The sequence below is a fragment of the Sebastes umbrosus genome, chromosome 4 (assembly GCF_015220745.1).
Source record: "Sebastes umbrosus isolate fSebUmb1 chromosome 4, fSebUmb1.pri, whole genome shotgun sequence".
In the NCBI taxonomy this organism is placed as follows: Eukaryota; Metazoa; Chordata; class Actinopteri; order Perciformes; family Sebastidae; genus Sebastes; species Sebastes umbrosus.
In genome coordinates, this window is record NC_051272.1 from 4706615 (window position 1) to 4947484 (window position 240870).

At 40.9% G+C, this 240870-nt stretch overlaps 4 protein-coding genes and 2 long non-coding RNA genes across 8 annotated transcripts; 4 read left to right on the plus strand and 2 right to left on the minus strand.

Moving 5' to 3' along the window:
• Positions 1-44719: 44719 nt before the first annotated feature.
• cspg4 (chondroitin sulfate proteoglycan 4) lies at positions 44720-132046 on the plus strand. The gene is made up of 11 exons (XM_037768027.1): positions 44720-44882; positions 93352-93515; positions 94331-97885; positions 100051-100239; positions 100407-100682; positions 105980-106156; positions 118560-118758; positions 119809-119940; positions 121996-122156; positions 125399-125582; positions 127028-132046. Exons 1-11 carry the CDS (start codon positions 44807-44809, stop codon positions 128890-128892), a joined length of 6978 nt encoding a protein of 2325 aa, XP_037623955.1. The 5' UTR covers positions 44720-44806; the 3' UTR covers positions 128893-132046.
• On the minus strand, positions 108452-109466 carry LOC119487287. The gene is made up of 2 exons (XR_005206681.1): positions 109434-109466; positions 108452-108615 (listed from the first exon to the last, which is right to left on the minus strand). It is a non-coding gene; the product is annotated as an uncharacterized LOC119487287 (long non-coding RNA).
• Positions 132047-135905: 3859 nt separating the features above from the next.
• On the plus strand, positions 135906-158686 carry LOC119486608. 2 transcript variants are annotated; one of them, XR_005206564.1, is made up of 4 exons: positions 135906-136247; positions 154127-154231; positions 155661-155749; positions 158558-158686. It is a non-coding gene; the product is annotated as an uncharacterized LOC119486608 (long non-coding RNA). The 2 variants fall into 2 exon arrangements; XR_005206563.1 differs by lacking the exon at positions 135906-136247 and adding an exon at positions 139813-140174.
• snx33 (sorting nexin 33) lies at positions 158040-185501 on the minus strand. Its single transcript, XM_037766822.1, has 2 exons — positions 183216-185501; positions 158040-161223 (listed from the first exon to the last, which is right to left on the minus strand). The coding sequence occupies exons 1-2, from the start codon at positions 184642-184644 to the stop codon at positions 160970-160972; spliced, it is 1683 nt and encodes a 560-aa protein (XP_037622750.1). The 5' UTR covers positions 184645-185501; the 3' UTR covers positions 158040-160969.
• Positions 185502-186882: 1381 nt separating this feature from the next.
• Positions 186883-199287, plus strand: snupn (snurportin 1). The gene is made up of 9 exons (XM_037766823.1): positions 186883-187040; positions 188437-188601; positions 190147-190342; positions 190566-190670; positions 195072-195168; positions 196541-196638; positions 196805-196882; positions 197397-197477; positions 198220-199287. The coding sequence occupies exons 2-9, from the start codon at positions 188444-188446 to the stop codon at positions 198538-198540; spliced, it is 1134 nt and encodes a 377-aa protein (XP_037622751.1). The 5' UTR covers positions 186883-187040; positions 188437-188443; the 3' UTR covers positions 198541-199287.
• A 6527-nt stretch (positions 199288-205814) lies between these two features.
• Positions 205815-235154, plus strand: ptpn9a (protein tyrosine phosphatase non-receptor type 9a). Of its 2 annotated transcripts, XM_037767327.1 has the most exons (14): positions 205815-205867; positions 208125-208362; positions 217406-217549; positions 222426-222515; positions 223999-224123; positions 224920-225025; positions 227175-227285; positions 229190-229506; positions 230442-230529; positions 230894-230963; positions 232152-232230; positions 232379-232529; positions 233010-233217; positions 234024-235154. In XM_037767327.1, exons 2-14 carry the CDS (start codon positions 208330-208332, stop codon positions 234212-234214), a joined length of 1713 nt encoding a protein of 570 aa, XP_037623255.1. In that variant the 5' UTR covers positions 205815-205867; positions 208125-208329; the 3' UTR covers positions 234215-235154. The 2 variants fall into 2 exon arrangements, with proteins under 2 accessions (XP_037623255.1, XP_037623254.1); XM_037767326.1 differs by lacking the exon at positions 205815-205867 and having other exon boundaries at positions 207469-208362.
• Positions 235155-240870: the final 5716 nt, after the last annotated feature.

Consider the following 240870-nt stretch of genomic DNA (forward strand, 5'->3'; position numbering starts at 1 on the left):
CGATTTCATTGGACAGCATGTGAATGAGCATCTCAGGAGCCAATCAGCTACTTGGAGTGGTCATTTAGTTTTGTAGTTTGGTCTGCTACTTCACTACAGTGACTTCGATGCGTATGTGTGGGATAAAGGTTGTCTACCTGGCTGTATAGGAAGTTATGTGCGTCAAATAATATGTAAGTATGCTTTATATTTTATGCCTTTTAGTAGGATTAGTAGTGTTTTAATGTGTGTAATTTGACCTAAGTTGTGTGAGTCTTACAATTCCATGAATAGAGGGTGCTAATTCAATTTGCATTGTGTGTTATGTCATAGTTAATTATAGTGGTATGTCTGTTAATCTCTGTTCTTCTAGAAACCACATCCAACTGTAAACCTGCAAGAAACCTTTGAAGCATCTTCTCGTATATTCTTACCAATATAACAGTGATTATAAACTCCACAACCAGGGACTTTTAGTAGGAGGTTTTAACAGCTAAACAACAGTATATAAATAGTGGATTTAGTCACCGTGACGTCACCCATTGGTTTGTGGATTGTCGTTTTGAAGCCTCGAGTTTTAAAGCTCTAAGACAAAAGCACGGACAACGGGCATCCCCTGCTTTATCATCTATTTTACTCTCAATGGGACCATAATTTACTGAATGGACATCATGCTGTATATTGATGAAGACTTGAAACTAGTGACTGAAACCATAAACTCACATTTACAATGTTTACTGAGGTAATAAATCAAATGAGAAGTAGGCTCATTTTCTCATAGACTTCTATGCAATCGGACTTCTTTTTGCAACCAGAGGAGTCGCCCCCTGCTGGCTGTTAGAAAGAATGCAAGTTTAAGGGACTTCTGGATTGGCTTCACTTTTCAGACCAAGAGGTTTCCCACTGGTTTGAATCCATGTTTAACTTCTACTGTATACTCTAGCACCTTCTATACTACATCACTTTGTGTTTTTCCTCTTTTGACTCTCTAAGGCTGGAAGGATATTCGCATGAAAAAAAATGGACCCATCTCATCAGCACAAATCACAGAGAAACACTGCAACAGTTAATAGTGTGTTATCCCTATTGATTCCAACTAAGTAGATTGACTCTATTTTTCCTAATTTAATTCCATGGATACTGGCAGGAAATCAATTCCATGCACAGGAAGTGGTAAAACTTAAAAGCAGAGAGGCCGTGCCCGAAATCACTGACGAGTATTTGTCCGAAAGTGAACTCACAATATAGCCCTCTATATAGAACGCCCTGGATAGTGAGTAAGGAGAAGTGAATGAATGAATGATTTCGGACACAGCCTGAGTATTCACCAGAAATGCATTTTTACTACGGTGTTAAAGTTGTAAAAAAACTGGTGTATGTGAATGTGGCTGGTGTAGCTTTACAATAATCAATATAGGCAGTTTTCTGACTATGAACACCTCATCAACTCAATTCCCAGATTTAGAATCTTCACACACTTTCCGTTTCTTCCTCAACGTTTTGCAACGCGGTTGCCATTAAACACAACATGATAGATGAGGCTTTGCCGCTGAGGAACAAGGAAGTGAAGCCCTGAGGAGGAAAAAATGATGGGCTTTCAATTTCCAGATGAGCGATTATTCAAAATCTTCATATCTAAAGTTTGTCACTTCAAGTGCTGAGCAGTTTACAGTTAAAGATAGTGACAGTTATATTTCCTGTGATACGAAACAGCCATACTCGAGGCACTCTAGAATTAACGGAGTATATCTACTTTTCATAAAGTCAAAACAAACTCGTATAGCTATTTATCTCGAGGTCTCCGGCCGTAATGCTCTATATATCTGAGGGTGAAATGATGCGGATTCTCACTGGACTCGGTTGTTAGCAGCAGATATGGCTGGTTATATGTGCGGGTTCCCTCTGGTGACTTTTGTCGCAGGGGATTAAAAATATAAATATGGTTGGGGGATCCAATAACCATGTGCAGTGAAGGGAGAATATGCATCATCTACACCTCGCAAACACAAAATGTCAGCAAGCATAACTGCAGCTGTAACCTTGACAATGACAATAATGCCTATTAAAATGGAAATAATGACGGCTTTACCCTGCGGGATTACCATGTCTGATCTGTCTGCGCAATGCTGTTGGAGTCATCACTGGCTGGAATCATAAACCCTATTACAATGTCATCATAACACCGCCGCAGATTGATTACCTCGTAAACAGTTTACAGAGTATGATATTCAGTTTCAACAAAGGCTAAGCGTGCTAACACGAGGTTCAGAGGGACATTACTGCCCCGTACACAGCAGGATTACCTTTTGTAGTGACCACGTGGAAGCCATATTTATTTTTCTATAGCTACATCATTAGTTATATCAATAATATCACAATAAATTTAAACAGGGGCAATCTCTTTTTGAAAACTTTGTCTGACAAAAGATATAAGTGGAAACCAAGTTACCTCAAAAAGTCCAAGTAAAATGTTAGTTGCTCAGCTCCCCTGGCTGTTGGCATTACCAATAACCTACTTCTTGTGGTTAATATTGTGTCCTCTGTTTTGTTGCAGTGGCAGTTTTACCAGAGATGGATATTGTTAAATATCAATATTATCAATGCAGATAATAAAGCCCAATTCGCACGGGACTAGTGCCTGGGACCTCTAGTAATTTGTAATAATTGCAGAGATCGTCTGTGATCTTAATCCCTGCCATGTCCGTAAATTTGTCAAGTAAAGATTTAACCGCAAATTAGCTCCCATATTTTGCCAAACAGAGAGGTTGTGTGAAAATATTAGCCCCGTGCAAATCAGCATCTCTGTGATTTGGGGTTGTGAGTTTTTTGTAGGGCTGTCCTCGACCAAAGACATTTTTAGTCTAATAAACTCTAAATCTGCCGATTAAAATATGTTGATTTAATTGACAGATTTGTAAAACTGAGTTTCTCCACAAAGAATCACACATAGCCAATTTAAATCTTGTGTTTACCAGAGATGTGCTCATACATTTCTCGGAAATAAGTCAGCATAAAAAAGCATAAAAAATGATAATAATCTTAGAGAACTAAGAATTTTTTTGTTTTCTCCGTGCCTTTTTCTGCCTCTTTCCCAGCTGACAATTCTGGAGGCTGCGTTGACAATTATAAATGAGAGTTTTGACGGCATTTTGGCTGCAAATTCAGGAGGCTCATGTCGCTACACAGCATGGAGATCCGTTCGCACGGGCACCAGAGCATGAAAGTCTTTGTGAATATTATATAAGCTTAATAGGCCTATATAATATAATAATTATTGAATATTAATATTATATAGTAGCCTTTAATATTTTTGATATAAGTAGATGTTACGCAGAGCCTTCACATCATATTGGTAATGTCAGTAAATTCACGTAAAATACAGATTTTCACTGCGAATGCGCCGCACAAAACATAAACGTGTCTCTACATCACATGACATCAAATTGTAATTCTGGTACCCGGCAAAGAGGGCGTTAGACATATAACAACATACAGTACATCATTAAAAAAAAAAAAAAAAAAACATTGCAAAATTTTGCCGCAAGTTAATATAAATATAGAATTGGTAATGGTAAATGGCCTTGCATTTATATAGCGCCTTTCTAGTCTTCCAACCACTCAAAGCGTTTTACACTACATGTCAGCATTCACCCATTCACACACACATTCACACACTGATGGCAGAGGCTGCCATGCAAGGTGTCAACCTGCCCATCAGGATCTAATCTAAATACTAAATACTCATTCAGATACACTGATGGCACACATGTCAACTTGGGGTTATGTATCTTTCTTGAGGACACTTCAACATGCGGACTGGAGGAGCCGCTAAAGAAAAAACACCACTAAATATGATTTGCATTTAAGTAAACTCCTTTAGTGCACAATGTCTATAAGTGGCTTCTTTGTTTCAGCTCATGCTGAAACAGGAATTTTTTGACTCTGGACTCTAGAAACTGAAGCTGATTATTTGTGTGTGCATGTTTATGTGAGTGTGTCTGTGAAGAGCCATCTGCTAACAAAGCAACTATGGCGCATTTGAGTGGCAAGGCGGATGAAATTCCAGCATCTGTTTCTGCGGTTTTTCCAGCTGCTGATCCCTGAGAAGTGTCCGCTAAGCATGCAATGAGGCGCCCAGTGCCCAAATATAGGTCTGCTGAGGACAGGACTAAGAATGCATGACAGGGGATATACAGAGAGCTCTTGGCAGACTCTCCGGTCAAATCAATACAAATGAAGATGTCTTTTTGAAATAGGGCAATGGGCCCTATATGCTTCTTCCCCGTTTTGGCTCCGCTAACGGATCAATCTGACAGGGTTGTGTGTGCGAGGAAGGTCCACAAACACAAGTCACTTAAGCATAAAAACTGATGCTGGCTGTGTTCCATCCCAGAGATTTGTTTATTTCATAGCGCCTATCCTCACAGATCTTAGGTGATTGCACATAAAGCCTTCCCTCTTTATATCTTGTTATTTACACTCGTAATTCTGCAAGATCTCTAGGGGTGGGAGGAAAGGAGTGTGTGTGTGTGTATGTGTGTGAAGGTATTTAAAAGCCAGTAGAACAAACAACGACTGAATCCTGCACACGTTTAATTAGGTGCATCAGCTTTAATGGCAGTAAATATTACAGCTTATATCAGTTTGAATTTGGATTAGACGTATTATCACGAGAGGGTGCAGTGCGGTAATCAATGGGAGAATCAGTGTTGGAGGTAATTACAACTGCAACATATCACAGAGTTTATGCTGTTAGCTGTGAGAACTGCAGAGCTCGCAGTTCATTTAAAGCATTTCATTGTCTATCAGTCACAGTAAATATTGTTCAATTACTTTTCCAAGTATGCCTGTTTAAAAAGAAGGGGAGGGAAACACCTCTTACCTTAAATTAATTAAGTTGCTGTTTGGATCGGACAGTCTAATCCGTTTTTGTGAGCATGAACAAATATCACATTGCATCAGTTTACAGGCTAAAACGCCTCCACTGACATCCTTTGTATGATAAATGGATAACAAGTGCAGGCAGTTAATTTGTTAGCTCTTTAGTAGATTGTATTTGTTGTGGTGTTTTTGCTGCTCTTGGTATGTTTGGGTGCTTTTATTTTAAGCTATTGTACGACGAGGAAATTTCCCCGCAGGGTGCAATAAAGTGAATGTTATCTCATCTCATTATCAAATCTGAGTGAATTCATATAATATTGTGTCTGAATCTAGATGAAAAGAGAGTTTACTATAATAGGTTTTAGTAGGTATCAAACTGCAAAATGTACTGTACTCTAATACACAGAGATATCTAACGGCTAGTGAAGCCACCTCTTTAAACTCCTATGTTTTTCTCTTTGTGGCTTAGAATTCAAATTGAGTCTGGATTTCAAATAAATGAGTCACCTCATAGGATTATAGATCCATTTAAAGCTGCACTATTCAATAGTTTATTTTATCAATCAATCACATTACTATGTGTAATGAGAAAGGGACTTCTTGTAGTGACAAACCCACAGAAAATGATCACCGGACTCTGCAGTCCCCTTTAGCTCTACAGAGTGTTTATAGCTCATTGTTTTAGTTTTGCAGACAATCTGCTGCTGGATGTGACTGTAAAATTTCAATGTAAATCAGCTTTTTATTGTCACACAGTATATTGTGCACAGCACAGCACAAAGTGAAATTTACTCTCTGCATTTAACCCATCCTAGGAGCAGTTGGCAGCTACTATATAGCACCCGGGGAGCACTTTGGGGGTCAGGTATCTTGCTCAAGGGCACCCCAGCAGCACCCAGGAGGTGAACAGGCACCTCTCCAGCAAACAGTCCACAGTCCTTACTTGGTCCGTGCGGGGACTTGAATCGGCGACCCTCCAGTTCCCAAGCCAAGTCCCTATAGGGACTGAGCTACTGCCGCCCAATTAGGCACTAACTTTATAGGCTAAAGTGATGATATATCAATGTTGTGTTTACGGCTTGTTCCACTGCCCCCAAGACACTTAAAAAATAAATAAATACTGCTTTAAGGTGTCAAAAGTAAGTTTGCTTCCGGTGTGAGCTTCTTTTAATGCAGTGTAGCAACTTTAAGAAAGCTTTAAGGTTTGGAGTTGGTGAAAAAAGGGATGGAATCCACATTTATTCTAAAAACGTCTACATATGATCAGAGGTCAAATCGCTCTGCATACGCTGGCTGTGCATTGGTGCCACCACAAGGTGGAAGGCAGCACTACCCTTGGCGTGGCGCACCGCTCAAAATTACCACCGAGTGCTACGCTCAAAGTTAAAAAATGTTCAACTTTGACCTAAGCTGCCGCTGACCTTTCAAAGCGCAACCAATGAGAACAGCTGCAACTGTTGTCGTTGCCTAGAAACAGTCCTTGCGCTCAAGCTATTTTACCTGCTGCCTCTGCAAGGCCCTGCGCCGCAGTGTGTGAAGAGCAAACCTCTTATCATGTGAAGGCAGCTTATCTGAACGAGCTAATTATTTTAAAGCTACACTAAATCAATATTTTCATATTAATAACAGATCAAGTGACTGGGTGCACATGAAAGATTTTGCTAGTGACGCTTGAGTGAGTATTTTGGTTTTCAGGCCCATAAACTCCATTGATTTGTGTCTGCCGGATGTGTGAGTAGGCAGTTGCTAGCTAACATAGTAATTATATTATTGTTATTATCACGTAATAATGATAATGATGTGTTTCCGCCTTCTTCCACTGTCTCAAAGTGGCCAAAAAAATGGATTAAAGCAGCTTTAAATACTGGAGGGCTTTCTGAAAATGCTTGTTGCAATAAATACGGCACCAGCACATTTTGAGCTCTAATGCTGACAATATGACTGCTATTGTTGTATTTTATGACTAAATACTGTAATGCTAAATAGAAGCAGTTTACAATTATTTAAAAAAATGTTTTATAGTAGAGCTTATCTTCTAAAAAAAAATGTGTTGTACAGAGCAGATATGTACAGAAGGTGTCACGTCGCAGCTTAGAAGGCAGCATGAGCTTTGTTCTTATTTCTGGCTGTAAGAGGCTGCAGAAAAAGGTTCACTAATACAGACTGTTTTCTTGGAGTGTAAGAGCAACACACAAAGCTAAAAATCAGTATTATCCCCCTTTTAAGCCCTTGTCAACTAGAGACAAGCAATACTCCATCAGGCTTCAGGGTATTGTAATACTCCCACACAGACTGTGCGGTATTGAATAACAGCCTGATTTAAGTGCCCATCACTGTCCTAATTGGTTTCCTCTGGCTCCGTGTCTCCTCTGCTTTCTCAATCTCTCGCTAACGTTCTGACCATCTCTCTATCTGTCTTTCTCCCCGAGGCATCGGACACATCTCTCCTGCTCCCTTACAGTGCTTCCCCGCTCGCTCTTATATCTTCCTGGCTCGGCCCTCCCTCCACAATGACTTTGATTAAAGTGGAGCCAGGTACCACTTACATTGATCAGACCTCATTTTGACCACAGACCAGCATTAACCAACCGTTTCAAGGACATATTTTATTGTGACGGCTGCTTTACTCACCTCGGTTGATATCCTGATGAAGTCCCGTATTGATCTTGTTAAAACGGAACAGTGAACTTCATGATCGAAACTGTGCTACCTACACAGACGAAAGAGAAGTTCTGTGTTTCTCTTTGAAATATCAGTTTGACACTTTACTAAATTAATTTGTACATTAATGCACATGAACTATAATTATAGTTTCCGCTTTCCTCGGTGAGATTCTATCCTTTTGACAGCCTTGTGTCACTTCTGTGTGGGTGGAAAAGGTGGCTGTAACACCACCTTGTATAATTTTTCTAGGTAGATGAATACATTATTAATAGGGAAGTACTGGTAAGTCAATCTGAACTTATTTCCCTGGCTACATATAGAACATGTATATGGCTTACGCAACGTTTGCATTTCCTCTGAAAATGAGAAACATATCATATTTTACATATAAATATGACAATACCTAAATTAAAGTGCGATGGTGTGTATAACATGACATGGTGCACGGCCACCAGGGCATCACGTGCAGTTCAGGAAGACAACCTCTGACTTACAATGGAAAGTATGCCACTATGCCACCGCTGTGTACTGAAGCAGCATGACATACAGTGTGGAACAAGGAAATAAAACTCACTCAAGTGTAAAAAAAACCCTCAAATAAACCTTCTGTGTCCCAAAAGCCGGTCTGCCCTTCATCGTCGGTGGAGCAGCTGCAGGCTTTTGCAGAAATAACTACGGCAGGCTAAGCCATTATAACCTGAGGTGCATTGTTAATGTTAACATACATTTAATCTCAGCTATTACTATCTTTCTTCATAGTAGCTTGAGCATTTTCTGTAGCTAGCGGCACCCTAAGGGCCCAACCTATGGCACTGTTTTTCCTCATTTATGTGCGTTTGAAACCCAATGTACTGTGACTGTGTTCTCACAATGGTTCCTACCGTGTGCCTGTCTGTACATGACTGCTCCAGATGTGTTGAACTAGTTTAGTGTTTACAGTATTGATTAATCTGTTCATTTCAACCTGATATCACACCGAAGTATGTCAGGGATCCGCTTGTCACCAGAGGATAGCGTGTCAGTGTCACGTTTTGCCTTGCGGAGGTGTGAATTTTACATGCCTATATGAACATGCAGTACCAGCAAGGGGAAACAAAAACAGTCACTTAGGTTTAGGCAACAAAACCACTTAGTTAGGTTTAGGAAAAACGTCATGGTTGACCTTAGAATTAGTACGTAAACGAAGTAAAATACGTACAAAAACAACGTGACAAGCGTCACTACAAAACACGTCACAAGTGTCACTTACAAAACAAACCAGCGGTCTCCTAGTTGAAAGTCCAGTGTTTATTGGATCCATCCACGTCCCCTGACTACATGGCGTATACAAATGACACGCCTAAAGCAAGAAGAGCGTTCTTATTACATGCTAAATGACTCGCGCATTATCGTATCATTCATACGCCTTTTCATGCAACCGGGCTGCTCATTTCTGACGATTAAATGTCAGAAAATAGCATAAAATGGCGATAACAATTTCCCAGAGCAGTGTGTTCAAATGTCTTGTTTTGCCTGTCCAACAGCCCATAGCCCAAAGATATTCAATATAGCACTCATAGAGGATATAAAAAACACAAATATTCACATTTGAGAAGTCAGAACCAGATAATTTCTGGCACTTTTGCCTAAAAAAAATCAATCGGATGGCAATACAGCTTCTTTCTAGTTGCTACTTAGACCTACCTCGGTCTAGTTGGTAATGCATGCCAAATGCAATCAAAAATATATTAACATTTCCTTATTTGTGTAAACTTCAAACCACAATCTTTATGTTGTTAAACCTATAGTTTAAAATGAACTGCTGCCCCAGATAAGACAACATGCATGTGTTAATAAAGTATTAAGTCCACATGCTGACAGAGACTTCCAGCTCTTCCTGTGGGTATCAGGTGATTGACAGGAAGTAGAGCATAACATAATGCGTGCAATGATGTAAAAACGCTCGAGCACAATAAAATAACACACACACACAAAAACAGCCTCAAACCCAAATTTAGGCTCAGGGTTTGCTGTGATGGATTATTTCACTCCGGTGGAAGTTGTTTTTGTTACTGTTCATACTGTACAAGAGTGAATGGCAGCAAATGGAGAAAAACAAGCTCTGCCACAATTACATGAATATATGTAGACAACAACAATAAGGACAGGAGCTGCCTCTCGCAAACTTAGTATCATAGTAGTTATACTAGTAATAGTATTAGGATATAATGAAGAGAAAAAGAACACGTTGAAACAATGCATAGTAATGGATATTAAGATATATAATGCAACTAAAACACTGAGCAAAACTGTGCAGGATAAAATATCAAACAGGAAAGAATATGGAATATGTATATAGGTTATAGGAGCAATGTCTATTCCTTTTTATTCCCTTTGCAAACAAACTCACTGTAGCGGTGCCGTGCCTTTTCTGATAGATGTTGTTCGCTCTTGCCACTGTCTTTTTTTTTATGTGCACGCATGTGTACATGTCCTATTGTAAGATCAAAAATTAACCACATCCCAAAGTTTTGAGGAACTTTTTAATAATTGCAGATCTCTTAAGTGCCCCGTCTTTACATATTTCATTGAAGTGACGTTTCCTAACATTGGTGACAACAGACCAATAGTGTTCTTAGAGACTGCACAGAAGATCACAAATAGAAATTCTTTGTTATAGCCTGGCAGGAAAAACAATAGTGTATATCCAGGGGCGGACTGGGACATAAAAGCAGCAGCACATACTGTACACCACAGGAACACTGCACAGTCCCTGACAGGCATGTCATGGCAGCCTCTTTTCCTCATAACAAAATATGCATTTGAAAGCTGTATAGCTTTAAAGAAAAAATTGTGGCTCAATCATAACAAAAATATACCACTTAGGTGTGTTGTTGGGTAGATTAACGTTGCATTATAATTTATTTGCTGGTCATATGATCATGTATCTGTCATATAAATGTAGTGGAGTAAAGTGAAGTATGACAAAATGGTAATAGGAAGTACAACTGCCTCAAACTTGTACTTAAAGGTCCCATATTGTAAAAAATGAAATTTTCATTTCTTATATTATAAAACTTTTTTTGTTTAAGTGCTTTATAAATACTGTTAAACTATCAAAACGCTCAACACACACAGCCCGTATTCAGAAATTGTGCTTTTGAAACAAGCCATTAGGATTTCTGTCTATTTGTGATGTCACAAATATACAATATTTAGACCATTACACGGTTTTAAACATAAACATTCTAAATGCGTCCCAGTTTATTTCCTGTCGCAGTGTAGGTAAATGACATCAGCTGACAGGAAGTAAACATGAACCCAAACTGTTGCCTAGCAACGCAATTCTGTTGCAATTCCGTTGAAATGCACTAAAACAGAGCGTTTCAGACAGAGGGTGAATACAGGTATATTCAAGCAGACAGTATGAGGAAAATAAAGTTTTTTTTGAACATTACAGCATGTAAACATGTTCTAGTAGAAACACAAAATACAAGTATGTACCTGAAAATGAGCACGATATGGGACCTTTAAGTACAATACTTGAGTAGTAAATGTACATTCCACATCTGGCAAACTGGGATACCAAAGCCCATTATCAGAGCATAACAGATCACACAACAATCCTTGACACATTATTAATAATCACCATATTACTAGGCTATATTTACTATTAGTATACTATACTACTAATAGAGCTATTGCACAGCACAACTTACAACCAAAGCAAGGATGGAAAAAATCCAACAACTAAGCACCAGACCTCTGCATAAACAATCACAAATCACACATGACCATGAAAACTAATAATATGTGATAATGGGAAAAAGCCTCAGCAGGCCCTGTCCATGGTCCTGACTACAATACAACACAATCAGCCACATCCATGCAAATAACAGGGCGCTTTTTACCCATTACAAGTAATACAACCACAGCAGCTAGCAGAGAGAGAGAGAGAGAGAGAGAGATAGAGAGAGACGGAAAAGGGGTGTTTTGACTCACCTAGCATCTATTTTAGTCTGCTGTCCTTCATGGTGGGAAGTTGTCCCAAAACCACGTCATAATTCCTACTGGAGTTGAGGTCTTCCACCACAGACGACTCCATTTAAGTGTCCATTTTTTTCTCCTGTGCAGGTTGTACCAACTCCATCCTCTTGTATCCGGGCTCAGGTCCAGTTTCTGAGTTTCTATTCACAGCCAGTTAGTTTAGAGCAGCTGTACAAGTCCAGAAATCCACCTCCTGTATTTTGTGTTTCTACTAGAACATGTTTACATGCTGTAATGTTAAAAAAAAACTTTATTTTCCTCATACTGTCTCCCTGAATATACCTGTATTTACCCTCTGTCTATAACGCTCTATGTCCTCCGGTGCTCCTAACGGCATCTGCAAAATTTCACAGACCGGAGGAAAACAAGCAGTAAGAGCTGACCTGTGGTCTGCTGTTTATCTGCTGTCTATGAGAGCCGGCTGTGAATCACTCGCAAACTCCGACCAAACGGTCAAACTAGGCCACGCTGATCAAATATGAATTAAAATTATGTTACGTTAATGCCTATTTCTCGCCTAAAATGTTTTCAGAATCATCTTGTAGTGCACGGTTTAGCTGTAAAATGAGAAAGATTGTGACGCCGCCGCCATTGTGGAATCTGGGGAAGGAACGCCAAGTTTCGGTCACATGACCGGAGCACAGCCAATAGATTTTTTAAAGCCTGAAAACAGAGACATGAGAAGGTGCAGAAGTCTAGTTTTCTCTCAGAACACTTGAATTACCATATGCTGAAAGGTTATTATGGAATTTTTGCCCAATGATGCCAAAAATAAACTGCCTACTGCCACTTTAACACAACTAGAAAACTTGCTAAGTCTTCTAGCTGTTTCTTCAACACAGCTAGCTAACTGTTGTGATGCTACAGTGGCTCCCCTTGTTATTTTCTGTTCCCTAGAGAGTTGACCACCCAGTATCACACTGCAGCATGAAGCCACTAATCAAGAGACATCCGTTACACCTGGCTGGGGCTCCACATGCAGCTGGTCTTCAGGAAGCCCAATGCTGCTCTGTTGGTTCGTTAGTTGGTCTGTCCGACCCACGGGTCTATCCAACTATTTTGTCAACAGATTTTTTTCATTGCCATCCTGTAAGGCAACAGCTTTGGTCCAAGTTTACTTCCTGTAAGCTACTGCTTTGACAAACATTGTAAGAGGAAATACAAAGGGGGCCTATTTAGAATGTTTATGTGGTCAAGTTTCAAAAGGTCTATAGGTTTCTGAATATATTTAATATTTTTGCTCTCGCCCAGGCTTTCTACAAATTTTGCTGTATTTTATTTTTTGTATTTCTGTATTGTTTTTAACACACTTAAAGGTGCAGTGGGTAAAAATGGAGCAAATATGATTAAAAAAAAGTTATTTTTATAAAACGGTCACTATATCCTGACAGTAGTGCATGAGGCAGGTAATCTGAAAAAAAAAAAAAAAGCATATGCCTCTGTGTCCTCCGGTGCTCCTAATGGCATCTGCGAGAGTTCACAGACCGGAGGAAAACAACCAATCAGAGCCGAGCTGGAGCCTTGCCGTCTCTGAGCAGCTGTCAATCACTCGCGAACTCCGATCAAACGGTCAAACTAGGCAGCGCTGATCAAATATTAATCAATATTCTGTAACTGTAATGTACATTTCTCTCCTCAAATGTTTTCTGAAAACATCTTATAGTGTACTGTTTAGCTGTAAAATGGGAAAGTTTGTGACCAGGCCGCCATGTTGAGAACGGTTGAGGAAATACCAAGCACTGCCCACCAGCTGGAGCACAGCCAATAGGAACGCTCTCTCTCTGAAATGACCTGTGATTGGCCAAAGTCTCCCGTCACGGGCTAGATTTTCTTAAGCTTTAAAAAACAGAGCCATGAGGAGGTGCAGAAGTCTAGTTTTCTCTCAGAACACTTGAATTACAATATGCTGAAAGGTTATTATGGACTTTTTGCTCAATGATGCCAAAAATATGCTGTCTCCCGCAGGATTAATTGATCATATCAAAAATGGCAGGATTTCCATGAAATGTGCTGTGGATGTTCAAAGTGCCAAGAAAATTGTAGTGACCCTCAGAGGTTTTTCCTCTAGTGCAATTCTTCAGATAACTTTTACATTGATAATCCTTTAATAATACTGTAGTACAATGACGAGCATGTTGTTCATTTTGTCCATCACTTTTCTATTATAGTGTGTGATTAATATTAGGGCCTTATGGGGCTGCTGGTCGGTTGTTTTAGTAGAATATATAGACAAGACAGGATTACATAATATGGAATATTGACTGATGACTAACGGTTAACATGTTAGTGCTGATGCAAATTATGTGAGATAGATAATGTGTTTCAGAATCAATTATTATTAATAAATATATATGTCACTAAATCTAATATTGTATATACTGAATTGAAATTAATAAACTTTTCCTTTAAATGCAAAGAACCTGTATACAATCATTACAGCCCTCCAGGTCAGCCTGGGTGAAGTGCATCAGTACCAAATGATGGGATGAGTCAATACCTCTGCTGAATACAGTACATAAACAAAAGCCAATTCAGCAAAAGAAGTCATACAGCCGCATTTAACGACCATTTCCCCCCGTGTAAAAGACACTTAAAAGGCAGCCTGCGTAGCCTATAACAGTGCTGTCAGGCATGAATACGACTATATTCTCTAGCAGCCAAAACACCATCTTCATGTTGAAACGTTGCATATAAAATGGGATTACCCATCAGATCGCATTCACATTATGGTCAATGAAGTCAAATGCTCCTCAAATCTGTGTGTGAGAATCTCCTACTGGCTTTAACATCGACATCTACTCATAATCCCGTATCGGGTCGTCACGTCAGATTTCATAAATAAATCTGGTTTATTTGGAGGAGGAACGGTAAAAATAGTATCTAAACTGTCCACTGGTCTTTTTCATGGAAGACATTTTGAACTTGTCCCAGTAAAGCACAAGTGTAAATAATGAAATGAATGATGGCTGTATTCCATTTAACTGCTTTGATTTCAGATTCCTGGTACTGTGCATGCTCGCTCACTGTCACCAGGACACTTGAATAGCACAGAGCCATCATTAGTGTTATTAGTAACACCTGTGTTTTCCTAGAATGACAAGTAAAAATGTCTGGTGTGAAAAAAGCCTGTTGTATTTCAACTTTGATCTACTGACGTAGTTTTCCTCTGCAATAAATTATTATTATTGACATGTTGGATGTGCTCACTTAAGGTTTTGCATCCAAATAAAGTAATTAATCTGGCTAAAGCTGGTGTATCTACAACCTTGCAACAATCAGATTGTGTGACAGCTCGGGCTTCTTTGGAATTTTGACTTTGCACCAGACCTGGATCAAGCGATAGGTAAATGAAAAGGTATTGTTTCTCTGTAGGGTTCTTTCCATTATGTTGCCAGACACTTATAATAACAATCTGAGCCTTTCAGTGGCAAAAACGAGCCCTTTTAGTGGACCTACGTTGATGGTGTGGAATTGCTTTGAGCGATTACATTGCAACCCTTTTAGCGGTTGCCGGTTACGGTGTTATCCCTCAATACTGGACCAATTTCAAAAAGTGTTGTCCCCATTAGTCACTTAAACACAAAAACATGGAGAAATAGGGTCGAGGTTGAAAAAGTTACCCTTTAAAAGGTGATGATAGCTCAATGTAGTGTTTACAATTTATTAACCGCTGCTCCCAAGTGGCAAAAAGATTCAGCTACTGCAGGTTTAAGTAATCCCGATTTAGACAATCGCTATTGGTGAGAAAATTTTCAAACTTTTGGTATTTGTTGGAAGTTGACGGGCTGCACGGTGGTGCAGTGGTTAGCACTGTAGCCTCACAGCTAGAGGGTCGCAGGTTCGAATCTGGCTTGGGGCCCTTTTGTGTGGAGTTTGCATGTTCTCCCTGTGTTAACGTGGGTTTCTGGGTACTCCGGTTTCCTCCCTCAGTCCAGAGACATGCAGGTTAGGTTCATTTTCGACTCTAAATTCCCCGTAGGTGTGAATGGTTGTCTATCTCTATGTGTCAGCCCTGCGATGGACTGACGACCAGTCCAGGGTGTACCCCGCCTTCGCACAATGTCGGCTGGGATCGACTCCAGCCCCCCCGCGACCCCTAACGGGATAAGCGGTTGCAGATGGATGGATGGTGGCAATTGACATTAATTATATTGTGACATTTTATTATGTCACAATATAATTTGTTATTTATTATGACAAAAATTAAGCCATCTTGTTGAAGCACAAATTCAACATAATCACCTATTATATCACAATGTAAATTACCGTATTAATACTAAAAGTAAAAGTATAATGAAGAGTTTGATTCCTCTCAGCAGAAATATTGTCATTACTTTGTCACTCAGACATTAGAATCTTTACTGCTCATCGTTATTGCACTTTAATTCATATATTAATTTAAGCATGATGTTTCCAAAGTAAGACTCCAAGGCTTTTAAACACACATTTACTTTCTATCGTTGAGAAGTGATATGATAGAAATGTGTCTCAGATTGTTTACTTCTGTTTTCCGCAGAGCTGAATATGGAGATGCAGTATGTTATTGTTGTTCACACGGCTGTTTCCTGACTAGAATCACGTTTTGACTCAGAAGGACAATCTCCTTGAGACTAAAAGATGGCAGCTCCATTTTTTTTTTCCAGTCTCTTTGAGCTGTGAAAGAAAAAGTGCAATCTGTTTCAGTGATTACCGGCTGACTCACAACAAACCGCCAACACTAAAGTGCTGGTGGTGTCTTACCTCCATTTCACCGGAGCCGTTTTCTCCAAAACGTTTTGTGGCATCTTTAAACACTCCTGAGTCAGCCCTGGTCTGTTTTGTGACAGGACGTTTTGTATATTACGGCACATAAACACAAGACATGTAATACTCGACTAATCTCCCCTCCATGAAACAGCTTAATAATGTTTACATGAGCTGCAGGAATGAGATGCCTTGCGGCCGGTTAAATTCTTGTGAAACCACCTGTCATGTCGGTGAAATGGCACATTTGTGGCTTTATTCCCATGCGCTTAAGAAACCCTAATATGAATTTTAAAATCAATTCCCTGGTTTTTGACAGCCTCCTGTTCAAACATCTTGCTGACAACAGTGACTCATTGTGCTCCTTAGAAAATAATTCTAACTACTAAACCAACAAGACCCAGAATAACGGCCACGTTTGATGTGTTCCACCTTAAGGAAACAGCAGATATTGTAATTTAGGGGAAACAGCTGTTCTCACTGTAGCATCTCTTCAGAGAAAGTCCCAGGTCCGCGTTGGAAAAAGTCACTCGTCATGCTTCGAGACCAGATATTTAATTCAGCTGAATGGATGTGAGGCTTGAAAATTTGTCATTTACATATTCATTTGCATGTCACAGTAGATCTGTTTCAGCGTGATTCTGTTCGGCTGCAGGATGTCTCTGGTGTCTCAGCATATATTGTTAGATGTGAATGTCACTGTCTGTCAGAGAAGGACCTTCGCAAGATGTCTTTCGTCATGGGGGGGGGGGGGGGGGGGGGGAAGCTGACTCCTGTTTATTGGTTTAAGGTTCTTTCATTTAGAAATGTTGTCTTAACTTTCACATGGAGGTCAGAGGTCAAACTCAGCCACAGAACAGCACCTGTGGGGAGCTGGTGGGGATTCAGTTTCTCACTCAAGGACACTTCAGCAGGACATATGCTGGCTGTCACTCAGGCTTCAACCTGACATATAGTGTCAGAATTAAAGCATGTGTGTCTGTTGTTCTAATATTGTGAACACGACACCAGTGATTCTCAAAGCGGGGTTCGGGGACCTCCAGGGGTCCGTGACACTCTGTCAGGGGGTCCAAAATGATTTGTGCATATCTACAGATTGGGGACCATTTGCACAAATAAAACAAGCCTATTGTTTCCATTACTCCCACCCACATTAGCTTTGAACACATAAAAACTCTGATATGATTGTGACACACAGCAATAAGTTCATTATTTTGAAGTTGAAGCACTTACTGACAGTCAGCTTTAGACTGGTGACTTTAAACGTCTGGGTTTATTAGGACTATGTCAGTCTTGTTACTGTTCATTTTCTGAAAGCTTTTAAGATCAATTACTTGGCATGTAGGCTATAGATGCTGTCAAGTTGAGTTCATGTGCAATTTAAATAAAATCACCCTCTGTTTAAAGGTATATACAGTAAGTATTAACATTCCATAACATTGCAAATTTCCCCGCTATGGGAATAATAAAGGATTATTTTATCTTATCTTATCTTATCTTATCTTAACATGATTCAAATTGAAATGTGTTTCTGTGTATCACTATGAAACATGTCAAGTATTTAGGTTGAAAAGTATTAGTATTCAAATAGTTCCAATGGCATCTAAGAGTACAAATGTTGTAAGCGTTATGCTTAATTGGTTTTACTATTAAGAGGGGGTCCTAGGAAAATGTTTTCCCCTAAGAGGGGTCCCTGGCCTCAAACATTTTGAAAAACTCTGCACTACACAACACATAAATCTTAAAGAAATAACTCCAGTAAATGTTTACCACTTTAGAGGGTATCATTTTAGCAGTTACATTAAACTTTTCAATCTTGTTTTCCTTTTTTGGCTCATTGTTTGGTTTAACAGCACATTTACTGACTTTAACGGACCCTCTTTCCAGCAGCAGCAGGTGGATGTTTTCAGCAATCCAGCTCAGATAAACCCACTGTCAGATACCAGCTCAGCACCCACTGTCCGATACCAGTCCAGCATCCAATGGCAGACGAACACAGTTAGCATCTAACTCATGAAGAAAGCAAGCTCAAGGACCAGATATTATTGGGCCCAGCACATTCTCATGACACATGAATGGCACGGCAGTAATGTACTGACATGGCTCTTCATGTAGTTTTAGTTTTTAGTTTTAGTCTTAATTGTGAATACAAAACAGAATTTCAGTGTATTTGTGACAGGCATATTTTATTGTTTTACCGTTGTTTTTCCTCGAAATGATTACGTACGGGAAAAGGGATTTTTTTCTACCAAGTTGACATTCTATCTGAGGCTACAACGTCTCAAAACAACACGTCCAACACGTTCTCATCCCACCTCGTCACATACTGATGCTTCAACACGTTCTCATCCCACGTCGTCACATACTGATGCTTTGTCAGACCCCTCTGCGTCACTTTTCTCTTGCAGTAAACACGCGCTTAATGTTGTCAATTAAACAAAAACACTTGCTTTTAACTACGTTTTTACAGTGAAAATGTGACTGAACGTTGTGAACAGGGGAAATGAACGTACAGCTGATTGTAAAGTGAAAGTGAAACGTAATGCAGGGGACATGAACAGCGGTCTACTGGATGAAAACCTTTTGTTTGTTGGACCCATCCAGCTCCCCTCCCGACCGGCCTGTGTGTCTCTTCCACTCTTTAAACTACGTCACCACAGCATTTTCCTTGAGCATTTACTGTTGCCATAGATGGGTTTACATTGTAGATAATGGAAGACGCTAAAGGGTGCCTTGTGCGGCTGTATCGAAAGCCGATGTGACAAAGCGTCAGTATTTGACGTCCTGGGAATGAGAACAGGCTGTCTGGTCTGGTCTGGTCTGGTCTCTCTCTCTCTCTCTCTCTCTCTCTCTCTCTCTCTCTCTCTATCTCTCTCTCTCTCTCTTTCTTACGGGTCGGGGTTGGTTGGTGTTTTTGACTTTGTATTGTTTCTGTATTTGCAGCGTGTTTACTGTATTTTGGGTCTCTGTTGCACATTTGTTTCATTTGCAGCATGTTTCTTTTGTTGTATTTTTTCTGGGATTTTTGTATATTCTTTTGAATTGCAATCATTTCTGAAGCTGCAGCACGTTTCTCCTAATGGAAATGTTCTGGGCCGTTGTAGTTTGCCCTTGTCAGCCACCGTAGTGGCCACTGTGCCAAAACGCTCTTCTTGGGGGCTTGTCCTACATCAACAGATTAATTTTCTTTCATGCAATGAGATATATATATTTCTCTGGAAGCTTAGAAAATGTCACAGTTATCAAAAGGACTAGTTTAGCATTCCTTAAAGCGACAAGATTGTGAAATGCCATGAGGTCTTACAGAGGGCGTGGATCTGGTGCTGTATAAAGACTCCATTATAATGACGCTGCCCAACCTTTTCATAATACTAAAATATCATTTCAGAAAAATTGGAATGATTTGGCTGAATGCCTGTCTGTTTTATTATCATGCAAATGATGATAACTAGTGGAAACAGTGAGCCCCGGAGATTAAAACAATTACTGTTATTGTGAGAGACAGCTATAAATGAAATTGGCAAGCCTGCAGCTTTGAAGAGGTGACAGAAAGAGAGGTTAGGAAAGTGGCGGGGAAAAAAGGAGACCAAAGTCGAGCTGCTGAGCTATATCTCCATCAGGTTAAGTGCTTAAACTCCCGGCAGTCTGATTGCAAATGAGGACTGCGAGCTCCCGTGAGCTGCGGTGTGACAAGCTGTCTCTCGGCAGACGAACGCTGCTGCCTGGTGATCTGCTGATCACGAGGTGCAGGTGGGTAGAGCTTTAAGCAACAGCTCCCCCTTCAGAGCGCGGTCAGCTACGAAAAAACTTGTGTCACAAAGAATGTAAGAGGAAGTAAGGCCAATTAGTGTTCCGTCTATTGAACTCCACCGTCCAGATGTGCCCTGAGGGGGAATTTGGACTGTCTCCACTTTTCTTCTCTCCCTCCTGAAACAGAGCAGACAGCCGTGGAGATGTGAACGCACACGTCTTTATACTGACCGCACCGGGTTAGACAGACGGGAGGCTGAGTCTGGGAGCAGACTCTGAGTCTGCAGTCTCTCGCTTATTGTGGGCCTGTTTTTTGTTCAGAGTCCAGGAAATAAAACTTTTCCTATGTCGTATCAAATATCTATTTGATAACATGTCATGTCAATCTGTGTTCTGAGTATCTGAACCAAAAATAGAGTCACTTTAACATTGCAGTACAATAAATCCATAAACAATGATTAGAGATTAAGATTAGCAAAGCTTCTCAGTACACTGCATTTTCTGTATTTCAGACTCAACATGTAAAAAAAAAGCATGTAAGTAATTAGTAGTAAGTAAGCCCTTTTAACATTTAATCAGTGCTGACTAGTTGCGATTTAGTTTTCACTACTGGAAATGACATTTCGACATGTCAAAATGTTATTTTGACTCGTTAAAATGTTAATTGCAGATATCCGTAAAACTATTTTGACATGTTACAATTATGTTTTCACATCTAGAAATTACATTTTAACGAGTCAAAACTGATTTACATATATCTTTAATTTAATTATAGATATCAGTAATGCCTTTTTACACTTGTAATGATTACAAATATCTACAACTTTTTACCACATTTAAAAAAAAAGAGTATGACTATAGTGGAAATGTAATTTTCCAATTTCAGGTATAAACAATTGCATTTGGGATATACAGTCCAAATTAAGATATTAATTGTGGATATGTACATACAGTACATCACAGAAGATATCTAATGACTGGTGGAAATTTATTTTTTAATGTCTAAAATTAAATTCTGACTAGTTATAAAAGGAATCGTAGATATCGAATAAATATAAATTGTTATTAGTATGAATATAATTTAAACTAGTTGCAATTGTATTTCAGATATCTGAAATTACACTCTTACTTGTAACAATTCCAAGCCAATATATCAATAATTAAATTTTTGACTAGTCAGAATTCAATTTTAGATATTGCCATTTATGATATCTGTAATGTAAGAACAATTGTAGATATCTACAATGAACATTGCCACTGGTGCGATTTCAATTGTTGACATCAATAATTTACATTTTGATTTATAGGTCGACTTGGGTTTATAACACGTCAAAATTGAATTATAGATAACTGCAATTGAGTTTGAATAGAAATCAATGGTACAAGTTGACTAGTTGTAATTAAGGTACAGATATCTGCAATGAACATGGATACGTTGGATTGTAATTCTAATCAGTCAAAAAGCAATTGCTATTAAATGTTAAAAGGTCTTGCCATAGTGTGTTTAACATTTAATATTCACTAACTCTCATTGTTTTCTCCCTTAATGAGTCAAAGAACACCCAGATGGATTTTATATCCCATAGCAGTAAATATCAAACACCGTTTCAGTTCCTAATATCAGAGCAGTTCAGACACACAAGCTGCTCCTCCTGAGATACTGTACTTGTTATGCTTAGTCTGCCAGCGCTGCTTGACCTCATACGTCCTCTTATTCCCTCTGTCTCTTTGTGTCTTTTCTCCTCTCTCTCTCTCTCTCTCTCTTTCTCTCTCTCCCTCTCTCCCTCTCTCTCTCTCTCCCTCTCTCTCTCTCTTCCTCCGGCTTAAAGCTGAGAATGTTTTGTGTCTCTCCGAACACCTCTCTCACATAATTCACCCAAACATCTCAGTGAGTTTAGTGTTTCGTTTTTCATGCGAGATTGAAACGTGGACACCTTGACCATGAATATCAGAATCCCATTCAAAGTGTCAGAACGTCCTTATGGGGGATTGGTATTTATCCACTCCCGGCCCGCCGTAACACATATTGATGGATCTGTCATAGCTGCCTATTCTTTAAGTATATACCTATGAGGGATGTACTCTCACATTTTTACCAGCCGCGACAGTGATGCTGGCATTGTTTTCACCTTGTCTGTGTATGTGTGTGTGTGTGTGTGTGTGTGTGTGTGCGTGTGTGTGTGTGTGTGTGTGTGTGTCATCATAGTAAAATGTGTCCTGGAGTCACCTACTGTAGCAGGAGCTACCACAGAGGCGGTTTACAGTACTTTGTCAGGTGTTTATAAGTCCGTGGACAGATTTTTCAGGTTTCAATGTCCTTGAACTTTCTCTAAAATCATGCTTCATCATGTTTTGGTCGTAAAATGTACACGTATAGCAAATCTCAATTTGTTAATCAAAACTCTTTTATTGTATTAAAAAATGCATATAATAAAGTAACTGTTTGGCAGACAGCAGGCGCTTATGGAAAACTCTCAGGGTGTGTTACTGTAAATGTGAAATGTGGGTGATAATAAATATTGGCAAATATAGATATTTAATTGGATAGGCCCACATTTACATGTAGACAAATTTATTTTTATCTTTTACAGATTATCATTCATTTGGAAAGACAAGAAAGGAAAACCATTTTATAAAGGAAACAAATTCATGAGGCCCCAAGGAATTGCCTACTTATGATGTATGGTTATTCAATCCCCACGCTTCCTTTTCCAATGTTGATAATTGTATTCTGCCATATGATCCAGTAATAAAGACGATCTGACAACGAATTAAAACAAAAATTGTAATGAAATTCATGGGAGCTACCGGCCGCCACATCTTTATGTGCCGCTGTTGCCGTGGCGTCATGGTTTGAGACCACTATAGTGTGCCAGATTCAGTGACGAAACTTTACAGATGTGTATAGTTGTGATCAAAATGAAAGCCGACTTTGAAGATGGGTGTGGTGCGAGTAAAGGGCACCGAAAGTATGGGGGGTAGGGAGTGCTGTAACTTAAGTACGGAAGTTACGTGACAAATAAATCAACATTAACTTCTGGTTTAACACGAACAGCGATCTCGTGGGCGAAAGTCCGGTGTTTTTTGACTCATCCCAATGCGGCGTTTGCCGCTCTCTATACTTCCTGGTTCACAATTACGTGGATTATATACGAATTGATTTCGTGCTGACATCACTAAAAACAATTTAAATCTGCGTCTATATTCACAAATCACGACATTAAATGTTATGATTATTTCAACTGCTGTGCAACTGGGCTGTTCCACCTCTTGCATGAATAATCAGCTGATGATGCCATACCTGCAGGTCAGCTCAGATGCTCTTGTCATTGGCGGAGGCGATGCAGAGGGGTCGTACCACAAAGCTGTAATAAGAGCTGTGGAGGTAAAGATTATAATAAGTTTTTTATGTAAAATCTTAATCTGAAGAATACCTTGCTACAGCTGTCAAATAAATGTATAGTGGATTAAAAATATATATTTTCCAGTAGTGTAATAAAAGTGTAAAGAAATATAAAATACATACTCAAGGAGGTGCAAGTACCTCAAATTGTATTTCACTACAGTACTTGAGTAAATACTGACTTTCCACCACTAGAAAACAGGAAATCAAACCAGTCTTTCCCACATACTTAAAGTGACTAATCACCGTCCTCAAAGCCCAGTGGACAGTGCCGTGGTATCTGTCTTCTAATTGATTACTTTCCCACACTGTGTTGTGATGATGCAGCCAGTTGCCAGCGGCTGACTAGTCCACCTTGTATTTGTATTTGTGAGTAGTCAGTCTGCTGTTTGCTCCCTCGTGTTGCAGGTAAAAGCTCACGGACAAAATCAACGCCGAACCTGTCACCAAGCGCGCAACCTTCGTTCAGCAGAGCCTTAGGCAAGTCGAAACGAGGCCTTCCTTTTTATCCAGCTTCTCACCAGTGATTCACTCATAGATATTTGATGAGGTGACTTCGAAAGAGCATTTTCTTTTGTTTGGCTTTTGTTTGTTTTTTCAATGTGCGTATGTTTGATTTTGCTGAGGTGAGGTGAGGTGTTTGGTTTGGGGAAAGTGAGAAGCTGCACAGTTCGGATTGAGTTTGTCAGTTTGTAAGACACCTGGTAGAAGCTAATTTCAGTAGTCCCGTGTTGATTTGCAGCAAGATATAATGAGTTATTCAGCTGTGCACAGCTGTTAACAGGTGTTTCAGCTGATAGTCTGCAAGGTTGTTGTTTTTAGTTGATTGGAAATAAATGCTCAACAAGATGCAGAGCTAACATATCCTAACCCAAATGTGAGCAGGTGCTGCTGACAAAAATATCTGACAGAAGACGGGTTGGGCTGTTGGACAGTAATCATAAAGGCAAAGCCAAGTCTGTCAACATAAGATGCCCCTTCTGCTATGAGACGAGTATAAAGAATATTACCTTAAGGTTATTGCAAAGCACCAAGGCCACAATTTGAGATCTTTTCTGCCATAAATATTCTGCCAGTATGTGCTGTGGTTCGACCTGTATTTATGAAGTGGACAAATGTATTTGCTTAAAATATCTGTAGTAGCTGTAGCCTCAACCCGATCTTATGTGAAGATGAATAAATAGCACAATTACAATGACATTCCGCGAGTCATGAGAACGCATTTTAGCCTTTTTGCATGTCGTTATTCAGGCTGTTCTCATACACCGTTCGTAGCTATACCTATGAAAAACGAATGCACTATAATTCATATACATCCCACGTAATAAATTTCTATGATTCGTATAATGGTGAACCACGAAGTATAAAGAGCGACAAACGCTGCCTATAGAGGAGGTCAGGGTGGACGGGTGGGCCAAAAAACACCAGACTTTTGCCCTGGAGACTAGTGTTCATGTCCCGTGTGAGACCAGAAGTCAACATTGATTTATTTGTCACGTAACTTCTATATAAGTAATGGCAAACCACAATCTTTCCTAAACCTAACAAAGAATTTTTATCACGTAACTTCCGAACTTAAGTAATGCCACTTCCGGTGTTATTTTAGCTCAAACTATGATCTTTTCCTAAACCTAACTAAGTGCAGTAGATATGTTGCCGAAACCTTCAGGTCGATATTTTACTTACTAAATAGTTTTATATTGAAAAGACTGGAGCGGAAATTGGCACATGCATCACATTTTCCAAAATTCGTAAGAAAATGCGCGAAAAAAATAAGGAATAACTTTTCGTAAGAAATCACATGAACCGTAGTATGAGGATACGTTGCATTTGTAGACCTCTTCTGTCTGTCATTTTTATGGCATGCACCAAAACTATGGTAACGGCCACTTAGTTAGGTTTAGGAAAACATCATAGTTGGGCTTAAAATAACTACGTAAACTCAGTAAAATACGTACAGAAACAACGTAACGAAAGAAAACACGTCACAAATGGCACACAAAAAAGGGCACCAACATCACTAACGTAACTTCAAAATAACTCAACAACATTTTGGGACACAAACATCGGTCTCCTGGTTGAAAGTCCTGTGTTTGTTGGACCCACCCAGCATCAGCAGTCTTTCTCACTTTTTATTCTACGTTACTAGCTCTGAGCGTAGCATATTTACACAGATGCATTTACATTGCAGTCAGTACAGAATTCATGGCGTACAAATGACATGGCAACAGCAAGAATGGCGTTATTATTGCATGCAAAATATCTTGTGAATTACCTCATCATTCATACGCCATGTAGTGCGACCGGGCTGGTGGCCTTCACATCTTCATATATGTGAATTGAAAGAATCCTGCCTCGACTATACTTATCACTTACTACATGTCAAAGGACTCGCTGTTTGTTTTCAGTCTCAATAGAAAAAAATGTTGTTGCACTACAGCAACATGTATTGTTCACTAATGGATTGTGGGTGCAGGCTGACAAGGATGGAGCTGCAATCACCTTCAACGCTGAAAAGAATCCTGCGAGCTGATGTGACTGAATTTAATATGCCAGAACACGCTATGCAACAACCTCGGTGGAGTGAGAATGGTGCCGATATAATACAGATGAGTGAAAAACCTTAATAACATTGTTTTGTTTTTCATATTTTATTATTCTTAAAGTGCACCCGCTGGCATCCGACATCCTGTGTGTACGCACAGACACACCAAATATTCACACCTGCAGCTATTTTAACACTATCTGCAAACAAGATCTGCTTTTGAGGGACGGTTAAATAAGTCTGGTGAACAGAGCAGTACTTAAAGAAAACTAAGTAATCAATAGTACTTTGCAGTCATTAGAAAGTAAAAGTTCTCCACAATTGTCGTCTCTGGATGGGAATTGAAACAGCAGACCTGTGTGGGGCCGTTTGATGTTTGACATGTCTACAGTAGAAAGAATCACAATCCAAATAAAAGAATAACACAAAGAACTGCGGAGTGCAGTTTCTTTCTGTCCGTTCTCCGGAGAGAAATAACGATCCACCTCTCTCCCTCTCCACCTCCTCTTAATTGTCTTTCAAGTCCTTCTTTAGAGATCTCAAAGCAAGGAGAACGGATTAACAGAGGAATTATTGACTGCTTTTACTTTGAGGGGAAACCATGAAGCCGCCCATTTGTCTCATGGCTTGGTTTTTATCAAGTGCAAAAGTCCAGCAATTACTTTTCCTCTGACCTCAGGGAGATCGGGAAAGTATAGGCTTCTGTAATCCTCGCTATTGTGCGATGGAAGCGGTGTCTCGTTGTATTCACACCAGCTTACATTAGAATTCACTGCTCATGTTTGTGGAGGCCGGTAAGATCAATCCATTCTGAAAGCCTCAGCGTGGAGAATCTCGGTCGCTGTATTGGCGTTATTTAGCCGTCACGGGCTACATTTAATTAACTGGCAGTATGTCAGTTCACCAGAGTCTGAGGGGTTTAGCATCTGTAGCGATGCTGTTCAAGTCCAACTTTGTCATTTCAGTTTTGTATTATTCCTCTTCTATATTGAATGACGCCTCTTTGTATTGACTGGTTATCCAGGCTTGAAACGCTGGCTCCATTTGAGCATTCACAACTGTGCCCAAGACACAGATTTTTTTTTTTTTTCTGTTTCATTGTCGGGCTAGAAGGACAGCATGATGATGATGAGAGGGGGGCAATGGCTGTTTGAGGCGCTCTACAATAATGTAATCAATGGCGTTAATGGAATCTGACTCCCATAAAGAGATAATGTTGGTCAGCCTTTGCCACTAATTTGCATGGAGAAAGGCTGTGGCGTCAAAAACACCGCGGAGAGCCATCTGGAACTGCAGCCCAATGGCAGCCGCCTGCATATGCCATTAGCAATAAGTACTGCTACTGTACCTAAGCCAATCAACATCACATAAGGAGCCCACCGTGTGGAGGCGGCCGGCATCGGCTTGGTCCCAATCTCAGTCTCTTCCTCTGTGTCATATCTTTATTTCTCAATTTTCTACTGCACTCCAACTCCATTGTTCAAGGACAGCAAACGTCCAAGGGGGGAATAGGGGACTGGAGCACACTGATTGATTTGCAGCCTTTCATTGAAGTCACGAAGAAGTCAACATATTGTGACAGAGGCTCCATGATTCTGGCCACAATCAAGCAGCGGGAGGGAAGATTATTAGTGGATTTATGTACTTTGGACATATAGGGCGTCATGTCTTTGTCCATTTTGACTGAGGAAGAACAATAGTGTCAAAACATTAGTCCGTTTGTACAATTAAAGGCTGCTCCAGTCCCTTTTTTTCCTCTTGGAAGTTTGCTCTTGTTTTTCTGTCAACGTTGACAGACCAACCCTGTCTCCTACAAAATGACATTCCTATACAACTAAACTGCATTCTTAATTATGTTTCGAGGGAAAACCTATTTTCTCCCGGATTAAGGTTACACTTTTAAACAGTTTTAAACACGTGGTTATGGTTGTAAATTGAAACAAAACAAACCAATAAAACTACTTTGTTAAGTTTAGTAAAAACAAGACCTGGTCAATTTAAGCATCTTTGAGATCACTAAAAAGCGCTATATAAATCTAATATATTAATACCGTGTATATGTCTGGATGGAGTACAGTCAGTCTGTGAATTTGTGGTTAATTGTTACACCAATAGTCAGTCGTCACGTCTATAATGTTAAATTCAGCGGGATAAGTCCACCAGGTCCGGTGAGGACACTAATGGATGCGCTGTTCCACTCAACTGGCTATTCAGTCGGTGACGTACCCTATCGTGGAATGCACCTGATATTCCCCTGGTTCTTGCCGTTTCAAACAGGAAACAACATGGGTTGCCTGCTCGTAAACCTTCTGTTATTCCACCAAAATCTACTTCTGAAAGCGAGAAATAGGCCATGCTGCTGCTGCTGCTGAACCTCGTTCCATTTTAGAACTAGTTTAAGATTGCTAGTTTGAAGACTTAGTCCTATTTCGTGAGCCGGACGCGTCGCGCTGGACGGGCTCATTTGCATAAAGGACTGTTCTCCGCTTTTTCATTTTAAAAGAGCAACCGCCAATGAGGAAACTCCAACACTCGGCCGACCAATCGTGTAACTTCATCACTCAGTCAGAGACAGAGTTTTGCGTTTGTAGGGCTGGCCCAAAATCATCATGGCTTGGCTTAATGACTATGTTTGTTATGTTACTAAGCTATGGACGTAAATTAGAATAAGGGAACGTTTTCACACGGGTCTCATGGGTCTCCTGGGCGACCGCCTCCCTACGCAGACTTCCATGGCCTATGATTACAAACATATTTGTGCATTACATACATCAAAAACAAATGTAATCTATGACAAAATATGTTTCCCTTGAAATATAATTCACAATGCAGTTTTGTTATATGGGAACGTAATTTTTAGGAGACAGAGCCAGACAGACTTATTGTTTGCACACAGCCAATCAAATCATTTGTTTTTAAACGTATTTGCATATAGCAGTAACTGTCACCAGTATCTATCATTTGCTGATAGTGACATCAAAGAGTCACAGACTTTGAACTGCGTCCCACACGAGCATGGAGACATGTCTTGTGTTGAGACCTGCACCACCTCGCAAACAAACATCCACTGACTGAAAAGACACAGCTAATGTCAGTGTGCAAGCTAGATTAGATAGCTAATTAGCTATACTTTTTCCCTTTCTTCCTTCCTTCCTCAGATCCAACCCTGTTTGCTCCATCTTACTATCTTTATTGGCTTCAGGATTTGTTTCATTTTTATTGCATTTGGCTCACTCTTAGCTTTCTGATTCAACCTATTGGCACTGAGCTGAGGGTGCTGAGTGAGTAATAAAGTGCTTGTGAAGACGGAAGCAGGGAACATATGGATGTTTTTCTGGAGCAGTTTAGCTGCTGCAAAGCTGCTGTTGGCGTCTGTATAATGTGATATATACGGCCGTCGATGTGTTAATATATGTATGTGCACTGATGTCAGTATGTGGGCGGGAGGCTTAGCTACATCCTTAACAGTCTGCACCTACTTACTCAAGGTGTTTCACTTTTAATTGGAAATAACAGTCAAACTGCAAATAATGCCTTTGCATGCTATTTGCTTTGTTTATGTTTCTACAGCTGCAAACTATAAAATAAAAAGAAATCTTCCATATTATTCATGAAGAAATCAGATTCAAATTTCACTTGTTATATTCATAAAAGAGAAATTATTATGCAGTTTCAATATAGTTAGGCCAATCTATAAGCTATTAATGGATATTAAATGCAAATTATTGCTGTTGAAATGTATATTATTTTGATAATATCAACCATTTCATGGCATTTTATTGCATACATATTAAACATACAACATGATTGTTGGCTTTTGCAAACACTTTCAGTCTGAGGTACCAGAAAAGGTAAAAAAAAAAAAAGGAACTAAACTACAGTATAAGGGGCAAAATGTGGCAACGCACAGCATCTACAAATGAAGCAGTGCAGAGCTTTACTGCAGTATTTTCTTTTGGCAGTGTGTGAGGCCTTATTATTGCAACAGAAGCCAGGAATCCTTAATCCACAGGGGTCTCAGTGGGAAGGAAAAGCTTCTTGAACAATCCCCGTTCTTGGAGCCTGTGGTGAAATCCAGCGATCAGTCAACCCTGAGCCCCTGAGCCTCCTGAGGGCTTGGGACTCAGGCCAGTGTTTTACAATGGCCCTGGTGCACTGAGGAGAAAGGGAGGAAGAGACGGGGAGAGGAAGCAAGAGGAAAGAGGCAGAGACAGAGATGTAGTGATAGAGAGAGAGAGAGAGAGAAAGAGAGAGAGAGAGAGATCCAAGGTCTGCTGGGAAAAAAACACCATAACTCACAAACACATAAAAAATTGGCTCAACATTGGTGTATTCATAGAGCTGAGTTACAAGGCTGGCGGGACACAGGAGTGGGTGTTGATTTCGCACGACGCCTACACACACATATACACGTCTCCACATACACTGTGTACCCGCACAAGTTGACTTTACTTAGAAAATTTAAGGCAACCGATTGCCTTAAAAAATATAAGTGATGGATAAAGGAGGAACTAATTAGTTTGAGTGAAAGTGAATGCTAATAGACTGGAAGTTACATTTCAAATTCAATACACTAAAAGCCGTATTATTTGTACTTAAAGGTACACCATGTAGCATTGCTGTTTGTAAACACACAGCATTCAAAGTTGGTCCCTCCTATATGGCTCAATGAGCCAGAGAGAGAGAGAGGTGGTGGTCGAGCGAGCGAGCTAGAGAGTGAATGAAGACAACCCGTTGGTCTTTGTATCATAGACGCTAAAGGGTTCCTCTGTATCAGACACCGAGGGGCGTGACAGCGGCGGTATATGTTATTGGTTGGGGGTCACATCCCCACGTGGAGCCCAAAGGCGCTTTGCCGAAGCCCAGCACAAGCACCCTTTAGCGGCAGTATGAAACGCATCGGGCGTTCCATGAACTGTAATGGAAACCCATCCGCGACAAACGTAAACGCTCATAGAAAGTGCACCAGGAGTGTGGTGATGTAGTTCAAAAAAACATACACAGGGCGGGCAGGAGGGGAGGTGGATGGGTCCAACAAACACAAGGCTTTCATCCAGGAGACAGCTGTTTGTGTCCCGTGTTCACAACGTTCAGTGTCATTTTCACTGTACAAACGTAGTAGTTTTAAACCAAACCATGTATGTCTTTCCTAAACCTAACTATAGTGGTTTTTAAAGTGACGTCAAGGGTAACTATAGTGGTTTTTAAAGTGACGCTAAGGGTAACTATAGTGGTTTTGATGCTGAAAATAAAAACGGCGGTATGTAAAGAGTTGGGATGAGAACATGTTGAACATCCAGGCGGAGGGCTGCAGGGTCTCTGCAGATACAGACACCAACACACACTATAGTGGGTCATAAGTGATGATTGAGAGGGATTCTTTTTGTATGAGTCTATTCATTGTTTTTTAGGAAAAATGTTGCATATTATACCTTTTAAAGTCTGCAGTAAAATCCACTTTCTGCTCAACTGTCAACTCAGCATTTTAAGTCACTGAGACTAGACTTAAGACTAGATTTTCCAGTTTTTTTTATCATTCCTTCAAGTTAAATATTATTTATTTCATACTCTTTATTTGTTGAATTGTGATCCCTTACAGTAGTTCTCAGCTATAGCTACTGTATATCCCATCCCGCCCCACCCCTATATCCCAACATCTAAAATAATAATAATAATAGTGATAATAATAATAATAATAACAATAAAAAATAATAAAAAAATGAAATCAAGCTAATAATAATAAATAGTAATAATAAACGGTAGAAGTTATTTACTGTGCACACACATATACACATATACATATATACATACATATACACATACATATACATACATATATACATAAAAGTAAATACAAGATTTTGCTAAGTCAAATATTTAAGATGAGAAAACTCAAAATATATATATTTTTTCTAATAAACACAATACACATGCACATTGATTAAAATATTATTTAAAATTACATATAGTAACAGCAATAAAACATGCATTGTTTGTTGTTGACATACACATACAAAACCATCCATATAGCATTTACATCCTTAAAAGAATATGTTTTATACATGTGTCAGGGCAGGTCAGCCCTACACTTGGAAGCTCATATTTTATAATTTGATCTTTGGGTGTCAGCTCACCTCTGCACAGATATTCAGCATGAACTGTTGAATAAAGTTAAAATATTTTTTATGCACTTTGGGTACTCCAACAACAACACTGCCATCCAAGAAGGCCCCTGCTTTAGATAGGTTCAGGTGAGGAGAGACCACGTTTTGGGCCTTTAGTATTTTCCATATGAATATCCTAACAGAGTGTGAGAGACAAGAAAGAAGGATATTATTATGTCCCGTCAGCATTTGTAAGTGCGTCTGTGCCCAGTCGATGCGTTTGCATCGTAGAAGTCTTTGCACAGGGGACCACTTTTGTGAGAAAAGCCGCCTTTCAAACTTCATCACCGTCAGTATCATTCAAGGCATCAGGGTCCGACAGAAGCCCACAGGAGGCCATCTAGTTCATTTTAAAACAGTGATTTAGAGACCATTCATGCTGCCCGTTGCATAATCTCACTGTGGTACCTACCAGGACCTCCTCTATCACTCTGGGATGTTGCATTGTTGAAATGTGGACGGACTGCCACATGGTTTTACACAGCTCATAAAATAAAGAAAGGCAGCTTTTTGCAACCTTTGGCAGATTGATTGCTGTCATGAAAGCACAATCCACAGCACAGTTAAATGTCACTGAAGTTATGAGCTGTGATGAGATTTGTTTTAATAACAGAACAGGATTAAGCATGGAACCAGCTAAAATCAACGTCTGCTAAAATGATTTAAAGCTTCAGTAGGCAGAATGATTTTGGCATCATTGGGTAAATAATTCCATAATAACCTTTCAGCATATTGTAATTCAAGTGTTCTGAGAGATAACTAGACTTCTGCTCCTCCTCATGGCTCTGTTTTCAGGCCTTAGAAATCTAGCCCGTGACGGGAGACTTTGACCAATCACAGGTCATTTCAGAGAGAGAGCGTTCCTATTGGCTGTTCATTCATTTGGCTGTGCTCCAGCTGAGGCAGCTGTCAATCACTCGCGAACTCCGATCAAACAGTCAAACTAGGCAACGCTGATCAAATATGAATCAATATTCTGTTATTGTAATGCCTATTTCTCGCCTCAAATGTTTTCAAAAACATCTTGTAGTGTACTGTTTAGCTGTAAAATGCGAGAAGTTTGCTCCGGCTGGAAAGTTTGTGACCCAGCAGCTATGTTGAGAACAGTTGAGGAAATACCAAGCACCGCCCACCAGCTGGAGCACAGCCAATAGGAACGCTCTCTCTCTGATATGACCTGTGATTGGTCAAAGTCTCCCATCACGGGCTAGATTTTTTTAAAGCCTGAAAACAGAGCCATGAGGAGGTGCAGAAGTCTAGTTTTCTCTCAGAGCAGTTGAATTACAATATGCTGAAAGTTTATTAAGGAATTTTTTGCCCAATGATGCCAAAAACATTCTGCCTACTGCAGGTTTAAGCATGAAACCGGCTGAAATCAACATCAGCTAAAAATATGTAATTTAGCACGGGTACATGTATTTCTATACACGGCAGTCTCACAGCTCATGTGTGACAAGATCATTTTCACTGAGTCATTCAGTTGCCGTTTAGTGATGACAACCTTTGACCGCGGCCAATAATTAGATTACTAAACACATGAATTCATTTTACAAGCATCCTGCGCTGTTTTTGTTCCCAGAGAAACCACAGATTGACCTGACCATCTCAGTCTGGCCTGCGTGCAAAACACCGGAAATCACTGTTTATTCAGCACAATGTTTCTTGACATGGTTGATTCATTCCACGAGAGGTTTCGTGTCACTAAAAGTCTCATGTGAAGCATTTAATATGACTTTTCTTCCCATGGAGCAGATTCTGGTGAGTCATCCATCAGACTCTTTTATAGGAGAAACCTGCTTGCAACAATCTGCTCATTACAATCATTGTAATTACACATTTGGAGTGTGTGCCGGCCTGATGGGTGGTCATCAAAGCTCATTTGATCCTCCACCAGAGGGCAGTGCTAAGTGCTCTCTTGACCTCGGAGCTCTGCTTGACTCCCCAGTGGTGCAGCGGCTGCATCTCAGCCCACCTACTACTGTGGCTCAGAGCTGTGCTTATTTGCAATCAGAACATTTTGCATGATAGGATCAAGTAACAGCCACTTAATTGCTGCAGATGTTCATACCGTCCAATATATTGTATATTTTCCTGCAACGGTACATTGTGCAGCTTTTAACTTTCAGACAGCGTGGGATGAAACTTTTCTTTCCTTCACGGTATAAAACCCTCATTCCTTTTTTCACAAAGCATAGATGGGGAGGTGCTTTGGATGTGTGCCAGCACCTCTCAAAAAAAGAATACAAGAACAGAGGATGCACAGAATCATTGAGAGCGTTGAAACTGAACTTCTTTTTTTTCTAATAATCGCCTTGTCACACCGTGCTATAAGCTTTGTATCTGAGTGTGTCTTTTGTGTCTGAACAAGCCGAGCGCAAAAACACAAAAGGCAGTCGAACATTTTTTTATGCTCCCAGCGGGTTCCTTCAAATGTTTAAAAAGTGAACGATACTGGTTCTCCACATGACATCCTCAATCAAGGTTGCAGAATAGAAGGTAATTAAGACGTTTATGAGTTCAGAATCATGGAATCCACCAGACAGTAAATACAGAAATCTGAAAAGAGAAAACATCTGTGGAACTGCCAGTCCATATCAAGGTTACATTTCTAGCCAACATGAATTCTGTTACCAGTATGAAGGCCGTGTATCTTGGATGTTTTTTATTTAATTTTTTTACACCCTTTATCGTAGTTTATTCACATCCTTATGCCTTTTCTTCTTTGTTCATATCAACCTGATCTCATGGGAAGGCGTATAAATAGCACGACATTACAAGGACATTCCGTATGTCATAGGAACACATTTTAGTCTTGCTTCGTGTCATTTTTATGCCACGCAACAAAACGTCCGCAGTTGGGTTTAGGCGACAAAACCACTTCGATAGGTTTAGGAAAAACATCATGGTTTGACTTAAATTAAGTGTGTAATCTGAGTAAAATACATACGGATACATCGTAACAGAAGTACGGAAAACATGTCACAAACGCCACTAACGCATCTTCGAAAACAAAACACCGGTCTCAAACACCGGTCTCCTGGTTGAAAGTCTTGTGTTTGTTGGTCCCATCCACCTCCCCTCCTGCCAACTATAAGCAGCATATTTACATCGTCAGTACAGGTACAGACTACATGGCGTACAAATGACACGCCAAAAGCAAGAAAGGTGTTCTTATTGGTCGCTGCCTTGCGTCTTTTCATGCGAACGGGAAGTGGATGTTGTTACCGTGACGTCAGAAATTGGTTTGTGGAAAGCCGTTTTGAAGCCTCGAGTTCGCCATCTTGGTTTTTGGCCGTAACCACCGTGGTATTTTGCAACCAGGAGTAACAGGAGACGTTGGAGCTAAGTACAACCGAATGCTGAATAAGACATTTTTGGGTGACCAAAATATATACAATTAACTTTCATGAACTGAAAACACACTGTGAAAGGGTTAGAGTTGTGAGATGAAAACACGGACAACTCCCAGACCGGACAACGCCGTGTTAGCGACCTGTCAATCACAAGGTAGCCCCGCCCTAAAGCATCCTCTGCTTTATGGTCTATTTGACTCTAAATGGGACCATAATTTACTAAATGAACATCATGCTGTATTGAAGAAGACTTGAAACTAGCGATTGTGACCATAATTGGTGGTGTATGGGTCAAACAAACACAAGACTTTCAGTCTTTAGTCACGTGACTCATCAGTATCGTGAGTCGTTAGTCACGATAGTGACGTGAGTCGTTAGTATCGTCAGCTCTGTGATTCACGTGAGTCGCTATAGTCAGTGACATTAATGTCAACCACGACCGTTTCCTAACCCTACCTAAGTGGTTGTGTTGCCTAAACCTAACTTCCTGTGAAAACAGAAGTTTATTTTGAAAGGACATTATACATGTAACAAGCGTACATTGATTCGCTTTCTAAAAGTAACAAAGAAGGGTACCCCGTGTGTCAGTCTCCGATGCCGACTTGACGAATTGGGGGTGAGAATTGTGTCGATTTTAGGTTATTAAAAATAGTTAGGTTTAGGAAAAACATCACGGTTGGCCTTAAAATAAGTATGTAAACAAAGTAAAAATATGTACGGAAACAACGTAACACAAGTACATAAATCACGTCGCTGACATAACTTCAAACTAACACAACAACACTTTGGGTCGACACAAGAGTAAGACAAAAACTTTTCAAGACAAAAAAATAAAAAATAATAAATAACTTTCAGTTTCGAATACGAATTGTGTGGATTCAATTTTTACACAGCAGAAGCGAGGGTTTCATAAGCAGCTTGCAATCCTCTCCTGTTTGTGCTGTTTCAGGTATATGCTGCAATACATTACTTATTGATTCCAGGTGAGAAATCAAAGGATGTTTTCTTTTACTTCAAATAAAAAAGGCCGCCTCGCAGTCCCGCGTGCCTTGACTGTTCTTTTCTGGATGTTTCAATCACTCCCTCTCCAAAGACAACCAGCTGCTTCACATGCTCTGTACTGCACGTTTGCTGCTTTAAAGCACCGCGATGCTCAGAGCACAGCAGGGGGACTCAGCGTTACAGTAACACCGACACCCTCCCTCCCCATCCTTCCTTTCTTCCATTTAGCAAGTTCATGTGCAAGCAGCTCGAACGCGCTGACGTTCCTCCTCTTTATCAAGTGAAACGGCGCATGAAATTCCGAATTTAGTTTTGTGTACATGCTGACTGGCACACAGTTGATTGTTAGAAAGATTTCTGTCCCACTCTGTCACACTGATGATCTGTTGGCTTTGATGGAGGGAAAATCCAGTTTTAGACGATCAGCTGTGATGTTATGCCTCGCAGTGTGTCAAGAAATAAGATTGGAGAATGTTTTTTTTCTGCAACAAAAGCGAGCATATGTTAGAATTTCACCTTGAAATTCTGACAAATTCGGTACCGATTCAAATGGTAACCTGGTTAGTAAATTGTCAGATGTTTTTTGGTGTGTGCTATTTTGACTTATTTTTCATTAGCACTTCTGCTCAGTTATTTATCCCCCATTTTCCATGCATCTTTGTGTTTAATTTATTTCTGTGTTTTTTTGTTTCCCCGCAAGCATCATTTAATACCTGAGGATCCCCATCTATCTGCAGACAATGCGCCCTCGAGCGTTGCATTAGGGACGGAGATTCAAAGTCACAAAGCTGTCAGGGAAAAGATAAACAAACTGGATGTGGTGAGGATTTAGGCGCAGGGAGCCCTGTGCCTTTGAAAACTACATGCTAATAGAGATTAAGACCCTGAAATGATGTTTACAGCGAGTGCCAAAACACAGTTTAGGCTGCAACCACTTATTATCAAGTTACTTTAAATTGCTCTGGAATTATTTGATTGGCAAGTTTAATCCTCTCCTCTCCTTGAGCAAACATATCTAAATGAGTGATTATTGAACTTGTGAAAAAAAAAAAAAACTGAAGGTGACACAAATATTGTCATAGGAATTAGCATCGTTAATAAATACAGGAGACAAAGAGTTACATGTGTAAACGCCCGCAAATGAGTCAACCGTTTTGCCAGTGGTGTCGTGCATTAGCTGAGGTGAGACAAGCAAATTAAGTTGACACCGCCGATGGTTCGTCAAAGAAGGACCGTAACAGGCTTACAGCGGGAAGAAAGTAACTAGCGTCTGCTAATGTTGCAGCACAAAATAGAAGCCTGCAAAATTATATTTGCCATGCTTTTTTATTATCTGAAAATGTTGGCTGTTGGTCATTGGGAGCTCCTTTTGAAAGTTGAGAATGTGTCCTGTGTGTGAACCGACTTTATCAGCGACTGTCAGTCAGTGTAGAAAATTGCTGTGAACACGCAGCCTTGGACATTTATTGATTAAAATCCCTTAATAATTAATCCCAATAATTCTTAGAGCTTCATTCCGCCTGCTTGACACAAACATCTGAGTTCAATCAACACCTTTGTGACAGTGTCAGGCCCGTTAATCACGCTGTGACACCTCTACCTCAGAGGGTTGGGCGGACATAGATTCTCACAGCTTAGAATAGATTTAGCTGGAGCAAGATTCCACCGAAATGTATCCATATAAGCCTGTTAACATCTCCAGTGCAGGACATATTTAGCTATTTGGCAGTGAGCCCACGTACAGAATTATATACAGACACTAGAATGCTAATCTTATCTTAATACTGTATGTGACAAATTCCTCTCTGGACTGCAGAGCTCGTTCCTGGACAGAAACACTTAAAATTCATAAAATCTCTGCCGTGCATCAGGACACGAGCAGCTAGAGCAGAAAGTTAGTGGAACATATATTCAGATGCAGAGATTACATGACTTTAAAGGTGCTCTATAGCATTAATATAGCAGCAAACAACTATTTGCTATGTAAAGATAGAGAGGAGTAATGTCTACCTGAGCAGAGAATGAAGTCACTCTCCCTCTGTGTGTGTTGTAATCTGAGCTTCTCCTTGCTTTGTTGACATAGCTGGGTCTGCTGCACATGCTTTTAGTGCATGTTTGTGCATGTGAGCGTGCCCCACTGGCTATCTCATGGCCGCCACTCTGCAGTGTGCTCATACTGCGGTTACCGCAGAGAATACCAGACTTTTGCCCAAGAGACTGGCATTCATGTCCCGTGTGAGACCAGACGTCAACCTTGATTTATTTGTTTATCAGTAACGCCACTTATGGAGTTATTTCCAGCAAAACCACGATCTTTTCCTAAACTTAACTAAGTAGTTTTGTTGGCTAATCCCTAACCATGTCGATATTTTCCTTAGCCTAAATAACTAGTTTTATTGCCTAAACCTTACCAAGTTTATTTTGAAAAGACTGTATGAGTGGAAATTGACAGGTGTTGCTGAACATTCGTAGGAAAAACGAACGCAAAAGGAGGAATAACTTTTTCATAAGATATCATACGAACTGTTGTACGATGCTCAGCTTGCATATAGCACCTTTAAATTTAAAGTTATTGACTGAGATTAATTATTGTCTAAATAACTCTTTTATCATTTGGCTCAATTTGTAATAGGGTTGCCACTCACAATTGTTTTCATTATCGATTAACCTGCGGATTATTCTCTTGATGTATCAATTGATCTTTAGTGTATGAAATATCAGGAAGTATTGAAAAATATCTATCACAATGTCCTGGAGTCCAAGGCGCTTTCTTCAAATGTTGTGTTTTGTCTGACTAACAGTCCATAACCCAAAGAGATTCAGTTTACAATGATGAAATACAGGAGAAAGTGTCAAATGGGGAAGCTATAACCACTCTTGATAAATGACTTAAAGGAACAGTGCGTAAAAATTAAGGGGATCTATTAGCAGAAATGGAATATTATATTAATAAGTATGGTTTCTTTAGTGTATAATCACCTGAAAATAATAATTGTTGTGTTTTCGTTACCTTACAATGAGCCGTTTATGTCTACATACGGAGCGAGTCCTTTTCATGAAGCTGGCCGCCATGTTTCTACAGTAGACCAGAATGGACAAACCAAACTCTGACACTAGAGAGGGGCATTCGCGTTTTCACGTTGGCCACTGTAGTTCTCCAATATGCTTGGTGTACGGGAGAGGCTTCAATTGGTTGGATTTTCTGCAACCTCACCTCTAGCTGCCGCCAAATCCTACACACTGCACCTTATGTATACTAGTTTACTCTTCCACCGTTTCATCTATTAAGACTATTCTACAATAATCATTGATCGATAACAGATAACATTTTGAAAGAAACCTCCTTTGCGCCGTATACACTGAATGTCACATGAACCTTGCTTCTCGGTGTGCTGCGTTCTCTCACAGCTACTCATCAAAGTGTTTATCTTTGCTGTATAATGACAGGGGCCCCAACCTGCAACCTCCTCAAAAAAAAAACTTTTCCACTCATAAAATCCTGTCCAGCAACCATGCTGGAGGCATATACCGCACGGGGAGCGTGTTGACGTTCTGCAGGTGGCTTCAGTTTATTCTCAATTAAGGTTGTCATGGAAAGGACAGAAAAAATACAGTGGAGGCATGGATTAGTATGAATTTAATCAAACAATTGAGCTGATGAAAAGTGAACCACTTATTATACGGTACTAAAGAGACAAAAAGTGAGTGGGCTGAAAAAAGTGTAGAAAAGTGATATCTCCTGGACAAAATTAAGAGTCTCTTATAATGAAACTATTTCCCCTCAACAGGATCCCTGCTGCTGCCAATGCCTCTAAAGCTCTTTGTTCAGAGACCACTTGATTATTACAGCGTATTTTAAAAGCAGTAAATCATGGTGATCAAAACAGACCGCTGTGATTATCTGGCATTTGGCTCAAGTTCTTATCCTGACAGTGGTGGAAAAAAAAAGGTTTAGAAAAACATTGACTTGCTGCGGTTTAATCAAGTCTGGAGCTTTGAGAGCATAGCGGCGGTCTGGCCAGACGGCTGCAGCAACACACCAAGGTGATATTTGAGACGGTGTGGTGAAAGCTGAGCTTCTTCGCTCTGCCAGAGATGACTTGAGAGGTGATATTTTTCGGCAAAATGTCCCGAGTTACTGCTCTGTGTGAATATTACATCAACTGGGAGAGAAATGACATCTGATATGAATTCTTCCAAGCTCAGGAAAGTTACTGAGCTTTAACTGTGAGGTAATACGGTGAGATGGCAGAATCAAGACAAATACTATATATTGTTGCAGAAGTGCATAAATATTTCAACTTCAACAAGGATTTAGAATTAATTTTGTGAAGAAATGTAAGAGATCGGGACAGTCTCAACTTAAACGTAGACTGTTTTTGACCACTATTTTTGTAGTGTAATGTTTCCATAAGTGGGTGTTCATCTTGTTTTTATCTTGTGTTCCACCACAACAAGTATGCACATGCACAACAGAGATGAGCGGGGGGGGGTTAACTTGATCCAAAGTTCACGGTAAAATGTAGCAACGCAGCTGTAAAAGAGGATGAGAAGAAGAAGTAAACAATACAGGTTTCAAAGGATCTAAAAAGGATTCGCAGATGTTTTATGAGGTGGGAAATGCATTCAACATGTTTTTAAGCCTTAAGGATACATATAATATATTTGGGTGAGAATAGTTGAATGTAAACAAAACTCCACAGGACACCTATAATCAAAGCATCTCCATGCATTATTAAACCCAACACAAATCTTGTGAATTGCATCATCTTCCTTTGATAAAGGCGGGTTCACGCACATCTACTTGCATCAGCTGAAGTGCTTATGCTAAGGGAGGCGGGGGGGGCACTGGTGTTGTGGATTACATAAGGCAGCCTGTGCTCTCTCGCATACTGCAGGAGCCCACTCATATCAGTGGGTGACATCCCTCCAGGGCGATTTATGCATCCCCAGGGAGGCGAGAGTATGTCATCGGTGCAAACGGTTGGCTTAGGCTCAGAGGGAGCATTTTAATTGTAGCTCGTGTCATGTTGAAATAATCAGCGAGGCTGTGGTGTCACAAAAGGTTGCCTGTAATAAATGGTGTTGCGTTACAGGCGCCATGTGTTATTTTACAGGTTTTCTTACAGCTACAAACGCTCGCAGAGTAAAGAGATGAGCTGTCCACCTCGTTCTCGCTGTGTTTGTTGTTTTCCTAACACATGAATGCCACCTCAGTGTGGAGCTGTTATGTTATTTGCCACTGGAGGTGCTGTTGATCCAAAGAAAAAGACATATTCAGATTTTGTTTGAAGGAGAGGAACTTTTTTTTTCCTGCACAGATCAGAGGAGTCAGATGAAAGCCATATTCCTGTGTGGATATCAGTTTCAGTCAGAGAAAATATATTAAAACTTGATATTTTGGATGTTTTTCTGTTACAATGTGCAAGTTTCTGAGATAAAAAAAAAAAAAACATCCACTTTTTATGTAAAATGCTCCTCTCCTTCTCATGTGTTGGAATGGTTTAACTTATTAGGGCTGTCAATCGATTTGAATATTTAATTGCGATTAATCGCATGATTGTCCATAGTTAATCGCAAATTAAGCAAATTTTGTATCTGTTCAAAATGAACCTTAAAGGGAGATTTGTCAGGTATTTAATACTCTTACCAACATGGGAATGGACAAATACGCTACTTTATGCAAATGTATGTATATTATTGGTACTGCATTTAGCATAAAAACATATGCTCAAATCATAATGTGCAAACTGCAGCCCAACAGGCAACAACAGCTGTCAGTGTGTTAGTGTGCTGACTTGACTATGACTTGCCCCAAACTGCATGTGATTATCATAAAGTGGGCATGTCTGTAAAGGGGAGACTCGTGGGTACCAATAGAACCCATTTTCATTCACACATCTGGAGGTCAGAGGTCAAGGGACCCCTTTGAAAATGGCCATGCCAGCTTTTCCTCGCCAAAATTTAGCACAAGTTTGGAGTGTTTTTTAGCCTCCTTTGCGACAAACTAGTGTGACATGGTTAAAGAAATCAGTGGCGTTAAAACGAATTTGCATTAATGCGTTATTATCTCGTTAACTTTGTCAGCCCTAATTTTTTGTATGCAGTTAATTTGAAGATTTCTGAGGAGTTGTTTGTTCAGTTGAGAAAAAAGAAAAGCTCTCATTGAGCTGCATGGGCTGAGCTCGACAGTGAATTACTGCTGTAAAGTTATTCCACACCTCAGAGGAAGTGTTTAGAAAATTCTAATTGTATTCCCATTTCAGCTGTCAGAGAGAACGAGAAATAATTTGCCAAGCGGCTGACTGTGAGACAGGTGAAATTGAACGTTCAGGCTTTGAGAGTGAACTTCCAGGTTTAATCTTAGCATCCAACCAGAAAATATGAATCCTTGTGAGGAGTGTGTGCATGTTCATTACCCCAAAAAAAAAAAAGAAAGTAAAAAGCCAAGTGGAGAACAATCAGCGACAGCACTCACCACCATTAAAGTCTCTCTCTCTGTGAGTGCCTTAGATAACTTGAGCAGTGAAACTTTTCCATTGTCCCAGCCCTATCAATAGATCACAGATGCTTAATGTGAATCCAACACAACACACCTCGGCGCTAAAGTGTGAGCAAATTAGCTTCGGGAGCAGGTTTGTTGAACAAAAACATAAAGAAGGAGACATTGATCAAGGGAAAGGCGAGGAAGATAAAGCGCCAAGAGAGTTGGGCAACCTGATTTGTCTTTAATTAAAAGTAAAAGGTTTATCCTTGCAGAAGGCAGCCGCTGGTCTCCAAAGGCCACTCCAATTACTGAGTGAGACAAAAGGAAGGAAGATCTACAAATCCAGGAGTGGTCAGACAGAGAGAGAGGCAGAGAGGTAGTGTTGCTAGGGATGAGGGAGTTCGGTTTGACGGGTGGTACGGGAAGAACTGATATGTGTGAGTGTGTTTGAATTAGGGCTGTCAAAGATAATGCAAATTCGATTTAATGCCACTAATTTCTTTAACGCATTTATGGTACGTGTCCACAGCCTCCGTCCTTTCCACGCTTCCCTATGTAAGCAGCCGTGCAACTGTTGTCGATCCAAAATAAAGACAGATTCAGCAACGGCGTGGCTTATTTCTCGCATAAAATGTTTTCAGAAACACATTTCTGTGAACTATTTTCGTGTTATAAGAGAAGAAAGTTTCCAAACGACCCGCCATGTTGGTTCCGGTTTGAAAGCTGGGAGCAGCAGCCCACGAGGGAAAGTGTTCATCCAATCAGGTGTGGAGTGCCTTGTGTCTAGTGGCAGCCCATCAAGCGTCCAATTCTGGGAAGCGAGGCGATCACTCGCGATAAAAAAACGCCCCTGGACATGAACCATAACTCAACTTATATATCGATATTTATGAGGTTGTATCAGGCTCAGTTTTAGAGCTAGAGTGAAGATACTGGTATCATATGAAACTAGAAAACCTAAAGAATCTATTGGTATCAACCCATGTCATACTAGCTTATCGTAAAGGAGACTAAATAACGCTCCAAAATTTTGGCGAGGAAAAAATGGCATGGCCATTTTCAAAGGGGTCCCTTAACCTCTGACCTCAAGATATGTTACTGAAAATGGGTTCTCTGGGTACCCACGAGTCTCCCCTTTACAAACATGCCCACTTTATGATAATCACATGCAGTTTGGGGGAAGTCATAGTCTGTCTGCCTGTTGAGCTCGAGTTTGCCATGTTAGGATTTGAGCATATTTATTATGCTAAATGCAGTACCTGTGAGGGTTTCTGGACAATATTTGTCATTGTTTTGTGTTGTTAATTGATTTCCAGTAATAAATATATACATACATTTACATAAAGCAATTATATTTGCCCACTCCCATGTTGATAAGAGTATTAAATACTATATGGTACATTTTTAACAGATAAAAAATGCAATTAATTTGCGATTAATTCATCGTGATTAACTATTTTAATTGACTGACAGCCCTGGTGTGAATGTATACGTGTGCGTGTGATGTTTGTTTGTATGTGAATGAATGTGTAAGTGCAGGGGCAGGAGGGAGAGGCAGGGTATGATTTTTTCCGTCTTTGAAGATGTGTGTGTGTGTGTGTGTGTGTGTATAAGTGTGCTGGTGAGAGGGGGGGGGGGGGGGGGGGTGTTTGAAAGAGGGCGTCCCTCTCATGGTCCCTCCCCAGCCCTGCCCCTTCACATGGAGGAGTATCCTGTAGCAGGTCCCAAAACTGGAAACTCATTCAGTCCCTTCTGAATGGAGTGTCTTTAACGTTGAGAGTGGAGGACTTAACTTTCAGCACGCAAACTATGAGAGCCATGCATTCGGTCCTGGTCGGTGCCTTCCTGACCCTGCTGCTCTGCCTCCCCAGTCCCGGTCACGGAGGTAAGTGCACACTGCAAATCACTCTGCTAGTGTCCTGTCTGGGTGTCCCCCCCCCCCCCCCCCTCCTTTCTCCCTTTCCTCTCTTCTGTCAGAGATGCACGAGAGCAGAGATCAGATCACTGTCCCTGTCTGAGGCTTCCCCAACGCATAAATCAGAGCATGGCAAGCTGATGAGTTAACGCCTCAAACTTTAACTTTAACCTGCACCAATATTGCACTGAGCAAAAAGTTTGAACAAACTCTACACCACGTCTTCTTTATTTTCTTTTCTTTACTTTTGTGTTGTCCACTCTCTCAGTCCTCGTACCATTCATTGCTCAGCAGTGAAACCTTCTTTCTCTTTGGATGAAACTCAATACATGAGGGGGAAAGATGTGCCAAGGGTCTGACTCTGGTCCAAGGTCTGAGACAACATCTGTCGGCTTTTTTTTTTTTCTTTGACTTTCAGTGTGTGCCCGGCCGAGTGTGTGAGAGCATTTACCTTCAGAATGTTTGCATTGAGAGCGCGTTGCCAAAAGGCAGGAGGCAGTGAAGTTGAATCCCTCAGTGGCTGGGAGGTGAGCTGAGGTCCCTCTGCCGGCAGCAATGAATGGCTCTTTCAGAGAGGTGGAGGCAGAGCTGCTCCTTATCCACCCGGAGAGGAGAGATGAAAGTGGGGGAGAGAGGAGAGGGGGCTAGTGAGGGAGGCAGTGTGTGTGTGTGTTCTGGGGAGGGGGATGCTGGGAGGCCCATACAATGGCCCCATAGTGCAGGAGGAAAGTCAGCTACAGATGTACGTCTCTCAGTATGACATGATGCAGCAGTTCTTCTTATTATCATTCCTCCTGCGTGTGAGTACAGTGAGAGTGGGATGTACAGTGAGGCAAATCCAGTACATGGATGGGAAGCTGAAACAGTGTCTCTCCAAACAGCTTAACCAGCTCACCTCAGCGCAAAATTGTACATATGGCAAGTTGGCAGGATCGGCCTTGGACTTAGAGCAGCTGTTGAGCCCATTGTCTTCCCCCGGCTGTCAGATCCTCAAACTCTCGCTGCAAATTCCACTCCAATTAAGTCCGGGCAAACCTCTCCATGAGTGTCTCATGTTGGCAGTGGAAGTGAAAAAAAGTGTCGCTTGATGTGAACGGGGGCGGGGGGGGAGCATCGCTTTGTTTTAGTGGCACAGAATCAAAAGCTCAGCTGGAGAGCGGGATTCAGATCGTCTGCACTGTGATCTGTTCACCACGAGCATGAGACGAGTCACTGGCCCCTTCTGTTTGCTCAGTTATAGAAAAACCACACTGATTGGCGTGACGGCGACACCTCCACTAAACAATCAGCTGAGCCAACTGAGTGAGTGTGGTCACACTGCACAGAAACTTTTTGCAGGAATGCAGATGTACATACAGTAGCTATAGTTAGCACTGATGGGTTAAATGGTGCAGTAGATGTAAGTTTCCACACATCTAAAACCAAACGCTCCTCTAATCAAAAGGATGGCGGAATAAAACTGTACGAGGGAACAATTTCTCCTCATCTAATTATCTGCTGGCACGATCTGCCTCAGTGTGAACAGTACTCACCCACTGACCCTGGAGAACTAATTGCTAATGTTGACCAGATGTACTGAGTCGCTGATTAGATTTTGGGCCCCCCCCATCGCTCCGCAAAATGCCTGCCACAAGCTGTCGGGGGACTCTTCCACCAACGACGAGGGTTTCATTTCTTCCCTGTGTTTACGATCTTCAAATGTCACAGGCCGCGTCCCACATGACGTCCAGATGCCTGGGCATTATTCAAAGTCGTTGGCACCTTTCTTTACAGAGTCACTGTGCAGTTGACTCTTACTATATTTCTCTACCATCAGGAAAGTCTTGCTCAGTAGCATTCGAGTTGAATCATGACCACAGGGAGCCTTCCCCTGTAATAATAACATTTTCCATGAGTTGTCTTCAGTGATGCTACCTACCACTTTCCCACAGTCTTACGCCATTGTGTTTCTTCCACCCACATAGCAGCCTCAAGAACAATTATGATGCAGTGTGTGAGCCAGCACGTTTTCATTACCAGGGGCGTCAAATACCGAGGCTTTGTCACGGCCACCGCCGTTCGATACCGCAGCGCACGACGTGAAGCGTTCTGGCCGTTCCATTATAATGTAAGCCCATCCGCGGCAACATTAAACGATCCGAGAAAGTGCGCCGGGAGTGTGGTGATGTAGTTTAAAGAGCAAAAGAGACACACCGGGAGGGCGGGAGACGAGGTGGATTGGTCCAACAAACACAAGGCTTTCATCCAGGAGACCGCTGTTCGTGACCCGTGCGTCACGTTACAATCAGCTGATCATTCCTGTCACGTGTTCACAACGTTAAGTGTCATTTTCACTGTACAAATGTAGTAGCTTTAAGCCCAACCATGTATTTATTTCCTAAACCTAACTATAGTGGTTTAGTTACCTAAACCTAAAGTGACACCGAGGGTAACTATGGTGGTTTTGATGGCGAAAATAAAGTGACGTCAAGGCGCGTGACAAAGTGGCGGTATGTGACGAGTCGGGATGAGAAAATCTATTCTATCATTTTCTCTGCATTTAGAACATATGAAGAAAATGTACGCTGAGATGTGAGATTACCCTTAATTCAACATTGCACCTGTGATTGGTAACACCATCCTTCACCTGCTGAATACCTGCCAACCCCTTCAGATTTTGTGAATTTCATTACACCATAGAGTTTAAGAGGGACGACCAGCGGGGTTCTGTATTCAGCGGCCATGCAAGAGCACTTTTTCCCTCTCAAATCAAGAGATGCTCACTTTATCGTGACTCCGTCTGAAATTGGACATGACATCTTCCTGTTTAGAGTCTTTAGAACAGCCTGCAGCTCTGTGACCATTAAGGCTGCACTTCAACCGCCACTTCACCAAGGTTTGGGAAAAATTGGCAGGGGCAGTTATTTCCAAACCATAAATTGCTCTCCAGTGCTTACATGTTGTTTGGTTGGCCTGGTAATAGAAGTATTTTTTTCTTGTTTTGCTGTCTGTTGATAGGCACACAAAGTTTGAGGTTGTCATGTAAATCTGTTTGGAAGTTTTGTGCTCCTGAGGAAGTCACGTCCACGTCCACTCCCCTCTGTTGGCCCAACAGTGCGAAGAGTTAATGACTTCTTTCTTGCCCCATTAACAGCCTTTCTAAAGAGTCTCCTGTTTGTTCTTTTGTTTTGTGTTGTTTTCTGAAAATCCATTTATAAAATATTGACGTTTTCTAAAATACAAATATGAACCGACAGATGACGAGACAGACAAACAGACGGAGTGGAGAGAAAACAAAACTCCTCTCCAACTCTGTTGGCAGAACTAATGATGTGAAAAAGCTACTAGATAATACTGTAAGAGCATCGATTGAAATATCACGTACCTAATTGCGAACGCTTGCTTTAAATTGCTCAAATAACATATAATAAGACAACAACAGCTACTTCAAACATTGTGTAATGGTTTATGCATATTTGTGAGTGTCTTGCTCCTGAATGTGTTTGCATTTTCAATTGCAAAGCTTAACGAGGGGATTTGCATCCCAAGACTGCATATGAGCCTGCTATCTCCCCTGGAGTATAATGTCACTATGGTAACAAGGAGAAATAAATATGAATTTTTCCTGGGCTTTGTGAAGTGTCTGCATACAAGGCCTCCATGTGTTCCTCGAGAGTTGGCTGGGCGAACAGTGTGACTACAAGTGTCTGCACAGGAGATTAATAAATCCAATATTTGCATTGGGAAATTGATGAGATTAGTGTTAGTGCTGGTTGTGCTGGTCCCACAGACACACTTTGTGACCCTCCCCTCACCTCTTAGTTTAAACACAACGTAGTGTTAGGACAGAATAAAAATGGGGCATTTGGAATGAATCCAAACAAGAAAATCAGTGTTTATAAATGCAGAGCAGAATGCGCCGTCCCTCGCCTGCTTTCTGTCTGTGGAAACTGAATGTCCAAAAGAGAAGAGGACACTTCAGCTTTGTGAAAAATGAGGAGAAAAGGAGAGGGTTTTACATATTATTTTCAATCACTTCAGTGCACACTTCCATCACGAACTTTTACACAAAATATGAGCTGTAATCTGTAACAAAACACAGCAACACACATTTCATGATTGAAAAAGATCTTGTTAGAATAATTTAAAGGCCCAGACACACCAAGCCGACATCAAACTAGTGGCAATGAAAGCGGACTGTTGCGTTGCCTCATGTCACTTTTGTGTTGGCCGAAAAGTTGCATTTGAACACACCGCAAAGACTACAGTTAGCACGTACGTTTTGCACTTGCGAGAGATGAAATAACTCTCCACACCAGCAGGCAGCGGTAGTCTGTATTAGTCATTCAAAAAGGGAAACCGGAAGGCCGAGGACTGCGGCTATACAAGCTGTTTTTATGGTACGTACATGAAACATTTTCACACCACTCTCACTCACCACTTAGCTTCATTCCAGATGTTCATGTCGCCTTGAAAATATCCGTGTGTTGGAATGATCAGATGAGATGAAGATGAAAAATGAGAAGAGCCTTCTGTATTATTACTCTTGACTTTACTCGTTACACGCTTGCTTTCCTCACTTCCGTTTCTCTTCTCGTACACTGATCGCTTAAGCTGAACAGCCAATCAGAGAGATTTCTCTCACCGAAGAGCTCTGCCGACGATTCAACCTCCGACAAGGGCAGACTAGAGCTGACGGTGCGGGACACACCGCAAAAACTAGGCCGACGGACGCTCACCGACGGCCCCAAACTGGCCAACGGCCGACTGTCGGCTTGGTGTGTCAGGGGCCTTTAGGAAATCAGAGCAAATCTATGATTGAGGGATTGCCTCTGCACAGCTCTCAACATGGCGACGGCAGAGCTAAAGGTGCTAACAGCGTTAACAGTGAAAATGACGGCTACAGTGCTGACAGGGCTACTCCACTAGATCTTTACATAGCAAATAGTTGTTTAATGCTATATTAATGCTCTGAATGTCGTATATATAGAGCCTTTAAAAGAGAGTAAACTCTGCTCTGCTGCAGAACAAGAGCATTTCTTCCACACCTTAAGAGTCATTCTTGCAGTCTGGACGACATCCTGACCATTAAGCTCGTCCTTTTGGCTGCATGAAAATGAGACTCGCAACTTTTCTGAGCATGGAAGACAATCAATATTGATAAAACTTCTGATATAACCTCCCTCATTTCTGCCTGCCTGGTTTTTTATCCCGGCGCTTTCAGAGTGAAAGTTGCAGTGAGTCATGGTTTATTAACTATTTTTGGGGGGATTCTGGCCCGAAGCAAACATCATCGTAGGAATCTAAAGTTAGCTGTATGGGCAACCTGCCTCACCCGGCTCCTTTCCTCTCAATAACTCCATCTTGTTATCACAGGTAGAATCTTATATCTGACCTGCAGCGACTGGATGGGCAGCAGTCTGCCCAGTGATTACACTGTCGGGCCCATAATGGCAATGTGAGAGGTTTGACTCCTGTAACAGCAGTAATTCCTGTCATGGTGCCCTTGAGCAAGACACTAAACCATTGCTGCTCTCTCACAGTGGGCTGCTGCAGTCAGATAAGCATGTCAGCTGATAGCTAGAAATGTAAAATGCAAAAGATTGCCTGAGAAAAGCCAGAGTTGATGACCGCTTTATCACTTAATTCACTGAACTACGGGATAATTCCAGTTTATTACAACGTGGGTCTCATTTTCAGTCTTTGCCATCATTTGTATCAGTTATGATAGCGTACTCAAGTCAATGCTGAGATCTTGAAACAGGGTTACATCCCTACAAAAACAGGGTAAGAAAATTCAATGGTCTAACAATCAGATGGGGTAAATAAGCCAATACTTTAGCCACATTATCTAAACACATTTATTAGGAGGCAAAACTGAAAGTGAATGAACCCTAAACGCACATGATTACGACTAGTATGGGAGGTCAAAGTTGATCCAGTAAATCGGTCCGTAAACTGTGATGGATGTTTACAACTGACACTTTGGGTAGTCATTTTAATCTTCATCTTTGGTTTCTCTTCCAAAAAATGTGGCTAACCTTGGTACAAGGCTAGATAACTGACTGGGCAACAGCTCCGAGGCCCCAGACTCTCAGGAGTCCCAAAACCTCCGGGTTCCCAGTGTGGTTGCTACTTGCATACAGTCTATTTTCAAAATACATTTCCAAAGTAGGTTTACTTAGTTTTAGGTTAGGTTTAGGCAACAAAAGTACTTGGTTAGGCTTCAGAAAAAAATCAGGTTTGGGTTAAAATAAGGATATTTCCTACATCAAATAACTACTTTGTTATGTAACTGTTCGTCTTTCTGCCGCTCCCGTCCAGTATGGAAATCTGATTTTATGATCCGCGTATTTGATTTGGCACAGGTTTTATGCTTGATGCCCTTCCAGACACAAACCCCCCAATTCATTGCACCTGGAGAGGGGGTACATGTTTTGGTGTTGGGTGGACTCCGTAGAACCCCGAGGACAGCCACGCATGCAAACATCCAAACTCCACCCGTTTGTTACATAACTGACGTTAGTAAAGTACGGAAGTTACGTAACAAAACTACGGTAAAATAAGTCAACGTTGACTTGGTTAAACACGGGACACTAACAGCTCTCCATCCTCCCCTCCCAACCGCATTACACGGACTTTCTCGCTCTTTATACTCAGTCAGTTGCTCTGACTGTCTAATAATGACGCGGATGGGTTTACACTGGAGTCTGTTGGAAGCTTGGTGCGTCCCATAGACGCTAAAGGGTGCCAAACTAAAGGGTGCCAAACTAATTGTTAATACATGTGCAGGGAAAAAGAAAAGAGATGTGGAGAAATGGTGGATCAAAAGGGACCTACTAGCACATTTTTACCCCAAGACTCCATAGTTGGTTAATGTGGCCCTGAATACGGTTTTCTTTAAAGCCAGTCTGACTCTCTTATGGTATAATTACTGACAGGGATAATGGCCAAACTACAAAAATAAGATCCAAGTTGTAATAAATCAGAAGAATCCCTTTAAGCAGCAGAAACATGCGATGAAGCTATCAAGTTGTCCTTCACAGGGCTACAGATGTGCCAGATGCACAACTCTTCCAAAATAAGAGAGAAATACTGCCTTCCTTCTGAGTGTATCACAGGCGCTGTTGTCAGAGGACTCAGCGGCTTCGAAAGCACATATCACAACTCAGTTTATTCTCATTGTGATGCAAGAACAGTGAAAAAGAGACATGTCCCTCGCCTTGAGGACTCTATAGTCCCCTGGCAGATGATCTTTCCCACATTGCTCTCTTTGAGGTTGCTGGCTGTCAACGGCGGGCTGCTCAGATTATATTTTAGGGCCATGATCTGCTTAGAGCGGGCAGGCAGCCCACACACAGACCTCATTTAGCCCTGGATGTGTACACAAAAGAGTTTCTGTACATAAACAGAGGCCCAGACTCTCTCTCCTTAGGTGGAAAGGTCAAAGGCCATCTCATGCTGTGCTCCCGTGTTGTTTTAACCCCTTCCACGTCAATCAGATAAGTCGGTGGAAGGGGGTTTTGCTGCAATTTAGTGACGGATGGTCTACACCCAGATTTCAGGTCTGTAAGTGGCAATTTGGGATTTCAAATTGTTGTTAAACTGTTATTGCCTTGTCGCCATGCAATTTTATGGCAATTCTAAAGACACAGTCTGACCTACAGCAGTAGCAGCAGCAGCGCGGGGAATAAAGCTGCATGGGTGGAAATAGTCAACACTTACTCCTGAGGAATACAGAGTTACAGTAAATGTCTTGCAGAGGGGCATTCCAACATTTAGCATTATCGTCACATTTGTTAATACTTGGAGTTTTACAGTTACAGTTCTTGGACTTTTCACATTTCTTTGTGTTGGCCCACTGAACAGGATAATAAAGTTTAACAGCTGTATTTTTCATTTACCATATTTTTCACAAAATGTGTGGACATGGTACAGAAAGATCTCCGCTCATCATACTTCTCACTCCTTGATTAACTTTGTAATTGCTTACCATCTACAATAATAATACGACAAAGAGTCTACAGCCATGCTAACAGCTGCGTTAAGCTGCACTTAAGCACAGCAGAGCTTTTTTAGCTAACTTTAGCATGCTAACATGCCTACAGTGACAATAATAATGTGCATATGTTTAGCAGGTATGCTGTTTGCCATCTTCACCACCTTAGTTTAGCACGTTAGCATGCCAGCATTTGTTGGCACTAAATACAAAGTGAGCTTGGAATCCAACAGGCAACGCAGCAAAAGTGCTTGAGACAAAGTCCTATAAAATTGATGTCCTTGGCCAAAAGCTTGACATACTCGGAAATCTGGAAAGTAGATTAGATTTGGTTCATGATGTTCTTGAGGATATTGGGTTCATTGCAGCCGCAGGCAGCAGGATATGGATAAGAATAAGATTAATGTCAATTACTGAACATAATACAGTAAAATAAGAATAAAACAAACCAAGTGTGCTGCAAAAGATCAGAAAGACAAATACTACCTACTTAGATTCACCATGTGGCACATCAGGATACCTGTAGGAACACAATGAGGCCAAGACCTGAAGCGGAACATTTAAAAATCAAAGTGTGTGTTATGACCCAAAGAAAGACGGGCTTATATTCTTTCCCCACTGCAGCAACCCAGCTCTGAGTGTTTATTTTTGATAAGAGCTGTTGGGGAGTTTAGTGCCCAAAATGAAAACTCCAGAGAAAATTCTCATCATCACAGAACTGCCAAGTTTTCAATAAGCAGGAATTATGCATGACCAGATGTCTCGATACGAGTGGCCTCTACGGGTTTTCCTTCTCTTTTTTTTTTTAGAGAATAGTCTGTTTTATCATTTTTGTTTGAATAGGGAGGAATCAGCTCTATTCTGGCTGCCATTGTTTCTCTTATCCATTGAAAATAAATTAAAAGGAAAAAGAGAAAATGTCTTCGTACTCCCAAAGGGCTGCTATGGAATTACTCAGTTTACCCCCAAGATCAGCTCTCAAGATCTTCCCTTCCTGTTTATCGTCAATGTTATCAACTGGTCATATCATCTGATATTGTTATGTTACATCATATGATATAAATTAATGCCTAAATCAGATTTAGGAACAATGCTGGCTTTGTTGAACACTCTCCATCGCATGCAACTCACATGCCCTGATCAGTGGAATCAGACCGATGTGGCCAGTGCGGTAAGAACAGGCAGCTCAGGCACTGGAAAAGCAGCGTGAATCATGGGAAATGTTTCCAGCGTTGGGCTGACTCATCTGAGACGTGTTAGGAAAAGCCTGAGCTTTCCACTCCAACATCTGGAGTCGGCTCAGTCAGGTAGTACCGAGCCAAAGCTGGAGGCTTTAATCAAATTGTCCCTCCACTTCTCTTGCCTAATATAGACAAAACAACCGCAGTGAAAGAATGCGAGGGTGCCGCAATTAGCCGAGTTTCTGAAGAATGCTCAGTGTTAGATCTGAAGTAGTTCCTGAAACGGGCACTGAGAGACCGGTTTGTTATCAGATGAGTGTTTTATGTTTGTTCTCTTAGCAACCCTCAAACATAGGGAACTTCTTTCTAGCAAGTTCTATACACAGGAAGTCACACACAGTAGTGATTCAAACACATTGAATGAAAAAAGTCTTTGTAAATCGTCTTTAAAGGGACATTGTGTAGGATCTGGCGGCATTTAATGATGTGGTTGCAGATTGCAACCAACTGAGTACCCCTCCACTCACTCCTACCTTTCAAAGACAGCAGTAACGTGAGCCGCCGAGTGCAAAACCGTTGTATCGCCGTTCACCTCGCTCAGAGGACATCCTTACCATAATAGCACTACTTTAGGAGCAACGGAAGTCAGACGGCGGCTGGCGGTACCGCAGTTTTGCACTCTGCAGCTCACGTTACTGCAGTGTTGCAGTTTCACAAGCGTGTCGGAGAACTACGGTGTCGACGACGGAGGCCACCATCTACGTCGCCCCATGTCATCTTTGTCTTGGCCAAAAAGTTGCACTCAAACACACCGCAAAGATTAGTCGACGGCGAACTACCATGTACGTCCTGCGCCTGCGTGAGATGCAATCACTCTCCCAACCAGCAGATGGCCGTAGTCTGTATTTGTCATTCAAAAAGGGGAAACCGGAACACCGAGGACTGCAGATATACAATCCGTGGTTATGATACATACATGAAATAAAGCGTCGTTTGCTGACCATTTTTCACACCACTCTCACTCACCACTTAGCTTCATTCCAGATGGCCACATCGTTGTGAAAATATCCATGTGTTGGAATGATCAGATGAGATGAAGATAAATAATGAAAAGAGTCTTCCGTGTTTTTCCTCTTGACATCTGTTTGTGTTCTCGTGCACTGATTCGTTTAAGCTGAACCAACGGGCACCGCCGCCAATTCAACATGCTGAATCGGCCAAAAAAACTCAGACACCGGCAAACTAGAGCCGACGGTGCGGGACACACCAAGAAAATAGGCCGACGGACGCTCACCGACGGCCCCAAACTGTCTGACGTCCGACCGTCGCTTCAATGTGTCGGGTTCTTAAAAACATGAAAGGCTCCCTCTAGAGCCAGTGTTTGGTTTATCCGTTCTGGGCTACTGTAGAAGCATGACGGAGCAACATGGCGGAGCAACATTGCGGACTGTGTAAAGAGGACCCGCTCCCTATGTAGATATGAAGGACTCATTCTAAGCTAACGAAAACACGATTCTTATTCTCAGGTGATTATACACTAATGAAAACATAGTTATGAATATTATATTTCATTTATAGATGCCCCGAAATGTTACACACTGTTCCTTTAGTATTCATGTACTGTATATTGCATTTCACATGTGTTTAAGTTTTGTTCTACATAGCGCTATCCCTCAGAGAAGTCCAGCGGAGACAGTAGCTGGTGCATGAATATGACTCACTATTTTAAATATAGAGAAATCCACTGTGGGTGCGGGGACTCCCTCCAGCCCGGAGGGCGCATGACTCACAAGCACAAGGCCGCTGTGGTTAATCATGAGACATCCGACGCCAAACTAATAGTTTTTTGTGCTTCTAATTAGCTCTTGACTCCAAATGTTATTAGCCTTTGCTCCAAGACAAGAGGATTGAGCTTTAAGCCTCAAGGGGCTATGATATATTAATCTTCTGAGAGAAATAAAATAGTTTTAAACAGTGCGTTTGGTCACAGACAAAGTTTTGACACCAACAAAGTTTAGAGATTCTGGCAAACACTTGAAACCTGGTGGTTTACTTCACAAATGAAGTGACTTTATTGTCTTTATTTCAAAGTAAAAATGAACATGAACTTCTCGTTTTTTAATCCATGCAGCAAGTCTCCTGCTCTATCAGTCCCACAACATGGCAGCGGGAGGCTGCAGCTACAGTAGGAGGGCCACTTTTCACAGCATGCTGACATGAACGCAAATCAGCGCCAACTTCCATCCTGTTGGAAATCTTCATCAGCACCGCCGAGGGACCATGAAGTGTTCTGAGTAATTTGACGCCAGACGGCCTCATTACAGGCTGGGTTCAGACAGAATCAAGGGGGCTGATGGGTAGCACCAGGCCTGGGATCGGGCAGATGACAGTCTGGAATAGCTTGCACAAGATAAATATAGCTAGACGGGAGAACGGACAACAGAGCATGTTGCTTCACATGGCGTTGAAGAAAGATTGAAGGGGGAGGAAAGGGGATACAGGGTGGGGCTTTTTGTGTGTGTGTGTGTGTGTGTTTATGTGTGTGTGAGGGTGTGTACTCTGCGTGTGCTGTGGTTCACACAGATCCCAGTGTTCGGGAGCCCGAGCGAATGTCGTCATCCCCCTTTTGGTTATGAAGGCTTAAAATAACCGGAGGAAACGATGTGTCACTTGAAGATTGGTTTGACTGACTGTACTGCCGGCCGCAGTAGCATGAAGCTGAGAACAGCTGCACAGCGGAGCTGAAGCACACGTCACTGGTCCGCCGAGCCAGACAACCGAGCTCCTTGTGCAATCATGTGTTGAATCTTTCACACACTTGTGGCAAAACAGATGCTAAAAAGTTCTGCGTAGTTTCACAGAACATCGTGGAGTGAGCAGATTATGTGTTGTGGGCATCAATTATATGATAATTAAATTATTCCTTCGCTGATTAGATTCTATCACCTGCTGTTTGTCACATAAAAAATGTCATTCATGACTACATTCAGGCATGTAGAATAGTTAGTGGCTGAGACAGGAAATAAAGTAATCAGCGAAGAACAGAAGTAAAACACTAGTATTCTATTGACATGCGCTTTCTTGATCTAGATTAGCAGACTGATAACCACTCTTATGTCTGTATGATAAATATGAAACTAAAGCTACTGTAGCAGACGGTTAGCTTAGCTTAGCACAAACACTGGAAACCGGGGCGGAGGTAACAAAATCCGCCTACCTGAACTAGAGCTTTGACTCTCTGCCCTAGCCCGATTGGGCCCGACCCACTGGGTTCGACCCAGGTCAGGTTGTAATTTCTCAAAATTACCTTGGGCTTGAATGAGGTCGGGTTCGCACCAATTTCCCAGTGTTTTTTTTATGCAGACCTTATATTATAGTTTTAGGAAGGAGAAGGCGCTTGTCATAGATCGTGTCATATATGTCTGTTACCGCACTGAAAAGACTTTAGTTGACTTTAGCTTCAATATAGATTTCTATTAATTCCTGCTGCCGTGGTTTCGGACTCGGGTTGGGCTTGGACAGAAGCTATGCGGGTTCATGTAGGGTGGGGACTGATTTTTTTTGGGCCCCGATCATAGCTCTAACTCGCTCTTCTAAAACTCACTATGTCTCATCTATTGAATCCATTTTAAAAAGTGTTAAAACAGCATGTAATGTCAGGCTAAAGCTGTTTCCACCTGTTCCAGTCTTTGTGTTAAACTACTAAGCGGCTTCTGGCAGTGGCTTTATATGTGCTGCACAGATACAGTATGAGAGTGGAAGCAGTGGTACAGTAGTTGAACTACTGCTTTAAAGAAAGGAAGAAAAAGCAGCACACTCACAACTCTATCTATGCCATCTACTGTATTTATGTTTGATTCTATGCATTAACAAATCGTCTTTCTGATATATATATAGTGCAAAGGACAAAATATGCTAAAATTGAAAGTAGGTATACTCATGTTTTCCTACTCTGTGATTTTTTGCTTTTGCTGGTTCTCAGAAGGTGGACGTATTGATGTTTTAGGCCTGACTAAGCTTTAACTGACCTCTCAATGGACTGTTCACGTTGATTGCTCTGTGAACATAGTGATTTGAAACTCCACTTGTACACAATTAACATGTCAGTCAGACAATTACTGGCTTTTTTTTCCTGAAGGAGACAAGACATGCTGAAACATTGATCCACAGAAATCAAACTAAAACAACTGCATCAAAGTTAACAGTGTGCTGCTTTCTGTTCCTTCCATAAATATATAAAGTAAAACATCCATTCACCACTCTCAACTTCACAAATTTGGGGAGATTGAGCTGATAAATGATGCCTGATTAAACAAACAGAGGAATGTAAACTATCGTATGGAAGAGAAAAAGAGATTAGCAGAAATGAGAAAACAAATCGGAATCTTTGAGCAACGAACAACAGCAGCTGAAGTCAACAAATGATCGGCCAAACCAGAAGAAATGCAGATGACAGTAGAGAGGAGTGTGCACCGACAACAACTAGTATTTTTGTGGCCAGCTATGCAATGTGATGCATCATAGTGCGCCAGATCGGGCCATGGGAATAGACCCTAGGGAATGCAAAGATACGGAGTCGGGAAGATGACCACGCGTGACCCCGGAGCATCCTGTCGCTTTATGGCCAAAAATGCATTCCCAAGCTCCTCTTTGTCTATTCTATAAGTGACCACAAAGTAGACACTCTGGATGTTTTAAACATTGTTGAGTTCGGTTTATATTTGGTGAGCTTAATTGCAAAGCTCTCAGATTTATTTTTTTTATGGCTCTCTGAAGTGGGAGTGACGGTAGATTTAAACACCATGGGGACGTCGCCACAACAAGAAAACTTCCATTTCAACCAATGATACACGTGGCCTGTTCAGATATTCACATCTAACAGAAATGTGGTCCAGCCCGTGTTTAATAACCTCCAGAGGCTGTTGAGCTAATTTGCAGTGTTAGAGAGCATTTTGCTACACATAAGGATACCAATAACCATCGGATGGCAATTAGTTTAAGGTCAGCCTAAGGGGGGAACATTGAACTCGCTTTTTCTGGCTGCCTGATTCTCTAATGCACATTCATTTATTAGAAAAATTTGCTGGTGTTTCTTTTACCCTTCTTTCCATTAAATGCATAAACTATTCTTATAGATGTGTGGTAAAGTACAAACTAAATGTGTTATGTAACCGGATGGCCATTTAGTCAAAGTTTATTTAGGGGAAAGTCTGGTGTGTGGTATTTGCTGTAAGTCCTAAATAATTTAAAAGGGTTTAGATCCTCGAGGTGTTGAACTAACACTTGAACTAACCGATTCCCATCTGTGAAAGTCGCAATTATAAGTCTGTCTGCTTCTTCAGCACCCCAGACAGCACCATTGATTTATCAATACACGCAGAGTTAGGCCACTCGCAGCTAACGGTGCTAACAGCGCTAACACTGAACAGCAAAAGTGCTGACAGAGATAACAGTGTTAATCAGAAGGGGAAGCGGAGGGGGGGCGCTATGTATACCGCTTTACCTATATTTCATGACGTTATCAGCTGTAATCTCCGTATAAGAGTAGTGCTGAGCGGCAGCCGTGAGCTAACCAGTGAGGTACCCTCACATGCACGAACACTCAATCGGCCCGGCTATGTCAACAAAGCAAGGAGAAGCTCGGATTATAACACAGGCAGACGGAGAGCGACTTCATTCTCTGCTCAGGTAGACATTACTCCTCTATATCTTTACATAGCAAATACTGTAGTTGTTTGCTGCTATATTAATGCTCTAGATATCGAATTTTGCACATTTAATAATATATAAACGTGTACAGTATAAACTCATTACTGTAACGCAGTAAGTAATTTAGATATTTTTTCAGCACAACATGGGATATTTCAATATGTATGCTGCAGTGATATCACATGATGTTATAAAAAGTTATAATGCCAAGAGGTCAGAAGAAAAAGTAAAATAGAATGTTTCAACAACTTATTAATTTACTACATACAAAAAAATTTACTATCTTGAAAAATTAAAAAAATGAAAGACTCAATCACAATAGAACCGGCATTATTTCGGGCTCGTGTCACTTCCGCCGAAGTCTTTACGTAGCTCAGTACACTTCAGATAACTATCTTGATATCTGTTTACTCTCTGAAGGTCGCTTCCGTGTTGCAGAAGATTTCTAAATGTGCAGAACAATATCTAAATCTTCGCAATCACGTTTGTAAATCGGTAATGCAACATTTTTGCACCCGTCATTTGGCGCAGTGCTTTGCACACGGTTCACCACCTAATTAACACAGCTCGTGACTAGAGAGGAGAGACTCAACATGTTGGTGTCAGCCGGAAATCTAATTCACCGAAACAGTAACGTCAAAGAGTTGTTTGTTTAGTCGGAATTAGATAAATATTTACATAAAATATTGAATTATTGAATTATTATTCTTGAATCATTGAATTAAGTGTCCAAAAATGATACAATGTTTCCTTGATGGACTACCAAGACCCTGGCGGGATTATAACAACAAGTGGCGGCTCGCTGTAACGACTGAATGGTGCCCTGTAGGACAGTTTTTAAAGTAAGTTTCTACATGCATCCGTTACAGAGATATTATTCAAAATATGAAGTGCTTTTGCAATTGACGCGACTCACCTCGTGCTGTTTCCACATCAGCCGATGGATCCAGAAGCTATGATCCTTAATTGAATCGACTAATCAGCCTGAGTTCAGTCTCAAATTGGAGGTGTAGGACTGTAAGTGAAGAGGAGGCACTTTTAATCAGGTTTAAATTATGACTCAATTGAGACATGATGGATGGGGAGGCCAGTTTAAGGAGGGTGGGTCTGAAGGCTTCTACTCTACTTTAGCAGACAGTGAAAGAGAGGTCAGTTTAAAATAGAAATCCCTGGAAAGTGAGGTCCAAACTTTAAAATAGGAGTATCCTCCCATGATTAGATTTCATTCTCATCTAAAAAAAAAAACAGTTTTACAGCTGCAACCAGACATTATCCATCCAGATAGCACACCAGTTTGTTGAGGGGTGGAGGTTTCAGAGAACTGATAAGACAAAATAAGATTTGATACAATCAATCATAGTGAGAGAAATATGAAAAGTTTAAAAAAATAACACTGTTAACGTTTTCCTATCTCTGCCAAAGTACAGATTTGCCTTCGGTAATTTGTCATATTTGTGGAAGTGTTAACACTAACTCGCTCAGCAGCTGTTGTTGCAGAGGAATCCCACTGTCATCTAACATGCAGCTACTTGTGAGCACAAATATTTTCCTGGCAGCAGAAAGTGGAATAAACCGGGTTCACTGCCTTGCCAAACTGTGGATTTCATTTCCAGACGTAATTGAACATGGTTGTCAAAGGTAGAGAAGACTTTCATGTTATCTTAAAGGTTGCATGTGCTGTATTTCTGCTTTCCCCTTGCATTTACATGACACTTAAAGGACCAGTGTGTAGCATTTTGGGGGATCTATTGGCAGAAATGGAATAAAATATGAATAAGTATGTTTTCTTTAGTGTGTAATCACCTGAAAATAAGAATCGTTGTGTTTTCGTTACCTTAGAATGACCTGTTTATACCTACATGGGGAGCGAGTACCCTCTCCACGGAGTCCACCATGTTGCACCACCATGTTTCTACAGTAGCCCAGAACGCACAAACCAAACTTAACTTTTCCTGCTTGGGCTGGACTCGATAACGCTCCCGTCGCCGCCGCTCTCTCTCTCTTGCTTCACCACTCACTTCCCATGTAAACACACACACTCAATGCACTGGCTGACCATTTGCGTTTTTGTGTTGGCCACCGTAGCTCTCCAACACGCTTAGCACACGGGAGAGGCTTCAGTTGGTTGCTCCTCACCTCACCGCTAGATACCGCCAGATCGTACACACTGGACCTTTTAATCATCAGGGATTGCAATTATCATGGCAATTGAAAGTAAACATCTAACGCCAGTTAAATTAATCAGCTTGACAACAATGAATGAAATTAAACACAATAAAAAATAGTCCTGAATAATAGATCACTGATTAGGTTAATCATGGACGTCGTTATTAGAGGCTGCAAAATAGGCAACAGGCCCCACTTCAAGCTATACCACTTCTGCTTGCAGCTAACAGTACATGCTTGTAAAACACATGTCAGCATCGCTGTAACCTTCCCTTCTCCTCTGATGGGAAACCTTTAGTTGCTCTCATAACTGGCTGACTTTTTGAACATGCACTGAGGAGCAGCCAACTCTACCTTGCCAAAAATGTCTTCCCAGTGTTTTACTGGGAACGCTCACCCCCAGATAGACTGTTTTAAACATGACACCTATAGTGCTCTGCTGAGAGGTAAGATCCAGTATACCCTTTAGTAATAAAAACATGATTTGGAGGTCTGGAAATTTGAAATAGTGCATTACTGCCAGGGAATGTTCAGCCTTTACCTGACATCTGTCTTGGTGCACGCATGTAGGCCAGCATTCCTGAGCCCCGATGTTGAGCCGAGTGGATACAGTTTGGAAGCTGATGCAGGGAATTAGCTCTACAGTACTTCTCAAGTGGGAATGAAACATAAAACAGCTGCATAGAGATGTCAGTGAAGTTAGGATTCAGTTTGGCTGAAGAGTCTTTGTTGTACGCAACACGAATAATACTGGAAGAAAAAATGTGTTTCCATTGTAAGAGATGTGGGACTAAATCCACAGTCCTTGTTTCGTGCAAAAATATATTCAGAAGTTTCCGAATAAGCTAACATGAGGCTCAAAGACTCAATTGATTTATGTTTCCGCCCCATTAGAGGGGCCAGAAATGTAACCGGATGGTGAGGTCAGTCTGTCCAAAAGGCTACTTTTGTCCAGAGCAACATATCTCTATGAATACTGGTTGGATCACCATGACACTTTGCAAGGACATTCAAGGCCACAAGAGAACAGTTCCTACTAATATTTATGTTTTTCTGACTTCTTTAGTGTCGCCTTCATGATCCATGCTGTTTTTTTCTCAGGCTTTATGTACTGTAGACACAGCGGTGCTTTGAGCTAACGTCATCATGCTAACTAGCTCCCAACGGGCTACCATGCTGATGCCAAGCATGTGTGATGTTCATGTTCATTTAAGTTTAGTGTGTTAACCATAGACTGTATATAAGAAGTGGACGTAGTCACCGTGACGCCACCCATTGGTTTGTGCACTGCCATTTTGAAGTAGGCTCCTTTTCTCATAGACTTCTATACAATCAGACTTATTTTAGCAACCAGAGGAGTCGCCCCCTGCTGGCTGTTAGAAAGAATGCAAGTTTAAGGCACTTCAGCATTGGCTTCACTTTTTAGACCCAGAGGTAGCCCGCTGGTGCTAACATGCTAACATTTGCTGCGTAGCACTTAACACAAAGGAAAACTGAGGTACATAGGAATGTCATTAGGTTTTGGTTTGTTTGGTCATAAACCAAAGTATTGGATGATTTAAAATTTTGACCTGAATAAAGCGCATACTGCCAAAGTCCATCATGTAAGTGCAGTACCCATCCTGTCAAATATTCCATTTGAGCCCCTTACTGATCTAATACACCGTGACTATCAGACAGCTTTTTCCAAAGGTTTTAGTCCTGGACGCTGGGTTATGTGAAGTGTTTCTATCAGATGTATGATTCATTCTGGAGCAGACCTCCTCAGACCTAAACTATTGATGGTGGTCTCCATGTGAACTCGCTTCTGACTCTTGAATCGCTCCACGGTGAGGTCATTTGGAACAAACTCAGTGGCCCCGAAACAGACTGTCTGTGTCGAGAAACATGGGAGTAGTTGGATAATATTTAGGCTGTTGTACTGGATTTATGAATGAGACTTTAACTAAGAGCAGGTGTGTTGTGTTACAGTTAGAATATACTTCCTTCCCGTGAGTAGTGAGCTACAGAAATATATTGTTTACAAGAAAAGGGGCTCCGTTGCATTGTTGAGTGAAATATAGATAAATAATGTTAAACCACTGAAACTCAGAGTCTCATATGGGAACATGGTATGATTTTAGTGAATCCACACATTGTGTGAGGAGGATGCTGTGGTGGTGCAGAGCTGGACATTTTATTGCCAAATCCAACAGGAGCAGCTCAGCTCCACCCTGCCTCGCCCTTCTGGGTCAGCTCTCCTCTGCCTCCGCCTCACACGCCAAGGACGTCAAAATATATGTCAAAAATATGAATACAGTGACTTAATTTTATATACAGTATATACATACATAGTATATAACTACGGCATACACAATGAAATTAAAATCAGATAACAAAGACAGCTTTGACAACGGTTTTCAATTCAAGACTTCATAATCATTGCTACCTGTTTCTCTCTTTGCTTTTTTACCCCACCTTAAGGCCTTTACACACCGGGGGCGTGGCGAATAAAAGACACGAAAATGCAAAATACTTGAATATTATATGTTTAGGGCTTTTATTGTGAAAGGTAAGAATGGAAGGAGTGGATCTGGTCTGCGCTGCCTTTTTCAAGGTTGAAAGGAGTAATAAAGTTTGCCATCTCGGTTCAGACTACGGAGCCTCCGTGTTGTTGTTTCACAACTATAGGCACAACTCAATCCATTCCACAAAACATGATTGGTTGACGCCTTTATTCGCTGTGTGAAAACTCAAAAAAATCGACCTCGATCCGAAAAAAAATGTGGCACTTTTTCGTAGTGTAATATTTGAGTTCTGTGTGAAAGTATTCATGACAAAAACAACCGTTTGAAAAAAATATTGATGTGCGAATTAATCTAGGTTAATTATTAATGAATTATTAATCAGCTGTAAATTAAACGCACGAAAAAAACGTCCCCAGTGTGTAAAGGCCTTTACTTTTAGCCCGTACAGTCATTTTGTGGCCTCATCCAATGATATCCCACAAAACAAACTGAAATTATTTCTGCCTATGTCCCAGACGTGTCTGCATAACTAACATTTGACATAAACCTATGAATACTTTTCTCAGTATACAGTTGAGTCAGTGTACAGCAGCACATACTCATACAATTATACCAGAGCATGTATGTTGGATGTTTTCCGGAAAGATGATTATCTTCAATTATGGTTTTCTGTAATTTCTGCTATAATAAACATATACGTATGTAGATGACATGTACCAAACTACTGGTCACCTTATTTTACTTTATGTGTCCAGCAGCATTCTGCGGAACCAAGACACTCGACAACAAAGGGACTATTGTATCTATTGTATCTACAGACAGTGTTACTCATATCCAAACTGTTGGCTTGGAAGCCACACAGCATAGAGCGTTTTTTTTTATTTTTATATAACGCATCATGCACGCATTCCATACTGTGCAGTGCAGCGTTGTTGACGCTTTTATTTCCATTGGCCTTATTCTCAGCGAATCGACCACATCTGTAGAACATCTGAATGCCAGCTGGATGGTATCGGATGCCTTTGGCAGGATTATCGAGAATCAGTGCATTTCGGAACAGCACTCATTAGTAGTCAGAAATATATGGGCTGCTTCACTTAGCCTGTGGAATTCAATTCCTCAACCTCATTTATATTCTAATAAACAACTGTGAATATATTCATCACTAAAGGCCAGAACTCATTTACATCGGATTCACAGGACCGGTGTCATGAATTTTGAAAAGCCTCCGCATATGCTGCGTTACATACATGTTTCACACCCATTATAATATCTAGGAGCCTCACGCTGACATATTAAACAGAGGCTTATTAAGCAGAGGCAGTTAATGGCTTAACTTAGATACATCTTTGATTTCACAAGCCTGTAAAGAAGAAATGTGAGACCTTTTGAGTGAACTGTAATACAAAGTGAATGATTTTCAGATGGTTGTTTGTATTGTGGGATTCAGCAGGTCTGTCGGCCTTGCCAATAACGTTGCAGAGGAAACTTGTTTTCTTTTGACGTGTCAGAGGTCAGAGTGGCTCAAACAAACACAGAACTTTCACTCAGGAGGCCGCTGTTCGTGTCTCGTGTGAAACCAAAAGTCAACGTTCACTTATTTTAATTTACATCCGTAACTTAAAAAATGTAACAAACATACTTATTTTATGCCAAACCGTGATGTTATTGCTAAACCTAACTAAGCAGTTTTGTTGCCTAAACATAACCAAGTAATTTTGTTGCATTTTTGTTTTGTTTTGTTTCAATTTACAACATTAAAACTGCAACCGTAATCCGGGAGAAAATATGTGTCCTTCGAAACATAACTGAGAATGCAGTTTAGTTGTATTGGAACATATTTTTTAGGGCTGTACCCAGATCAGGTTTTTTTCATTTGACTGTTCAATACAAAGATTTGACTATTCATTCCTTTTTTTCTCTTCATATAGACTATCTGGCAATCAGAAAATATATTGGCATCAGTTTTAATGATGATTTCAATCACATTAACATCATCAAATATGGTCAAATGCAGTCAGTTTTAAAATGAACTGAAAATATATATTTTCTCATGTCAACCGGTGTGGTCTGCTCAGTCTACCCGGGGGATTCAACTCGGCGGGTCAGGGACGGGCACTCGGTGTGGAAGGATCCTCTAGTGGGACCTCTCCCAGCGCCACGACTGGCTTTGAAAGGCCTGGGGGGAAGGAGGCTTGCGGCTCCGTCCGTGAGCTTTGTAGCACCCATCGCCCGGTCGTTCGTGCTCGCTGTGCCCTCTCTCCCTGCAGGGAGGGATGGCCGCTCCCGGCACGACTGTCATACGGGGACGGACTGTCCCTCCTCCGGTCAGTGGGGATGTCGGCAACTGACATGACCCGTCTTGAAACACGGACCCCGTCTCGTTTACCATGCTTGGGTGTGACTTTTTTGCTGTGTCATCACCATTCATATCTATACAACCGATGTGTTTATGATTAATTTCTTTACAAGAGCACAAAATTTTTCACAAAAGCACAAAGTTCTTCATAGATCCAGCCTCTTAAAAAAAGAAAACAACGGCTCGACTCAAGAATTTCCAGTCGACTGAGGGGTCACAGATGATGTTTGGACTCATTGACTTTCAGGAGGCAGCCCTAGTAATTCTGTAGGAGACAGGGTTGGGTCTGTATATGCTGTCCAGGTTTTCTCAGTATTTTCAGTTGGAAGGACGGCTTATTGTATGTTCCTGACAGCTCTGAGAGCGTAGCATGTTGTTAAGTGCTCAGAGCACCAAAGGCTTGAAGTTCCACGTATATAATTTTGTTGCAAATTGCTTCAAATGTCTTTTCTATATAGTCGCATGGCAACAGCCCAGAGCATTGATGTCCATTAGCAGTTGTTCAGCACTGCGGCTAAAAGAGAAGTGCTCAGTGCACTCGGGTTTGGTCCTCATGGACAAATGGTACAGCACATTTCCTCCATCGAGTTGTCTGTCAAAACACATCCACTCGTAGTTTGTGTGTTCTTTAGTTTAACTACAGCTTCTCATTGAACATGACTGTCGCAGTTAACGCTGCCACATCAGATAACCGAGGCAGTTAAAAATAAAACACATTATTAAGGTCTTATGAGGCCGCCGTCGCACAGAAAGTGACGCTATTGGAAACACGACCAACGCCCTGACACTACGCCAAGGCCTTCTGGTGAAACAGCGGATCAGAAGCCTCCAGAAGGAGCTCCTTTTGCCCAAAATACATCTTTTGCTGCTCACCAGAAAATCCCCTCCTCCCACTGGGTACACTGCGTACTTTCTCTTTGACTCTTTCTTTCCATTCGTCCTTTCCTTTGCTTTGCTGCTCTTAGTCAAGTGTCGGTTTGGAGCAGATTTCTTTGAGGGACACAAAGACTCCTTTTACAGTAGCCATCTGAAAAATAACTTTCGCTGCCATTTGTTTAGTTTGCTTTTTTTTGGTGGGGAGGCGGTTTTTCTCTGCAGCCTGGGTTGGATGGCCCCTCCCTTTTGCAGCAGGATCGCCCTGCAGCTTATAAATGTTTAAAAAAAGAGCCTTCTTCTCCCCGATCCAAAACCACCTCGACGCTTGGCAGAGTTAAATGACGAACGCAGTTAAGACGTAGCAAACACATTCCATGTCATCAGCTACGCTAAACGGTGTCAGTTGTGCTTGCAAGGCTCTGTGCAATTCACTTTTCCTAAAGTTCTGTCACTTTATGTTTGCTCACCACGCCCCACGTGTACAGTATGTTTGTTTTTCACGTGGCAGAACCATTCATGTTGATATACTCTCTGTATGGCAGGTGCGGAGGGCGATGAGCACTTCAGAGATCAGGAGTTTTCTTCAACACTTAGCAACACCCGGCTTCACATTCATGTCATTAGGCACATTCACACTGGGGAGCCACCAGCGGTACGTGTCTTGCTCAAAGGCAACTCATTGGAGCTTTCCAGTGGGAGGAAACGGCATCAGTCAACCCCCGACTCATTTGGGGATTCAAACTGACATCCCTGCAGTCATAAACCCTCCTCTGTAACCTTCATGCCACCGGCGCATGCATATGCTTTCACTTAATCAGGAGGACCTTTATCTGCGTCGGAGGCTGTGTGTGTTTGTGCCAGTTTTCGCCTGAGTGGATTGAATCGAGCATGTCTGTGGCTCATCGGGAGGATTCTGTGAGAGCAGGAAATGGGGGGATCCTTGTGTGTTTATACATGTGTGAGTTTTTCATGTGTGTGGCCATCTGAAGCATGAAGACAGATGGATGTTTCATACATTTTTAAGCTTCTCACTTTGGTTGCTGCCAAAACATTCAGTTCCTTTGTTTTTATTTTTATCCATATTTATGCCCTTATATCCTTTTGTTGTTATGTGAGTAAAAATATGGTTTGAAACTAATGTAGATTTCTCTCAGTAATGACTATCATTATGTATTTGGTGAAGGCAGTCTTGTTCTCTTTACCAGTTCATCCGTGTATTCAAAAAAGCCCCATATCAATAGGCCTATATCAGGTAAAGTTACGACAATGTTACTGTAAGGTTTACATTAGAAGTTATAAAGGCCCGTCCACACCAAACTGACATCAAGGAACTAGAGGCGATGAAGGCTGACTGTTGCATCACCTCACGTTGTCTTGGCTGACAAGTTGCACTTTAACACACCACAAAGACTACAGCCGACAGCCAGTTAGCACGTACGTTCTGAACCTGCATGAAACAAAATGAGTAAAATAGAGTATAAATAGTAGTAAAGAGTAAAAGTCTGGTGCACGGCCATGCAGTGCCTTGTAAATTAATAAAATAATTTTAAAATAAAAAGGAAAACTAACAGGTAACCAGTGTAAAGACTTTAGAAAAGGCATAATGTGTGCTTTCCTTTTGGTCTTGGTCAACACTCGAGCAGCAGAATTTTGCCAGATGTATCCGTGTATTGGAATGATCAGATGAGATGAAGATGAAGAAATTAGAGGAGCCTTCTGTGTGCCCTCTTGGTTTGCTGTCCTCATTCCCGTTTCTCTTTTCATGATCTCATTCACTTAAGCTGAACAGCCGATCAGAGTGATTTCTCTCACCAAAGGGCTCTGCCGCCGTTTCAACACGCTAAATCGCCAAAAAAAAGTCCGACACAGGCAGACGAGAGCCGCCGGTGCGGGACACACACCGCAAAAACTAGGTCATCAGATGCTCACCGACGGCCTCAAACTGTCCGACGGCCGACGGCCGACCGCCAGCTTGGTGTGTCAGGGTTTTTACACAATACACTGACTTCAGTAAAAATATCCTGTATCTGTGACTGTTGCAGGACTGTAATAACCCATCTAACCATTTAATGCGGCTCGAACCTACCCAAGCTTTAACAAATACAATCAAACAAAGAACTTACTGATAATTATCTGCACCGCACCCTTCATATGACTCAAAGAAAGGAAACAAAATGTCATACAGCTATTAAAAAAATAAACTGCTGACCAAACTGCATTAAGCACTCGCTCTCATTTGTCTGAGAAAGACAGACACATACGCAGCCAGCTATTTGCAGTGACGGCTTGTTAACCATTAATTACGCTGCCATCACCGAGCACTCTCACATTATTCAATTAACTCGAATGTAAACTATCTCTGCAGGTGGGCTGCCAATATTCTGGAAAGTGTGGCTCTTTATTTTTAGCAGTTTAATTTAAAAGAGAGGCAGTGAATTACCTGTAACTCCTCTGAAAATGGGTGTTGATGTCACAAATAAGTATGACTTTTTAATAGAGGCAGGTTTCCTGATGATCTGCCTTTTCCAGCCTTTTCCTTGCTACCTCCTGACGTCAACACATATGTTGCCTGTGATGTTCTTTGCCTGAAACAGCAGCAGTGTGAACAAGCTGTCTTGTCCAAATTAGCGGTTTTTAATTCGTCAGAAAACTACTCATCTCATGATCCCTCTAAGTCTGTTAAAATTGAACCATCTGAACATTTACAGCATCAAACCAGCCATGAGAGGCTCTCAGCCTTTTTGTCTTTTCGGTTAGACTTTTGCTTGTTATTAAGTCTGGGTTAAGTTCGGGTGCAAGCGCTCAGTGGCTTACAAATTGGTTCAAAGGGACTGACTCACTGGAATCAAAGCGAAAAGTCTGCACACACCAAAAAAGAGATAGAAATGATATCACCCACACACATGATGGGGAAAAGAAACTGCGTGATAATGCGTCTTTATGAATGTCTGACCCTAATAAGGGTATAATCGCATTGGGAGCTGTGAAATCATGTGTTCACCCATTAGCAAAAGGAAACACACTTCTCAGTCTCTCTCCGATTAGTCCAAGAAGCTCCCAAAAGGGCCGTTAGCATGCACACCCGAGAACGTATTTAAATCCAGAGGAATTTTAATTACACTCAGATAGCTTTCGACTGGGTCTGGGCTTGTGTTGTTTGGATGGTTAATTAATGGTTTTGTAAGCTGTTTTCATTTCATCCGCAAACTCCAACCAGAGTAAACAAGCAGACAACAACATCACAGGTGATGTCGGTGACGTCTTTTAATCATATAAGCAACATTTAAACAAATTTACCATATTATATTAGCCAGTTATAGGGCTATAAGCCCTTGAATCCAGTCTTCATTTCACAATGAGTGAAGTCTGTTTCATGTTTCAGTGGTCTGCAGAGTCTGATTCATGTCTGTTGATTGTCTGCCACTTCTGATGATCAGCTGATTGACTGATAGAGAGCCGTCCCGCCCCTCCCAGTGGGCCATCATGGGACCAAAAAAAATATCAACTGCGAGAGACAGATATTTGTTTGATCCCGTTTGAATTGCGACATGAATCACACATGTGATGTTTGTCAATCTAAAAGATAACTTTGCAAGTTAAGAAGGTTGCAGTTTGTTATAAAACTGTTGAAATATCAGACCGTGAAAACACGTAATTATAAAGACGACACACCCGAAAGTCGCGTAAGTGACGTTTCTCTCTCTGAAGCTACGAGGCCTGTGTGTTTCATACTTGGATGTACTCATATTAGCAACGGTTCTCGCTCGTTCTTTCGCTTCCTGGCTGATAAAGACTTCGCCTCTCCATTAGTCGATTGATTTGAACACTTCACTTTATGTTTCCGTTCTTCAAAGCTTCGGTTTGACAGAGGCCTCTTTGAGAAAATGAATGAATTTTACTCATTGAATTAAAAAAGATTTTACTATGAAATCTAATTTCTCCTTTCATCATGGGTTAAAAGATGTTGAGGCGGATGTATTTTATGTGATGAAGAAACTGAGTTTTTTTATCATTTGTTTCTCTGATGTTTCAGGCTGTGAGAGACTTTTTTTACATGAAGCGTGTTGCCAGCTTGACAGATCATCCAGATCTGTGAAATACTCAGAAAGCTAATCCTCAGATTTATGATTATCATATCCTCTGGCATGGAATTTAATCTCCCTGTGAGGTAGGAGATGTAATATATGTATGTACAGACCATGTGGCGCATCACACGTATTGACACTCCGTGACGTTTGCTTACTTAGCGGGTGAGCACCAGCGAACACATCTGCAGATAGTTTATGTTTGGGTTTGTACTGTAGGAGGCCTCCCCCCCCCCACCATGTTTTACAGGTGAAAGTATATCAGTCTTATTTTAATGAGGCGAAAAGAGAACGGAAAAAGTTTAATCTTCATAAACTCTTCCCTCTTCCAAAACGAGCCAGATGGAACATAAAGCATGATAATTCTCTTCTTGGAAAAAGTTCAAGAAGTTTTAATACGGCCAACATTCAAGTTACAACTAATGAATCACAATGAACGTCTCACATACAGGTGTGCAAGGGGGATTTCTGCAAGAGGTCGAAAGAAGAGCGAGTGTAACAGAGAAAGCCGGCCTGAAGCCTTGTAAGCCCCCCCAAAAAAAATCTAACCTTAAAAAGGGATTATCACCATTTTCCTGACTTTTGGATGTTTGGCTCCATGATTGAGATCAAGGTTTTTTTTTTACACAGATTGAAGTGCTCCTCTCTCTGTGTCTGCTGGGAGGAGGAATTTAAAGGCACTCGAGTTTATTCTAACAATCACTTATCCTATAATAGTCCTCAACACACACACTGTGATTATGAATGAGCCGAGGAAGTTAAAAAGTCTTACATCAATAGGCATTGATTAAAGTGAATCACTGTGAGATCTCTGTATTGTTTAAAGCTACATTAGGCAAGTTATTACTGTACATTAAAATATCAATTGCTTATTGAGCTAATGTGACTACAGTGGGACTTTAAATGGGCTCTGTACAGCCCAGTCTCACGGCAAAGCGTGTAATATACCCGTCTGTACACCGGAAAAAAACGTGTCAATGTCACGTTTTGCCTCGACGAGGCATGAATATTACACGCCTGCATGAAGGTGGTGAAAGTGATGATGTATAAAACGTTAGAAAGCCACTTATGGTGGGCCGGTGGGGAGGTGGATGGGTCCAACAAACACAGGACTTTCAACCGGAAGGCCGGTGTTCGAAGTCTCTGTTTTGTTTTGTAAGTTACGTTCATGACGTTTGTGACATGTTTTGTAGTGACGGTTGTCCCGTTTACGTTGTTTCCGTACCTGTTTTACTTAGTTTATGTATTTATCTCCAAGTCCAACCATGACGTTTGGCTCAGCCGTCGCCATGTTGAGAGCCGAGTGGAGGCAATAGATACACTCTGATTCTCGTATTTAGCACCTTTTAACTGAGAGGAATATCAGTAATTGCAGAAGAAAAATGGTGATGTTGGTTATATGGGACTTCTCTGTACTGTCTTTCTGATGAACTGTACTGTGATGCCAGTCATTTTTACTTTCTCAATTTTTAACTATTTCTTTGAGTCATAAGATTCAAATTTGGGAAACAACAAAGGTGGTGGCTCATAAGGAGTCATAATGGTTCTTTGTTGAATCCTTAAAGACCTGTCAATCAAGTCAACACAACCCACAACCATCCCCCCCTGCACAGATATCATCTTAATGTTATCTTGATACACACTAGAAGGCATGAAATTAGAAACCGAGGCCATCACATGTATCGACTCTGTGCTTCTAAACAAGAGTCCTCATTCATTCGCTGCATCTTAAGACCCTGTAAAATTCAGCTATGGTGGTTGTCATTGATTGTACCTTTAAGAGCAAAATAAAAAGCAGTCTTCATAAACAGCAGTGAGCGGTCTGTTGGGAAAAGAGTTAGATCTTTGGCCGCACTTATCATTTTTGGCATTCTTTGATATGAAGCGATCACAGACTAGTCGGTGCAGCTTACAGATTTCTGAATACCAAGTTAGATCTTAAAGTTTAAAGCCCCCTTCTGCTACCATTTGTAGCTGCCGGTCAACATTCAAAGTCTATATAGCTTAAAATATCAAATAGAAATGCTTCATCGGGAAGTGAAAGTCTACTTTTCACCAATAAGAGACGATCCAGTGTATATAGGACTGTATAATTGGCCTGCAAGACTGTTAAACATGACATGTGGTCAGGGTGCCAATGTCTGCCAAATGGCAGCATGTTAAGCACATGTTCATAAAACATTAGGAGGGAAATGGAGAAGAAAGAAGGTGAAGGACAGAACATTTGCTCCAGAAGGGACCATTATCTGTAATGGCGCCATCACATGACATAATTTCACTGATCCACAGTGAGTAGGAGCAGAGAAGTACACTCAAATTCATTTTACATATTTTAAACACAAGGTGGAAAATGTGTTCTTAGTATGCTGCTCATATACTGTCCGACTTCATAACAAACTGAATAGAATTACATTTCACAGTATGCTGAAATTACACTCGCTCTCATAACTGTCCAAATGTATTTCTACAGTAAGATAAGTATCTAAACAGGGATTATCTCTTATCTTACACTCATGTGCATGGGACATATAGCCTATAGGAGAGGCTTTTAGCATAAGTCATGTATGTAGCCAAGAACTGCATTTTTAAAACCGTTTTACATGGTTCCTCATTTTAAAACAGTCGGAGACGGCTGATTCAAATCTGGTAGCAGCAGTTGATCATTACATCCGGCAAAACACACGGTTACCAGCCAGAAATGAGAAGTCTGCTTTTGTCTATTTCTGTCTGAAATCAAGGACGCATTGTTCAAACATTTACCAAGAGTAAGCTTGACAGTTGATCGTAGCTTAGTAGTGTTTACTGCATATTCGCTTGATTCAGTGTGTAGGATGTAGCCACATGCTCCAACGAAATAGGGGGCAGCGTTTCACCTCTACTACTGGGTCCATACAATCTAAATTTACAGTCATCGGTTCTAAAAAAAAGAAATACTAAAAAAGCCAACTACTAACTAACAGCAGCGCAAGAATATGCAAAATTCGACCAAACTGCTAAAACTCTGAGAGGCGTCGGCCTATATTGTGTTTACTGTGCCACTGTACAGACAGTTTTGGTACGTTTTAATAGTTTGTATTAAATCCAAAGTGGCAGAAGACTACTTCACTGGGAGAGTGTGGGGGGGCAGCTCCGGGAGCCAGACCTTCAATTAGTGGAGCTGTAGTAACAGGAATTCAGCCAGCGCGAACCCCAGCACCGGGGGTCTGATCCCAGGGCACTGCCCTGACTCCCAGCAAACTTTCTCTTGCAGCCTTTAGGTTAGACCCAGCACTGTACCCGCTGTGACTCCCGGAGCTGGGGTCTGCGCTGATAGTTGCTACAGCTACCTGCCAAAGGCCCGTCTCACAGAGCCTCCCATATCCTGGTGGCGGTGAAGACAAAACTAAAATACGAGTCTCATTTTTGCCACTTTGGATTTAATCCAATAAACAAACACACAAACCAAGTACCTTCAACGTGACTAGCAGAGGGCAACTCCGGGTTCTGAAAAGTGAAGCCAATGCTGAAGTGCCTTAAACTTGCATTCTTTCTAACAGCCAGCAGGAGGCGACTCCTCTGGTTGCAAAAAGAAGTCTGATTGTATAGAAGTCTATGAGAAAATGAGCCTACTTCTCACTTGATTTATTACCTCAGTAAACATTGTAAACATGAGTTTATGGTCTCAATCACTAGTTTCAAGTCTTCTTCAATACAGCATGATGTTCATTTAGTAAATGGTCCCATTGGTCCCATTAAGAGTCAAATAGACCATAAAGCAGGGGATGCTTTAGGGCGGGGCTACCTTGCGATGTCTGGGAGTTCCCCGTGTTTTCGTCTTAGAACTTTAACCCCTCCATAGTCTGTTTTTAGCTCATGAAAGTTAATATTAACATTTTTGGTTGCCTAAAAATGTTTAATTCAGCGTTCGGTTGTGCTTGTTTTTGTGTTCGAGGCTGTATTCAAAAGTAGAGATAGCCTATACCAGTGTTAAGAAGTAACATTGTGGACGGATTGGAATTACAGACGCACACTTAACAAGTAAAACCTTTCATACAATCAATATCTGGGTTCACGGACAGACTTTTAAACCCTCTGTGGGTTCGTCCAAACTTTAACGGGGTGGAGAAAACAAATAAACACAATGTTTGCCTCTATAAGGTTCTGTTCTGTTTTGGGCTACAGGATCTCATGAAGACAAGCATTGATTTTAGTCATGGGCTTTGTTTTAGTCTTCAGTCAAGACAGTGGCTGTCTCGATGGAGCTTTCGCCTCTAGCAGTGAATAAAAAACACATTCCTCACTTTCCCTTTTCGCCAGTGCTCAGTTCACTCACCCCTGTTGATGATCTCTCCCTCTCATTGACACTGTGATTCAACATTGCGCTCCTCTGACCCCCTGGATTCATCAAAGTCTGACAGCCTTGTCAATATTCACCACGCAAAGTGGGCAAAAAGCCATCCAGCACCTCGCTGAGACGGGCGAATGTGTTCATAAATCTAAATATAGCCGAGGAGCTGTCAGCATTGTATGTAAAACTATGTGTAGCGATTCCGGTATTATGCACAGAATCTGTGCAGGCCATCTGTGCCTGTGGCATGTCTTATACCATCAAATTACTCACCCATGTGTGGCACTTCCATCAGTACACGTAATTGCGCCGTGGCAAGATTAAAGATTTGTCTAACAGATGATGGATGAAAGGCTCACAAGATGCACACAGTTTGGATTAGCAGATACATTCTAACACAGTGTAGACAAGTTTAAACAACATGTGCCCTGAAACATAAACCAGGTAAATCGTAATGGATGCTATGATAGTTTATTGATGAAGCAGCCTTGAGACACAAAAGCCTTGAGAAAGTTCAGAAATGGATCGGGCAGAATGGCAGATCGTGTCCGCTGAAAGCAGATGTGGAGAGCTAAATGTCCATCCTAGTTAGCTCATGTTCCACTAGCTTTAGTCAGTCTTGTGGAGGCTTTATATCAGCTGTCCTTTTCCCCAAGTGCGGGGGGCATTGGACATGTTCCTGTTTTTTCTCGCCATGATTCCAAGCTAAATGGATATCTACTGTATTGCGCAGTAAAAAAAGATAAAACAATGAATATATTGTTAGCGCTTACGGAACCTTTCATGACATTTCAACAGCCTACCAATGGCTGGCCATCCGACTACACTGTTACCAGGCCATTAAATGTATGGTATTGCTCGCTATAAGCATCATAGCATAGACTGTATATAAGAAGTGGACGTGGTAACCGTGACGTCACCCATTGGTTTGTGGACTGCCGTTTTGAAGCCTCGAGTTCGTCATTTTGGCCGTCACCATCTTGTTTTTTTTGCAACCAGAAGTGACACAAAGTACAACCAAACGCTGAATAAGAAAAAATTTTAGGCGACCAAAAAGGTTATAATTAACTTTCATGAACTTAAAACTCTCTGTGAAAGGGTTAAAGTTGTAAAACAAAAACACGGACAACTCCCAGACTGTACAACGCCGTTGTAGCGACCTGTCAATCACAAGGTTGCCACGCCCTAAAGCATCCCCTGCTTTATGGTCCATTTGACTCTAAATGGGACCATCATTTACTAAATGAACATCATGCTGTATTGAAGAAGACTTGAAACTAGCGATTGAGACCATAAACTCATATTTACAATGTTTACTGAGGGAATAAATCAAGTGAGAAGTAGGCTCATTTTCTCATAGACTTCTATACAATCAGACTTCTTTTAGCAACCAGAGGAGTCGCCCCCTGCTGTCTGCTAGAAAGAAATGCAAGTTTAAGACACTTCAGCATTGGATTCACTTTTCAGACCCCGGAGTTGTCATAATTACTACAGTCTCTAGAGGTCGCTGTCATGTTCTTTTATTCCTTCTTTTGGTGATCGACCATGTGATTAGATGACAAAACCTGCTATTGGGTGTAGCAGGGCCCAACTGACCCACATCTATGAGGCTTATAACCACTGATGAGGCACATTTAATGGCCTGATAACAGTCTAACCAGCTGCGGCTAAGATTCATGGAATATGTTGTTGTTGAACTAAATATTTGTCAGCTTATCTAAATTCAGAATGCTTCATTATTGCAATTGAGAACAATATCCTGTACGATAGTAGCAGAGTGCATGTACAGTACAGTAATAGACCCAAAATCAGAAGGGGAGTTGATATAAGTGTTTCAGCTTTCTACAAATCACATTCAGCTTTAGCGACAGAATTTTAGTAGTTGGATATGTCTAAACAAAATGCTCCAGGGGAGTCTCATACCTTTTTATGTACATGCTTGTTTTTTAGTTCATCCAAGTCCTTAAAGTGCTCCAACTGCCGAAACCCTGGACCCCTGAAATACTCTTCCCACTTCACTAATCTATGGTCTGATCAATATCTCATTCACAACTACTTCTTCTTCTTCTTAATGTAGCAGTTGTTGTTTTCCCTTTTAAGATCTTGGATATATGCGTCATACCGTCTGAGCATACCTGAAGGCTACATTCAGCTGTCACAGACGATTAATCCTTGTATCCAGAGTTCTGGCAACTTAGACAGATCTTTGACAACAGTTTCACTTTCAGGACCCACACCTCCATAGATCAGTCCCGTAGCTGAGAAGCAGTCAACCTCCCAACAATAGCTGCACTGATCCGCTGTCATCCTCGAGGTGGGTGGCACAGTATGGGAGGGAGTTTCACTTCTCTACAGTCGTCTGCGACACATATGGTCGTCTCAAACACAGCGATGAGCATTTAGTTGAATCAGCCGTGCACATTTGGGGGCGGGGGGGGTTACACAAAAGAAGATTATGAGCAACTTCTCTCAGATAAAAAGAAGAAATAACACTGTAATCAGTCAGAGGCAATGAGGTGCATTACTCGTAATTACATCTGTTGGGTACACAGAGAAGTTGTTGGAACAACAGCCCATTCGAACGCCCTGCTCTTGTTGTCATCTAAATGCAAATTGGATGTAATAGGGACCTTGTCTGTCTATCTGCAGAAGTTCTGTGCCAACTTACAAGAGCAGCAAAAAGAAAAAAGGCTGTCTGATGTAGCTCTCAGTTTTTCTACACTCACTCTTTGTACTTCTCAAGAAGCCTCCCAGAAGCATGCTTCCAAGTTTCTCCAGGTCTTTTTCATCATACTTCTTTCTCTCTGAACATTTTGTCTTTCTAAATTTTTTCTGAAGTTTTTTTGTGCTTTCTGTCTTTGAGGCATCCCTGAGGTTCAGCGAGCTATGATGCACATGAACTCGTGGCACTGACTCATGACCCTTGTCACAAGTTACCCTTTCTCTGAGGACATTCGACAGGAAAAAAAAAAAAAAGACAGCATTTGTTGTTCGTTCAAATGCTTAGGGCGATCTCTGTTCACGTTTTCCTGACGAGTGACCTTTTGCGGGTCATGCAAATAATGACTGTCCTAGAGTCACTTTGTATACAGCCACAAAACCTCCTATCTGCACCTTCCTGTCTCAAATAACACCTTTGGATTTTAGACAGGATGCAGCAGCAGTCAAAGTAGAACTTTCCCACCCAGCTTTTATCCCAGACTGTAGTGGCCAAGATGTCTGTTTCTGTCTCAAATGCTGCAAGTGAATAAAGTGTTTCCAGGTGGAGTAATGTCTGGCAGCCATATTGGAGGTATTTAGACCTCGAGTAAAAGTGGCCGCTAAACACAGAACTTGTCCATCTAAACAGATTCCAGTAAGCATCGTGAAATTCTGTGTGTTTTTTTGACGGGAAACACATGTCTGGTGAATTTGTTGTCAACAAATGCAAATCCTTTGTTTTGAATACTACGACAGATGGCTGTAAAGAAAAGAGTTTCATTTTTTTTTTTTAACCAGCAAGGTGAAGGTTGGTGCAGCTATCATAGATTACACTGTTGGACTTCTGCTACATCTGTACACAGCACAGCTGCCAAAGGGCGTGAGTTATACAGTAAACAGTGGCTTGTGTTGGAGGATGCATGTTGCCACGACGTCGCTCCAGGGCCCACTGCGGTGTGCAGAGTGGCTGCTGTCACTGAATGATTTGGCAAGGACGCAGCATTTGCCCCCGAGGCAATTTCACCACCACATGTTTAAATCATCACCACAGATGTGGTATGAGTGTTTAGGCCCAACAAGACCAGTATTTAGGTTCAATGTGTATTCTATGTTGAAGCCTCATGTGCTATGTGTGAGGAGGACAGGGCAGATGGAGCAAATATTTTTTGGACGGAGATTATTGAGATGTTGAAACGACTTGTGACGGTTTGATCCCCTGACCACCTGACAAATCTGGGAGAGAGATGGCAAAGAGCGGTGCTTGTTCCTTCTTCATTACCTTGAGCAAAAAACGTACCTCCCATAGCATTGCAGGTGTGTGTATGTAACTGTGTGGAGCAGCAGGGCGTTCCTGGAAAAAGTCATTCACACTCTGTTTAAAGAAAGGTTAAATAAGCAAAGTACAAATTTTCACACTGGACCAAATCCCCACTTGTGCCACTTAGTGCCTTTTCAAATAATCATTACTGTTTTGACTGCTTTGCTTTGAGTCATAGGCTACTTTAGGTTAGTAATAATGCAATAATATTACTGCAATAACAAAAATAAACTAAGATGAAGCTCAAAATCACATACTGTAGATTGTTAAAGGTACAGTGTGCAGGATTTAGTACTATCTAGTGGTGTGGTTGCAGATTGCAACCAACTGAGTATTCCTCTGCTCACTCCTCCCTTTCCCAAACTGCGGTAACGTGAGCCGCCAAGTGCAAAACCGTGATAACGCCATTCACCTCGCTCAGAGGCCATCCTTACAACAACAACACTACTTTAGGAGAAACGGAAGTCAGACGGCGGCTGGCGGTACCACGGTTTTGCCCTATGCAGCTCACGTTACCGCAGTTTCAAATGCATGTCGGAGAACTACGGTGGCCTTCAGGTAAAGCAAAAACGCAAAAGGCTCTCTCTAGAAACAATGTTTGTCCGTTCTGTGCTACCGTAGAAACATGGCGGAGCAACATGGCGGACTCTGTGAAGACGACTCGCTCCCTATGTAGATATGAAGGACTCATTCTAAGCTAACGAAAACACAACGTTTCTTAGTTTCAGGCGATTATACACTAATGGAAATTGTATTCCATTTCTGCTAATAGATCCCCTGAAATGTTACAAATTGTTCCTTTAAATTTTTCAAATCGAATCTGCTTTTATTAGCTGAGAAATACATTTGTTTGTGGTAAAGAGGATAGAAAAAGGAGCCTGTTTCAAATCCAAAACCCCAAAGGGGGTTTTCTCATGTACCAACTACCACCATTTTCCACTGAAACTAGAGCTATCCGTCTCCAAGTCAGTACTTCAATAATGAAACCAAATTGTGGAAAAATTAAATGGATGTACAAGTTGCAGCTGGAACATTGGAGTGCTGTTTAAATTGCTTCGCAGAGTTCCCGGGCTTTCCATGTTATAGGCTGTTTATTTAGGGGTTGAAAGCGGCGGGAATTGAGAAAGATTGAGAGTAGGGCAGAGGGTCGGGAAAGAGAGGTGGAGGAGAGGGGGTGGAGAGCGCTCCTAACTTCTCCCGAATGAGAGTTGAGCTGTTGTTGGGAGAAAAAGTGGCTGGATGGGCTGGGTGGAGCAGGGCGGGCCTCCTCAACGGTAGCCTGGTGGAAAACACTTATGTGAATGGCGGGAGACGGTGGGCTGACTCAGCCAGCAGTGGAGGACTGACTGCCAGGTTGTGAGACTCATAGTGGAGAGAGTGTGTGTGTGTTCATGGCCACTAGTATGTGCATGGGTGAGTGTTTATGTTTGCACGATGTACTTCTGTCTTTGGGTGTGTGCACTGGAATAGTTTAGAGTAACGCTGGCTGATGGATGGGTTTGAGAGCCAGCATCTGGATAAAGCATTTATCTGGAACTAAATGCAGCGGAGTTAAGCAAGACAGAGAGAGAGAGAGAGAGAGAGACAGAGGTGTCTCCAGGGTTTGGGGGGAAGGGGTGACGTGGTGAGGGGGGGGGGTCAGTCTGAGCTGGAGAGGGTCAGTCTGGTGTTGTGTGCCTTCAGCTGGTTCTCATTATGGGGCTAATGTGACGCTCTGATCTCAAACACACACTGACTTCGCAAACCCAGGTTAAAGCCGGATATGGGTTTTTGGGAGGCCCCTTCACTGCAGCTTCTGTATCACAGTTTCCCTCCTCGGAGCACAGCGAGACTGAGGGCCTCATTTATAGAAAGGCCTCACTATCAAGTTTGGTCATGGAAAAGTGTGCAGCTGTGACGCTTGAGGCTGACAAAGGGCCTCTAGACATTAGATCAACGTGAGGGTTAAATGAGGTGAGGAATATGAGACGTTTCTGATGTTTTATTTGTTTTTGTTTGGCTTTTTTGTGCATAATTTGAAACTGAATTCAACATAAAACTAGGACAGAGTATAGAACCTCAGTACTTTTGTGAAACCGCCTGAAGTATGCCAGGATCACTGAGTATAGAGCATATAAGCTTGGTATTGAATGCTTGATTATATTCAGGCACTTGTTTACTTATTGTTTGACCAAACACGTATTAAACACTCTAGTTACTAGCCGTAACAGCGAGGCTGGTATTGTTTTCCCCTTATGAGTCTGTGTGTGTCATCACGGCAAAATGTGGTCCTGGAGACACCTACTGTAGCAGGAACTACCACAGAAGTTCGAAGATGGGTGTGGTCCGAGCAAGGGCGCCAGAAGTAGGTGGTAGAAGTGAAGAAGGGGCAATTGGCACACCCACTTGATGTCCTTGGCCCGATTTGGCATCACCAAACTTTACAGGTGTGTAGTGGACATCGAAATGAAGGCCGAGTTCAAAGATGGGAGTGGTCCAAGCAAGAGGGCGCTAAAAGTTGGGGGTAGAAAGTGGGGAAGGGGCTATTGGCCCTCCTACTTTATGCCCTGAACCTATTTGGCGTTGCGACTGGTGTGATCCCATCGCAAGATGGTCTCTATTTTAAATCATAGTTTTGTTTTGTTTTTTTGTTAAATAGGCAAATAGCATTTATATAGCTCTTTGCTACCCTAGCAAACAAAGCACTTCACAAATTGTATCTCATTATTCACACACATCAATGGCGTTGGAGCTGCCATGCAAGGCACTGACCAGGCCATTGGGAGGAGCTTGGGGTTAGGGTCTTGCTCAAGGACACTTTGACATGCATCCAGGGATCAAACCAACAATCGTCTACCTCCTGAGTCATAGCTGTCCAATGAAGTTTTGTAGAAAAACATGTTTATATTTCTCACGGTAAAGTACCTAAAAAGTGTTGTAATATCTGTACCAAAACTTATTTATCATATCAGCACAGGTATCTGTCTCAAGGTCTACATAAAATCCACAAAGATTCCAGCATTTTTGATAAATGAGACCCTAATGTGAGATAAATACAAAAATAGGCAAACACAGAGAAAAATAGAAAGAGAGAGTTGGTTAATTTATGAGATCTGTCTGGGAAATATTTGGAGCCCGTGCAGCAGCCAAGCCCAACTTAAACCCCATCTCTATCAAGTGTTTCCCCGCACCGGACCCCAGCTGAGCGGGGTTTCTCGGAGGTCCAGGTCCTAAATTCCTTCCCCTGTGCTGACGTTTAAGGGGAATGATTTATGACGATGGGCTGCTGCTCAGCAAAGTGTTTTCCAGCCCACTGAAAAGCCAATGTCGTGCTGATAATTAGTGGTGGAGTGACTGATGCCTGCACTCGCACTCATAACTGCAGTCATAAGAGCACTCTGAGCGACGGCTGAATGGAGCTATTGATATGTTCAAAATGACTGTTAACGGTGAATGAGGCAGACTACAGAAAACATGCAGACATACCTTTTCAATACCGCCAAAAAAGGGTGATGGTGGAAAATTACGAGACTAAACCATACAGTAGTGCTGCCAAGTGCTCTCTGCTCATTCATACTTAAAATTGTGACAGTTTAAATAACGCCTCAGACGCTCTCAATAGTGTGCAACAGTGTGCCGGTATGATGGAAACATTAAATCCCACACAAAAACCTCAACAGTGCAGTATGCCGACATTAAGTGAAGTACCAGGAGCTGTAGAGGGGCGTTTGAGTCACAACGCAAGGACTACATCAAGAATGTGTTACTGCTTATGTTAAAGCTGGAAAACCACACAAAAGGAGTAAAGGAATACTCCACTGAACATCTATTCACTATCAAATATTTGTGCTCTCTTCAATGCTGTCAATGGAAAACTTTGACATTTTGGGAAATACATTTATTGGCTTTCTAGCCAAGACAAGAAGTCTGTTTTGTATATTGGCTGAAAATGAACAATACAACTCTTCAGATCAGTACTCACATGCCTGTGCAGTAATATGAAGCTGGAGGCGAATAGCTCAAACTGAAAACACACTGCCCCCGCAGTGCCACAATATGTCATATGACGCACGTCAAGTGCCGCCCAAGCCCCCAGGAAGACATCCAGACTTTGAGGCCAATTTTGAAGCCAATTTCTGTAGCGGCCAAACGGTGGAATTACAACTTTCATCCCCGTAATATGATGCCATTGGGCGGGGCCCCGCCCCCATTGCTGTATCCAGTTCTCTTTATACATCCATGGAATAAGCACCAACTTCTTATTGGTATAGCACCAATATAGCTTTAGAGGTGTTGGTAGATGTAGGCTATTTTTGGACTTTAAACAGAGCCAGGCAAGCTGTTTTCCCCTGCTCCCAGTCTTTATGCTACGCTAATCACATCCTGGCTCCAGCTCTACAAGTAATGCCCAGACATGGGTATGGTATGGATGCATTTCCTGGCTTTTTAACAATTACAGTTTGTAGCTTGCTGATTTGTGACAGACGGCAGCTGTTGTTTTTAGTTTGGTTTAGTTGACACAATGACAGAGAGGACCCCAGGTCACACATATCTACATGTCAAGAATAACAAAATAAAGTCAAAGACATATTGGACTCATCCTTGACGTTTTATAGCTTGGATAGCTCAACTGTGGTTAGTTAGAATGGATTCCAATTGGAAGCCCAACCCGTGTCAAAACATGTCAAAATGTCCCAGAATTCCTGCAAACCATGCCTGCAGTATAATCCAACTAGATACTCACATTCATTACGTTCCCAACATTCATTGCTTTGCCAATAAATTGCTAAATATGCCTTTGAGCTGTGAGGTGGTGATAGCGCGACATAAGGAAGTAGTGTATTTAAGTTGTGGGGAAACTAATTAGTGTTGTTATGAGTGAAGGAGCAAGCTACAATTATGAAGAGTTCATCTGCCAATTTAAATGCAAGACACTATGTTGACATTTTTGGAAACTGATGCATTTTAGGTGGTTTAAGGCTTAAATGTACAGGGCACGAAAAATGGGAAAAGCCCTTAAAACCCAAGTTGCATCATATGGCAAATGAGGGCTTTACACCGGTGGCCTAAAATAACCAACATTAAAATAATTTAGTTCAATTATCCGTACTAATCAGCAGATGTAAGCAACAGGCACAGAACCTCTTCGTTCTCCCATTTTGTGTTGACATTGTAAATATTAGAAACTTAAGTGGCTGTACTTAACTGCTGTCTAATTTCCTCCTGCAATTACCTTGGACCGTCAGTGCTGTGGAACAAAGCCAGAGCAGTCGTGCATTACATGCAGCGCTCTCGGTTTTAGAATAAAGTACTGTAGGATAATGAAAGTCCCTTATTGACCTTTCATTAGATTTATAAGGATAAGTCAGGTGTAAAGGTACAAAAGTACGAGACACTTTGTATTCCGCAAGATGAGAAACTGTAAAAGTCTTACGTTTAATAGTCTTTACGTGATTCCCATCGCTATTTGGCACTACTTTCTTCCTTCCTGTCGTCTCCCTTGACACACTTTTCACATGGTGAGATTTCACACTGGAATTCATTACCGGTGTGTTAAAATGTCCTTCAGCTCGGTCTGTAAACAGCCTTGTTCTAGCTGAGGGGAAACAGAGAAAGTCACAGTTAGTGTATAAACAATCACTTGTTAGAGCGAGAATTTGGCAAAAGAAAATGTGTGTGAATGGCCGTAGAGGGGGGTCAGTTGGTGTGAGGAGGGATATAGGTTGAAATAGTATGAAGGGGGGGTCAGTCCTCTGATGTCACAGGGGGATTATTTTAACAGGACCCACCCACTGGGACCTTGGCGGTTGATGGCTTCCGTAGCTCGGCTGGGTCGACAGAGGCACGCTTTGTATTAGCCAGTCATAAACTACAGCAGAGCCCTGAGTCACCACAATGCTTCTGTTCACTGCTGTGTTTGCCTTACAATGTTGTTAGGTGAGTGAGATCATCAGTCCAAAGTCATTATGAGTCTTTTAGTTGAGTGTGATGAGCCAACAAACTGCGAGTTCGTCGCACGCCTTATTCGGCTGGAATATTGCGTTTGAGGAAAGATGTTTACCTTGTAGCTGAAGCCACGACTTGTACATTTGAGAATGTCCCATTGTGTAGTTTTGAGGTAGCACAATATTTCTTTGTTCGCCGTCGCCTTTGAAACACGGTATAGCAAAGTTAACATGAACCTGAAACGCAGCCAACATTTGATGGAAATGTTTTCACTGGCAGCCATGCGAGAGAGTTTACAGACCTCAGAGAAGAGTTCATGGCGAGTATCTGAAGTATAAGACAATGATTTCCAATGATCTGATTGGATGCTGTGTGTTCTTCAGCTACTCCTCTATAACCTTCCACTTCTCTGATTTCCCATTCTCAATCTCATCTCAATCCAGTAAAAGTCAGTCGTCCTCAACAAAACAAGTTCGAGAAAAAAGCCTTTTCCTCCAAAGAAAGTGGGCTTTTCCCTATTCATTTTGTATAGAAACCATTCAGACCCCCTCTCACATTAACAGCACAAACCCAGACAACACTGAGTCTTTCACATCCTTTCCACGCTTTCCCTCCCTTTTCTCACAGGTCCATTTTCCTAAGCCGCAATTACATTACACTGCCATTCTCCTTTCACAAGGAAAGGTCATAATTTTTCGTTGCTGCCGCCACCCCTTGTCTGTTGTGTAAGTGCAAGTTTTACAGAGAGGGCGCCTGAAAAGTTTTAATTATTGCCAGGGAGGCCACCCGCTGAGGCTCCACAAGCCTGTTTTTTTAATGCATTGTACCTCTTCACTCTGGCGAGCGTTGGAGTGTCTCAGAGGGATGCAGAGGTAGGTGGGGATTTGAAAGAGGACTAAAATGATGTGGTGTTTGCTTTCACACTGATAGTCTGGCCTGAGAAATGGCTCTCTAAAGCTTGTAAAAGTGTGTCCCTGGTGACTTCTGAAAAGTCAGCGGGGAAGGGGGGGTCCTTATAAAGCAGCGCTGTCAAGGTATGCAGAGTTGTGGCTCTGCTCTCCGCTGTTTAACAGTGCTGCAGTTAGCAGTATTCTTTATACAGACTGCTGTATTCAGAGTCAGGTCTGTAAACATGTTGCACCAACATGTTGCATCACTTCTTTAGTGTGCTGGGATCAGTGTGGGAATTGTTGTTGGCTTTCTGGTTTTCCAGTGTCCATAGTTGGTACCTTGTAATATGCATTCATCTGAATGCATATTACAAGCTGACTACCAAACAAAAACTGAAGTGGCAAGAGCTTATCACTAACTGGTTTTCCAATAATTATCATTGAATGTTGCACATGGTAACCACTGTCCACAGGAATGCTCTGGCAACTGTGTTACCTATATACAGTGGTGTAGTGGAGGGTCTACGGGGTATACTAGCGGTTTACAGTATCAGCCAAAAAGCCATTGGAATATGTAGAAGAACATACCGACTTCCACCTTGGTAACCTACCCGTCTACCTAGTAGCACACCCACCTCTTCAACGACCACTACATCACTGCCTATATACTATTAATTTGTTTTGCCAATTATGTAATTGACGCATGGATTATGTTCAGTGGCAGGATCTTTTCAAGGTTTTTTTTATTTTTCATCCACAGAAGGATGTGGTCGGGTTGGTGTGCGTACAAAGAGCAAGCCTCAGGGTGTGGTTAGGTTGAGGCCACAAAAGTACTTTGGTTAAATTTGATGAAAGATGGTGGTTTTTGGATAAATGTTAATACTGTAAACAAGTCCTGTCTCACAATTCAAGTCACTTTCAACTTTTTCCAAATATAACCAAGACCTTAATCTTTTCTTAAAGATCCCCTCTTCCACTCAAAAATGTGTTTTTCTCATGTTTATGTCCTCCTAAAATGTCAGACCTAGACTATACTGACTTGTATCTCTGAGTATATCTGCTAGTTGGTGCACAACAGACTCCTCATCTGAGTCATAAATGTATGGCTGAATCTCTCCGAGAAAACAGACCAGACGCCTGAACTATTGCTGCAGATTGCAAGCCGGTCGTGGAGCTCAGCGCCGCCATGCGCACTGTTCTTTCACCAGCAACAAAATCGAGTCTAGAAGGCAACCCGCAAATTGCAAAATCTGATCTGAGATCTGCAAAAACTCTCATGAGACTCGCTGCCCGACGACCTATCCTAACCTTAACTATTCAAGGTCAATGCTTACCCTTAGCCATACGAGGTCTAATGTCTAATTTTAATAATCTCGCGAGAGTTTCCCCAGTTTGCTGGCTCCCTTCTAGACACTACCGTCAACCTAGCATGAGCAGTGGTGGTGGGCAGGGCGAGGCCAGATCCAGAGTAGATGTGTTTCCCTCAGAGAATTTTCACATACTTTAAAGTGTGTCTGGAGAGGAACTTTAAGATAACCAAGAGCTTTGAGTGAATAAACATAACCATAAAAGACATTGATCACACTCCTATTTCTTCAATAAGATTTTGCATTGGAAGATTGGATGTAGGGAAAACAAAAGAAATATGGTGCCTGGGAACATTTTGCGAATACGTTCAGTAGAAACATTTTGCAATTTATTAAGTTGACAAAAAGTGTAATTCAGGTGGTAATGCATTTCTCTCAAAACATAATTACTTGTATATACTGTAGACGTCATTACTAGGTGACTCTCTGGCTCTGGTATTGCAGAAGAAAGTCCAAACACTGACAAAATACAATGAACTGAATGAATGTGTAGTGCACGATTTCTAACACAGAAGATACATCTATGATTGTAGATTAAAGATCTAATGATCACTTTCATTATTGATAAATCTGTGGGTTATATTTTTGACTAATCAATTGGTTTTGCTATTAAGTTGCTTGTTTTGTCCAACAAACTTAAACCCTGAACCCAAAGTTATTGGATTCACAGTGATATTTAGCAGAGAAAAGCTGCAAATTCTCACATTTAGAAACTGAAATGTTTGGCACTTTTGCTTAATAAATGACAATTAATCAGTTATCAAAATCAGTTTTCTGACTTGATCCAGCAGTGTTATATTTCTGATGTGCAACTATTCATATATTATAATCCATGTCCTTTATAGTCCACTGGGACGCTATCTGCAGACATACTGTAACTGTTTATCACAAACACAAGTGCTGTTGACCCTTGTGAGTGATGTAATTGCTCATCATAGTAATGACCGTGTTGCCATATGGTCCTGTAAATGCCATTACACCCTTAAAAGCTCTCCAACTCCATATATGGTTACCAACACCCTATCCTTCATATAATTGTATCCAGAAGCCAGTGTGCCCTGTTGTTACAGACACAGCCCAGCAAAGGAAACAAATGACCAACATAACCACTATTTATAGTGAAGCTCACCATGGTTTAACCATGGGTTACACAAGTAGGTGGTTTGTTTGGATTCCAGGCTGCGTTACCATGGAAACATGGAAGTAGGGCAACACACACTGGGCATCCTTTACTTCTGCAAAACATGTTTAGACAAGTAAATCATATTATTTGAAGCAAATGAGGAGCATCCTGTTGATAAAATAATAGTATTGTGTGTTGCTCTGTTTCAGTTCACGCTAACATCAAACCATTAAGACACCATTAGACATGACATTGTGCTTGAGATTCAGGTATTTTCTTTGGTGACCGAGACAATCAGGACACCAATAAGCATCCCAATAAGCATCTTCACACTCACTTAAAATACGCCTGAAGTGACTCTGACTCATCGGCACAGTCAAGTCACAGGACACAAAGTCGCCTGAGTGTCTCCGATCTTCCTGCTCTTGTGGTCAGCGTGTCTCTCTTCCCCATAGCTTTTCCGGACATGTGTCGCTAGCTTGAGACCAAAAGAGGATGGAGAAGAGGAGGAGGAGGAGGAGGAAAGGGAAAGAAAGACAACAGGGTAATTCATTCAGCCGCTCGTGAAAGAGAGGAAGACTCGGTTTCCTCGGAGCATTATAAATACAAGCGCAGCCAGTCATCAAATTATAGCCATCTGCATTGGCCGGAGACCAGGATTCTGCTTGACGCACAATAAAGTAGTGTGAGGAGGGGTGTGGTAGCTAAAGGGCATCAGAGACTGTCCTCTTCGGTGGTTAAACCTCCGCACACAGACTGACACCGAAGTGTGGCAGCAGCTTCACAGCTCCGGCTTACACTCTTAAGGAGCAGGGATGATCCTTTACAGATAATGATGCCTTGTCAGCGAAACCACGTCAGCTAGATCCCATCAGCCCAGACCCAAGTCCCTGGGAGATGGACAATATAGCTGAGTGTTATGTTGCAGTAGACAACAGGAAATGTACATCCTCCTCCTAGAAAGCCCTTCATGATGTAACTTTTTCTGTGCTCACCTGTCAGACAGTGTGAGCACAGAAATGGTTTAACTTGCTCAACGTATCCTCGAACAACAGTTCGTATGATTAAGTTATTCCTAATTTTTCGTGCTTTTCCTACGATTGTCCAGCAACACGTGAAGCATGCGTCAATATCTGCTCCAGTCTTTTCAAAATAAAACTACTTAGGTTGAGGAAAGATCGACTTAGATAGTTTTAGGCAACAAAACTACTTAGTTAGGTTAAGGAAAATAAAACGACTTAGTTAGGTTTTGCCTCAAAACTACTTAGTTAGGTTTACGCAACAAAACTACTTAGTTAGGTTTAGGCAACAAAACTACTTTGATGATTTTTGAAGATTGTGGTTTGGGTTAAAATAACACCAGAAGTGGCATAACTTAAGTCCGGAAGTTACGGGACTGGTTTCACACAGGGCATGAACGCTGGTCTCCTGGGTGAAAGTTTGGTGTTTTTAGACCCACCCATCCACCCCGACCTCCTCCCAACGTGGCGTTTGCCGCTCTTTATACTTCCTGGTTCACAATTACATACAAATTGATTTTGTGGGATATATACAAACTACAGTGCAGTACTTTTTTGTAGCTATAGCTACAAACGGTGTATGAGAACAGTCTGACTTGCTTAAACCTTTGCAGAGACAAAAGAAGTGTCACAGAGCAGGGCATTTGTACAGATAGCATATTTAAAATGTGCTTTCCCTACATGAAGCCTGCTCTAGACAGAGCTTTACACGGCTTAGCCGGGGAACTAATGAATTCCAGGTCCAGGTACACTGTAGAGAGTAGAGCTATTGTGTGTATCATTAGAAAATGTGCTCCTCTTCCTGAAGGCAACAGCAGCGAGCTGAATTCGAACCAGAAAATCCCCAGGCAGAATTGTCTTGGCATCGCTCTCTCCTTCAGCTTTTTATCCCCATGCTCAGTGAACAATCCAACAAAAGCTCGGGTTTAAGAACCATGGAGCTCATTGCGATTTTCTTTGTTAATGCAATTGCCTGTAAGAAAAGATTCTGTTCCCCCCATTTTTCAGTTTCAGCCTGAAGGCTCCCGTGCAATTAGCACTAGTCTTTCATTTGGAATACCTTCGCCTTACTAGAAACTCTCTGAACTGAACCGTAATAGCCTCCGGCACAGACGGTACCAGCTAACGACAATAGCCTCCGAAAAGTGACATTTTGAAAATGAATGATGTGTAACTGTGATAATTTCATTCGATTCAGTAATACAAATGATATTTGCATGTTCGTCTCCAATCTCGTTTTGAATTGCCAGGAAAGATCCTAAGTTTTGATAGTTTTCTCTAATGTCTTTCAGTTCATTTGTTAGAATGCACACAATATGGATTGCAAAGTGCAAAAATGCGATAATGTCAGAAACAATTTCCTGTGATATTTATTTCTTAGAGCCACCAGCATGGTGTTTTCTCTGGCTGCAGGAGGCCTGTGCTGTGCGGCAGTGTATAATCGAATGTCTCTGTGTATTTGGCCCTGTGCTGAGACCGTTCATCACTGTCTTTGTTCATGACAGAGCAGCCTTGGAACCAAAAGCAAACGCCTCTTAGTCAAATCACAAAAAGCATGGGCATCGTGATAAAAGCTTTGCTTTTCGTCCTTGCTGACATCAAAATGATTGTCTTTGTTCACATTTCCAGTGTTTGCTGCAGATCTGGAGGGGTTCATTTACAGGATGAGAAACCAAAGGACAAATGTAGCCTTCGGTGTTTTGAAGTTGGCAGCGTGGCATTAATGTAGATGCAACACAGACGCAAGCTGCCCTTTTAACACACACACACACATTTGCTCTCACATGGATACCTCCGAACAGAGTCTTGAGGAAATACTTTTTCCATTTATAGCTGTGAATGGGAATGTTTGGTGTCTTATTTTCTCTGACTCAGTCGTGTCTGAGAAGTTATTCTGTGAGATTTTTTTGCCTCGTGGCATCAAGCCCACCGCCCTGCTAGGCCGCTGGATGCTACTGTTGATTTTGAGGAAATATTTTGGTCCACATGATCTCGTAGGAATGTTCTAACTTTTGCACAGCAATGTCTGTCTCTGCTTCACTATTCCAACATTGTGTGATCAGACGACTGCCTTCTTCGCTGTGTTCCAATGACTTTCTGTCTCTTGTGCCTTGCGAGGGCGAGTGGGTGTCTAATGGAAAGCCCCCTTTCTACATCTCTTGGCTAAAGCCATGGAAAACCAATGCTGAGGAAACGGGGTCTTGGAGGCGGTCCAGTTTAATTTCAGAGCATGTGCACTGGGAAATAATTGACTTCCTCCGCGGTTTACATTTTGTCGAGGGCCTCGCTGAGCACAGTCCGCGACAGGTGGCTGAATTTGCATAACGTTGGAAACGAGACAGCTCAAGCCTGGGAAATCCTGCACCCCAAGACTCTATATGCCTGGAAAACCTCCGCAGGGGTAATGACTGATGTCTCAGTGAGAGAATCCCTTTGAGGCCAGAGGAGCTCCTCTTCAGCCAGTAGCAGCTGGAGGACACCTGATAATATAGAAATCGGTCCTGAGCAAGTTGCACTGTAACGTGACTCTCAGAAAAATGCTCATATACAGTAATTGGTTTCTCCAAACTTACACATTGGAATTCAGAGTTGCCATCCAGCAGCTGTAGGATGAGTTTATAGCTTCATATGCAGGTGTCTCTTTGTGTTATCCCAATGTAGTGATACATGTTATGTTGCCACAGTGTAGAGAATGCAAATTGGGAGATCAGGCTATGTTATGTTGAAATGACAAATGGACAAAAGTGGCATTTTTGTTTTTATTCAAAAGTACAAAGTCAAAGAAAATATGTGTATGTGTGTGAAAGTCACTGATTGTTGCAGTTATGCAGCATTCCTTTGACTTCTAAGCCGACTCGATGCCTCTTTCTTATCTTTTATATGCAATGTCCTATTTTCACTCTTCACAGAATCCTACTTTGGGGACAGCTACTGCAGTTTACAAGCCTTCCAAGATGTCTCCACCTTCCACCTGTCACTACAGATCAAGACGAGTCGGCGAAGTGGGCTGCTGCTGCTGGCTGCAGGAATGGAGGACTACCTGTTTCTTGAGCTCCAGAATGGGAAAATACAGGTGAACAGTTAACAAACTCAAATATTTTTAGACGCTGTCCCCAAGATTGAAATAATAAGTGTGAGCATGGTTGCATCACTTTGTTTTGTCATAGTTTAGAATAGAATGAGCATACCTGAGGAATTTTTCAGGGTACACTGCCAAGATCATAAATGTTATACAATAAAATTAAGCTTAAACTTAAATGTTTTGAGTCAAAGAATTAGCCCCCCATAAATGGTAAGTGAGAGGATCCAGAAATGGTCATGTGAATGGATAAGGATATTTGGGTTGTGCATTCAAGAGAGAGTTTCTTCATAAATACTGACAGGACTGAACAAACATGAAGGCATTCTCTGTAAACATTAGCCCTGAATCCCATCCATTCAAGCTGTTCTCATACACCGTTCGTAGCTGTACACAAAATACAAAAAGTAATGGACTGTAAATTGTATATATCCCACAAAATAAATTTGTCAACACAACAAATGCCACAAAGGCAGGAGGCCGGGGTGGATGGGTGGGTCAAAAAAACACCAAACTTTTGCCCAGGAGACCAGTGTTTGTGTCCTGTGGGAAACCATTTCCGGAGTAATTTGAACCGAAACCACGATCTTTTCCTAAACCTAACTGAGTAGATTTGTGGCCTTAACCTAACCAAGTTGTTTCCTGTATTTGAGGATACATTGATCCATTTGCTGCCTATTTTTTATATAATGACTCTACCAATCAAATACACAAATATAAATACCCCATATGCCACAATATGCATGTACAAAAGTTGAAATGTATTGTAAGTTTAATATAATATATTAAATGTTTTTGTTTTCCCTTAGGCTCGGATGAACATGGGGGCTGGCGAGGTTACACTGACTTCCTCCCAAGGAGTACAGCTGAACAACCTCCTGGACCACAAAGTCTCACTCACGCTGCAAGACGGCAAACTCACCATGACGATTGATGAGCTCTTCCCGACATATGTTCCCGTGGATGACGACAGCGAACAGCTCAACATAGACCTGGGCATTTGGCTCGGAGGAACAGGAGACTTGGATGCCTCATACCTCAGCAACTACATTCCCCCTTTCCGCGGCTGCATTTCTCAGGTCAAATTTGAGTCCCACCAGTTTGATATTCTGGGCATGGCGTTTAAACAATGCCACGACACGAAGGAATCCTGCAGCAGTGAGTTTGAGGCTGGTGATGGGGAGGCAACTAGTTTCAGCACTCCTGACTCCTTTGTGTCCTACCCCACCTGGAGCGGGGCTAGCGGCGCTCCAAGGGTCTTGGAAATCCTAATGAAAACCACCATAGAGGATGCGTTACTGGCTTTCCACCCTGGCCGAGATTCAGACTTTATTGCTGTTGGTGTTGTGAAAGGCTATCTCAAAGGTATGCTGGACCTCGGGAATGGCTTGGCGGTACTGGACAATACCCAGGTGCAACTGGATGATGATCAGTGGCATAGAGTTAAGGTCCAAGTCAGTCAGGATTCTTTTGTCCTTAATGTAGACAGCCAGTCTTCCTCCCTCCCTCTTGACTCGTCACAAAATCTGGACTTGGTTGGAAACTTGTATTTAGGAGGCATCCAGGGAAAGATGAAGGAAGTCTTTCGTGAGAGCGGCTCCTTAAGTCGTGCAGAGGAGGAAATGACAGCCGAATCCTTCATCGGTTGTTTGGGGGAAATCAAAGTAAATCAGAAGGATCGAAGCCTGCAGGACGCTTTGGTGACCAAAGATGTTCATGTTAAATGTGAAGGAGAGGACTACGACTACTCAAGTTACTATGACACCGACGCAACCACGACTTCTCCACCTGTTCGCATCCGATATGTCGACATGGATGTCAGCGATCAGCATTGCTACCCAACAGACGACACGCCAGAGATGTTCAAAAATGTCACGAAACTTCTCGATGTCGCCCCGTTGCTCGTGCCTGAAGGTGGGGAAGCTTTACTTTCTGTCAACAACCTAAGTCCTACGTTTGACCTCAGTGCTGCAGGAGTGCGTCAGTCTCAGATAATCTTCACTCTCCAGAATGACCCCTGGTATGGCTTGGTTGATGTGAACACTAACACAAGACGCACACAAAAGTTCACTCTTCTTGATCTTGTCAATGACAAAATCAAGTATATGCATGATGGAAATGAAAGGCATGCAGATCAAATCCAGCTGCAGGTGGTTGCTGAAAGTAACGGTTACCTTCCAGAGTGTTTAAAAACTCCTCAGGACTACGTCCTCCCGGTTGAAATCCTTCCCGTCAATGACATACCACAACTTGGTGGAGGAGAAATCACCATAACAGAAAACGGCAGAACTCGTTTGAGTCCCAGCCTTATAAAAATCACGGATTCTGACACCCGCTGTGATGAATTAGTAATAACTGTAACCTCAGAGCCTTCCATGGAAGTTGGTTACTTAGAAAACGGTCAGCGGCCAGGAAGGAGCATCTCAGAGTTCACCTGCAGGGAATTGAAAGATGGAAATATCTATTTCATACACAGAGGGGGTAGTGCTGCTGGAATTACCTTGGAGGTGTCTGACGGAGAGTCAGTAAGCCATTCCACTACTTTTAAGTTATCTGTGGCACAGCCACATATGACTGTTGTCACCAACACTGGCCTTCTCTTGTCTCAAGGAAGCAACGCGTCCATTGGTGTTCAAAACCTGGCTGTCATCGCTCATCCTCGCAATGGAGATATCATGTATAACATCACACAACCTTTGACATTTGGAGAACTACAGATAATGACAAGCGATGGAATGTACAAGCAGGTTACAACTTTCCATCAATTCGATCTGGATCAAGACCGCCTCAGATACATCAGCACAGACTCGACTGACCAAGAAGACGTTGTGAGCGAGCGGATTCAGTTCGACGTCCACTTGGGGCAGTTCTCCCTCTGGAACAACACCTTCTTGGTCAAGATCGTCCCCGCACAAGTGAAAGTTTCCAACCTGGTCCCACTGGAGATGGAGGCAGGCGAAGAGCAAACAATCGGACTCGCAGAGCTTCAAGCCGAAGTAAGAGGGAAAAACACAGATCCACAAACTGTAAAATACGTCCTTGTCAAGCCTCCAACACTCGGTAGTCTCCAGTTGTCAGACAGAGCGTTGGCTGAGGGGGACTTCTTCACACAGAAGGACATTTTGGACAGTGCTGTTAGCTACAGATCACGTGTGCAAAGAGCAGTGGATAGTATAGACCAGTTCCAGTTCAGAGTGCTTGCTGACGATCAGTACTCCCCTCTGTACACCTTCCCAATTACCATCCTCGCCAATGCAGATGCTCCTGTTTTGACCAACGAGAGGCTGGTGGTCTTGCAGGGCGGTGAGGATGCTCTGAACAAACACTACCTTTGGATGCATTCTCCAGGTTCTACAGATTTTGTGTACCGAGTCACACAGGAGCCAAAGTATGGACGACTGATAAGGGACTCCCCATCCGGGCAGCCTAGATTTGAGGGGGCAATAAGAGTATTCAGCAATGAAGACCTCCAGTTTGAAAGGCTCATTTACAAGCACGATGGCTCCAAGACAAGCAGCGACGAGTTCCATTTTTCAGCATACGATCAAGGAGCAGAAAACTCAAACAATGAGGAAACGGTGAACGGCATTTTCAGAATATCCATCCAGTCCAAGAACGAGCATGCTCCTATGAGGGTTGTGGACAAAGAGCTCAATATAGTCCGCCACGGCCAGCGTCTGCTAACAACTGATGTCATCCAGTATAAGGACGACGACACAGGTTTCAACGACACCCAAATTGTCTTTGCTCGCGAGGGAATCCTCTCAGGCAACATCGTCTCTACATCTAATCCCTCGCAGCCCCTTTTCCGTTTCACGCAAGCCGACCTGCGAGATAAGAAGATCCTCTTCATTCACCACGGAGCAGACCGGGAGCGCTTCTCGCTGCAGGTGTCAGACGGCTTCCACAAGACCACCGCGCTGCTTGACATCCAGGCAGGCGAGCCCTACCTGCGAGTAGTAAACAACACGATCATTGTCATCGACCACGGAAGCACCAAGACCCTTAACACCACCCTGCTGAGCGCCGACTCCAACATGGACATCAGAGACGACAGCGAGATCAAGTTCGAGGTCACATCGGCGCCCAGCGATGGCAGGATTATTGTGAGCGGGATCGAGGCTTCAGAGTTCACCCAGGAGGACCTGAAAAAAGGCGTTGTCTCGTATGAGCACAATTATGAAAGTCTGAGGTCCAAGGACTCCTTCAGCTTCACCGCCCAAGCAAGAGGACATTCTGAAGAGGGCACATTCAGGATTAAAATATTCAAGCAAGGTTACCTCTCTGAGCCGGAGGTGGTCACCAATGAGGTCATCATTTCCTATGACGGAGAGCACACCATAATCAATTCAGATAATCTCAAGGTAATGTTCATTACAGTATGTTGAGCAACACTGATTTGTTTTTTCCTAAGTAGAAGATATTTATAGAGCTACAGTTCACCAATCTATTATTAATTTGCTTGGCTGACATCTAATCTATAAAGCACTCATTTGTCTTTCTTCATCAAGACGGAGTTTAATATTTATACAACTTGGCGGTGATGTTGTGACAGATTTTCTTTGTCTTTTTCAAGTTTATTTTCTCTTTGTGAAATAGATCTTCCACATGACTCATTCGAGCATGCTGCCCTGCTTTGCAACCCTGTCTCTAATCTAAGTTATAACCACATGAAAGCAGGGCTAAATATGACTGTGCAGTTGCTGCTTTTAATCTAGTTTATGTACTAAATTACAGTCTATTAAGTGTGGAAAACAGAGCACTAAGTATCCCCTGAGGAGCTTCCTGAATCCCACTGTAATTTATAAGATGAGTCTGCCCCGCACTTCATCATGAATGCAATTAATGAGGTTTAAATTGTCGGCCCATTCATAACACATTCTCTGTATATATATCTTGACTTTAAGAATATAATTAGGGGCATTTCTGAAAGTAAAATCTTTCTTTTAAACTTTAATTTCACCATAGTGCACACATTTTAAGTCTGCAGTATTGACTGGAGAAGAGCCCAGACACCTGGTACACATACTGCTGAAATATGTATTGAACAAAGCCTTGACAGAATGGCCTTTACAACAGGTAAAATATTGACTTGGCTTCTGGGAGCTTCTCCAATGTATGTCCTTACTATGAAATGGAAAATAGTATGATCTTCTGAAACGCAAGCATGACTGCTAAACACTCCCCGGCTTCAGGCTCCAGAGAGTTTATTAAATCTCTCGCAGTGGGATGACCATAAATCTGCCTGTGTGTAAATCTGCGGCATGACTTTAAATGTTACCAAATGTCACAAATGTCTTTTTTAAAGTTTCTGTTCACCATACAGTCACAGTGTTCCAATAAGAAACGATATGCTATATTTATACCAGTAGTTATAAAGTTCACAGTGTGCCCTATTTTGGTAGTTAACATACAACAAATAATGCGGTGTACTGACATTAACTTACAATACTGTTCCTGTGTTAAAAGGAACTGAGACTCCAGATGACTAATAGCTATAACTCCAACTTTGAAACACCACTGCCAAAACAGTTTTTCAAAGTTTTATTAGTTTATTTGATTTGTTTTACCAACTGTAACTGGGGTAGTTGCACAACCTTCTGGTATTTTTGTCAGCTGTGAGTAGTTCCTCTATTTCCTCTCTCTCCGCCGTTAGCAAAAAGCAGTGATTTGGGTTACAAAGTAAGCTAATCAATAAGGATATGAACAATGTGAACATTAGCTGTGCTAAATTTGGAAACAATTGAAAGGGTTAGTTCAGAATTTTTTGAAGAGGAAGTTGTATGTATACTCCTGTATTCTGCAAGGTAATATTATTATTTTTGTCAATGTTGTCTGGTGGCTTTGAAGAGAGCGATATAACGGCTTCAGTTCCCCCTCGGAAAGGGCTGTCTAACGGCGTGATAAAGCGGCTATAGAAGGGAGCAGCAGCCACCTAAAAAAAATCAATATCAGTTTAAGCGTACGCTATATTTAGAATATTTTCACAGCTTTAACTCGCCGTCAGGACAGCCCTTTCTGACAGTGAACTGAAGTCGTTATATCGCTGTCTTTAACGCCACCAGACCAGACTCCATTCACAAAAACAGTAATTTTACGTCACAGGACACGGGAGTTGCTAGTCTAACGCTGCATCGATCGGGTAGTTTGTTTGTGTTATGGTGTGACTTTTGGATCCGAACTAACGTGGCGTCCACGCAGCACTACATTGCTTAGCATATGCAGAAACCTACATCAGGTTACTTGGGAAAAAGGTTTTTAGAGGGGCTCTGGAAAATCGCATTTTGACGCTAAAACATACATACTTTACAAACAAAATTTTAATGTTCAAGTATGAAATACTTAAGGGACACCACTAGGAGGCTACAGAATGAAAATAATAATAATAATTGACCCGCCCTTTAATTAGCCAGAAAGCTTAATCATTGCACTACACACAAACCACATTTAGATGAACATTATACAAAAAAACAGATGACATATTAGGATGTTAAGTACTAAATTAACAGTGTGCACTTTTGCCTTTTAGGTGGATCAAGCTGATATTCTTCCCACAGAAATGGTGTTCACCATTAAAGCGCCTCCTCGCCTCGGCCACGTGGTCAAGATGACAAACAGCTCGGACAGCACCGCCTCACCCGACCTCGACTACATTCACTCCTTCTCTCAAGAGGACATTGATCAGGGACGCATTCTCTATGTGTCTGCATCCCTCCAGGTTCATTGTGATTTCATTAATCCTGCTGTGCTGTAGTAAATCAGATCTGGCAGCTTGTTCTCTTTCATATTCACACTGAGGTTAAAATCAGACAAAAAGACAACCTCAGCCTCTGAGGAGTCTATTTTAGGATATCAATAACTTATTTGAACATCCATCTGTTCCAGGGCAATGACGCCTTCACCGTTGATGTCAGTAACGGTTTTACCTCGGTGGAGGACCTGCACGTCTCTGTGAACATCGTGCCCCGGCTCATCCCCCTCATTACCTTCAACTTCACAGTGAAGGAAGGCCTCAGCAGGGTGATCAACGCAGAGATTGTCAACATCTCGCATCCCTTCTACAGCTCGGCAAACATCGACTTTGTTGTGGAGGAGCCACCGCAGCATGGGGACATCCGTTACCTGGATGGAGACGAACTTCCGTACTTCACATGGGAAGAGGTACGTAATGATGTGATGAAAGAAATACAGAAATTCAGATACATATTCCAACAAAAAATATCACGAAAGATCTCGAAACAATAACATCTCCCTGGCTCTTTGTTCAAATAATACTGCATTTTGTCTTGCATATCATCGTTGATAATATGATCCCTTCCCTTGCTAAGTCTCAAAGACTTTTCAGTCAACAATCAAGTGAAGTTTCATTGCTCACCAATAGATCTTTCAGAGCTTTCTTTCTTTTTAGTTTGACAGTCAGTAATAGAAAAAAGAACTTAAATAAATAAATCGAGGAATACATAACAATTGCTTTAATAAATTGTTAAAGCACAGTAACGGTATAAAACAGTAGCCAACAAGTGATTCGTTGGCCATTTCCGCTTCTTTCTCATCTCTGCTGAGCGTTGCACATGTGCAGTACCGATCGGGCGGGATGTACGGTTCACGTAGAGAGTGACACGTATTGTCGTTGTTCCTGTGAAGCGTAAATGAGCTGATAAATGATATGAAAGCGTGATATTGATTATCCGCTGGGTAAAGTCCTCTCCTATTTATGCATTATTGTGAAATACATTATATTTGGTGCATGCATGTACCATTTTATACAAATCCATCCAAATTGCATGTTTGCAGAGAATTTCTTTTGACACACCAGCATCATCAGAAACTACTGTAGCATATAGAGTACCTACAGAAATATGAACATCTTAAATCCTTAAGAATTGTGTTTTTCCATTTGGTTTCCCCTCGCTGTTTTCCACTCAAAACTCTTACGTTTGTTTTTGCCCTTCTTGCTGGCGGAACCTTGTAAAATAAAACGCAAGGCTTTTTATTTACCAAAATGGTCGGTTTCACCAAATTGTTAACACATGTGTACCACATGCATTGCCAAACCCACCAAAAGCATTTGATCCTCTAACAAACATTGTAAGGATTAAGAAGATTTGATTAATCATTTCTTCAAAGCACCTGAACTGTAGACAGAAATTTTTATATTTTTGTCAGTCTGGGACCAAAAACTTCTCAGAAGACCCCAAAAAACCCAATAATCCGTATTTGATCCTGTCTTTAAAAACTCCAGGGAGAATAACATCTTCCTTTCACGACTAGATCACGGTGGCTGTTGAGGAGGATTACCACAGCAAGGCTTCACCATGAAACTTTCCCCCGGTTACTTCTCATGCTGTTTTGGATTTGTTGTGTTGTGCCAGATAGAGAGAGGAGGAGGGAGAATCTGGGAGCTGCTGCAGCACAGCTATCTGGTCTGTTTCCCTGTGGTTCAGAGGCCCCAGCTTTAGGAAAATATTAAAAATGCATGAGTAGTTACCGGTGAAAAAAAAAAAAACCTCATGCATTCTGAATGGACCACATAGTTTACTGGAGCTAGTTAGACACATATCTTATAGCTCTAGCCCCGGCCTGCCTCCACTCCTCTCTACTTTGCTGAAGCATTGTGGAAAAACTGACGATGCCTTTGGACCGCCTGCAGCCAAAATAAACTGGCCCGGTATATTCCTATAATAATGTGCGAGTGCACACAAGCGTCCCGCGCTTTGCTACTGCCAGACTCACTCATACTGTCTTTCAAAGATCCCAATGAGCAACTCGAATGGGTCTGGTGCGTAGCAACGGTTACATTGGTAGCAAAAATAATATAGATATCATCATGTGCCGCTATGGAAATGTCACAGAGAAAAAAAAGCTTTTCTTTACACTGCTTTTTTTTTATGTGTGTTCTATTTCTGTTCTCTTTTACTGTTATACTCGGAGAATGAAACACAGGCAGCTCTCCCAAATGAGTTCCACATTGAAGGATAAATGTCCAAGCCTCAGTCTGCGCAGCATTTAAACCAGACCGTAATTGTTTCAAAATTGAAGTTGGATGTGTGTGTACTTTTCTGCATTCTAGGCTTTTTTTTCCCCCAAAGTTTTAAAGCTGTCTGGGCACTGGACTAACTGGTGTGTGTAGTAATTTTGCGATAAAGTCATCAGATGGGGTAGATCACTGAGGTTAGTGTCCAGTGACATCGTGAGAAAAACTGAGTGTTTGAGAGTGTCTACATGAACAACAGAAGATCTTAAGAATGTAAAGTCACTCTTCTGTGTGCCATGTGGCCCAGATGTGTCACATAAACATTGAATCTGTGTCAGACGATGTAAGGCATTTCACCAACCGCTGACTATGATTTACTCCAGCTTTGAACAATCAAGTCATGCACACATTCAGCAACATATGCAGCGTTGAGTGGGATCCAACTTGAGGAAATATGGGAAATCTGAAACACTTTGCTCCGATACACCTTTTGGCTTTAATCAGGCTCGGCTCTCCATCGGGTCTCAATTAGGTCTCCCATCTGTGTAAAGCCTATTAAAGTCCACACAGGCGTCTTTTATTTTTCACAAAGTACAAAATGTTTTCGGTACAAAGTGGTGCAAGTTTCTACGGTTTATATTGCTTATTTTCCAAAATACAGTAGGCACACAGAACTTGAGATTTTACATCAATCAAAACTGACAATAAAATAACACCTGTATCAATCTCTGAAGTAAATCTGAATGCCACATGTCCAACAACCCCCCACTGTTTATTGTGCCAGCGAGCAGACTGATTGTCTCCCCTGACTTTCCCCGATCAGTAATGATGATGGGGGTTGTTATTCCAGAAGGATGCCCGTCATATGGGACCCATTTGGCACTTCCTGCCCTCTGAAGCGGCTTTTGTCAAGACAAAGTTCCAACTGTCCTCTTTGCAGAGAAGGATCCAGTAAATTTGTCATCAAGTATCAGAGGAAAATGTTACGTGTAGGCAGATTATGTGATCCAGATACGACTACAGGACTGAGAAACAAGAACCCAGGATGCTGGGTGCTGAGATTCCTCCTCTGTATGCAGAAAGGCAGCAGAGTTGGCTTAGCCCGGCCGCAGGTGCTGTTTTCCATCTACTCACTTGACACTGGATGACTGATTCTTTTGTGCATCTGGTTTCCCTCAAGGTTTCGTCCCACAAGGGAGATTCTCCTTGTTCATGTGCTGCTGCCAGACTTTAGGACCTGATTATAGCCTTAATCTCCAAACTTTGAAAACATAAATTATCTGTCAAGGACAACAAAAGATATACCGTACAGAAATATAGGTCTGTTATAACAGAACCGTATTATGTTTTGTCGTCTCATAAAAACATAGACCCTAAAAGGAATTGTTTGACAATTTGGGATCTGTCTGTTAAATACTAGGCTACAGTCTGGAGAGCGTTATCTTAGCTTAGTTTAGCACAAACACTGGAAGCAGGTTGAAACAGCTAGCCTGAGAGAGGACAGAGAAATCTGCTTACCAGCACTTCTAAAGTTCAATAACACGTTATATCAAGTGGGCAACCTCCGGGTCTGAAAAGTGAAGCCAGTGCCTTAAACTTGCATTCTTTCTAACAGCCAGCAGGGGGCGACTCCTCTGGTTGCAAAAAGAAGTCTGATTGTATAGAAGTCTATGAGAAAATGAGCCAACTTCTCACTTGATTTATTACCTCAGTAAACATTGTAATCATGAGTTTATGGTCTCAATCGCTAGTTTCTAGTCTTCTTCAATACAGCATGATGTTCATTTTGTAAATTATGGTCCCATTTAGAGTCAAATGGACCATAAAGCAGGGGATGCTTTAGGGCATGGCTACCCTGTGATTGACAGGTCGCTACCACGACGTTGCCCGGTGTGGGTGTTGTCCTTGTTTTCGTCTTGGAACTTTAACTCTTTCACAATGTGTTTTCAGTTCATGAAAGTTAATATTAACATTTTGGTCGCTTAAAAATTATTCAGCGTTTTGGTTGTAATTAGCTCTACCCTCTCGTGTCGCTTCTGGTTGCAAAAAAACAAGATGGCTGAACTCAAGGCTTCCAAACGGCAGTCCACAAACCAATGAGTGACGTCACGGTGACTACATTCACTTCTTATATACAGTCTATGGTTATACCCTGATGGTTTAATCCCCACAAATAACAACAAAAGACCAGTCTTTATGCTAAACTAGGCTAACTGAATCTAGGCAAGAAAACAAAAAAAAAACACATTTACGTACATGCTCACATTATCTGTGATTATATTGGGTAATACTGTGGTGTGGTGAAATGCCCAAAAAAGATCAAGCAAGTTAACAATTCGAGTGGACCAACTTTTGCTTTAAAGAATAATCCTCATGTACTGTATATGGAGATGCAACTCATTTTTTGTGCGTTTTTCCTACGATTGTCCAGCAACACGTGATGTACTTGTCAATTTCCCGCCCGTTAAATGCATACAGTCTTTTCAAACTAAACTTCAGTCTTCACAGGAAACAACTTGGTTATGTTTAGGCAATAAAACTACTTAGTTAGGTTTTGGAAAAGATCATGGTTTCTGTTAAAATAACTCAGAAAGTGGCGTTACTTAAGTACAGAAGTTACGTGACAAATAAATCAACGTTGACTTTTGGTTTCACACGGGGTACGAACACCAGCCCCCTGGGCAAATGTCTGGTGTTTTTTGACCCATCCATCCATCTCGCCCTTTTTGCTATGCGGCATTTGTTGCTCTGTATACTTCCTGGTTCATGATCACATGGATTACATACAAGTTGATTTTGTGGGATATATACGAATTACAGTGCATTACTCTTTGTAGGTATAGCTACGATCGCTGCATGAGAGATATGGGATGGAAAGGGATATAATTGGGTTATTACTGCTCTCCATAAAGTTGGAGGACTAACGAGGCAGATTTATAAGACATTGGTGAAAATAGTCCGACTTTTAGTCCCAACGGCATCTTTTTGTTAGATACTTCCTGTCTCGTAAACGCCCACGTTTCAAGCTCCACTTTGTAACACAGGCTTTCTGTTATAAAAGTTGTAGCCAAAGCTGAAATAATTAGATCCCCCGGAGCCACAGAAGGCATTATACATTATGTTTTCACAGGCTGAGTAGTACCCAAAATGATCAGTAAACTGACTATTATGAGTAAATATATTGGAGTTCCCTGTGTCAGGGGAAGATGATCATTTTGTGAACCAAAATATTTGAATAAAAAAAATTAAGAATTTCAGAAGGAAACAGTGTCATCATTTTGTGTTTCTTCAGGTTAACCAGGATATGATGGCTTTGTGGTTCCTCAAAAGCAGTGTTCTTTGGATATGGGCGTTAAGCGACACAGCCATAAAATTTTATTCCACCTTTTAGGCCCACCCAGGCTATGCCTATTTTATGTCGTTTCCCACCATTCAGGTCTGATTCAGAGTTGAGTGACAACTGGATCCTTTTTGTCTCCCACAGTTGAAACTTGGACACGTCTACTACATGCATGACAGCACCGAGAGCACCGAGGACAGTTTTACACTCTCTGCCTCGGCTTATGAGATTGAGCGGCGGAGCCTCCCTGTCACCATCTCGGTGACTGTCATACCAGTCAACGATGAGCCGCCAAAACTGACACGTAACACGGGACTGGAGGTAATGTTTTGCTCTTTGAAAGTGTTTTTTTTTCTGTTACTTTGAGCTTCCCTCTAACATACTCAATGTTGTTGCTGCAGGAAAATCTATAAAAAAAAAAGTAAAGTTTCAGTTTGTTGGATACTTTTTTCCCTTAGCACATTTCACCTGATCCAAGCTGACCATAAGCGGCACTTTGTGTGAAGGAGGAAAGAACAAACTTTTTTATTGTGACCTTTCAAAACAAGGGAGTATTTTATTCTAAATAGACGAAACTGTGGAGAAAATAACTTGCTTCCCTGAAGGTTTATGTCAGTTCTAGTTTATTTCATGTTACCTTTGTGTAGGGTGTTTGCTTCCTCTCCGGTAATATGCTGGAACTAGTCCAACTTGTGCATGTGATTGACAGGCTGTTTGTGTTCCCACACCTGTTCCAGACTTTGCATGATTGGTCTGATACCCAAGCAACACAACATATGAAAGAACGGCAGATGAATGGCTTCATAATGGTTAAAGAGATTCTGACATGATGAAAAGGGGTCATTTTATCAAAACTACCCCGCAGTGCTTTAAAGGGATAGTTCGGGTGTTTTGAAGTGGGGTTGTTTGAGGTACTTATCCATAGTAGGTGTATTACCTACAATAGATGACGGTCGGCATGCCCCCAGTTTGGAGAAACAGACAGGACCACCGACACTGTAGCAAAGCAATACAGTGCTGTGGACAGGGACGGCAGAAAAACATATTTTAGCCAACTAAAAGAACAAAAATCAATATCCATTTAAGTGTACGCTATATTTAGAATGTTTACACCGCTTTATCTTGCCGTCAGACGGCCCTTTCCTTCTCCTTTCCGACGGGGAACAGAACTGAAAGTGATATATATATAAATATTAACACTGGATGCTCCCTGAATCCGTTAAATATGCACTTCTGCTACGTCATGTAAATAAAGCATGTACCTATCGGCTTTGCGCTCGAGATCAGACTGGAGATATAGGCTTAAACACTTAAAAGATGGGTAATACTTGCACTCCTCCTATGTTTGTTGCCTAGTTTTTAAACAGAAAACACACGTTTAATATTGTGATATTTACTGGAAATGACAGGCTACAATATAGCCAACAGCAAGTGAGAAACATTCAGCCGATCTCCCTCCAGCCAGCTGCCTACTTATTTAGGTTTTGTAGAAAAATAGGGATGTATCGTATAACTCTTCATTTCAACTTTATGAATCAGCTGTTCTGCGGCGCTTTTTTTTTTTATGAACCCCCAACCTTCCAAAAAACATTCATACCGCGCCTATGCATACAACCCTACTTCAAAACACCCGAACTATCCCTTTAAGCTTTTCTGCTTTATGCTTCTTCTTCTTCTTGATTTTGTTTGATTTTCTGACAAAATAGTATGTGAATTTAATGATTAACTACTAATTTAGAAGTCCAAACAATCAAAAGACCTTGTGTTGAAAGGGATATTTTCCATTAGAGGTCCAAGCTGATATAAAATCAAAAAGTTTTAAGAATTAATAAACTCTGAACTCCGTATGAACTTTCTCACATCTATACTGTATAGCTTCAGCTGCAGCGTTACAGTCTGCTGTCATGAATCCTGTATGAAGTGAGAATTAAATTCACTTCATGCTGCGAGTACAATAAATGCAGTGAATGTTTTACCGAGACACTGAAGGATCCTGACCTCACAGATGATGATGCATGCTGCATCGGAACAGCAGTGGCCTCCACAGCGTATTTGTTTTCATAAAGAGCCATAAAATAGAAGTAGATTAGCATATCCTCAGCTTGACTGCTCCAAAGTGTTGCAAATGAATCACATAAGTATAAGAGGGCAGTGATTCACTACTGTATGCACTCAATGGAGTGTCAAGCAGAGTTTCAGGTACTGTATACAGTATCTGTGCATTTTAATGACTCCCAAATTTGCTGATATTGCAGTTTGCACAAGAACGGAGGGAACATACATATTATTATCACAGTATTATCCCTGTATCTCAAAGATATCCGTTATTGCATTATGTGCAAAATTCCATACTGAATAGTCAACTTTCATAAAATGATGACATTTTAGAATATAAAATATGTCTAATATGGAAGAATATTTCAGTCTGTAATTGCCTTTAGTTATTATTTTCTAATTTGTCATTGTTTTATTTCTACAATACAATTTTGTATCATTCTAACTTGAGGGTATTATTTATCACAATTAAAAGATAAAACTAATTGATTTTAATTGTTGCCCATGCCTGATTAACATAGTTGTGCAAAACACATTTGTTCATTTAAACTCAGCATTTAGAGGTTCACACTTATATTTTGGGTTTCTGATAAAACATGTTTACATGCTTTAATGTTCAAAAACACATTATCTTTCTCCTACTGTCTGTCTTAATATACCTGTAGTCACCCTCTGTCCGAAATGCTCCGTTATAGCGCCTGTCTCTTTAAGAAGCCCAGTCTGCTCTAATTGGCTGGTGAGAAAAATACGGTGCACCTTTGCAAAGATAGTTCTCAAGCTGTGGGCGATATATACTAATGAGCCTGTCACTGACACGAGGACTTCCTCAAACCACCCCCCTACATCCTCTCCCTACCCACTTCCACTCCGTTTGCATGTTCGCGTGGCGGGTCCGTCATATTAAGTGTCATCCCAAACCAATTAGCGGGGAGTGGAAGTGGGTTATATAACCCTCCAACAGCGAGCCTGCATCTATTCCGACTTTATTGGCCATGGCATTTTGTGTTCGTCATGGAACACGCTCCTCACAAATGTGAGTTCCGTGCAACTACCCGTACAAACATGGACTACTCAAACTAAGATATATATTTAATATTGCCAGACAATGTTATACTGTAGTTAGGATCAAATTTAGAAAACGTTAGACGTGTTAATTTGATTGTAAAGTGTTATATATTTACAGGGACTGTTGCAAAAACCAAGCACGTAAACATCTGATTTAAAAATGAGAAGATGTTTACAAAAAGAAAAGAAATGCCAACACAGAAGCAAGTTTTTACTTTATCTGTATATTGCATATTCTTTTTATTCTTAATACTGTGAACCTTTGCACATCCCCTCCGCTTGATACGATACCATGTTTATAAAACGTTACCACAGTTGGAGAGAGGGAAGTTCGTCCCAAAGCTTGTCACTGTACTGTATCTATACCCTCCTCCACCTTACAGAAGGGTGCTTCATTCAGCTGCGAGTGTGACTACAAACTGAGTTCAGTGGGAGTGGGGAGTGTCCGGTTTGAGAAAAGCCCCCAGGAAGGGGAGACAAATCTGAATGGCTTCTTGAATCACATGTTTTCCGCTATAGACAGCCCACAAAAAACTGACTGGGCTGTCTGATTTCACAGTTTGTGGGTTGGTAGGAACTCCAGATACCCAAATATATATGAGCAGCAGCACTGAAAGAGTGAGTTTTTCATGATATGTCCCCTTTACCTATTCACATTATGTGTTTGGATTCTGTGCCACCAGACTAACGAAGGTTAAATTGTGATTGGCTACCAAGTAAAATTACAGCATACTGATTTAGAAGTAAGCTGTAATTAATAGATTTGTTAATTCTGATAACTTTTTGACTCCAAATTGCATATTTATTGAAATAGATAACGTTTCAATCCCAGTTGAATCTTTGTCAGTATAAAAGTGGAAACCACGCTCTACAGTATATCAATAGGTCAGTGACGGGAGTGGTTAACCATCCAACCCACTCACATCTTAAAACAAGTACACAATGAAAGCTCTGTCAAATTACTCCATCTAAAAGTGGAAGTACAGAGACAAAAATACATTTAATATATCAAGTTGAAAAGAAAAGTGTTAGACTGCCTCACTGTACTGTTCCTACATTGTGGATAGATCTCACTTATATTTCCTCTCTTAACGCTCTATCACTAAAAAAAAACATCACAATCAATACCGTTTGTTGTAAAAAAAGAAAGGTGTTCATTCAATAGCTTCTTCGTGTAATTGAATCACAGTTTTCGAGTGTGTTTGGGACACGCTCTCTAGCTGATTAAGCCATGAAAGAAAAAGTTCTGAAGCATCGATTAAGTAGATTCTACTGTACGAGTAGGCAGGCAGTTGGAAAAAGCCAGCAGTAATCAGCTCACAGAGCTGGAAACCAACTGTGTCATTCAGCCCTCCTTGCTCTGCCTGCGGCTCCGCGTCTCCCTGGCAACCCGTATTTTTGGAAAACCAAGATGGTCGACGAGACCGCGGCTCTCTGGCAGAGTGAGGGCGGCATCCAATCCCTGTGCCTCCTCTGCTGCGGCTGCGGAGTGTAACATAATGATATGTGGATGTCTCCCCACACTGAGCCAGGGCTGGCCCAGCAGCAGCAGCAGCAGCAGCACTTGGGTTGATTTAAAGCAGGAAGTGTACGTGTGAGTGTAGTGACCTCTGCAGCAGATGATCAGACATGATGACTAATATGGCCGTGATCGGGCTCTGTTCAAGCTCACCATTGATCCCAGTTGGCCCGGTCTATAGGATACAGCTGGTCTCCATTAAGGTTTACACTCGTCTCTGTCTGGTTCTACTTGAACGGCTGTATCTCAGAATAGTTGTCCCTCTGGGTCAGTCTGTCTGTCTGTCTGTGTATCTCTCTATCTATCTACTGTCTTCTCTCATCTGAGTCTTTCACATGTTGTGCACATGACCAGTGAGTGATAGATGAAGCACAGTATTTTTGTTTTATCCAAACAAAGAGCAGGAGAGATGTCACACCAGGACCAGGTATTTGGGTAGTTACACAAATCTGTGTCTCAGAGAGAAATAACAGAGCTGCAGATGGAGAGCTGATCTCAAAATGGAAACTCTCTCCCTTTTTTTTCGACTACAGTTTAGGCATTGACATCTGTCTTGTTGTTGCCTTTACTTTCCCCACTCCCCAATACAGAGCTGAAAACACTCTGGTGTCCCCGTGTACTTACAAAATCAGCCAATATTTCGGATGCCCAGGCTATTTGGGGATACGGCTTCAGACATCTGGCGCCCCTCAGAGTCTCAAACATTTAAAAGATGGTGGTATCCTGTTGAGTCATCGGCAAACTAAGCCGTACGCCTATGGCAGCAGCTCCTTCATTACTGCCTCCAAATGAAATATCAGCCATTGTGTCCAATCAAATTGAATCTGCAGCCCATCCTCTTAGGTGCTAAATGCATTGATTGTTATATAAACCATCAATTTGCAGGGCCATTTTCAGATTACCTGCCCTAGATTGCCTGGTGCCTCGCTGCAGTGTAGAGTGGGCTGACGGGGCCATCTAGTGGAAGGGGTTGGGTTCTGCACTATAAAAAAAAACGATCAGAACTAGTACTGACAAATTCTTGAACCTATGTGACCTCATTTTGAATATTGACACCTTTTTATTATTTAAGAAGGCTGTTTTATTTAACAGTGTAAATTCTGTTTTGTGCTTGGGAAATATTTTATATTTCTACCAGTGACAGTCTGGTGTGCAAAGTTGTGTTTCAGCACAATAGGTAATGAGTGTTGCATGCATGGGGATTATTATCATCTTCATCATAGACATAACACACTAGTATAATCATGTGTGTCAAAATAATAAAGCACTGTCTCATCGTCATCAGCTGCTCTGAGATATTCAACACATTTTCTGTTAAAAAATGCACAATTTATTAATAAATGAAAAGTAATTTATCATAGCGACAAGAGACAAAAACAGTCAAAGGCATTTTACTGTAACTCTGCAGGTCTATTCCACCGGAGATCATATCTACAGTATGGGTGTTGAGACTATAATTAAGGCTGTTTTATATATTTCTTTGTCTTCAGCTTGTATGTAAATTCATTATTGACAAATTATTTGTACAAAAGTAATTCATAAGTAGAAATAGATGTCATTTGCCACATCCTCTAAGCCAGTGGGCAACCTCCGGGGTCTGAAAAGTGAAGCCAATGTCTAATAACCAGCAGGAGGCGACTCCTCTGGTTGCAAAAAGAAGTCTGATTGTATAGAAGTCTATGAGAAAATGAGCCTACTTCTCACTTGATTTATTACCTCAGTAAACATTGTGAACATGAGTTTATGGTCTCAATCGCTAGTTTCAAGTCTTCTTCAATACAGCATGATGTTCATTTAGTAAATTATGGTCCCATTTAGAGTCAAATAGACCATATAGCAGGGGACGCTTTAGGGCGTGGTTACCTTGTGATTGACAGCTCGCTACCATGGCGTTGTCCGGTCTGGGAGTTGTCCCCATCTTTGTGCAAGAACTTTAACCCTTTCACAGTGTGTTTTCAGTTCATGAAAGTTAATTGTAACATTTTGGTCACCTAAAAATGTCTTATTCAGCGTTCGGTTGTACTTAGCTCCACCCTCGAGTGTCATTTCTGGTTGCCAAAAACCAAGATAGCGACAGTCAAAATGCAGAACTCGAGGCTTCAAAACAGCAGTCCACAGACATTTTCAGGCGACCAAAAATGTAACAATTAACTTTAATGAACTGAAAACACACTGTGAAAGGGTTAAAGTTGTAAAACGAAAACACTGACAACTCCCAGACCGGACAACGACATGGTAGCGACTATAAACGCCCTAAAGCATCCCCTGCTTTATGGTCTATTTGACTCTAAATGAGACCATAATTTACTAAATGAACATCATGCTGTATTGAAGAAGACTTGAAACTAGCGACCATAAACTCATGTTAAAATGTTTACTGAGGTAATAAATCAAGTGAGAAGTAGGCTCATTTTTTCATAGACTTCTATACAATCAGACTTCTTAGAGAAATAAGAGAAATAGAAGTTTAAAGCACTTCAGGATTGGCTTCACTTTTCAGACCCGAGGTTGACCACTGCTATGAAGTTACTCTCTTTCAGGAATCTCACAGAGAACCTGATTTAGTTTGTGAATCTTTAAAAAAAATCCAGTTCAATGTTTTGATAAAGTTATTGTAAACAAATGAAACCCTGGTAGAGATGATTAGAAGCTTTTTGTCTCGAGGCTGTGGTATCGTCAGAGCAAATGTTTCTCAAAATGAAGACCATATTTTCAGTTTTTCTGTTGCCTCTTGAAAGGAGATTGTTCCCACTCTCAGTCTTCGACGGCATCATCTCTGTCAGTAGCGGTGGGGGAATGATGATGAGGTATAGTAACACTAGTTTTGGATGCAACAGGGCTCCTTAATGCTGAGAAATTGGCCAGGTGGGTGGCGCTGTTATCAGCTGAGTCATCTCTGCATATCATATTAGCTTCTCGTGTCTCTCTCGATAAGGAGAGGGATAAAACAGAGGGAAGGGAAAGCAATGAGTGTCTGTCTTGTTTATGGTACCAGTGGGTGTCCTGCCTTAAGGCAAACAGATCTACTCCCTAACTGAGTCCAGATTTGGCTCAAAATGTTTGGGTTGAGTCTCCATCCCCCACCAGGGGCGTGCTCCCGGACAAACTATCAGGCTCTGCTTTCTGCATCCCTGAGATGTAAACTGCCTTGAGGAGGTAAAGATTCTCCGAGGCCTGATATCGCAGGTTCTCTGCAGGCTTCGACAGCAGAGTGGATAAAATGCTGCCCTGTTTGTTGATGTGGGCTGGTATGATGCTGCTGTCAACTCTACCCGAAATATCCTCGCCACCCTATCAGTGGCTTGAAGTGATGCAGAACCATCATTTCCAGTAGTGTGATGAGACTCTCTTCGTCTGAAGGTGACACACCACCTACCGAGCTCATCCAGGCAGGTTACCCCCATTCTGTCATGGAGGTGTCTGACACATGAAAGGTTATTGTCCCCGGAGGTAACGAGTCTCTGCGGGGTGTGCAGCAGTCCTAGTGGAACCACAGGGTTGAGCTGCTGACTTCTGGTATCAATCAGTGTTTCACAAATTCCTGCTGAACTCTTTAGATGTCGGGGCTGTACTTTAGGGGTCGTAGCTGGGGGTCCCCGGCGTCTGCAGCGGGCCTCAATCCCCTCCAAGCTCATGGTCCAGGGATTATCCCAAGTTTAGCTGCTTACATCCAAACATCAGCACCTGTGCTCTCTACACCCCGGCACCCAAGGCAGCCCAGTAGGCATATAAATGACTATATTCAGTGTGTAAATTATATTCAGGGCTAAATTTGATTACAGTCATTTACTGTAAATGCTGATGGAACAACATGATATGTAATTTAGGCGTATAAAAATGTCTACCTTTCAGCCAGATTTTGTCTGGTTAACTTAGACATCTAGACGTATTTTGACCTGTAAATCAGTGCTCATCCTGCGTGAGCAAGTTTGTACACAGTCACAGTAGAAGATCCTCATCCTGTTTGTGCTGTAAAGCAAAACAGCAGATATACTACTAGATCTAACCAGAGGCCACCAGTGCCTGAAATGGGTCGTACTGAGTACCGGCACTTTTGAGTTTTGTCCACATGAGTACACTTACTTCTTATCGTGTACCGCCACCTCCTGATGAGTCTGGGTGTGCACCTCATGCATGGTGTAAACACATCGCTAGCTTAATGGTGAGAAAACGTTGCTGGATATTATTTAATCTAATCTGTAGGCCAGCAGATCATTAATAAAATTATTGGAGAATGTATGCAATATTATATTTGTCTACAATTATTTTTGTAGCAATAGCTATACAAATAAGTCTTATTAACCGAATATATGTACAAAGTGTGGAAATGTATGTCTTATGTAGGCCTAATGTATGCATACAGAAATATTTTAGGTGGGATACATTACCAAAATATAAGTAAAGATATAAATAAACCCAAGCGACATGTGATGATCATGTCATACAACTGCTGAATTAAGGTACGGGAGGCCACAAAGTGTAAGTGGTTTGCATATTGTTTATGTCTTACTTGTGTTTTTTTGTATGCAAACTCAGCAAACACGCACACATGAAATTAAGAGTCAAGACTTTCATGATATGAGAGCCTATACTTTCATTACCTCTGCAGTCGCTATAAAAGACTGCAGCAGCAGAAATTGTGCTATAAACACGAACAGTACTGTTGATTTCACTTCCTACTTGTCTGTGAAGTCATCACCAGTTATTGAAGTTATCATTGGAAAGGAACAAAGATGCAATCTACCAGCAAAAGAAGCACAAAGTGCGTTACGGAGGATTATGGCTGTGAACTGCCGATGCTGTGTGTTATGATGGATCTTTGATGGAGTGTCAACTGAGTGGGATGTTATGAGCAGTGGACTGCAAGGCAACTAAATCATACACATTTGTTTTATTGAAACAGTCTTGATGGGTTTAAAATACCAGAGATGACATAGAGGACTCAAAGAGACAGTGATTGCATTATAAGGAATAAAGTCTCAGAGAATTTAACTCACTTTGAAAGTGTGGAGAAAAAAAGAAATGAAGCACAGGTTTTTTAGCCACATTAACAGAGTCGCTCCAGTTGGATGAGAAAGAAATCCTAACAGCTATCCACTGACTTTTCCTCTAGCGCCACCATGAGATTAACATCTTTTTGAGTAAATAACTCGACAAATATTTGCTGGATTGCCATGAAATTTGGTGCAAACATCCATGTCCCCCTCAGGATGAATTGAACTTACTGTGGACTTCCATCACCTGGTCAAAATTTTAATTCGTTCACTTTATTTTACAACCAAATACCTGAAAAACTAATGACATTCCCATTAGCCTCAGCTTTAGGTTTAGTGCTAATCAGCATGCTAATAAACTAAACCAAGGTGGACATATTAAACATTATACCAGCTAAAACACGCTAAACATCTATAGGGCCTCTTTCCAAATGTGTGGAGAGTTGTGTAACTGTATCGCAATCCGTGTGTGTGTGTGTGTGTGTGTGTGTGTGTGTGTGTGTGTGTGTGTGTGTGTGTGTGCGTGTGTGTGTGTGTGTGTGTGTGTGTGTGTGCGTGTGCGTGCGTGTGTGCGTGCGTGCGTGCGTGTGTGCGTGCGTGCGTGTGTGTAATCAGATTTGTAAATGTGTAAAATAATCTCTAAATCTGTATTCAGATTTGCAAGTGTATTGAGATTAGTAAATGTGCAGACAAATTTGTAAATGTGTACATAAATCTGTAAATGCGTACATAAATCTGTAATTGTGTAGACACATTTTTAAATGTGGACATAGATATTAATGGCTGAAAAGTATTTTGCTCTAAGAGCTGGAAATACAGACGTCGTCAGTCGTCAGTTAGAACTCAAGCAGGCCTCTCGGTTGGCTCCTTTTAGACGTGATTTTTGCTACACATCCTCGCTGCCTTGATGCTATATTGCTTTCTTATATTTATTATTTTAAGATTATTTTTGGCTTAATTTGATAGTGATAGTGATGGTCATGAAAGGGGGGGAGAGAGGATTGCTCTACCAGTTGAGCGACCGGGGTGCCCCGTGCTATATTGTTTTCAACTAAATTGTACGTGTCTTGATCTATTTTTGTATTATATAGTGTGAACTTAAATACTAAATTAAGTATTTATGCTGCTATTACAGTAAATTACCAAGAGAGCTCACCCTAAAGCACTTAATCGCTGTTGAAAACAGCTGCAGTTAATGTACCAGATGCCTTTCTTGCTTTCTTGCTTATTTGGCGACAGTTGGTGGTGCATTTTAAAAAATTCCCATGAAAAACTGTGCATAGACAGTAAGCAGTAATATGACTAAGCAGCTTGCAGCAGCATTAATCTGGAGAGAAATCTACATAGACGAGGTAGAGATATTTCTTATTTCTCAGTGGGTAATATCCTCAGTAGACCAGAATGCAACACAGACTTTAGACAGGTTGAATTTTAAGTTTTAACTCGCAGTTTCACAGCTGGAAAACCTCTCGCTCTCATGCTTTAACTATGTTATTTCTCTCTCTTTTCACTCTTTGCAATCCACGAGTGAATGCCAAAAGTTCGTGCCCACTCTCCAAGGTCACTGAAAGTCATTAAAGTTAGCTTAGGGAATTAGTAAGACGAACTGAACTCACCAAAAAAAGTTAATTACACCACCTTCAACTCTTGACGTACAGTGTGTGTTCTACATGGATGATGTGTGCGTATACGTGCCACATAGCGTAAATGAACTTCTAAATATAACTGACTCTCAGTGATTGACACCTGAAGGTTTAATATCCAGAGTCTTTCGCTCTCCTCATCCTCCTGCCGGAAGGCTTCTCACTCTTCATCTTGAAGTCTTTGAGAAAGCGCGAGCGAGAGAGGTGTCAGAGGGCGAATGGCTTTCCAGATCGATACGTGCCTCTTACTGCGGGGCAAACCCTCAGCTCTCAACTCTCCCAACTGGTTCCAGCTATTTAAGAATGTCTTTCTGGGGATCTGGTCCATTTCTTTCAATTAATGCTCCTTTCAGCCAGCCGACCATTAGGAGTCCATTAAAGCCCCTCCACCCAGGGAGAGTCATTCAGCCCGCGCTGCTGTGCTCCATCTTGTGATAACAGGAGCGTCTAGACTGCCACGGAGAAATAATTAACCTTTTAAATTGTTTCTTTGGAGGTGGCTGTTTGTAAGACGGCTTTTGTACTTATTTTCTTCTTCATTTGTTTATTTCTTTTCTTCCTTTTTTGCTGGTTTCTTTTTCTTTGTTTCTTTTACTTTGGAAATGACTTCAGATGTACATTAATGTACAGCATCATATTGTCTTTTATAATAATAATAATAATAATAATAATAACTCCTTTAAAAACTGAGTTTATAAAGTGCTTTGACAGACACAGCAAGCAAAAGCAGGATACAGGATAAAAGGCAATATGACAACAGAAAGCCAAGACTATGGTAAAATGTAAACACAGATAAAACCATACAATAGATAAAAACAATAAAAAAACATATCAATTAAATAAATACAAGTTTCAAGTTTATTTGTCATATGCATTTAAAAGTACAGTGTACAGTGAAACGCAATTAAATGCATTTTACCCTGGCTCTCTCTCAGCCCTTAAAATCTATAAATAGTACACTTGATAAATACTACAATAAATAAGACAATACCTGAGAATAAAATTATAAAACAACCTAAAAACCATAAAAACATCCATTAACCAATCAACAGCTCTGCATTCATTTAGCGCTACTGTTAGTAGTCTGACCGCCTGAGGGTAAAAATTGTCTCTGAGGCGAGAGGTCCGAGCTCTAATGCTCTGTAGGCACTTTTTAGGGAGATAAGAGAAAAGGGTATACAAATAAAAAATAAAAATGAAAAAAAACAATAACAAGATGATGAAAGGACGACATTACATAAAAGCAAGTCTATAAAAATGGGTTTTAAGAAGTGATTTAAAAGAGATTACACTACACATTATACACTAATCGATCTCTAATAATTTTCAAATAACCTCCTGATCCCTTGAATCCAAACATCCAATCGTCCAAACATAACTCAGGCTGGGTAATCTGTGATGTCTTTTCATCTCTATCTCTCTCTCTTTCTGTCTTTGATATGTGACAGGTTCTTGCTGGAGAGGAAGCCGATATCACCTCCAGCATGCTGAACACAGATGATGCCGATACCCCTGCAGAGCAGTTGGTTTACCACGTCGAGAACCCGACCAGTGGGATGGTGGCGTTGAAAGAGGCGCCCGAGGGGGGCGTCCTAAATTTCACGCAGGCTCACATCAACAAAGGGGAGGTCATCTTCATTCACGAGGGTGAGGCCACTAAAGTGTTTTTTTTCTTGCATTGGGATATTGTATATTAGTTGGCTTCTATCTTAGATAAATGCTGATATTACAACAACATTGTTTAAACTTATCGCGTTCTACACAAGTGTCTAAGCAGAAGTCACTGATGGACGATGCGTCTCCACTTCCTCCCATTGTACAAAAGTGAAGCCAAAATATACCGGATACAGGAGATGCCAACTTGAGAATTTGACATCATGTGGAGCCACAGTCTTGCGCAGTAGTGATCAGGCTTTGGAGCCGCGAGGTCCCGCCCAAGCCAATCACAAGCCGAGCACGGCTTAGCCACTTAGCTGCTACGTTAGCTCCACGGTAGCTGTTTGGCTAGAAAGACACAACAACTAACCATAATATATAAAAGTTACATCTCCTCTCTCATATAATTCCCGAACATCCAGCTTCGCGACTACTTCACTCAGAGCAGCTGTCAACGTCTCACTCCCTTTTTATAGCATCAAATAGCTAATTAAAACCAGACTTATCAGAAAATGAACACTTGAACATACATCAACATGATAAGAACTACCTAAAATGACAAAAAAAACATCTTTGGGAAAAATGTATTTGACGTGTACTTGGACGTTTTAGTTTGGCTCATGTCCCATCTGCTAACATGGAGGAGGCGGGATTTATGAGCTATACTGCAGCCAGCCACCAGGGGGCGATCCAGATGTTTTGGCTTCACTTTTGGGGAGCTGTCATGTCGTCTATCTTTATATACAGTCTATGGTTATGATCAACAACCCTATTAAACTGCCAGAGACATTTTGTGTTATGAGGCAGTAAACGTACTTTAGAGTAATCTTTGTTTGTCCCTTTGTTGTTTTAAATAAAAGTGTAATTTTCATCAAGGCTACAAAAGTGCAGTATAGCAAGTTTTAGATCACATTGTGCTTGTATAATTAGTAATATAATAAACAATAAGTAGTAGATATGAATAAGTATTATATTGTGAATTGAAATATAAGACCATGTGTGTGACCGTAAGCCACATCCAACCTCTTCTGCTCCCCCCAGGTGAGGAGTCTGGTGGTTTCAGTTTCACAGTGACAGACGGAGAGCACACGTCGCCTCTCTACCAATTTGTTGTCACAGCCAGGCCTCTCACCATCACCATGGTAACGCAGGAAGAGCTCATGGTGTTTCCAGGTAAGATGCCAAAGTCCTTCAGATTTTAAGCTCTAAAGACAGCAGTGATGGAAAGATTACCACGGAGACGGGTGTGTGGTCACTCGTTCAACCCAGTCATTGCTGCAATATAATAACAGGTCTTTTCTTTTTAAAAAAACATTGTGTTGTTCTGTTTTGTATCTATGTCGGACATAAAAAAAACACGGTCAAAAAATAAACTAAAAATGATGTACAGTGTGTCCGGTGTTTTGGTGGATTTTCCAAATCACAGCAATTGTATATTGGGCGTGCAGATAACAAAAATATAACCTCTTTTTCCTCTCACTCCATAAGTTACAAACAGTAGGAAATATATCAAGTTAACTACTACAAATATCTTTGATAACAGGACATTTCCATGAACATTGATATAGTGTGCGTCTATCCTTCTTACATTTAATGCAGAGTTGGTCTGGGATGTTAGTTTTGATCTTATGATATAGATTCAGATCCAGAAGTGGTAATTACAAGATAACGGCACAATGAGTTTGGTTAATTTTGTCAAGATTCTCCAGAGGCAGTTGTATTAAAAACAGTTATTATGTGTATCTGAAACATGCTAAAATGTTCAAGTATTACTAGTAGAGTAAAGTCATAAAGCCAGCAAACACACTGATTAATGTCAGTTACACGGTATCTATGCTTACATTAACCTCTACAAGCTTGAAGCTACTTGCCATAACGGACCAAGGAAGCTTGTAGCTGCCCGAGTGTATTGAATTCATTTCATTTCATTCATAACAGGAAAATTGTCTTTTTGTGTCTTACAAAAGTGACATATCATTTCAAAAGAGGGAACGAGGGTCACGGTGCTCCCCAGCAGGTGAAAGCCGATCCCGGATTCACTCTCGTTTTGAAACGATCTTTGTCCGCTTGGCGTTTCGCCTCACTATATTTGCGTTTTTTGGCGCTGTGTCCGCTGTTTTCATAGCTTCCTCTTGGATGCGTGCTTACGATCTGGCACCTGATTGCTACGTTTTTATAGAGGTTGATGCCCAGAAACGTCCCGAATACAGCAAAATAAGAAAATCCAGGCTGAGGGCTGCAGGATCTCTGCGGATACGTACACCGCCACACACTTCTAGTGGGTCATAAGTGATGACTGAGAGGGATTATTTTTAGTTTTTAGTTTTTTAGGAAAATCCTACTCATTGTGCCTTTAAGCTTACTCTTCCTTTTACAGTCCAAACTTGATCTAAAGTGTTCCAGTGCACCAAAGAGAAGCTGTTTTGTCTCAAGTCAGTTTAAATAGTTTGGAAATAAAATGTCACTTTATTTTTAGTGGTTAAAAAATATCATAACTTCTCCAGATGAAACTTTTGAGAAGTGAAACTATTTGTCAGCACAGACAATAACCTCATCTATAGATAGATAGATAGATAGATAGATAGATAGATAGATAGATAGATAGATAGTAACTTTATTGATCCTGAGGGAAATTCAAGTTTCCAGCATCTCAGTTCGATAGTGCAAAACATGTTAGTAAAAAGGCACAAGTAAGTACAAAGTATAGAGAAAATATACCAGATATAAAAATACCAGGAGATATATAAACTATTAAAATGTGAATATAGTGCAAAAAGTGATATATAGTGCTGGATAATAAAATATATGAGATCTAGAGACCAGGGGATTAAGAAATGTCAAATATGGAATATAATGCAAGATAAGAACTGAGGTAGAGAGTTTTTTAAAGAGAGATAAAGTGCAGAATAAAGCTGTACATTGTTTGTAGAATACAGTAAAACAAGTCTATAAAGGTGCAGAGTAGAGCTGTTTGTGGTCTCTATTCATAATAAACTTTACTTTCGTGCATGACACAGGAGATGAGTTTTCACATTTTTTGAAAGCTTGAGTAAAAGTTTGGAATGAAACTCTCGCCATCAGGAAACTCTTCCACACAGTGATGTGCATGAATTACTGTAACCGCTAAAGTTTTAGGCAATTCTATACTCTAATTTTACAAGCTCAGCTACACTTCCAAGAGGCCATTTTCAACATCAGAGGATTGTGTGTGTGTGTGTGTTTTCACAGGAACAAGACAGTCTATCACCAGTGCCAATCTGGGGGCTATGACTAATGAGGATGGAAATGAGATAAGCTACTCTCTAATCCGCCCACCTCGTTTGGGGAGACTCATCCTGGCCAATGACAGGAACCAGTATGAGGAAATTACCCGCTTCTCACAAACACAGGTAATTACTTTATCCATGTGTGACGCTAAATGTGTGTCTTTCTGGGATGTATTTCTTTGAGGAGACATTTAATTAATTTCCCTTTCTCCCTTCTTAAAATTAATGTTCTACATTAAACTTAAATGATAACAATACATTATTAGTAAACAGTAAAACACATTAAAGGAAGAAAAATAATGAAAAATCTTGTGGATAAAACAAAAAAATCCAGGAAAGCCAAAGGATAAAGCATCTTTTGATGGAATTTTTCTTTAATAATCAGTTGTATTAAGGGAGCACTGTAAGTTCAACTATTTATTTTTCTTCTTTTCAAATAAATCCTCTCCTCTTTGGGGTTTAACATTAATAGCAGGTTTCCGTTACTAAGCAGTCGTAGCTGTTAAAGGCACTCCAGTCGTCTGCTGTATAGACCATCACACAGACATATAAGAAGTCATAATGCTGCTTTAATGCATAAAAACGCAGCTAATCCTCCTTTCAAACACAAACTGGTGCCGCAGATCTCACCCCGTCTCCCAGAGGTGGAAATTAAGTAATTTAAATTCTTGGGGTTGCAGCTCTTGACTCGTCTGAATACTTTTAAAATGGTCTGCTCAGAATTAAACTGTAATGTCTTATATTTTACTCAGCATTGACTTTTTTTTATATCAGAAAAATCAATGCAATAATCTTGATAGTAAAGCTCACTCAAGACTAAAGCAGACGTAACTTAGTGTTTGTTGACATGACAGAAAATTGATGACTGTAAATGATGTCCTCACCTTCCTCAATCTCACCTAAGTCACATACCAAAGAAAGTTTTTTTCCTTTTTGAGAGACCATTAAACTGCCTGGTAGCTAATAGAAATGTACTTAAAGGTTCAGCAACTGTGCACACAACAGAAATTATTGACTGTTAATTGAGTTCTGCTTCACACACACACACTGTAGTTGTTTTCCATGATGACTTAAGTCTGTACTAAACATCAACAGACCATCTATAACTGCAGTCCACTTTGTGCATGTGTGCAATATGAAGCATCAACATGTTCCTCTTCTTCACCAGCAGGGGGCCTCGTTGAACATGACTTTGTGGTGTTGTGATGTTTAGGGTCACCATTACCATGAGCATCCATTCTATTAAGCTTTTAGCTTATTGAGATTTTACCCTTGATTGTATGTTAAGACTGGGTGACTGCAGTCTTGCAATTAATTTTAAATAAATCTATCACTGTCAAAACCACTGTGTGTAGTGGACAGGGTTGGAGAGGATTTAAATAGACACAAAGAATGATATCTAACAAATATCACGGGATTTATTACAGCATTTTTTATTTTTACTGTACAGTTGGCAAAGTAAACTCAGAAGTAAATATTGAGATTGCAAATTCCAGGCACTCTGAGTCCTGGAGTGTAATACAATGCCTTAGGTTTTTAATGCTTTACACCTATGTGTTTTTTCAACAAAACACTTCATCAGGATCAAGAGTTCCTTTGTTCATTCAGTGTGATTTGTTATTATTATTATTATTTACACAGAGATTGCTGACTTTTAGTTGTAGTGGATAGGGTTGGAGAGGATTTAAATATACACTTGGAGCACAGGTAAAGAGTGATACCTAACAAATGAGGAGATTTCAGGGGATTTATTACAGCACATTTCGTTTTTACTGTACAGTTGGCAAAGTAACTTCAAAGTAAATATTCAGAATACATGGAAAAAGAAAACTCCAGGCACTCTGAGTCCTGCAGTATAATGAAATGTCTTACGTTTTTAATGGTTTACAAAACCCTTCATCGAGGTGTGGCCCCTGATTTCAGAGAGTTTCTATGTTTATTGAGTGTGATTTTTTTATTTTTTTTACTTGTCTGTAAAGCAAAGAGGCACTTCTATTTCACTTTACTCAAATTACATAACCAAATATCCAGATTGTGTTTTAAAAAATCTAATCAAAACCAAAAAGTTCAGAAAGACAGACTTCAATCTGCTTTCTTAAACTAGTGGGGAAGTGGAATTTCTTCCCCACAAACATTAGAGACTCTGGAAGCTTTGCAGTATTTAAAACCAGCCTCAAGTTTTGGCTAAAGTCAGCACAAAAGTGTCACCACTAATGATTGCCTTGTACAGTATTTATTGTATTTATCGTGCAAATCTATTATTTCCATCTCAAACTGATGGACTTTTCTGTATTGTGTTGTTTTATGTAGTGTATTATTCATCATGTGGTTGTGTTTGTGCCCAGGGACAACAGATGCAAATTAGCTTCTAGCTAATTCTGGTGCAATTAGTTTTAATTGTGTGCTGTCCCTGCAGAAGTTAACAACAGAAATAAAATAAGAACATTATTGATTTGTAATTTTCAGCATTTGCTAGATTTGTTTTATGATTACGGGGTACACAACTTGATCATGTAGTATCACCACTATTCATCCACCGTACAGGCCCAGTGTTTGTCTGCGATGGTGGCAGTGTGTTCTCGCTCTCATCTGATTTCCATTCCTGACATCTGACCGTGCTCGGATGAGCATGAGAACAAATTCTTTCCCTGCAAACTGCCCTGTTCAGAGTGTGACAGAAAAATCTAACACTACGTCAAGCTGAAAACACGATCTTATGATTTGAGTTATTCAGCAGTGTGTGTTTGTGTGTGTGCACATGCATGAATAGACTCTTTCTTGCTTGAGTGAGTGTGTGTGTAAGAAAAGAGTTGAGTTTTGGACACAGTGACCTCAGAGAGCAAACTCAGGCCGTCACATTCCAGTTAGCAAACCCGGATCCCAGTACAGCTGAGCCAAACCACTACTGCAGCCATTCGAGCTCCCAGCTTGCTGTGGTTCTTACAAACGTCATTGGGAAAAAGAACTATAAAATACTTTACCAAACTAAAATGTCTTTGTCTTTCAAATCACTCAAGTCAAACCAAATAAAAAGTCTCTAAAAAGTGACAAACGGCAGGTCAAAAATCAAGCTCATATTGACGAGATATTGACAGATCAAATCCTATAGTTGATGATAGTAGATGCTTGACCAAAATACTCAATTTATGTGTCCTATTAGGTATTTTACTGATACTGAATAATATTTTATTTTTTTCCAAAAGACGTGCCAGGATATAATAAAGTTAACTTGGCTGTCTCTATTATATTTTATCTTATTTTTCCAAATATGATCATCTTATTCGATATGGTAAAACATGCAAATTGCAATATTAAGAGTTTTGAACAGCTCATCATCTCCTGATTTTGTTTCCCCCGACACACAGCTGGAGTCCGGAGCGGTCTACTATGAGCACCAGATACCTGAGGATCCTTTCTGGGTGGTGAGGGACTCCATAGATCTTACGCTGTCGTCCCAACCAGCCCCAGATGTCCGTCACATCCTGCCCATCACCATCTCTTACTATGCTGCTCACAGCAACATCTCCTCACAGCTGTGGAAGAACAAAGGTAACATCTTATATCAAAATTTAAATAAATTACCACTAATTCAACTTTTCTTTTAACCTTTATTTAACCAGGAAGGCGCTTGAGATAGAAATCTCTTTTTCCGAGGGAGGCCAAGACAGCACACCAGTTACAGATAGAAATAAAACACTACAAACAGGAAATACAGTCACCAAACACACAAGGAAGAGACTAAATCCAGCTCAAATAAAGCAGTTCATTTTTCATTTATATGGACTTTTAACATGGCTTTGAAATACTTTAACACAATCGTAGTTTTTGCATAAAGATTTACGCAGATGCTGAGATGCAAAGACGAGTGGCTAAACCATTAAAGAGGGCTCCGCCTAAAATAACAGCTCCAGAGTTACAATGTGGAGATATCGTTTTCACCAGCTGCAGCCGTGGTTTATTTAAACAGACACGTCAGATACGTATTTATTTAACCTTTATTCATACAGTGCAGACTGACTGAGTACACATTAGCTGTTACAGCAACACCCTGTTCCCCTGATACGGTACAGTTTGGGTGGAGTATCACTTTAAGGTTGTATAGTTTTATGTACGTTAACATAGAGGATACATACATTTGCAAGGCTGTGAGTTGTACCATAGATAGAGTGCTGCAGGGATGACGTATTTTTATAGGCCGGCGTGATGACAATTAATATCCCCAACAACGAGTGGGGTATTTACGGACGTATTTTATGTTGTGTAACAAAACGTTAAAATCTTTTCAGCTTGTGTTAACCACAGACCTTATTTCATGCATCCAACCAAAAACCCATTAAAAAAAACTCATTGACTCGAGATGAGGGAACCAGAAGTGCTAAAATGGCGAACTCATTTCCGTGTTTTAAGACTCATTCCTGCAGCTCTCTATTGATGGGAAGAACTGCAGTCATGTGACTTGTCCTCCACATGGGATCAACTAAAACTCTAATACTTTAATTCAACATGTCTGTTTTTCATGCAAATGTCACAAATTCTAAAGTGTTTTTATTTTCCCAAGTTTGCAATGTTTTGAAGAGATTTTATTTCGAACATATTGTTTTATTTAAGACCCGGCAGTCACAATTGAGTCATTCTTGAATCCAAAATATCTGCAAATCATTCTATGGTAAAAACATGTCCATTCTGGTCAAACTCACATTGATGTACATTCCTGATTAATCTGCCATTAAGATGGGAATTTGCAGCTTTGGTTTTTTATACAGTTTAAGAATAAATTTCGTATTATGTACTATAAACTCTTTATTGCCTGAATAATCCAAAGTCATAAAGGGACTTGTCACCCCTGCTTCTTTTGCTGCCTGAACAACAAGCCCCCTGCTCCACGTCTCTTTCCTAAATGTCCTGCTCTGCATAATTAAATATCGACAGAACTGAACATAAACTCTCTTTGATAACACATAAAACATCTGTTTGTTTTCATTGTTTCTGCTCAGGTTTGGAAATTGTGCAAGGCCAGAGGAAAGCCTTTGATGATTCAATTCTTGACGCCTCCAACCTTCTTGCTATCCTACCTGAAGATAAGCGAGGCGATGTCGATGTGGTTTTTGAGATGAAGCGTTTCCCTGACCACGGTCGTATCACCCTTGGTGGTCAGGACCTTCCCCGTAATGCCCCATCCTTCATGCAGGAAGATGTAACTCAAGGAAAGCTGGAGTATCTCCATGATGACTCAGGGGCTTCCTTTGACAGCTTCTCTTTCAGAGCCCGTCTAAAGTCTGAGGGTCAGAGTGTGGCCTCACCTGCCGAAGCCGTGGTCCTGGAGGAGGTATTTAATGTGTCAATCAAACGGCGGGGCTCTGACACCCCCGAACTAGTCACTATAGACATGCTCTTGGAGGTTCTTCAAAGCTCTGTGACCATTTTGACCCAGAAGCATCTGAACACTCAGGACGAGGACAGTCCGCCAGATGAGGTGCACTTCAAAGTGACCAAAGCCCCTAGCAACGGTCGCCTGGTTGACCTTACCACAATGGACCCCATCTCTGAGTTCACACAGGAGATGGTCAATCGTGGGCAGGTTGGCTTCGTCAGCTATGGCAGCCTCGCCGATGGCTCTATGGAATTCATTGTGTCAGACGGAGAACACCAAACGGAGCCGCACACGCTCCACATCGGCGTCCTCGCTCACACCCTGATTCTTGACAAAGCCCCTGAGATCAAGGTGAAGCAAGGCGATGATGAGACCCTGGTGACTGAGGAGATGTTGAAGGCCACTACCGGGGGCCCTGTTGAGGAAGACATCCTTTACAAGATCACAAGCGTACCCAAGTATGCAGCTGTCATGGTAGACCGGCAGCCTACATCCGCCTTCACCCAGAAACAGATCAAAGAAGGCCGAGTCAGTGTCCGCTTTGTTAAGTCCACTTCCCCTCGAGACAGTGTTGCGTTTGTAGCCCGTAGCAGGGCTGCTAATGTCTCCTCTGTCCTCAACATCACGGTCCAGCCTCTGGCCAACATCGCTCAGGATCCTCTCTTACCTCAAGGTGCTCTTGTTCAACTGGACAGGAAGCTCCTGGATGCAACTCCCCTGGCAAACAAGACCAGAACCTCCCCTACTTTCACTGTCATCCAACAGCCCCGGGGGGCTCGTTTTGTGAGGTCTGGAGGTCCCGGTGCAGGTCAGCCGGTGGACACATTCAGCCAGAAGGAGCTGGATGAGGGCCGTGTAGCTATGGAAATCCTAAATGGCGCCTCTGGATCACGAGGTGGTGTCAGTCAGGATGAGGCCCGCTTCCTGCTCAAAGCCCATGGGGTTCCTCCTGCAGAATGTGTGCTTTCCTTCCAGACGGGCCCCTACAATGCCTCTGGGGTTTACCCTGTCACTCTGTTGAGGATTCCCTCAGAAGCATCGAAGGACAGCAATGCCCTCCCTGGGGCTGGGTCCCCTCGTTCCACTCCAGCTAGCCCCCCCTGGGGGGGCAACACTGACTGGCCCAACGGAGATGCCCCCACCACAACATCTTCTGGCACTAGCTCCCACGGGAAACCATATGTTTCCCGGCGCAGCAACTTCTGGTCTATTCTCATTCCGATCCTGGTAATCCTTCTCCTCGTGCTGCTGGCGGCCATCTTGGCCTACTACCTGATCCGTAAAAACAAGACAGGCAAGCACGACGTCCAGACGGCAGCAATCAAGCCCAAAAACGGAGAGGTGGCAAGCGCAGAAACCTTTCGCAAAACTGACCCGGCCAATAACATCCCCATGTCCAACATGGACGGCAAAGACGCAGATCCGGAGTTGTTGCAGCACTGTCGGACAACGAACCCGGCCTTGAAAAAGAACCAGTACTGGGTCTGAGACACTTTGAGATAAGACACAGAGGGAGGTGATCCTCAAGTGTTTGGAAGTCTCCTCAAATCATTCCTCTCAGTATTAAAGACCTCTTGCCACACCAGTTTAAATGAAAATTATTTTTTGGTTATTTACTTATCTCAACATAACTGTGGACAAATTCTCAGGCAATGAAACACTGAATACTTATTGGCAAAGAAAGAGGCAGTTTCTTATCAAAGGAGGCTCAGGCCATGTCTATTTATTTTAGTTTTATCATTCCTCTTTGTCAAAGGGCACAAATGAAGACATAAACATGCCATGTGTTTGCAAAAAGTATCTTGGGTGTGCTCTGTCATTGTATTCCATATGATATCATAGGCCAATATTATTCATTTGAGTGGATAGGTGATTTCAAGTCTTTGTGGTGGTTCGATTTTAGTTTTTGGTTCATCAGGAAAGTTGATAAGCCTTGTACATAGATGAAGAGGTAAATGTATGCTGTATTATCGAGAAGATGCCTCTTTGTGTTTTCTCTTTTATATTTCAATGTTTTTAAGGTACCGTTGTATTATGTTTCTCAGGGCTAAATTCAGTTTAAAGGAATAGTACAACATTTTGGAAAATATGTGAATTCACTTTTTTTCTCCGAGAGTTAGATTATAAGATTGATAACACTCTAATATTTGTCTGTTAAACATGAAAATCTAATGAAAAAGGGGGACCAGCTAGGCTGTTTTGATCCAAAGGTAAAAAAAAATATCCACTTACCAGCGCCTCGAAAGCCAGCCCGTTCTCCCTCCCAATTCATCAAATATGGCAGCTTGGTCAGTGGCCCTACGCATGCTAGAACACTCTACATGGTCGTAGTTATGGCAAGAAAGGAGGAAGTCAGGTTACGTTGTATGAAGGGTGATCAATTCCACCAGAGGTGGCAGTCGCGGGGCGATGGATGGGTTAAACAAACACAGGACTTTCGCAACATTACTACGTCGCATACGTAACATAGCCTACTTAATAATGTAAAAAACATACTTATTTTAACCCAAACCACGATCTCTGAAGTTGTTTCCTGTGAAAATGGAAGTTTATTTTGAAAAGTGTGCATGCATGTAATGAGGGGAAATTAACTCATGAAAACTGATGCTAGAGGGGTACTTAGAGTGTCATAGTTTGACGCGTATGACCACTGACCAAGCTGCTGTTTGACGAGTTGGGAGTGTGAACGTGTTGCTAAAGCTCACTAGTCAACATGTTATATCTCTTTTGTATAATCCGCACAAAAACGACAATGTAAAAACAAGGAGTTGTGGTTTTATGGGGGGTTATGTTTGACTGGACGCAGTGACTTCCTGAACCTGGCTTGCTGAAACAAGCTAGCTGTTTCCCCTGTCTCCAATTATGCTATGCTAAGCTAACTATCTCCTGGCTTCATATTTAAGAGACAGATATGAGACTGGTATCTATCTTCTCATCTAACTCTCGGCAAGAGAATAAATAATCTTAGTTCCCAAAATGTCAAACTATTACTTTAATGTCATCACACGATAACATTTCAGTAGTTTTACTTTTGTGTGTAAAGAAGATGGTTTAATACTAAAAAACTTTAAAATGAAAAACTTGTTGCGACAAGTTGCACAGGTTTGATTGAATTTAGCTCAGAGTTATGTCATCATCTGTCATATGTTATTATTTCTGCATGCTTCCAAAGTGCTTGTAAATATTCACTGGACTGGCACAGCACTGACCGCAAAACTACGCAGTACAGTTTGTAGACCACAGGCAGGAGGTATTTTGGTAGTACTGGTCTTCAACACATCCGTATTGGCTGACAGGAAGAAGTGAGGTCATCTGAAACTGGGATGTTTCCAGTTTCCAAGTCTGCAATTAAGAAATCATAAAAACTGGTTGGTGCTGGGATGGGGATAATGAATAAAATGCTCCACTGTTTAGGTTTCATTGATGAAGAAAATGAATACTTTTGTTTTTCAGTTTTCACAGCTATTTTTGATTTTAAGCATTCCATATCTAAGCTAAATATACAGACTGTCATATATTGAAATCATGAGGTTCTTTTTATTCTTTAGAGTTGTTTTGTATGTTGAAACTAAGAAGAGGTTTACTGTAAATCTGACTCTTTTTGTTCCTCTTTGGACGTCTTTATTATCACTCTGACCTGTGACAGTTATCTTGTTGTTGAATGAAGTACTTAGGTAAAGTAGAAAGTGTACAATGAGGTTTTCTTTTTGATCCACTAAAGAAGAGAAAGACTCAACAATTTTCTTTTTCTAAAAAGTGTTTGACTATTGCTGTATATTTCTTTTCTCAAACCGTATACCGATGACACCTTATTCTTTGTTAGTCATGAGGTGTCGTCGGTATCCACTAAAGAAAAGAAAGACAACTATTTTTTTTTCTAAAAAGTGTTTGACTATTTGCTGTACATTTCTTTTCTCAAACTATATACCGATGACACCTTATTCTTTGTTAGTCATATACTGAATATACAATAATTTCTTTGCGGTATTAATCGTCTATTGATCTTATATTTTTGTAGTTTTTTGAGAGCTAGAAATGTGGGTATAGATTGTACAGACAGCACAGAACTCAGGTAGTGATGTGTTTCAGGAGACTGTTTATTTCCAGTGACATCTCTTACAGATTCTCCTTCGGGACATCACATCCACATCTTACCAGTTTTATGTGTAAATATTTGGTTTTTGAGTAAGGCTTTTGGGCTTTATTAACGTCTCAAAATATATATATCATGTTTTGCGTCAAAGGTATATGTACATGTAACTACATTTAATTAGATTGATCAACTACAAATTATGCCTGTGTGTCTGTTTGTGTGTCTCTTTGTGTGTGTTTGTGCAGGTGTCCATCACTCCACTCTGTCACTCTTCTGTTTTCTTCTTACCGAAGGCTGAGTTCATGGCAGAGTTTCATCATCACCCCTCTTTTTTCCTTATTTATTATTTCTGTCACTCCCCATACATCAAGTTAAGTGCTTTGTCAGAGATTAAACTGTAATCTGTAAACTGCAGGTGCCTTTAAAAATAATGATAATACAAAGTGATGTTTAGATTCTGGAACAAGAGAAATGTCTATTGCTGCAGAATGCCTCTGAGTTTGTTCTCGGCACTAATGGAAATAAAAAACGTTCATGCAACAAACCCTGCGTTGTTTTCAGTCGGTGACTTTGTTGTTCTACTGTTCAAAGCTTGTTTAATTCTTTAAACATTTCTTAATTCGCTTTTTTGTCCAATTAAGAAATGTTTCAAAACGCAGACATGTTTCATCACTTCAAAGTGCTGAGAAATGAGTCCATGTTTTTGTGCCTAGATTACTGTAATTCATTATACTCTTGAGCTGGAGTTTCTTCCGATGGTTCAAAATGCAGGAGTCTGTCTTCTAAAACAGACAAAGTACAGGGAGCACATTACTTCCAGTGTTGGTCTGTCGTCATTGCCTCCCAGTGAAGTTTAAAACTAAATATGACATTTTAGTTCTTACTAAACAACAAGGTGAAGTTCTGAATTTTCTGCCCATATATATTTAAAGTCTCTCATGTCGGTTAACCAATGTAAAACTGGATGTTTCCAGATCTTGACTTCAAATGAAGGGAGACGGTGCATTTGCTGTTTTTGCCAAGAAACTTTGGAATAGTTCATGATTAGATCTGCCAAATCTATTGACAAAATAGCATATGCTCTTGTTTTGCTAAACAGATGTTTTTGCTCATTTGTGTTATGCCATTTCCGTTTTAATTCTATTCTTTGCTCTTGTGCCTGTCTGTTTGATATTTCGTGTTAAAGGCTTTTATTGTGAAGCATGCTTTAACCTTTGTTTTGAAAATATCAAGAAATCCTTACTAACACAGTATTAGCTGGAAAATTGTAATAAAAGAAAAGGCTGTCTGCTTTATTAGTTGCTGTCCATGCAGTGGTTAATATTATAGCATGTTTAGAGTCACACTTTATATTTTATTTACTTTCAGAACAAGTTTTTTCAAAGGAAAACTTGGTGTTGTAAACATTTTATTTCATGGTACCTTTCAGCACAACATAATGACACTATACATGCTGTTGAATTCATTATAATGTATGGGTATTTACTTTTAAAACACAATGTTATTTGGACATTAGAGACAATACGCTCATTTTATTAGAAGAGATGTATTAAAATACAGTTTTCAAGAGAAATTCACAGCATTTTCCATGCTTTAGCTATTTATAATAAAAGATAGTGCTGCATTTTTCCCAGGGAAACTTATTTTTTGTCAACCTTTTGTTGTGTTTTTAATAGATGCTATACCTGTTTTGGACCACCAGGTGGTGTTAGGGTGCAAACAGTCCCTTGAAGAAACCAGAACAGTTCTTGCAGCCATTCGTCAGCATTTAACAAGATTCTCTCCATCCGTCATTCTTTCCAGTGAATGGCCTTTGCTTTCAGTGTTTCTCTCAGCTTTTTACATTTTCCTGCTCTCCTGTCTTCTCCCGGTGTTACCGGTCGGCCTCCACTCTTCTCCAAGCCGCTCATCCTGCAGGTTTCATAAGCTGCTTGGCACAGCTGTTCCTCCACATGTGTCTGCTTATGTCATGGTCTCTGAGCAGTCGCTGATGTCAAGTCTCAAGTTCAATATATGTTGAAATGAATACAACTGGGATATTGTATTTCACTGTGCTTAAAGAGTAAACTATTGCTAACACGAACCTAATAAACAAATTGACAAAAACAGAAAAGCTAATTAAACAAAGCTGATTGTCTTATTTGCCACAGATGCCTAAATTGAAACTGAAAGTAAACTAAAAGTAGCAAATTTCCTTAGCTGAAGTTTAATTGAATAAAGCAAAGATAAAACTGATGTAATTGTAATATAGCAAACCTATTGGATTCTATACAGCACAGATGTAAAGTAGATTTTAGTTCAACACTACAAGTATGTCAAAGCCTAAATGCATCTTTCTTTTCCTTGACTTCACCAGCATAAGTGTGAGTTATTATCTGTGATGTGAATTCCTGACCTGAAGATCAAACATTAGTCATTGGGAATAGCTCTCTATCTTGTTGTCGTGCCTTGTAAAAGCTTTTATTAAGAGGAGTTAAAAACAACTTGGAGCAGGACTTCATGTTCTGACACTGAAGGAGTGTTTGTGGTGTTTCCTTCTCCTGATACTGAATGGACACCTCCCACTGCCCACTCCCACAGATGTGCTTTAGTTAGACGTTTCTTTCTAACAACAGGCCTCTCACTGGGTTCCTGCTTCAGATTTTGGATGGAGATGTGTTTCTTAACGCATGTGTTTGGCCCAGATAGAAAGACTGAGCCGCTGATTGGCGGATGTTATCCTCCTCGCTCCCTGAAGACCAACAGGAATGAAAACACACAAGGCAGGGAGGAGGAGGAACCATTCTTAAGATGCCGTTAAGATAAATGCTTGAACTCCTCAACTTTGAAAATCAAGGAATAGACAAAGTATCACATCTGATGGTTTTGGCTTTTAAAGTTTGCTGCAGTTCTCAACATATCAGTGAAGAAATCTGGATTTAGAGCCAACAAAGGGAGTCATAATTGCTAAAGACAATTGTTTGGTAATTCATTTGAAATAAATTTTCCAAAAAAGATATCGCCTCTGCCAGAAGTTTCACCTCATCTGTCACAAACGTCACCGTACAGAAAATGTTCTAGATAAGCCAAGTGACTTTACAAGCAAAGCATCAAGTAATTAAGTCAGCATTATTTGCAGCCTCTTTGAGTTTCGGTTTGCTTGTTAACCTTCAATATAAGACTGAGCTGGGTTGTGTTGACATTGGCTTTGGCTCTTATTGACGGGCGAGTCGGCCTCAGTGGAAGAGAAATGCCTGTTTGCTTTGGACTTTACATTATCTACAGACTCCATCAGCTCTCGACATGCAGTAAGTGGCATTGAAAAAGGACAAATGTGGTGTTTCGGTGCACGCTGTTCGAACCTTACCTTCATATCTCTCACGTCAGTGCAGAAGTCACGACCTGAAAATAAAACCTCTCTGCCTGATTTGTGCATCGCTGCTGTTAAAGTTAATCCTCCACGGAGTCAACTTCCCTCCTAATTGATGCAGCTATCCGCAAGTTTGTTCCATTTGATCTCATTTTGTCGACATTGTTTAGCCTGCATAGTTGGTGCAGCCTCTGGGGACTGAGCCGTATCTTTCCTATTACTGGGGCCTCGACTCTCTTAATATATAAATTCAGTACTATAAGGCACAAGCAAGTAATTGATATAATTTTTTTCAGCACAACACAGGCTATTTGAATATGTAAATAATTCAATTTATATTTACATAGCGTCAAATCACAACAGAAGTTATCTCAAGACGGTACTCTATAATTTAGAGACCCAACAAGAGATCCCTCATGAGCATGCACTAGGTGCGGCATTGGCAAGAAAAAACTCCCCTTTAACGGGTAGAAACATTGGGCAGAACCCGGCTCTGGGTGGGCGGCCATCTGCCTCGAACGGTTGGGTTTTGAGAGAGAGAGAGAGAAATGTCATAAGAAAAAGTTAAACAGAATTTGAATGTTTCAATAATTTATTAATTTTTTGTAAAAAAAACAATTATGTGCAAAAGTTTACTATCTTCACATTTGTAGCCCAAAGGCCTCAGGTGAAAAACAAAACAAAAATAAAAACTCTATTACACAGACAAACAGAACTATTTAGGCTACATTTTTATCACAAGTTGAACCGGTGACTGCAGAGAGCCATAAACACATGAGGTCACCATTTCTGACGGCTGTCGTCAGAAAATGTGACCCCACTGTACCTGTATAATAAATGAGGCAAATAGCACAAAACCACATTGTTAAAAATTTGATTTAAAGATATAGCTTATTCACAAAACTCTAAAAGAAAAGTAAAAGATAGGTACAATGTGTTGCTGGCTCTTCACGTAGCTCAATACACTTCAGATAACTATCTTGAAGTATCTATTTACTCTCTGACGGTTGCTTCCTGTTCCAGTTTATTTCTAAATGCTCTAAACACAGCAGCATCCCTCCAATCACCTTTGTAAATCGGTGATGCGCGACAGTCATTGGCTCAGTGTTTTGCACACCGGTTCATCACCTGATAACACAGCTTGTGATTGGAGGAGAGAGAGTCAACATGTCTGCCGGAAATCTCATTCACCAAAACATGTCATATTAAAGAGTTGTTTGTTTAGTAGGCATTAGATAAATAAGTTCATAAAACATGGAATTATCGCTTTTAATGTTTTTCCAAAGTGTCCAAAATAACACAGTGTTTCCATGATGGATTACCAAGCACCTGGGTGGATTATAACTACAAGTGAATGCTTGTTGTAACGACTGAGTGGTGCACTGCAGGACAGTTTTTAAAGTAAGTTGCTACATGCATCCCTTATAGAGATATTATTAAAAATATGAAGAGAGTGCTTTTGCAATCGCAGGCGACTGATGCGATCTGTGTAGTTGCTGGCTGCAGTTCTCAGATGTCTTGTGAATCAAACAGTGTTGGCGATGTGATGTCTTTCAGTTGAGTCATTTCTGTGGGTGGCATTCATGTATTTATTCCAATAAAACCGCAGTTTCAGCTGTACAACATGTCACTTTGATGTGTGCCAGAAAATGCCCGAGCTGCAAATGTTAAAGCTTTCATGTAGGAACTCACTGGTGACATCAACTTGCACTGAGTGACCTGCTTACAGTATACGGCTTTTAACCGGAATTTCAGTGTAAATTAATCCATGAAAAACAGATTTAAAGATTATTCCTGTCTACTTGTCTGCCACTACAATTTTTTTTAACGTTTTTAAAACTGTGTCTGTGATCAAATCGCTCTTATCTGAGATATACATTCATAGTCTACCTGTCAGACAGATCAAATAAAGTTCTATGTAGATTATATGTAGTTCTTGGATCATCTTGTTGACATTATGGGCAAATATGTGTCCATAAAAAGCACTAAATGTGTATCTACTGGAGTCAGAGTTTGAGCAAATGGCAATAAATCAGAGTTTACAATGTTTGCATGAAACATTAAAACAACAGATGTTGAGGGTTTACTGGTTACTGGTACTTGGTTTGAGTTTATTATGATGATCACAACAATCTGAAACCAAACCAAACTGATATTTTGTGCATGCACTGTGCAAGTATATCCTCTGAGATTCATTGAGACCACATGTTACATTCAGTCTGTGATTACACACAGCTGTCAGAGAGAGAAGGTTTGTAGGTGGGTCTTCGGGGCCATATGTTGGGGGTCAGGAGAGCAGTGTAATGTGTTGAACTGGGGCCGGAAGGGTGAGACTCAAACAGGCCTGTCGCTGCAGTCGGTCCCGGAGAAAGAGAGAGGCCTTTCAGTCAGAAGGACACACACAGACAGCTGGAAGAGGGATTAACGTGTGTCGTTGTGAACAACCTGTTGCCATCTGTACTGTGTGTGTTTGAGTGTGTGTGTGAGTGCTTTTCCTTTTAAATGTTCATGTCCACAAGAAAGATGCTTTCACATTCTTTTGCATCACTGAGATCACTTTTCAATAGTGTCCTGGTCTTTAGTCTGTTATTAAATCACTCTTTAATGCGGCTATAATCAATATTTTCATGTAAATAATGGACCACGTGGCTAATTGTATGTGAAAGGAGTTGCTTGAAGTGATAAACCCACAGAGCATTATCTCCCGACTCTCCAGTCCACCTCAGCTCTGTAGCGTCTCATCAGCATAGTTTCCAGATGCAGAAGGTAGCTTTACTTTGGAAAAAAATAAATTAAACCCTCTGTATGCTATCTGTGTAGCACTGAACATTAAACAGACAAAGTTAGCAACTAGCTGGTGAACATAGTGGAGCATGTAGCAGCTAAATAGCCAGAAATTCTCCTTAGACGTTGGTGGAGAGAGAGCTAAAAGAGAGTGAATACTGGACTTAAATTCATCAGATGCCTATACCAGCACCTCTAAAGCTCAACAGTTTACATGTTATATCCATAGACTGTATGAAATATGGTCGTAGTCTCTGTGACGTCATCCATACGTTTCTGAAGAGCCGTTGTGAAGCTCAAAGTGGGTGGCTCTGGCAGTGACAACACAGCCTAACCAGGCAGTAAACATGTGTATTTCTGCTGTAAAGTTGGGCATTTTAACACGGGGGTCTATGGGGATTGACTTGCTTTTGGTGCCAGCCTCAAATGGCCATTCGATGAACTACAGTTTTTGATACTTCCGCATTGGCTTCTCAGCACCGGAGGTTGCCACTTGGTTATATCTTGTTTGTTCAATTTGTACCCAAACAAAAAAAAGAAGTAGTGGTATTAAAGAGTTCAGGGAAACATGTTGCTAATGATCGGTTCATTGCACAGCAAGTCAAAGTTGAACCAGCAGAGGGTTTGTCAGTAAGCTGTGATGTGTGGGTATTTTAGCACTCGTCTTTGTTTTCGCTACCAAAAGGTTCATGTTTGTTCCCCAAATGACTTTTTAGCGATGTCGCCAAGTTCCCAGATCTTCGCAAATAACTTTGGTGAGTACCGTGCCATTATTACGGTTAGGAACGACAGCGAAAAGTTAGATCCAAGTTGTTGTGAACTGGGCTCCAGTATCCGAAATCGCATACTATTCACTACATATCCAATATGTGTACTATGGTTCAACATACTTTTGTGTGTATAATCAGCAGTAAGTATCTTTTCAGACGCACTGAGCAGTAATTTTCGTCGTCCCTGAGAGCCTCCTTGCCGGTTGGAGATGTGTAACCATGGTAACCCATGCCAACCTCGTCTGACCAAAACACCTGTTTGTGACAATCAAAGTCTGAATTAATTTAAAATATATAATATGCCTCGCTAAGTGATACACTTACTACTATTGACGTTACAGAGCTGTCCGTCAACATCTGTCATGAATGATGTCGTCACTACCGCATTGAACTGTGGGATATTTATGCCGCCATAGTGTCCAGCGTTGCATACTGTAATATTTCACCAGAAATAGTATGCAATTCACGTACTATTGGTTTCATACTAAGGACATACAAAAAAAATCTCACATACTATTTTAGCGCACTAAATAGCATGTTAGTGTGGAATTTCAGACGCCACCCTGGAATTATCCTTTAAGGGTACATGTGGGTTAAAATTAGACTTTATAACACTAAAAATATCCGGAGTGATAATCATAACTGCAGTCCAGTTTACCCTAGTTTGACCTTTTGCAAAGGTTTCTTTTGGTTGATATGGTTTAAAACAAGATTATAGTCCAGTTTCTCTGCCTTTTCCCATTAACACCCAACGCTACAGCAGCTAGTGGTTTCTACTGAATGAGAGTTAATGAACACAGTTCATTCCTCAGCTCGCCACAGACCCCCAACTAGCGAGCCACCTCCCCTGATGGCTGCCTAGACGCCAGCTTGCCTCTGAAGTCATGGCACAGCTTATTTGGTTTTGTGGCCTGACCAGCGGAGCAGATGATTCCTCGGGGTCCAGCGCTGAGCGAGACTTTCACCCTCTCCTCCCCTCTGAGAAATGCACTGTGGTCGCCCCAGCTTTGTTACTCCCACCGGCTGGAACGCTATTGTCATGGAAATCTCTGTTGTGTTTTCCTTGTGTGTGTGTGTGTGTGTGTGTGTGTGTGTGTGCGTGTGTAATACCCTGCAGTGGGGTGGGACAGACTACAGAGAGAGCCAAGGAAAACACAGCGCTGCCTCTGGTCTATAATATTGCCTCCCGCCCTCCTTTCATCCCTCCCTCCGTTGCACCTCATCCTTCTCCCTTCCCACCCTCCATCCTCGCCATCCCCTTCATCCCTCCTAATGCCCTCCAAAAATCATGAAGCGAGGCCAAGAGTCTGGATCTGGACTGGGCAGGAAATCACAAGGGTGGACCCCCGTCGCCCAAAGCTTGGGTGGGAGTCATGCCCTCAGATCTGGATTGTGTCACTGCTCCGTCCAGCTGATAGGGTGGAGCTCTCCCTCCAGGGTTTATTGGGTCACTACATGAAGCAGGGAGACAGATTGCATTAGTTTGAATGCACACGTGCATGAAAAATGCAAAACAAAAAATTATCCACACAATGATGATCTTCAAGTTGGCAGGCAGTTGTGTTTTTCACAATTTGTTTCACTCCTTGTTATTTTTCGGGTTTGTGATTAAGGCGGAGAGTCCTCCCTGTTGATTTTGGACACATGAAGGCACCGAAGTGTAACGTGAGCAGAGGAAGTGGGGTCCTGAGGTGGTCCTGAAGGTGTATGAGCAGGATGAGGTGGTGGTGGTCAGATCGGGCCAGGCCGGGGTTCAGCACACACACAGACGAAGGTATGCAGGACCTGACTGGGAAGTTATTTTAAGAGAGAGCCCTTCTGGAAATTCACTCAGAGCTGTCTGCCTCCGCTGCTTTTCATCACAGATGTTGCTGTACAGGCCACCGCATCGCAATTCAAGTCATACAGAGGATGGAAAAAAAGGTTTAATTGAGCTTCACATCAATTTACCAAATAGAACAAACTGAATATACAACTACTGATGTACTTTAAAGTAACGCTCGACTAATTTTACACGTCAGTTTACTAGTCAGGGCGAGTACTACGCAGCCTGTGAAAACAGTGATGTCTTCCTGTGGCTCTGGAGGAGCTTTGGGATGACTTGAGTAATCTTGGCTTGGGCTTGGAAACTATTTTAACAAACATTCTTACACAATGGCATGGCGTTGAAAGATTATCTTCTATGTTCTTTGGAAGTGATGTCCTCCATCGCCATTATTGATTTTGGCTACGTGGTGGCAGCAAAACAAGCTGTTAAGACGACTTTGACATATCACCTGAAAGAATGTTACTGCGAGGTTGTTAGCAACATACAAAATTAGGAAAACAAGAAAAAGTTAAAGTAAGGAAAAAAAAAAAATGTTGTTAGCTAAACTGAAAATTGAAGTATGTAAAAACAGGGCTTCCCAAAGTTGGCCCTTCAGATGTTAGCAAATTTTTCATTTTAAATTGAAATACTTAACGGTATTTCGGAGGCTGTAGCAGGCTCGGATTTAGAGTCATCATATGAAACTAGAAAAATTAAGGAATCTATCGGTACCAACCATGTCAGCTTCTTAGGAAGGAGGCTAAATATCACTCCAAAGTTGGGCTAAATTTTGGCGAGGAAAAACTGGGCATGGCCATTTTCCCAGGGGTCCCTTGACCTCTGACCTCAAGATATGTGAATGAAAATGGGTTCTGTGGGTACCCACGAGTCTCCCCTTTACATACATGCCCACTTTATGCTAATCCCAAGCAGTTTGGGGCTAAAACCGTGCAGTTTTCTGAATGCAGTATAAATGTGTTATTTGTGCCTATTCTTAAAATGGTGTGTTTGAATATATCTGCATACTGGGGTCCCTAAACAGTCTTTGAAATGCATAAATTGGGTATCACTGGAAATGAGCCCAATTGTATTCAGCAGATGGGTTTTAAGGGGTTAACTATGTAAAAGCTAAAATAACATTCAATTAGGGGAACATGGGATCCTCGTACCATTTTGCATCTTAACAATACAATAGGTGTTTACTCTTGCCCCGTGGTCAACCAATGAGTTCCAGGGAAAAAGTTTGGGCACCTCTGTGTAAAAAGGTGAGTGGACAACACAAGACATCAATTAATACATTAATGAATGAAGTGTTAAAAGCATTTAACATACTAATAAGCATTATCTTGCATAAGTAAATACTCTGGACCAAGGCTACTAGCTTCCATGGTTTAACTTCTATGGTGACCTTAAAGCAGCCATGTTTGTTTGTTTCCAACGTGACGTAATCACAGCAACTGTTTTGCCTCATTAGTGCTTCCAAGGAAACGTTGGGTCTTCCCATATTCACGAGAATATATCTTAACACTTCTCCTACTGTAGTACCTCTCTAGTCTTTACAAACACCGGCAATGTGTCCTGTTTACAAAGTGGGCGGTTGTTTTTCTCTACTGGCATGGAAGATTCACTGAGATCTGTCTAATTGCTGGTAATATCTGTTCACAGTTTAGTCTCCGACTGTCCAGGAATGCTTAAAACCACAATCAGAGGGAGTGTGGGGAAGAAAAAAAAAATCACAGAGCTGCAGACCAGAGGGGAAAAATGTTGGCGTGCCTCCAGATCTGAACAACCAGAGCAGAACCTTTTCTTTTTTTTGTTCTTATCTTTTTCCCCTTGCGCTCTGACATTTGCACAGGGCGTGATGTGAGCAGATTAACCGCGTCAGCCTCTACACTTCTGCATTGTATGTCACGCTCTTATTTGTGCAGTGTTTGATAATGCTATCTAAGACTTGTATTTATTTTCCTACTTTAAATTTCACCTTTGAAGTGACTCGTGAAATGACAAAGAGCTGTTGCAGCTCTGGGCTGGGCTGCTTGTGTATTTCTTTTGTTTTTGGGTTTCCTTCTCATCAAGCAGAGTTTTCAGATCTTTGTCTGGGTGTAATAACATTATCTAATGGAATATCTGACTTATCTCTTCAGAAGATGACCTCAAAGTTCCTGACATAAACTAACAATTAGCTCTCAGATGCTAACAATCAGGGCTCTGCATTTACCTCTTTCATCATAATTACGCAAATAGGCAAAACCTCTCATGCAATGTTAATGCCAAAGTATTTCTTCTCATGCATTTTGACCAACATGCTGCCCGGGGTAAACTGACTGGCACTCTTATTCTCAGGCTTTGAGTTTAGTGATGGATGGTTTGTCTATGAGGGAATAAGCAGATCTTCCTTCCAACATCCACCATTTCAAACTTGAGTCACATTCTTAAACCAAAACACTGCGGGCAACGAAAGTAAAACTCACTTAACATGAGTGATGTTGTTCTGCATGGAAATATGAAGCAATACATATACTGTACATCAGGGAGCGTTGAATCACAGAGCATGGATGTCTGTGTTGTTGGAATAAAACAGTTTAATCACGCTTGGCTGTATGCTTTTCTACAGGCTGGTGTTAGCTTTTCAATTTTCCAGTTTGCTCTGTCCATTTCACGGACAGATTGTCCCGGGGGGATGAGAAGGGGTGGGGGCAGTTTGGTATGAGACAGTCTGACCGAACCGTCAGTCATTGCCGTGTCTGTTTAACAAATGCATTTTTTCTCCTAAATTGAAAGCAAATGTTAAGATTTTTTATCAGCTTGTGCAACCACAACATATCCGCAGGGGAGATCAATATCAGCGACATGATGATTTTCTTTGGCTTATTTCTGAGATTTCAAAACTTTTTTTTTTTTTGCCTGTACCCTGTTTAAAAGCAAAACAGTCCCCCCCACACACACTTTGTCATGGTCATAGGGTTTGTTTGTACATTGTTTAGTTTTAGTTTTTAGTAGGGCTGTCAAAGCTAACACGATAATAACGCGTTAACGCAAATTTGTTTTTACGCCACTAATTTCTTTAACGCATTAACACAAACGATCTTTCGGAGGTTGTAGCGGCTCAGTTTTAAACCTAGAGTGAAGATACGGCATCATATGAAACTAGAAAAACATAAGGAATCCACTGGAACCAACCATGTCATACTAGCTTTTCGCAAAGAAGGCTAAGGGGTCCCTTGACCTCTGACCTCCAGATATGTGACTGAAAATGGGTTCTATGGGTACCCACGAGTCTCCCCTTTACAGACATGCCCACTTTATGATAATCACATGCAGTTTTGGGGCAAGTCATAGTCAAGTCAGCACACTGACACACTGACATCTGTTGTTGCCTGTTGGGCTGCAGTTTGCCATGTTATGATTTGAGCATATTTGTTATGCTAAATGCAGTACCGGTGAGGGTTTCTGGACTATATTTGTCATTGATTTGTGTTGCTAATTGATTTCCAATAATAAATATATACATACATTTGCCTAAAGCAGCATATTTGTCCACACTTGGCAAAAGAAGCAGGACATGTAGATAGAATCACCAAAAAGAGAGTTTAGTGCTGACATGTATGTATTAATCATCCATTGTTTTAATTGGGTACTGAAAGATCTATACATGTTGAGTTGTCTGATGTGAATTGGCATTATATTCCACCAGGCAGAATGGCTAAAGGCACTTTTCCGCAACGGAATAGTCTAATTTCCTCTCATAGACCCCTCTAGTGATACGTGATAGTTTCCTGTTTTACTTTGTAAGCCACTCTCCTCATGTGTCATGTCTTGTTTTACTTCCTCCCGTTGAGTGTTTTCCCATCAGTTTTGATTGTCTGCCCCGCCCTGATTGGTTACACCGGTCCCTCATTGGTCCTGCTCTCACCTCACCTCCTGCTCACCTGTTCTCACTTCCCCAATCAGTCATCCCAGTTCCTTTGTGCCTTGTTCCTAGAGTTTAACATTTTAGCCTATATGTTCCCAGTGTTTAGCATTCTGTGTGTTTTTTTAATTTACTGCTGTTACCTGCCTTTCTCTGGACTCTCAGCCTGTAAGTCATTTATCAATACTCTTCCTGTTGCCTCCATCTGTGTTTTGGGTTCAAACCAGTGATTCCTGAGTTTCAGGAAGAGACATGAGGAGAGTGGTTTACAAAACAAAACAGGAAACAAACCACAAACCCTGGGACCATGACACACTCGTAGTACTTGAAGAGAGCCCAATGTAACAAGCAAGCAATCTAAAGCATACCATTCTAGTTATTAGGCCTTTCACTGGGTTCAGCGCACATCACAGCGCGACTTTTTTGAAAAAACGTTGTTGTGCTGCGCAAGCTATTGGAAATAATGGGTTTCAAAGCGCAGTGGTGCCGTTGCTGCGTTCTGTGTGAAAGGCCCCTATAAAGGGTCATGTCTAGAAGGTAACCAACGAGTTGGGAACTCTTACAAATAGTCAAGGTTAGGCATTGACCTTGAATGGTTAAGGTTAGGATAGGTTGTCGGGCAGCGAGTCTCACGAGTTTTTGCAAGTTTTTGCAAGTTTTTGCAGGTTACTTTCTAGACACGCCCCATATAAAGGTATAGGCAGTCAAAAAGAGCACATTTGTTGTTATTAGTATTATTTTGCATTGTGATTTGCTGTCATAAGGACGGATTCATTATAACATTGCTGTGTTTTTCTGTCCATTTCCTGTCATGTCTGATGCAGTCATTCCCTGCCTGTCTACCAGTATAGTCATCATGTTCCAGTTCCAGTATACCCCCTGAACCCTCACAGAGTTTAATCAGAGTCACTTGTGAAGTGTCTGAGGAATGGGACAGCACTTTGTGAAATAATTTTAACTAGACAGAGACATTGCTACGCAAAGTAAAGTGTTTCAATACAGTCCTGCCGCCATAAGACAAATAAGTGCATATATTGTTATACAAAGTACTGGTCAACGACATGTGTGTTTATTAAGGATGTCATCTTGAGGACTCCTGCATGTTTAACTTCACAACGCTATGCATTGTGGGGGGGTTTCTCTGAAGCAAAGTCTGCAGAATTGTGGACGTAAAGTGCGCATGAAGGGCTCAAATCCTTCAAACACTTTGCAGATTTCACAGCAGGACAGCCCTGAACCCTGACATGTTTAGCGAGAGCATGTGGCTCTGAGTGCCTTTTGGGAGACATTGGAACTCGGCCAATTCCCGACATTTTGACAGCACAGGTGTAATTAATAACATTAAAGATGATGGCTGTATTCCACTTTGGCGTGCACGTTTCAGGGCCCTGGTATTGTGACATGCTGACTCACTGACTTTGCTTGGCTTATAGAACAGAGCCATCACTTATGTTATCAGTCACACCTGTGTTTGTCCTGCTATGACAAGTCAAAATGTCTGTGTGAAAGGTCACCTGATCCTCACCTGCCAGCACACCTGCCTCTCATTCCTCCTAACTAGCCGTTTACCACATATAAGTCATCCATTGTGCCACCATAGCCAAAGCAGTTCAACCTCTGTTCTTGTTTGCCTGCCTGCTGTTTAAGGACTCCTTCCTGTTTTGGGTTTCTGGCTGCTCCCCGTCTGAATTCAATGCAGCTGGTGAGCTGGTCAACTTGCTGTTGATGCCAGTTTTTAAATGTTACTTTAAAGGCTTGTGGCAACCTAAGGGGCTGAAAATGAGCCAATGCTTGAGGCTGGCATCAAAAGAAGTCAATCCCCATAGACCCCATGTTAAAATGTGCAACTTTACAGCAGAAACAAACATGTTTACATCTCTTTAGCTAATACTGCCGTTCATGACAACTGGGGGGGGTGAATTTTCATTTAACTTAAATAATGTTAAGGCTTAAAGTTATGCATAATTAAGGACGTTTTACTGTCGTCCGGCAGTCGCTTTCAGTCCAAAATGGCGGAGGCATAGCTTTGCTGCTGGGCGCTGACATTGCAATGGAACGAACAATTGACTTTCACTTCTTGGCAATATCCGTTCTTTGCCAACGGTACCTTGCCCTGCAAGGCCTCGCTCTTCCCCAGCTACCACCCTCTCGTCCAAATATGGTCACTTCTGGCTCCAAAAAACCCAGATGGCCACGGCCAAAATGCCAAACTCAAGGCTTCAAAACAGTAGTCCACAAAGCAATGGGTGACATCTCTCTGTGACTACGTCCACTTCTTATATACAGTCTATGGTTAAAGGTTGTCTACAGTCAAGTTCAGTCATTGTCATGAAACTATCCTGACAATAAAATGTGTGAAACACCAGGAGAGAGAGAGAACGTACGTCACTCATTAGTGGAAGAGGGAAAACAGAGAGAGCTGGCAGAGAGGAGGCTTTTGGATAGGACACACTGAGATAATGATTTTTTGTGGCTTTTGTTTCCCAAAGCAGGAATGTTGTTTACAGGGATTGGACAGCGTCTCAGGAATGCACACTGTGCTCTGAGGAAATGGTTCTTGTCTCCAGAGGGAACTTCTACAGCCTGGCTGCAACCCAGAGGGGAGAGGTTGATGGGGACTTTATGTGTAGCACAAGGAGCATGTTGAGTCTATGAAGAAAATAACCTTACTCCTCACTTGATTTATTACCTCAGTAAACATTGTGAACATGAGTTTATGTTCTCAATCACAAGTTTCAAGTCTTCATCAATACAGCATGATGTTCATTTTGTAAATTATGGTCCCATTTAGAGTCAGATAGACCATAAAGCAGGGGATGCTTTAGGGTGTGGCTACCTTATGATTGACAGGTCGCTACCACGGCGTCGTCCGGTCTGGAAGTTGTCTGTGTTTTTCGTCTTACAACTTTAACCCTTTCACAGTGTGTTTTCAGTTCATGAAAGTTAATTATAACCTTTTTGGTCACCTAAAAATGTCTTATTCCGCATCCGGGTGTAGTTAGCTCCACCCTCTTGTGTCACTTCTGGTTGCAAATAACCAAGATGGCGACAGCAAAAATGCCGAACTCAAGGCTTCAAAATGGCAGTCCACAAACCAATGGGTGACGTCACAGTGCATCCACTTTTTATATGCAGTTTATGAAGCTAACCATGAATGTTTAAATAATAACATGACTTGTTGCCTCTTGGAAATTGCAAACATCATTAACAACTTTTAAAGTAACATGTAAGGCATAATGTACAGCGAGCCGGTCATTGTTGTGAAATAAACCTCGACAGAGTGATTGCTGTACATTATCCCGCTTATTACACGGCTACTTAAATTAAGAAATCAATAATTTGACACAAAAACGATTCACCAGAGTCTGACATCAGAACTGCATCCATAGCAACGGTCTGCTATAAAGAAATAACAGACCATAGAATGCCCTGATTGACCAATCAGACCAATCAGAATCGAGTATTCAACACAGCCGTGTACTAAATAAATATAAAATGAGCAAAATGACTCAGCAACTTTCTGGGCTAAATCTTGCCTTGGATTTATTGAGAAACTGATTTTGGTGGATAGTTTCGAAGAATTTCCAGCCACATGTTTTTACAGCTTGAAAATTGGAAGCAGCGCCCGCGATCATCCAATTAAGTGAAAGGAAGGTTCGAGCTGAGTGAAGAAGAAAACTGTCAATCATGTCGTTCAGCCCTCTTGAAGTTACGTCCGACTCATCCGTGGAGAGAAGTGCTTCTGTGATGGAAACAAGTGGTTCTTATTTCAACAGTGCTCAACCTCCTGTTGAGGATCCTTTCAAAACAGTTGGTGGATGGATGAGAGCTGCTGCTGGTTAACCCGTTTGCTCCTTCATATATTCTTGTGGATCGCAGAGAATAATAGGGAGTTAGAACAGTCTGTTAATGAGCAGTTAATGCCTTTAGAGACTGTGAAGGCTCGCCCGTTTTTACTGATCTGAATCCTCAGCGGGTAAAGAGAAGTACTAACACAGCCCACAATTCCAAACCCTTTATGGCGTGGTGCCTTTTATTGAGGTCTGTTTTAAACAGGATGGTTTAATTTCTTCCAGATTTAATGATCGGGTAGTTTTATTGAGCTTTTTGAATCTCAGTTGCCACTAAAACATACTTGTAGCAACCTCGAAATTATCTTTTCAGCACTGTGACTTTTACATCTTGACTTTATTTGGTAAACTGCACACGATAATTAGATTTATATTACTCAGGATACTTTCATTATAGTTTAATAATATAAAACTTGGCTCACAAACTGTGAAATAACCACTTATCCCCAAATGAATGAAAGTCACTCCCTACTGTATGTTTCATCTTTGCAAGAGGTAGCTTGCATCCTTCCTACCTCGTCCTCTATCTCATATTTTCCTCTTGTAGTCACTGTACTTTACAAAACACAGTCTTAATATCTTCCGTTTTTCCATCATTTCTTTCATACATGATCAACCACGGTCACAGTTTTGACAGCCACCTTTCAAGCCTATACATGATTACTATCCAAAGCACGAATTTGGAATGGAATATCACTTTGAACTCCGGCTGGCAATCATATTGGATCGTGCAACACTTCGTCACTTCAGCAGCTCATTAGATGAGCGATATCTCTGGCAGCTGCTCAGAAGCCTTCAGGTTGCAGGATGTGATCTGAAATTTCCACAAGTTCAAATGTTGCCAGCAGTCACAAAAATATCAGAACTACTTCTCGTGCTCTTATTTGCTGAAAGGCTTTTCTACATGAACCATCTCAACTCGACATGAATGTGCTCCTATATATAAATGTAGCCCTCTCTGGTGGAATTTGGGTCAGCGGAAAACAACAGGAATACTCATACTGGGAATCTGCAGAATGATGGTACATTTAGCAGGGCTGTAGTCAAGGCCACTTAAAGGCACTCTGTACGATATTCAGAGCATGAATATAGCAGTAAACAACTATTGTCTTTGTAAAGATATACACCGATCAGCCATAACATTAGGACAGCACGGGCACCCTGACCGGTTTGCGGCTATGCAGCCCCATACACAACAAACTGCGATGCATTGTGTGTTCTGACACCTCTCTATCAGAACCAGCATTAACTTTTTCAACAACTTGAGCTCCAGTAGCTCTTCTATTGGATCGGACAACACGGGCCAGCCTTCGCTCCCCCCGTGCATCAATGAGCCTCGGGTCTGACCCTGTCGCCGGTTCACCGGTTTTCCTTCCTTGGACCACTTTTGTTAGGTCCTGACCGCTGCAGACCGGGAACATCCCACAGAGCTGCAGTTCTGGAGATGCTCTGACCCGGTCGTCTAGCCAGCACTATTTGGCCTTTGTCAAAGTCGCTCACATCCTTACGCTTGCCCATTTTTTCTGCTTCCATCACATCAACTCCAATGACAAAATGTTCACTTGCTGCCTAGGTGCCATTGTAACGAGATAATCCATGTTATTCACTTCACCTGTCAGTGGTCATAATGTTGTTAATGTTATGGCTGATCGGTGTAGAGCAGTAATGTCTACCTGAGCAGAGAGTGAAGTCAGTCTCCCTCAGAGCTTCTTTGTGCTTTGTTGACATCGCCGGGCTGTTAGTGCATGTGAGCAAATTGCTGTTTGCTTAAGACACCTTATGTACTGTGGGGTTCTGCACGTATTCGGGTAGGCACCTCCTTATTGACCGGCGATGTTTATACAAATTTCAGTGTGGGAATGCGTGCTCGTGATTGGAGGAGAGTACCCATAGAGTCCAGTAGAGGGCAGAGCCTGTGAGAGTTAATTTTATGTGAGATGTTGCAAAGATTAATTTTCAAATACAGTAAACAAATGTGTTTGGAATAGGAATATAGTGTAAAGGTGAAGGGACATTGGTGAAAGCTTTATAAAGATACAGAAGTGCTCAGATTAGAATTAGCACCACTGCAGTTTCCATGTGGTGACACACCAGCACTCTTACTCAATTAGAGACCGTGGTCCGGATGCAACAGCAGCATTTTGTGTTCTGGCATAATAGTTTACAGGCCGCCTTGTATTTGTCTGATCTAAGCCTGAGCTGTTGTCTTTATTTTTTCCCAGCAGCCCCGGGTATTTCCACAGCTGTCTGACTCGCTTGCTATCTAAAGATCTTTGGATTACACAATCTCCTCCCTTCTGCAGAAGCAAGACTTTGTCATGTGATGTCCTGAAAGCGCTCAGCAGAGAAACTATTCAGGCACGAAACATGAATTACCTGTCCGGGCCTGTAGCACCAAGGAACAGATTTCATCATTTTAAAGAAACGCAGACACGCACGTATACATTCGCAGCCCCATTGACATCTGTAAAGTACCAGGATTAATGTATGACATGTTTTCCTCCCAGCTCAATTGTGTAGAGCAAACAAAACCACAAGAATCACACTGTGTATGTTCTCAGCACTTGAAATGCACTCTAATGTGACAGCGCTGAGGCACTTGAGGTAATAACAGTATTTACTGTCTTTCACAGTCAAAAAACATTTAGAGGAGTTTGTCAAACCCGGTATTCTGATGTCACCAGTGGCGGAAAAAGCACTCCGATCTTTTCCTTAAACCTGCAGTCCGTAAACTTTTGTCTCCCCCCTCTGGCGGTGAGAGTAATTACATAAACACTGTCGACGTATGCCTGTAGGTGAGCTCGCCGCATCTCCCCTGCTCCCTGGAGCGCTCTCTTCAAGTCTTCCCGTGCAAATTTTCTTGACTTTAATCCTTTCTCTGAACGTCAAGTTTCCTTTTTATCTGGCGCATCCACTCCAGAAACTTGACTTGGTGAACTTGACAACTGACTTTGACTGAATGTTGTATTATTGACGTGCATGCCGTGCGACCAATCATGTGATGACAGTCAAGGATATTTCCCATCACTACGGGAAAGTCGCAACAGACACCAGACACCGCAACTCTGGTATACTGCAAAATACAGAGAGCGTCCCCTGCTGGCGATAGACTTAAGCTGTGTTCACACTATGAGCGACAAGTATTAGCATCAAAATATACTCAAAGTACTCATTATGCAGAGTGGTCCATTTCAGACTTGATCCCTGTGGGGATCAATAAGGTCTCATGTTAACCTGTATTAATACTTCATCATTATGTAATTGTTGGTTATGTTTTGTAATTTCAAACTGAATCTGCAAAGTAATTACAAGTTAACAAATGTAGTGAAGTAAAATGTGCAATATTTGCCTCAAAATTGTACTTAAGTGCAGTACTTGAGTTAATGTACTTAGTTACTTCCGACCACTGGATGTTACATTACCGTACTGCCTCACAGGGAGTGATGTGTGGTTATTAACACAAGTAAAATATGTTGCTGGCTCATGAATTTGGTAGATAAGTCCATAAAATCAGTTTCCTATCCGTTGTCTGTGGCGCCGCTCCAGGCTGTACATCAGTCTGACTTCATGGCTCTCTGCTTTTTCCATTTGCCAAAGAATTGTTCATGTTGATTAATGCTAAATTGACTGTAGCAAGTTGATGAGTCGGTATTTAAATGTCAGTGTTTATCGTGAAGCAGAGAGAATAGACAATAGGTTTTTCATGGTACATCCAGTCCTCTGAAGACACCTCTGATGTCACCCAGCGGTGATGACCGTGTGGAGGCTGCTGTTTCCTGATTAACTTGTCAGGAGACCTTCTTGAAAACATCAGAAAAACATTTCATTGGGACTTTCCGGAAGAATGTGGAAGCATTTCGGGTTCAACCCACTGGAATGTCCTCTGTTGTAGCCAGGCAAATGTGAGGAACCAGCCTGGCTTTGGATCGGCAGGGTGTTTTGGAAATGTTAATATGAACCTGAGATGGATACTTTCATCCAGAAGTGACCTCCAGGATTATCAGATCAAACGTACATTGTGACAGTGAAGCCAGGGAAGATGTGACCTTTAACCTCTTGACCTTTGATCTACACAAAACAAATGGATAGGCCTACTGGGTGGTAGTGTGTGAATTATAGAAGGCCAAACAGCCACATTTTTAAGAGTTCTGCGCAGCTAAATGCCAAGATGAAAAGTCACGTATCGTACGCCTTCACCAAGATATCTTTTTTATTATTGACAACAACTCCAATCTGGAACTCCTTTTAGGTAGAAGAAAGCACTTCAGCCTGCTGAAATGCACTTTTTCTGATTTGTCTGGACAATAAGATGCATCTGGAACCAGTCAGTCTGAAGTCTGGGTCACCCCTCCCCCTCGACCATGTGTGAGCGGAGGGCAATGAGTCAGGGAGGTGAAGGAGGGCAGACAGAGACAGAAAGACAGAGATATAAGAAAAGTGTAGTTAGTACAGAAATGACATATGCCATGCACATTACTCTGCCACTAAGAGGTATATCAGTTTGTTACAATGGTAGTAAACAAGTTTTATTGAGTTTCATAAATAGATTTATAGACCGTTTCAACGGAATTGCATTTCTAGCCAACAGCTTGGGTCCATGTTTACTTCCTGTCATCTAATGTCATTCATAAGTTGCAGTGTATGTGAATGACATAAGCTGACAGGCTTTGTACAGTAAGTAAAAAACACACTTGGGCTCTACAGTAGCCATGTTTTCATCAGCTTCAAATCCCGTTGGCTTCCGTATCCTTGTTGCTGTTCTGTATTAATTAAACTATTAGCTGACATGTCAAACACTGACTGGATTTAGGAACACCGACTACATCTGTACACTGTGTACTGTTTATTCTCTAATGGCTTTGGTTCAGCTGGATGAGGAGTGAATGTTCAAGTGAAGAAGAAACATGACTCATTCATTTGCAGAGAGACATACTTCCCCTCTCGTGTCAGTTTAGAACTTTTTAGAAATAAATGTTCGCATTTTCTGGAGCGTTTTCAAATTTGTTTGACAAAGTGATAAATCAGCACTTTATGGGAGTTTATTTCAAACAAATCCACAGTAGGAAAAAGAGGTCAGATTAAAGGAAAGAGGGAGGAAATGAAGCTTTTCTGTTGAGTAAAATCATGTTTTTTCTGACTTTTTTAATCTAATTTTTGTTCGTTTTTCTTGTGAAGTATTTCTACCTCCTCAAGCTTTCAAAAATCCTTCAAATGAACCAATCGGGGAAGGAAAAAGATACCTCTTTGGTTGAACTGTTCACAACTCACATTAACTCTAAAAGGCCACATAACCTGGGTTTAATGGTCACAAGTAGATATTGCTTCAATTCACGGGGTTACAAGCTAAAGTTTGGAACCTTTGCAATAAGGAGGTATCTGGATGTGTTTCTGCATAAAACTGAAAGTGAAAAAATACGACTTTTCCACGATTACAGATTGCTCGTATCTTTAATTCAGTAAAGGGACGATAATTACCCCCAAAGACTGGCAGTGCCAAGATTCCTCTCCCAAAATAACTCCCGAATCTGGGTGTGAATGTTGGCTTTTGGCCCCGCTGTGACGTTGGCCCGAGCAGCAAGCAGCAGGAAGGGGGGAGGGATTACCAAAAACCCACCATGTGTGTCGATTCGACCATCTGTTGCCTTTGTTTCCTCCACATGCTCGAGGAGGAGGCCGCTGTAATCCTCCGCACCGTGGAGGTCAAGTCCATGTCACTGCAGTCAGTCCAGGAGTGAGATAACCATCCCGTCTGGTCATCCATGAAAGTGATGGCAACGATAAATTCTCAACTTAAATATCCCCTTTTTACTGCTTTACATACTTCAGGGAAGCTTGCTTACAAATGACCGGGAAATTTGAGGTTTAAAACTTGGAGTCTTGACCTGTTTGAAAAAGTCATGTGTGATTCATGTCTGCAGTGAAACAGTTGATTCAGACAGCTGCACTGCTGCTGGAACCTAAACACATTAGCTGCTGTGCTCTCAGGCTGATTTTTTCATTAAGGGAAACAAATGAGGATTCTGGGTTCGCCGTGTCCTCTGAGGTATCCTGTCGAGGGGCTGGAGGCGCACTTTTCCTCCCCAGGCTATGCAGACGTGAAATTGCTCCTTTCCTTCACTCAGCATCTTTTTTTTTTTCTTCTTCGCCTTCTTTTATAGACATCTGCTGGCACTTTGGGCCATAACGCTTTTACCACGTGCCCCTGCATGCAGCACTGCAGACCTGAAAGAAATCCACACTTTTCCCCCTTTTAGACGAGCCAGGTGAGTTACTTTGGAGGTTTCAGGCATTTAAGAATGTGTTAAGTAATATAAATGTGACTTGTAACATGACGCCCAAGCACGACCAAACCAGTAGCAACAAGACATTTTGACTTTTTTTATGATACAAAATTGTTTCGCACCACGCTGGAGCCGTTTCAACAACCGTTCCCTTCTGGAAAATAGGTAGTTATAACTCACCCATACAGGCTTCAGCTGTGTCTGATGGAAAAAGCCTAAATGGAGGCAAAGTTGACCGGTTTTCATCTCCCCCACTTCCTCACTCGCACAAATTAGGTAGCCGCGGAGAAGTGCACTGTTAGCATTACTTTGGCACTACCTCAAGGTTTTGGAACTTTTTCCAAGGTGTCGTTTTACTGCCATTGAGGCCTTTTTTTTGCTTCACTAATACTCTGTGGTGTACATCATAGAAGTGTGTTGCAGACGAACTTAATTTGTCTGAAAATACTGTTTAAGTCGCCTTTCGACACTCTAATAAGTGTGGTGATTTATGCTTCGAATTTAGAATTTTCACTCCTCTTGTCAGTCGTGGGTTTCTAAGTGAACTTGATGACGTCTCCTCCTGGCTCATATCATGACGGTGACATCACCCCCGCCGCTCCAGTTGCATAACAAAAACCTGAGAGAGGCGGAAACGTTACCATCAGACACAGGAATTCGGTTCATATAGAAACATCTGGATTGTTTTTTTTCTCTTTTTTAAGTTGAAAAGGTTGGAAGTCATCGAGTGCATCTGTAACGTACTCTTTGTTCCTGACAGCCAGCGGAGCAACTGTGATCCTTCAGCATCGCTGTGTCAACACGACAGAGAGGAACTGTTACTGCGATGGCACCTAATAGTATTGTTAAGACACCTGATGTCAGGGTTAAAACAGAAGAGGGAGCTCAGATATTATTAAGATCTATGCCAACACCTCATTCATTTTAACAACAGAGCTGTTGATTCGAGCTGTCTGAATGAAATGTTTGCTGCCGAAACATCTGGAACAGATTATATGGGAGAGCTGGGGTTTTTTTCTTTAACATATTGTGCTAGGCTACAGTTTGGCATTCATCAGCTGTCTCCAAGCATTAACGCAGCAGGGGAGCCTCACTCATATAAGGAAACTTTCAATAAAATGTTCCTAGACTAAAAATGAATATCAGAATAACTGTTTTTTGAAGGGTTTTCCCTACACATCTACACAGCTAAAGAACAGATGTTGTGCTTTTTGGACAATGACTAACATATGCTGTCTCATAAGTTTAAATAAGTATACTTAAAGGAGCTAAATTCAAAGAGCATTAATATAGCAGCAGACAAATTGCAATGTAAAGATATAAAGGAGTAATGTCTACCAGAGCAGAGAATGAAGTCACTCTCCCTCTCTGTGTGTTGTAATCAGAGCTTCTCTTTTCTTTGTTTACATAGTTGGGCCTGTTACGGCAGTTACAACTGATAATGACATCCCGACCCACGGCGCCATCGCAGAAGCGTAGCGCCCAGTCCGGTTACTCCAGGTAAACACTGTTAACCCTATGTTCCCTCAGCCCTATGTTCCCTCAACCTTATGTTCCCTCAGCCCTATGTTCCCTCAGCCCTATGTTCCCTCAACCTATGTTCCCTCAGCCCTATGTTCCCTCAACCTTATGTTTCCTCAGCCCTATGTTCCCTCAGCCCTATGTTCCCTCAACCTATGTTCCCTCAGCCCTATGTTCCCTCAACCTTATGTTTCCTCAGCCCTATGTTCCCTCAGCCCTATGTTCCCTCAACCTATGTTCCCTCAGCCCTATGTTCCCTCAACCTTATGTTTCCTCAGCCCTATGTTCCCTCAGCCCTGTGTTCCCTCAACCTTATGTTCCCTCAACCTTATGTTCCATCAGCCCTATGTTCCCTCAACCTTATGTTCCCTCAACCTTATGTTTCCTCAGCCCTATATTCCCTCAGCCCTGTGTTCCTTCCCTCAGCCCTATGTTCCCTAAGCCCTATGTTCCCTCAGCCCTATGTTCCCTAAGCCCTATGTTCCCCCAGCCCTATGTTCCCTCAGCCGTATGTTCCCCCAGCCCTATGTTCCCTCAGCCCTGTGTTCCTTCCCTCAGCCCTATGTTCCCTAAGCCCTATGTTCCCTCAGCCCTATGTTCCCTAAGCCCTATGTTCCCCCAGCCCTATGTTCCCTCAGCCGTATGTTCCCCCAGCCCTATGTTCCCTCAGCCCTGTGTTCCTTCCCTCAGCCCTATGTTCCCTAAGCCCTATGTTCCCTCAGCCCTATGTTCCCCCAGCCCTATGTTCCCTCAGCCTTATGTTCCCTCAGCTCTATGTTCCCTCAGCTCTATGTTCCCTCAGATTATGCCATTGTTCCCTCAGCCCTATGTTCCCTCAGATTATGCCATTATTCCGACAGCCCATTATTCCAAAACCCCATGACCCGCCCTTCTCTGCCTCTGATTGGCTTACCCTGATATTCTTACTCTAGTCCTAACCAATCTCACTCCTCATGCCTAAACCTAACCAACCCAACCAACATGGGGCTGAGGGAATACAGGACTGACCCCTCTGTTGGCACCGTTGCCGTCATTTGCACTGTTTCTGCTGTTAGCACTGTTAGCTGTCGCCATGCACGTAGACCCTCAATCATGCTCGGAATTTGTAATTTAGCACTTTGTAAACAATAATTAATTTGAAACAAGACTGCGTCTACAGCCATGGTAGCAGCTCTGTCAGGGTGTAATTAAGGGTTCACAAAAGTTAGCAGAATTCATCGTCTAGGGATCATAAATAGCAAATTTCATAGTAGTTGTCTAGATATTTCACTCAAAACCAAAACGGTCAACGTCTCTGGTGGGTGGCACTGGAGGAAAAGTCAGGGGATCACTAACCTCAGTAGGCTTCAGCCTGCGGGGAACATGAATGTCTGTACAAAATGTAATGGCAATCCATCCAGTAGTTGTTGAGATATTTCAGTCTGAACCAACAGACCACGCCGGCCACGGCGTTACCATGGCTAAAAACACAATATAACAGATAATAGACCTAACAGATCGCCTCCTCCGACCCAAACCTTGAATTTGATGTGAATAATTCTGCTCTATTCAGACTCCTGGCAGGACGTGCGCATATTTCCTTGCGTCTCATTTATTTTGGTATAACGTCACTGACTGTGTCCGTTTGTTTACGCGCACACAGAAATTTGGATAACAGCTCCTGGCTGTTTTGGTTATATTCAGGACAAACTGTTTGTGTGTGTCATCACACATCCTGCTCACAAATATCCTGATTTACTGAGTATGGGTAGAAAAAAACAGTAGTAATATGACAACAACAGCATGTTTCAGTGTCCCAGTTTTTCATCAGTGTTGTGCCTTGGTATATTGTTTGTGTATTTCTATACTTGAGAGAGGAGTTATATGGGTTAATGTGAATAAAATATGATGTTCCAACTATAAAACAGAATACGTGAGTAGTCTAGATATGTCTGCATGGAAACAAATCCGTACAAATCCACAAAGAAGAGAAAGACAGAAGGCGATCACCCTCATTACTTTTATTAACATTTTTTGGTCCCCTTCCCTTAAATCAAGTGACAAATGACTTACTGGAAATCCCCATCTGTTATTTCAGAGACCGAAACTAAAGCAGCGCAACTCACCCGGTCACACGTCCATGTTAAGAGTCAGTCACCTGTGTGAAATGCCTGGTATTTAACTCGTCACGCAGCGTTGGAACATGAGAGGAAAAATGTCATTATGAAACCCTGATTGGGGCTGCGATGCGAGCGCTTCTTCAAATAGTTTTTGCACCTTGCATGTCTTCCTTCTGCCCAAAATCTGTCTTTGCATTTGGTGTCCTTTCTTTGTGGAATGTTTTCTTTTTTTTTTTTTAGTTTTTCCAAATGCTCTTCACATTTTCCTCAGAGTAGAACAGATTCAATTACAAAACCAGAGAGCACATTCAATTTCACTTCAACCAAACAGAGTAAAAAAAAAAAGGAAGCCCGGTAGAAAATGTCTGACTTCTTTGGTCTTGGAGAAACTGCGATGAGTACAAATGATGAAGTATGAAAAGTAAAGGTTTGTTCAAAATAAACACCACATTAAGACAGCGAAGAGTTAAAGGCTGCAGATGTGGACTGAGCAGTAACCGAGACATATCTGAGTCACACTAACACACAAACACAGGGACCATTTGTTTACTGAGAATCCTGCACTGAATCAGCACTTTCTTTGTTATGGGAGAACCATAATATGGCTCTATAACCTCACATTCTGAATCTCACAAACACCACGCAGAGATGTCACAAAATAACTTCTCCTTTCACGTTTCATCCACAGTCGAACACACCACTGACAGATCAAAACCTCCGAGTCTCACAACTGACGAATAAACACTGGAAACTGCTATAGGAGAAGCGTGTCACGCTCACAGAAACATCCCCGCTACACTTCTTGAGGTAATGCTCGTAATTGCAAACGCAGACTCCACATAAACCTCTTAAGGTTACACAACGCTAAAGATAGTCTCGTCAAAACCGCGAGTTGCCATGAATGTTTTCTTTTCTCTTGTTAAACAGGATGAGTAATGTTACTGGAACAGCTCTTATTTAGTAATAAACACGCATCCAAGCAGTGAAGAATGGGATCCTCACAGTCACATAGATCTCACTCAGTGTGGAAAAAATAGTCCACTAAATGTGGAAAACAAAATGTAAAAAGTGACACGTCACTGTGATCACAGCTGGAAGAAGAGACTTAAGATATACTGTATGTATTATTATTATTATTATTATAGGAATAGTTCAACATTTTGGGACATATGCATATTCGTTATCTTGCTGAGTATTAGATGAGAAGATTGATACCATTTTTTATGGCTCCAGCCAGCAGCTTGTTAGCTTAGCTTAGCATAAAGACTGGAAACAGATGAAAACAGCTAGCCTGGCTCTGTCCACAGGTAACTCAATCTGCCTACCAGCACTTCTAAATCTCACCAATTAAAGGCCTTTTACACATCGGGAGCGTGATGAATAAACAACATGAAAATGTGAAATACTCGCCTGCGAATATTACGCATCAAACTATTCACACCAGCAGAAACGAACAGAATTTAACAGATGCAAATTTGTGACAGTTGCAACACTTAAAACAGATTTGAATAGATTTGCGCGGGCAGAGGACCAACTACCGCGATCCTATTGTCCCAGAGCAGCGTCTGGCAGTCAAGTTATTTCAATGAGTTTCCTTTTAGCAAAATGCTCGGAGTGAATTTGCCTCTGGTAAACAGTTAAGCAGTATGTGTCTAGGGCTTTTATTGTGAAAGGTAAGCAAGGAAGTAGTGGATCTGGTATGCGCTGCCTTTGGAGAGTGGTATCGATCTTCTCATCGAACTCATGGCAAGAAAGCGAATAGGCCCAAAATGTCAAAACAATTGTAAAAATGCTGTAACAGAGTTATTATGGGTACAGTGTAGATAATCTGAATTATATAATGTGTATTTTATTTGGGCATTAGAGGTTGTGAATATTAAATCGTACTGGTTTTTTTGACCACATTAAACACAACATTCTGGTAACAGGAAGAATTTGGTCTTGTGTCAACTAGTAAATGATTTAATACAAACATTGAAATGCCATGTTGATGTTCTGCCTCACACAACCAGTTAATCCACTTCAACTATCTGACTAAGTGTCATACTAGCTGGCTAGATTAACCTGCTGCTACATGAAACAATAAGATATAATATTTAGTTTTCCACCGTGGAAAAAGGGAACTGATCAGCACAGTAGTTGACTCATTTCACTCGCTCACACACACATAAACACACACACACACACACACACACCCAACACTATGACCCACTAGTGTATAAAAAAACATGTGCAAACTTGTTTCTAAATGCAACTCATTAAACATAATTCCCCCCCATTAGACACAAGACATACTACAGACAAACGGTCCTTTTACAAATATTCCATCAGAATGCCTCAGATCATTAATTAAAAGGCACTTACTGCATGAAGATGGTAAGAAAACAAAGCTGAACGACATGATATCAGTAAGTCTTCCACACGGTGCAAAGTTAAGACAAAATTAAGACTTGTACTAAGAGATAGCAGAGAAACTGATATGAAAGCTGCAGAGATGATGGTGAAATTCCACTATAGTATACACTTGTTTGGCCCGATTTACCATCTTTTCATAGTCTGATGAGAAAACTTCAATAACATCATAAAATGCTGCATTAAAAAGCACCTGGAATGTTTATCGGATGTTGGTAAATAAACCAGAATATTGGGAGTTTTTTGAGAAATGAACACATTTGAAGCAACTTGATTCAGTCCCAGGAGAAGCCAAAGTGCATGATGTTGGAAAGAAGGGGACAATTTCAAAACAGAACCCGTTTCACTATCGAACAATCAACTATGAATTTGAAACCTATATTCTTATTTTAATGTTACAAACACCTTAAATTATGTAAAATAAACATGTGACGTTGCCTATGTGATGTGTATTTCAGAAACAAAAAGTTACAGTAGGTCAAAAAAAAAAATGTGACTTTGAATCCATCAAAGTGAAAGACTTGACTGGCTTCGTACGTCTTTCCAGTAACTATTGCTTAATTTATCTGAGTCTTTTCAAACTGAAACATGACCAACTCAAAACGCCTTGATAAAAGAGTCAAGACTTTTCTGTCCTTCTTCTTCTGTGTTTTTTTGGCATCTTGAACTGGACAGCAGCTCGGAGTCTTTAGAGAGTGTCGTACATGCGCAGGGTGCGCTCCAGTTGCTGGACAACCCGCTGGTAAAAGGCTATCTGCTCCGTGAGGTAGGCCTGCATCATGTCTTTGAAGTCCACCTCTCGCTGCTGATGGAAGTGGCTCATCTCCGCCTGGAGGGCGAACCCAACCGTCCGGCAGCGTTTCCTAATGCCGTCGGCCTCGTCCTGGTCCATCTTTCCTTCGTCGCTCATCCGCTGGCTCTCCTTCACCTTGGCGAAGGCACCTGGGTTAAGATAAGAAAGTTATATTATTTTAAAAACTCTCATATTCTAAACCATGGCGTTTTTTTTGTTTTGTTTTGTTTCAATTTACAATGTTAAAACAGTTTAAAACAGCAACCATAATCCTAGAGAAAATATGTTTTCCTCGAGACGTAATTGAGAATGCAGTTTAGTTGTGTGGGAACATAAGGAGACAGGATTGTTCAAAACACAAAATGCCTGTGTCATTATCAGTAAACTGTTGCACATTAGGCTGGTTAAAGGCCATCCGAATGACGATAAACAAAAAACTCCTCTTTAAACTCAAGTGGTGATGCAGATAGTTTCAGTTTTACTACCCAATTGAGATACCCATCTCTGAGGTTTCTGCCTCCACCCAAATACAACAATAGCATATTTTATCACTTAGACATAGTGGTATCTAGCCGTTTAGGTAGTTTTGGTTTTATTTCTGAGGGGGTTTTTTCTTAAGATTTCTGCCTTCAACCCAGCACAATGAAGGTACATTTTATTAGTTCTGCTCACGGCAAAGAGAAACTACATTTAAAACACTTAACAGCAAGGTGTCTTTACAGAAACATTATGTATTGGTTGCTCTGGATAATCCGCCAACACATTCTCACTACCAACTCATCAAGTACTTCTGCTTAGTCAGTGCCCCTCGGCATCGGAGACAGATGCACTAGGTACACCTCTAGCATTAGTTCTGGGTGTGTCAGGGACGGCGTGTCAATATACGCTCATTACATGCATACTGTCCTTTCATAATTAACTTTCGTTTTCACAGAAAGTTAGGTTTAGACAACACAACCACTTAGGTAGGGTTAGGATACAGTCGTGGTTCACGTTAACTTCACTCACTGACGATACTGACGAGTCACTTGACTGACGTGACAAAATAAGTCAACGTTACTTTTAGTTTCACACGGGACACGAACAGCATCTCCTGGTTGAAAGTCTTGTGTTTTGTTTGACCCATCCACCACCATTCCCACCCCCCGCTCTTAGCGGACTCTCACGCTGTTAATACTGCATCACTTGCTGTGACCACTGGTTATTGCCGCAGGTGGGTTTACATTGGCGTCAGCTGAAAGCCTGGTGCGTCAATAAAGTGTGCCTCCGTGTGTCTGTATCCGATGCCGAGGGGCACTTCCCAAGCGGCGGTAGTTGACGAGTTGGGAGTGAGACTGGGGTTGAATCCACATACAGGGACTACTTTATACCAAAATATAGTTGCTAAGAAAACTGCAAGTCAACAGGGACACTGATTCTTGCTCCTGATTGCTGTTGAATTCTTCAAATGTCATTTTCTTATACTATACTATACCTATACAGAAAAATGTCCCATAAATTTTAAAGAGGCAGATAAAAGGCCGAGGTAAATTCAACCAAAACTATCTGAATGGCTAGATACCATTATATTTTAGTGAGACATTATGCTTTGTATCTGGTTGGACTGACCAACTAAAAAGTCACTATTTTCAGACAATGTAAAACGTTGTCCCAATAAGACGTTACTGATAATAAGAGTGATGTAGAGAGTCACTGAAAAGCTGTAAAATCTGCTTCTGATGAAAGCATACAAATAAAAACCCTGTAACAAAACGTTGTAATAAAAGTTAAAAACAGTCTCAGATTTTATTGCTCTTTGGGCTTTGGGTGGGTCTGTGTTACTGTGCGTTGTGCTACACTGCTATAGAAATGTTTTACCAATATCTCATCCATGGCAGTGAAGACCAACATTGTAACTTTTCCCCCCGAAATTAACTACTGTAAAGCTGCACACTTTATAGGAAGAGAAGGGAACACGCCACACAATTACTGTTTGTTTCATTGCATACCAAACGTCTAGTTTCAGTAAGATGCGGACAAGTTGTAACCGCATTCGCCCAGACTGAACATGACGTCAGTTTCCGAGTGAACTACATGGCAGCCTGATGGCATGTCGCCACGCTGCATTTCCCATCAGATTAGTGAGTCCGTCTCAGGCTCATGCAAGCTGAACTTGACACCAGGAAGAAGGCTGATTTCAGTCATGTATATAAGTTAGCTGGCAGGACAAATTTGCACAAGCTAGTTTCTTTAATGTGTCCGCCGCAGCGTACCTACAGGTTTTATCCATTAACTGTATGCCGCCCTGGATTCTGTATGGAATTCCTGGCAGAAGTCGGGGGGAAAGCATGAACAGCACTTCACAGTCTGTTCCAGCAAGGAGGCGTGTGGACTACAGTCTGTGGCTGTGACCTACATTCATGTATTCTGTTTTCCACATGAGAGGAGAATGTGCATCACCAGATAGCATGTCTGTGGGACATAAAGGAAAGGCGTGGGTATGTGTGCGCAGCGGGGAATAATGGGGGAGGTTGAATCAACATTTTTGGATCCGCTAATGCAAAATCTTCATCACAAAGAAAGCTTGATGTGTTCTTCCTCGCAGCGAAATCTGCTCTCTAAAATGATGCAAAACTATGCTATTAAAGTCCCAAAATACAAGGTACAAAAAGAAGAACTGTGGCCGAATAAAAAGCAAGGTTGTTTCGGTTTTCTTCTAGTCTAAAACCCAATTCTTCTTCCAACATGCTTTTGCAAAAGCTCATCACAAAGAAAGCTTGATGTGCTCATCCTCACAGCTAAATCTGCACTCTAACTTGAAGCAAAACTATGCTATTAAAGCCCCAAAATACAAGGTACAAAAAGAAGAACTGTGGCCGAATAAAAAGCAAGGTTGTTTAGGTTTTCTTCTTTTCTAAAACCCAATTCCTCTTTCTCTATTTTTGGATGAGCTCATGCAAAATCTCATCACAAAGAAAGCTTGATGTGCTCTTCCTCGCAGCTAAATCTGCTCTCTAAAATGATGCAAGACTATACTGTTAAAGCTACAAAATACAAGCTGCAAATAGAAGAACTGTGGCGGAATAAAAAAAAGGTTGTTTAGGTTTTCTTCTAGTAAAAAACCTGATTATTCTTTCAACGTGTTTTTGCAAAATCTCGTCACAAAGAGAGCTTGATGTGCTCTCCCTCACAGCGAAATCTGTTCTCTCAAATGATGCAAAACTATGCTTTTAAAGCCCCAAAATACAAGGTACAAAAAGAAGAACTGTGGCTGAATAAAAAGCAAGGTTGTTTAGGTTTTCTTCTATTCTAAAACCCAATTCCTCTTTCTCCATGTTTGGATGAGCTCATGCAAAATCTCATCACAAAGAAAGCTTGATGTGCTCATCTTTGCAGCTAAATCTGCTCTCTTACTTGATGCAAAACTACGCTATTAAAGCCCCAAAATACAAGGTACAAAAAGAAGAACTGTGGCCGAATAAAAAGCAAGGTTGTTTAGGTTTTCTTCTAGTCTAAACCCCAATTCTTCTTCCAACATGTTTTTGCAAAATCTCATCACAAAGAAAGCTTGATGTGCTCATCCTCACAGCTAAATCTGCACTCTAACTTGATGCAAAACTATGCTATTAAAGCCCCAAAATACAAGGTACAAAAAGAACTGTGGCCGAATAAAAAGAAAGGTTGTTTAGGTTTTCTTCTAGTCTAAACCTGATTATTCTTTCAACATGTTTTTGCAAAATCTCATCACAAAGAGAGCTTTGTGTGCTTTTCTTTGCAGCTAAATCTGCTCTCTAACTTTAATGCAAAGCTATGCTATTAAAGCCCCAAAATAAAGAAAAACTGTGACCGAATAAAAAGCAAAGCTGTGTAAGTTTCCTCCTATTCTAAAAAACAATCCCTCAATCCCACTACAGGCGTTCTGCCTCTTTTCACTGAGCTAACAAATGCTCTGTGATACATGGCCAGTGGTCTGGAAAGTCACCAGATTTGTTTATCTTGCCCAACCAGACTGGCCACCGCATGTTTTATGGCTGTGGCCAAAGAGAGCGAATTGGACTATTTCACATGTGACAGCGTCATGGGTCTGTGCTGGGTAGATATTAGCACTCTGTGGGGGATTAAGAAGGAGTGAGAGGAGAGGAAAGGAAAGGAAAGGATAACAGTGTGCAGGGGAGCTAAAAACACAAATAAGGCTTTCTAGAAGGGTTTCTGTCGAGTTCACCAAGTTCAATTTAAGACCTTTTTAAAACCACATAGAATGCATGTTAAATAACAGTTTCATGATCATACCTGCCAAAAGTAGGATGGAAAACCGGTTGGGACAATATAGCCTATAATTATTTATCATTATTACACGGCTTTGTTGAATACTCAATTCTGATTGGTCAATCACAACGTTCTATGGTCCGTTATTTCTTTATAGCAGACCGTTGCTATGTACAACAGACCGTTGCTATGGACACAGTTCTGATGTTGGACTCTGGCGGATCATTTTTGTGTCAAATTATTGATTTCTTAAGTAAGTAGCCATGTAATAAGCAGGATAATGTACAGCTAGCGGGTCATTGTTGTGAAATAAACCCCTTCACAGCGATGCACTATACTTAAATCAAATTTTTTCAGTACTTCCCAGCAGTACATAAAAGTAGTTCCTAATAATATAATTAAGTGAATCAATGCAACCTGAACACGCAAAAGTGGCAGTATTAGCCGAAATGGAATATAATATTGATAACTATGTTTTCATGAGTGTATAATCACCTTACCCAGCCTTTGATTGGGTAGAATGACATTTTACAGCTAACATTGCTGCCGCCTGGCAAGAGAAAATATTTAAGACTTAAATTAAAGACTTTTTTTGCACCGTCTAAAGACTACTTTTTAAGACTTTTCAAAACCTGCAGATACATACAGTATCTACTAGTTTACATACAGTATCTACTAGTTTACATACAGTATGTGTGTGTGAGAGACAGAGAGAAAAAGAATGGGGATAGTCAAGATTCATTATGGCCACAACCCTCTGGGGAACTTAACTCAGTCATCCGCTAAATTCCCCGTTCCCACAGCCCGAGGTCACCGCGGGATGAGCTCAGGAAGTGCAGCACTTCTTCACTACGTCTTCATCCATCTTATCTCCGTTTGACATAAACATGAAGTTGAGAGCGGAAGTCCCTCTTTAGGATATTTGTATTTGTTTTACAGCGTGTGCATTGCTTGTGAGCTTGTATTTATATGGGCTATTAGTGTTGATGAAATTTCCCAATTCCCTAAAGCTGAGCTCTTTTTAAGCAAAGCCAGCATTATTTTTCTCCACAGACTGCAGATTCCTTTAAGATCCAAACATCAGCACGCAGCAGTTTTAAGAACAAGTGTGTCTAATTTTAACTCATTCTCATCTGGGACCCGTGGTTTCCAGTCACAGTTAATTAAATCATTCTTCCTGTTTAATGCTAAAGCGGAGGCGTCGTTGGAGTGGAGCCCCTTGAGTTGAGGCTAGTTTGTATAAATCAGCTGATCCCTGTAATCAGCGGCTGATAGGTGGTGTGCTGGCATCAACTTTTTGACCAACCATTTTACTGTCATAGGTGTCTTTAGGAAGCCATATATGTAGCATGACGCGATTCGTCAGATTAGCTAGCAAGCTGAACAAAAATGTAATTTCACATTAAAAGTCCATCTTGGCTCTTGCTGTATTATAGTCCATGAGTGTGTTCCAATCCACGTACTTACAGAAGTACACTTCAATGTAGTGCACTTTGTGCACTCTGTACTCACTTGAGTAGTGCGTAAATTTCAGCGGGGTAGGGTCGTCTGAAATCGAATACTCTGCGGCGCACTGACCGGAAATGACGATCACAACATTTGACTTTGGCTCGCTACCCGCCAAAATATATTCTGAAAAAAAAATGAAAGCAGAGTGGAAATTACGTTTCCAACGTTGTCGCCTACGCCTACGATGTGTCCTCCTGTTGGCTGAAAATGCACCGGTATGTTTAATTATTGTATTGTTTTATTCTGTTATCTACGTATGTTTGAATAGTGGTCGTGGCCCTGCCATTTGCGCTACGTAGCCAAGATGGCGACAGTTGAGTGTGGAAAGTGTCCAGCGTTCCACTCTCAACAATCTGACCGTTTTGAGCACAACATCCGGGTACTTTGAGTGCACTGCATTTTGCCGTACTTCCCAGTGTGAACGCACTTATGCACTCAAAGTAGTAAGTGTAAGTACAGAAGTACGCGGATTGGAACACACTGCATGTTTGTGCTGTGAACAGTTTAGCTTTCCTACAGAGTAATTCACCCTTATAACCTTTTTGCAAAAATTATTTTATTCCAAAACGAAGACATTAGTGAACTGTTATTTGGCATGAACTGAAACAAACCCATCAGTACAAATCAAGACCTAATCCTTTAAAAGTTAGAGGTTAATACAATCTACAACTATGAAAAACACTGCTTATTGCTTCACAATCCTCTAGAGGTGTGTGAGTTTGTATGTGTGAAGAGTACTGGTCTAATATGTGAAAGCATGGCCACTGACTTCACTGCGCCAATGCAAACCACAAATCACAAAACACCCCCATACTTTCCTTTTAAGGTTTGGAACTAGGCTAAATTTCTCTCTCGCAAAATAAAAGGAACAAATATTTGGCGGGTAATGGCACGACGCTTTCACATCCAAGATAATGTGCTATGGTTTGGTGAACAAAGTGACTGAAACAGCCATGTATAGCCTATTATAACACTAGAATACAGCCAAGGTACAATACTGTAAGTCCACATACTGACAAGAAAACATGGTGTAGTGTTTGAATTAGTGTAATCAGAATGAGTCATCAGTGTACTGTAAAATAAACTAATCTGTGATTTTGGTCCAAAGACTTCAAACACAGGAAGAGCTAACGTGACTGAGAAAGATTAGTGGATGTTATTCACACTGGACGGACCAGTAAACAGAAACATTTTTCAACTGAGGACAAATGAGGCTTGTCACCACAAAACAGTAACCATTAGTAAAGGGCTGTCAGTGTGAGAGTGTGTGGCGACGCTGCTGACGTCTGAGTCAAGCACCACAGTGAACTGATGAGACGTTTGTTCTCTGGTGATCTCTCAAAAAAAGTAAATGAAAATGGCAACAACAACAAAAACAGTGTTCTTACTGAAACATATTGATGCTACAAAATGTTCTCTCAGCTGAAGTCACACCAGTGAGTGGCAAAAAAATATATGTGTCTGTGAATCAATGTGAAATAGGTGTTATAGAGGCTGGGTCGTGTTTACCTTGTCCATATGTACGCCCCCTTCTTGTGGTATTCATGACCTCTGAAGTTTTCTGAAAGCATCGTATTGAGTTTGTCTTGGTCATTTTATAGTAGGTCTGAGGAAAATGTTGATATTCCCAACGGCCTCATCTTTTTCTTCTGTCATTATGCCTTTGCATTAACTGCATTAGGCTATGTTACCCGCTCGCTAGCTTGCTAAATTGTTAGTCTTGGTGGCTTCTAGACGCCGACAGTAACATTAGTATTAGTTTACGATATTATCCTGGTTGCCGTTGCCTAGCAGCGGTGTTCTCACAACTTAAGCAGCACTGGGTAGAAATGGAGCAAATATGATTTTTTAAAAAAGTGATTTTTATAAAATGTTCACTTTATCCTGTCAGTAGTGCATGAGACAGGTAATCTGAAAAAAATCATGTTCCTCTGTCCTCCAGTGCTCCTAACGGCATCTGCAAGATTTCACAAACCGGAGGAAAACAACCAATCAGAGCCGAGCTGGAGCCTTGCCGTCCAGCTGTCTGTGAAAGTTTGTGACCAGGCCGCCATGTTAAGATCAGTTTAGGAAAAACGAAGCACCGCCCACCAGCCGGAGCACACTTTTCTCATTTCACAGCTAAACAGTACACTACAAGATGTTTCTGAAAACATCTGAGGAGAGAAATCGGCATTACAATAACAGAATTTTGATTAATATTTGATCAGCGCTGCCTAGTTTGACCGTTTGGTCGAAGTTCACGAGTGATTGACAGCTACTTCTGTTGAAAGAACAGCCAATAGGAACGCTCTCTCTCTGAAATGACCTGTGATTGGTCACCCGTCACGGGCTAGATTTTTAAAGCCTGAAAACAGAGCCATGAGGAGGTGCAGAAGTCTAGTTATCTCTCAGAACACTTGAATAACAATATGCTGAAAGGTTATTATGGAATTTTTGCCCAATGATGCCAAAAACATTCAGTCTACTGCAGGTTTAACCACTGGAACACACTCGTACACGACTTCCCATGTCGTAACCACGGGCTCACAAGTTCCATTTGAAGGCAGCAATAGAGAACTTGAAGGGTTAGCTGGTGAGCTAACAGCTAACACCCTAGCAAGTCAAAAACATGCCAGCTCTAGTCTGTCGCTATAGCTCCCTGGCCTTCTATCTCTGATGGTGTCTAGAAGGTAACCCACAAACTGGCAAAAACTTACATAAACTCTTGTGAGACTCGCTGCCCGATGACCTATCCTGAGCTTAACCATCCGAGGTCAATGACCTTAACCTACTTACACTACCTCTATCTCTTTTCTCCGTACTGTGCAGCCATTTCCTATTCAGGATTGTACAAAATTCCATTCAACAATAAGTTATTGAAGAGGGAAAAAAAGCTTACCTCGGAGAGCTAGCTGGCTGTAATCATTCCTCATTTGTAGAGAAGGTTAAATAAATTGCAGGATGGAGCAACACAGCTAATGAGCTTCCTCCCTGTGGCTCTGCCTTCCCTCAAAGGTCAACACTGTCAAGACGGCACAAATTCAAAATTCCTCAAGTTGAACTTTAGCACAAAAAATGTGCATATTTACATACCCGCAGGTGAAATGACAAATTGTGGTGATTCCATTAAAATTAATTGATTTTGCAATTTGAAATGCTGGTGTGACTGGTCCTCTAGTCTAGAGATTAAAGTAAATTAAACTGACATTTGATCTCGATGGACAGGAGAGGAGAGCAAAGGAGAGAAAGGAAAAAGACAGGACACAGAGCTGAACATCTGAAAATAGAGAGGAAAGGGAGGCTTTAAGAGAGAAGAGAAGAGACGAAGAAAAACTGAGACACAGCTTCAAGAATGCATGACAGGGTCAAAAGCACTATATCTGCCAGCGTTTAATGTGGGCTTTAAAAGCCTGGAGGATACACAAACAAGAAAAACCCCACTGCTGAGTAAGCTAACAGTAATAGTGTTTACACCAGCTAATCAGATACATGGATAAAAGCAGAGCTGGAGTTTATGTCCTCAGCTGGAATGTGCTCACAACCGATTTTAGCCATCTCAAATATCCTTTGTCCATTTGTCTTTGGGGCTAATATGGCGATGGGACACTGAAGCAAAAGTTTCCAATTCTTTTGATTTCTCTTTTATTACTTCAGGGATGAGGAATGTTCAAAACAGAACCACCCTCTTTAGCCTGCACGGGGAATTAGTGAGCAGAAATGTGTAATCTGTGATCCTCTGCATGCACAAAATCACTTTGTGCACATCTACGACTTTTTTTACCATGACTGCAACTGTTACCTTCACAGAACCGGCTTATTCACCGTTCGTAGCTACTGTATACCTACGAGAAGTAATGCACTGCAATTTGTATGTATCCCACAAAATCAATTTGCATGTAATCCACGTAACGTGAAATGAGGCCTATTGAAAGAGGCTGGGACATGGGTCTTGGGGTATGGAGTATAACACATGCGCAGTGTAACTGGAGCTGCGGTCGTGCGTTGCGATTGGCTCAATTTTGGCGAGTGCAGACAGATTTTACTGCGCTTGTGTTGTACCCCTAAGATATGACGCGTTGATGACGCATGACATTTCCTCTTTCCACCCTCCTCGACGTGAACCAGGAAGTATAAAGAGCGAGAAACGCCGCATAGGGAGGAGGTCGGGGTGGACGAGTGGGTCTAAAAAGACCGGACTTTCACACAGGAGACCGGTGTTTGTACCCCGTGTGAAACCACAATGTTGATTTATTTGTCAGGTAACTTCCGTATCTAAGTTAAGCTACTTCAGCAGTTATTTTAACCCAAACCACGATTTTATCCTAAACTTAACTATGTAGGTTTGTTGCCTAATGCATATAATGAGCGGAAATTGATAGATGTTGCTCGACATTCGTAGGAAAACGTACAAAAAATGAGGAATAACTTTTCATAAGATACCATACGAACCATTGTATGAAGATACGTTGCACAAAACAACGTATTCTGCAATGTTTCGTATGATATCTTACGTAAGAGCTATTCCTCCTTCTTCATTTGTTTTCCTAATGTCCAGCAACACGTGTCAATATCCGCTCATACATGCATACAGTCTTTTCAAAATAAACTCTTCACAGGAAACAACTTCCTTAGGTTTAGGCAATACAACAACTTAGTTAGGTTTAGGAAAAGACCGACTTGGTTAGGAATAGGCCATAAAACTACATAGTTAGGGTTTAGGAAAAGATTGTGGTTTGGCTTAAAATAACTCCGGAAGTGGCGTTACTCAAGTACGGAAGTTACGTGACAAATAAATCGTTAACTCCTGGTTTTACACAGGACACGAACGCCGGTCTCCTGGGCAAAAGTCTGGTAATTTTAGACCCACCCATCCACCCCGACATTCTCCCTACGCAGCGTTTGTCACTCTTTATACTTCCTGGTTCACAATTACGTGAATTACACAGAAATTGATTTCATGGGATAAATATATATATACTGTATACATGTATACCGTGAAAGTATAGCATAACAGTGTATGAGAACAGCCTGCCAGAAATAAGACATGAAGCTTCCAACAGCTCTTGAAGCTCTTAATTGAATCCATGCAAAGAGATGTTCAGCAGATGTTCTTTTTTTTAATATGCACAGAGAATCAGATCTAAAACTACTAAATATTTCACTTTCACACAGATGGTGTTATAAATCCACACTCCTGTCAGACATCAAGATGTATGTTTATTAAGTGGGATATACTGAGCACTGATCTTGAAAGGAAGTATAATCATTCACCACTAATAGCTCTGTGTATTTCACAATGTCCCTCTGCAAAGGGATTCATTTCCACCCTTTTCAGCTCTGGTCTTACGCTTGTATGAAAAAAGAGTGTTGTCACAGTTCAATCAAAAGCTGGACTGGATATGAATAAAAATATTTGGGATTTCCACAACAAAATGAGCTTTATGTTGAGTTCTGTAGGCTTTTCAACCACAGCCAGCCTCACGAAGGTCAGGCATTAAAGAAAATCTGTTTCGCATGTCATCGCACGTCAAGTAAAAGAAATGATCAACATTAACCATGACATCATAATTACTTTGTATAACGTACTGTATTATTATTTCTTTAATCTTTGTGAGACAAGAGTTGTCATGTCGTGAAATCCCTCCGGGTCTAAGGGCTTTCTGTTCTGTTTCTGATTGTGACATTCACTTAATTTAAACCAGTTTCAGCTCTTTTGTAATGGAGCAGATGTACTATTTCCTCTCTGTGTTTGCCCTGTAACGTTTAAGTGTTGCAATAACTTGAGAGAGGCAGCACAATAAAAAAATAAAAAAATGTAAGATGTTCCTATGATGACAGATATTTGGCTAATCCTACCAAATGAAATAGTAGGTCAAAATGACAAGGGGTTTTCCATTGTCTTAACTTTTATGATGGTCTTTTTCATGACACAAGAAAAGACCAGAGAGAACAGCCAACAATGCTCTCCTCTGAGGGATAGCGTCTCCATGCCAACCGCAAGCATCGTGTCAGCGATACCATGACAACAGCTACGTTGGCAGACACCCAGCATCTGTCTGACAGTTAAAGCTTCATTCCTGTCAGGGGAGGGAACAGATTAGGACACTGACAGTATAAATACTCCCTTTCAATGTAACAAGACGGAGTCAAAGAAGATGCAGATTTTTACTTTAGCTGCACTGGAGCTCAATGGACAGAGCCAGAAAAACAATGAATCTGTGAGCTAACTGGTGAGCATAATGCCAAACGAATGAATTAATCAAAACATGAACAAATACAGATGCTTTAAATGACGTCTATTTTCCATTTATTCATAACAACGCAAGCACTTGGAGAGTCGACCTCCAAAACCACTTTTCTTGTTCAGGGTCAACAGGGAGTGAAGGGTTGTCCCAGCAGGCATTGAGGAAGAGGATGGGTACGCCCTGGACAGGTTGCCAGTCTATCACAAGGCTAAAACATATAGACGGACAAACACATTCACATCTACAGGCCAATTAACCCAACCTGCATTTCTTTGGGCCTGAGAAAAAACACATGCAGAAAGACAGAGATCATGCAAACTCCACACAGGAAGCCTCCAGCTGTGATGCTGTGTTCACACTACGAGCGACACAGCAACAGACTACAAGTCATTTTCAAAAAGGAAGCTACCAACTGACGGCCAACACTTGTCAACATGTGACGGGCGTGACGCGCTACAAATAACATTGAGCTGGTCTCAACCTTTTCTAACGCTCCAACGACGCAGTAAAGTGTCAACCAATCATACGTTTTTGTTTCACCCTGTTCTTTTCCATCTAAAAAAATGCCGGCTCCCAGTGCTATTTAGCGATATAAATATGTCAACAAGCTTTTGAGCAACACTTCAACGGCGACTCAGCGACAATGAACCTGGCCACGCTTGGCCATTTTGTTGCTTTTGTCGCTTGTAGTGTGAACATAGCGTGAGGCTATAATGCTAACCACTAAGCAACCATGTCAGACTTTGCAGGCTTTCACACTGAAAATAGCACTGTGTTTAAGCAGCATTAATTCATTTTTTGGCCACTTGGGAGAACTGTACAAGCTGAAAACACAATATCTGACACATCTAGCAGACACAGAGCAACAATAACATGCATTTAGAGTTGTGTTTTATCTCTATTATGGTCTCCACCAACTTCTTGAGAAAATATCTGTCTCCTTAGCTGCTAAATGCTCCACAACTTTCACAGGAGGCGATTCCTCTGGTTGCTAAAAGAAGTCTGATTGTATAGAAGTCTCTGAGAAAATGAGCCTACTTCTCACTTGATTTATTACCTCAGTAAACATTGTAAACATGAGTTTATGGTCTCAATCGTTAGTTTCAAGTCTTCTTCAATAAAGCATATTGTTCATTTAGTCAATTATGGTCCCATTTTCGAGTCAAACAGACCATAAAGCAGGGGATGCTTTAGGGCGTGGCTGCCTTGAGATTGACAGGTCGCTACCACGGCGTTATCCAGACTAGGAGCTGTCCATGTTTTTGTCTTAAGACTTTGACACTTTCACAGTGAGTTTTCTGTTCATGAATGATAATAACTTTTTGGTCGCCTAAAAATGTCTTATTCAGTGTTGTTGTACTTAACTCCACCCTCTTGTGTCACTTCTGATTGCAGAAAACCAAGATGGTGATGGCCAAAATGCTGAACTCAAGGCTTCAAAAAGGCAGCCCACAAACCAACGGGTGACGTCACGGTGACTATGTCCACTTCTTATATACAGTCTATGATTTATCACAGCTTTCTTTAACTGGAAAAAACTGCCAGATTGACCTGGAAACAGGAATAATGAGAGCAGTGAGAACAACACAGTAAAGTTGCGGGTCAAAACAATGAGCTGAAGGACACTAACATGCACTTTTCTGGCTAATTGTGAGCTGAATGGCGTTGCATTGTTGTAAGGCATAAGTTGAGCAAGGTTCAACTTGGTACAACTCCACTGCCAACGCAGAGGTCCCATTGAAATGAATGAGGAGGCTGCATTTCTTTAACCCGGGGCTATTGTTTGTCTGAATGTGGCCTTAATAGCTACAGACTACCATGCCTAGTTTAAACTTGAGAAGTCAGCTACGATAGCAAGCTGTCCTTTATACTCCTTTGTTGACACAGTGTTAAAGAGGTGTTTAACTCTGTTGTAACTGATGTCACATGGTTAGTGGTGGTGTTGTATTAGACTGCATTGTACACTAAAAGGTAAAACTGTTTCGTCCAATTCCAGTTATTCTCATTAGCGGGACAGAAAAAAAAATAATGTGGAATAGCTATGGCACTAGTCTTTTCAATATAAACTAACTCCTCTCTTACCTCATGCCTTATTCAGTCTAATGACACTTTACCACAAAATCTGTGGTTGTCGGAGAGGAGGAGGAGGGAGGCGTCGGCGGTAAAGACCGAGTTCTTGGAGACATCTGTAATCTCCTTCAGTGTGAAACAGCAGTGCACTGGGCCAACGCAGACAGGAATGCAGAAGCATGTGGATAGACGGTGTGTGTGCGAAGACGAGGGCCTAGCCTTTGTCAAGATTTATGAGTAAGCAAACAGGAGAGAGAAAACATTTGCTCTTCATGGTCACCACAGATAGCCATGGGGACTGTGGCCAACAAAATAACATACAATTAATGTTCAAAAGGTGCCATGACTGGACCACTGCACGCTCCTGAAACCCTAGCCCGGTTTCACAGATGGAGGTTTGTCTACCTGCTGACAGTGCTGTATTTTCTTGGGGAATGTTAATCTGCAACATGTTTGTTAGACAATATAAACACAGCCTGAGCTCCTGGTCAGCACTTTGAAAAAATGAACAATATTCCATAGAACTGTTCAGATAAAACACACAACGACGTTCATGCGTGCACATTTCCTCAGAAGTTCAAACTGATGGAGCCGGCATGTGGTGTTGTAATGTGTTGCCATATGGAGGACAACTAACCTCTTGTCCAGATTAAAAGACTGGCTGGCCTGCTGGAGGCGTCCCAAGGGAGCGAGCTCATTCTCAGACTGAATAATGCTCGGCTCTGGTGTGGATCACAGAAGGTTTTATCCCACTATCAGCGATAGACCACACTTTCTATGCTTAAGAGCACGCTAAATTACAAAATAAATGAGTCGAGATAAAAGGGATGACAGCTAAAGACTGGTGCGTTTTATTTTGAAAAATGCACTGCAGATTATCACAGCACATTTGTCATGACTTGTTGCTTTGGCTTTATATCCTTTATGACCTTGTACTTCAGGATTTTAAACTGCAATTATTCCGGTGTGGCCTTTTCTAGCTAAGCCACAACGATATCCAACTGAGAACAAAGCTGACTGAAGCGGAAGAACAACCACCTTTATGGCGGCCGCGGCTAATGCATGAGCTAATGGAAAACGTGAAGCATAAAGTAGTAGTAAGATAGACCTCAAAAACAGAGGAACAACTTGTTGATATGTGGCAACAACACAACTGTTTATTTAACGTGTCTCCATGACTTCATCCATCCATCCTGTGTGAATATTCAGTACAAAGTAGTGCAAAACAACATACACTAAAATCACGTTTAATCATGAGAGATTTTGCGAGATTTCCGTTTTTTCGGGACTCTTGTTGTTCATGAATGAATCTGTTAGTGTGTTTTGGCCAAATCTTTGCTCACCACACACTATAGGAACAAATCTGTTACATTTAACATAACATGTCGTTATGTGTGGAGTTTCTCACATTTTCAAAATCTGATAAGATTTGATAAATATTTTAGTGTGGGCCGGCCTTTCCTCAACATGTCATTCTACAGTAGGAACACAGGTGATGCAGATCCAGATCTCATGCGGGAGCCGACTCCTCATATTTCCTCCTCTTACACAACACGTGATCAGATCAGATCAGACTGATACCCACACCGCGGGGCGGGGCGGTTTCACTCTATTGTGAACCCTTTTGTGATGATTCAAAGCTTCATGAGGTGGTTTTGTCTCCGATTAGTGCCTCGGTTGTTGCCAGGTACAAAATCTACAGAACATGATATCTGCTTTACTCTCATGAATACCTTTACGTGTTATAATTGCTGGCTGTGTAACTCACAGAGGATACAAATTTAATATTTAAGAGCAGATTGATACCAGAACAGTATGGCTCTGTTCATGATTATACAGTATATAACAATGCAAAAGAGACTGCACGATACATGTCAGAGTCTATGATCATCTGCCTCTCACACTAAAACCTCAGAGGCCTTTTATTCTATAACAATGCCATGTAATTAACCCCAGAGACCAAGATTTTCAATTGTATTCAATATGGGTTGTAAGAAAATATTCATACACACGAGTACCGCAAGAGTACATTTTGCGATAATGTATCAATGCTCCGGTTTTAATTAACCTCTTAAAAATCCGACAACCCTGCCGGTGGATCCGGCCGCTGTTCTGTATTTCGCAGGTTGTAGCGGATTCAGTTTTAAAGCTAGAGTGAAGTTACTGGTATCATATAGGAACTAGAAAACCTAAGTAATCCATTAGCAACCAATGTCGAAGGAGGCTAAATAACGCTCCAAAGTTATGCAAAATTTTGGCGAGGAAAAACTGGCATGGCTATTTTCAAAGGGGATCCTTGACCTCTGACTTCAATATACAGTATGTGAATGAAAATTGGTTCAATATGGGTGAATATGAGTCTCTATGTTATGATAATCACATGCAGTTTAGGGCAAAAACCATGCAGTTTTTTGCATGCAGTACAAATGTGTTATTTTCCCCTTTTCTAAAAATGGTATATTTGAATATTTCTGCATACTGGGGTCCATAAATAGTCTTAGAATTGCATAGATTGGGTATCACTGTAAAGCTGAGACTCTTGTGGATCCAATGAGCCCAACTGTATTCATGTGTGATGATGTTAGTCCCCATAGTAGCCATTTCACATAGTGACTCTTTTATATACATAAGGTGGTGAGTCTTTACACTATGACAGTTTTCCTAAAATTAGATTTGAAAATATATCGCAATATATTGAATTGTTAACCCTGTATCATGATACGTATCATATCGCCAGATTCTTGCCAATACACAGCCCTGGTATTCAATTGAGATCAAGGTCTAGGGGATTGGCAGAGGTTCAGAGAGTGCGGCAGAGCCTTTGGACCAGACTAGATTTACTTTCTCCATTATTGAAACCAGGGCAGCTGCCCGGACAGATATTCTGATATAAGGGGGAAACAGCAGGGGGAAAGATGAAAAGAAGAAGACATGACGAAACAGAGTGACTTGTAGATTGACCGAAAGCAGAGACTCAAAGATCTGTTGACTAAAAGCTAAAAACAGATAAAATGTGAGAAAGAGATGTATGGAGCACACACTGACATTTTTTTCTATAACGTACCCAAAAACCTTCTTCTCCTCCCGAGATCCGTTTTATCGAGGCCACATGCAGTCCCTGCCCAACACCACATCTCAAAGACATTCACATTAACATTCCTGCAGTTCACATGCTCACCAGGATCCCGGTTAAAAACCAGCTCCTATAGAACTCAGTCGGGCAGGAAAGAAGCAATGAGGACATGAAGAGGAGGAGGAGTGCACCGGAAAAGGTTGACCTCAGTTCTGTGTGTTCGGAGTGTTGCCACAGCTGTATCTGGTTCAGCAGAACACAAGTCACATCAAGGGGGAGTTATTGGGCCGGCAGGGAAGACTCAGCAGAGGGAAGAGGTCCCTGCCTTCACGAAAACACTGCTACACAGTTATCTCCTCCAGTACAGTATTTGTTGTCTCTCGGCTCAGAAGGTTGGGTACCGTTTTACATTTATTACCTTGCCTTGAGGAATATAAGCATTTCATTTCATTTCTTTTTCATTTAACAAAGAAGTCAAGCTTTGTTGAAGCAAAGCCAGTTGTACAAGATGTTTGCCTACCTGAAATAATCTAATCTAGGTAAAACTATGATTCAAATTAGGAACAATTTGATTAAAAATGCTAAGCGTGAAATTGAGAGCGTTTCTATTGCCTCTCAACGGCTCTCAACATGGCGACAACTGTAGCATTTATTAACGCTGCACTGCTACACTCAGCTATAACGTTAATGCTGATTTCAAAATCGCCGTCAGTCCGTCACACACAAACACATGCTCCCTCACGCTCTATGTCTGTCTTTCTGTCTCTCTCTCTCTCTCGACCACACACACAACACTCGCTCTCGTTAAGCACACAACCTAGTTTTTCCTTAAAGGAGTTTGTTAGGGGTGACTGGCTCACAAATAGAGCAGGTCGTCCATCAATCGTAAGGTTGGCGGTTCGATCCCTGGCTCCTTCGGTCACAGCGTCCTTGAGCTTGACGTATGGACTCACTGCCATCAGTGTATGAATGTGTGTGTGAATGGGTAAATGTTGAGCGCTTTGAGTGGTCGGAAGACTAAAAAGCGCTATAAATCCACATCCATTTACTTGTATAACACATTTTAGTTTAAAGAAAACATCTTAAAAATACATAATTTCCCGATGCCTAGGCAGAAACCCTGCAGAGGGTTGGTGCTACGCTTCCGCAACGTCGGTCGGGACGGCGTTATCAGTGGTAACCGCCGTATGAGAGCAGTGCAGAGCGGCGGGTGTGAGCGAGCCAGTGGGGCAAGCTCACGACAATGCACTAAAAGACACGCACGGCCAGCCCGGCTATGTCAACAAAGCACAGTGAAGCTTCATTCTCCACTCAAGTAGACATTACTCCTCTATATCTTTACATAGCACATACCGTCGTTGTTTGCTGCTACATTAAAGCTCTGAATATCGTACATAGAGAACCTTTAAACTGTAAGTAAACAAGACCACCGGGCATTTCTAGTTTCAGTATCAAAATAATGACCAAATGAATTAATGAATGCCAACTTTCAGACAAGTATCAAGGTTCAATACACAGCCATGCTCTTGGCAAGTACCGAAAGGCTAATAGAGTACAGCTGAGCTGCAAAAACAAACATGTCGAGCAATGCATGACGTGTGCTAAAGTATGTCGACAGAATTTGCCACAAAGTTGTTAAACTTAAGGTCAGTTGTCCATTCTCCTCAAGATCCTCAGAAATACTCGAATCACTCTGTAATTTGTTTTATTGGCCTATGCACACGATCATCTTCTTTAAAATAATTCTCATCTTCATCATCCTTTTATGGTAAAACAAAAATCCCTTGTTGTTATTAAAAACGCCAAACATGATCATTCATGATCAAAAGCATTGAAATACCGCTGTATACTTTCTCCCTTTTTCTTTTCATCCTAGTTTTGGTAATAATCCCTTAAAGTGACGCCATGTTTTGATGAACAGTGTGGCTTCATGTGATAATTACAAGATAATGGTAAAACATACAAAGTGGTAACAAGGAGAGAAGAGCCATAAAGCCAGAAATCTGACTCCGTAATGTTCCAACATTCGCTAACATAAGCTCGACTGTACTGAGCAGAGCCTGGATCATGTGTGTGTTATTGCTTTTGAGCTGAACTTTTCATTTGAAAGAGGAAGAACATGTTATTTCTTCTTTAAAAAGGCTACACAGTGTTGTTTTACAGGGTCAGTTTGCCAAATTTACAGAGACATATTTTTCTACTTACCCCTGGTGGTATATAGCCAAGCAGATATTTTTGGGATATCCACATTTGTCATTTTAATATTAAGGGGGTGATTTCCTCGGTGTAGCTCCAAACATTTAAAAATTATATTTCAGAGCCAGATATCTCAAAACTTTGACATGTGAAACCGCAACTATCTGACAACACCCGGGTTGAACAATAACATTCAATTTTTGTGTGATTTGGGTGGACTGACCCTTTAATATCACTCAGATGGATTTGTTTTTCTCATTTATTCATGGGTGGAGTGACTAAACTAAACTAGCTAGCTGAATTGTATCACAAATGACCTCTGTGATAATGATTGCCAGCTGTTTGAAGGATGATTATAACATTTACCGGCAGCACAGTTTTCCTCCCTGGCAGCAGCCCTTTCTTTCCTCCGTAACCAGCTCCAACAGCTGATACGGTTATTTGTTTAAGAGCTGACACAGAATGCTGATATGAGCGTGCTCTCACTGTCTTGGACCAGAATCTAACAAAGAGGTCACAGGAGATTTAAAAAAAAAAAGTCTTGCAGAGCTGCAGTGTAGACCTGAGCAGAACTAATATTTCACCACAAGGTTTTATGAAAATCAGCTGTCGCAAACGCAACTGTCACACAGTATTCAAATCAGGAATGTTGACAGTTACAGGAAAACAGCATGCTTTATGAATTTCGGTTACTGATTAAACATTGATTGGAGTGTTGGTGCAACAGTTTTCAACAAATATAAGCAGTGAATCTCTAACATTAGCTGCTTGGAGCATCCCTTGCCACTCTGGGCATTTATGCTTTAACATTCACAGCTGTGAGTACCGATAACTGCAAACAAGCTGAACCACTTCTTGAAAAGTAATCCCCTAAAGACACATCACCTGGCTCTATTTTGCCACACTGATATGTGATTGGTATGATTATTAAAGTAGGTTTTCATAAAGAAAAGTGGTGTTTAGAGCTGCAATGATTAATCGATTAGTTGTCAACTATTAAATTAATCGCCAACAAATTTGATAATCGATTAATCGGTTTGAGTCATTTAAAAATTCTCTGATTCCAGCTTCTTAAATGTGAATATTTACTGGTTTCTATACTCCTCTATTACAGTAAACTAAATATCTTTGAATAATAATAATCAACAGATTAATCAACAATGAAAATAATCGTTGGTTGCAGCCCTAGTGGTTGTGATTTCAGGGGCCCAGAGTGACCTGTAATATCATATTAAAAAAATTGGGATAACTGAACTTTTTCCTCACTTCATAGAAACTTTTGCATCTGCAGACAAGAATATGTTTGGAAATAATAAAAGGTAAAATAGTAGTAGTTAGCATTAGTATCGATAAACAGTTTATCTTGACGATATAACCACTGGAAGAAGAAGATGTAAAAAAAAAAAGTCACTGAGAATCGCTAAATTAAAAGACCACAGGAATGACTGCTAAGAGAGCGTGTCACCAAAATAATTTTTTTTTAAAACGGCGATTATATGCTGATGTGATGCTCTATATTCAATTGCATTTACAGAACTAACCAAAACACTGAGAGAGGCCTCTGTCACAGAGGTGATAAAATATCACTTATCCATAAGCCACTCCCTGCCCGTGTCACTCAGGTGTCACATCATGGCTGTTGGTTGTAATATTACACTACAACAAAGCTCCTGCCTTTTTGTCTCATCAAACTTTGAACAGAGCAGAGGAGTCTTAGGTGAACTGACACAACAAAACACGCACCCGATTCTACACAACATATATCAAATGGTGGTTTAGTGATATCACTAGTTGGGTAAATAGTTTGATTAGTTTCAGTCTCTAATGACGGCTATTGTAGACACCCTTTGTAAGATGTCAGTAATATGAAAAGGTAATAAGAGCTTTTGATATTGGTGTATTGTATTGGAGTATGGCAAGTGAATGGAATTATCTTTCTACTACCATCTCTTCAAAGACCTGTTTGCACAGGTTGTCAAAGTCCATCATTGTTATGAAAGTATTTGTTAAGCCGAGAGAATGTGGTACTGTAGTGTGTGTGTGTGTGTGTGTGTGTGTGTCTGTGTGTGTGTGTGTGTGTGTGTGTGTGTGTGTGTGTGTGTGTGTGTGTGTGTGTGTGTGTGTGGGTGGGTGGGTGGGTGGGTGGGTGCGTGCGTGCGTGCGTGCGTGCGTGCGTGCGTGCGTGCGTGCGTGTGTGGTTGGGTGGCGGTCAAGGAGGTGGAGAGCAAGTGACCTCAGATGCTGCAGGCAAACACTCTGACCTCATATTCATCCCAGACTGACAACACATAAAACATACTGACACAAGATGAGGGGAGATGCTGGAGGCAAACCTGACCTAAATGTCAGCCATAACAAAATAAATAGCACAGACTCAGACGCGAAACGTGATCATGAGCTCAGACATATATATTATGTGTATTATTCTTAACTATTATTGAAGCCTTTGCAACACTTGAACCTGCTGCTTGTCTTAATTGAAGGATGCTACTGCACTTGTTACAAAGTAGTAATGAGTATTTAGGTTCAGTGATAATCTGCTTGGCTGCTTTGATAAATTCTAATAGCTGTGAAATGAAGAGCCCATTATGTGGTCTGATGGCTGTAATTTCAAATAGGGAACTGTCTTTGGACATTCAGTTAAAATGTGAATAAAGCTGCAGGAATTAAAATCAGATGGGAGGCTGAGGATGCTTCCAAACATCTGTGTTGATTATGGTCGTAATCATCATTAACATTTTTAGTGTGGTTACATTTATAATTTGAGTTTGCATGCATAAGGTACATCAGAGAAATCTCTACTACTCATGTATGGTTTTACCTTTCTGTAGATGAATGATATCGGGGAAGTTGGCGAGCAGGCCTTGGTAGAGCGACAGCTTGTCCAGCATATGGAAGAGGTCATACTTAGGTTGCTCTGCGAACATCTCTCCAATGTTCTCGTAGGTGCGGCCTGTATGGGAGATGGCCTTGTTGAGGGCCTCTGAGCTGTTGGGAGGGTCCAGCATGAACGCCTGGCTGACGGACTGGAAAGAATTTCCCAGCCGCTGGAACTCCTTCCTGAACCCACCCAGGTGCTTACGCACCAGCTCCGAGGCGACGTGAGTGAGCTGCAACACGCTGTCGTCCATTTTCTTAGCGAAGGCCTTGAAGGTGTCGATGCGCTCCTCTACATCCTGGAGGTCCTGGTGCTCGTTGGGGATCTGGAGGGTCAGCATGAAATGGGCGCCCACCATCTCGTCCTTCTCAGCCCGCCTCTTGCCGAGTTTCCACTGCTTGTCGTCGGCACACATCAGAAAGTGCTCGAAGCCTTCGTACTGGGAGAGGACCGGGTGACTGGTCATGTGGTTCATCCACAGTATCAGTCGCCTCTTGCGCTTCTCGATGAAGTCTTCCTCGAAGCGCCCCGTGGCCTGCTTCTCGGGCAGGTGGGGCACGGAGATCACAGTGAACTTGTGCAGCAAGCGGTTGTACAGCCAGTCAAAGTGTTTGTAGCGCCTGTAGACGGGACGCCCCGTGTCGCTAGGCGTCACCCGGTACGAAATGTACGTCTTGATGCCCTTGAACTTTGTCTGTTTTGTTGGGTCTTCGATGGAGCAGGAGAACGGCATTGGGCTCTCCTTCCACAGGGGCCCCACGGGACCCATCTCGATGGTGTACGACTCGGCTATCTTCGCCATCATGGGCACGTCGCCCAGCACGAACGCTTCCACCCCTGAGCGCACAAAACTGGAAAACCTGTTCAAGTTCCTGCCCACCATGCTGCCCTTCCTGGAGTTGGAGATGCTGTCCTGTCTCTCCATGTGTGGTTTGGCCCGGTAGTGCACGTTGGGGTTATTGGACAGCGGGCTCTGATGGGCATGCCCGTTGGCCCCGGGGCTCCGAGTGTCACCGTCGTCAACCACAGTCGACCTGTCGTCCCAGTCGTCCCAGTCATCGTCGTCGTCGTCATAGAAACTCTGCTGCAAATGCAGAGGGGTGTTTGGGGTCGAGGGGAAATAGGAGGAGTCGTTTCCTAAAGATCCCGCCGGGCTGATGGAGCAGTCGGTCACGTTAGAGTTGGAGCGAGTGCGAATAACTTCCACATAGGACGCGGGGAAGAGACCTTTTTCCCCTCGGCTGTTCTCACCCTGATACCAGCCGTCCACTGAGTTCTCGTCAAAGATAACCAGCTCCTCGTTCTCCTTGATGCTGATCTCCTCTTTGTTTTCACTTTGAAAAGTGTAGATTGCTTTGGCTTTCACTGACATCTTGATACTCCAGTGGCTCCTTAAAGCAAGAAAAAACTCTACATGCACATAGTGCCTAGATTATACTGTGATGATGCATGCTGTGTTGGAAAAACATCTGACACTAGCTCACTGTAATATTTAAACTCATCTCAAATTACATGGCAGCTGTTGGATCAGGTGTGCAACAGCACAGTATGTAAAATTAATGATATGACAACTTAGTAAACACAGTTGTGTAAAACTATTAGAAAAAAGTTAAAGATATACCTACTGTGACCACTAGCATCCTCAGCCCATTGAGGCTCTATTGTCCTACTGTCTCTTCTGCTTAAAAGTCTAACAATAAGACTATAAATGCTCTATAACACATTAACTTCCTCATAACAGAAGGACTCTCTTCCTCCTTTTACATCACAAACAGGTTCAAACACAGGACTGGTTTCAACCACAGAGCTCCTCCAGAAAGCACCGACGGTGGTTTTAATCCTCAGAAACTGGACTGCATCACTCATCCGAAACTTGTTTCTCATTAGGGCGCCAAAACATGATCCTCGATGCAGATATCTTTGAGATAAAGTGGTACAAACAGAAGGAAAACAGAGGGATGCGTGATGGTATCCCCGAGCATTGTGAGCCTGCTCCACATTCCCTCAGACTGAAACTTGCTGCGTTTTCCTTGTAAACAGGTTCCTGCGCATCTTTCAGTCGATCCTTTTAAATTCAACCGGAAAGAATCAAAACATCAGAATCCAAACAGCCTCCTGCTACAAAGTATCAACACACAGCACCGGTCTGCATTGTTGCTTTGGTTTATTCCTGAGCGCGCTGCAACAAAGTAACTCTTTCCATGACGTTCTGCTGCCTGAGACAATTGAAGGCAACTTCGCCTTTTTTTCATCAGCTCCTTTATATTCTTTGTGGAGGAGAAACTGGCTCAGCACCGCCCCCCACAGGAGAAACACAGTATGACCTGCAACACACATCACAACATCCACAACATCCACTCTGATCAGGCTTCAGATGAGGATGCATGATGTGCTACAGATACAGATACAGATGCAGATAGCTTTATTTATCTTCGAAGGGCAATTAAGTTTCTACAGTCCACCGAAACATATACACATGTCATACTGTTATTGATGACATACAGTCATCAATAACAGAGGGAACACAGTAGATGGCATATGGTGAGGTGCAAGATCAATAAAAGTACGAGAATAAAAATATTTTAAATAAAAACAATAAATACAAGAATAAAAACAAGACAAGATAAAAGAATAAAGGAATACATAGAATAAAGTGCCAAGAGTATTTTTACATTGTAGAAATGCTCCTTTTACTTGTAACGGAGTATTTTACACTGTGGTATTGCTACTTTTACTTGTAACGGAGTATTTTTACATTGTATTGTTGTTACTTTTACTTGTAACAGAGTATTTTACACTGTAGTATTGGTAATTTTACTTGTAACAAAGTGTTTTTACATTGTAGTACTGCTACTTTTACTTGTAACGGAGTATTTTTACACTGTATTGTTGTTACTTTTACTTGTAACAGAGTATTTTACACTGTAGTATTGGTAATTTTACTTGTAACAAAGTGTTTTTACATTGTAGTACTGCTACTTTTACTTGTAACCGAGAATTTTTAACACCTTAGTATTGCTACTTTTATTTGTAACCAAATATTTCACACTGTAGTATTGCTACTTTTACTTATAACAGTATTTTTACACTGTAGTATTGCTACTTTTATTTGTAACCAAATATGTTACACTGTAGTATTGCAACTTTTACTTGTAACAGAATATTTCACACTGTATATTGCTACTTTTACTTGTACTTGTAACTGAGTATTTTTACACTGTATTGCAACTTTTACTTGTAACAGAGTATTTTTACACTGTAGTATTGCTACTTTTACTGAAGTAAAAAATCAAAATACTTCTTCCACCACTGTACACACATAATAATAATATAATTTCAACTTATATAGTGCTTTTCAAGGACTCAAAGACGTAACAACGTATCAAAGAAATAACTGAGAATTTCATTTTGTTTTGGAGGAAAAACTGTTTGAGGTGGTGTCATCTCATCCTCGCCCTGGGTTAAAGGTCAGGTTTTAAACTATGCAGGGCAAATTTAATATTTCACAATATCATCGCTTCTGTACAAAGTCACTCTCCCAACAGTTCATCGCAGCTTATAGATGTAACACACTTAGTTAAACAAGACTGGTTTAATAGAAAGCCCCTATGTGCACCAGTAACACAGTATATTTCTGCAGATCTGTTTGCTGTGTGAAACTCCGGGTTAGTTTTCTGTATTTAGTCGGCCAACTAGAAGTCTCCGTTGGTGGGAAACACGATGAGAGCGTGACGTCACAGCAGCAGCAGCCTCCTGAATGTCCTGAAGGTATCTAATGTCTCTAATGTTTATATTCATGATATTATCACACCAAACCTAGTATCCACTAGTTACTGTGGGTCTGATAGTGATGTGTAGTTAGTAGGCAGTCAAACCAGTAACGTACCGCTTTAATATCAGTGATGCTAACTACTAAACCCGGCTTACTGCATGCTAGCAGCGTTAGCATGATGCTAGCTGCTAAGTGTGGCTAACTGTAGCATCATGTTGTAAAAACATCTGTATCATCTGTTTGAGAAGAGGTTTGTGTTACATATGCTAAGATTACAGCCATGTGGGTAAAACGTACAGATACATAACGTCACATTGTGTTGTAGTAACTAATGTTACTACATAATATTAATTCAGCCTCATGTAGCATCGAAACTAACTATCCATGTGAAGTCCTCTACTTCTTCTACTGTGCCTGAACTCAGTTTGAGGAGCCAATGTGTTTACATGCTTACTGCAGCTGTGATGTTACTATCACAATATAATAATGATGGTATCCTACTAAAGACTGCTATAAGCAGGCAGTGTCTTTTCATAACCAATAAGCCTATTTTTTAAGTAATTTTATTATAATTATATTAAGTAACCAAGTGATTGTAAATTGAATGTAATTGAGTTTTACAATATTGGCAAAACAAACAATTTGAAGGCATCAACTTGGACTTTTAATTTTTCCATTTATTTCTGACATTTTATAGACAAGACAAATATAAAAGATAATCATTAGATTATTAAAATAACTGTTAGATATGGCCCTAACCTATACACATGGGTCATCTGTGTGATTAAAGCTTAAAAAAACATATAAAAGGGCAAAAATGAGCGTTCTAAAAGCAATAAACAATAATATTCAGTGTGAAAAGGTAAAGTTATTTGGCAGTTGAGAAAAGTCCCTCTGTGTAAAGCACATCGAGTCTGCGTCACTTGAGCACACGCACAACAACATGAATATGTGTGCCATCATGCAAATGTCAAACAGATGTTAACTGACAAAGGGCTGAACTGCCAGAATACAGAAAATGTCTGCAGTAAATGATGGAAACCACTTTGCCTCAGAATCACAAAAGAACATAATACAGCCAGCATGGGTGCATCACTATTATAGTGAAATATCATTTGTCTCATCCCACTTGTATTCCATTTAATATTATTCATTTTCTTACATAATTCTTCTGAGTTTACAAATGTTCTAGCACACAAAAGTAGTGTCAATGCTGTTCCTAAAGATTATGAATGATCTGTGGCACTAATAATGTCATTATTTTCAGTTTCAGACCTGCATGATACAGTGGTACTTAACTAAATTCATCACCTACCTTTCCTCACAATATAAGCAGATGACTTTCTCACATAGAGGTGAAAATAAGCTTACGTTGTTGTATTGATTTAACAGAGTCCCCATGGATGACCTGACCCAAGCCCTCTCGGCCAGCTTCGCTGTGTCCAAGGAGCCCAACAGCACAGCCGCCCCCCACCCTCGGCTGGCCCAGTACAAGAGCAAGTACAGCGTGCTGGAGCAGAGCGAGCGACGGCGGCGCTTCCTTGAGCTGCAGAAAAGGTAAATGTCCTTATATTTCAGGATATGACCTTGGAGTTTCTAACTGTTAGTTTACAGTCTGAAACCTGTCCCTTCTGGTCTAGAATTTCTCCATCCTCGTGTCACTACTTCTACTTAAGACATTAAATAATGATTATCTGCCCTCATTACTTCTGTATTGCACCACAAACACTTTTTTTTACTACTAAATGGAGACAGGCATTCCACTGGAAATCTTTTTCCATTCACTTCTGCTTTTCATTGTTTCCAGCAGCTGCATACTTACGTCTGCAGTAACAGTTGTCCGCTACATTAAAGGTTGTGGTTACACTTGTCTTTTCAATGTGACTTTTGTGATTGGAATTCAACTGTGTCTGCATATGTGTGTCCACACTTGACACTTCATGTGACCTGCCTGATCGGTTAGTGTTCAGATATATTTCATGGTCAAAAGAGCGGCGGTAAAACGGTTTATAAACGCTTTTCATTTCCTATAAATTCTTCACAATAAAAATACCCTGTTATTTTTGCTGCCTACTCTTCCTCACTGCAGTATTCGTAGACTTGTTTTATTGAAGAATTGACGATAACAAAACTCTCCTATGTTAGTGATAAACACATTTTCCTATAAATTCTTCATAATAAAAGTCCCTCGTTATATACTGTAGTTATCTAAAAGCTTTTATTTTTGGAGAAGCTAAATCAGGGAAGGTTGGGTTTTTCATCAGCAGTAACGTAACACGACTCAGACAATGGCTATGTTCACAATCACATACTTTTTACTTTTAGTACATACTGCAGCTGCCCTTACAAAGTACGTATTGTTGCATGCAGTATGCAAACAATTGGGACATACTACTACATCACAACATTGCGCCTTGAACTTTGACCCTCTTGCTCATATATCCACTGAGCAGAGTATTTTACTTCATTTGAGACATACTAAATCTTTTTCTGGCGTACTAAATAGTATGGTAGTGTTGGAACACACAGAATGTGTCTCAGCACTGCTCCAGCCCCGGTTTTCCTCCTCTCTTCCCTTTGCTCTCGCTCGGGAGAGGAACTCCCGTGTGGGGGAAGATGATGAGAGACCTACGTTTGATAAATTGTCCGTATTGTGCCCACATGCTGTCCACACCTCACTTAGATACAAACTCAATGCTTGTCAGATCACCTCGTCACGTGGTCTGGCTGATCGGATCCCAAGGCGAGCAAGACACGATCTTAAAGCGTACAGACTTGACAGTTAATGCGTCCTGGCATGATCAGATAACAAAAGTCACATTAAAAAGTGTAACCACGGCCCTCGACACGGTAACGCTCAGTTCTAGAAAACCCTTTAAAGATGGCTTCCTTCCAGCTTGACAGAATAGGTCAACTTAAGAATGCAGAGTGTGCAGATACACTGGTGTCACTTCTGGCTGCAATTTAAATGTATGTTTGAATGTTTTGAGTGACTACCATGCTTTGTGTGCAGCTAAATTACACAGATGTTTTCATCTCTAAAAAAAATGCCACAGTGCACGTATCTGAACAAACCTTTTTTTCCCCCATCTCTAATTTCAGTAAAAGGTTAAACTACGTCAACCATGCGCGGCGTCTGGCTGATGGGGACTGGACGGGGGCAGACAGCGACGGAGAGGAGGACATGGAGAAAAAAGAGGAGGGGGAACGGGAGAAAGATGGTCGCACAGAAGAGGAGGAGGAGGAAGAAGGGATGGAGATTGAGAGGAGGAAGCTGCCAAAACATTATGCCAACCAGGTCAGTGTTTGATGTGTTATTACCCAGAGATACATTAGGCCATGTACTTTTTCTGTTGTATTCCTCATCTTGGCCAGCAGAGGGCGCATGAGTTTGTAGAATGACAGCCCGACAAGGTGGTTGAATGCCATCAGACTTGTGATCATCATTTTTGGACTCTTAAATACAGTGTTGATGAAGATGAAATGCTGAGTTTGTTAACAAAGTTCGTCTTCCTCCTCAGCTCATGCTGTCAGAGTGGCTGGTGGATGTGCCATCAGAACTGGACACTGACTGGCTGATGGTGGTCTGTCCTGTGGGGAAAAGATCTCTCATTGTTGCCTCCAAGGTAAGAGAACCTGTCACTGCTTTTCTGTTGTTTCACACGATGTCTCACTGCTGTCTCTGAATTTTTTTTATTCAGCGAGGAAGAGGCTCTTTCTTCACACTAATTCACCACATCTAGATCTATCAACCAAATACAGTTGAGATTCTGCGAACTGCTGCTTCTTATTGGCTTTTGAACTAGTTTCCATCTCTGCTGTCTTTGATGTGTGATCTTCCTCCAGCCCTGATTGAAAGTCTTACCACTCTGAAAATTTGATTAACATGAATGTAGCAATTCATAATATAATAACTGCACATAATTTGATAATTTAAATGCAATCAAAGCTCATAATGTTATAATCGGCACATAATGTAAGAAAACCGTTTTGTGCATAATTTAATAAGTTATTACATTCTAAGAAAATGATTACATTATAAACTAAGCAAAAAAAATATTGAAAAATGTAATAAATTCAGCGTTTAGTGTAAACAATTCCGAAAAAAGAGTACTCTCCTTAAAACATAGGAACCCTTCTAGTTCTACATAACACGAGTGGAGATAGTAATTATATATTATATTATTTATACATAATTATTTTTAAAGTGACTGTAATAATTATGTATTGAACAATTATTTCACATGCTAAGAATAACCCAGTGTATTAAATTTAGCATCATCTCTGTAAAGGTTCTCATTTGTCCAGGTCACTCTACTTGTAGTCCTGAGTTTTGTCTCACATCCAAGAGGCTTCATCAGTTTGAAACCGATTGTTGAAAATGTCCTCGAGACCAAATGGAGCTGTGAGCATAGCAGTGCAGTGTGTCTACAGTTTAGGCCGTCTGCGAGTAAATGCTACAACTCCTCAGAGGGCTGCCCCCCCCCCCCCTCCCACCTCTTTCTTTAGTTGATTAGTTTCTTTTTATGCTTTTTTTTCATGCTGAATGACTCATTTCCAAGAAACTTGTGAGCACATCTCTGGTAAATATAAGATTTGGGGAGAAACTCATTTTCACAGATCTGATAATAAAATCCACGAATCGTTTAGTCGATAAAATCATACGAATTTAGAGACAACTTCGGCCCAGGTTCACTTAAGCTGGGCTGACCTTTAGTTGCCGCCGGGCCTGATGACTCTTCCGGTGGAAACCCTGCATTATGCACTCATGGTTTTCTGATTATTACATGATATTTTATTACTTTTACATAATTACATTATGCACAGTTATTACATTATGACTTGCTGAACATGAACAACAGCAGTCAGGATCTTTTCTAATTTAAATGCACTGTCACGACTGTACTGAATCAATATTTTGAGAGGATTTTTGTACTTTGCATTTATTGCTAGTAAATTCAACCTTGCATTCCCGGTATCGGGGAGATCGAGGTGAGTTGTGCATGTGAGTAAGATGAGCCACCTTGTCTGGGCAAACCTTCCCAAAATGAGTAATGTGGGAAGATCTTTCCTGAGCCTGTGACAGAGAAAGCAGTAAGCAGGAAGTGATTTCATTAGGATACTGTAAAGATGTGCGTTCATAGTGAATCATAAAATTAGCAGAAGTTTGAGTCTGAGTTGCTATGGGAGGCAGTTTTATCAAAACAAAATAATACAGCTGCATATATATATATATATATATATATATATATATATATATATATATATATATATATATATATATAGCCACTGGCATATGATTGTTTGAAACACTTAAGAACATAAGTATGCAACATGACTACAAGAATATAATGCAAAAAAGAAAAATGGGTTTGACCTCGACACCGAAGAAATGTTGAGAAAACTGAAAACAAGAAGTTGTGTCAGACACACAAGCAACACAAATGTTGTAACGACGGCTGTATTGAGCCATATTGTGTCTCATTTATTTGGAAATAAGTGAAGTTCTCATCATGCTCACGTAGACATGAATTATGTCATTAGACTGTAATACAGGAACAAAAAGAAAGATCATCAGATCAGTAGTCTGCCTCTATGCTGATAAGGCCCCTGGTGAAAAGAGGCACATGAAGGTTTTAATTTGTGTAATATTGTTTCAACTCTCTTCTACTCTGTAGTGCATTTCACCAACAGACCAGCAACCAAAGGTTTTAAAGCTTTAGTAAATATAGCAGTGGCTCCCATTTGCAGCTGGGCTGCTTGGAAACTTCATGGTATAAAAGTTAAATAGTAATTATAAAGTATTAATAAAACAATTGTGCCGTAATTTCTTTGAACTTCGCTCTGTCTGTTCTTACAACTGTCCCTGTCGAGCCCGCAGCAGGATGAGAGCTGCAACTACTGATTTTTTTGATTTAATCATTTAGTCAATGAAATGGCATTCATTTTTTCTCAGAGGCCACAGCAATTTCTCCAATTTACTTGTTTTGTCTGACTAACAATATAGAACTTAAAGGAATAATGTGTAATATTTCGGGGGATTTATTTGCAGAAATGGAATATCATATTCATAACTATGTTTTTATTAGTGTATAATCACCTGAAATCACCTGTGTTTTCAATAACTTAGAATGAGTCCCTCATATCTAAGTAGGGAGTAGGTCCTCTTCACAGAGTCTGCCATGTTGCTCCGCCATGTTTCTACAGTAGCCCAGAACGGACAAACCAAACACTGGCTCTAGAGAGAGCCTTTTGTGTTTTTACGTTACCTGATGGTCACCGTAGTTTTCCGACGCACTTTTGAAAAGCCGCAGAGTGCAAAACCGTGGTACCGCCAGCCGCCATCTGACTTCCTTTGCATCTAAAGTTGTGTTATTATGGTAAGGATGGCCTCTGAGCGAGGCGAACGGCGTTACCGCGGTTTTGCACTCGGCGGCTCACGTTACTGCAGTATTGGAAAGGGAGGAGTGAGCGGAGGGGTACTCAGGTGGTTGCAACCTGCAACCACACCACTAGATGCCGCTATATCCTACACACTGTCCCTTTTAAGATCATATTGGACAAAGAAAAACAGTAAATCATCACATCTGCGAAACTAGAACATTTTTAAATTAATCAGTCCATCATCACATCCTTGATTACTCAGCCTTTGGAACCTGTTATCTACATAAAATTGGGAGTTTGGAGTTTGGATTTACCTGCTGCCGTCTGGTCAGATGTTGGAAAAAATCCAAACTTGGTCGATGGTCAGTCACCAGGGCTCTGTGTGTGTTTAATTTGACTGACAGGTTTCTCATGATTCAACAAACAACCCCCTTGTAAAACCATTTTCCTTTTTCAAAATCATCATCAAGACATAAATTATAAGAAGTGAAATTAGCTGTCCATAGCTTCTTGTTAAAAAAGTGAACTAGTTGTTAGAACTTTGGGGTTTTTCCAGTTTACCTTCTTACAACATCGCATGTGTCTTTCTGTGGTAGTGTGAAATGTAAACCGATTGCCTCATTTACCACGTATTGTATCAGTTCTGTGGTTTATGAGTAATGAAAAGGCTTGAAAATGTTTTTTTATCAGCATTAGATTACTGGTAGCTCTGGTACAACATGCCTGTCCTGTCATACTGGCCCGAGGCTACAGTTTTCCTCTCGCAGCACACACAAACCTTTGTTGAGCTAGTGTCACTCCACACCCTGTGATGCAACCATTTATATTATCATAATGACTGTCACCTGTTCCCTCACTCAGTATTTCAGATCTTGACTCCACTGATGACGAATCTTTGAAACGCCATGACGCAGCGCTCTTTACCAAACAGAAACAACAGATATTTTCCGTTGCTGGAAGAAAAAAGTGAACGAGCCAGGTTTCATCTGCTCGGTAGTTTATTCTCATATATTTGTCTGAGTTACTTAATGTGACACTTTTATCTTCTCCAAAGTTCGTGCGCAGCTCTGTGGGAACTTTAGGCACTAGTGCCACGAGTTAAGGGTTTGATGACTGTTGGGACCACCTACACTAAAAATCTCCGATCTGTAGGTCCCATTATTCTCATGACCCCAGCAATTATAATACATAGGGTTCCCACGCGTCCCGGAAAACCCGGGAAACCGTTGACCAGCTTTCCAGTCATTTAAAACACATGGAAAATGAGAGAAAAATTAAAATTTCCTGGAAAATCTTGCATTGTCCTGGAAAATTATTTCAACATTCTCCCATTTTCCTTTAGCTGAAAATGAACTATAGGCTATCGATCAGAGCTCCCCAAAATGGATAGCATCTGAAAGGGCTAAGTTACGTTCAGGGTCATATTAACGTTGAAATGGTAGTTTATGAAGGAGAGTGTTTTGAATATGCTGCTCTTGGTTAAGATGTTTTTGTCTCATATTTATAACCAATAACATAAACACATGTACAAGACATTTCAAACTCAGTTCATCAGTTTAAATGACAGAGTAGCTGACGTTGTGGTAACAAGTTGTCTCATCGCTCATGTATCGTCTCTGTTTTTGACTTTTCTCCTCGTGAAGGGCTCCACTGCAGCGTACACTAAAAGCGGCTACTGTGTGAACCGTTTCCCCTCCCTGCTGCCCGGTGGGAACCGACACAACTCAGCCATGGGAAAAGGTAGGTGGGCCTGTTGTATGTGCAGCGCGGTGCTTAACTATAGTATAGACCAATCAGGCATTTTAGCAACACAGGAAAGTGTTCCACCAACAGAAGGTTCCCCCGTCGGCTCCCAGTCACCCGTAAGTTTATTTCCGTTTCAGGTTATGTTCAAGCTAAAATGTAGCGCATTGACGAAACAACATTGAAAGAACTCCCAACTTAGGTTTTAAATGTAATAATCACAGACAAGTTTTTTAAGGGTGCTTTCACAAGCCAAAATTTAGTCTGTTTTAATCAAACTCTAATGCAGTTCGTTTGGGCGGTTGTGAGCGCAGTAATCGAACTCTGGTGTGTACCAAAAGAACCAATCCAAGACCGTTTTGCAAGAGGTGGTCTCAGACTGTTTCCAAGCGAACAAAAACGCAGGCTGCCTGTGTGGGCATTTGTTGAGATGGACACAGGTAAACAACAGGTTGACATGAGTGGGAGAGGACTGACCTGGACTTCTGCAGAAGTCCGATGTTTACTTGACATCTGGGCCGACGAGAGCATACAGAATATGCTAAATAAAGTCCACAAAAATAGTGACGTTTATAAAGTCATTCGAGATAAATTTGTGGGCCCAGTAATGCTAAATCAGTGAAAACACTTTGACAGCAATATATAAAAGTCTGCAATTCCCTGCATAGAAGTGGCAGCTCTCGTGACAAAAAAGATAAATTCGCTCCTTCATACACGCCTCTCAGCAAATTAATTTTTTGTTTGGTCTACGTTAATTTGTGCACTGTGAAACCGAACCAAACTAAACAGAAAACAAACCAAAAATATAAATTTCTGATAAACGTCCTTAAAGCTACGTAAGGGGCAATAAAAGGGAAAAACTGAATATTAATGGGGTCAATTAGAGCAGAGATCCAACTGAAACACCTCTAAAATAGTTGATATTGTTATACAGTTTTGTCTTTTGCTGTTTTTCGACTCGTAAACATGCTTTTTTTTAAGCCTTCTGGTTAAATCTTGTTCAAAAACAATACATAGGACCTAAAACTGATTTAGACTAACCGAATATATCAGAACTTTTGTGCCATTATATCAATCAATAATTCTATCAAACCCCTTTCATTAAAATCATTGCATATATTTAGGATGAATATGATTATTGCTGTCCTCCATGCCCCCCCGCTCCAGCAGCTGGGTCCCAGAAAGCTTTCCCCTTTTCCCCTCTTATGGGCGGGCCTGCTTGTACAGTATATACAGTATGTTGAGGTCATGTTGTACTATGAGGTTGTAAAAGTCTTTTTATTTAGTAAATAATAGTTGAGATAATAAGTGATTGTGACTACGTTTCATAATAGTGTATTCTGTATATCCATCAATGGCCCATGACCAGACTACACGATCCTGGACTGCATTTACAGCGAGGTGGACAGAACGTACTACATCCTGGACGTCATGTGCTGGAGAGGCCACCCGGTCTACGACTGCCCGGTAAGACTGGCTTCTAATCCTGCAGCGATCCAGGAATGCTCGTCTAATTGCTTAAGTAGCAAAGTCTGGGCCACAGATGTGCTTTTTTTGCCACGTTGCCCATCTCATTGGCTCGGGATTCGAAAAAGGAGGTTTTTGTTTACAGTACTTGTTTTCTCATCAACAGACTGAGTTCCGTTTCTACTGGCTCCAGTCCAAAGTCCAGGAGACGGACGGCCTATCAGAAATCGCCAAACGCAACCCTGTGAGTAACTGGAATACTGCCTCTCCGCTTCATGCCCCATTTTGTCCTTCCCAGTCCTCAGTGCTCAGTGTTGTTATTTGAGCCGCTGCAACATGTTTATTCAATCTGAGGTTTTCTGCATGTTGTTTGTTGTGCTTTATGCCTTGCTGCACCTTATTTCCACATATGGTAGAAATAAAGTCCTGAACTTGAACCTCCTCAGGGGAAACAAAGACAAAGGAAATTTAAAGGAAAACTTCCAATACCCTCTATTGTACTAATTGTGCACTAAAGTGATTATTTCACACAAATCTTGACGATTACGGGGCTTTGAGGAAGCCCAGAGTGAACTTTGAGTTCATGTTCCACCTCTTAATCTTCACTGTTTGTGCGGTACAGCCCAGTAGGAGCTAAATCAGGCTTAGTCCTTGTAGAGTAAACTCAACATCGGAGAGCAATTTCTCACATTTGACAAGAAGACAAATTGTGTTTGGATCTAACAACGTGGTGTTCTGGTTTTTGTTTGGTCCAACAGTTCCGGTTTGTGAGCCTCCAAAGCACGGACTGCACAGCGGAGCCGATTCAGAAAGCCCTGGCAGCTGAGTACAGCTTCGGCGTAAGAAAAGTTCTCTTGTCCTTCAACCATCCTCTGCTGATACTTCTGCACATCGCTAGTAGTGTTAGGGCCCTATTTATATGATCTATAGTGCATGGCACAAGTGCATTTAAGCAGTGCTCAACTCCACTTTTGCTAGTTAAACGGCGCATAATCTGGGCGCAAAGTAAGGTGCAAGGGGCAAAGGGGTTGTATTTCATCTCTTAATTAATCATAGGAGTGTTTTGGGCATAACATGAATCAAACCACTCAGTGTCATCTCCCATTCCCATTAACAGCCAGGTGCACCTGCACATTGGCGCATTGCTATTTAAATGGCGGAGAAGCGAGCAGTTGGATAAACAAGCAAACAGTGTACAGCACTGGAGCTAAGCTATCGGCACGCTCCAAACGGGCATGTGTTCTGAATGGCCACGGGCTCTGAACGGGCATGCCACAAACGGGCACTGCACCATTGACCAGGTTTTTGTTGGTCAATGGCGCAGTCGCTTTCTGCTGCCTCAAGATAGCAATGCTTACAAAACGTGGGAGCTGGCCTTGATATGCGTCGGTCTGAAACTAGCAAAGACAGTCGCCAGTTTGCGCTGGTTGTAGATAGGGGCCTTAGAGTCAGATAAATGTCAAAAATAAGAGGTGTATTTTGGAGATAATTCATTATCATTTTCTGAAACACAAACAGAACAACATTTTGTTTGCTTCTCATCGGGCTATGATTGGTTTAATTCTGAGTTTGTGGCTGCAGGTGGACGGTCTGCTCTTCTACCACCGGCAGACCCACTACACCCCCGGCAGCACCCCTCTGGTGGGCTGGCTCCGCCCCTACATGGTCACCGACATCCTGGGCATCGAGGTCCCCGTAGGACCCCTCACCACCAAGCCTGAGTACGCCAGCCACCAGCTGCAGCAGATCCTGGAACACAAAAAAACATCAACTGAAGTCCGCCCGGCCAACAGGAGTGGAGGCTACGAGTTAGAGTACCTGTCCACACCAGGCCAGGAGGACGGGGACACTGTGAACTTTTTCAATCAAACGCCAATAAGGGAAGCGCACATGGAGAACTGAGTGGGAGGCTTAACGACATGCAAATTGCTAACTCAGTGTTTCTGCGTGGTGGCGGCCCACATATGGCTCTTTAGAATGTCTGCTGAATGGTTTTTGCAGGTCTGACCAATTGCAGAGCATGGCTAATTCTAATCCGGCACTGCTCAGGACGCCCTCAGAGTGCAGATTAGCAGAGATATATGCTGTATATGTGTTTTTAAACTCTGCCATTTACATCTCGTACCTGTTGCAGAACTCTGAAACAGATCAGGTTCTTTGAGAGTAATTGCACCGTATTCAGCCACTGTAATTACTTCGTCGCGGGCTGTTATGCAGCTCCCTTTCATAACACCATAGGTAGTCACACACAAGCAAAAAATAGGACGAGAGGTTTCTTATGCAATATACACTGCAAAGTGCAGCATGGTAAATGTTGTGGTGAAGTGTTATTTTGCTGCTCTGCACTTAAAGCGGATCTTACATAAGAAACATCCTTACTGTTGTTGGTTGTTTGCAGACTTTCTACAACGATCATCGATGTATACCCACCAAAAAAATACAGAAAAATTAGTTTGAGCAATGGAAACAGAGAGTTGCACTCAGTGTTTTGGAAGGTGAGGTGTTGCAGACTGGTCAGACCCTGTGAGTTGCGATCATGCTAAGCAGCAGCAGTGACATGAACTTTTACAATTTAATGTTAAATTTCAAATACCTTAGAAGATGTTTTAAAGTGTATGTTTCTAAATAAATGTTTTTTATTGCACCGTGCATTGTGTTCCCACTGTGTTTTTTTGAACGGTCTGTTTCAGAATCGGTTCAATACTCGAGAGACATTTAATATGGGATTTGTTTTAATTAGACTTCAAGAAAATAGTTGAAATTTGTAACACTCTTATTGTTCTTCACCTTTTTTTAATTAAACCAATTACAAATATATACATTTTAGAGAATTAACATTTAAATTTAGTCCATTAACTGTTGAAAATGGTGGTTCTGTGATAAAGCAAAGCTTGATATATATAAAATTAGGTTGGGAAAAACAAAGTTTTAACGTTAAGTGGAAGTTAAGAAAATTCTTTAAATGTGATTTTCAGATCCTTTGCAACACCTCAGACCTGACTGTACATACTGTGTCAATATAACAGCAAGTCGCTGATGTTCCAGTATATGGTAAGATGTGACTCACGCTGCTGATACCAGCTTTCATCAGCAGAATTGGTGAGCATCTCTCCTCCCTTAACTGTGAAGAGCTGGGCGGAAACTATCAACAGGAAAAGACGTGAAAGTGTCTGGCAGGGTTGTGAACTTAGTATTCGTCGACCTGTGCCAACACATCCTCTGAGAGAGAACACCTCAGATCATCGCCTCAGGTTATCAGATCTGGGCTGTGAAATGGTTTGTCTTAGGAAGGGAGGCAACCTGATGTTCTTCCTTTTTGTTGTCCTGTTTTTAGTGAGAATAGTTTTGTAGTAAAGTTGTTTGTGGTTTCAACTGAAAGTGCAATTTGTGTCCACCTATAATATACTATATACTGTATATATCTATATGCGAATGATTAGTAATATGACTTTAAAGGTAGGTGAGGTCGTTATGGTAACTTTAAAGGAACTATCTGTGATGGCACTTTGAAGATGAATTCACAAAGCGCGATGCTTGTCCTTTTAGAGTTCAGAGTTTTATTGCAATAAATAAGGATCACATTTGCAAATGCGAAGAGAGAGATTATGAATGAAGTTCAGGTTAGGATACTTATACCTTGGCAGGTGTCCGGAGTGTCTTTTTCTGTCTCTGTCTGTTGGGAATTAATAGTTGAAGGCTTAACTTCATGACTATGCTTCTGACAACACTGGCTGTGAATCAGAAGGTGAATTCCACAGCTTTCCCGACTTCACCTCTGACAGCATCGGCTAGGAAGCTGAAGGCCGGATTCCAGGCATCCCCTCAGGATGAATTGTAATCACTTTAGTGATCCTTTAACTTTTATCTAGTACCATCATCACATTATAAACAGACAATCCCTTCCCTTACACCTCAACTGTACTTTTATTTAAAGGTACAGTGTGTAGGCTTTGGTGGCATCTAGTGGTGTGATTGCAGATTGCAACCAACTGAGGTCCCCTCCGCTCACTCCTCCCTTTCCAAGACTGCATTAACGTGAGCCGCCGAGTGCAAAACCGTGGTAACGCTGTTCACCTCGCTCAGAGGCCATCCTTACCATAATAATACTACTTTAGGAGAAACGGAAGTCAGACGGCGGCTGGCGGTACCACGGTTTTACACTCTGCGGCTCACGTTATCGCAGTTTCACAAGCGTGTCGGAGAACTACGGTGGCCTTCAGGTAACCTAAAAACGCGAAAGGCTCTCTCTAGAGCCAGTGTTTGGTTTGTCCATTCTGGGCTACTGTAGAAACATGGCGGAGCAACATGGCGGACTCATTCTAAGCTAACGAAAACACGATTCTTAAATTCAGGTGATTATACACTAATGAAAACATAGTTATTAATATTATATTCAATTTCTGAGCCACTAGCTGGGCTGTAAACTCTAAATCTAAATTCATGGCATTTTAATATACTTTTTGGGGCTCAGTTCGTCATTTGGAGATAAGTTTTGTGACCCAATTACAGATAACAAGACATACAATTAAGAATACACTTCTATCAAGGGAATGTCAAAGTTTAAGCTGGTTAAACAGTGAAGCATTTTGTGTTTGACCCTTAGAATCAGAGTCATGCATCTTTCTAGAAACATTAACTTAAATGTCGAATCAAATTGTAGAGTTATCTTGCAGTTTCACTAGACAGGCATGCACCACAGCTAAAAGACATGCTGTGTCTTGTGTTCGTGCCACTACTCACTTCTTCTACACTGGAAAAAAAAAAAAAAATCTTGTTTTCTCCCTTTCTTGCTCTTGCGATGGTATCACTATTGCTCTCACCACCTACACGGAACATCAACAGGTGAAAATAACACGTTCACCACTCGTTTGTGGGGGATTGTTGTAACTTATTCTGGGAAACGTAGGACTGACTGAAGTAGAGGAAGGTGCACAATGCTGCTGAAGGAAACTCAGTAAACCACAATTACAATATGTGATCACGCGATAACTCCTGGAAAGCATCAAACATCTCCGACTGATCTGAACAGTAATAGTTGATAACTATATGGTATTTATTTAATTGCTTTGCATTTAAATGTCGACAATAAGAAAGAGCATATAGGTTATAACAGTGTTGATGTGGTTTGTGATGAATCAGATTTGAAGTAGTAGATATTCCTTTGGAAGCACAATATGACGTGGTTTTATAATCTTCCATAGTTTCATTGCATCTGTGGTCAAAATGTGTGGAAATACAAATTTCTGCGAAAAGGATTTGACTCCTCCAGACTTATAGTATTTGAGAACAAGATGTATTAACAAATGCATTTCATCGAGTACAGTCGGATGTTTTTTCTTTCACATTCAGTCACCACTAAACCGAGAGGCTTGTCAAAGAGAGCAGAGTCAGGCATGTGGTTACTGCAAGATGTCAGCTATTAGTCAGCAGCACCGATCACTTTCCAGGAACTGAGCACCTGCCGGTCCACAGTTACACTTTTCAGAGCACGCTCAGTCCCCCACACGTACATGTACACACACACACACACACACACACACACACACGCACACATATAGTGTTGGTTACTGTAAGCCTCTCTGATCTCTATGAAAACCCTGTCGCAAGCCATCTAAAGAGGCCGATTTGTGTTTCTTCTGAAACTCTCCAGCACCTGTAGCTGTATGATGTTTAGCCTATGTGGTTGGTGAAAATATTCTTGGCTTTAATGTCTGAAAAAAATGAAGTAAGATGCAGGTAAAAAATGAAACCACTGTCATAGCTGCAGCAAGTTAACGGCAACAAAGACTGGAAACGGCGAAACAGCTAACATGGCAACAACATGGCCACCTATACCACTACCTCTAAAGCTTATAAATTAACATTATATTAACATATCTTGTTTGTTTATTCTGTAACCAAAGTAAAATCTCTATAACCATAATCTGTTTTTTATTCATTAGTGAGCTTTAGAGGTGCCTGTTGTCAGATTTTTGTTACTCTCAGACAGAGCCAGGCTAGCTGTTTCCCCCTGATTCCAGTCTTTGTGCTAAGCTAAGCTATCCAGCTATAGCTTTAGGCTACATTTAAAAGTGCAGACACAAGAGTTGTATTGATCTTCTCATCTAACTCTTGGCAAGGAAGCAAATAATATTATCTGTAAATAATATCTTCCTTAATGCAGGTTTAAAGCCTTCTTCACGCTGCCACAATATATTTTTGTGTCTTTTGTGTAAGACAAATGTAAACTTCTTTATTCTAAAAATCCTCAGCATCAACCTTCACCATGTCGGTCAGTAATGTGTGTGTAACTGTGGGATGTAAATTCCTCTTCATTAAATGAACAGTGTGTAGCATTTCAGGGGATTTATTAGCAGAAATAGAATATGATATTCAAAACTATTTGTTTTCATGAGTGAATAATCAGCAGAAACTAAGAATCGTTTTGTTTTCATTAGCTTAGAATGAGTCCTTCATATCTACATAGGGAGCGGGTCCTCTTCACGGAGTCCACCATGTTGCTCCACCATGTTTCTACAGTAGCCCAGAATGGACAAATCAAGAGAGAGCCTTTCACGTTTTTACATGACCTGAAAGCCATCGTAGTTCTCAGACGCGCTTGTGAAACTGCGGTAAGGTGAGCCGCAGAGTGCAAATTGATAATCATCTGTGCCGTCTGACTTCCATTGCTCCTAAAGTAGTGTTATTGTGGTAAGGATGGCCTCTGAGCGAGGCAAATGGTGTTACTATGGTTTTGCACTCTGCAGCTATTGCAGTCTTGGAAAGGGAGGAGTGAGCGGAGGGGTGGCCTACTCGGTTGCAATCTGCAACCACACCACTAGATGCCTCCTAATCCTACACACTGTACCTTTAAGAGGCATTAAAACTTGCAAATTCTTATACACAATACCCTCCACAATGTTTTGCTCAGTACATTTGTGATTCTTCATAAAAAACAAGTTAAATGGGATTTCCATGTAGCCTTTGCATAAATAGTCACTTTAAACTTATAATGTGATGCCTGGAGTGGCATCCACACACTATACATCATCTTGGAGTAGCCTGATTTGCTTGGACTATGAATAACTTTATCTCCCTCTCCAGCTTTTGCATCTCTTGCATGTTTGATGCATTCAAAGACGTTTTGTTTGTTGTCAGGGTTGACATGACGTGGGCAGTGCTAAGGCTTTACCAATCACATTTTCCCAAATGACATGATGTCAGCTAGTTTGACAGGAAGTCTATTGTTGTCCGCTCCCTTTTCCCTTCAGTTTGCAAGCCAGACTTTCTCACGCCTTATTATTTACAGTTCGCCTATTGTGGGATCTCTTTTTTTTTTGTGGAAAGAAAATATAAACAGCATGTGAATGTACCTATAACTTCCGACCTTTTCTTACCAAAACACTTGAAGTCAGAGAAATGAATCACCAAACTCAAAAGGCTTTTCCTTCTTTAACTATAACACAATATCTATGATGCGAAGGTTAACACAGTATTGAGAAATCTTCTCACACACACTCTCTCCCTGTTTTGCATCAGATACTTTTACAACCTCATTAAAAACACATCAAGGTATGAATGAAAGGCCATCAATAGTCTTGCAGGAAGTGCAATCTCCTGACTGCACTTGGACTAACTTCCCTGCTGAAATATATAGCAGATAATATTATATAATATTCTATGGAGACCTGCAGTGTGTTTGTGGGTCATATTACAAAGACTTTATTGTACGGTTGGGTATTTTCTGTTTCCTATGATGTCATGCTATTCCTGTAAAGTGTACTGGATTATAATGTAGCCTGGGGGATGAATGAGTCGAGAGTTTCACTAATTAAATTGCTATTCTTGCAACCAACTATCGCGGAAGGGCCCGCTCCTATTATTAGTTATTTCCTCTCACTTTCTTTCATGCATTAGTGATGTGCAGTGATAGTTTGAAGAGTGCTGTTGTGATGTAGCTGTATACCTAATGCATAGAAGTGCACAGTATATCTTAAATATAGACTACAGTGGCTGATAAGCAATATATCAAAGATCCCTTCCTGACACATTTTAAGACATAAAATGCATTTGTCTAATATTTTTTTTCACACAAATAAATTCTTAAAAGCATGCTTAACCCATTCTCCCTCATTGAAAAGGAAACAGTCTGTGAATATGCAAATATTTTTAGTTTCCAAAAATGTAACTGCTATTTTCCTAAAAAGTCCTGTCTCATATGTGCGCTGGAGTTGCATATTTGACCACAATTGGCGGTCAAAATTTGCAATTATGTCACAAAATCATGCTTGTAAATGCACTTCTTAAACTGAGACTTACTCTAGCCTACACAATCATCCATATCCACGTACGTATATCCATTCAGTATTTATTTCTTTGCACTATTTGTATAGTTTACAACTTACTTTTATTTGTATTTAATTGTTAGTCGTTGGTGCTTTTTATATATATACTGTATTTAGATCATATTTATAGTATATATAGACCTATTCTTTCACTACTTGTGTACATAACAGTTCTGTCCATTCTTTACCTTTAGCCTATTTGTCCAGCTTTGTTGTCCTTGTCCTTAGCTGTTATTTCTATTTCTGTGTAAGTGCATCAACAAAGATGCAAAGAAAAAACGGAGTCATGTATGTGCACACATAGGCTACGTAGCCAATACAGAATGATGTAAATGGTATAAATAAATATTAATATAAATATATATATAATATATAATATATAATATAAATATATAATATAAATATATATATATTATATATATATTATATATATATAAATATATATATAATATAAATATATATATTTATATATATTATATATATACTGTATATATATGTATTTATATATATATATATATATATATATATAAATGGTGTCCCTTCAAATATGAAGCCAGTTAGCTTAGCTTAGCATAAAGACTGGAAACAGGGGAAATCATATCCTGATTTTGTTCAAATATAAAATCCACCTACCAGAAACTCTAAAACTCACTTATTAACATTATATTTCGCTTTTATAATGTGTGGAAAACATGAATTAAAACTGCAATTCTCTTTTACAGGTGGTTATGTGCCTTACAACAGTATTCCTTGGCTGAGAGCAGTGACTTCCTGTCTCACTGGTTGCCATGGCAAGTTGCTCAGAGTTCTTTGGAAATAGTTAATAGTTTTCTAGAAGGGAACCCGCCAGTTGGGGAAACTCTCGCGAGATGTATACGTTTAGGCCTTGACCTCGAATAGCTAAGGTTAGGATAGGTCGTCGGGCAGCTAGTCTCGCGATATCTCAGATCAGATTTCGCAGTTTGCGGGTTACCTTCTAGACATGACCGAAACAGTTCACTACATAACCGCCTAAAATATATAAATAACGTAAGCGAATTGTTGTTTTTACACTTGGATTTTATTACACATATATAACATATTTTTGCCTTTGGAAAGAGTCAGGCTAACTGTTTCCTGTCATGCTAAGCTAATTGACTGCTGCTAGCTGTAGCTAACAGTTAGCTTCATAGTTAGCTAACTAGCTACCTTACATCTAGCTAGTTAGCTAACTGTTAGCTAGTTAGCTAACTGTTAGCTTCATATTTAGCTAACTAGCTACCTTACATCTAGCTAGTTAGCTAACAGTTAGCTAGTTAGCTAACTGTTAGCTAGTTAGCTAACTGTTAGCTTCATATTTAACTAATAGTTAGCTAGCTAATAGTTAACTATAGTAATGTAGCTAGGTTAGCTAACAGTTGTATCTCTTCTCATCTAGCTAACTTTTGGCAAGAAAGCGTCAAACTTGTGCTTAAAGGTCAGACTAAACTCTGCACATGAAGTTACATTATACATTAATTGTTGTTTTAACATATTGGATTTATTACACATATATAACATTTTAACTTTTTGCCATTGGAAAAAGTCAGTTAGCTGTTTCCTGTCATGCTAAGCTAATTAGCTGCTGCTAGCTGTAGCTAATAGTTAGCTTCATATTTAGCTAGTTAGCTAGATGTAGCTAATGTAGTTAGCTAACTGTTGTATCTCTTCTCATCTAACTAACTTTTGGCAAGAAAGCGTCAAACGTGTGCTTAAAGGTCAGACTAAACTCTGCACATTAAAGTTACATTATGCATCTTTAGTGACAGACAAACACATTTTAAGAAGGGCTTTATGTTACAGTACAACACGTGTCCGTTATAGATGTAAAGTTAGTTTCCTGACATGCTAAGCTAACTAGCTGCTGCTAGCTGTAGCTAATAGTTAGCTTCATATTTAGCTAGCTAACTAGATGTAAGCTAATGTAGCTAGCTAACTATTAGCTAGCTACTTTACATCTAGTTTGGGAAACTTCTCTCAAAAGGGCATTGTTTATGGATTTAAATAACAAAGATGACTTTCTGGTGAATAACATTCTCATTTTTGGAACATTTTATTTGCACAAATCCAAGTATATGAAAATGAAACCTATAAGTTTAATGTGTTTCATTCTGAGTTTCTTTCTTACACAAAAATGCATTTAAACTTCTTAGAATAACAGAAGAATATGAATTACAGGTATACAGCCCATAGCCCTTAATTTAATTTATTATTATTTTCATGTATAATTTTACATATTTTATTTTTTATTTTTCTGTATGCACCTTGTCCTTTTACTTGAATGCAATGATCTATGAGCCATGTTGTTTGTAAATTTGAATTTGTTTAATAAAATAAAAAAATAAAAAATAAAAACATTACATCTAGTTAGCTTCATATTTAGCTAGCTAACTAGCTGTAATGTAAATAGATTATCTAACAGTTGTATCTCTTCTCATCTAACTTACCAACTCTTGGCAAGAAAAAGCGTCAAACTTGTGTTTAAATCTAAGACTCTGCACAGGAAGTTAAATTATGCATCTTCAGTGACAGTCAAACACATTTTAAGAAGGACTTTATGTTATAGTACAATAAGTGTCCGTTATTGATGCACATAGTTTAGTATCATGTAGCTAACTATGTCAGTAAGTCTTCCTCGGTTCCTCCTCCGGATGCAAGCTGACACTCAAAATGGTGATTTTCCTGTTTGGTTTCCTATTTTTATGAATGAAGGCGGAGGAGGAGGAGGAGGAGGAGGAGGAGGAGGAGGAGGTCGTGTGAGCTTTTAGTCTGTTCTGGTCTGAACCACCAGGGGGGGGTGGGTAGAGCAACATGCAGAAAGAACAGCAGAGAGAACAGCCTACAATCTCTCCCCCTGTTCAGGTCTCCTCTCACAACATAAAGGCGACGTTCACGGCTTAAAAACTTGCAATTCATGGCATGGAGGAGTCATTGGGCAGCTGCAGCCCTCTGATCAGAGCACGGTAGATCATGCTCTGAAACATCATCGAGCCGAAGCAAAAGCCTCGTCTATAGCTGCTCGAGTTGTCCTCCTTTTCTCTCTTCTCTGTCCTCTTTTTCTCGGTGAAATCCGACACAACATCAGCGTGTTTTGTATCTAGTTATTGGGGCTGATTATCCTGCTTGTTTTTGCAGTTAAAACAGTGTCAAGAGAGAAGAAAGCATTCAGACTGCAGCGATTCAGATGCCTTCAACTTTGAGCTTGAGGGACAACCCCTAAACTAAACCCCCGTTTTCTACACGAGGAGGACAGACACACAGACATCTCTCCGTCTCCGTCTTCTTCCACTTCATATGAGAAGAAGAAGGACACGTCTCGGTGAAAAGGTGATCAAGAGACGGAGGCACCATGGCAGCTACTTTGTCTGCGGAGGAAGAACAGGTAGGCCCTGAATAATCTTTATGCTTTACACTTCTTCCTTTTCTCTGTGTCTAAATGTCCCAGCCTCCTCGGCCCTGTAATACCTGGAGCTATTCTGTGTTGCGCACCGCAGCGAGTCTGGAGACGGACGCTGGTTCAGTGCGCAATGGATATTTGTTGCGAAATATGTCTCCTGAAATGCGGAGCGGAAATATTGTATCGATTTTCTGGCGCTTTATTGCTCTCGTTGCATCACTGTCAGTTTCCTCTCTGAGCTGCTGAGCTCAAGTGTTATTGCGAAACAGGCCGAGCTATCGCCTTTATCCTTTATCAGCCTCCACAGATTGTAAGAACATTCATTCTCTGCTGCTTTTAAAGTTGTTCATTCGTGGGTACAGACCGTGATATTACACCAGGATGGGGGGAGAGTTGGAAACGCTGTCTGGTTCCACATTTGGCTCATTCAGGAATGTAGCCTATACAGTAGAAACTTGGTTTATATACTGTCATGCTAAGTAATGTATGGCTTAGAAAAAAACAGGGTACACACATTCACTCATGTAGTTCAATTTCAAGGATAGGAAATGCACTTTTTTTATATATATTCTTTTGTCTTATCAAGAGTTTTATCCAACTTATTATAAAGTGAAATGTTTAAGTTAGCCCTAAAAAGATATAAACTTAGTTTTGACACGTTTCCCTTTTGTGACATCCCTGCATATAAAGATATTGGTGATAAAATATGTAGATTTTATATTGTTTTGTCAAGTCATCATCACTAAGCTCTCAAAGTTGATATAAGACAACATCAAATATTGACATTTTAAGGAGCTATAACTGTCTTATCAAAGCCTAAAGGAGTTTCATCCAACTTACTATACTGTGAAATGTTTGTTAGCCTAAAAAAGCTGTTCAATTAGTTTTGACAAGTTTCCCCTTTGTTACATCCCTGCATATAAAGATTTTGGTAACTGAAAGTGGCAAAAATATGAAGATTTTACACTATTTTTGTCAAGTCATCACATCACTTAGCTCTCAAAGTTGAAATGTATTAATGTGGTTTTAAAAAAACTTGGGGAAACTGACACATTCACTCATGTAGTCCAATTTCAAGCATAGGAAATGCACTTTTTTAATGTATATTTTTTTGTCTTATTAAAGCCTAAAGGAGTTTCATCCAACTTACTATAATGTGAAATGTTTATATTAGCCTAAAAAGCTGTTAACTTTGCCTAAAAAACTTAGTTTTGACAAGTTTCCCTTTGTTACATCCCGGCATATAAAGATTTTGGTTACTGAAAGTGGCAGAAATATGTAGATTTTATACTATTTTGTCAAGTCATCATCACTTAGCTCTCAAAGTTATTATAAGAAAACAGAAAATATTGACTTTTAAGGAGCTATAACTAGGGAATGTTTTGTTTTGTTTTGTTAAAATAAATAGTTGCAGATGAACCGGTTTATGTCCATCAATTAGATGGACAATCGTTTCAGACTTAGCATGATTTAACATACTTTTTTGGATTAAAAAAACAAATTAGTTGAACCTGGATTGCTGCTAAACTCATATTTATTAGTGTACTCTAGTCTAAATACAAAAAGTTTAGTTGGTACACATAGCTAGAAGCAAAGCAGTCAAATAAAACAGTCCTGCACTAAATCCTACCTTCATGAAGGTTATAATTGTTGTAGCCTGTCAACTTTATGGTCATTTTGGAGGCTGTTTAATTGTATTGTGTTATACTGAGACTAAGAGGGGTCTCTAATATTTTGTCCACCTCTTTTATATCAATGAGGGTAGACCTTTTAAAGTTGTATCACCTCTCTTAAACATTATAACCTTCATGATTTATTGCAGGACTGTTGTATCAGACTGCATTAGTTTCAGTTAGGTGTACCTAATAAACTGGCATCTGAGTGTAAATCATAGCATTTATCTTGGTTTGTAGTTTAAATATGACCAATCAAAGCTATAGTGGCATAAACGGTACCAAACCATAAGAAATCCAACAACTAATAGACTGTACTTGCTGTTTTTTGTACATTGTTCATTTTGCTCTCAAAGAAAGGTTACTGTGAGGGGAATAAGAATCAGTTTGCAGTATCTACATTTTGAATCTATGTATGATTTTTTTCGAGTCTTCTTCTTCTTTGGTGCTTCAGTCATGCGCGTGCCTTCCCTTCCCGCTGACTCCTCTCATCATCTGGCCAGCAGAAAGCCTTATCTGGCTACTCCATTTCCTGTGTGAGCCAGGGCCCCCGCTAGGGTACCGGACGCCCTCATTACATCCACAGCCTTGTGGGGGGTGTTATGGTAGAGTGTGTGTGTGTGTGCGTGTGTGTGTGTGTTGCAGGGTGGCTCTCTCGGGAGCGTACACGCCGGGTGTAGTGGAACTTCATTCTAAAGGCAGCTGTTAAAAGCATTTCCACTAGACTCGGGGGAAGGGGGGAGTTTATGAGTTACAGAGTGTGTTTGTGTGTGTCTATCATGTGCTTTAGAGAAAATGTGTGTGTTGTTGTGTGCCTGTGTGTTTGTTGTGTGTGTGTGTGTGGAGTCTACTCCCAGGAAGCAGTGGAGTGAGAGAAATTGGGGAATAGGGAGAGAGTGACGTCATTGACTTCCTGTTTTGGTATTGACTCGTGCCAAATGGGACTCACTGAAGTGAAGCGAAGCCGCTTGGCAACAGCAGCCCTACATTTGTAAATAGGTTAGCATGGCATCTGTAATCAGATAGAAAGACTATGTCAAGGGCAGCCATGAATCCTTTTAAAATGGCATTAAAAAAAGAAGAAGTGCATTAGCCCTGTCTGTAGGATCAAGGTGTCATCATGACGCTGCAGTAACCCCCCCCCCCCCACTACTTTCCATAATAACCCTTCAATAGAGTTTCTTCCTGCTGAGACATTAATACAGTCACCATGTACAGCATGACTCCTCCTGGCTGGAATGTGAATACAATAGACAGTATGTCAATACTGAGGCATTAATGACCCATTCCTGTAACAAAGGATCATGAAAAAACAATTTTAAAAAATCCTGCCAGTAAGCCAGCATGTACAATACCATTGCCCTGGCACTGATGCATCCTAATGAAATGGAGCTATTAATACAAATTATTTACACCTGTATGTATTTAACAACAAAAATGTACAACCTGAGGATGGTCTTTAGAGTTTTATTAGTGGTTGGCTACGTGAATAAATTGATCTATCACAGTTAAGGTAACTACTAAATCATTATAAACTAAATTAGTTGAATATTAATCATGATCAGGATTTTGGCTTCCCACAATTAAATGAACTTGATCGATTGCGATATTGACATTTAAAATGCGTGGTACGCTAATTGAAAACTCAGCTGCATATCAAATCAAGTGCTTCCTAAACTAACAGCCTTACAGCCTGTACATTAGCAGGAATGTGGCACAACATGGACGTAAAAGCAGTGCTCTGTGTTTATTGAAATGTGACATGTGGCAATACAAATATTTTGTCTCTAAAGTCAATGACTAATCATGATAAATAATCGTAATGTCAATATTAATTAAAAAAAGTAATCGTGATTATCATTTTGGCCATAAATCGTGCAGCCCTAATTTTTCCGATTCATGTGTTTTGGGTTTCGACTAGAACATGTTTACATGCTTTAATATTCAAAAAACACTTTATTTTTCTCATACTGTCTGAATATACCTGTATTCATCCTCTGTCTGAAACGCTCTGTTTTAGTGCCTGTCTCTTTAAGACCCCCCTCCTAAAAAAGCACCTTTGCAAATGAACTTCTCAAGCCGTGGGCGGTAAATGAACCTGCATGTGACATAGGAAGGGGAGCCAAAATCTGAATAGTTTGTTGAATCACATGTTTTCTGATCAAGGCAGCCCACAAAAACTGACTGGGTTGTCTTATTTCACAGTTTGTGGGTTGGTAGGAACTCCAGATACCCAAATGTATGAGCACAAGCAGTATAAAAGTGAGTTTTTTTGTGATATGTCACGTTTAAATATTTGATCAATCATGTAGAGCTAACACAACTAGTCAAATGTGCTGAAAAATCACTGGTTCCAGCATATCAAATTATGTATAATTGCTGGTTTTCATAGTTTTTTGTGATAGTTCACTGAATACACAGTATGTGGGTTGTGTACTATTGGTCAGAGACAAACAAGTAATCTGCAGACTTCTTAGTGTCTATTATCATTTAGGGAGTAGTGAATGAGGGAGAGATTTTGGACACAGCCGCCGTCTCCCTGTGGCAGTTATTTTTCTCTGATGTCATAGTTATCTGGGTCAGGGTCTCCAACCTTTTTGGACCCGTGGACTTGTTTTTAGGGCTGTTTGGCGAAGAACCAAATACAACTTTATCCACTAACTCCCAGCACAACATGTTCCTACCACAGTGAACCCAATCAATTAGTTATCGACAGTCATTGTCAACACCACCAATGAACAGCTCTTGACAACAAATTGAATTCTGTAATGTCGGCTGTTTATTGTTTAAAATGTCTCACTCGGCTTAAACCGAGGACATAAAGACAGCTGAACCAGTGAATACAGAAAATATAAAGACTTTTGATCAGATACAGACTAATTCTGTTCCGACCTCTCGGTCTGTTTAGCTTCATGTCAGGCAGTTTAAGCCAGAATTAAGTGTTTCAAGAACTTAAAGGAAAATATCTCTTGCCATATCAGAACTGGAGCAAGTCAAGCAAATATTTATGCATCCTCCAGGAATTGACTAAGTCACTCCTCCGCAGCGAGTCTTCCAGTGGTGTGCTATCATGAAAACAAACTGGTTCATCCTCAAATTCCACTCTGGCGGATATGGCCCCTAGTGCAGAAAAACCAAACAAGACTGGCTTCTCCAGGAACAGAGGGTCACTGCCTGGAGTTGGCAGGCTCTCCTTAAAAGGCTAGGAGAGAAAGAGCAGCTGTCAGACCACTGAAATCTTGGAAACCCGAGTGTACCTGACAGCAATCTGACAGGAAGTTGTCTTTGGCCAACACCAAAGGATTACCGCTTGACTGTGCAACAACAAAGAGCAGACGGCCCACATTAGATGGAACTAGTGGACTTTGTTTTAAAGGACACTACCACAAAATTTGATTATTCGCCTGGTAAAGTTCAATTTTTAAAAAAAAATTTTATGACCATAAACAACTCTGAAATAGTGACAAAGATTGAATCCAGATCATTAATATAGCAGCAAACAACTATGTGCTAAAAGATATAGAAGAGTAATGTCCACCTGAGCAGAGAATGAAGTTACTCTCCCTCTGTGTGTTGTAATCCAAGCTTCTCCATTCTTTGTGGACATAGTGCATGCTTTTTAGTGCATGTGAGCATGCCCCACTGGCTAGCTCACGGCCGCCGATCTGCACTGCTCTCATATGGCGATTACAGCTGATTACAGCTGACCACCCACCCTCCGGTACCCCCCCGGGTTAACACTGTTAGCTCTGTCAGCAGTGTTGCTGTTGTTTACACTGTTAGCGCTGTTAGCACAGTTAGCTGCGAGCCGCCGGCTCAGCTGTTGCTATGTTGAGAGCCATGCGGAGGCAATAGAAATGCTACCAATCTTGTATTTAGCACCTTTAACCTTTTCACCAACTATATTTTCTGAAGCAGCTCCAGATTTGATGTCTTGTTGACATCATATTTTAGTCTTATTGCAGTTTTCTCTGTCAATAATTAGCAATTATAAGCCAAATCATTGCTACATGCAGTATCTTCCCTCGTCAGTCTTTTTCTATTTGTCTTGTTTACCAAGTCGACAGAGCTTTGCACCAGTCCAGCTTGAGCCAAACCCACTTTTAAAGGGCAGAAGATTAAAGTCAGGAAGTCAGCTACTGTCGTCAATTGTCTGAAGCCCTGAGTCATCTTCTTCTTTTATTTCCACCAGATCAGTGGCACCAACTAATTGCACACCCACTAAACCCCATAGATATTGAACAAATTATATTTAATAAAAAGGAGAGATGTTTAAATGCATTTTGTGAAACACGTCTTCACTTCTCTATAGTCTTTAGCACTTGTATGATAACATGTGGTCATTATGTTCAAAGATGGTCTCTGGCGAGGGATGTGGACAACCTCATTGATCTTTCTCTGGCCGTCCTCTGACTCCTGGTCAGTGGCGTTGACCCTTTCAAAGTTGATGCTCTGACTGGTTTTGGTCTGGTGTTCACAGATGGATGGTGTCACAACACTCCATTCGCTGAAAAAGACCATGAGATTTGTTTGGAAGCATTTCCACACATGCTATTCCCAAAAGTCAAAAATGAACTCAAAGATAGTATTGTTGTACTGGACTGAAAAGAGACGCTTGCTAACACAATAAAGTATTTGTAGACTTTTCTAATTTAAACTATTCTGTCATAGGAATGCACCCAGGTTTCCCAGTAAAATGTGGACCGTAAATTGTAGTTCATAGTTCAGTTGTGAGGACTGAAATATTTACTAGTCAAGTTATGTTTAAATTGTAAATCTTTTATGCCAATATGTTGTAGAATCAGCTCGAAATGACCAGAGATCCATTCTCTACTGCGCTGAAAAGCTCAGGATTCAGAATAACACCCCTCCCCATGAGAATCGGATATGAAACGACCTCAGGCCTGTCAGGTGCAATCATCCCTCATCCCTTGCATGTTAAGGCATCTGAACAGAGCAGAAGCTGCAGGCCCTCCTGTCTGTGAAAGCACTGGCTTTCCTGAGGGGAGACAGTGGCATCCTGTCTCGAGGCTCAGTGCTCGTCAGTGATCGTTTTGTATTCCTGAAGAGCCGCGGACTCCCAGAACTTGACTTCCTGTCTCCCATGCATGCCCCACCGCCGCTGCGCCTCACCAGAGAAGCGGTACCCTGTGTTTAAAGTGTGAGCTTTCATTGCCTCCTGTGTCGCCTTTTGACGATTCACTGGGTGCTGACTCGCTAACTCTGCGGGTGCTTTGGGTGGTGGTGGGGGTGGGTTCCTGAGGGAGTGTATATAATAAGAGCAGAGGAGGACAGGAAGCTCCTGAAAGACTGCTACATGGCTAAATGCATAAGTTATTTGCAAGATGGGTGGAAGGCCTCTGGGGTAAACACATTTTCCAAATTACAAGTGCAGTATCTGATATGAATTTACTGGTTGTTTTTAAGATTTGAACCAGTGTCTGAATATTGTGTTTGATTGAAAGAAGTGTTCAAAACAAACACATTTTGTAAGATAGCAAACCTTTCTCCAATTAAGTGTCATTACTTAAAGGTGCTAAATGCAAGAATGGGAGCATTTCTATTGCCTCCGCACGGCTCTCAACATGGCAAAAGTTGAGCGGGCGGCTTGCAGCTCCCGTTGGTTGGGATGGTGTTATCAGCTTTAACCGCCGTATGAGAGCAATGCAGAGCGGCGGCCGTGAGCTAGCCAGTGGAGCACGCTCACGGGTACGAACATGAACTAAAAGCACGCGCAGTGGCCCAGATATATCAACAAAGCACGGAGAAGCTCTTATTATAACACACACAGAGGGAGAGTGACTTCATTCTGTGCTCAGGTAGACATTACTCCTCTAACTCTTTACATAATAAATAGTTGTTTGATGCTATATTCATGCTCTGGATATAGTATAGAACACCTTTTTAAAGCAGCTGTTTTCAGTGGACAAGCTCTAAAAACCCAGTGTACGCTACCTCGACAGCACCAAATGGCAGACTGACACAGTTAGCAATCAGCTGGCAAACATAGAGGGACATTTAGTGGCTAAAGAGCCAGATATGGTGAGTTATTGGAGACCAAAACAGAGCCAAAAGAAGACTGGACTTATATTCACTAGGTGGCCAGAAACAGACTCCAAATGAATGCTAATGTTGTTCCGTATCTGTTGGATATGTATTAGGCAACTGTTTGTTAACACTTTTTTTTTTTTTTTTTTTTTTTTATCAATTTACAAGATGATGTGTCAGTTAAGTTTCCACTGGCCCCAAGTGGCCAGAAAAGCAGGTTTAATACACACACATTTTGATTTTGTGAATACCTGTTGCAATGCCTAATGTGAAACTAAATAGTAAAGAACAAACACTCAGTTGTCTGTTTTTTTTTAATTTACAATGGGGGTCTAATTAGTGCCACGTAATCACCAGTAATCCATCATAACGTCAGTCGGCATTTTTAGCTCTTTTCCACTCGGCTCTTGTGACGTTCTTTCCTGTGGCTGCAGCCAGATTTCACAAGAAACTAATTAGCATCTTCATCTTGAAACATGTTAGATGCACATGTGTAAGCTTTACCATCACAGAGTTTGATGGCCAATTAGGCTAATCATCTTCTTCCTGGTGAGGAGGAAGCGAAAAACCTTTTAATTTCATTGCCGTCAGTGTCGTCCGTTCACCAAACATCAATTTGTTTATAACTGAATCCTGCTTTATTAGTTGATATCTCAGCACTCAACAGCAACTGCATGTGACTGGCTTTACTGCCCAAGTACTATTAAAAGTCTGAGTGCGTTGCCCTGTCATTATTGCAGCTTCATCATAAACACCAGTTCAGCAAGATTCCAGCTTCTTCCCCTCTCATTCTCTTGCACTCACTTTATAAAAAATCTAACCTGGAAGTTTTCTTTTACTTAACACAATTCCCTGTTCATCGCCATGCTTCTGTTTATATACATCACTCGTCAGTTTTACTTGTTCTTTTTAGCTCAACCATGGACTGGACTTTTTTTTTTTTTCGTGCCTTCATGCCTTTCACAAAGTGCCAACGCTTTCCCCAAGATAGCTGTGGTTAACACGCGAGATGAAATAGCAAAACTGAGTAACTTGTGTAAAACCAATCGTTTTGGTTGGCTGCACAAATTACAGTTCACACATTTAATTTTGTACCTCCCTGCGTATATTCATTCTGTAAACACACCCGCAGTGAGCAGACTATACAACACCAGCATATGAAACACTATCATAGACGTCTTACCAGGCCTGTAGATTGCACTTCCTGTGAGGATGTATCAAGTTTAAAGCCCAGTTTCACTTCCTGTCTGTTTGACCCTTCGATTACGGGAGTACAGAGTTTGTGACCACATGTGTGTCTGTTTTAGGCTACCAGGCAGTTTCTGGAGGAAATCAACAAGTGGACCAGTCAGCATGGAGTGTCGCCGCTGTCCAGGGAATTGGCCGTCAAGTTCCTCATGGCTCGCAAGTTTGACGTCCTCCGAGCCATTGAGCTATTCCACAGCTACAGGGTAAGAAGACACGAGAGAATCATTTATATTAAAAGTAATTTGCAGTTGTGACGTAGCACTCTCTGGTAGCCATATTGGAAGTCCTCATCTCTTAAACAGTGGCTATCTAAATACAACTTGTCTGTCTAAATACATTTAAGATGAACAAGTTGATTAAGTTTTAATGCCTCTGAAATATTGGGCATTGTTTTAAAATTCTCAGGGCTGTCAATCGATTGAGATATTTAATCGCGATTAATCGCATGATTGTGTATAGTTAATCGGGATCAATCGCAAATTAATCACACTTTTTTTTATCTGTTCTAAATGTACCTTAAAGGGAGGTTTGTCATGTATTTAATAATCTTATCAACATGGGAGTGGGCAAATATGCTTGCTTTATGCAAATGTATGTATTTATTTATTATTGGAAATCAATTAACAACACAAACAATGGCAAATATTGTCTTGAAACCCTCACAGGTACTGCATTTAACATGAAAAATATGCTCAAATCACAACATGGCAAACTGCAGCCCAACAGGCAACAACAGCTGTCAGTGTGTCAGTGTGCTGACTTGACTATGACTTTCCCCAAACTGCATGTGATTATCATAAAGTGGGCATGTCTGTAAAGGGGAGACTCGTGGGTACCCATAGAACCCCTTTTTTCATTCACATATCTTGAGGTCAGAGGTCAAGGGACCCCTTTTGAAAATGGCAATGCCAGTTTTTCCTTGCCAAAACGTTTGAAGCGGTATTTAGCCTCCTTCGCGACAAGCCAGTATCACATGGTTGGTACCAATGGATTCCTTAGGTTTTTGTAGTTTCCTATTATGCCGGAATCTTCATTGTAGCATTAGAGTCAAATTGAGCCCGCTACAACCTCAAAAAGCTTAAGTTGTGTTAATGCGTTATTATCGTGTTAACTTTGACAGCCCTAAAACTTCGTATTGATTTCCACCAAGTTGGCACTGGAATATGGCGCTTTCATGAAGACAATTCAAATTACCTGGTAAATTCAGCTACTCGTAAGGGCTGGGTATCGTTTGAAACCGTACCATTTTGCACAATCGTAACAATTCAATAACTGAGATTAGGCACTAATATCAAAACAATATTTTTTTTCCGGCACCTTGATTTGGGATATATAAACATTTAAACCTTTTTTCATTTAATACATTGTGCCAAACTACTCGGGGGATCAATGTTAAATACAGAACTTTTCCTGCATACAAGACTCCAAATATCAGGAAATATCTGATCAAAGAATAAGTAAACAAGCCTAATCAGTCAACTTAAAGTACTTTTCAACACTTGGTGTTACCAACTCATTTTGGTTGTTCTCTTCCAGTATTAATCTTTGATACTCAGCCCGGTCATACTAAAGTTATGAATGTTACATTACCAGAAAAGAGATGTCTCATCATCACTCTACACCGTGCAAACATGACAGACTATGACCTTTTGTCTCTTTCTCGGCTCAGCTCAAGGTCGTGGGTGAAGGGAAACCTTGGTGGCAGTGATGCTCATGGCTTCTGTCAACAGGTTTAACCAAAGTCAACAAAAACCCAAAGCTGCTTACTTTAACATTGATGGCCATTTGGAAAGCTGTAACAGAGCCAGAAGAGGCAAATGTCTTTATGTGAAGACATTTTTTAGATGAGCTGACTCATCTCAAGCAATAACTCAGGTTGTTTCCAGTTTTCGGAAACCTAAATTTAGAGACATATCTATCTCATAAACCTAAACACTTTTTCTCTTTGAACATTATCGAGAAAACTACACCCACATTGGAACAATCTTATCGCATTATACTGAATATTATCTCCATTATTTCCACAGAACCATTTGAATTATATTAACCTCTTGGACGATTATGACACGGCTGCAAAATCTGTAAGAAGTGGCTGCTGACACATAACTGCTACTACCTTTGTGATTATTTCCGATGGAAAGAAATAGCTGATGACATGTTGCAAAGGACAGTATAAAAGTTTTAAAAGGCCTTTTTAAGACAAAGGGTAGCAGTCAAACAACACAGAGATAGAGGTTGACCCAGAGGTAGAAAGGTGGAGGTCATAAACAGCATCTTCACCTCACTCACAGCACAGTAACATGAGGCCTTTTTTCATTGAACAAATGTCTTAATAAGACCTAGTAGTAGCCAAGCAAGAGATCGCCTAAACAGATGCACCAAAAACCTGGTGCCAGGCACGCACACACACTCGTACTGAATTATACTCCGGGGGGATATTTCAAGACGCAGCATGCAGGCTTATTCAGCTTTCCAGAGAGCTTTGAGCTTATCACGAAATAAGTATTGTCATCAGCAAAGCTCATTGGTTGATACAGCTGAGGTTGTGTGTTATGAGGTTAGACTAAATGAGGAACATAAAGTTTTACAGGGAAGGGTGTGTTGGGCCTGCACACTAAACACAATGGTAGAGTTGAGTATTTCTAGCGTTTGCAAGATAAGTGAAATAAAAGAGCTGGAAGGTGGTTTCTCTGTACATTAGGTTGTTTATTTTTGGATCTTTTGGATCTTTTTTTTTTAAGCGTTAGAGGCGAACAACAGCTGTGCAACTCTATTAAACATTGCTAACCTTTTTGTTTCCTGTTTGTTTGGCATGCTGTATATCTATAAGTGTCTGCTATAAGGGACGTTGAGAGGCCACCTGACTGTGTGCCACCGAGTAGCAGAGAAAAGATGTCTCTTCACTACATATCACTGAAATAGCAGTTGGTGACCTTGGTGATATTATTACCATCAAACCGGAAAAATGATGATCAAGATGAAACCTCCAGGGCAGCGCCAGTGGATCAGACTGCAGGTCTCATTTACTTTATGATCTGAAAATAACATCTAGATAATAACGTAATCAAGGCCTCCTCCTCCGAGCCACGTAATAACTACCAGGGAGTCGAGGATAATGTCTCATTTTGTCCCTAAATGGTCTATACCGCTGTAAATTTCATTCCGGACAAATTTGAACAAGCAAAATGGGGTTTATCTGCTCAAATCTGCTCCGGTTTATCCGCTGCAGTAAACGGAAAGTTCACAGACGTCTCTAATGACCTGAATAGCTTTGAGACGTGGCAGGATTTTACCACCTACCTTTTTAGTAACGTCGCTTCAATCACCAAGTTGGGTTCTTATTTCTGCAGTGAATAGTTGGCCTGCATAAACGCGGCTCATTTATGAATGCCTTGACTGTGACTTTGAGAAGGATTAGTCTCCCCTGCCACGCCACAGTTCATTTAACTGGGTTTAATGCTGCGTCAGCACCAGGACAGAGGCTGGGGACAAGTAATTTGTCAGAACAAACTGAGGGGGAAAGTTTCCAGTGAAGTGTTTGTTTGGTCGTTGGGGGACGTACAAACAGGCCGAGCTGGCATTCAAACTGAGACGGTTGGTCGTGCGAGTAGGGCCTGGCATGAGACGCCAGTGTTTTTGTGTTGTATTATCTATTCTAACTGCTGCATGAGTAGTTTCAGCTAAGACCTGCTGTATTTTAATGAATCATAGCACTTAGATAAACCATTAAGTGCCATTAAGTTTTTTTTTCTTGTCATCATAGTCAGGTTGCCAGTATTCCAGGAAGTAACCACACCCAACCAAAAGATAGTCCAGCTCATAACACCTCTACGTGTCATTTTTACACTCTGGACTTTGTACGGCGCAGACAAAAGTGTTGATTAATGACCTTTTAGAGGTGCTGGTAGGTGGATTTCCTTGGTCCCAGGTCATTTTAACATGTCATAGTCAAACATTTTCTTTTGTTTCAGTGTCATCAATCATATTCTAAGGGGTCGTAAGAAGGGTTGCAGGAGATTTTATTGTGGTCGCCAAATAAATTAGCGGAATTTCTTCCGTCGTCTTTTAAGATTTATATCTGCAGTACACCTTTGAGCCACATGAGGAAGGGATGCATGTATTCGGTCTCATTTATGAAGTGTTTAACATGTGTATATGTTTTCAATAACACATGCATATAACAAAGTTGTGATTTATCAAACATATATCTCTTCAAGATGGTTGGGTTAACCTATTCAAGGTAAGATGATGCGGAAATGGCAGTAAAAAATAATCAGGAACGTTCATTTACGCACCAATTTGCTCGTCTCACGATTTATAGATATAAGGCCCGTTATGAATTAGGACACAATGGTTTGTCATTTTTAAAAAGTGGGTCCCCGGAAAAAAAGTTTGGGAAACGCTGTTATAGATATTAAGTCTCAATCTCTGTTATCATGTACACGTCTTATAGAAACGCATTATGTCTGTCTGCGGAGCTTACATTACTGAGAACATTGGTTGCTGGAACGTTGGTCTTTCTTTCATATTCGTCTCCCATTACCAATAACACATAATTGATTAAAAAAAGAATCTTAAAAGAACAAGGAATAAGTGAGCTGCAGTAAGTGCTAAATCAATAGAGGCAGTTTCCATCATGTCTCCTCGATCAAGTGGAAAAGCCTCAATGAAAACCAAACTAAAATCAGTGCTAGTGAAATTGTGGGGACATTATTTTGGGTTTGACAACTTCTCCTTCAGGAAGGTTAGGTTCATCCTATATTTGTCACTGAAGTTTATTCGTATACCTCTTAATCATAGTTAAGGGCCCACATTATTTAAAAGGAAAAAAAAAAGGTAAATACAACAGTAAATGGAAAAGACACCTCCCATGCTTGGAAGAATGAGTTCAAGAAACTCCCACACAACCTCCTTAGGGGTGGAAAAAAGGAGTGGAAACCTTGCAGAGAGGGATCCTCCTGGCAGGAAAGCCAGGCGGGTAATTCTCCATTGTTCACAGAGAGGAATTCACCTCAAAGTGACGGCCTGTTATGGTTACTGCGTGGCCTGACTTCACCTGCTGTGATCTGTTTTCTTCAGGAAACACGTCTTAAAGAAGGAATCGTCAGACTTCAGCCTCAGGAAGAACCTCTGCGCTCGGAGCTGCTCAGTGGAAAGTTCACCGTGTTGGTAAGAGTGTCCTTTAAATCTCCTCTACAGTTGGCATCCTTTAAATGGAAAAATCCAGTCCAATGTCATATTACAGAACAATTCAAGGATAAGGCAGCCGATATATATGAAGAGATCAAAACCAACACTGAGTTAATCCTACTGACAAGTATTGTCTGTATATCCAAAGCCTGATATAGCTTATTCCTCTATCCCATAGACCTCCATTGTTGCCCAAAAACTATTAGAAACGTGAACAATAAGACAGATTGTTGCACTGTTGCACGTTCTTTCATTATTATGATAAATGTAGGGTTGTCCACGACCAAAGAATTTCTTATTCGACTAACACTTTTAAATTGTCGACTTATAGATTAGTTGATTTAATCGACGGATCTGAAACTGTCTTTCTGCACAAAGAATCACACAAAAGCACCACTTCAAAACTTCCAAATTGCGAATGTAATGACAAGAAAAGTTTAGGGTGCAAATTCTGAAAGCAGGTTCTCATACCGAGGAACTTGTGGTCCTTTTGGGGTGCAAGTTATTGACTGATGTAGCGGGTGGATTTCCTGTGCCAGATAAATTTAGCCTTTTGTCAGCCAAATCACAACTATAAAGATGCCCCCCTTCCACCACACACACACACACACACACACACACACACACACACACACACTCACACACACTCCTGCGTTTCCCTCCTTCCTTCCCCGTTGACGTGCCACAGTGGCATTGATGCTGCACATCCTCTTGTCTGACGTCGGAGGTCTCCAGCCTCGGCAGCAGGCTTCATATCCTGCCTGAGGTATTTTTAGCCCCCATGCCCGATAACGCAGGCTTATTTGCTTACAAAGGACGGCTCCTTTGGTCAGCAGCCTTCATTCATTCAGTGAAGAACCTCCGGCTCTCTTGACACCAGCCGCCTCAACACTGATCAGGCTTGACATGAAAAATATGTCCCGTCTCCCTCTCAGGATGGAAAAAAGAGCTGTAAGACCTGCAGCATCATTATTGACAAGAACGGTTTCTCCTGTTGAATTGTTGACAGCCCTTTTTTTGGCAGCCTGCCAGTAACCAGCATATGAACTTAAGTGCCCCCCTGTGGTCGTTGTTCATTCTCCATTTTTTTGCTGTCTTCCATTCAGCTGCCTTGTTGTCACACTTTAAACCAGCCCCATTTCCATTCAGTCCACTGGTAACATTTCCTTCACAGACATCATAATTCACGTGTCTAATGAGAAATCCAATGGTAGTTATTGGAGATGCAGAAAAATGAGGAAAAGTAACACATTCAGTATGCAAAGAAAATACTTAGTCTCTGGTTTTTATTGAAAATCTTGAGCTCAGATTTAGCCATCTTGCTTAAGAGAACAGAGGGATGCATGGATGGTAATTAATCCAGTGCTAATACTGTCAACAATTAGAGTTGGTAGTGAACAGGGGGCTAATTTATCACACTAGGTCGAATGCTGATATAACCTGTTAGTTTTGTGTATTCCAGAGTGTACGGGATCCTTCGGGGGCCTCCATTGCCTTGTACACGGCCAAACTTCATCACCCGAACAAGACAGGCAACCATGTGGTGCTTCAGGCCCTCTTCTACCTCCTGGATCGGGCCGTGGAAAGGTGAGAAGGACTGTAGGTTTTAGGTAGATACCCTGAATATAAGTCTTCTTTTAAAGTATTAGTGAAAAGTTATCTGATCAACACTCGGCATCCGTTTTCCCCTAGAGTAATGTGTCCTGCTTTAGCCCTGGAATCTGGTGCAGGATTTTTTTCTTAAACTAGAAACCTTACCAAATATAATATCACCTAATTTATTTCCAAGTGGGTTAGTTTTCCTTGAGGGAATCCTGAACATGTAATTTGACTATTAAAAGACAGCTTTCTCTGTGTTTCATGGTAACTCTACTGTTTTGAAGTTCTAAGTGTTATGTCTAGAGCTGCAACGATTAATCGATTATTTGTCAACTATTAAATTAATCGCCAACTATTTTGATAATCAATTAATTGGTTTGAGTAATTTTTTGAGAAAAAAGTCTAAATTCTCTGATTCCAGCTTCTTAAATGTGACTATTTTCTGGTTTCTTTCCTCCTCTATGACAGTAAACTGAATATCTTTGAGTTGTGGACAAAACAAGACATTTGAGGACGTCATTTTTTTGGCTTTGGGGAACACTGATCGACGTTTTTCACCATTTTCTGACATTTTATAGACCAAACAACTAATTGAGAAAATAATCTACAGATTAATTGACAATGAAAATAATTGTTAGTTTCAGTCTTAGTTATGTCAGTATGCTGTCTTTCTGCTGTGTTGGAAAAAAACTTGCATTTGCCTGTATAAATTGGTTATTACCTGACCGGTTTGTTAAGATATCCAGAACATTAACAGAGAAGTCTTAACTGTGTTTGCCCACAGCTTTGAGACCCAGAGGAATGGCTTGGTGTTCATCTACGACATGGCGGGCTCCAACTACACAAACTTTGAGCTGGACCTGAGCAAGAAGATCCTCAACCTGCTCAAGGTTTGGCTTACAGCGCTGCATTTAACACATTCACATTAAATGTTTTTATACATGTGCAGTCGATGCCAAACAAAGAGAAATATCTGAGAAAATGGGATGCATGACCCTGAGAAATAGTGCTATTGTAAACACTCCTACATATATTGAAAGGAGGTAGGTTGAATTATCTGCCATTTCCAGAGGAAGTTAATACATAACTGTAGAGCTATGTCCTTCATCCCGTGAAGAAGTAGATTGATTAAAACCGGGTTGATGTCTTCATGGAATTTAGTGCCCATCCAAAGGGCAAAATGAACGGCTCACCGACTGGGTTGACAAGCTTAAGAATTATTTAATCCATACACCGCGGCTGTGTAATACTCAGATGTAGGCATACTTGCAGGTACCTTGCCAAAATAAGCACCACTGATTTGTGCTTTAAGGATCTAGTAGTGTCTCATCTGGAGTCAATAACGCAGACACTTATGTGGCCACATCAGCAGCAACAGCATGTATTTTGTGCCCACATATTGATCTTAACATTGACTGCAGCTGTGCTAATCAAATTCAGTTAATATATACAGTAGAACCACAATCTTAAAGTGAGAGGATGAGCTTTTGTGATTACACTATCCAAGTCGTGTTTTGAGGATAAAGTACTTTATTTTAAAGACAAAACAAACTAGCACGATTGTCTAAATCAATGATTCTCAAAGAGGGGTCCAGGGACCCCCAGAGAAATAATTTGCTATAAATTATTAAACTGTGCTGTATCACTAAAAAGTATATATCTACAGATGGGAACCATTTGCGCCAATAAAACAAGCATATTGTGTCCATCACTACCACCCACATTAGCTTTGGGCCAATAAACTGATATGATTGTGACACATCACGTCAATCAGTCACTTCACTCAGAGCGCAACTAACCCTTCCTGCTGCTGCTTAGCTTAAGCTTATTCGCTAGCTAGCTGGTGAGCATGGAGAAGTATTTGAGTCAGTCCACATCATCAAGTGACGCTAAGACCAAACCAGCTAAATTGAGAAAATATGACGACAGTTATATCGAGCGACAGCGACGGGAGACTAAAATGTGTCTTCAGGTGCTAGCCAATGAAACCGGCCAAGCTAAAGTGACATTTGATTATATCGGGGCAAAACAAAGTGGTATTAACTTGATTTAAATGAAAATGTGTTTCTGTTTATCACTATCAAACAGGTCTGAAGTATTTAGGTTGAAAAGTTTTAGAATACAAATAGTTCCAATGTCATCTAAGAGTACAAATGGTAGTAAGCATTATGCTTATAATGGTGTTATGATTATGAGGGGTTTGTCTCAAAAGGTTTGAGAACCCCTGGTCCAAATGATGACTTCATTTTCATAATCCGATTTATTTATTCTGTACTTACACAGAATAGAAATAACAGCTAGGAACAATAATGACCAACAATAAAATAAGAATACAATAATAATAATAATATAAAATGTCTATATACAAGTCAAGTGTTGTAGAAGTTGCAAACACTGTATGTACAGTGAGTAGGATTTATAGGATTTATATTGGCAGTGACAGATGATATGTACATATTACAAAACAATTGCATTAAAGACTGTAAATTATCTATAGCAGCAGCAGCAGATATTTGGGTGAGTGAGGCCCCACAGAGATATACCTTTAATGCATGACTGTACAATAAGTTAAAACCCTTCTCCTCATTTCTCCAGGTCCGCTCCTCTTAACGTTCTCACTCACGTTCATTATTCATTCATCCATCTTCTTACAACAACATCAACCCTGTTGTGCTCCCTCTATAGGCTGTTGACCCAACACTCATTCATTATCTGCTACATTGTTAGTGTGTAGTTTCACATTTGGACCTCCATTTCCTGGCTAATGTCCCTTTTCCCCTGATTTTGTATGTAAGTTGCTCCATTTCCTTTACTTATTCTACTCGTTCCCTCCACTTCTCTGTTGTGGGACTCCATTTCAAAAGCATATTTTTTTGTTATAAGTTTGAGAGCAGTTATCTTTGATATTCTAATTAGGTACTCCTCCTCGGCTTCCAACCACTGCCCTGGGGATTTTTCCCGAGCAGAATAAAAGCATGAAATAAATCCTGGTGAATCTGAAATAGTCTGTTATAAGTTGTTGCTGTCTCTCTCCACCAGGGGGCGTTCCCCGCCAGGCTGAAGAAGGTGTTGATTGTCGGCGCCCCTGTTTGGTTTCGAGTGCCCTACAATCTGCTCAGCCTGCTTCTCAAGGAGAAACTCAGGGAGAGGGTAAATGGAGGAGCTCATTTTCTAACACTTGCTCCATGTTTATGATGATACTTAGTTTAGAAAATTCTGTTTAGTTTATCTGGAGTGGCATACAGTGAGCGAGAAGGCAACTCAGTGTCATTGATTGTTGCAAGTGATCATTTGATTAGGGGCTTCTCTCCAGCCACTAATCCACCCCGCTGCCTCATACATCGCTGGGATGTTAATGCTTGAATCACAGGAGTCGATCACCCGGCCTACATTAATGTCACCGAAGAATTTCATTAGTATGGATTTCTGGAGAGTCACCTGATGGTCGACTGTAAATTGTGTTTCAGGATTATTCTTACAATCAAGAAGAGACAAATAAACAAATACTGTTTGACATAAAAAATGGGAAAAAGAATAATCAATACTAGTTATCAGCAAGTTCAGCCCTCCACCACGGGCTACCATTTGTTCCCCACTAGGGGTCGCTAAAGCTTCAAAGGGGGTTGTGAGGCCTCTTTTTGAATTTAAAGGGACTATTTGTAACTTTCAGAAATGCTTGTTAACAGTGACACCTGTGGCCGTGAAATGAACTAAAGTCAGCGTCGGGCTCGCGCTTGCTCGCTCTAAATATACCTGAACGAGCATCGCTCAAAACAGTGAGGCGACACACGTCAGCTAAAACCACAATATCACTCTATATTTCAGCTGCTTGGTAGTAATGTTAGCTGACCAGACGAAGGTCTCTCCATGAACATGATTTAGATCTGATCTTAGTGTTGGCTTTTCCTCCCTCAACGCAGGCTGATGCAGCAAGGCTCTGCAGCATGTCTCCCTGCTCTCTCCGCCCGCAGCCGGAGAGAGCAGAGGAGACACCGGCACCCGGTCGGTAACGAGACGATAACGTTACTCGCTGAGGCGCTCCGTCACTTCACAAGACACGGGAAACCTCTGTTGGTCTGGAGGAGCTGCAGCATTTATTTCTGCACAAACGTCCCCTGTGCATTCACTAGATATTCTCAGAGCTACTAACTCTTCTGCAATGTGGAGTGAGCACGCGTTCACGTCTAGATGTTGAGCGAGCTGAGCGAGAACGCGCGCTGTCTTAGTGAAGGCAGGCAGGCAGAGGAGGAGAGGCAGCGGCCACACGCGAACGCGCATATGCGAGCGCGCATGTGTGGCGACCTGTTACATTTATACGTTTAAAAAGTTACAAACAGTCCCTTTAAGAGGTGTAAGACAACTTTTTAAAAAATATATGCAGTTGGTCTATATCTCAGCATTTTCCATCATTTCTGTGAGAAAACTAAAAGAAATTATTTTTTAAAGTTTTATATCTTTGTTATTTAAGATATACACTTTTAAAAAACTCACAGAAGAAGGACACGGTGAACACAAGTTATATTCACAGAGCCTTCCCTCTCTGCTGAACAGCCTCGTTCTGCATTAGAAAAGTATGCAGTTAAAACAACCAAAGAGCTAATGGAACAATGGTCAAGCGTCAGGGTGAAGAAAACACTGAATTTGTCAAAAAAGAAGCCTCTTAAATATGAATAATTGTTAAAAAATAAAAAAAAATATATATACACAATACAGAGAATTTTATTAAAAGTTCCTAAAAATAAAAGGAAAACTCATCTCTGATGTGATATTCACAGGAAATTATCTGCTCAAAATTCATCCAAGGTGCTTGTTTTACACAAACTTCCTGCAGTTATTGTGTTCACTATTTGGTTTAATTGTACAGTTAATCTGTTGTTCTGTACTGTTATTGTTGTACATTGATGTATATGAAATATCCATAGAATAAGTCACTTAGTTGTCAGAGGTCGTTAGTTTACTCAGTGATAGAAAAAGGGTCCCTTAAGGAAAAAGGTTGGGAACCAGTGTGTGTGAACTTATTGACCTCTGTCGATCCCTTTCTCCTCTAACTCCAGGTTCAGATGGTGAAAATGGCCGAGCTGCGCCAGCACCTCCCCAGAGACTGTCTCCCCCAGCACCTCGGCGGCCTGCTGCCTCTGGAGTCGTACAGCTGGAACCAGCAGCTGCTGGCGGGGCAGAACGGCCGGGTGGACCCGGTGGACGAGCTGGTGGGCATTCCAGTGGAAGATGCTTCCATTCACATCCCCGGACCCGAGTCCATGCGCCCGCAGGAGCTGCTGACGCACCTCGGCAGGCTTCAGCGCACGGGCATCCATCTTGAGTACGAGGAGCTCCGCAAAGAGCCGCCGCCCGGAACCTTCCACTGTGCACAGTGAGTTTACGGCAGCAGACGTACTGTACATATCTGCTTCAGACTTCAGGGATAACATTTGGAGCATTGAAGTTTCATGGGATCATTACTCAAAACAAGGAACCAATAGACAATTCCCTGACTTATTACTTTTTGTAAAAGCAATTAATTAGTTTACTTTCCCCCCGGGAACGATTAAAGTTACACCCTAAAACGAATGTCCCAGTTTAGGCTACTTGTGTTCAATGGGTGAATAATTATAGTGGACCTGAGCTCACACTACCAGCAGAACAAGTAGACAAAATGATAATCAGTTCTGTTAGAGCTGAAACAATTAATTGATTAGTCATTTAACATAAAATTAATCTGCAACTAATTTAATAATCATTTCAGCAATTTTTCAAGCCAAAATGCAAATTTTTGATGGTATCAGCTTCTTAAATGTGAGGATTTCATCTTTGAATATATTTGGATTTTGCACTGTTGGCTGTATAATGCATGTACAGTAAAAACCAATGCAGCTAGTAGGGCTGAGCGATATGGACAAAATCTTCTATCATGACGATATAGGTAATTTCATATCTCAATAACTGTAATATAAATCACAATATAGCATGTTTTCTGGTAATTTTATAACTTAATATTCTAAAATAAGCACATGGTAAAGCCTATTTTTGTATACTCTTGTGAATTAAATACTTGACAAATGAAAAGTAGAGTATTTTCTCATTTTAAGGACTTAAGTGCAAAATCAACACAACAGTTTTAATCAAAATTATGGAGAAAAAATAAATAAATATTGCCCTAGCCTATATCATGATAGAGATGACATAGAAAAATATATACAGTAGACATTATTATATTGTTTTGACGATATATATCGGCATATTGCCCAGCCCTAGCAGCTAGAGGCTGCTCCAGCTCCATTAGTAAATGTTGGTTTTATTTGTCTACAGATCAGCTTACAATCAGGAGAGGAATCGCTACGGCGACGTACTGTGCCTCGATCAAACAAGAGTTCGTTTGAAATCCAGAAGGAACGAGGTGGGTGATTGTTTTAACAATCTGCACATTACAGTTGTCATTCATGTGAAAATAAAAAGACTGCCAGTTCCATTCATGATCACTCTCAGCTGCCGAGAAGCGTGCCAAGCTTCAGCATGTTTGAAAGGCTGCCACGCCGCCAGGTTTTTGTCCAGAAAGTGGAACCAGAGTATTTTCATTCAGCTGTGTTTACTCCTCTAAAATAACTGAATACTCTATCAGCCCCGTGTAGACAGCTGAGCTCTACAGTCTCATTCAGGTCATAGCACCATTCACCTTTTAGCGTTTTCTTGAACTGACGTGATATACTTCAGATTTTGCGAGCATCCTCCATCTTTGTAACAAAGCTTTGTTGTTCCCACAGAGATCAGACTACATCAATGCGAGCAACATGGACGGCTACAAACAGAGGAATGCATACATTGGTACTCAAGGTATGACAACTGCCACATTGCTGAAGTATTTAAAGAGATACTTAAATATTTAATTGTATGTATAGATGGATACATGGATGGTTTCACAGAGAGAAAACATTTTGACGAAAATGTAATGACTTTTCGGCGACTAAAGCAAGACTAAAACTATGAAGGATAAAAATGACTAAAATTTGACTAAAACTAATAAGCATTTTCGTGTTATGTGCATACAATGATCCACTCTGAGGTCAATTTTTTAATTAAAGAATCGTTAGCAGTAAATGAGCAGTTGAGAACAGCAAAGGGTCTCAAGATTATTTTCACTACCATGTCAAAAAGTAGCAGTTGTCTTTATTAGTGTTTAATATGAGTGTAGTTCATTAAGCTGCTATTCTATGTTCCATTACACTACAGTGTTCATTTTGGCAGCTCTTTTAGATTTAGTTTTAGTCCTACTCTAAAGACAAAAATAATTATTAGTTTTAGTCACATTTTAGTAATTGTTATCCTTCATAGTTTTAGTTTTACTCGACGACAACCCAAAACGTTTTAGTCCAGTTTTAGTCGACCAAAATCATTAGATTTTAGCCAACTTTTAGTCAAATTGTTTTCTCTCTTAATGTTTTCAACTGTTTTTTGATTTATTAAAATGTCCTTTTTTTAGTCATCAGATTATATCGAACATTTTAGTCAACCTTGTCCAGCCAAAACCAATAATTTTGTCAAACTAATTTCACATAAGATTCTATCTTATCATTACCTTATTAAAACACAGGTTGAGTCCTCCTGACTGCGCTCATCAGTGATGCGTCAGTCGCACCCACTCAGCCTGTTATGAAAGCCAATCCACGCTGACCGACATGCAAAAATATGTGTTGATCAACAACCCGAAACCCGACCCACTCTGCAAACTTTATGCATTACAGTAACACAATTGTCAGGACTGAAGACTGAGACACAGAGAGAGATGGACTGAGCACCGCCGCTGCAGTCAATGATATTGCATATTTTATATCGTCACCGTTTAATGAGTTTAATGACGTCAGTTCCGTCTCATCATCGTCTCGCCTTAGTCATGGAAAAAAAGGTCGTTGTCGAACATATTTCGTCATAGTTTTCTTTAACAAAGTTAACGCTATTACACTGATCATCGACTGAACTGAAGCCATTTTAATGTGCTTTGAATCTCCTGTTGTACTTGTGTAGGACCATTGGAAAAGACCTACGGTGATTTCTGGAGAATGGTCTGGGAACAAAACGTGCTCATTATCGTCATGACAACCAGGTAAGTTTAGTAGATTTTTTTAAAAAATGCCAAATATAACTTGATATATACAGTGTATACATATAACTTGTTTATTGAGTCTGGAAAAGCTGCCAGCTTCTGTGACTTAAATGTATTTCATCAAGTATGTCGTGTCTCTGTGCTGCAGGACAGATGAGGGCAGTCGGAGGAAGTGTGGACAGTATTGGCCTCTGGAGGAAGGAGGGCAGGAGGTCTATGGCCACATGGCAGTGGTTAACCAAAGGGTGGACCACCACACCCACTACAACCACACCACCCTCGAACTGCACAACACTGAGGTACCACTGCAACAATGTGTATTGCAACCGGAAAGTTCATGTCGCAACAATCTTCCGTTTGTTAACGAACATGCTAGGTCATACCTGCGTAAGATATTTTTTTTAATTTCTGGCCCACAAATTGCTGTAATTAGATCCATCTTCCCCTCTTTATCTGGGTCAGGTGGAAGCAGGATAAGCAATGTAGCCCAGACGTCCCTTTTTAAACAAATTAGATACAAGCTGCTGATAGGTGTTTTTTTTTTTTTTTTTACTTTGCACAGAGCCAAGCTTGTTTCCGGTATTTACTTTATGCTAAGCTAAGCTAAACACCTGCTGGCTCCAGCTTTCTATATAACGTACAGACACGAGAGTGGTATTGATTTTCTCATCTAGCTCTTGGCAAGTAAGCATATATTCCTTTAATGGTGCCATCATGCCATATTTCAAGAGCGTGACGTACAAGAAGCATGCAGCTAAAATCCTCTTTTATCCATTCAGACATGTGAACAGAGACAAGTGAGTCATTTCCAGTACCTCAGCTGGCCCGACTACGGCGTTCCCACCTCAGCAGTGACTCTCATTGACTTCCTGGGAGCTGTGAAGAGACAACAGAGGAAATTGGTGAAGGGTTTGGGGCTTCAGTGGGCCGGCCACCCACAGGGACCCCCGATGGTGGTCCACTGCAGTGCAGGGATTGGGAGAACAGGTGAGATCCTTAAATCGTATATGCCTGAATTCGCCTCATAGTTTGTTTTTTTTAAGGCAGTATTAACAACCATTAGCTGTTTCCATCAACGTTTTTTTTATGCGCGTTTTGATATATTGCATTACAAAAGCTGTATGGAAACTTCCTCAAATGCGCAAATTTACGTTCCCCTTGAAGGTTTGTCGAAGAAGATTTGTGCTAAAAGTTTTGTGGAAACACCTTTGCCGAATAACTTGTGACATAGCGAACATGTAACTCACATGACTGATCAGCTGTTTTCACTGTTGACGTCTTCGCGGATATATTTTTATAATGTCTTCTAGGGCTGCTCGATTATGGCGAAATCATAATCACGGTTATTTTGGTCAATATTGAGATCACGATTATATAAACACGATTACTCGTCGACTTTGGAAACTTTGTGCATTTAGAAAGAACATTTTGAAGCCTACATTTTGAAGTTAAATGCATCAATCTGGTGCACTTTGATCAATGAAGAACTTTGTGTTCATGTAAACAATTTTGTGCTCTAGTAAACATTTAATCATAAACACATTAGTTGTATAAATATGAACGGTGATGACGCGGCAAAAAAAGTCACACCCACGAAGCGTGGTAAACGAGACGGGGGTCCGTGTTTCCAGACGGGTCGGGTGGATTGATGGAAACGTGCCTAATTTGCTTTTTTTTTTTTCGACATTTCAAAAGTTTGCTTAAAATATGTTTGACAATTGAATGGAAACACAACTATTGTCAATAATCCCTTCTTAAAAAGTGTCGCTGCTAACACGCCCTGTTGCTTGCAGGTACCTTCTGTGCCCTGGACATCTGTCTGTCCCAGTTACAGGACGTAGGCTCACTAAATGTTTGCCAGACGGTGCGACGCATGAGAACACAGAGGGCCTTCAGCATTCAAACCCCGGACCAGTACTACTTCTGCTACAATGCCATTTTGGAGCACGCCCAAAGGCAGGGCCTGCTCCCAGCCAATCAGTGAGCTTCAGCCCTGACTTCCCCAAATTAATCCATGAGCCCTGAGATTTCAGTCTGTTAACCCCGAGCTGTGTTGTGTGACCAATTTGTGAGCCCAGGAAAGTTAACTTCCTCACAGAAGCTGTTTTCTGAAACTAGGCCATTCTTCATTGGCAAGCCAGACCAAGACGAGACAGTGACGAGAAAAAGGCTTGAGTGTTGACATTACGATGTTTCAATGTGATAACATTCTCGCTTCCAACAATGTGACATTTTTGTTTCTGCCGAACATATCTCAGACAATACGTGGCGGCGTGAACAAACCGCTCCCGTGTTGTGCAGTTTAGTGGTCTGTGGTCAGGCACAATGAGGTAATGTTCATTAACCTTTTTGTATATTTATTTGCCACTTTAAACCGATGGTTTAGGGGACCTTTAAAGGAGTAGTTCACCCCAAAATAAAAATTCAATCATTATGCACTCATCCCATGTCAGTTAAAACTCCACTAAAGTTTGTATGACTACAAAACAATGAAAATGACTTTTAATTGCATTCCAGTCAAATTATCCTTAAATGCTAAAGTTAAAGGAACAGTGTGTAGCTTTTCTGGGGATCTATTAGCAGAAATGTAATATAATATTCATAACTATATTTTCATTAGTGTATAAGCAGCAAGAATTGTTGTTTTCATTGGCTTAGAATGAGTCCTTCATATCTACATAGGGAGCGGGTCCTCTTCACGCAGTGCACTATGTTGCTCCGCCATGTTTCTACAGTAGCCCAGAACGGACAAATCTAGAGAGCCTAAACACGTTTTTACGTTGCCCGAAGGCCACCATAGCTCTCCGACACGCTTGTGAAACTGCGGTAACATGAGCCGCAGAGTGCTAAACCGTGGTACCGCCCGCCGCCGTCTGACTTCCGGTGCTCCTAATGTTATTATGGTATGGATGGCCTCTGAGCGAGGTGAACGGCGTTACCACAGTTTTACACTCGGCGGCTCACGTTACTGCAGTCTTAGAAATGGAGGAGTGAGTGTAGGGGTACTCTGTTGGTTGCAATCTGCAACCTACAACCAGGCCCCTTTAACATGGCCATTGTGTGCCAAAAGGCATGTTACTTTTCTCCCCACAATTGCTGTGGAAAGTTTGTTTTTGTAGCCAAATGAATGCCCCATAAGCATAATTACTGTACACGTACAATATCTTGGTCAGATGCAGGAAGTTAGCACTAAATGTAATAGTTTTGAAAAGAGCTGAAATGGAACAGTGGCTAACTTTTATGGGGGTTTGTTTGTACAAATTGTATTTATTGGAGTATTTAGCGACATGGGGCAAGACGTAAGTTACGGACACATTTTTCATTTTGGGGTGAAATGATCCTTTAACTAAGTACACCATTTTTTTTTTATTCCAAATAGGGAGCTTGATCTCCACTGTCATGCAACAATAATAGGATTTAGTAATACTTTTCACACCTCCTGTGTCCAGGAAATATTGTGTAGTGCATTTTTAGCACATGGTATGTGTCACGTAGATGGTACGAGCTAGTCTCAGGAGTGTCATACTGAACACAAGGAGGTGAAACTTGTTATCAAAAAAACAATTAAGTCAGAAAGTCTTTTGCCAAGAAGTTGTTGCATGATGCATTCTCCTCCGCCTTAGTAACGGCAGTAAAGAGGAGTAAAGCGCATCCAAAACGATGATGACGGCCGTTACATCCCCTCTGTGATCGCTCATTAAATTGCTGTCCATGTGAATTCCTCTTAAGTTTTGTATTTCCAATTGTGTTCACTGAAAGCCTTCAGTGTATCGCTGCCACAGCAGGGAAAAAAAATGGATCCGTGTCATGTTATAACATGAAATGTTGATTGATTTAACAAGATGTGTTTCGCGTTATAACAAGATATTTTCACGTTATTACAACATACAAACGTATCCCATTATAACAAGAAAATTTCTTGTTATAACAATATACTATTTATCTTGTTATAGAGTGAAACTTTTCATTTTAGCAGCTTATTGTTATAACATAAAACGTTTCACGTAACGTGATCATCACTTATATTATAATGTGAAATGTTTCACGTTATAACAATATACGTGATGATCACGTTATAGATTGAAACATTTTATGTTATAACAATAAGTTATCACATTTTAGCACGACAAGTTTCATGTAATAAGATAAATAGTATATTGTTATAACAAGAAAAGTTTCTTGTTATAACTTGATATGTTTGTATGTCATAATAATGTGAAAATGTGTTGATATAACAAACTTTTTCCATTATAACGTGATGCTAATCCGTTTTTTTTTTTCTTGGTGTGGCAGCTGTATGCTTCCATAGAAAGCCCAACCTTCCACCTCACCTTGAGATTTCCCGACTTTCAGTACAGACCAGTGACCGGTGTCTACTGTATATTGCCGCCTTCGCTCACCTAGCAGTGCCATCACGCTTTAGTGATTGTGGGAATGTATCGCCAAGCGCCCACACACATGCACACGCACGCATTTAGATCAGTCTGTGACTAGAGCAGCGACTATGCCATCGAAGCGCAGCGCACATCTGTGGAAGTCATCAGTTAAAACCTCACGAGTAGTGCAATACTTCCCTCTTCTTGTTTTACACAAATCACGTCTTAGCACTTTTAAATAACTATTCCCAACGTGCTCTGAGATTAGTCATCATAGTGACGCATAAAACTTAATTCTGTAGGTCTACACGTGATGCTGGGATGTTAAATTTAGTAATGCTGAAATATAAAACATATAGTGACATTTTGGACTTACTGTAAACATCTGCATAGAGCTTTATTGGGACAAATCAAGAGGATTTTTACAGGGAGGCCGGACATTAATGATAGAATAGCTGAATAAGCATGCACACAAATCTGTGCCTCCACCCTATAGAGTCCTTCTCGGGCACTTGAGAGTCAGAAAATGTTGTCTGAAGTATAATTTCATTATTATTGTGTTACGTTAAGTTCTACAGACTGTGGTTGTAATCAGTGCTTTCATCTGGTCCCAGTATCTTGCCATTATTATAGAGTACATGTACAAAAACTGAGTGTCTATGTGTGTCATACGTTGCATTATGTTGTTGCCGGGTGAAAAAAATAAAATGTGTTCTTCGCTACAGAATTCATATTGAATTTGCTTGTAGTGAAGCATTTTTAAGTCTGCCATCCTCATGCACTCTGATTTTTAGGATTATTTTTTTCCTTTCAATGATGGACGCAAAATGTGCCCTATTTTTATTTTTCTATTGTATTCAACTGTTTTCATACGATTACCCAGGATATACAGTTATCTACATTAATTTTATATTTGTTTTATTATAACCTATTACTTTATCATTCGTATGACTATTGAATCAAGCTATACTGTATTAAATACAAACTATGTCAACATATACATTCGTAAAGCTGTGTTTTTTTTTGGCTTACTAAGCTGATTTATTAAGTAATGTATTAATGTTTCTCATTTTCTATTAAGAGTTTGTTGATTATGTTTTTTTCAATTTGGCCATTACAGTTTGACTGTCATGTATACTATCATACATTATTAAGACTTCTATAAAAGTAGAGTGTATAGTAAAAGATTGTAAACCTGTTAAGACGAGACAACGGATTTCAAGCTTTCTACCCACCCTAAATCTAACCTAAACCAAATTCATCTCTCATTACAAGGCTGGATAATGATTACCAGTCATTTCATCTGACAGTTTAAGATCCAAATCATCACTTTTCTTTTGAAATACAGAGCCGGTGGTTGCAGTAACACTCCTACACTGCTGCGCACACTCAACAAAATACCATGAATGTAGCTAGACTGTGGGGTTTACCACCACACCAAAGAGAGCAATGTAAGCAACAGCGTTGAAAGAGGAATACCCACAAAATGATGTGTACTCCCAGTACGTTGAAAAACTGCAGCCGTGAAGCGTTCTGGGAGCTGAATTCAGCAGCGCGTGGGTATTTCTCGCTCAACAATGCTTATTTTTGGGTGTGGTATTGTGTCCTCAGGGCAAAGTATTGCTCTCTATGTATTGCAGCAGTAAAGCTGACTGAGATTGGGCGTATGCATAAAGTATTCATTGACAATTTTCAAACTTTTATTTTTCATTAAATGGCACACCAATATTCCTGTATTACACGCGTCGTCACTGCATCACAAGCCTAAATCCTACACCTGATGATATGCTCACAGACATAGGCAATAACATAATAGTCTTTACCTCATAAAATGAAGGTATTGAACCTTAGAAAACAAACTTTGAATCAAGAATTCTGCTTTTTGTTGCTACTGCTGAGCCTTTGACTGCGTCTATCTAGAATCAAGTACACAGAAAAAAAAGTTTGAAAACCTTTAGAACTATATATTTTAACCACATGAGACTTAATTGAATAGTTTTTAACTTTGATGGAGACTTTCATGAATGCACAACCTAATACAAAAACCTCATGGAAAGCTTCTTCAACTTGAGAATCTGTAATTAGACAGAAATGTAAAAAGTTAAACAGTTAAAAAGTTTTCAAGGATCATAAAGTCAGCCTCTCATACATGAACGGAGCTGCTCCATCAAGTTAGACTGGATTTACTAACCTTCTTGTAAAAACAGTCATTATTTGCGTGTTTCTCGTAACTGTAGTCTTCAGAAGAAATTTATCATAAGAAAAGGCAACTTTCCTAATTTCACCATTGTGATGCCTTAAAAGGCCATGGAGGCTTATTTGTTTATTTAATTTATTATTATTATTACTTTTTTCTCTTTGTATTAATATAATTTTTTTTATTCTATTCTATCTTTTTATTATTATTATTTTTTTTCTTAATTTTATTTCAATTCTGAATGCTGAAGTTGTTTTCTCTAGTAATAGAATTTAGAAATTGTTTTATAAACTATTGTAACTACAAACTGTAAATTGCATATGAAAACAACCTTGAAAAAATAAAGTAGGAAAAAAAAATAAAAGGCGATGGAAATAAAAGCAAAGATTACAAAAGTTAGACTTCTCTTAACTTTGTTGTATTTAGTGTGATCGTCATATTGCAAGTGAGAAAAGTAGTAGTTTACCTTTTTTTAGAAGCATCAATTTGAATACTTTCATGAATGGTTTAAGTAAACCATCAGCAGCTCTTAACAGTGTTAATTGTTACAGTTGTTAAATTAATTGTATTACAGTTGCTTCTGTGGAGCACCACCCACGGCCTTAACTGCTTCCAACGGTCTCTGTAGGAGAGTTTATTTTAAAAGGGCAATAAGAAACGAGTGTTACGTGTATTAAGATAAGTATTCTCTTGTTGTGTGGTAATTTGAATGAAGCACTTTAGAACAGATTAAAAAATACAAAGGCTTTGGTTTGACTAAAGCTACAAGATGCACAATTATTACCAAAATCTAACAATTAGCCATTCTATAGAGAGTTTCAAATGAATTTCATTGCTAGGTAACAGCTTGGGTCCTTGTTTGATTCCTGTCAGATGATGTCATTCACATACACTGCAACAGAAAATAAACTGGAATGTTTATGTTTACAACTGAGATATGGTCTATATTTATAACAATTTATACTTATATATTTATGATTCTATTGGAAATAATAATGCAACACAATATTTATTAAACATAATATAAACCACTGAAATGTACTGCACAGGTAGAATGTAAGAAGGTCCAGAACAATTCCTGCACAATTATATTATAATATAATATTTCAATATATAATGTGGGGTGGTAGTTGCTCAGTCCTTATGGGGACTTGATTTGGGAACCGGAGGGTCGCTGATTCAAGTCCACTCACGGACCAAGTACAGAATGTGATCTGGTAGCTGGAGAGGTGCCAGTTCTCCTCCTGGGCACTGCCGCGGTGCCCTCGAGCAAGGCACCAACCTGCAAACTGCTCCCTGGGCAGCTGATTAATTGCTGCCCACTGCTCCTAATAATAGCATGGGTTAAATTTAGAGAGTACATTTCCCTGTGTGCTGTGTACAAAAACAATGTGTGACAATAAAATCTGATTTACATTCCATAAGTCATATAAAGAAAAAGTTTATGTAGGTGAGGAGTTGAAGAGTAATATTCCCTCAGGTGTCACAGATTCTCTCGTTATGCCTTTGTTGGCAATAATTAGGACAAAAACAAAAGCATTGTTGGAGTAAAAGTTATTTTATTTCATATTTGACAAGTACAATAAATATGACAATAAAAGACAGTGGACACTCAAATATTTTACCTATAAATAAAAAGTATAACATAACACAATGTAAATTATTTTTTACTTAGTAAGTGGGAAAAGTATTATCACAAAAATATACTTTAAGTATTAAAAGTAAAAGTACTTATAATACAGAATGACCCCTTTCAAAGTGTTAAATTATAGATCTCATTGGATTATTACTGATCATTAACATGTTTGCAGCATTTTAATGATGTAGCTGGTAAGATAAGATAAGATAAGATAAGATAGAACTTTATCAATCCCGAAGGAAATTCTTGTGCCAGAGATTGCTCAAAAATACAACAAAATTGCAACAAGTTCAAGTGTATAAAATAAAAAAGTACTATTTCTAGCACTAGTGCCCAATAGAATAACAATTAAGTAAGATACATTTAGTAAAATGAGTAAATAAGATAAGATAAGTAAAATAAAAAAGGTAAAGTAAGCTAACAAACTG

What these genes read in the sequence shown, in the direction of transcription:
- cspg4 (XM_037768027.1), top strand. Translation starts at nt 44,807, where the DNA reads ATGAGAGCCATGCATTCGGTCCTGGTCGGTGCCTTCCTGACCCTGCTG. An exon ending in CGTACTTCACATGGGAAGAG is followed by an intron (nt 100,683 to 105,979) that starts GTACGTAATGAT and finishes TGTCTCCCACAG; the next exon opens with TTGAAACTTGGACACGTCTA. An exon ending in AGAGCTCATGGTGTTTCCAG is followed by an intron (nt 119,941 to 121,995) that starts GTAAGATGCCAA and finishes GTGTTTTCACAG; the next exon opens with GAACAAGACAGTCTATCACC.
- snx33 (XM_037766822.1), bottom strand. Translation starts at nt 184,644, where the DNA reads ATGTCAGTGAAAGCCAAAGCAATCTACACTTTTCAAAGTGAAAACAAA. An exon ending in TATCATTCATCTACAGAAAG is followed by an intron (nt 161,224 to 183,215) that starts GTAAAACCATAC and finishes ATCTTAACCCAG; the next exon opens with GTGCCTTCGCCAAGGTGAAG.
- snupn (XM_037766823.1), top strand. Translation starts at nt 188,444, where the DNA reads ATGGATGACCTGACCCAAGCCCTCTCGGCCAGCTTCGCTGTGTCCAAG. An exon ending in CTCTCATTGTTGCCTCCAAG is followed by an intron (nt 190,671 to 195,071) that starts GTAAGAGAACCT and finishes CTCCTCGTGAAG; the next exon opens with GGCTCCACTGCAGCGTACAC. An exon ending in CAGCTGAGTACAGCTTCGGC is followed by an intron (nt 197,478 to 198,219) that starts GTAAGAAAAGTT and finishes TTGTGGCTGCAG; the next exon opens with GTGGACGGTCTGCTCTTCTA.
- ptpn9a (XM_037767327.1), top strand. Translation starts at nt 208,330, where the DNA reads ATGGCAGCTACTTTGTCTGCGGAGGAAGAACAG. An exon ending in AGCTATTCCACAGCTACAGG is followed by an intron (nt 217,550 to 222,425) that starts GTAAGAAGACAC and finishes TGTTTTCTTCAG; the next exon opens with GAAACACGTCTTAAAGAAGG. An exon ending in TGAAATCCAGAAGGAACGAG is followed by an intron (nt 230,530 to 230,893) that starts GTGGGTGATTGT and finishes TTGTTCCCACAG; the next exon opens with AGATCAGACTACATCAATGC.